Consider the following 288,358-nt stretch of genomic DNA (forward strand, 5'->3'; position numbering starts at 1 on the left):
AGTGGGCCTGTTCACCGAGCTGAGTTAAAAACATTTTTAACGTTGGCATAAAAGCATGCTGTTTTGAGTGAGTTCTTCCCAACAAGACCAGGAGAATTTCCTCAAGCATCTCTCAATTTGCTGACTAAAAACACTTCTCATGTTGCACCTAGCCTAAGGCTAAATGCAAGCCAGAACTTTAAGCACTGATCCCACCTAACCCAGACATTGGAAAACTAACATTTAGCACACCAATTTGTGATATGACCGAACAGCTGATGCGGCAATGTGTGCGTTCTGCTACCCACATTCAGGACTCATTCACACCAGACAAAACACAGATCCAGGTCTGCATCTGTAGATCCATACTTGACTGTGTTCACACATGTTAACACTTAGCAAGATGGCACATACTACAGGTATGGTGTAATTTTATTAGATATGTTTATCTGGTCACATTTATGGAAGCTCAATGCTTCAACCTACACTCCTCTATGGGTTTATCCCATGAAATTGCATCGGTCTGACAGGTGTAAGAGGGACTTTAGCATGGAGCTAGCTATCTCAGTTTTGTGATATTGTTAACCCAAATAGTTCCAGATAGTAATAGACTGATAAATCATAGTACCCATCAAAGCTAACATGAAAAAGCACTTAATTGTCTTGTGTAATAATGAATTTTGTGAAAAACATCCCATGGGTGCGCCCGGCAGTTGAGTGTTTGCAGCACATTTCACATAAGTGGTTCAATTCCATCTAGGACGCTGTGTTGCATGTCAGTCCCCTTTTCTCACCCCATGCTTCCTGTCTGCCCCCTCACTGTTCACTGTCTAGTGAAGACAAAAATCCCAAAATAATTATCAAAAAGTAAAAATAAAAATCCATCCCATGAAACTTCATTTGCTTTAGGGACACACTGATCCAAGTCTTGTAATCCCTTTTGAATTGAATTGGTCTTTTGATTCACTCACCTTACAGTCAAAAATAATTCAGAAACCAAAATCACAGGATGACTGCCAACTCGGCTCCCTGGCAGCCTTCTCCTGGAGGCAGTTAGTGGGCTGGCAGATAACATCCTTTGAGGATCACATCCTCTCTACTATTTCTTCAAGACACTTCCCTTAGGCCAAAAACTTAAGACTGCAACAATTGGGAAAAAAAAAAAAAAAAAAAAAAAAAAAAAAAAAATATATATATATATATATATATATATATATATATATATATATATATATATATATATATATATATATATATATTTTATTTATTTATTTTTTTTCTCCCAGTCAATACCCTCTGCATCCACACATCTCAGCACCTCCAAGTGTAGAGCAGTGTAGGTTACAGCAAACTGGTGTTAACACACACTTATTTGTTAAATTTTCAGTATGTTTGCTGTATTAATTTTGTATTGTTTGCCTCTTGGCAATAAGCTGAGGTTTTTGATGTCAGTGAAAACAAATATTGACAATGTCAAGAAAATATTTATTCTCATTTTTACAGGCACTTCAGCAGTTTGAGTGTTGTGTCGGTATGGCACGTGCTGCATGAAGAACAAATACTGTTGGTCAGAATACAAAAACAACTCTCATTTTGACACTGATGTGGGGAAGTGTGGCGTAGGGATGGATTTGTAACCCTAAACCTAACCCTAACCCCAGTCTTCACCCTCAAATTTAATGATTTGCATGTTGTCCCCACAAATATGTGAGTCCCCACAATGTGACTGTGCAAACAGATTTCTATCCCCACAATGTGAGTAATACATGAGTGCACACACACGCACCTGCACACACACACACACACACACACACACACACACACACACACACACACACACACACACACAGAGGCTGGAGGTTGAAACACAATGGCCTATGATGCATACATTCAGGTTATAATAAATGTAAACTGCTGCAGCTACAATTATAGCCTTAAGATTTTACACAGCTAGTGTTTTGTTTACAATACTTGTTAATAGACTACAGTTACAATAACTGTTAGGTCCTTCATTTGAGCTCTGTTACAGTTATTCTTTAATAAAACATAGATCCAGATTACTGCAGTTGTTGACACATTTTTGTGAGCAACAGTTGAGGGTGTTATTTCTTGTTTTGTACATATTAGAGGCTGCATGCTTTTCTACTAACTGAAGATGCCAATTTTTGCTTCAGTGGCGGATGGCTTACCCTGATGTTCAATATAATCAACCATATGTAGCCACATGCCATATCAGTCCTGTTTCAGCCTCTCTTCATTGGTTACCAGTAAGTTTCAGAATCAACTTAACTTTTGCTGATCACCTTGAAAGCACTTCATAGTTTAGCTCCCAGGTGTATTTCTGAATGCAACCTCAGATGGGCAGGCAGGCTCTGCTGGATGTCCCTGAGTCCCGGCTCAAAAGTAAAAATGACTGAGCTTTGCAGTCAGAGCCTCTCAGTTCAGGAACTCCCTGCTTGACGATTTGAGGTTTGCGGAATCAGCGACATCTTTTAAATCCCTTCTCAAAAGATACCTTTTTAAAAAAGCCTTTTATCAAAGCTACCACCACTCTGTTTTATTTTCACTATGTCTTATCTGTGTTATTATTATCGGTATTGTTATTATCTTTATTTTGGGGTATTTTATTCCCTTTTATTTTGTATTATTACAAGTGTCTCAGTTTGTGCTGTATAAATAATGTATTATTATCATTATTATTGTTATTCGTATTCTTCATCTTATGATAATAATAGTATTTACCTCATTGGCTTCCGTTTCGCCACATGTCTAATGGCAGCTGTCAGTGTGTCTGCCACAGAAGCAGCATATCTCCTGCCTCATAGATTTAGGTTCTTCAAAAATGTTTTTGTATTTCCAGTCAAGGTCAGCTATTTCCCATCTTTGCTGCATACAGTCTGGGCAAAGCACTGCTTTACCCTGAGTCATCTTAGTGTTTGCCAAAACTGTCTGAGGGCAACCAAAGGGCTTTCTCTTTGGCTTCCTCCCACACCGCAGCTTTTCCATCTTTGACCATAAAGGCTGCAGTTCTTCGGACTGTGTGACACTTGTCCCATTTATAAACTTTAAAAACAGTCCCTTTTCAAATGCGTCAAAGAACAGGCATGATGCTACAGCCAAACAGCTTTCATCAAATCCTTGGTCAGAGCAACCCATTCAGCTCCTGTAGAATGGGACACACTAGATTATTCTTGTAAAGCCATTTCTATAGTCAGGGGTGCACAGACCTGTTTTAGTATAGTGCAACAGGGGATGTTTGGTACTCTACCCATACATAGCATGTTCTTAATGAATGCAATGCTCAGTGTCTCCCTCACTGTTCTCTGCCTCAACTTCCTGCATTGTAGATGATGAAGATGCACGTTCCATTCGCTGGTTGAACCTCCCATCAGCTGCCTCCATCCACAGGTCAAAAGCTAACTTTTGGTTGACTGTCTCTGTGGTCATCTTCAACAGGTGAATCTTGCACATCTTGAACCATATTTCAGTGGAGTAATTGTTAGCTTCAAGCCATGCCACATCTTAGAGCCACTTATCACTTATCTTTTGCTCATTTGGTTTGATGGTTTTTTGTTGGATACCAAAGTAGCTGCATAATGTCTGTTGTTTTACAGACATCTTTCATGTTACATAACTTCATTGGATAAAATGTGGTGACAAGGCTGCTTGTAGAAATGTGGATTGGTGACCAATGACATTTGCTGCCTGATATGCAAAAGTGCATTTTGAAACAACTGACATCAGACATTTGTGATTTTTGTTGCACTTTGTGTCTGCATAGCAGCAAAATTCCTACCATTAGCCATAGCATTGAGGACCATAAAGTGGACAGAATGCCTGAAGTAACACTGTTACACCTCTAACTAACATAATCTGGGATTGTAATAACACCACATTTAGAAGAATATTTCAGAAACACACAGTAAATGAAAACCAAGTTAGGGCCTGTCCAGCAAACATTATGCTGACTAATGTTTACTCAACATGTGTACATTTCCTTTTTGATCTTCTTTTGTTTCACCATACTGGCGTCTGTCTTGGCCATTATACAGTAACTCACTCCTGTGAGACACGATTCCAGACAGAAGCACTTGGCTTGTGAGGGGTTGGGTGCCCTGTACAGTGCAGAAGCCCGTTAGCAGCGATCAGCGGTTTACATGCTGGCGCAGATACATCATTGCAAGGAGCCAGACAAACCTGATTTAATTTGATCTAATGGCAACAGTGATGTACAGCACGTAGATTCTCTGGGGATGGTGCCTAAAACAAAAAATGGGCATCTTATCGGCAAGCATCGGGTTAGGGCTCATGCCTTAAGGTCATATGAGAGCAACCATGAAGCTAACCAGAGCTCAGCCGGGCACAAGGTCTGACCAGACATTTAGTGGGGAACGAGGGCTGTGCACAGAGGCATTTGAATTGACCAAGGGCAAAAATGAATGCATAGAAATGTCCCAGCCATGCACATACATGCACACATCATGGTTAGACAAATGCTTTTATTAAACAGGCACTCAAAGAGACAGCCCCACTGAACAGTAATTTTAACAAATGTAATGAAATGGCGTTAAAACAACACTACCAGCAGAAGCTTTTAAGTCAGTACTCAAGCATGCTTTCAGAGTATTGTGTACAGTATGAGCCTAATTTTGTTCCATGACATTATTAACATAAAATCTGGGTCATGAATATGGGACAATTAATTGGTTTGCGTTTAGGTCTCCGAAAGCAGACCCAGATCTGAAAAAAAATATCCAAAAACAGGATGTATGGCTGTTCCACAGGGGCGACACCAAATAGAAACAAAATAACCAGACTGCACTGTTTCCTTTCACCATAGACATCTCTGTACAGGTTAAACTCCCAAACATATAGCATGTAGCCCTATTGGACAATTAATTTGCTATTTGTCAAAAAGTAAATGTATAATTGAATGCATGATCAATATGTCATTTATCATTCAGTGTTTGGCCCTGTGAAAGCATTTATCATTTAAAAACTGCACAGACCAATGTGTCAATCATAAGACTTGTCTCCAACCTGTAGAATCAGCTAAATCTGCAAGTCTGAAATGTGTAAAAGCCAGTCCAAGTCGCGATGAATAACATAATTAGTGGGCCAGCAAGTAACAAAATCTCTGCCTAAGAATATTTTTCTGCGATAAAGTCGTTCACACCTGTGTCTTATCAGCTGCCACCACTGTACTTGTTTGCTTGTTTCACAGTACATAAACTGTAGAGCAGTGTTTTGGACAACATCCAGTTACAAACTAGTACTGCTACATATCCCATCTATTGCATGAATGTAAAGCTTATAATTAGCACTAAAGCTTACAAATTCCAAAATTGATTGGTCATTGGCTGGTAGCATGTCAACATTTCTGCTGGTGATGTGATGAAAAGCATTGTGGAAGTGTTGCTGCACCACCTGCTCTAAATATTGGTGGATAGAAGGGTCTGGGACTTAATGAGCATTTTATTGTATTGCTATTGTATTTTAATTCATGAAATTAATTTAATTCTCAATTGCTGCTAAAATGTTTTAATCCAAACGACATATTTGATATATGTGACAACTTTGGTTTGTTTTTCGTATTTCACACGTAGCATATGCAGCATTAGTATTTATGTATTCGGGATGTGCTTATCTATACAGTAGTGTTAGAAAAAGTTTAATTACTTCAACAGTAGGAGAGCGCTGATTAGAGTTAAAGTACCCAAGTAGTATGTGAGATAGTTTTGGATTTTTGTGACATTTTTGCATAATTTCTGTATCATGTCAGACTAGAACATAAAATATTTGTATACTAACTTTGCTTGTGGCTGTGTGCAATCGTGTGGCCACAGTACATCCGGCATCCCAGCAGAATATATGCTGCAATATTACAACATGCAAATGAAGTGAAAGTTTTATGGCTAATTGCCAACACTGTTTATGTTGATGATTTCCTCTCTCATTGAACTGATAACAGCTATCTCCTGGTAGAAAAATAATAAGGGTTGTGAGTTGTGGAGGAGGGATGAAAGGAAAAAGGAAGATATAACGCAAAGCCTGCACCAACTATAAACAACACATGGATATAAGTCTAGGCAGAGTTTATCGGCAGCTTATGTCACGCATGGACGGTAATATGAAAACAGCATAATTTGAAAAATGTGGGACAGGAGCACAGAGTCAACACAAGAGGCTAATCGGATAACAGAAAGGCCTAAAAATGCGTCCTCCCAGACTTCATACGACATCACATGATGATCACAACATTAATATGAGACATATTCGTGTTCCATAAAGAAAGAGACAATCTGTGACTTGCATTAAATGTGTGCTACCCTAAATCTATCTGATCACATCCTCCCCCTCTGCACACTTGATAGATGGCTGTTAAATGTTTGTAGTTTCCTCCTTCACAGACAGCAGCAGGCTGTGTTCACCTGGAATTCCAGATGTATTCCAATCGTGAAAAGTGTGTATGGCAAAAAATGTAATTTTAGAGCATGGTGGTTGTCTAGTGGTTAAGGTGTATAAATTATAAATGTTTCCAATTCAATTCCCGCTGCGTACATTTGTTGCATGTCATACTTCTCTCTCTCTCTATCTGTCACTGTTTCCTGTCTGCTGTGACCTATCTAATAAAGTAAAATGTCAAAAAGTAGTCTTAGAAAGGCAACTATAATCACCATATGACTCAGGCAGCACACTCCCCTTCACTGCTGTCCATACATATTCTCAATTTCAAAACGTTGTGGCTAAATACACTGCTTTAATGCGAGTGCCAAAAGGAAAGGCTATTTTTTTAAAGAAATAATTTACATATACTCTTTTCTTGGAGCCTGCACAGAAATTTGGCCACAAATGCAAGAGCGGGGATTTCAATAGAAGCATTACAAACTTAATTCCATGTAAACACCATCACTACTAAAATCTGTTTTGTTTGAGGTGCTGTTACAGAGTGTTGCCTGCAGTGTATGGCTAATATACAGTATGCACAACACAAAACACTTGTACATACAGTAGAGTTGCCTCTGCATCAAGGGTAAATTATGCTTGGATTTGGGTTAACCATCATGACCTGAGATGTCAGGAGGTATCAGGATGTCTACAAGTGCATTTAGTATGAGCTCTCAAGAACAATGTAACTGTATTCAGAACAACCTCATAAAATCAATGCATTTTCATAGTTAATGATACCAAATGGAAGTCTTTGAGAGTTGAAATATTGAGCGCTGTCGTCTTGATTTTCTCTTCACTTCAGGTGAAGTGAGTGGTCAGACAGAGGCAAGTTCATGTTAACACACCAATAAAAGCCAATCTGAGACAAACCTGCCCTGAGGCTGCAGTCGAGGCAGAGACCAGTATCAAGTACTACAGCGCTCTCGTGATCATCTGACCCACAGAAATAAACACAAATCAAAATGATTTTCTATACAGTACATTTGATTGTCTTGGCAAGACCCGCAATTACTATCACCTCGGGGGAGCACTACAGTTGCTTTCACACTGTTTGCTGCAGTCTGGTCACTACATGCCCAGTCTGGAGGAGTCAGGAAACAAGGGCAAATCAGTACCTCAGCTGATGACTCAACAGGAGGGGGCCTTATGGCCTGATGAGAGCTGCTCCCTGGAAGAACCATTCATTGACTGCACCATCACGGAGACCTTGTACCCGCCAATACTTCCTTCACATTATGCCAAAAAAAAAACTTTCTGAATCCTTTTCTTCTTATTTTCCCTTTTTGTTGTGCACTTTTTTGTGTGTCTGTTCTACAACACATTTGGTGGTTGGTAGATTGCAGACTTGAAAGGAAGGGGCAGAGCTTTGAGGCCACACAGATTTTGTATAGAGAACACGCCAGGAGTGTGTTGTGAATCATCCTAGGAAATCACAGCGGCTTTGTGCTTGAGCTTGGCAGATTGGTGTCCCACTGATCTTTTTTGTTTGATAATATGCATGGCTACTGGGAATAGAGGTGGACTACAGGAACGATCTGCTGGAAGGACTTACTTCATATGCGTGGAGGTCTTTCAGAACAACATGAGGGCATGGTTCAAACAGTGGGTTACGCTGTGCTTCAGCCACTGATAAGCTCCCCACATCTTCCCAGTTTTATTTCCAGACATGTATCATTTCCTGTTGGGTTCAATGTGTGGAGCGAGGCACAAATACTGCAAGGGTGAACATGACTTCCTCCGGGGATACCAAAATTGCACACTTTTTTATGCCACTGGGAGTTTTTGGTACCATAATGGGCATCTGGTGATTTGGGTGTTTATTCCAAGTTTTTGATCTCAACTGTAGGCATTAGAAAAAAGGTGGGATACATAGGAGCATTACAGAAAACTGGAAAGACAACATTGTCATATTAACTTCATAAAGCTGATATGTATTAACAAACAGCCTATTTTTGCTTCTGGTAATTATAATATAATTTCATTCATCTGGAGTTGGGTGTTTGTCTATTTTCCAAACACACTCTCCCTTCAGCTCTTTTTTGGTCTGTACCAACTTCTAAAGGAATTATCTGACACTTTCGTTGCTAAATGCTCCACTGTGTTCACCAGCAAATCACTAGCTTTGCTGTTTGGTGCTAAGCAGCTAGTGTAACGATGCAGTGAGAATGAAACTAAATAGTAAGGCTGAGGGCCATAAAACCAAAACAACAAGTAAAAAGATGCTGAACTGCTCCGTAAAGTCGATGAAATATAAAACATTGATTGGAGCGGATTAAATACCACATTGTAAAAAAATTCCTGCATTCAAAAGTGTACATAAGTATTAACAGCAAAATGTTCCTAAAAGTTGTAAAAAGTACTCATAATGCAGAACTGCTGCTTCCAACATATTAAATTATTAAATCATAATTATTAATGAACAGCTGTGTGAGCAGCATTTTAATGTGGTGGTTGAGGTGAAGCTTAGTTTGACTAAGTTATATAATTTTGAATAGTTTGATGTGCAGCAATGTGTCATATCACAAAAAATAGCTTGTTTTGTTGGTCAAATTTGAATCTATAAAGTAAATATTAACTGTAGTTGTCAGGTGAATGAGGAGGAATAAAAAGTAAAACATTTTCCTCTGAAGTTTAGTGATGTACAGTCTGTGATTTGTTGGTTTTTAACCCACCTTCATACTAACTCTAACCCTATAGTAAAAACCATATCTGTAGTCACGTCTGCCCTAAAATATCTCGTTATTGGGGTGGTTTGGTTTGCGGGTGTATTTTCAGCAGCACAGATGCTACTGAATGATCATAGAAATATTCTGGGAACCCTACAGGCACTACAATCTGTAAGAGCATCTCACTCCTCTGCACGCTGCTACTTCTCACTTTTATCATGAAGGTGACACTATATGGTGTGTATAGGCTACAATACAGTATACAATTAAATATAATGTATAGTTCAGAGAATGTTATAGATCCAAGACAAATCTGACAGAACTGGACTGAGAGAAAAAGGTGTAGTAACAGACCCGTCTGCTCCTTAAGCACCACGGACAGCACCATGGATTTATCAATACAGCACAGTTAGGCTACTGATATTTCAGAGCCGTGGTCGGTGTCATAGATTCTAACTTGTGCAAACCTCAGTCTGATAAAACATCAATGAGTCCGGCAGACTAGACCAACATATTCAGCTCCGGCGCTCTCTCTGCTACCAGGGGATGGAGAGGGGGGGTGGGAGGTCAACAAGAGGGATACATTTTGATTATTTTGCTAACAAGGTGGCATACCCTCACCCCCCCTCAAATCACCTGGAGTGGAGTTATAATGTAGCATAAAATGGCAAATACTCAAGTAAAATTAACTAAATATTCTACTTGAGTACAGTATTTGAGTAAGGATACTCAGTTGCCTTCTACCACTGATCACAGTGTATGATATCCTGAATGCGTCAGTAAATTTAGGACTCTGAATGAGCCTCTTGATGTCACACAAAGTAATCTACATGGAACTGGACCAAAGTTGAATCTGACCATTATGTGTGACACTGACAGGAGACAGTAGGGGTCCTATGCTCTCGCCTTGCTCTGTGCCACCAACTGAAGGGATTGGATTGGGGAGGGGGTGAGTCCTGTTGCTAGGATACGGAGCATGGATCTTAAAAGGGAGCAAGAAGAAAAACAGCGAGGCGAACGATTCTCCCACAAACAAACCCGCCTTCTCAGGCATTGCAAATATGTCACTGATCAATGACACCATCCCCTTTAAAAATGTGTGTCATCAGTGTTGCTGGTGGCGACGGCATTACCAGGTAATCTTAGGCAGGAGGAGCAAATGATCCATATAGAAATTAAGGAATTCATTTTTAATTCAAAAGGCATCAGTGATATTGACACATAGGGCCTATCAGAGGCACAATCATTAATTCTCCATTTTGTATTCTTTCATTGAATGCATTAAAAAAGCATTAAAGCTTTGTCTCGGCGCATCAAGCAACACCCATTGTGCTGCAGCCAGGTGGTTGAAGTTCACGGCACTTTGTTAAAGTGACTTTTTCTTCCCATCAATCAGCAGCACTACTGACCCTAAAACCCCACGCCGTAATTGCCTTCAGGATTAAAATGGATTGGAGCCTCTGCTGAAATCCTGCATGCATTTTCCATTAGTTTTCGCAAGCAGGAAGTTTGCAGATGCAGACTAAAAGTAGGGGCGCAAGGAAAATCTTGGATTAGTTTTTGCTTTTTTTCATCTTTATGAATATTCAAAAAACTTGTCAGGGAGTGTAAATAAAGCAGTACATGCTCCTATAAACTGTTTACCATGCAGAGGATATAGTGCGGTTGTCTGCTTAGGTAAAAAATGGCTGTCAAAACCTTATGTGATTATACACATGTATTTAATACTGTAATAGGCCTCTATTAAGAGATATGATCATTTTAGGCTCGGTGTTGTCTAGAGCGAGCAATTGATGTAATTATATCAAACATTAGATTACATAACATTAGATTACAGCTTGGTCCCTATTACAAATACAGAGAAGGTCAAATGACTCACTAGACCCCCTGTAATATGATTACAGTTGAGTCAAAGGAGGATAAGAATCCATGAAAGAAGAATTATGTTATCAAATGCATGTCACAGACGCAGTGAGTCGTCGTTATGTGTGCTGTGAAAGCCAATTTAAGAGATGCACTGTAAAAACAAGCAGTATCAAAAGACTCACCATTTGCATATTTATGATACAAAGAGCCGTAAGAACATTGTTCACACAGTAATTGGGGCTGAGCTTACTTGGCCATAAATAGAACACGCAAATTACATGCAGCATCTAAACATGTTCCACCCTTACATTAATGAATGTTTACTCCCCTCCCACTGCCAAGTGCATTGTTTATTTGTTTCCTCTCTCTCTCACACAGTGTAAAGCAAGTCCTCGTGGGGCGCTGGGGAGGCAGTGCAACCTGCTCCCATTAGGAGACAATGATGTGCTGAGCTGATTTCTCCTCCAGCGAATGCTGCAGTTAACCTTGTGTGTATGCGTGTGTGTGTTTGTGTGTGTGTGTGTGTGTGTGTGTGTGCTCATTACAGACAGGCTTTAGCATATGCCCTCAATCTATAGTTTACTGTGAATGGATCAAGCATCAGTGTGTCTCCTTCCACTCTGTCCATCTATTAGTCTCCTCTGCCCTCTCATTCTATTACAATCTCTTTGACTTGTCCTCTAGGTCTACCCCCTCTTTTCTTGACATCTCCATCAGCCACACGGGATCAATAGATGTATGGGACCAGAAGGCAACGCGTTTCCACCGAGACAACAGCAAAGTGCATTCAAAAACTGCTTGTTAGTCAAATGTTCCATTTCGCTGGCTTTTCTAGCTGATTCAGTCTTGTTTTCGTGTCTCCCTCTCTGTCTTTCTCTTCTGTCTTGCATTAATTTCAGCATGCCGAATCAATGTTTCTTTATTTCGGAGAGAGAGGGGGGGGCGTCTCTCTAATACATCAGATAAGTGTGTGGCAGAATATCTAAGCTCCACAAAGGGATATCTTGATTTCACTACTCTCAGTGGAGATGTAACCGATATTGACTGATATTTGTTACTGAAATCAAATAATCACTTCAAATGATACTCTGCCCTTCATGGGAAGGCATTTCTCTCCCTCACTGAGCAGAGATGACGTGTGATGTGGGTGTTATGTCCAGCCAGTCCTTACTGGGCCACGAAGTCAAGCTGCCGAAGTAAAAGCTGCTTGATGAATAACGTTTATGTAAAGTCTGTCTGCCAGCCTTTAAAACAGCCTGGTTTAGTGACCCGAGTGTGTGTCAGACTCCCTGCACACGCTGCTCCTCGTATTATTCTCCAGTCTGACAGGAAACACTGAAAAACATTTTCTGCCTGTAATCACATAGCTTGGTCTGATTGCACTGTAGTGTTACGGTGTGTTTTTGCCATTGTGGATGGGTGTGCTAAGGTGGAAGGAACAAGCTGAAAGAAGCAATTTGATCCCACTGTCAGTTAGCTTCATGCATATTGCTCCTGTGGGAAAAACTGGAACAATTTGTTTTTGTGTTATTGAGCAGCTGCTGTAATGCCTCCATTTCTCTGCTGGTTTGACACTCAAAGTTGTGTGCGGCAGTTGAACAGTGGATTGCTGATCCAAGTTGTTTTCATCCATAAAGCAAAATGCAGGACTCAAAAGGGTTTCATAATCAGCAGTGTTTTGTACCAATGTTGACCCTAACCCAGAGTGTCTCAACCTTGGGGTTATGACCTCACATGGGGTTGATTGATGTGCAGGTAGGGACCTGGGAGATTTCCAAGACTCATATATTGGTATGTGATTGATGTACTTTTGGCTCTAGGGACGGCAGCGTTGCTCAGTTGGTCCACCGCTTTGGTCTCAACAATTCTTGGATGGACTGCGACTGAGATTTTGTACAGACAATGAGGATGAAGTGTAATGAATTAGGTTTATGCCCAAATACTTGAAGAACTGCATCAACTACATAAAAATCTGCTACATTTTCTGTAAAGTACAAATTAGTGTCACAGCACAAGAAGAACAGTTATTTTTTTTAGGTTGTGTTGACTTAATCACCACTGAACCTAACTGTCGAACTGAACCGTCTACTAACAGACCAACACTGAAAGCCTTGGTTGACAACACAAGAAAGGATTCACGACTTACCTGACCCTCAGGTGAGTTTGTCTTTCTGTCATTGCTCCATTTATTCCATGCAGGTCAAACCCTTGACCGAGCAGTCTGGCTAGCCCATTCAGACCTGCTCCAGACCTCTTCTCTTTGTCAGCAGCATGGAGCTCAGCGCTGGCATCAGTTCATTTAAGCTGACAAACAGATGCAGACAGACACTAACAACAATATTTCTGGAGTGAGGATCACCGTACATTGTCCATCATGGTCTTAATGAAAAGTTGCTCTTTGAATTCATTTGCATCTATATCTCCACTCTCACCCCCTTCGTTGGCGAATGCCTTAAGGCGAGCTCATGTTACATAAGACCCGTCCTCTTGAGAATGGCAATCAATTGAAAAGATGCACAAAGGGGAAAGGTCTGCACACTGTTGGGCTCCAAAGAAGCAATTTATTTCTCGCCTGTCTCTAAAAGAGAAACTATTTATTTGGAGCCCAACAGTGTGCAGACCTTTCTCCTTTGTGCCTGCAGTAATATTTTCGCGTGGTTGTGCACACATCCGGTCCTTCAACTGAAAACAACAAATGACAACCTGTGACTGTGGCATCAGCAGATGTTAGCATGTTAATATGCTAAATCACAACCCTGATTCTCAAAAAGTTAAAGCAGAAATAAAACAGAATGCGATAATTTGCTAAACCTTTTTTTTTTTATTATTATTATTATTATTTTTTTTTTTATAAATATACTCAATTCAAAACAGTACAAAGACAATATATTTCATCAACTTCATACGTTTTTGTAACTATATGCTTATTGTGAACACATTTCAAACAAGTTGAGTCATGAGCAATATAGACTGAGAAAGTTGTGGAATGCTCCAAAAACACCTGTTTGGAACATTCCACAGGTAAACAGGCTCATTGGTAACAGGTGAGAGTATCATGAACACTCAGAGGAAGATCACTGGATGGGTCATTTTTGACATTTTCGGACTATTGGGGTTTTGGAATAATGCATGCTGATATTAGCGTTTAGCTCAAACCACTGCTGTGTCACAGCAGCCTCACAGTTAACTGATTTAAGTGATTCAAAAGGCATGAGTGAAAGAAATACAAACGTCTTGAGATGGAGAGTTGCTATCCTTGGATACAGTAATTAAGTTGCCAGTTGCCAGGGAAATGTAATAAAAAGTAAAATTTCATTTAATTCTTTCTGGATAATTAAAAGACTTCCTGTTCACGTTGGCTTCAAAAGTTGACCTTGGAAACAATAGTGAAGAAAAGAATCTCACCAGGGTCTATTTCACGACGGCTGGCCAATCAAAAGCTCCAGAAGAGCTACTAGATGTTGTGAGATTGTTCCGGCAAAAACAAACATGTTTTGCTGTCTATGGCGTGCCACTATTTAACAGCACATGTCAAAGTTTTCAGCACACAGCCTTTCATGGTTGGAAGTGAATGTCCCTATCAAGCCCCTGTAAATGCCAAAGAATGTCCTCAGAGTAACTCAAAATAATGGGCTTTCCTTCCACATTCTGTACAAACGGCAACTAAAACAATGGCTGCGCTCACACCAGTCAATATATCATACAGTGACACGTAGGCCTACTGTACAGGACAGTGCACCTATTAGCGTGTACCTAATGTGTCTAATCTATCATGGTGGACATTCAATCGTTTCCTCTGCAGCTGAAGACAAAACATCACCTTCGCTGGCCATTTTTTCTGTCTTTCTTGTCTTCCAGCTTTGACAGTAGCGTCTCTTTTAGTCATATTTGATGACAGTGGAGTTAATGTGGCAGGTGCCATTTCCCGCTTTCCTAGAAAACAGAAAGGCAGGCAGCCAGGCAAGCCACAGTGATTTAATTGGAATAATGTATGAAATGAGTCAGAGTCGCAAGCAGGGAGTGTTAACTCTCAGCTGTGCCAGCTTCGACAGAGATCAATGCACCTAACCTCAATTCAAGAAAACATTCTTTAATGGATCCCCCCGGGATCTGCGCAGAGCCTCTTCCCTTCTCCTCACTTATTTATTTATTTTAATCTTTTTTTTTTTTTCCTTTTCGACTATGGCACACACTTTTTAATTATCCGCCTGAGGATTACCAGGCCAGTGGGAGAGGATAATTTTTTATCCTGTCACGCCAAACAATACTGTTTCTATCACGTTTCTTTCATTCAGGATGCACACTTGCACCTTTTTTTTTTGTTAGGGTTGTACACTCATGAGCGTTTCACCTGACGGCATGTTAAGGTTACACTTTGATCCCCTGCTGCCTTTACCTTTACAGCATGTTTTAGCGGGAACGCAGCAGAAATATCAGGTCTTTTATGGTCAAATTCTAAAGCAGTTCAGCTTGTGTGCATGGCTCTTTGCATTTGGAGCGTAGAGATTCCTTATCGTCGTCACCATTTTCTTGCTTTACTGTCCATTTTCCTCTCTAACAATTCCACCCTTGTGCAAAACTGAATCAAAATCAGACAAAAAAGGCCATTATACCACATTTTATTGAGTTATTGCAGCCACCATTTGCTTCATACAACTGCCGCGGCTGTCCTTGGAAGAAGAAAATGCTATTATATTAGGTCTGCTGTTGGTTTAGTGTTTTTCTCATGCACTGAACTTGCAGATGTTTTTCCTCCATGTTTTTGGGTGCATAGGAGGGCGCACAGGAAAAGGAACATCAGAAAACCACAAGAGTTGAGTGACAAAATATTTGCAGATGTGACACAATCTGATGTGCTGCTCGCACACAGAGAAACAAATATGAAATAGGAGCTGTCTTATAGTTTACATCTCTACTTTTTGTCCTCTTGGGACTTATTAATTATTCATTGGAGTGATTTACTTCCCAGTCAGGGATAACGTCCCAAACAATGCAAGGATTTGACAAAGCTCCACCACACAGTCACATTGTGTCAGTGCTTGTTTTTCTTATCTCTGGTGTCTTTGACCATCAACACAAAACAACAAAGCCAAAAGTGACTGTCCATTCAGGAGCTGGTGTGTCTCTCTTATGCCTTCTTTCATTAACAAAAACATTGCAGTTCTTTCAGGAGAGGAAGAAACTAACATCAGTTTTGACATTTACAACAATTAGATGCCTTTGGCTTCAGAAATGGAACCAAACTACATAACAGTCGGTCAGGTTTTATGGATTTCTGTGCAGACTTGCAAACAGTATGTCATTGACTGTCATCCACCCTATTTGACACATTAGATTTTAGCATTTCAATTAATATGATTTGACGTCTTACGGTTGAAGGTTGGATGTTTCCATTCAGTGTTTCTCAACAGAACATTTTGTGTGCATCTTTGAGACCTGACAGATATGTTAAATGCGTCTCCCTCCTCACCAAAAAACAGAAAAATTCCTGAAATATTTTGAAATGTGCATTATTTACGTCCATTGTGTGCTTGCTAGCATTCTCCTTCTTCCTTGCCTTTTGCTGGGGCACAGCTTTGTTTCTTTCAGCACTCAAGTTCACTGCATGTCATGCTGTGCAAAGTAGATCTAACAAAGACTTGGTCACAGTGTGTCAGACTGTCCCCATGGCTGGGTCATGTCATATGTGATGTGGGGAAACATGGGTCTTGTCGCTGTGATATTGTATGAACTTGATCCTAAAGACACAGTTTCTTTCCACAGGCTACATTATGATGAAATGACAAATTATATGTTTAAAGTTTAAAATACACAGTTTTAAACATACACATCTATATCCTGCATGCTGTACGTACTGTATATCGTGTATTCAAGCATGTATTGTACATAACCACCCACTTCATGTATGTATCTGTTTATATGTTGCAGAAACACTTGACTCATATATAGAGAGTGTAATTTTTCTCTGAGCTGTGTATAAGTACATTGAGAGCAGCTTCAAGCTTCAAGGTTAATTTAGTTATCATTCTACAATGTAAGATTGTACAACGAAGGCACGCTGTAGGCCCTTTAAAACAAAACAAAGCAAAAAAAAAAAAAAAAAAATATTTATGGTCGAGTCTGGAGGATGAATTGAAACGGAGAAAAGAAGCTGTTCAGTAGTCTGGTGATGCAGCGGTGGACACTTTTGTATTGCTTGCCAGATGGCAGCAGGGTGAACAGGCTGTGGCTGGGGTGAGTATTGTCTTTAAGCATCCTTTGGGCTCTGTGCGGGCACCTCACCTCACTGATATCATGCCACATGGATTGGTACCAACGATGTTCTGGGTGATTTTAATCACCAGCTGCAGAACCCTGCTGTCCTGGGCTGTGCACATCCCATGCCAATTTATGATGTTTCAGTCAGGATGCTTTCTATCGCGACTCTGCAAAAGTTAACAAGAACTTTGGCAGTTGGAGTTTCACCTTACGTTTCCTTATGAAATGTAATCATTTCTGAGCTTTCTTTACCAGAGTGGAGATGTGTAATGTCCTCGATGCTGATTTCCAGGAGGCTAAAACTGTTCATCTGCTCCACCCCAGCTCCACTGATGTAGACAGCAGTGTGTGTCTTCGCCTCCTTTGATCTAAAATCAATGATCAGCTGCTTGGTTTTGCTGATGTTGAGCAGTAGGTTTCTCTCTGTGCACCACCCTGTTACATTCTTAGTTTCCAAGATGAATTCTCATCGTTGTTCAAAAATCTGGCCAAAGATAGTAGTATTGTCCACATACTTGATAACAGAGTCATCTCTGTGTCTGCGTCAGCAGTTGTGGTTGTGCATCATGATCAGGAGGGGGCAGAGTACACAGCTACTGGGGGGCTCAATATCCAGTTGTAGAGTGTTATGTTTCCCCTCAGTTTAATGGGGGAGACTGTGTTGAATGCTAGCTGAAATCAACAAACAGCATTAATCTCAAGTTGAATTCCTTGTATGTGTACACATACTTGGCCGATAAAGCTGATGCGTGATGCAGGCCGTGTTTGGTCGCCAAAGTTCTAAACAGGCAGTAAGGGAATCTGTCGCGCAATGCAACCCACAGTACGACCATGGTTTGTGCTCGTCGATGAGATTTCACCATGTTTCCCTCATCAGTTTTGTGTGGGACAGCTTGAGCTCACACAGCGTAAACATCCTCATTTGCCTCCATGACTCCATCACCCTACTACTGATCAAAAACTCCTTAGGGTGCAGCTAATTCAATTTTAATCTTCAATTGATTTTTTTTTCTTTTGTGCTCTTGATTGTACGGTAGAATTTCCCCAGAGAAATAAGTAAAGTGTGACATTATCGTCACGACACACCATCATGAGGATAGAGAGAGTGGGCTTGTCTCGTTGAAGAACATGTCTGTGACAGTGAAGGTGTTCGGAGGGAAGTTTGTGAAGATGTTTGGTTGGGTGGCACGGCTACCAGCGGGAGAACAGGAGGCAAAGTTCGGACAGACTCTTCCACAGCCTGCCACATGAACACTGCATGAATACATTAAACAAAACGCCATATGAACGAGCTCCACGCTTGGCTAGTCTGACATTACCATCATTTATTATTGTAAACATCGACACATTTCTGCTGTTTTTATAAATAAATATCAATAAACACAATGTGATGTTTTCAATGTATTCATGCACCAGTGTACAGCCAGTGTACATCCTGACAGGAGGGCTGCAAATAACAGCTGTGACAAAGCATTTCCTCTCAGCTCCTGTATGCATGGATCTCTTCCTGTCACTCCAGTCACACATCATCCATTGGCCACAACATGCCACACTGAGATGTGCTGATTAAAAGCCTGAGCTGTCAGCATAACCTGACATTCCTGTTCCCCCCTCCCAGTGTGCCTCATGAACAAGACACCCACCCCCATCACTCCCTCCTAATAACAATTTTAATACTTTAAAAATTGAATTTCTCCTCAGATCTTCTGCCGCACATATTAAGGTTAAACCAAAGACAAAATAATGCATACGTATTGTCCATAACTGAGAGAAGGACAGCACAGCATTCTCCTTTCATTAGCTCACCTCAGCATAACATAATTTGAACTACAATACCCATAATTCTATTCAGGGAACATCTCATTGCTTAAATCAGATTCACCCTCTGTGGAACAAAGCAAAAATGACTGCTTTGTCCTCGAAAATTGAGGAGCTGAACTTCTCTCACATCTGCTGCTACACGTGGCTGATTCTATTGTTGCTCAATTGTGATTTTCTGAATACCTTGACGACACCAATCTTGCCAGCAGAGGTATCTGCCCTTTGCGTATCCATATGGGACTTTTATTATAGTGCGACTGCACTTTCGGCTCAGCTTCGTTTTTCTTCTTCTAACACAGTAGACATGGTTAGAGCAGAATGGGAGTGACATCATCCTGTGCAAAAAGACAATTATCTCAACAATTTGATTTGTTAAAGGAGAAATAATTCCGGTTTCCCGATGAATAATGTTCACACCACCTTGTGATTTATGTCCGGTGCCAACGTTCATTGCCAAAGCAAATAGTGTGTCCTTTATGTAGCAAGGTGGAAAATGAGGGTGTGGAGGCAGCGGTGACTCTCCTTCTGGAGACCAGAGTTTACATCCTGTCGCAGTCCTGCAATTACCGTCCACCTTTTAAAAACTCTCCTTAACTGTAATTTAGGCAGCTCAGTGTTTTAGTTGTCTAACTTTATCGATGATAAAAACAAAAGTATCGAGCATTAACAAATGCTGACCCTGAATGTAATCCAAGGTTTTGCATAAATCATCCAATATTATCGTTCTTGTCTGGTGAGAAGGCTGCTGCAGCCAAATATAGCTCCATCACAAAACAAAATTCAATTGCCCTAAATCCAAGCAGTCCAAATATAAAGCCTTTATTATAGCGGCTAAATCATTTAAAAAGGCAAAACATAAAATGGAAACATGTTTCAATGACTACATCTTCATCAGGGCTACAAACAACTGTTCAATTACTTTATAATTGCATCTCCCCTCCTCTCTCATTCAGAAATCCAGAGCCTATGAATATGCAAATATTCTTCTTCACTCTTGTCTTCAAACTCGTTGTGATGTCCCAAACTTATGCTCGCACATACACGGCGAGATTTAAGGTGAGCACTTCGGCAGATAAATATGAAACAGCCTTCTAGTGTCAAACTCTGCACATGCATCACCCAAGTGAAGAAATCACAAGCAAAACACATTGGAGTGGAGGTGAACCTTAAGGTCAGGAATTTAACAGTAAACAAAATTCATGGTGTTGTCATGGTTTGGTACATTTTTGGGAAAACAAAAGAAAAGCTGAAGGAAAGTTTTTGTCATTTATTTTGGAAAAAAGGCCTGTTGGTTGTAACTGTTCACTGCACCACGATGTCAATAATAATAATAATAATAATAATAATAATAATGCTGCAACCTGCATATTCACAAATCTTAAATGAAAAAACAAACAAACAAAAATGCTAGCAAACAAGTGCAGAATTCTGCAGCTTGTGCTCATTTATACAGGTCAGACTGGGCAAGTACAATGGACTGACAGATATGTGAAGCTTGCTGCTAATAGCTAAGCAGAGTTTTCATTAACTCCCAGGGGAAACAATAATGTTCCATCACCAAAAACTTACTGTAGGATATAAATACACATAAAAGTACGTGCAGCAAGGCTATATCTTTTAATCCAGTTTCCCATGCACACAGAAGGACTGGGGACATCGTTAGTGATGAAGCAGATGCAGCGTCTCTGTCTTGAATTGAACATACTCTCTGCACAATATATCACTTCAGTCATTTCAATGCTTGACACATACACAACAAATATAGTGTTATGTATTCATGCGTGGAATGGAAGGATGGACAGCAGTGTGTGCACTGATACATTCCTATTTCTGTCAGACATCTATTGTACTGTACGCCTCATTCATTAGGCTGCATTGTTTTGGGTTTCCGCATCCACAGAGCAAACCGTCATGTACAGCTCATTCTGATTATTTACTGTCTGCGTCCCCACGGTGAACAAAGAAGCAGAGGCTTAGGAAGCACCACGGGCCAAGCTGATCATTTGTTGCTGTTCCTTCTCCTCTGATTGAAAAGCAATGAGAAGCATGAGCAATATGCACCCAGGACACCCAGGTACCTCCTGGAATAAATTCACCGCGCAGTATTTCACATTAACAAGTTTAAATATAGTTTGCATTCTGTAACTGAAGATGGAGAGGGGTTGAGAATATTTTGATAGCAGCACAGGAGATAAGTAAGAAGGACGATGCTCCTACAAGTCATCCTAAATTAAGATTGAACACACTACTTGCTCTGTTTATTGTAGTGTGAGCAAGTTGAATTCATGTGGGAGGTCTCATTCATTGATGTACCAAACAAAAGTCTGAGTGTAAAAGCTTAAAAAGCAGACAAATACAGAGATCCGCGTGACTGTGCAGCCCTTTGAAACACTGCGACTGTGACGTATTTGGCTTGTTAGCGGCAGCCTGCCTTGACGCCTCTCATGAAACATCTGGGAAACTTGTCTAGACAGTTGTGCGGGATGATGGGGGCAAAATGCCAGACCGTCTCATCCATTTGTGTGTGCACTGTTATTGTTTTCAGTCACGCCTACAAACATTACCCACTGTCCTCTTCACACTGGGCAGAGTTAAACCAATTATTATGGGCAACTATGAATTATGCTGTCAGTCAGCAGCTTTCTGCCAGGTTCTACAGGTCAGCTCATCCTGGGGTTAAAATACAGTAGAGGAGAAAGAATGAAAGAGTGTGCTGAAGTGCGATTAACTGCTCATTATGTCAAGGCACAGTGGAGGAGCCACGGTGAGGCCAAGAGGTCATCATTTATTTTACACATTCGCCCTGAAATCATTAAGGAGCCCTGGACTCCACGGGCTGCGAAATAACAAACAAAAACAACAACAAAAAATAAAAAATGATAATAATAACGCAAAGCATAAAATGTGGAGAGCAACAGCAAGCCTGGTGGTAACAGTCCATTTAATTATCCTGCAATCAGATGATTCATTATGACTATAAAAATGGACCCCTGTCTCTGCACTAAGGTTCTGGTTCCACATGGAAATTTTCCATTTATAGGAACCTTGTTATTCTCCAAGAAGTTTCCTATAAATGTTCCTATCAGAGTGAAATGGCCTGTAAACAGATACCGTAAGTGGTTGCTGTGATACAAGCTGATCCAACGTGAAGGAACGGTGATTCATCGCTTCCTTTGGTCTGACACGGCGCCTTCCTTTATGAAAGGAAAGTACATTTTGTCTGTTTCCAGCTCTTTTATATCAGCCATGCGAATAAGACAACACCTGACACTGTAACGGTGAGCTTGACTAAGTTATCTGTAGACCAGTGGAAGTTTATATAGTCATTCACCGGTAAATATACTGCATAGTTAATAGTATACTACTCAATGAGACTTACAAAGTCATACATGCTCAACACATTATTAATATAATAAAATCTGTTGTCAGTTATTCATTGTTTATTTAGTAGTAACAATATCCTCAGGGACAGTACAGTCCATGCGCCAGAGAGACTTACTATTACCAACATTTTGCAGAGCTATCAGTCCTCAAAGCTTTGAAAAGAGACATTGATCTGAGGGACAAAGACCTTTCTTGAGACACACTGGCTTTTGGTTCATTTAAAGTTTTGTCAGAAGTGAGAACCAAGGCCTTACCATTCAAACGCACTCTGTTAGGAGTCAATGAGGACTCTGAATGAAAGGAAAACCAGCTGTAGCTTGATGGCCTTTCTGCTGCGCGCACACACACACACACACACACACACACACACAGACAACCCCTCTCACAATTTTAGTGTAACACCAGAAAATACTTCATGACATTGTATCAGTTTTGTGGTCATGAAGGTAGGAGCACCAGTCCAGAGGAGATCCCAGGGGAGGGTGGGTGTAGGTGGGGAGTGGATGTATTAATCATTAATAAACCATTTATATACACAAATATAAATGAAGATACAGTTATATACTTTTAAAAGAAAGCTAAAAACGTGTCTTTAGCCTGTAAATAGTTGTGACTTTCCCTATACAGGCTTGAAACTTTTGTGCTTTGGCTCGTGCTCGCAGTGTGTTTTACTTGATTTATTTCTGCATCTATTTTTAACTTTATTTTATTACTGTTAAATGGGTTTTGTTTTCCATCTTATCTTCCATTAATTTCAACCGCCGACAGGAAGTACACCCTTCAATTCAAAGATCCTTTTCTCATGCTCACAAGGTATTTCACTGCATTTTTATTTACATAACATCACTATGAAAGCCAAATGAGGAACATCATATCATCACCTGATGAAAGAGTTTCTTCATGGTCTTGTGAACTTACACTGTAACCTTAATTTCACACCGTCCTTGCCCCATGTGTACATCTGGGCATGACTGACAAAGCAGTTTTAATTTGATCATGCCGGCAGAACCACTTTCACTCCCAGACTTTGGCATTTTGCACTTTGCCATTTCTCACGTGTATATCCTCAGGGAGCATTTGTCAAGACAGCCAATTTATCAGATAATAAAATAATGATAATGGTAATTACATTAATTCTCCTGATCATGACCCGTGCACTTTGAATGTCGATTACCATGTAAACACAATCTCTGTGTGATTTTCCAGGCTGATAGTTGTGTGCCCAAATCAGAGCGCCACATGTGTATCCTTAGGTCTAATGAAATAATAACTTTGGCTGCTCAAGCATAGTCAAGTTTTACTTTCCTTTTCATGCTCCTGCACCACTAACAACAACTCTCCTGCCTGCTACGAAACATTAGCCATCAATTATGTTGTAATTAAGAAATATCTAAGCTTTTGGCACCTACAAACACATTACAAATCCTCCACAGCCGACTGATTTCACAGTATTGAAAAACGAATGCAAATGGATTTTTCAATTTGGAAAAAGGGACGTAGGCTAACTGAGTCGACCTTTAAATTTTCTTTTCTTTGAAATTAACACCAGAATGTGAAGCAGCGACTGTTTTTGTAACACCACATCCTGACACCTGAAAGACTGAATAGGGAGATTGCCAATGACTCCCAAAATGACATTTCACTGTTGGAGAGCCCAGCGACAGGCCAGTACCTGACCCTCGTCCTCATGGCGTTAAAAAGCTAAAATAAGTCAATGTTGACTTTCTTCATGTGTCACCGGACTTCCTTATTTGCTCCCGTCATGATTATTACAGCCACGACAGGTCACCGTCTGACGATAAACGTAAACAATGGTGGTAACCTGCTCGCACAGTCGACCTGTATGGCCGTTTTTCTGGTGAGGCCGGGCTGTTTTGTAAAGCGTCACATTTGCTAAACATGCAGCTACACTTCACCCCAACGCTGACTTCTGCAGTCTAGTCTCTGAACCTAGTCTGTTCATTTCAAGACAAATAAAGCACACGAGTAGACTACAACCGACACAATATTTGTTTCTCTGTCAGTTTTTGTTTGCGTCTTACAGCACTGCCCTAATACTGGAAAATATCAACCTGAACAATTTCTGTATGCAAATGCCCATTTGTACAACACAGATTTCAAGCAGTGCATGTGTGATAAAAGTTGACAGCAGGTTCACGAATGCACAGCCAGCTTGAGGAGTTGCTTTATCACCACTGGGCGCAGCAGCGTCCCACCCTCTCGATGCCAGAGAGAGATTTCTTCATCTGAAGCAGGAAAGTGCGCACAAATGGTCTCACGCTGAGCTGTACCCTGGTCTAAGTGCATTACCTCAGCTGTTTGTGCATTTAACGCCAGCTACAGCTATACATGCAGCAAGCCATGAATCACCCAGAGGACATTTGGGCGGTATAAATCATTTATATTGTTAAGCTTTCAAGAGGACACAGTCATTTATCCTCAGTTCAAGGAGACACGGGCAGCTTAAGACACTTGTCAATGACATGTTTGGAGAGAGCTCATAACAGGCTGTCAAGCAGAGATGAGATGTACGCCATGTACCAAGACAGCGCTAAACCCAACATCCTCTTGCTTATCTGTGCCATAAAGTGATGCATACACACAGATGCAATGGATGGAGATTGTTCCGGCACTCCGCCCCGCAGCTGCCATTGTAAATTATCACCTGTCATATCTGTGACATTTCAGCAAAGACACTTGATGTGGTGATGCCGGAGATATAAACTTTGGGTGGGGGGAGTTTTGCATCCGCAGACCTCACGCCAACGTCTTCCATTTCAAGCATTTCTCGCTGTTATCGGTCTATCTTAAGAAGATCAAAACATGCAAACAGTGGCAGTATGTTGCCTGAACAGAGATCAGAGTTAGGATAGGCTGATCTGTAATTCACCGTGCCTAATCTGCAGCGGGCAAGATGTGTTTGCTGAAAACAGCTTGTGGTGTTGTGAGACATGAGTGCTGTTAACACTAGACACAGGCAGCACAGCTACCCATATGTCCAGGTGGAAAGTTAAAACACAAGCATACCCACGCAGGCCTCACATGAAAGTCACAAAGTAATTAAATGATGCTTTATCTTTAAACATATGCCAGTGTCAAGAGAAAATAGCCTCAATTCAGACAGCCAGTAATGAGAAACACCTGTAATTACTTGGAAATGTCAAGTTCTGTGACAAAGCGAGCGAGCGAATGTGCTGGAGATGGCGGAGAATTACAGCTGGTATAAAAGCTCATGTCTGGAGGTAAACTGCATGGTGAGTCATTTTGTGTTGCGGGTTTGCTTCTCTAATCGCCTTGTTTTTCTGTAGAAGTTTCTCCTGAGGGAGAGCTGGCCGAGTTCTGAGATGGAAACGACAGAGGGGGAGGACACACTATTCCCACGTGGGATTGTTCTGTCTCTGTAACGGTAGCAGGGAACCTTTCAGCCCACCAGCTCCTCACATTTCCACTGGATCAAATGCTGCCCACAAAATGCCAGTTAGCATTCTGAGGAGAGCATTCTGTTTCAACAAAGAGAAACACAACAGGGATCTTGTGGGGTCTGTGTGTTTGAAAAACACTGAGCTTCATAATGAAAGGGGATTTTAGGGCAACACTTTTAACAAACAACTGTCCATCCTGTCCTCAAACTTTAGGCTCTGCTTTGAGTTGTCTGTGACCTACTTCTCGTACCACAAGAACAGAACTAGACGCTTGTCAGTGGCTTTGAAAATCATCCAAATGACCTTCTGATCTGCCACCTCTATGGACAAGGTCTAATTAAGGGAGTTCCAACTACTTGGAAAACATTGTTGTCGTGGGTAAAGGAAACCAATATTCTGTGTTGAGCCAATCATCCACCCAGAGGACTGACACCACCCTCATACCTGTACAGAAAACATAGGGCTACAGTCAGCAGCTGCGTAGTTTAGCTTAGCTTAGCATAAAGACTGGAAACAGGGGGAAACAGCTAGCATGGGCTTTGACCAACGGTAACAAAATTTGCTTACTCTCACCACTGGAGATCACTAATGAACATGTTTTGTGTTTTTTGTTAATCTTTACAAAACACAGTCTCTAAAAATAACAGTTCTCCATTTCTCCACAGGGGAAGTTATGTGTCCGCCTATATCTTGGCAGGGAGCAGTAACCTCCTGGAGTCTCAGCCTGTTGCCTGGCAATCTCACAAGAAACAAATGAGATATAAGTCTATTTGCTAAATTTAGCTCACCTGCTAATTCATGTTTACTGTTCAGACACAGCAGTAGAGTCAATAATTTCCTCTAACGCAAGAAAGCAAAATGTTTTTCCCAAAATGTCTTCACATGGTTTAAGACTTTTGAATTAAAACGAGCGTCAGGTTGGGAAACATCAAACATCAAACCTTCCTTTGGATGTTTTGCAACAGATTTGGAATCAGTCAGCTCAAACGGTGCATTCGGACGCCTCATAAATCCTTTTTGTCAGATAGTTTTGATGAATGTTAGGGAATGTCACAAGGATAGAGCTTATGTTGAAGGAGCTATTTGTGCTCTTTATCTGATAAAAGCAGGTAATGGATTTGTTCAGAACGTGCTGGTCACCAAAACGAGCCAAACACCAAAGTTTTGAAGGCCAGTCCACCCACAGATGGCTTTGATATAATCTCATCTGTTTTGAAACTGTTAGCACAACTAATACAAGTAAAACATTGTTGATACCAATTATCAACTACTGATTACTATTACAAATGCCTGCCATTGGAAGGCTGATGGTGGCAGGCATGTGGAAAACCTGTTTGAAATCATTTGTTTTTCTAAGTAGTGCAGCACATCGGTGGTGTCTTGCCATGCGCCATCACTGGCTGACTCATTCAGGATGAACCAGTGGTACTTCCCAGCATCGACTCTCCAGAAGAGCAGCAATTTCATCACATTCACTCGCCGGATCATTACATCCTGTCTGCTGCACTTTGACCACTTCTTCTGTCTGTTTGTTGAGTGTTGGATGTCATTTGATATGCACCAAATGACATCTGGTGCACTTAGGGATGGATAACAAAATGCAATAAGAATTAAATCCCAAATCAATCCTGTTATACTGGAACAGTGTAATGGGAGTCTAAAACTTCTACAACCGCAAAAACCACTTTCAAAAAAGTTTGGCTACTAAGATGTCAATAAAAACAGGATGCAATCATTTGAAAATGAACTATGTTTACGGACAGTGGCTTTACGCTGTGTCCCTGAGCCCATGTAGCAATCTCCTATATACAATCATGTGTTCACAAAGTGGTGCGCCTCACTCCATCCTTGCTTGTGAACGACTGAGCCTTTTGAGAATGCCCCTTTCATACCCAATCATCATACTGTTATATGGAATTAGGTTTTGGGCCCAAAAGCAGGACTCAGACAGGTACAGCTTGCAACAATTTCATGTAGTTTTACTGAAAAGATGACAAGAAATATTTGGAGAGTTGAGAGCTGTCGACTGGGGGACAGACTCGCAGGAGACTGAGGAAGGCAGGCAGGGATCACAGAGGGATAAGAACCAGAGGCACAGGCAAACACAAAATTAGGCAGAGTTCAGGAAAAACACGTGGAAAATATGAACAAAACTTGGCCAAAGCATCAGTATCACATTGGCAAACTGAAGGCTGGAGAGCAGCGGTGGGATATGTATATATACTGCAGGAACTTGATGAGTGGATGGGCTGCAGGTGTGCAGGTTAATTGGCAGGAGGCAGGGGATTGGCAACAAGAGGAGGCAGGGGATTGGCAGCAGGAGCAAAAGGAAAGCTACGCCCACACACACACACACACACACACACACACACACACACACACACACACACACACACACACGAAAACTGATTGATGAAACACTGAAGAGTCGCCAAGAATACGTGATGTTAAAATAAATACAGGATCGTTAGCTGGAGAGCAAACAAGAAACAAAGACTTTCACCTGTTACCAATGAACGTGTTTACCTGTGGAATGTTCCAAACAGGTGTTTTTGGAGCATTCCACAACTTTCCCAGTCTTTAGTTGCTCCTGTCCCAAACTTGTCTGATGCAGGCAACAAATTCAGAATAAGCAGATATTTACAAAAATCTGTGAAGCTGATGAGGTAACGCATTAAATATATTGTCTTTGTACTGTTGTTCAGTTGAGTCTACATCAAAAAGGAATAAGAAATGATCACATTCTGTGTTATTTAAGTTTTTGATACTCACTGAGCAGCATCACAGAAGACTGAAATCTCCATATCTCAAATCTTTGTATGTTTCAATGTGTTTTTTTCCCTTCATTTGTTTTGCTATTTTGAGCTATTATTTCCCCCTTAATAGCATGCCATTCATTTGGGTGTCATTTCCTTGTATGGAGAGGTGTCTAGTTAACAAAAAGAGAAGAAAAGCCATTAAAATGGATGGCTTTCTAATCAACAGAGAGCTATCGAGGCACGGAGGCACAAGTTGTTCTCTGAAACCATCTTAATCATCCAACAAACACAATTATCGCCATCATTTCCCTGTGAGCCGAGCACATTTGACGTCTGAAGTCATGTTTTTTTTTGTTTTTTTTTTTAAATTTTCTGTTTTTATTTATTTATTTATTTATTTATTACCAACTTTCATGGGTTCATTTAAAGCAGGACACAGGGGGAGATAAATCTAAACAAAAAGCTTGAAGCCATGGAACAGTTTAGTTTGATCAATGATAGGATTGTCTCATATGTTTACTTGCATTTGCCTTTCTGAAATACAGTCCTGTGGTGGTTTTGTTTTTGCCACTTTGCTGTTATGAAAGCAGAAAAAAAAATCGTGACAGAGAGACTTGTGTTATCTCAGCAGGACGTCGCAGCGAGCTCCCTCTCTGTCGTATGTGTTCCCAGACCAATATGCTCAGTAGTTTCCACTTAGTCCGTCTTCATTTGGAAATCTGAAAGCTTGCTGAAGACGTCGTGCGTCTCTGAGCCAGAGTGATGGTGTCTGGTGTTTCATTATTTTTAATTCTTGTGTGTTTATGAGGAATTAAACATCCATGTCGACCTGCAGCTACATATAGCTGGATGCTGTTGCTCAGTGACTGCCTCCATTTTCTGCTGCGTGCTACTCGATGTGGGGGGTCCCATGAAGGCAAAACAGACTCCACAGTATTATATATTCAACATGTTTGAGATTACATGAAGCTCGAGCAGCGCTTTCACAATTTACATCATTATTATATGTGTGCATGCAGTGCCAGGATTCGTCTAATTACTCCCTCTCATGGGCTGCCAGTTCATGGAGATGTGTGACAGTGTCGACAGTTCTGAGGCTATTCACTGGAGTCCAACCGCTAGCTGCTGAGGACCAAAACAAGACTCGATTAGCAATGCCTCTGCGGGGATGTTGCTCTGTACAGCTGTACTGTTGTACTGACAGCAAGGTATCAGCTAGATTCAACCCACCGAGGAAAAACAAGGAAAAACAAGGACCTTAAAGACCCACTCCAATGGAAATCCAGTTTTTAACCTTGTGAACGTGTCCATGTGTCCACAGGATGTTTTTACATGCTACCAGACATATCAAGAGCGAAATAAGCTGTCAACGCCACGGCTGAGCATTTCTGCTTTGAAACTGCAGAGAAACCAGTGACAGTCTGAAAAACACAGATTGGGACTGGCAGTGTTTCGTACATCACATACTTAAAGATCCAATCCCATCAACTTGCAGGGTCGCACGTTCCATATCATGATAATGTAGTCAAGCAGAAGGCTTGTGTTTTCTATTACCGCTAATGTTTTCAATGTTGTAGCGAGCAATTCATAAAACACATTACCATTCTGATACATCGACTTGCATGCGACCCTGTATAATTCACTCCTCTTTATAACTGGTTTCCGGTTGGAACATGTCTGGCTGAATTACCCCATGTGTCTTCACTTGCCATTGTGCAGCATACAATAGCTAACGAAACAGAAAACAACCAGATTTATGTGTCAAACCGAAGGTGAGCAGTTATGCTGAAGCTGCAGGCGAGCGGCAGAGGGGTGGGTGGAGATTTGAATGGAGGTGGAGACTATTTGCCAGTTCAAAGATCCATACATATTAAATGAAGGCAAAGGTGTAGCGTTACATCTAAGCCATTGAAGACATTCACTGAAAAAACGATGTAATATGTAATTTTGATGAACAGAAATGAGCGTTTAGGAGTTTAATCAATACCTGAAGAGGAAATTCAAGAGAGGCAGGCATAACAAGTGAACCAGCTCAGCTGCACTCTTGTGCAGGCAACAGTCCTGCAGCTCCCTTGACAGCTGTATTAGCGCTAATGACAGGCTGTGTTCCTCTGTGGCACAGGTGCACCTGGGCTGCAGGACAGAATAACTGCTGGACCAGTGTGAAAACATGTCGATTCAGGGGGGAACAATGAAGCCCTTTCATTGCCAAATTATACGGCAAAAATATGTCTAATTCAGAATAAAACTTGGCTTGGGTAAAAAATGAGCAGTTTGCTCTCCAGCCATTTCACATCTTATCACCCGATTACCACTGGAAGGAGACAATTTTAATGCAACATCTGCTTATCGTACATGCATGTGCACATGGGTGATGCGATACACAGTCCTACCAATGGTGTCATACCAGCAAAAACAGGGTAGAAGAAGACTGCTTCCAAGTCAACATGCAAAATCATTAACATGATTCTGGACTCAAAATACTGACAACAACAACTGCAACCCCACCATCTCTTACTGCTGCTGCTTTGCATTAAAGGAGTTCAACTTGCACAACAGAGGGTGAAGCAGGAAGTAAACGATAAGATCGTTCATCAAAAATGTGTCTGCAGACAGTCATTTGGGGCATTTTTCCCACAGTGGATCACTTTCAATCATTGACTTCTTTATTAACACAAAGTGAGTTAGACTGGCTGTGCTGCAGACAGATGGACGATTGTCACTCTTCTGTTGTATTTCTGACAAAGTGGCTGCTCAAGTATGTGTTTGCTGTAGTGTTCAACTGCACTTACTGTAGCCACGGTAACCACGTCAGGTGTTGCCAAATCAAGAGTTCAATTTAAGAATAATAAGAAAAAAAAATGTGAATTTGTGCAATTTGATCATACACGAGTGAGAACTCTACCTGCTGATGAAGTTCATGCAGTGTGATCAAAAGCCCCCAGAACAGCTACTTAAGTGCCGCTGTGTTCCCAGAGTCAGGAGTGCTTCAGAGCAGTTCTCAGTAAAGCTTGATTTTAGGTGCTGCAGCTGTGATGAACATTTGATACTCAAATAAAAAGTGACATTAATACTTTTGGCTTCTAGATATCACCTGTAAATGTATTTAATTAAACTCTAAAGGTCACCAACCAAGGAAACGGCATAAAAAGCCGACTCTGGGACCAAACACAGGCTTTCTGCCCTGGATAGATTCATGAAACACTTCTGTACTGTTGCTGTAATTTTGAGTTTGATCATGTTGACATGATATACAGAATGTGCATCATGTGTCAGCTGTATTAACATAATTCACATGTGTGATTCATTGCAAGAAATGCCACTAAGTTCATATCTTTATGGACATATTATCATGTAAATCCTTTGTTTGAGGCACGGGTTACAGGCGTTTCAGATCTCATCTCTTGGCTTTACAAAGTACATAAAATGTGTTAATATAACAGGAGAGCACAAAAGGAATGAATTCATGGGCAACTTTGAAGAAGCCTGTTTTGCATGTTTCCAGTTCTAAAGTACTGCTGGCTTGTAATTACTGCAGGAATTTACGTTGCTTTTTATTAATTTATGCCTACTGCCATGGTGCTCAGGCATCACTGACAAGAGACATTTGGAAAAAATGAAAACATTTCTATGAATAACACAATTTATTCCATCAATGATAGGCTGTGAAATATGGTGCATACCACTTTAGAACCATCAAAAGGAAGCTTCAGGGAGAAACTGCATGAGGAGGTATTATCAGGCTTGTCAGCACGGCCCGTCTAAAATAAATAGCATTTGCATCTTTCTTCTATTTATCATCTGTTGCATTATGCCTGCTGTCCTTTCTCGTTGCTGATTAAATTTCCATTAGCCATGCTTACTAGTTGTGCTGGGGAGGGAGCTCCTGAAAAATGCTCTTTGAATGCGATTGCTCTGAGAGTCGAGGTTGGGTAATGACATAGTGGCGTGTTTTTTATTTTTTGTAAAAAATTTTTGGATATGCACCGTGTGACAGCGTTTCTTTTTCCAGTGAATTTCTGGCTTCTGTCTAGGAGGCTGGCAGGAGGAAAATGGAAACGCAAAGAGGGAGACTCGACGAGATTGAAGGGGTGGAATAGAGGGAAGATGGACGTTTCAATTGAAAGGAAACATCTTTTTGCGTATACCATTCTTGTATTAAGATGACAACCACTGCTTGAGGGCGTTTGGGAAAAAATAATCTCTCAGGACGTGTGTAAGAACTAACGCTAATCCCTCCATCTGCTTTTAACCATGAACATTGAACCTACCCGAAGAGTCTCGGTTTAAGGTCATGTTTTAATTAAAACATTTTCATCTAAATAGTGTAGATGTTGATTCAATTTCAGTTCAGTTTATTCATTTATGACCCTGATGCATGATAGTTATATGACATATAATTCAGCTTTGGTGTAAAAAGTTTTATGCTTTTGGCTCCAACAATAGTTTGTTTGGACTAAAAGGAAGAAGAATAAGAAAGTAAATTTTTGCTGTAATCTGCACCAACTGTGGCAGAAACTCAAATTTAATCAACAGGAAATTACAGAGCTGCAGATGTGGTCTCTGCAGCGTAAAAAACCTAAACTAGTGACCATCTTAGACAAAGTTTATGGAGGTATGAAGTAAGAACTTTCTCTAACTAGCTGCAGTCCTCTTGGTTCCCTTAATGGCTAGCTGGATTGATTAGTGCAGGGAGGATGGGCGGCCATGCGGCCTGCTGCCTCATTACTCTCAGTTTGCAGGTGTTCTCGATGCTTCGGTGCCCCTGCTGCCTTGGCACAGAGAAGACAGAGGACAGAGACCAGACCCACCTCGTTCATCTTGCACACTGTGATGGAGGTCATGCAGGAGAGCACTCTTGCTCAGAATAAGTCGCTGGGAGTGACAGATGGAGTTGCAGAACGGGAGGGGAATCAGCTCAGCCTCAAAGTGTTTCATTTGTTTTTCATCTCAGGAAGGCGGCTGCAGGCACACTTTTGATGACAGCACCCGCCAGGCTTACTTTATGGTTATGTAAGGCACCCTGGCTCTGTGTATTTGAATTTTACTACATCTTGATGAAACTGTGAATGTGTGCACTGATTGTGTGTTTATTGTAGGATTATAACAGCACAATATGTCTATGCTTTGGTATGTTTACTTTGCAGGAGCATGGCGGCAGAATAGCTGTGGTAGCCACATAATGAACATAAAGATAATGCACTCCTGTTGTTTCATCAAGATGCACTGAAACGCAGACAAATGCAAAATATTCTCATGTTCACACACGCTGTCATTGAGAAATAGGAGGTGACAAAGAGCACTATTGGAGTGGAGACTATTTAACTATTTATGCCAACGTTGTCTACTAGTAACTATGCTCATATACTACTAATTTGTTTTGCCAATTATGTTCTGATGGGAAATGTAATTGCTGCCTATATTGTGTTCACCTGCAAAGCTTTTTATAAGGCACTACATGTAAGTACCACACACAGAGTGCAGGACTTTGACACTGGAGACAGGTTTAGACAACAAAAGCACTTTGGTTAAGGTCAGTGAAAGATCACAGTTTCAATCACATGTTAAAAAAAACAAAACAACAACAACTTGTCCTGAATAAATGAATAGAAAAATACATTAAAATACTGAAATGACTGTAGACCGTAGATGTTAGCAAGTTCATGCATATTATACTTGCATGTACATGTACGTATATATTTGAAAATCGAACACAAAACGAGTGGATCTGCTGGTCAAACACATCAAGATAATGTAATAATCTCTTTGGGTGTTAGTGGGACAGATGATTGGAGTCCATCTGTTCAAGAAAAGGTCCAGTTTCATTCAGCTTACCGTCATGTTTTCCATCATATACAGAATACTTCTCTCTGTTCTTTCAGAACATTGTCTGATAGTTTATTGGTTGGCTTTGTTACCAGTGAAGAGTACAAATTGTCCGCGCAAGTTAACACGCATTCTATGTTAGCACAAGCAGTACATCAGTGTTTTTAATTTGCTCTTGATCTCAGCATGTATGGCTTCCTCACGCCACTAAAAAACATGGGCGTGGCCACCAATGTGCTCATTGCCTCTACAGCATAATGGCCATGACCCTCTGACAAATCACTGGGGTCAGAAAGTATCTTGTTTTTGGAGCCATTTCTGTCGACAGAGAGGGGCTGAGTTTGGTAACTCATTCCACCACGAAGGGGCCACACAGGAGAAGAGGTTATTAACATTTTGGGATTTGGCAGATACGTTAATTAGGAATGTTTCCTCATTATGTGATAAAAACGTAATCCGGACAGCATCACATTTCTATCAAAATGTTATTTGCTGTTGCAAATTAGTAGCATATACGTCTAATTTCCAGGAGACAAGGTTGTTAAAGCACCTACTTGAATGTCATCAGTGGAGATATTTAAAATAAATGAAAAACAACACAAATTTGTTCCTACATGCTGCCTCATCAAGTGACAAAATCTGAGGGCATAACGTCAGCCGAGCGGCCGTTCAGCCTGTCGCAGTCATCCTAATTGCTGTGTTAGAGCAGGGACACGCCTGAGACATGGGTCTCATTATTCTGACTTTTCATTGCACAAATTCTTCCTTTCCCGACTTCAACTACCATCACTTATTGTTCTATCTCTGAGCTGAGTAGTTCTGGATCATAAACTCCATCTCCTCGCATTTGCATATTCTCTCCAGAGCCACAAAGTCTGCAGTTGCCTGAGCTGTCTCCTCAGGTGAGAGGGTAGAGCATTGCATAAAAAGAAATGTTTCAGGATATGCCAATTGCAAGGAGACTGCAATTAAGCAATGTGACCACACCTGTTGTTTAAGTCTCTTGAATTTATGCAGCTGATTGTTGTGCAGTGCATTATCTTGACAATCTGTGGGCTTTAATTATTGAAACACTTAAAAGTGTGTTGCAGAGTTCATCAGTGCGCTGTAACACTCAACACAGGGCTGCCAAGAAAAAAATGAGTAGGTGGGCGAGGGGCAATTAGAGTGTAGAGCAGCTTCCACTCAACTCTCGTCCCGCAGGAATTCTGTCCCCACATTGTGGTTCCAGTCAATAACTCAGACTCTGGATTTAACCATTTGTCATCATATCAAACTGCCCATTGCCACTGTGACCAGCTTTTAGAGGGGCTGGAGAAAAAGGGGGCTGTCAGGGTGGAACGGTGCATTCGGGTTGGCTCTTAACTAAAGAAACCACAGAATGTCAAAGCTAGAATTTTATTGATCAACTGATCAAGCGCTGCTTTGTCCAAACACATATGAATATTTTATGCTCTAAAGCCTCTATTGACACATCGTGTGTCAGTGCCTCCCACATATTACAAAAATGATTCATACTACAGTTTGTGATGCCGGAACGCCCTGGTTGAACTACCTGGTCGTAGTTCGGGAAGGATTGTGTTTGGGACTAAAAAACGACTCGAATAAGTTAAGAATAATAAGTTAATTCTTGACTTTAGAAATAGTAGTTTTTGAACTAGATGCTAAAGGTGCTTCTCTTGTTAGCACCAACAGCTACTGACACAGATCTATAGCAGCTGCTGCGTTAACTGACATTATATACGTTCAGATATGTAACGAAGCAAACATTGACAGACATCTTTCATCTGTTTCGTAAATGCTTTTGTTGAAGCATTGGCTGTATGTACATTTTGTATTACAGCTAACTTGTGATTGTTGAGTTAGTTTACTACTAACCAAGTTAGCCAGTGTATTGGCTGTCTGAAGCTAGTGTGTTGCTAATACAACATTCTAGCCAAGTAACTGTTGCATTGCTGTTGGGCTAACTGTTAGCCTATGTATATTACTCTTTATGTCTTATGAAGTGCATATAGGACATGTACCTATTCCTAATTGTTCAGTCCAGCTTGTTACTACATGAAGTCGTTTTTAGCCATGCTAAAGACACAGCTATAGAGATGACAATGTCATTCTGCAGGTTGGTCAGTCCACAAGTTTGGGCCAGACTGAAATATCTCAACTATTGGATGAACTGCCAAGAAATTTTGCGCAGACATTTGTTCACCAGAGGACGAATCCTACTGACTTCGGTGATTCCATGACTTCACTCCAGCACCACCATGGTGTCGACATTTGCGGATTTCTGTTAAATGTCTCAACAACTGTTCGATCCAGTTTGAACTGGATTTATTGCCATGAAATTGTGCCATCATCAGGTCAACAATTTACTCTGGTTTATGACCAAATAGCAACTTGCAAAACCCTTCAGCTTCTAAATAGGCGCTGAATAGGAAATGTCAGCATGCCAACACGCTGAACCAATATGGTGAACATGGTGAACAGTATGCCTGCTTATCGTCAGTGTGTTGGCATTGTCATTGTGCATCTTAGCATTGTGTCCGTAGCATTTAGCTAATAGCACTGATTGTGAGGACAGTTTGTACTTTTGTCATATTGCTGTCTTTCTGCAGAGGAAAGTCCATAGATGTTTTTTTTTGTCACTAGTGGATTTAAGTATTTGTGCAAAGGAAACAACTCTGTGTAAAAAAGAAGAAAAAAGAAAAAAAAAAAGACAAATTTCCATCAAATGCATTTGAAAAAGTAATAAATCAAAAGAGGCTTTATACACAATGAGCTATTTTGCTGTTAGTCTCCAGCCACACAAAGGAAATAACAAAATATCTGCTCATTAAATGGATGACTTGGGTATTTTTAGTCTGTAACATGTTGTTATGAATAAATTATCCTATTCCAGAGTGACTACAGAGTGAGTATGTTCAGTCAGACCATTTTCTCTTGAACACATATGAAAGCGCGGCAGTGTTGTTGAGAGCATCACTGTTGTAAAGGTCACATCAGTTCTAGAGAAAAACAGTTTACAATTCCATCATCAACTGCCATTTATTAGTATCAAACCACTGCTACAAAATTACATCAAACATGATGAAAATGGACTTGCATACGTGCTATACACAATGTAAGCTTTAAAGTAATTAAAGTACATGAATTTTCTTATTTCTGGACAAATATCAATATATATTTATATATATTATATGTAGATATATCAATGCCACTTAAAGCCATATATATCATTCCAGTGATCTAGAGCCTATAAATGTACAACTACATCCCTGGTGGCTAAAGGACCATCATACACATTTGAGTAAACATCTCCACTCCAGACTTCTCAGCACATTATTTCTCAGCATGTCGATTTAAATAAAACAAGCAAAAAAAAAAAAGAAAAGAAAAGAAAAAGAAACAAGACAAATAAAAGGCCATATAGAAAAATTCTAGGATGTTCCCACCAACCTCATAATGTCCGTTCCCATTTTTTTGTAAAAAGAACAAAAATGGCATACGTAAATATCTTCAATTTACACAAACAGAAGAAATGCTGCACCTCATACCTTGAGCTCGACTGGAGGCCACTCCATTTAAACAAACACAACACTGAAGACGCATATGATGAGCCGGTGCTACAATGAACTGATTTTCTGTGTCATTCAGTGTATATAAAACAATGCATAATCTGCTTTTGAGGCATGAAAACAAATAAAATCGGATTACATTTACTGTCAGTCAAACGATGACATCTTCTCTATGGCAACCCCGTTCAATCCTTCATGAAAACTGACAATTGCCCGGGAGCATCACGTGAAAACACTTCGCAGTGTGTGATTCAGTCATCGGCGCCATGGAGAGACCTGGCTTAGATAGCTTGCTTTAAAACCCAGGCATTATCTCAGGCTCTGCATCATTGCCTGGCAACTTATTTTCCAGTTCAGTGGAAATAATGAGGGACAGGTTGACAAATACTTGATGCAACCTCTTTTTAAAATAGCACGTCCCTGCCTACATTGGCAGCTGCCACACTATCAGAGGCATTTCAAAGAAAATGGAGAGTCACACCAGTCAGAAATTACTCACTGTTTTTTGTACCAATTGAAATGTTTGAGAGAAAAGAAAGAGGCCTATTTCAAAAAACCTGAACATTTTTTTCTTTTTCCATTTAGAACTGAATGAAACTTGCCCCGAGACTGGTTATGGAGAGAAAATTCAAGTTTTTTTTTTTCTCCCTTTCTGCCTGCGTTTGACAAGAGGGGTAGTTTTTGCCTGCTGTGCAACAAAAATATCTACCATACTGAATGCTAGCACTCAAGAAACAGAGGTTTTTTTGATACTGACAACTCAGTATGCTGCTCAGGGAAGTAGGATGGCGACTGCAGGAGCCAGGCAGAAGCTCCAGTGTGCAGTATGACACAATATCCCAGTTAAAACTGACAAAGGCACAGGAAGGGTTTCATTAACCGCAGGGTCAGGAGGAATCCCTCTCTCACAAGTCCTCCACTCTCCTCTCTGTTCATGCTGGCCACAGACGCCTTTGTGAAGAGCCAAACAACGCTGTGACATCATGCTAATCATTTCCATAACCTGCAGGATACGCTGCCTTCATTTGGCTGCAGGATAACGCAGTATTACATAAATTAATCCGCAGAATAAGAGCTGCAAAGATCCAGTGTTGAGCGGTTAAATCACAATACACTGTAAAGCATTATGTGCTGAAAACATATGCTGACAGGTTGGATTTTTGTTTTGGCTGCAATACAAAATGCCTCCCTGTCAGAATGAATTCATGTTTGTCTTTTAAGTCTGCATATGCCACTTGCAATATGTTGCCTCGCCTCCCTACATCACGTTTCCTGTGCTGACAGTCACACATCATCTGCAAAATATGTCTTGCTGTTTGTTTAAACTTTTCCAAGCTGTGTTTATTTTAATTTTTAATTTTTTCCTGCAGCAGGAACATGTTAGAGTCATGCACAGTACGTCAATCACAGAGAAAATGAATAAACGTCCCTGCCCAGACTTCAAAAGTGAAAACAAACAAGGACAGTTTGCACAGTTTGACCTGATAATATCCAGGATGGAGATGATTTAAACCCTGCTTCTGTTTCCCTGGAAGATAAATACACACGATTACATTGAACTTTAACTATGCATTAATCATAATTACTTTAATTATGATGACATTCAGCTATATTTTTGTTCGTATGCTATGCTATGCTACGTGGGTGTTACATGTGTCTGAGTAACTCTTAATTATGTGTCATGAAACCTCTTGTCTCCAAGCAAGTGCAGATACAGAGTATGTTCTGTGTAATTATGATATCTGTGACCTGCGTGGAGTGCGGTACTTTCTTGTGGTGAGATATCTAATGTTTAGTTGATGTTACGACCAATGAAGAGAAAACTGTTCAGTGAGAAATCATTTTAGCCGTTTTATATTTCTAACAGTTTACCTTATTGTGGCAATAATGCTCCAAATAAGGGTTATGATTGATAAAATACTTTGAAGGCACATCCCAAGAGTTTAAACAGCTGTTTGTAATCAATGCAACAACTCTGTGATAGATGCATTCAAACAGAAGAGTGTGAATCCGGTACAATGGGCTGAGAGGAGGAGGATGCTTTGAAACGGACAATTTAAAAATTCAGGGTGGGGATTGAGGGGCCGTAATAATACGCGCCAGCATGAATATTTAAAATCCTCTTATCTTAAATTTAAAAGTGGAGAGATTTTTTTTCCCGCTCCGCTGTCAGCTGGGAGCACGAGGTGAAGCAGTGATCTCTGCAGGTGGGTGGCGTGGCCTCTTTTCAGCTCGTACATCAACATGACTTTTTCAACTGAACTTTTAAGAGGTAGGTCACACAACCGTGGATGTTTTAGTCGAGAGCGTATTCAGGTCATAGGATACTCGAAAGCCTTGTGCTGTCGGGTAAAAAAAAAGGTATGATAGACCCCAGATGCATAAAGGGGACGGAGTGAGCAGTGATTTCTGTTTGTAAATATCTCCTGATCGTATATGCTGAGCGACACACTCCAGTCAATGATGATGGTACACTGCAAACTGTGGTTAATCCTATGTACTGTGGCATCTGGCCATCTGGGCTCAGGAGGATTTACACTGAGTTTGAGGGCAGAGTGGACGGGATCAAATATGCATGATATAGGGAGAAATTAAGATGAGTCAATAACTCAAGCTGCACTGTATGAACAGAAAATATCCGAGCTGAGCCAGGATTGTCCAGTGTGGGGTTCAAAAGGGCCCAGCAGCACTTGTAGAGGGGCAATAAACAAAAAGTGACAGCTTCACAGCCCGTGAGTGCACAAAGATGATATCACAATTCTATGAGAGTTGATATTAGGCATTATTTCAGACGTACGCCTTTGTTTTGTTTTTAAAGACTCAAAAGATCTTTTTCAGAAAATCACATTTAGAGGTAATACCTAAAATGACTTTTCATAACTGTTATCACAACATCAAAAGTGGAATTATATTTTGTTGACTGTAGTTGTCTAAACTGTTCCAACTGTAAGCTAATGTTAGCTGGTGTAACGTTGTATTTCTTGGATGTAGCAGCAGTTTTGAGCCTTGAAATTTTCACTCATCAAACATTTTGATTGAGGTGATCAAAGTCTGAGTATAACTGAGGGATTCTGACTCTATTTCACTAATCGCTTTAAGCAGATATCTTAACATGAATGCAGAATCTGTAGGCAGGGGACCAGATTTTCGTATTAGAGGCCCTCTGGTTTCCATTTGTAGTCAGAGTATTTTGACCAATCACGTTTGAGCTGGCTTTGGTTGCATGCACGTAAACAGCCCGTGTGGACAGAAAACATCGATTTGTTGTCGAGATTGAAAGTCAAGTTGCTAATCAGACGGTAAACAATGACCAGGAAGTCGTTGGCTGTTATCCAGGCATCCACTGACTACACCAGATGCCCTGAAATTGTCCCCAGAGGTTAACGTAAGACTGTTTTACGATAAGCAGACAGCAAAAGGCAAAATCACATAATTCTTGCTAAACTTTTGGAAATCCAAACAGCACAGAGTTTTTTCCCTCTCTATCAAACCATCTTTGGCTGAGCGTACAGTCACCAACATGCAACGGACGTTTACTGGGTACCATAACGGTGCTCAAATCTTGGCGCAGAGATACTGAAAACCCCTTTGAGTGCTCATTAACTCAGATATGGGTTCATATTGTAACATGAAGACTTTTATTGCAAATAATAGTGATTCGATAAAAGGGACTTGTTAATACCATTATTCAAAATAATCAACATCCAGTACATTTCATATGGAATACTAGCATGGTCTTAACTGCTTGGACAAGCAACCAACATAACTCCAGACTGTCACCAATGTGCCACAATAATCATCATGACTCTGAATAGCAGTTGTTTTAGTTTATCAGCAAAGTTGATTGAAAGAAATCACAAACAAACATAGCCTGGTGGTCTGTAGGAGGTCTGTATTTTTAGACCAGATTCAAGAACCAAAGGTTTGGAAAAAAAACTGGTTGCATTCATAAAAAGTATGAATATCTGTAAAATGGCCACCTCAAAACACAGGTTAACTTTGACATGCAGCACAACCATACTCTCTGCACATCGTCAAACACGCAAGTGTGTGAAAACTAGGACTACACACTGGCTCTAAAGATCAAAGGTATCCTATTTTCTCCAAATATACACACATTGATTCTGTTCTATAATACTGTTATATTGGTTCACACCCTCTCGCTTTCAAAAAGTAGGTAATCTGATTGCAAACATTGTTATTTTTAATGTACTCGTCTGACAAAAAATCAACAACAGTTATGGCATCTAAATGAACCCGACAACATTATAAACTATGCCATACTGTGCCTCATTCAAATAAATGTCACATATCCAGTTTTACATGTTTCAAATCTATTTTTATACATTGTTTTCATAAAGGAAGAGAATAAATATACTTCTGACGCATTTTCATTATACCTTAACATTTAAACAAGATCATATGGTGCAGTATTTTCATAATTTGTAAAACAAGCGGAGAACAATTTCAGTACAAACAATAAAAGAAAAAAAAAATGTTTAGCAGACCTCAAAACAAATCACATAACGTAAAAGTAATAACAGTGTTTGTGCTTTAAGTCTTTTAACTGCGATGGCTATTTCTCTATAGGTTTGCAGTTACAAGTTCATGTGAAAAGACTGTGTGAAGTCGGGTACTGTTAGTGCCTCGGTTGCGGGCAAAACATAAGACAATCCAAATCCAAAACAAGGCCCGCAAACATGTTAACCTGCATGACAGATACTGCATTTTTATCAGATGCAACTGGCTTTCTTGAAAATACCTGTGAGAGCCATAAGTTGAGAATTGTTTGTTTTTACTGAATATAATGCCTAATTACAAAGTGAGCTATAGGATTATGAACGTTCGATAAGCAGTAATATGTCAAAGAAATGAGATGTATCTCATCGAGAGCTTCTGGAAGTGTCCTTTTAAAGGAGGTTCATTTAATGTCTATGGTACTATTAAGGCATTACAGTACAGTGTCTCTGGATTGAAGATACTCGAGGATGGATATGCCATGACAGTCTTGTCGAAAAGTAAACCCTTACAATAAGTTTTTGAGCCTTGATATGATTGATTTCAGAGAACAAAAAGCCACATTTCCTCCAATTAAACGACCTCATGGTTTAATTTATTCTCAGCTCTGCTGGACGTTCACCGGCCCCGTGGACACTGTTCGGGTTTTTTAATACAATGGACACTCATCTTGGAGCTGTTAGCGCTTTAGGCCATGTTTGCAGTGATGAGCATGTTCATATGCTTCATTTTGTGTTCTGTTGCTCATAATTAACATGAGAAGGACTCAGATTGGAACCAAAGCAGTATTGTATTTGTTTTTCTACTTGCCAGAAATCTTATGTTACATGGCCTTGGCTGGACTTCCTTTATTTGTTTACTGGTACAATGAAGTAGATACATATTTTGTGTAAAAAGAGACTGTCATATATTTAAGTACTGAATTATCTGTAAAGAAAACAAAGGAATAAAATGCCGTGCTGCAGAATGCTGCTTTCCCAGAATCCATTATTTAAGTTTCATGCCAAAAGTTGAAGCCAAAAACTTCAAGCGACCTACACTGTGCAGCTGTGGGTTTTCAACCAGTAGATGATCAGTAGGTACACAGCAAATTCAGAGGCAAAACGCTCTACTCAGACGCCCACTGGAAGTGGCATGTTTCAAAGAACTGCATCTTCAAGAGAAAAGCTTAAGACAGTTGAACTCTGCTTTTTCTTTCCGAATGCAACAGTTTGTATCAACATTCACGTATGTGGACTCACTGAAAGAAAAGGTATGGAGTATATACTGTCGCATTTATATTTTCAAGAAAAATGTAAACATAGGGCAGCGATGTTCCTCCCTTCACACTGTACAAAGTCATGAACTATGTTAATGTTCTTGGTCGAATGATAAAAGCTGGTCCCACTTTAAAACAAAAGCCTACACTATATTAAAATATAAAGATACAATACAGTATACTTTGCTACTTTGACGGCTGCCTGATCAAATCTGTTAGGCAGGCATAGTAACTGAAGGACCCATTTCAGAATACAACAAAGCACACCTTCAACACTGTTCATCCATCTATTGAGTAATCATGACAATACAGGTCCTGAAAAAGCCCTGCCTTTTTTGTTCTTTTGTTTTTTTTTTTCTGTTTTTTTTTCTGCATTTTTTTATTCACACTCCATAATCTGAATTTGTATTGTTAGGAATCTAAATGTCTTTCCTTTGTTCAACAACCCATAATACATTCAATAAAACATTGGTATGGTAATTCTGTGTACTGAGAGACTTGGCACAATTGCGTCTTTTTAGCCATGTACAAAAACGGATGAAAATGTCAATTTTGCACCATCGCCTCCCAGAGAAAGACACATGAAAGTAGCTCATTTGGGAACTTTGGGGGGTTTGATATGAGGTGGAGGAGGAGTGGGGCTGGGGGTGAGCACTGATTCACAAGGTGGTCGATCAATCAGAAAAGAAGAGAGGAAATAATAATAATAATAAAAAAACATCATAGTATTTACATGACAGGAAGTTTCACCAAAAAGCAAAGAAAAAGAAAAAAATCCCCACACAAAGTAACGCTGATTATTTTCCCTCACGGCTTTTCAACAAACTGTACCAGATTGGATTCCAGCCATCAGCAATGTCAAAAAGGACTCATAAATGCTCTCGACAGTCATTGTGTCCGGGCTGGCCTCTGCTAGTACACGCTGATGAAGGAGGAGAGAGCCAGGACCAGGTATCGGCAGGCCAGCGGGACGTATGCGCTCCCTGTGCTCCCATAGGGCGCAGTGTTGGGTGCTGTGGGCAAGGAAACAAGAGAGGCCGTGATTAGTTGTGATTGCACTTTCACTCAGCAGCACCCACCATCTGAAACCCGCAGTCAGCGTGGTATGGTGCTTTCAAATGAGACTGTAAAAACTGCAATTACTGTGCCACTGCTGCTGTTTAGAGGTGGTTTCTCCATTTGTAAGTGAAGCTCAAACTTCTGAGATCTGAAGGTCTGAGATCCTGAACTACTAAATGTACCATCTATGTAAAAGTACTCCATTACATAAAAGTGCTGCATTTAGAACCCTGACAGTACAAGCACAGACATATTATCAGCAGAATGTACTTCAAGTACTCATTCAGCAAAAGATGGTCCCTGAGACAGAGAAACTACTACAGTCAGAAAATAAATGAATACACGAGTGAGAATCATTAAATATGGATACAATTTTGGATTAAATTATATAAACAGGTTGTAATCAGGTAGGAAAGAGGAGGAAAAAAACTAAAGTCAGCTACACACATGTGGATTAATATTTGAAATATTCTCCAACCTAAAACCATCAGGGAAGTCTAGAGGCCGAGCTGCTAACAGCCCCACACACCACTTTTTTTGGTAATGAATCACAAGAAGATTGTGACGCACTGGTTTAACCTTCAACAATGCGTTGTATTCCATAAGCTTAAAATCATCAGGCTCCTACACACACTTGCAGGTGGCGCCTGATTAGACTTCTTCTCAGAACAGACTCTGAGGCTTGATTGACAGCTCTCTCACTGCCCTGTGCTGTAACAGGTCTAATCAGCCTGAGTAATTGAAAACACCTGTATAGGTGTGCAGCCTTAAATCTGAAAAGTAAGTATATATATATATTAAGCAGCATTAGATGGACGGTTCGAGTTGGGTGTCAAAGCACTTGCTCCCTGTTTCATATTGGTATTACAAAACAAGTCATCAGTGGAGAAGAGGAGAATAGATGAGGGCTACATCAGATCTTTTTTCTCCCTCCTCTTAGGCGCCTTTGTTTTGTGCTGTTTGTGTTTCTCTGACCAGCAGACAGCCACAGTAATATGAACAGGTCTCTCTGGAGAGCTGCGTCAGGCGGGCAGAGAGGGAGAGGGCAGCCTTTCATTTGAAGGGGCTTCTCTGCCTCCTCAACACAGACACACTCTTTTAGCTTGTAGCTCAATAAAGCACACCTAGCAAGTTACAAAACATGTTCTCCCTCAGCGCACACACACACACACACACACACACACACACACACACACACACATATATATACCTGCATGTACAGGTCACATGCATGCCTGCACACACATACACACACCCACACACACAGCGAAGCAAGGCAGTGCAAACAGGCTCTGCTCTGTCAGGGGAAATCATGTGGTGCACAGCCCATATCAGCAGGGTGCCTCTATTTACACGGCCATGTAATTAGTTCACAATGTAACTCCTATGATGTGGACCTCACGTTGCACAAACACGCCGCGCAAAGTGGGCAGCTACATCACTGCGCACGCTGTACACACACGCATTCATGCGCCTATAAAGTCAATTTCTTCATGTATTTCTGAGGCTAGAAACAACTCTTCGTTGCTTGTTTCACAGTAGAGGATTGTTAGAGAAGAGGATTGTGGTCCCACTGCGCTGTTGTTATCGTGGACTGTGTATTTATTCAATAAGAACCCGAGCTGGTTGTCATTAGAGTGGCATATGGCTGTTTGTGTGTTAAAATAAATACAATGGTGCAGAGATTGATCTTTTTTACCAACATAATAGCTCGCTGGTGGCAATTTCAAGAGGAGATGCCAGGCGGAGAGAAAAAAGACACTCCCCATTATCACCTGGCACAGCACTGCTTTTACCTGATATTTACAAGCATTATTTGTGGCCACTGAAGTTGTTTACCTATTAGAGTGAAAACTACAGCCCCGGTTACAGACGGAAACAGGGAGAAAAAAAGGGAAAGCAGTGAATAGAGGAGCACAAATGGGTGCAAATTTTGATGATGTGTGTGTCAGATGCATGGCTGACCTGTGTGAACTGCAGCCCCCCCCCCCTTCTTTCTTCTTGCCTCTGCCTTTCCATCTTTGTTTCCCCCTTCTACCTCATCTTCTCTCTTTGTATCCCTCCCCTCTCTCCCTCTCTCTCCTCCTATCCAAAGTACAGGATAATGACACAGTTTTCCTGGGCTGTGAGAGCGAGCCGAGAAATGGTAACCATAGCAACAGCTCCTGTCCTGCTCAGCCGGCCCACTGCTGCTGGAGCCTGAGTGCGCTGCATTGTGCTAGCCACGCTAGCAAAATCATTTGGCTGTGTGAGTGCGTGCATATGTGTGTGTGTGTGTGTGTGTATTCGTAGCGGTGGGTGGGGAATAGGCAGATGTCACTATTTCCCTTCTTCAGTTCCTCATCTGATCAGTGTCAGTGTAGTTTCTGGCTCAGTAAATGCTGCAGTAATCACATTAATATCTTGTACACAACTGCTTTTCATGCAGCAGTTCAGGGAGCTCACAAGGTAATTACTGGATCTCTGCTATGACTAATGTTGACTGGGCTGGAGAGCGTAACAATAAACCCCTCAGTGCTTCAGGAGGGGAGGTGTTAAGCGAGGGTGGGGGATAGTCAGTGTTACTGGGCTCCTGCCTCCTCACAGTGTTTGATTTTGGGCTTGTTTAATATCTCCCTGTGTCACTGCGAAAAGCAGGGGCCTCCATTGTTTTGACTGTGTGGGTTGTAACTTGCCATTTTAATTAACTCCCCAACCAGGAACTGCCTGCAACACCATTACTCTGCTTATTAACATGAAGGGAATAGAAGGGGAAAGAGACAGACACGGACAGAAAGCGAGCGCAAAAGAAAGACAGATACGGGGGAGAAGAAGGGGGAATCAAAGGAAGAGCGAGCTGGGAGAAAAAGACAGTGATTGAAAGGGGTGCGAGAGCGAGGCTGCAGCAGCAGCGGACAGGAGAGAGAGGAGGTGGGGGGGGTGGATGACTGAGCTCTACCTCTTTGGGGTTTGAATTTAATTGCCATGTACATCAGCACAGAGCTACAATGAAGTACCAGAATCCCAGACAATATATCATAGAGAAACCAACAGTGTCAAGATGCGCAAATGCTGGGAAGACAAGCAGCGCTCCAAAGGGAGAGGAGCGGAGGAGATAAGTGGAGATGAAAGCGATACGCTTCAATTACTGTTTTGCAACCAAATTGAAATGAAAAAGTAGAGCCTCCCCAGCTCTAGCAAGAGTCATATGAAAATAACAATCCCTGGTTTTCTCCTCTGATTCTGGACTGAAGCCATCAGCTTTAAATAGTGTGCTGGGAGTGTGAGCCTCACTCGCTCTCTCTCTCATCCTACTTCCCTCCCCCTTTCCTCCCAAAGCTCCATCGACAGCAGTTTTGTCACCCACATATCATATGCACAACAAATGCTAAGGCCCTGGACCTCACTCACTGTTGACACAGATAATGAATCACACTGAAATATGTAACAGTGACACTCAATGTGGGGTTTGAGTTGAGTATCATCTCAAGTGTTACGCACTGCACTGTAATTCACTGGAACATCATCATTGAACATGAACATCATTCATTAAATAATAGTGTGAGCTCCTTTCCCTTCCTCTTCTCAGCCCTTTAACTGTCACACACACTGGCTTTGTCAGGTGTGTGCAAATCCATTCAGAAATCCTCAATCCCGTGTTTGCCTTAAAATGCAAGACGGCAAGAGGAACAGAAGAAAATCTCCCATGTTTCTGTGTTGAATTGAGTCTCCAATTCATTCGTCGTTTAGCGAATGATTCATCCCTTGAGTTTGTTGTATCCTCCGAGCAGGCTGTCATGAGCGGCGCACAGACGGCAGTCAGCCAGGCAGCATCCCAATCCCCCCGAGGACACAGCTTCAGAGATGGGCTCTTCTGAGCAGGGGTGTGGGGGAGGGGTTCAGTGTCCTTGACCATCAATCAGTGGCCTCTGGTCCTCCCCCCGCCGCTCCCCCGAGGGAGCCCGCATGAGACACTCCTGAGCCAGAACTGATCCTGTACACACCATGCTGTAAATCGGGATAAATCCCTCTACATGCAAGGTCCATAGCAACCACCAAGGGTCTCTTTAACACAGTACAGCACACACTTAAAGCAGGGGTTTTTCAGGGCGCTGCGCTGGTGTTCGTTTAAGAGTCTAATGGAATATCATGCAACGCTCAAGACGCTTGAATGAGGGGAAGCTGTGCCTTCAAAGAATGCGCTGGGCTTCATCGTCTTTTAAGTGCCTGCGCACCGAGAATGTGCACACACTTTATAGAAGGCGATGAAGACATTCTCCATGCTTTACCTCACTTCAGTCCACTGACAGTGAAATACACTCGTCCCTTCCATCATTCATCTTGTCCCCTCTTGCCTGTAGCAGCCTGCCATATTGAGTCGGCGCACAATTGACTTGCCGACCCATCAGCTCATTCATCCATTTCCCCCTCCATTCCTCTTGTTCTTGCACAAGCAAAATGTTCATCATGACCAGATACGATGTTCAAAACTCATCACCTTCGTCTCCCGCTACGATCATCACACACTTCGGCTCCTCAGAGCCCTCATTCACACGGACCTTCGAGCTCATTAGCCCCACCAATCATTTGCATTAGTGCTAGTAATGAAAAGCCTCCATTAATAAGATGGCCTTCAGAGATCATTTACCCTCCTCCGCCTCCCAATACTGCCATATCCTCACCCCACCCCACCCCCCTCTACATCCTGGTACCTGCCGGTTATCAACACCCAGCAGAATGCTTTTTGGGGTTGGAGCCCAGGCTCTAATAGCTCCTCTCAGCATCAGTATCTAGCTGCAGAGTGAATGAGAGCGAGAGACGGGTCACCTGATAGCTTACTGAGTGAGCTGGGGGCTCTCGATTGCAGGCAGGCTTTGGCCTTCAGCTTGACTTAATCAACGCCTCTGTGGGGTATCTGGACACATAAGAGAGCCCTCAGCACAGCGTGAGCTGGAGGAAGGAATCCCGACAGAGGAGACATTTCCGGCATTCTCGACACAGATACCGTTCCTTTCATTATTGATCAACGTCTCACTTTCGCACTCCTCCTCCTTCTTATGTGTGTTCCTTTTATTAGAATTGGATATGGAAGTTATGAGTCTGGCATTCGAGAGGATCCAAAATTCAGAGTGACCTGCACGTATGTTTATTGCACCTATCAATTCAAGGACATGCTTTATGCAGGAAATCAGTGAGCTTGCAAATGATGTACTTTATATGCACGCCTGATGGATAAATCTCCATTTTTAAAATGTTTTATGAATTTTCCCTTGTAGGGGTTTTTCTCCCCTTTTTAAATCTAGAGGGTAAATCCACATCAGGGCATTCAGGGAATAAACAACAAAAAATGCAGTGCAGTGTGGATTGATACTTTCAGTGAGCGTTTTTAATCACGGCATTTCCAAAAGCGTAATTACTCCATGACTTTGGCTGCTCCAGCTAAATCTGTTTAATGTTAGAGGCTTAATAAAATGCACAGGGACACAAACAAATGGTGTCAGCATGTAGCAAGTTCATGCAGCCCCACTTTTCCTTTCTCTCCCTCTCTCTTCCTCTCACTGTCTCTATAATAATCTCCCACTCATATTTGGGTCTCTCACTCCCACTATCTCTAATAATTCCCCATGCCCCCCTGTCCCTCCCTCACTCTTTAATGCTTATCAGGGTTTTATTTCTGCTGCAGGCCCAAGGATTTCGCTGAGTCAGCTGCTGCTTGGCTACTGCACCCCTGTGATGACAGCGACAATCTGGCTGGTTATGAGGAATGTTGACGACAAACCGACGCTACTTCCATCTCCATGAGCTGCTCCATCAATACAGCCTGATAACATCTGATCTCCAACCAGGAGGCAACCCTCTCTTCCTGCCCTCTCTGTTCCGCCCATCTCCTTCCCCTGTAGCCTCCTAAAATAGCAATTCCCTGCTGTTATGTATGTAGGATTATGATAAGACAGCTCTCTTTTATCAATTTCCATTATGGTGCTGATAACACAGCAGGCCTGAATGTGCAGGGTTAAGTGCATTTTCTTCTTGATGGATATAAGATAACTTTATCACTGCAGACTGCCTGGTTATCACAGTTCACCTGGGGCTAGCTGAACCTGACTGGAATTTGCTCATGCTGAGCATCTCTGCAAAAGCACACGAACAGCAGCCAGAATTTGCTCAGATGTTCATACTGTATGCAGAGCAATCCATATTTTTTGTTCATATTTACCTACCCTGAGCTGTTAATTGATTTCTCTCAGATCAATTCGGTGGTTTACAGAAATTGTTGGACCAAAAAGGGCCAAATCAATTGCCAAGTGATTAGCATGTGCAGTGGATTATTCCTAGCTGAGGCGCTGCATAAGACTTGAGGCTGAGTGGAGGAGAGGCACAATTCAATGGAGGCACACACCATATGTTTACGTTAATTATTGCTAGCTCAAAGTCTGCTTTAGATAGTGTACGCCCATAGGCTGTGTGAGTGTCACACATGAAATATTCCTTTATTACGCCAAGACAGAACCCGAGGCAGTGAATGCACTCCAGTCTCTACTCCCCACCTTGTTGCCGACTGCCTGCGGGAGGTTCAGATAAAAGCTATAGTGTCCTGAAGTGAGCACCATTGATGAGGGGTACTTTATACAGCAGCTTGAGACAGAGCAGGCTCTGCCTCTCATACACACACACAATACCAAACTGAGTCTGGTCTGTGACTGTGAAAATGTTCCTTACTAATTTACACACTGAGGGATATGTTAAGTAGTTAACAGTTCAAGGTTTCGGAAGTGAATATAAACATTCACAATCTTCCATCTTCTGTCACAATGTCTGCTGCAGCTTCATGGACAACAATAAAACAAAACACAAAATGATGCCCCTGTGCTACATAAATGACCCTCTTGACACATGTAGCTTTGGGAGATTGCAGTCTGGAATGAGAATGAATCCCTTTTTGTACTGAAACTCGAAAACTAATTGTGCTGCTGTTAATTAATTCTTAATAGCCTCCGTCTGCTGTCGTGGAGATGGGCTGCACTAAAAAGGCTAAAAAGTAAGTCACTGATGTCAGATGCAGTTTATCAGGAGAGAGTTTTTAAGGCAGATATTAAAAGTGAATCTGACGTGTGTCACATTAATGCTCTTTGCACGACATCTGTGTGGACTCACTGCAGAAACACAAAGGATCCAGCTTCCTGAAACACTGATTCCCATCACGATGGGTAACCCTTCTTTATACTGTTCTACAGCAGAGAAGAAGATGATCATATGTTTCATAGTTATCTTAAATCTTAATCTGAAAAATAACTAGGAACTACAATAACTAGGAACTACAGCTGACAAATGTATAAAGCACAATATTCTCCAGTATCATGAAATGGAAATACTCAGAGCACAAACACCTCAAAATTGTACTTAACTTCCTTTTAATCACAGCGCTTGGGCAGTGCCCTTCTCAACGTGGCTAAGCTTAGCTGCGCAGGCCTGGCTGCTTTTTTAAAACCTTCAGGAAATCAAGACACTTTAAGAGTAGACGAGTCAAGGTGGTTTGATGCACTACAAAATGCTGTCAAATAAAAACAACGGGTGCATTTGAAAGTTAAGTGTGATGCACATCAAATTTGAGTGCGTTCCAGGCTTTAGACAACTATTTTGAAGTGCTGACTTGTGTGCACTCTGCTCAATGACAATAACTGTGGAATGACTGGATGTTATAGTTGTATGAATAAAAGGCAGACAATATCACCTTACGCTGAAACATGTCGGATCCTAAAAAAAAAGCCCTTATCTGCTCCTCCACATATCTCCCCCTCCCCACTCCAAATCCACTTTAGCCTTCCCTCTGTAGGCTTATCCTCTCTGCCGCACTGACACTATCAATATGCAACTTTCATGGCTGCATAAATACCAGAACCGACGATGGTGACACATGCTCTTTCCCTTTGATGTGGGACTGCAGTGGGTGACTGCAGCTCCCAAGTATGTGAGTACCACTCTCTCAGCCTTTGTGTTCCTGTTTTTCACATGAGGTCAAACATTATTGACTGGAATCACTGAGGGGAATAAGTCTGCGTTTACTGACAAATTGGACCGGTGGATTGACCCCTGGTTCAACTCAGCTGGGTACCAGGAGCAGCAAATATCAATACAGTACATTTGGTAATACACGCACATCTCTCTTTGTAGCTGAAAACAGAGCAGATGCATTTGCATTTACATACAGTATTCATCATCAAGTTGACTCACTGTTCTCGTAACAGTGGATGTGAACACGGGAAATGTCAGTTCAATTATATTGCATTCATACCATTAAAGGCAATTATGGCGGAATGTAAAGATTCGCAAAGTAGCCATATAAAAGGGACTAATGCCATCTGTCTGGAAAATAAAGATGAAAGTTCCACCAGCAATTTTAATGGAAATGCTGTTTTACTGGCTAACAAGGCCCACAATCCTATTACTGAGCTCCTTTATCTATGTTCATTTGTCCTGTATAATATGTGAGGAAAAAAGTGAACCGAGATTAATTGAATCTTCACTTTCTTAACAAAACTACTTGCGTTATTAAAATGCTATTCCCAAATGAGGCTGTTACCCTACCCGAGTAACACATACAGCATCGTGAGAGCAATAATTTCTACATAAGTGAAAAGTATGATGTCAAAACAATCACACTCTTTAAAAAACTTCCTAGAATTAATTGCAGACTTGCTAAAACCCACAGCAAGAGTTCGACCACACATTGTGAAAGGTAACAAATAACCATCAGTTTCAACCCGCTCTGCACGTGTGATTCATGACAACTGTCTCGCTTCAGTCCAACAGTGTTCAGCTACTTGTACACTGTAATTACATAAAATTTATAATTCTTCACCTTGAAAATAGAATTAGTCAGTCTGGAGCCCACACCACATATCCCACAGCATCTCCACAAGTCTTCAGATGTTAATTCTCTCCGGTACAAAATGTCCAGAAATAAAGGAGATGGCCGCCAACATCCAATATTATTGTTACTGTCAACAAATCCCATCCATAGACTAAAACTAACAATGTGTTGGTCCTTCTCTCAATCCTTTTTGATTTCCCAAGCCTGTCTCTGGCACTCTGCCCCAAGCTCATTGGTTTCTACTGAAGACGTAAATCTATAAAAACCCAAATATACAATTTCATTTTCGAAAAAGGCTATGTTGTTTCTCCAAACAGCTGGGCACTGCAGTTATAGCAAATGGTACTTAAAAAGGAGGAAACACATTTGGTGCTCTAATGAGTGTTTACAGCAGCAGTGTATATTTGATTGACTCAACATGTTCTTTGTAATGAAGGAACATGTCATGCAGTGCAATGACTTGGCTCATTTATGCATCTTTCATAGTTTTTCGACAGCAATAGAGTTCTATAGTACAGAAGAATATGTTGCATCAGAACGATATATGTTAGTTATCAATTTATTGTTGGCATTTGTTGAGAAATAAAATATAGATTATAACCAGACTAATTGTTTAAACACACACTTAACATCTGGAACAAGACCTATTCGATAAAAAATTACACTTCTTTCTTCTCTGTAGAGATATATATATACTGAGATGGTTAAGTGTTTCTTGGGTTGTTTATCAATCCCCTTTTGTCTGGTTCAGACTAAATCAAAGTTTGGACTGATTTGGAACAAAGAAGGGGGTTGGTAGTCATCTCAAAACCCATATCAATAAGTCAAATATCAACAAACAAAGCAAATTACACACTATCAAAACCTAATTTAGTGGCAGACATACAAAAGCAACAGAATTGAACAGTCATGGAAGTAGGGAATATCACTCTGGTGAATGGCAATGAGCTCCTTTCCAGTCATTTTTTGCTGTTTGATGTTGGGATGCAGATCTGTGGCGGGAGGCCCACTGGGAGCCACCCACCATCACTGAGATCTCCCCATGCAAGATGGCATTAGGAATAACAAATGTAAAGCAAAATGGTCTAATCCACTCGTCTCCTTTCAAATGCTCAGACAAAAGCGCCTGGGATTCTTCAGTGCTAATTAACAGTGTCAATGGTGACAGGACTCTGGCTGGTGAGTAGCTCAGCCCATTGATTGTTTCAAACACGATACAGTAATTCATCAGGAAGGGGGGACTCGGATAAAAAAAAGGGGCGTTTATCACTTCACAGGCCGATACAGCCTTGGTGTATTGAGCCTGGAGATTATTTTGCCAAAGGCATCTCTCAGCATGTTCACTGACCTTTTCTTCATCATTAGTGAATGTAAAGAGGGTGGATCCTCGTCAAAATCCTTGAATAACTCATCAGCTGCAAGGCCAGGGGACCACTAAAGGGTTAATGGTTTCTGTTTGGGGCCTTCGAGGCTTTACACTTAAGCGCTTTCATTTCAATTCCTCCGTTGCATGAGAAGAACTGAGGAGGAGAGTGGGGAACTGAGATAGCGGTGAGCTGTGCAGGATGCATAAAAGTGCTTGTGTGTGTGCTTGAGTGTGTGCACGAGAAAGTGTATCATTTACTGTCAGCAACAACCCCCTCTCCCCCCAGCCATCCACCACTAATGCACACATACACATGCACACAAACCACCAGCACCACTATCGCCAAATGGGAACATAGTCAGCATGTGAGTGCAAATAAACATTAACTGTGTGCTGCACTCTTTATTAGCCATGTATCACACATGCTGATACCACTACAACTTGCACTGTGAGCCTTTAGTCGTAACACGGGACCGTCAATACCGAAGATGGCAAACAGCTCGGAAATCGAGCCGATAGAACTAACCTTATTTAACGGCCAGACATCCAAGCCATTTCCCCAAAGAGAATGCCATTTCTGAATGTCATGACCTTTTCTAACCGCGTTTAAAAACCTCCAAGGTCTTCAAGGTGTGGTTTGTCAATACAAAGATTCTGAAGACTGGTGAGGAGTGGTAAACAGAGAGAAAGGCGGTGCATATGCTCAGCTTTTAATGGGTGGTTTATTGTATATACTGTCATCTGCTGTTTGGCTGATTGAGAGGTTTTTCCTCAGGCTTGTGACAGTGATTGAAGTGGTGTGTGTGTGTGTGTGTGTGCGTGGAGGGAAGGGGAATGAACTTTAGTGCACACAGTTTTAATAGAATAAATACAAGAGAAATGAAAAGATAGAAAACGCTTTAGGGATGTCTGTGTGTGCCAACATGATTTAGTGTGTGTGTTTGCGCTTAGACAAGTGTGTGTGCCATTTCGTGGGTGATGGGCAGCGTGAACTGATTTAAGGGTAGGGGCAAATTGTCGTGAAGAGCAGCTCTCTCTGTTCAGGCGTCTCAGAGATAATTGTCTGCCAGAGTAAAACAACACTGTGGAGCAGCACTGCTGCACGGAGCACAGGGTTCATCCTGAGAGGGCAGAGGGGCGACACTGAAGACATCAAACTTGACAAAAGCAGCAAAGAAGGAATTAAAGAAAAGACGAGGGGGAGGTGTCTGGGGTGTGATTTGAGAAGACGGCAGACAAAAATCTTTTGCTGTACCATAAGGACAGCGAGTATGGATTCACATAATCGATAACACAATGTTTTTGAAGGTGAAACAAGTCCAGGAAGTCAACAGGATTCATTTAGAAATCTCTCTCTGTGGGCAAAGATAGGGAAGTGTGGAAAACTCTATATAAGAGGAGCACTACTGAGGCCTTCCAATCAAATCTCCTCCAATATGATCTTGCATACAAAGTGGAGACAAAACGTAGTTAGAGTTGTGCTGTTTGTGTCCAGGCTGTTGTGACTAAGAGGAAACCAAAGCTGGATTGCATGCAAGTAAGTAGCCGATACAGTCACATCTCTGATAACTCACATTTTCATGGGAGTGTTTAAGTAGGAGCTAAAGTTCAATTGATGGAGCGGGCCGAAAATAACCAGATGTGAATGTTACATCTTGGTTAGCAAGTTACATAGTTGAAAATTCTAGGTACTTAATCATATTCATGCAAAAATCTTGCATATCGAATACTGCCAAAATTGCACAGAATGGTCAAATACACCTACAGATATGGAATGGCATAATGAAATATCTGAAGGAATTAAAACAGCTCATATAGCAAATAATCAATGATATGGAGCACAAATTAAGTTGTTGCTGTTTTGGAGTTCATCTTGCATAAAAATATAGATAAATTAGTAAAGATGGTTCACTTACTGCATGTTTTTATATACTGTGAGTACCAGTACAAACGAACAAAATGCACAAACATATTCCACCTCTGAAGTGTCACTAATCTGTTGGCAGAATTAAAAAAGGAGGAAAATGAGCAACAGACTTAAACAATGAAACAGGAGCTTAAATACGTCTCCATATCATTATGTCTGTATGCTTGAATTATATGAGTGAAACAAATCCTAAAATAAACATTTCTGCCCAACTTTGGGAGGCAAAGGTTTAGCAGAGGTTGCTTTTGGAGGCAGTGGGCACAGTATCTTTGCTCTTCAGGTGTCTTCAGCTGATGGTGTCAGTCAGGGTTTGTTTAGAATGGGCAAACCAATTACTGTGTAATTCCAAACACTTATCGTGCAGTGACATATAGGCACCCTGTCCCTCTAAGAGTCAGAGACATATGAAGAAGACATGTCATGGGTGGGTAGAATCCCAGCTGTTCAAGTATTATGAGGATAGTTGGCAACAGAAGACCCAACACTCCTGGCACAATCACATGAAAGAATAGTAATCTGCTGGCGGCCAGCTGTCATGAATGAATTAATACATATGAAACCCCACAATAAGCTGGCCAGACCTGAAACTCTATGGTTGACACAAAATATTCACTGACAACATTTTCACCAGATGAAAACAAGACTAAAGCTGAATAAGAAATAACCCATGAGAGAAACAATGACTAAATGTTTTTCATATTTCATGTACAAACAAAAACTAAACTATAATCTGAAAATGGATAAGTGAGCACAAGACCTAACTACTGTTTTAAAGCAAAGTAATGTTAACTAGTGTTACTTGTTCTTGGAAGGAAAATATTTTTTTAAGAATGTCACTGGAAATTACACAAAACAGTTGGGACAAACCACAAAAACATGCAGGCCAGCAGCCTACTGTGAGCCTGAGTTAATGTAATAATTCAAAGGGCTATGGATGGCTGTCTCGCATGTATTTAAGCTATCACTAGGAAAAACTGCAGCATTTATTCTGGTTGTTATGATGTTGTTATGATGTTTGTTAAAAGAATGTCATTGCATTCATGTTAGTGGATGTTTTTGCTGCTTGTCTTCAGCTAAACCCAGACAGTGAACGGCATTTTAGTGAATATGTGAGTGAATTCAGTGCAATGCGTGCAGCGGAGAGATCAGGCAGAAGCAGAAGAGTGGAATCTGCGATCCGTAAGATTGTGTAACAGTAAAGGGTGAACTATAGGAAAAAGACCAGTGTTCAAACAGCAAGAGTGGGAATGATAACTGTTATTTACAAAGGAGACTGACTCTATTGTTTTACTGCAGAGTGACACAGGCACTGTGTCCAATCATATTCTGGTATAAACAAGTAATAATTGCCTTCTCTCCTAACCTATGGACACCACACCGGTAACCATGGTAACTGTACACATCAAAGATCGTGATGGGTTTAGCCTCAGAAACATAAATATAAAATGCACAATGAAAATGAGATAAATTGATTTAGTCAACAAAAACAAAAACATAGCTAGTTTTTGTTGACTAAATTGATACTAAAGCTAACAATAATGACATGACTTGAGAACCTTGGTCCTGCAGGTTTATGAATATGCAGAGTCCAGCTGATGTCTTAATGAAAGCTACAGCCTCAGCTCCTCATCCCTCATGACTTGAATACAAAACCTGCGAGTGATGCAGAGAAGAGGCTGCTAACAACTGAGCAAGGCCTGAAGAGTGCATTTACTGTATTTCCAAGGGCAATGACAACATGTCCAAAGCCTTCTCTCCATTACTGCTAAAAGTGTTCTCTCTTTTACCTCAAAATTACACCCATTTAACTCTGCTGAAGAGTGCTCTCACCGGAGATGAGAGAGAGGGAAGACCTAAAGCACTGCACAGTGTGAACCCACTGCAATCTACAAGTTGGCCAAAAAGCCATCTTTTCTGATTTACCGCGGCCTCTACTGTAAGTGTGTGGCTTTCTTCAATCATCCTCCTTAATGCACTAACCATTAGAGTCTGTCCAGAAAGAGAATATACCCTGGTGTCTCAATTATAGTCCAAGACTGAATCTCTACAGCAGGCTTTCGTGGCCATAAAAGGAAATGACTATCCATTTTCTGCTCCAGCTCTCACACACTAAATGCATAGTCCTGTCTGTTGTTGGGAGCACCAAAACTCATCTTTCCAACTGAATCGTCGTATTAATCACCCTGCCTGCTGTGGCGAGAGGGCCAATTAAAGTTGGAAAAAGATTTGAATTGACAAAAAGCACTTTTCTTGTCCTTTTGCCAGTGACTTCCCTTTTGTGTGTCTTTTCTTCGTATTTGACAAAACTTTCAAGAGTGAGAATGCAGGTTTTTAGAAACAGTTGTAAATACAACATCAAAAACGGGGAAGGATGTCGCAGCCCTGAGAGCGCTACGATGCATAATGTGCTTTGATCTTGTGGGTACAGCAGATGCGTGTGATTTGGTGATCTGTAAACTTGGAAAAGTTATGTTGGAAGAAAAAAATATATAAGTGACAGTGACAGGGATAAAAGCACCGCCTGCAACAAGAGCTCAAATAAGAGGTGGGAATAAACACATAAAAGAAAGACGATTCTTTGGCACAATTTAACTGGAAAGGCTCTGACAGGTCTCAGTTTTAATACCCTCCGCCAATATTATTCTCTCAAATACTGAGAAATATCCATGGAAGATGAACAGAGTAAAAAAGTGAAGTCTGTGAAATAGTTTTCTTGTTCTTCTGAAGGCAGTTATTACGGCTTCGGTATGCGCCACTGTGTTTCTTCTGTGTGTGCGTGGGACTGACAGCACGACCAGGTTTGCATTTAATGGCCTCCTCCTGAGGAGATGCGAAGTGGGAGAAATAATCAGAGGTAGAGAGGAGAGTGGTACATTTGGGAGCAAGGGAACGATGGAGCTGGAAACAGAGAGTCGGAGAGACTCGGTGAGAGGGAGAGATGATGTGGGGTAAGTGGAATGATCTGCTGATGGAGGGGGAAGGGCAGTCATTTACATCTGACAAAAACAGGTGAAAGGCAGCCCTGAAAATGAGCATTACAGGGGGCAAAGAGCAACAGTGAAGGCTAAGGCCCATGAAATATGGATAATAATCTGTTTATATAGTTGGGATTGGAGAGAAGAGTGGTAAATGGGCCTTTGTGGGAGTCCAAAATGTGTTCTGAATGCCAAATGAGAGTCTGGAATCAGAGAAATGTTGGGATATACTGTTGGTACTAATAGTGCTAAAGCACTTTCCCAGTACTTCAAAGTGCTTAGTATTAATACACACGACATGGTTTAAACTTATATTCAAATTAATGTCTGTTAAGTCATTACCGCTGAATGAGGTAACACAATGGTGATTGAGCCTTTGGCCCACTGATGAAAGCACTGCAATATTTAAATACTTGCAGTATTAAGTGTTCAGTGTCAAGACAAGCATCTCCTCTAAATAGGTGTATTTATGGTTTATTCTTATTCTTTCTTTTTCACATGATTCAACCTCCACACCCTTACAGTCTGCTTGCTACATATATGACACTACTTGCTGCACTGGCGATTACCATTGCCATTAGATGTAAATTGTGAGGTGTATATCATATATTATGGATGTAACTTCTAGGGCTACTGGTCTGTCCATCAGTGCATTATCTTTTGTTTGGTGTGTTGCAACAATTGCACGATCAATATTAATTTCTATTTCCTTGGCTTTTAAAAAAGTTTGCTTGTTTGAAGCATATCTTAAGTGTTTCACAACTAATTAACTAAAGCAAATACAGAGACAGAGACATCATGTTGGTTTAGAGCATCCTTCCCAGCACAGTAAAACACAAAATCAATTTCATTGTCAGTATCTCCCACATTGAACTAATCAGTATAAGCACTCAGAATGTGTTTTAGGGCACTGTAATAAAAAGCCCAGGCAGCCACAGCAAAACAGAACCTAACCCATAATGACTAATATCACACAAACAACTGAGTACCAATCAGCCAAATAGCAAAAATAACACTTGCCTTGATTCATACTCATTAAAAGGAATTACAGGAAGAAAACAGAAGATCATAAGGCAATCATATTGTGCGCTATTATAATATCGGAAGTAATGGCTTCCATTTTCAGAAAACATGTGCTGCTACAGTAGGGTAATGTAAATGTTATCATCAGGCATGGGAACTGTCGATCAATTAAATGAACTCTGGAAACACTGGCACACGTTGGTATTTCAGAGGATCATGCTGTGGAGCTTGGGAGGTCTATAAAATGAGATAAATGGTCTTACAAAGTGCTGGATGTATCCTGTATAATGCAATGCATTATCATGAATTTTGCACATGTAGTCACTGGAGGCTTTTGCTGTCCTGTTTACTTTTCATTAGACATACAACAAACATCTCAGCAAAGGAGGAAATGTCAGATTTATGTGCCTTTGAACCATGTTATCGTAACAACAGGTTTTCACCTGGGGAATCTCACATACTTCCAGTTCCACAGGACAAAACTCGTGCATTTACATTGTCCAGGGATGTAGGGGTCAAGAATGATAGATGACATGCCATCTGCTTATCAGGCCCTTCCACAGATGACTGGGGAAGTTAGCACTCAGTAAAAATGAAGGTCAGCATATCACCTCAAAACAAACTGTGCTGGACAGGAGTCGGGGTGGCAGTGCGGTAGCGAGAGGAGGGTGCAGAAGGGGTTCACATGGCCCTTGATCTTGCCACCATATAAGTGATAAGGCTGGTAGAAAATGCACTGTCAAAAAGGATTATCTGTGGGTAGCTCAGTGTGTCTGACACCAGGCATGCTGGGTAAAAAGAGGCAATGCTGTTTACTGTAGAGGTTCTTTAAGCAGTTTAATACTGTAGTCCGGTCCTCTAGGATTTACAGTACCAGGCTACTCACACACAAGACCCCAATGTAAGCTTATCAGTGGGAGATGTTCTGTGCTCTTGAATATTTCATAAGTGCAGTATTTATACTGCCATTAGCTGAGGATGACTCACAAAACTGTAGTCAGTTTTCATGCTGGTAACTGTATTGTAATTGCCACTTGGCTCAACTCAACTTCAGCACTTCTGGCTCGTGCTTTAGGTGACGGAAAAGAAAGGAAACAGTACACGCTTGCATTGTTAACACTGAGGTCCTTTTTTAGCTGTTTGTTTGTGAAACTGAGCTTATATCAGTTTGCCACGCTCAGGAGTCCTGTCTGGTTCACCTCATGATGAAGACATGGTGAGACATCAGCTACAGCAAAAACACATAGGTTTAGTATGTTTTTAGTTTACTCCAAGTTTGGGAATGCGGCCATGGCTGATTTATAGGGTTTTGAGGGTTGCAGGAGGTTAAAGGTGGTGTGGTGTACTTTGTGTACCATTTTTCGGGCTTTGGTAGGTTTGGTGTGTTTTATACTTTAGAAAATAACTGGTGCCGGTCCACGTGTTCTAGAAGATTTCAATGTCGGGAGAATTTCTGGTCAAATATCATTTGTGTTTATGGACACTATTTTCCAATGTTTTTTGTGTCTAAGTGACTAATGGGGACAGCAATTTTTGAAATTGGTTCAGTATTGAGCGAGAGCGCTGCAGCCGGCAGCCATGAAACGGCTGCAATGTAATTCCTCCAGATGTGTATGTACCATCATGAATGACAGGCTCAAATTGTTATTCTAAGTGTCTGACAACATTATAGAAAGACAGTCTTTTTATTAATGAGTAAGATCCTTTTTGTTTAACTAGAAAAAGCAGCTATATCATTCTCGACAAAGCCACCAGACTCCATTTACAGAAACAGTAAATTTATCGTTGGAAAACTCACTTCATTCAAACTCGACAGAAACAAAATAAAGCTCTATTTTAGCAATCCACCAACTCTGCTTTGGTCAAAATAAGCCCTTAATTCAGAGAATCAGGAGGGGGGTGAGAGAGAGAGAGAGTGGACATCAGAGAAGTGGGAGGGACCACGGCGTGTTGAGACAGAACATGTAACTTTGGAGTTATTTTCACTGGACATGATGGCCAGAGAGATTTAAATATAATGGATATTTTCAGCAGATATTCCCTGTAACATAATGGTAATCACCATAAAACAGTTATGCATGTTTGTAATCCTGAAGGGTTTGGTTGAACAAAGTCTGATCTATGCACATTTGCATGATTTTTTTTTTAATCATGGATAATTATAGACCTATATAAATGATCATAATAACTGGCTCCAAACCCGTGACAATACCTGACAAAGCGCTGTGAAACAGAAGCACAGAAACAGCATACCAGCTCTCGAAGATTTAAGATTTGAGATTTAATGTATATTTAGAAGACTTATTTAGTACAAGAAAGTGCTGACAAAACGTATTTTGCAGTTCACCTTTATTGATAGCACACATTTAGAAAAAGAATATCTGAATCCTAAAACTGAAAACGAACACGTACCTAACAAACGAATATCCAAATATAATAATATTCACTTTCATTTGACTCTGCTAGACTGTCAGACTGCCTATCTGCGAAGCTAGAAATGTCTGAAAAGACAGCCTATGGGATGTGAACCAAAGTTTGGTTTGAAAAGGACGGAGGAACAGACAGTGTTATGTAATTGTTGATGTACTGTATACTGATTTGTGTTATTGATTGTGCCTGGGGTGAAACAAAGGACAGCTAGATCTATTCAGCTCAGTCAATGACAGCCAAGGAATCCAATATCAATCTCTAAGTATCAGTGTTCACCTGAACAATGTCAGAAATAATCCTGATGGAAATTAAGGACATGCTGCGGCAGCAAAAACTTATTACTGTCTCTTAAAGCCAAAAATACCTTTAATACTCTTTTAGTTTTTCTTTCACGACTTTTCTGAATATTCCACTTTTTCCTGGGCACACTAGTTTAATTCAGGATGACCCAGTATTTAGGTTATCAATAATAATCAGTATTCCAGTGGTTCACATGGACATGTAGCATATGCTGGAGCATATGTTTCGGAATATATTGCAAGGACTTAGTATGCACTGCTGCAGGGCCCAAGAGCAGAACACTCTGCCCGTTAACTGTTAGTGTTTTCAGTAAAAACAATGGAATACATACATGCTTTTGTTTTCAGAGCAATGAGCTCTGAATTCAACATGTAAAATAATTTGCAGTGAATTAGTGGATATAGCTGGCAGTGTCTCCATTTCACCAGCTCTGATGTTTTGGCTTTCATGTTGAAATATGACTAGAAATAGAATGTTTGTTTGATGTGACACCATATTGACAATAGCCCCACAAAGTAACAAGGCAGTTTCAAACAAAAAAGAAATGCAGTGAATCTCAAAGTCACATTGTCTTCATTTGAAGGCAACAGCTGATAGCAAGCAATGTTCGGGCTCAGCAGAGAGCTCCTCATCCACAATGGAGTGCCTCAGCTGAACTGGGTGAACATCTGAAAACTTTTAATTCAAAATGTTACTTCAAACTGTTACTCTTTTATCACTATTAATTCCCACTGAGGCAAACATGAAAAAAACGATGATAAAAAGTCCAAAAGTTATTAATGTTTAATGAAGGCAGCTAAAGATGCATTATGTATTAGGGCTAAAGTTAGACTATGTTGCAACAGTATTTTGAAAAACAGTCAGCTGCAGATGATCACCAAAGTAACACATTACATGGTTTCAAAGACAGACTAAATGTGCTTATGAGCTTTTTCCAGTAATAGTTAGTCTAATATTTACAAAGTGATAGCCAAGAGAGAATATTAATTTAGAACTTAAGAGAAAAATGCCAAGTTGTTTATTTATTGAGAAGGCCTCGTGCAGTGTAATATCAACAAAATGTGCCTTAGGGTCCAACTTGTACAAACATCAGATAAAGAATTGAAAGAGGAAAAGCATAACCTAACCTTGTTTAAAGTCATCTTCCAAAGAAGACATTACCCCACTTTCAGACATAAATCAGCCAGCTACCCTTTGATTAAAGAAGCTTTACATGCTCACTAAAATAATTTGATTAACACAGCTCCCTGAGCCTTGGGGAGCTGAGTGAGTGACTTTTGAATTTTGGAGGACTTCGGAAGAATACTTAATAAGGTAGATTATCTCTTTGATGTTGTTCTCTGGACCTTGAATAAAGAAAGATATATGACCTACCCTGGTTCTAAATCAATCAGAACATTGCCTTCATTAAGATGGTGAGACTCAATTTCAAAACATCTATATACGGAAACGAATTTGACTCGTCTACTTAAATGCAAGAAAAAACCATTCTGGATTAAACGTGAACATTTCTTAAAGGTTGCTCCATTGTAGACCTTCTTATAATCTACTCTATTAACAAGACACATAAACCTTCATGGACTCATTAATGTCTTCTTCCTGTCACCTGGTGGTTCAAATAAATGCTTCACATGCCAGGTTTCCAGGATGACAGCATCAGAGTTACCTCCTCTGTAATTAGCTCTGATTATACCAGATATGAAAAATAAATAATTAAATAAATAATCACTATGTAAAATGAGGCCTAAGAACAGGGTTAATGGGGGAGTGATGATCTTCACTTAGCTACACTCAGGCTGCCTGAATTTTGTTTATCTGGGAGTTAACATGACACATGGGAATCAGACAGAGTCACACACATTATGTATAATGCATGTAATATTTCTTAAACCAGTAGCACAGCAAGACAAGAAATGGGGCTCAGAACAGTGTTAAGAACATTGTTTTTCTACTGTCAAGTGATTTGCAGGAATAAACATAAGAGAAAGCCTGTGGGAGCATGTGCTATTATCACAGATCTACGTTTCATTGGGATGACAAGGTGGCACCGAGCCAGCTGCTTTGGAGTGCTGGAGCAGTGTTTTCTGTTTACGTAAATGCACACAAATCCATACGCTAAAGATAAAATGGGCTTAAGACCTTCACTGTCATCAAAATATGGTATATTACCATTTTAAACAGAGGTACTGCAAACTTTCATGGTGCAGCGGATAAGAAATTCTGTAGCTACGACAGATGGTTTCTACTTCTGTCTGTGATTCCCTGAGAAGTATGAACATACCTGTACAACATGTAGGAGACAGGATCAGTTAAGAAAGGACAAGATAATATTTTATTGACCATCATGGGTGAGATTCATTTGCCAGAGGTCAAAAATACAGAAAAAATTGTAAAGAAAAACATTTCAAAGCAGAATTAAGATTAAAAGCTATATGCATAACAGTATCCAAGACCAGTTGAATGTTTGAAGGGAATAATGCAAAAATCAGGTTCTACCAGTAAGTTTATTTAGTGCTGAAGCAGAAACATCCTTGTGATGTATAATAGATATACAGCTGTAGGCTTAATTAAATAAGCATGATAAAAATGTGATAGATGTGATGATATGCTAGACCATTATATTACATTACAAAGTATAAAAGATTAATAAAATATATGATACAATAAAAACGTAATAAATCCTTCCTTAAAGGAGCAGTTCAACAATTTTGGTTGCACACTTCAAGTGAGAAATTAGAAATTAGTGGTGCTGGTAGATGGATTTTTTTTTTTTTTTTTAACCTTCAGACACCAGCTAGTGGTTTCCCCTCTTTCCAGTCTCTTTGATAAGCTAAGCTAACTGGCTCTGCTTTATATTTAAAGTACAGTCATGAGAATGTCATCAGTATTCTCATCTAACTCTGGGGAGGAAACAAATATTCCCTTTATACTACAACTACTAAAATAACAATTATGACAATAACAGGCTTGACAATGGATGGATCTTTGTTCGGCAGAAGTAGAAAAGGTACATCTTTATCAGCCACCACTGAGTCTGGATGTTGGAGCAGTTAGAGATGAGAGCAGTTGAGTGTGACAGGTCTGGCTGAGTGGGAGTGAGTTGGGTGTGGGTGTGGGGGGTCACAGCTGGCTTAGGCTGTGGTCACAGTTGCTGTTGTGGCATCTGATGGCAGTGGGCACAAGTGAACGCCTGAAGCGTACTGTCTTGGTCTTTGGTGGGATGAGCTGGTTGCTGAATGCGCTGTCCATCTGCCACAGTTCATCATCATGCGGGTGGGAGGGTTTATTCAGGACGCTGTTCATCATGTCCATCATCCTCCTCTCTGCCACTGCCTCCAGACTGTGCAGTTCCTGCCCAACCACAGAGCTGGACTTCCTTACCACATTTACTGGCATCAGCAGCCTCTATGCCGCCTCCCCAACACACTACAGCCAAGAACAGTGCACTGGCCACCGCTGACTTTCAGCAGCCTGTTGCACACACTGACGGATCTCAGTGGTATGGGCTGCCTAGTCCAGGTTTTTTGTGAAATTGGACACCAAGGTGCCTGTCTGAGTCCACCACCTGCACTTCTTCTCCCTGAATGATAAATGGGGGCTTCCTGCTTCTGTGGGCATCAACCATAGAGCTGCAAGTGCTTCACTGTCATGAAGTTAGCCTAAAAGCCTGAAGAGCATTATCATGACAATACAGGTACACTATTCATGTTTTGATTTTCCAAGAAATCCATACTGTATTCAGTGATAGTTTGTTTTGTTCTACTTCTACATACATCTTCCATAATCCAAATATCAGATTACTTTACAGGCCATACAAACCAACTTTATATTGCATACATATTCCACTGCTGCCATTTTACACATTTTAAATGAATTTTGCCTTTTTTTAACCTATTTTCCAACATCACTGTATTCATTATTTCAGTATCCTACTTCCTGAGTCTTGAAACTTGCTTAAATATGCAATTTCTCAAACTTCTACAACCTCCACCATCAAGACGATGTTTTTCAGTTTGGTTTGTTTGTCTGTTTGTCAGCAGGATCTGCAGCATGGGTCTGAATCATGGGGTGGATACACAATTAATTTTATATGGCCTTGGTGGAAAACTGCAAATGCTGTACATCTTAAAATCCAGTAGATTGTAATGAAGTTAAACAGAGTATTGTAAGGTTTGTGGCTATGGAAACCTAATTTCTGTTTTGTACAAATGTATGTTTATATTAAGTTTATATTTCTATTTTAGAAGTACATAATCAACACATACACCATACTATGACATTGTATAATTGTAATAGTTTTGGAAATATATCCAGACATATATAGTATGTTCTTGTAGATTAGCATCTCATCGAAGAGTGAACTGTCTGCGCTCTCCCAGTTCCCGTCTAGTTATTTAAGTGTTATTACTGGGCGGTAGTACAATTGTAAGTTGGCATCATTGTGAAAACTATCCTTGAGGCACAAAGATGTCCTCAGATCAAAGTATACAAGCTCTGAGTCAAAGCAATCTAATATCTGGCATACAAATATGATCTAATTAACCAACACATTAACATTTTGTCCCATCTGAACCCATTCATACTAGAGTAGTACTGGCACAGTAAGGTTAGATATAAAAGTACAATGACTGATGTTGCCTATTAACATTGTTTTCTCTTGTAATTTGAATGTGTTTGTCATTTGCCCTTGATGAATGGGCTGAAACATGCACTGCAAGTGCTGTGGGAGATGAACAATTTTTCCACTTCATATCTCCTGATTCGCTTACCTTACAGACTCCTTGTTTTGGGAGCACAACTTCCCAAACTCAGTCACAGGGGAAATAAAAGCAGATAATAACCTGTTAAAATTAATTATTAAACTTCATTAAACAATGGTTGGGACAAAGAGCCATTTGCAGGGATCTAAAATAATTCCCTTTGCCAAGGCACTTAGTGAGGGCGCCATCAAAAAATTAACTTCAAATACAACTTGGAACAAAACAAGAACAGTGGGTCGCTGAGTGAGTTTATCTCCACGATTGAAATCACTGGTGTTCCTTTGGACCATGAAATTGTCATTTGTTCTGCAAGCGTTACGTCAAATGAGAGTTCAGGGCCGTGCCAGGACTGTTCTTTGCTGGTGAGCTTATTTTAACTTGTTATCTGACAGAATCTCCATGGATAATTATATCTAGCTAAGATCGACAGGTAGGCAATGCGGGCGAGCACGTGCTAATCCAGGGCTGGGTCACCATAAAGCGCCGGAGGAAAACCATGGCGTCTATCCACAGAGCTGGATGAAAAGTCACAAAAACGCTTAGCAGATTCATCGTGCAATAAGAATCCTCACATGTGATTATGTGTGCGCTGTAAGTGCAGGTGCATTTGAGAACGTTTGAATATTTCAGCATGTTTTCATTTCAGTGTCTGTTGTGAACATCCATGCCAGGGAAAGCTTTTTAGTGTGAGTGCTTTTCTGCATGTTTCTGCGCATGTGAATAGTATTAAGCAAAAAATAATGTAACCAGCATGAGAGATTACATTCTGTGACTTGCTTAAAACCATTAGAGAGGGAGAAAAGACAACCAGGCAGAGGGGATTATTCCGGGCTGGAATGTGGAAGCAGCAGAATACAGTGTGGTGGGGTTTGGGGCGGGGAGGGAGGGGGGTGTACAAGGGCGACATTGACAGTGTAGCACCGGCAACAGCTCTAGCAGGAGATCAGGTTAAAGAGGGTGGCAGAGCGCCAACTGATTGTTCTAGAAAGGGGAAAGAACAGAGAGAGAACGCAGAGAGAGGGATATAGGAAGATTAAGACACAGAAGGAGAAGGGGGGACAGAAAAGGAATGATAAAAGTTCAAAGACAGCAGAGATTCCATCTTGCAACAACAAACCAAGGGCCTTTGCCACCAACAGCTTCCTGCCTTTGATGTATACTGCATTTAGGTAGCATTGAGGAGCATTAGAGAGGTGGTGCTGGTGGTGAGAAAGCCAGAAAGAGAAGAAGAAAAAGCCATCAGCATTATGAAAAGCATCAGACCCAGAGGCCTATGGAAGAGCCACTTTGATGACACTACTGTTTGCTCCACATGGGGGTGGTGGTGGCGGAGGCGGGGTTGTAATGAAAGGAAAGGGGGGCGGGCTTGATGACACAGGCTGCAGGAAGTATATGTAGCCAGGCTGTAGAAGCCAACCCAAAATTAAAGAAACAAGAATAAAAAAAAAAAGGAATGCAAATCAAATATATGGACATACAATGAAGCTGTACACCCAGCAGGCACTCCAGCCAGCCAATTGAAATAAATCAAGATGGAGAAGAGGGTTTCGGCTCAGGTTAGTATGAGGCAGCGGACCTCTTTGCTGATTTGGTGTACAGCATGGTGACATATACTGACCTGGGCTTGAGACAGCACTAGTGGTGGTGGGTTCAATAATTGCTACAGGGGAGGAGAGGGGGGAGAGGGAGGGGGAGGGAAAGAGGACATTCATGTATTATTAACAGAATGGAGACGTAAAATAAAAAGAAAAATGCATGCAAGGACAAAGGGACAGGGGATGGAGACAAATCCTCTCCATGCACTAAGGACTGGACAGGACTCTGTGGCAAGATGCAACCTCCACATGCTCATAAACAACATGTTTTATCCCCCCAGTTGCCTCGGATTTGCATGGGTTACTGCTAAGGAAAAAAATGAAGGGAGCCTGGGAGCCCTGAAGGGGCTTTTGTAATTGGGTGACAAACTCTCATCACACTGCTAAACAACTGGCTGTTTCTCCATTGCGTGTCCTCCTTTTATTTTATATGAACCAATCGAAAAATGACCGGGGGGAAAGAAAACGGGGAGCTTTTAGTCTGCCTTTGATCCCTCTGAGGAGGGAACTCAGAGTTCCAATCTGATTACCTTATGAACTCATTTCAGGCTGAGCCACTGGTGACATTTGGGAGATGGAATAATGTGACATCCAGAAATGTTCAGTCCAGTGTGTCAAACTACGAGAGCTGAGTGTGTGCATGGATGTACAGCAGCAAACACGTCTTCTTTACCTTTGAGGTGTATGTTTCAAATGTCACACAAAGTAGATCTTATGCACAGTCACGTGTGGTGAAGATGTCTCTGTAGATTTTGTTGTAGAAGGATGTTTGAATTCATTCTGTAATAGACTGATGAGAGATGCAAACTGACAGCCAAAAAATAACCATAACACACTGTAGGTGGGTTTAAGGTTATTGATACCAGATCACTTTGGCAAGTTCTTTGATTTCTGACTTCCAAAAGTCACAGCTAAACCCACACTCTGCGGTGCAGCATAAATTATTTAATGATACTTTGGTATAAAGATACCAGTGTAATGTAAACATTACTGCACATTTGATCTGAAGTTGGAGACCAATAAATTAATAACATGGCTTTCTGTTTGGTAAACAAGCACTTAATTCGAGATAAGCTGCGACCAGCTTTGTGCAGTGACTCACTCGGGGAGCAGAATCTGGGGTGTGTGGCAAAGCAAAGCTGTGCTTTACCATCAGAGCTCAACTCAAAGCGATGCACTGTTTGGACTCGTAGGGTTTTTCCCAGCATTGCGTTTTTGGCACACGAACAGTGCGACTTACACTTGCAGCTAAAAAACTATTTATACTCCACACAAAGGTATAAACCACCTTCTTCCACAAGGCTTCACGGCGGAGGAGGAGCTTATCTATCACAAGGGAAACCATGGCAGCCATGATTACACCTCACACATATTCACACAGAAAGGAACACGTCTTAATGTTGTTGCACTGAGCTGCTGAATCTAGGCCATGCTATAGTGGAGAAACCTACTTAGATTCTCCATTTTAATCCATTTTCATGGGAACTCAATATGGCCGTTTCAATTGTGGGGCCAAAGGGTGCACTGCTGTCCACAGCACGGTCTCAATCTGTGATTTCTCTGTTGCTTTCCTGAAGCACTCTACCAACTGTGTAATGACTGTGTTGCTGGCGACTGTAATGTCAACAACAATAAAACATTTGCTTTCATTTGATTACATCATTCTTTTTGATGGGGAAATTGTGTAAGAATCAGTATTCATACGTGAAGCGATACACTTTTTTCCCCTCAGTATATTGGTGGGGAAATGGTCGAATTCATCTTTTCTTCCACAAATGTTTCCACTTTAAGTACTCCTGAGGGAGCCGATATGTGAAGACAGTTTCTTTTTGGTTCTTTCTTCAAACAGGCAGGCGGGCGCTATCTGATTAATACTTGAGCATGAATTCACCAGTGAATCACTTCATGAGCTCTCAGACACTCGTCCGTTACTGTGGAACATATCTTTTGACATGCAATCTCTCCCTCCGAGTTCCACACTGACTTGGGCTCTTTCTCTCATTCAGCAGAGCAGGGCATCATTTCACGCACTGTATATGGCAGTCAACCTCTTGCAAAGCCAGCTCACTTGCAAGATAAAACACATTAGTTTTCACAGCTATTTCATTTCATGCATTGCTATTCTCTTTGTTCTCTGTGGACAGAATAATGCAAGAGATTTATAGGACATGATTTGTAGGAACCAGTGTTCATGTGAGGCCCTACTTAGATGTTAGCTCATCACAAGCATAATGAGGAGTTGATATTACAGCCCATATTAGGACTCTGAACTCTGACAGCTACTGCACAGTATAGGGACCTGTTGGAGTAACACTCAACATGAGATGCGTTTGGAGTTACATTTTTATTAAGACGAGTTGGCAAGCTAATAAAACCAGTGATCCAAAATGCAGCAAAGAGGCAAAATGTATTGAAAATGTTTGAATTTATTCCAAAATGCAGGTTTTTAAATCAACTTTTTCAATTGCTAAACAATCCTATCAACCCCCCACAGACAGAATATGGACATTTTTGTGCTATAGTGCAGTAGAAAGGTAGGAAGAGGATTTTTCAAAGAAACTTTGGAGTCTGGGCCATCGTAGGTATTCAATTCATCTTCACTGCTCCATTTGAGTGCATTATCAAGTTACTGTTCATGCAGGGACACATTCCTTATATGAACGATTCGGCTATTCTAAAACATGTCATCACTGATCCCCCCATGATCCTGGAGTATCCAGTGTTAAAGACTGTGTTAATTTGTGAGCCAGCTAATTAGTTATTCATCCTATGGCATTTTTAATGCTGCCCAGAGAGTGTATCATCCTGTGGGCATCTGCCGGGCTCAGTCATCCAGGGATGAACATTCCTAGCAGTGCATCTGGCCTCCTACAGGAGTCAGCGAGGATGGGCGGGGTGTGGGTAGGAAGAAAGTCTACTGCCCGCTGGGCTGCAGGATGAACACTCTGCCACAGCACCAAACATTTCCTCATCGCAGTGCGACTAGAAAATGTTAATGGCTTTTCTGATTGCCTAAATATGGAAATGCAGGCATTCAGATGATGTTAAATGGCGAAACACTGTAAGGGTGCTTTTGGGGAAAATAAGGGACACTGTAACCTCACCATGTTCAATTTATTTAGCATATTGTGATATGTCAGCATTTGAAAATTTAAACGGCAGAAAAAAAAAGTCAAAATGCTTTTTTAAAAATGTGCTCACCTTAAAGGTTTTAACACTGAAAAACATTCAGAAAACAGCTGAATTCTGCCAGGATGCACCTGGTTTTATGACCAGCGTAGACAAATAAATAGAAGAGGTAGTAATTTCACACAAAGATGAATACAACTTACTAAAATGTGATACATTGCCTTCGGATGCCCACATGGCTTCAATGTTATTTTCCCTGCATTTTAAGCTGTTATCACACACACCCACATTTCAGGTTTCACCTTTAGCTCCCATTTTCCTGCATCTCTGCTCCATGACTCAGGTACAATCACACGGCGTGGGAACAAACATCATCATCAACAACAATGGCAGATGAGGAGACATGTCGAAATGACACCTACACATGCGGTGATTGATAAGCGTGACAAACAAACACGACGTTCATTAACCAACTAGCCAGCATTGTCTCTCTTGCCTGAGGGAGGCTGAGCAGTGATGGAGAGAGAGCGAGAGAGAGTAACTCTTTTTCTTCCCCATCAGTCTCTTCCGATTACTGCTTGGGGGTGGGGGGAGGAGGGGAGAGGAGAAAGGAGGAAATGAAGGCAGAGGTATAGGCGGAGAAAATCTCCTCCAGGGCTAAGCCGAGGTGGGCTGGGGGATAAGAGCTTGACCAATTAAGCTGGAGGACTCCTCAGAAAATTGGAGTGAACAGCCTCAGTCTTTTCATCGAAGTTCACTTCCATCTAGCACATGAAATAGGAAGTTGAAATAGGGATTGCCAGTTTGGTGATTGTTATACCTCAGCTAAAATCATAAGATGTGTGTGAGTGTGTGTGTGGTGTACATACAGTATAGTATACAAGTGTGCGTGCAAGCAGGGACCATCAGAAAGACAAGCTGCAATGATGCTTTGGCACATTTAGAAATAATTAATGGTTTCATTTCTTTGTTTTTGTTCTGTGTTCTCTTATTCTCCAAGATGTACTCTATAATTACTCATTAAAGATCAACGGTTACATGCAGAATCTCTTTGGCCTGACAACCGTTTCATTCATTTGATTTCATATATTCAGTTTAATGACAAAGAATAGCCAGTAATCTTTGAAAAAACAAAAAGATGATAAGCGGGTATCGTTACTGGATGGATGGATAACTGATAATATGTACTGTATACATTGTCAGTTATACAACGTCGTACAAATTGAGCAGGGAGAAACAATATGCCATCTCTGCTGCCATCTTTGCTTATATTTATGAAAAAGATGCACTTCATGATAGTTAATTTAAAAATGGTTGAAAATCTTCTATTGTGCAATATGTTTTCCAGATGGTTTGAAGAGCCTTTGAGGATTGTGGAGATTCCTGCAGAACAGCAGTGAGCATTGTTCAGTGACAGTGACCAAACTGGGTTCAGCACTACTGCTTTTAATGGGTAGATTTTTTGAAACACATGAACGAATAACTCAAGATTAGATTGATCAGACAGCTAATGCAGACTAAACTCTCACTTTTGTGATCACTGTGTTTATGACTTTGTCCAATGGATGGCTATTTTCATTTTTGACAAGATTATCAAACATTATGACTACATTTTGTCACACACCCACCCACACACATACAGACTTTGCAGCCAAACTGGTCAATTTTGTCACTATTTTTGTGTTGAATCTAAGCATTTTACAACTACCATCTGTCCGTCGTCCTCTGATTCTTTAATTTCAGCTTCCATTTGGTCCTCCTCTACTTTTCTTTAGTGCCAGACTTCACAATACTCAAAAATAAAAAAGACCATGTGTTGCAGGATAACTTTGTTGTGTCAGTTAAGAGCAAAATTTATCCACTGCTGGTTTACACAGATGCTCATGTTTAACTGCAGTCACTCGTCTGTTTTTACAAGCAAATCCAACTGAAATGCTAATACTGTTGAGCCTGCTGTAGTAATTCCCGCACAAACATTTGCAAAGCCAGCACTAATAGTACATAAACTGGTGCACCATATGAACAAAACTATATAGTATATAATAACACACATGTTGACTCTAACATCTGGTCACAAATTTTATCTACTGTGCTCTGTCTATGGAAATTTATGGCTATGATTATACAACCTTGATTCCAAATACGTTGGGATGCTTTTTATCATCAGGGTTTGTATAAGATGTGATGTGACATAAAGATGACAACTGGATTCTCTAATTAACTAGGAGGGCTTCTTTAACTGGACAGCTTTTTTGGAATTGGGGTTGTAATGTGCACTGTAAATCAACAAACAAGCCAGCACATAACCCACTACAGTTGATAACTGAATGAAAACTGGCATCTTGTAATAGTTTGTTCCAGTCTTACTGCTTTGATTTTATACAACTGTTACTCATACTAATTTTCTCTAATTTTCTCTCAAAGCTGATACCTTATTAATTGTGATTACTTGTTGTTGTTAAGCTATTGAGAGAAAGCCTGTCTTGTGATTAAATCTAACTGCCTCACAATAAGTCATGGCACAAACTATACTTGTGCAAGCTCTGGTTCAATTGTGCTTAGAATCAATTGAATACAACTATTCCATCTGCAAACATACAGAGTATTTCTATCATTCCCATCATTCAAACCTGTTATCCAATTCAATTCATTACACCTCTGTAACAAGAGGTGTAACTTAGCAATTGTTTAGAAGCACAGACAATAGTAATGAGTGGTTTTTCCACTTAATTATTCGTTCACTCAATGATGACACTGGGTATTGTCTTAATCAAAAAACAATCAGGTACAAAAAGCTTTATGCACACACAAACGCACATGCATACATAAACACACACATACACAGGGTACTCCAACAAGTAGTGACAAGGAGGCTGTATGCTTTCTGTGTGCTCCAAAGAACCCAGTTCATGCTTTAAACAAAAAGCTTAAAGTGGTACTTAGCTGAAAGAGATCAAAATCCCCTGACGAATACTTTAACAGCACAACAGACCCACATGGTCTAACACAACTGGCAGAACTGAATCTCAAACACCACAACAGCATACAGTGAGGACACTGCCATCCAACTCATTTCAAAAATGCCAAAATTAGTCAGAACCAATCATGTCAACATATGCACAAAGCCAGGATGAGGGCTCAGCTTTTCCTCCTAGTTTCATTTGAAACAGACACCAAACTATTTGTCTACAGTGGCGGCTTTGCATGGAAGGCAAACGTGTTTACTTTGCCTGGGAGAAGTCACAGTTCATCTTGTCAGCAATAGCGGCAAGCCTTTTCCTGGACTGATTTAAAGTGACTCTGTTAGGTTAAGACAAAAAAGATTCTCACTGATGAGGCATAGGAACCTTTCATCTTCAGAATCTTGACAAGAGACTAATTAAACTGAGCCCTGAATGCTTAGTATTTCAGTTTAGACTTAATCTTTTTCCTCAGTGGCTTTCTGAAGGGTTGTGACCCTTACTTGACCTCTTCAATTTATGCACAGTTACTAAATCTCTCAGTGTAATGGAAACAACAAAAAAAACCTACTGTATATGCTGCAAGCCACCCACACTGTGTTGCCACTTAAAATTCACCTCAGTGTATGATGCTCTATCAAATATGCATGCCCCTTTCCCCCCTTCCCATCTTGCTCATCAATAGCTATCGACTGGTTCTAAAATAGCAATCCAAAGTCACCCGTGGTGAAATCTAACCTCTGGGTTTGGTTATTTGCGTCAATGTACCGGTGAGAGTGCGCTGCGGCGATTGCTTGCCATTTCTCATTAAGAGCGACAGCAGAATTGGCCTCTCTTCCATTAGTGGAGATCATGAGAGAGAGAGGGAGGGGGACAGAGATGCTCTGTGTGAGAGAAAGACAGTGATAGAGAGGAAGAATGAGAGACAAGGGAGGGATAGAGGACAAAAGAGCAAGAGAGTAAGAGAATGAGATAAGAGAAACAGAGAGACAAAGCCCTGATAGAAAGACAGACAAGGAGACAAAGCAAAGGAATGGAAGAGAGAGATGTTGGGGGTGGCAGCACAGGAAGCTGCCTCCTCTGACTATTCTGAGGGTTTCTTTGCCGCTCTGCCTTTGAGGCCTCGCTAGTGTCACATTAAGATCATCCATTTGAAGATCTGAGACAAGCCTTTGATGTTCTTTGTGCATACATAAACAGGAGAGTGGAGTGCTCCTTTGACAATTGCCAACTCTACAGAAATATCTTTTTGTATTCTGAGTCTCTGGCCTGCTAGGGACAATGTTATCATCAGAGGGTGCGGCGCAAAATGGTGAATAATTTAATTCACCTGTTCATATTTCATCACTGAATACATTAAATGGATTTTTTCCATCCATACTTGTTCTAAAACACTGAGGGAAATACGTTCACCTACCACTTGCTGTCATTGCATTTTTGGCTGCTTGGCAGGTACAGCAGGTGGACAAAATAAATGAAACAGTGTAGGAATATCAAACACCTACCAAGAAGTTCAGTCTAGGGCTTAGAAAAAGTAGACTACTCTTGAACAAGTTTGTGAATGCATGTAGACGGATATCAGAACATTCTTGAGGAACAAAGAGTGCCTCGTTCTTTCAGGAGTAAATGTGGCTGAAAGTCGCTTCTCATAGGGATTCAAAGGTGTGTATTTCCACTGAGTGGAGTGGCTATGGGCTGCAAACTCATCCAGCAAGGTTTGTACAGCTTTTTTAAAAATAAGATTCAAGCACTTTTAAAGCACTTTCAAGGTACCTAAACCAAGAATTTCCAAACTTTATCACTGTGATAAGATGGCTGCCGACAGCATACAGTGCAAATCTACCACATCAGTGTTTTCAATGGTTGGCAACCTGTAGTATTATTTGTAGGGTTTTTAAGCTCGAACCCATCTGAAAAGATTGAAAGATGATTTCATTACACCACGCAGCCTTTCTCAGTGCTCATGCAGCTTGTGCCTTTGTGTGATGGCTTTCTTGCCAAGCTTCTTCTGAATGAGCTGAATCAGTGATCCCATAACTATTATCTTTGTTAAGCTCATAATGCAGTTTCTGCTTGGGCTGTGTCACAGAGGTTTGGATTCAGTTTTGTGTTTTGCTCTCCATTTGTCTCCACAATGGCCAGCCTCCTCAAATAGACAGGGAGTCCACAAGCCCTAATCAGGAGAGTATACTGTGGCCAGAGATTCACACTATCTCACCAAGATCTCACCCCTTCTGTGCAGACACCTGGTCCAACTAAAAATTGCTCATGCAATGACATGAGCACGATCCCTGACTGGCTTCCCACTCATGAACACGGCTACTCGCTGGAACGCACAAAGTCCTACTACCCACAACCTGAACCTGGTTTTCTGCCATGATTTGCCAGTATTTTGGGTCTGCACCTGTTTAGTGGAAACTTTTGCTGTCTTAGTTTGTGGGGTTCAGCAAATATTCTGATTTGTTTTCTTCAGGACCTTAATTTATGCAGAATGCTTCCCAAACCCCTCTAAATAATTCTGCAGTCTCTCACTGATGCACCAGCAGTTTGGCCTCTGATTATTTGGCCTCTTTGGATCTCTGCTAGAGGCCTCATGGCGCTTTGAAAACCATGAAAAGGCTGACTCTCAGACCTCTTTAAAATCTGAGTCATACTGCTACTTGGCATTCAACTTAGCACGGCTGACCTGTGTAGCTGCCTTTGTAATTGTGATGCTGTTACCACCTCCAAGCTAAATTTCTTTTTCAGGTGGTGTTTTTGTCCAGTACACATGCAGATGTAGACTTTAAAAGCACACACACACACACACACTGACACACACCCACACACCCACACACACAAAGACTCTAAAACCATAATGGACAATTGACATTCACAAAACTGATGAGTAGGAAATAAGAAACCACCTCAACTGGTGATATGTGGGCACCCAGTTGTAAGTCTGGGCTTAACTTCAGCTTTTATCGTGTATCAAGAGTGCTGAAGCCAAAATGAAAACACTCTGAGGGCATAAACCCCCACTGACATCCACATCACTCAGCCCTCTGACTCCCCACCACTCCACTTAGCCACAAGCAGGTAGAATGACAACTTACGAATGAGAGGCACACTGGCATTGGCTGTCCCTAGCTTGTTGGAGGCGACACATGTGTAGTTCCCGTAACGATCCTCTGTCATGTTGGTCACTGTGAGGACTGATCTGGAGCTGAGGCTCTTGATGTCGATGCCTTGACCCTTGATAATCCTGAAAACAGAACAGAAACGCAGCACATGAAGTTGTATTTGTCACCCACAAACTAAGTGTTGGGGGGGCGGGGGCTAACATGAGTCAAGTACGGTACAAATGTTTGTCATCCTTTAGTGGATCATCAGATTGTACAGTACTTCATCACCCTCTTCAAAACATCTATTTATCCCTTGGTCTGTTGTGGCTGCCTTGGAGAGACGCTGTGAAGGACTGAGAGGAGACAGAAATGACCCAGAGGTGAACCAGCTGGGTGCCACTTGACACGTTGTTCATTGTATTGTTGCAGGTGTAGGCCGGGGATTATAATAAATCCTACTCCAGTTGTTTCTGGCATCTGTGCAGTGAAATTGACAAATGTTTAATTGTTTACTCTGGTGGTCGTGATGATCTTTAGCAGCCTGTAGAGATTGAAATTCACTCTGTAACGGCATATGCTGTGCATCCTGTTTGTGAGATTATCGTAGTTATTACAGCTGAGTTTGTTTTAATCAGCGTGGTTTCGTTTTTGGCATTACAAACCATAAAAACCTCCAGAGACGACCAGCTTCTATCTTGGCCTTGCTTTGGGCCCCCCTAATCTCTAGCTTGGCTCGAGTTGCTCTGAGAGGCACTCTGAGTTGAAACACTATGTGTGACCTTATGTCCAGCAAATATCCGCAAATCTGTTGTTCTCTCTCCCACGGCGGGTGTCTCGCCTCCTCTTCAAACCAGTCAATGCTCCCCTTTGTCAAAGTGAAAGAAACCCCCCATCCTAGCATAGACACATATAAACACTCACCCACTTCCATTCAAGAATGAAAGCGGTGACACATCAAGAGAATGATTTGCTTGTCAAAACTGTCAGACTTCCTCCGATAGAGGCAAACTGGCAGCGGCACTGCACTGATGGTAAGGCTGCATCACCACAGAGCCAAAATAAGAAGCAGCCTTGATTTCCAAAATATAGCAAATGGGCAACGGACAAGTCACAGCCAGAGTTAATGTCTCACAGATGCTACACGTGTTCTGTGCTTAAGTCTTTATACTAATGTCCTTCTCATAATGAGGAGGAAATGAAGAAATCACCATTTAGCCATGTAAGAAGTCACAGAGAGAACAAGTCCTTGAATTAAGTAAAGACTAGAATCATGCCAACTTGCCTCCTTAGCAATTTGAATAAATTGAATCCACCCCATAATTACAATTAGCACAGTGTGAGCTGATGATTGAAATTGTGCTCACCAGGAGTGGGTAATGGGGGTAATTTGGTTTTTAAATTCAAGAACTGACACTTGAATCTAGACTGATTGATGTATGTGCTGCCGATGATTTAAGCCAGTTGCCAGCAAACATTTTATTAGGATGCAAGGTGAGGATGATGAACAAATGACTCTGGAGTATTTATGTGGGCTCTCCTCAGAGGCCAGATGAATGGGAGAACAAGCAAATGCATTGTCTCTGGGAAAAAGCAAACAAGCAAAAACCACACCCTTCCTATCACACATTCACACTTATCACACTAATTGTCCAATGTCACAAAGGAAGATTCTGGTTCAGAATCCAACTTTCAAAATCCAACACAGTCGATCTTCACATCACTCTGTGAACCTCCATATAAAAACAGTATTTGACCCTTTGTAAACAACTGTAACTGGGCACCTGCAGGTCAAACTAGCTCGATAATGAAATATACAAACAATTATGCTCCCTTGCGTACATTACATGGATCAACAACTGGTGAGGATGTGAGTTATGCCTGGGACATATAACTTTATCATCATTCTTTTAGCGTTATGCACGCTGCCATCAAATAGGTATTTGAGACCCTATTACAGGGTTGTTGTTTTAAACTGTGTGACATGAAAATGTCAGCTGGGGACAGACTTCTCAGTTCACTCACAGAGTTTAAGCATGAGCATTATCTTAGATTAGCTAGCTACATTAATAAAATCTCATCATTTTAGCTGACAAAATTCACAGTCTTCAGCTAGAAATGAGAAGCCTGCTTTTGTTTACTTCTGTAAGGAATCCAGGATCAAGTGTTTCAAAAATTTCTGCAAATTTCTATGATGAATCTGCCCCAGTTGTCACTGTAAATTCGAAAGCTTGACAGGGATACCAGCAGCACCGAATGAGGGCAGGCCTTACAGAAGGGTCCATCGTTTATGATAATTAGCATTTTTTTGTTGTAGATGTGCTTCCAGTACAGGTTTGGTGGGTTAAACTGCATCAGGACAGTTCAGATTTGGTCAATTTCAAAGTAAAAATATTTTCCCTTCCAAGGACTGTTTAAACTGCACTACTACACTAAGATTAGATTGTCCAGAGTGGCAAGAAATATCCACCTCACAATTACATGAAGTAAAACAAACTGGGTGATGCTGCCAATACACTTTATTACAGACAACTCCTAAAATCAAAATGAGCTCACCTTTTCTCGCCCTTGTACCATTCGAATGTCGGAGAAGGGACAGCAGCTGCCTCACACCTTAGCAGAGCTGTGCGTCCCAAACCAACTCCATGGCTTTTCATCTCATGGATAGCTGGGGCAACTGGAAAACACAAAGAGATACCACATTTTGGCAGGTCACACATGCTAGTCAAAAGAAATGCGTGAAGAGACAATATAATAGATTGTTTAATGATAAAGAGACACAGAGCACTGATGAAGGAGGGTTGTTGAACTTGAAAATGACAACCTCCGACATCCTGGTCAGTGCACACATTACATAGTGTAAACGCAACACTCAGAGCATACAGAGGCGGAGCTGGGGAGGGGAGAGGGCATCCATCCCCAGTGTTAGGAAAATGAAATGAATTGCACTGCATTGTGATAAATGGCTTAATGGAAGTTCAAAGACTCAATGGCACAGGCAGGTTCTGTGAATGCAAAATGAGGCTCTTTTCATGTGCTGAAATGTGGAGTAAATCTCTTTGCCAGTGTCATGAAGGCAGCTTTACATATAGGTGGTTTCTAAAGCAGCCCAGTCCTTTTGTACTTCAAATACTTACCCTGCTTACAGCAACACATTGCCTTGAAAGAAATGGAATTAATGAATTGAAGTTATATAGACTTACAACAATGGCATTTTGTTGAATAGTATATGCTGTGTGTACAGTATGTGCTTGGACAAAACTGTCCAGACCAAAAAAAAGAAAAGAAAATCCAGTGCTCTTACAATTTCCTTAGTCACATAATTGAATAAAAATGTTTCACTTGTTACATTTGTAATTATTGGCCATTATGAGAGTAATGCTGAATTCATAATTCACTGTGGAGGGTAAACAAAATAAAACGACCCTCTTTAAGTACCTGAAAGAACTGAACACATACATGGATTCATTCCCACTGGTATCATGACTAGTTTGCTGTTTCTCCATTAATCAGAAAGTCACACGGAAGCAGGAAAAACAATCGTAATAAGGTACAGGGCTCAATCTGATGTTGTGTATTGTTTAAACTTGGCTTAACTCCCCAAAGCCTGACAAATAATGTGACTGTTCTAAACACACAATCAGATGCACAGCCATCTGACATACAATCCCAGCTAAATTACTTTATGTCATTCATACAGATTCTGATTAAAAGCCTATGAAACATGGTAGCAGCCCACACTCTCAGGGTCAGTCCTGCAGTGAGCGCATATATTGCCCAGCCATGTCTGAGAGTGAGATGTGGACTATTTATATCCCTGACAATGAGCCTTTAAGAGCGAGCTGTCAGTCAGAGCTGTAGCCTGTATCCAGTGGAAGGGCTTGGCCAAGCGCCTCCAAACCTTTACTTCAAATTGCATTTGGAGTTGTTCGTAATGGATGACCTCAGTATGGACTGACGCAGCTTTGGACAACATAACCCCAAGGTACTAACTGGCATCAGACTCCCCAAACAGCAAACAGTGACAAATCATTAATCCAATGGACATGTCTGAATATTCTATTCCTCCTGAACAACAAGTTCTGATGTGTATTCTAGGTACAAAGAAGTAGCAACATGCTTCATTAAAGCCAATATATGCATTTTTGTGAGACAGATATATTGGCAATGTCTGGGCTTCATTTAAATGAAGAGAATGCAGTATTGGCCCAGTGTGTGCGTGTTGTCTCTGCCAACCTGCGAGAGGCCACATAGATAGATGAGGTGGGATGCAACAGATCTGTGCAAGGTGAAAAAGAAACATGTGAGCATCCGTACACGTGGTGTATGATCATGTAGGAGAGGCATACTGAGGTGACACTGCGCTCTGTGATGATGGATGCCCTTCTACCAACCTTCTTCCACATCCTAATGAGTACATTCTTATGACTAGTGTATGCAGATTCTCTGTCCTTGCATATGTGTACCAATTATACTGTTATCCTCCCTCTTCCATGGCTGAGCTGAATAATCTGAAGGACTTGAGGCAGTGAATCAAGCGATGGGTTGTGCTGGGGCTTTTCCTGTTCATATATCACCGAATGAAACATTGGATGCCATGCTGGGGGGTATAAGTAGACCTTGACTGTATGTGTGTGGTAGCTGTGCATGAATGTGCGTGTATGTGCATGTGTGCGTGCATGCTTTGGATGTGCATACCCTTGTGTTTCCAGAGCATCCAAACTCAAACTATGAACACTTTTCTGACTCAATCACGCTTCAGAAACTTCACAAATCTGCTCAAACTTCACAGACTGCTTCAGATGTGTATCTATTTTAATCACAACCAGCATTAATGGTAACCACACCACGAAGACAGACTGCAAAAAAGTTATGTGCCCCATCAGCATCTTTGCAGCAGAGCTACCAAACAACATGCAGCAAAGAACGAGGATTATAAAAGGCTGTGATAATGTATCATCAGAGCGTTTTGCATTTGACAACGTGCACCAGAGAAGAGCTGTACAGTACTAAACAAAAAGGAACAGAACGAGGAAAATTGTAACAGCACTCTACAGCACAGAAATATCAGCCAATAGCAAGTATGACAAAATCAATGCAGTATGCCCACCGACAGAGACTGAATCCCTGTAATCCTCCATTGGTGTCATTGTGCGGGGCCATTGATTATCTGAAGCCTCTGAAAGCGCCAGGGTGACCTGGCTGTCGTGCTGTACAGATGCTAGGACAGTGGACATGGTGGTCCAGGCAGGTGTGTCAATACTTGAAACCTCACACACAGAGTCAGTGTCTTTTCTGTTAAAATTCAGAACATAAAGCCACTGCCAAATAGTCTAAATTTACTCCTTTCATGTAGCTGTTGTATTTTCTTTTAGGAGGAGGAAGCATTTTGATGTGTTTCCTTTTATTTATTACCAACTGGATCAGCTATTTGCCAAAGAGAACACTGTGCTTTGTTCATTAGACTCAAAGGATTTTGTATTTATGGTCAACTTGGATTACTGTCTTCTCTTAGAAGTTGGTTAAAATCCTGGCAAGCAAAATTACATAAAAAAAAACCAAAAAATGATCCATCTACATATATATAAAATCATTTTCCCGATCAACATAATGTAATAACACTACACGCCATCATTTCCAGTGTTGGACTCGGCATATGGACCATCTATCATCATCTATCACCTCTCATAACAGTTTACCAAACTATAGTTTTCTTCAAATGAGCTGAATTCAAAAGTAGTTTGGGTCCAAGTAATTGTCTCTCTCACCACTCAAATCAAACAACTGTTGCAGCATTTTGGAATGGAGAAAAATAACCCACATAATTTTGTAGGTGGTCCAAAATGCCCTGATTTTATATGCATATCGATAATATCAAGCCTTTCCAATTTAGATCCTGGCACTGAGATCTGTTAAGACAGATCACACCCATAAAATCCAGTCCAATCCAATAATTCCAATTTCAACTTGCTGGCATGTCCTATATCATCATATATTGTGCAATACACCATCAGGGTCTGGAGAGTAATGCAAAGTAGTGCACTAAAAATCATGAAGGCCCAATAATCCAGGTAATTTAGTGTCTAGTGAATGCTGTGGTGGTGCTGTAAATCATGCCTGGAGTCATGGTGACTCCACCAGATGGGGGTGAGGGGTTGGGTCCAGGAATAGCACAGGCACGGCAGAAAAATGGGTGCTGTGAGGCCCCGCCGGCTGACAAATGGCCAGTTGTGGGTCGATCACAAACCGACTTCCATTACATCTGCATTATGCAGAGCTCATCATCAAAACAAAGATGATGTCTCCAATCGTACATTTCTACAAAGTGCATGAATACAAGCACGTTAATGACAAATAAAATGTCTGACCGTCTCTCCATCTAATATTAATGGACAGGGTGTGTTCAGAAATCATCGAATCTTAATGTACCGGGCTTCACTGAGTCGCGTGCCTTAAGCAACCCTCATGTGACTATTAATGATTAATTGGTGTGCTTCAAGACTGAATATGATTTATTTAGCAACAAACTATTGTTTGCCAAGAGAACCCAGAGAACGTAGGCTTTTTAATTAAAAGATCAATTAATAACACTACCTCTTCAGCCAGATTTGAAAATGAGTTTTCATTGCAATTAAGAAATGGACTCATCAGTGCATGACTTATCAGCTTACACACACAGACACTGTTCCCCACTGCCATCTGTGGGCTTCATTGTCCTGTTTTTTGTCAGTCAGGAATGGTTCTGCTGCCAAGATTTATTAATTAATTAAGATTTCTATTCAGAACAGCGAGGGAACATTGTGTTCCTTCTTTTTATACAATGCAAGGCATATAAATAACCAGCTTAGTGTGCAGGACTGTGTAGCTCAACAGCACCAGGGATTCAATCTATTGTCTGACTTTTACACCAAATGGTTCAAGGTGCACAAATCCCCACATATCTTAAACTAAACTCTTAAACTATGAGTCAGTGGGTTTGCTCTGGTGAGGACCACCCCACACCCAGGACACATGGAAATATCATTAAAGCTACAAGTGAGCTTAGAAAGTCAGCATCAGCAGTGTAAACAAACAAAACATCAATTTTTATGGACGATATTTGATGTAAGCCCGCCATGTCAAAGGCATTTGTCAACGTTATAAAGTTATTTTAAGTAGTCACAAAAAAATTGCAGACCAAGCCAAAAGATGAAGTCATGTCAACCTGTTTTGAAGTGGTACCACCAAGAACATTTATTCTGCAGAAGATCAAGATTCTGCTCACTTATTCATGCCCCACATGCAGCAAGGAATCCAAATAGCAATCAAGACGAGAGCTTTGGAGAGATGTAGAGAGATGGATTTATATCCAAACAGCTCGAGGGTACTGGCTTTAACTCTACTTAGGATTGGATCAGAATCCAATTCTAGGAAGCCTTCTCTTTTGAATTGTAAGTCACAGTATTTCAATGGAGACTGAAAACTGTCGACAAATGCTTAAATGAGACTCTGATGTTAAAATACTCCCAATAATAGATTTCATTGAACTGTGGAATGAACATTCATTCTACCTTTGATCCACCAGTGAGTGCACTCAGGCAGATCTGGACACACACACACACACACACACACACACACACACACACACACAGACTGTATGTAGAACATGCATTTCATCAAATGTAAATATTGCAACAGCAAATGTTATAGTGAATAATTAATTTAAAAAATGTGAATACTGTGCAAACATCCTCACACTTCACTAACAGTTGTTTACTTTCTCGTCGTGACTTGACATTGTAATGTTGGGTGGTCATGACGGTGTTTCTCCTGACCACAAATAAACAAGTTTAGCCTCTTATTTATCGGAGATGGTCATGACTCCCCCAAACAACTCTGTTAGGGCAGTGAGAGGAGCATGTTGTGGGTGTATCTAGCTGGACAGGCCTTGAATCCCAAACAGGCCCTGATGACGGGGGCTTTAGAGGGAAAGGCAGGGTTGGAGCAAAAAAAAAAAAAAAAAGACAAGGTGATGTAAAGAATCTGAAGTATGCCCAGTGTGCCCCTGCATTTCAATTATGCTCAGAAATCTGTCAATATACTATGGCAGTAATTGCTTACAGCAGTCCTAATGTGCATGCTCATAATTAATTAAAAACGATCACAGTTTTGTTGGCCAATTAATGTAAGCAGGAGAGAAAGTGAGGTGCTCTTCTTTTTATAAACACGGCCATGGTGAATCTGTGAGCAGAATTCACAGCTGCAGGGCACTGGAGGAGGAAGGAGGCGTACAAACGGCTGGCAAACTCGGAAGCACACAGGGCACAGCTTCATTCTGCAAAGCAAGTGAATCCTCGCCATGAAGGAAAACAAGTGATGTTGAAGAGAGAGGTGCCTGCGCTGGTTTAAATCTGAGTCCAACATCAAGATAGGAAGGAAGGAGATCAGGCAGACTCCTCAAGGAAACAGCTTGGAGAAAATAAGAGTAAAAACAAAGGTCAATCTAGTGTGTCAGTGGTAGCCAATTAAGCTTCCAGATGTGTGCTGAATACCATGCTATTGAAGCATTTTAAGGTGAGGTGTTAAGAGTTTGAATATTCTGCTCCGAGTTTTTTAGAAATGCCTGTTACATAACCAGTGGCAAAAAAGAAAAGACAAAAAAAAAAACAAAAAACATAAAAGAGCGACAGATATCCCAAATAGGCCAGGGTTTTCCTCCTCCACATCAATAATTAACACATCTGTGGTGCTAACATAGCATCAACTGATCCGTCTCTTTTACACGTTTATTTCCCACAAATTGACTTGTGGCAGCTTTGAGATTATTACGCGGAACATCTGGTGTGGCTGCAAACTGCTTTAGCTGAAGCACCTGAAACAGTGATGAACAAACAAAATGTAGCACAAGACAGTTGGCTGTCTGTGTACCTTCCACGTTTGACTAAAGTTTGTGCAAAATGTCAAATCCCATCTTGCAACATGATGGCGTTCAAACTCTGAAGTGTCACTCATTCAATAAGGAGTGAGAGCAGACAGCTCTCTCTGGAGGGGGAAAGCTTTCGAAGCTACAGAGGAAGGTCAGACACCTTTGATTTCTCAGCTTGAAAAAGAAACAGGTTTTTGTTATTGTTTTATGTGTATGTCGTCAGTAATTGTTCTACAACATGGTGGCTTCATTAATTAATCAAACACCGGCTTTTTATCTCAGGCGGAGGTTTTCCACGGTCGTTTCCTTCTCATTCATCCCTCCGACTCAGCCAGCTAGATGTGATATTTATGCCTTTGAGTCACACTGTGCAGTGAGAATTTCAGCCAATAACGGCACCCACCTGCAGTGAAGATGAATATGTAAATTTGAAAAGTGGGTCAGAGATCAAATTTCATCAGGTGAAAATCACTGCTGAAATATCCTTTCGCCGAGTAGGGCTTTTCAGCCAATCTGATTCTAGCATGACCCTCTGGATGGCTGCCATCATTCCCGTTTAGCTCATAAAAGTATTCAGTCACCAATCATTCATCACCGGAGGTATAAGGACAAGAGACACAGACAGGCCAGTAATCTAATTAACGCTATCTGATCAAGGTGTTTTTTGAGCCTTGCAGAAATTCAAGCAGAGGTTTCGTGTATTGGACTTAACACTTGGAAACTGTGGCAAAATGACAATACATCAAACCGTCTGCTTACAACTCATCATATCATAGTAAGCCAAATGGCAGGCTTAGTGTTATGGAAGGCCTGGTGTTATTATGCTAGAGCTTAATTTTGTTTTCATTACTTTGGTTTGCTTATTTTAATTAGTGGCCTTAATCTGCAATTAGCCCAGAGGTCAACTATACTCTTAGCTTCAAAAAAAAAGGGGGAATTGTTTTGAAAGCAAAGTGAAATTGTTTGGACATGCATTTAATTAGACTGTTAACCCACGAAATGTCAGTGTCACTCACTCCTAGGCTGTCTTATTAGAATGATAAAAGAGAAATAGTGCAGTCATGACTGATTGATGTTTATGACTTAATTTAATTTAACTGCTTCTAACAAGAGGGATACTCTGACAGGATCAGCGCCGATACTCTGCTGGGGTCAACACACCATTACAGCCTCTTACATAATTTAACGACAACAGCCAATGAAATCTGAATATTTGTATGAAAAATGAGATCTATTTTCTTTTATCAAACTGTGTGATGACTTGAAAATGTTTTAAACGGTACATATCATGTTGTTGACTGACTGCCCCCTTCAGAGTCTCCCAGGACAGCCTTTATGAGGCTGAGTGGCTGATTTTTGTCAGCTGAGTAAAACAGATGTGTGAACATGTGCCTATACAGAGTAAATAAAGCTAATTTCTTCTTCCTGTGAAATCATCCTCTCTTGTGTTTGAGTTTTAATGTCAGCTAACATCTGAATCTTAATGCACAGTTTAGCAAAGCCTCATCAATACCCTGTGCTCCTGGGGGCTCAGTGAATGAAGCTTGATGTGTGACAGTGGAGCATGGATGATACAGCACATTGGAATATGGTGCAAATGCTTCTCTTTTTCCTTCACAGAGGGAGAATTGCAGTAGGGTGGAGAGGAGGCAGTGAGGAGTGTCTACCAGCTGGCTCACATTCTGCCTGCTATGGCCATATCAGCCGCTCCAAAGGACACCTTTAATTCATTTATTCTGCCCCTTATCTTTGTAAATGAGCACATCTGACACAAGTCTCCACGTAGGGAGAAGAGGGACGAGGAAACTGTCATGGAAAATACACGCATAAATAAAAATATTTACAAAATGTTTTGAGAGCAGAAAGGCTGACTATTTAAAGCTTCACAAAATAAGGCAGTGAAGTTAAGATTTCTTTTAACAGCTGCCTCTCGCTGCCATCTCAACATGTCTACAACCAAAGTGGCTTTGTGCTGCTTTAATGTCAGCAACATGTATTGTTTATGCAGGTCTCATAGTTGCATGGCAGTTTGAATGCTGAACAGCGGCAATAAAACACGGGACCTTTCATGTATAAGGTGCTAGTGAGGCCAGAAAAGTCTGACTCCATGGAGCTACACGTTGGCCATAGCTCAAACAGGGTGTCAGACATTATGAAATATTTATGAATTAAGTGGGAGGGAGCTCTGAGATTTACACTTTGTAGAGACGCCGGCTGCCCCATCACCTCGGCTAAACTAATTACTGCAGACAATTTTTGAATAAAGAGAGACATGGCAAATGTGCCACAGAACTGCTACAAGAGAGCTTTTAATGTCCACTGGTCCACTCTCTGATACATGTTCTTTAATGATAACTACATGCTACTTTATGGCTTCTGATATTTCTCCTACCCATCAGGTTCATGAAATACATTTAAAACCTATGGGATTATTTTATTTTACTGTGCTGTTTTCCTTCGTGAAAAGAAACACTTTGGAGATAGTGGTTTTCTATGGACACTGACTCTTACAGTCTCTCGTCAGAGTATTCACTCAGGATCCTGCTGCTGCTTTGGATAACAGCATCCAACAAATTGTCTATATTTTATATATAATAATCCAAGAAAGAACTGTGATGTGTTGCAATTAGGCTGGGTGCGATACAGAACCTCAATTATTCAGTCCAGAAGGTAGAAGTAATGTGTGAGTGAGTTTATAGCCTATACAGTAACCTCTTTGGTATTAGAGACAATTTTCTATGTCTGAAGTGAAGAAACTTAATCTCTGCTATACCTAAAGGATTATGTAAAATATCACATTAAACGGAAATCATAAATAGTTTTCATAAACCAATTTCTAAACCATTAAAATGTATTAAAGGAGTCTACAAAAGATATATGGACAATTCTCCTCTGTGGTACATGGTGGTCAATAATAAAGAATGAGTAACCGGTCAATGACAGGAACAGCTCTGTCAGCTTCAGATAACTCTGGGCAAATACTGCCTTAACACTTGACGAACTACAGCATACTCCCACCCAAAGTATCGCTCCGGTGCTCAAGCTGTGGCGACTTTGTCTGACAGCAAAGGAAAGTGTTCCCAATCAATTCACTCTGTTGGGACACTAAACCCACATACCCCTGCTGTTTCACTTTAAAATCCGGCGTCCGTCTATGACATGCCTTATCAGTCATTGTGAATATCTTCTTTGTTCTGTAACATAAAGACAGTGCCAGTTGTCAAAGCACTTTTCATTCTTGAACCCATGTCTCAGTAGAGCTATAAATAACTGGCCTTCAACACTCAACTTCGACCCAGCTCATTAGAGCCAGGCATTACAGAGAAATAAATTGCTACGAGACTTTGTTTTATAACGAAGCCAGAAAGCAAGCTGTCTTAATACAGAGATATGGAAACACAGTACAAGCATTATTGGACTCTTTTCTAAAAAAAATAAAGAAATACATACGTAGTTAAATCTATGTAGGAAATAATATAAAATAACTGTGTTTCTTAAAACTTGAATGAGAAAAGTATCCTGATTAACTTTCAGGATATGACTCAGTAATTGGGCCAGGAGGAGGCTTTTTTCCTTCACTCCCCCCCTGCCCGTCTCTGTGGCCGCCTGCCTGATAAGCTTTGCCAAAAGTGAGATTTAAAACAGGGCATCAACGCAGAAACCTCCATGAATAACAGTGAAGCAAAGGAGCACTTTTAAAAAGAGAGGGAATGGCAATAATTGTCAAGCACCCATTCCTGCTCATACGTACGAGTGGTGATTTCCATGTGACCACCACAGCTAAAGCCCTGTATCATTCATTAATGCCCCGGCTCCTCATTACTGTCTCCTCACACTTTTGAAAGACTCATTACCTGCATAATGGCATAGTGCTTAGAACAGTCAGACCTTTCCTTAGCGTGAATTAATCACCTACATGCACAGACAAAAAGGGAATTCTCACATTAAATATTAAGAAACTTCAAGCTCTGGCTTTCTGCTTCTTCAAACTTCTAGCAGGTGTACTTTCTTGAGGTGCACAGAGACATGACACTAGTGTTATTGAAGACTGCCCCAGTGTCTTTCATGCGTCTGCAAGGCCAGTGTGGATAAAAATGGGAAGCAAGGAAGAAGAAAGAGATATACTTACAGTTGACTGTGACTTTTACTGTTTTGGTGTCAGGAGAGGCGATGTCATTTAAAGCACTGCATTCGTAGTCTCCAGCCTGGTCCCTTGTGATGCCGGTGATGTTAAGATGTTCGCCGCTGTCATACTTCCTGGCTGGAAATAGAAAAATGAAGGCAAAGAACTTACAATGTGTCTACAAAGAATACAAACACAGCACACAAACACACACACACATTCTGTCTGTGTAGCTGTAGGATTTCTGCAACCTATAGTTAGCATGTAGGAAAAACCCTCATTTGTGATTAATAGCTTTACGTTTACTCCTCAGTAGAAGATGCGATGTGATTAGGTATTGTATTGAACTCCTGATTACCTTCCTTGCATCCTAAAGTAGCAGCGGATTAGCGGTGCATTGATCCATTTATATTGATACGGTGGCAGGAAATGAAATAATGGTGTATTCCCAGTCATCCACTCATCATTTGCTCAACTCTACACTTTGCAGTTAGAGCTACTTCCTGGAAGACAGACAAATCCAATGGCTCAATGCACATGTCAGTGCTTTATAGTTCGCTAACGGTGCCAAAGGCAGAAGCAGCAAAGTACCATGACTGACACATTAGCAGGGGCGGAGTGCACCTAAAATGCCGGAGGAAGCACCAGTCCACACAAACATGTCCACTCCAATCAATAAAAGACACATTCAAATACTGTATATTAGCATTGTTAGAGGTGACAGATGATATGATTTTTTTTTGTTAATGTGCTGCTAGTAATAACTGAAAGTACTGTTCACTGGAAAGAAGCAATAATGAGATACGCTGTCAAGTATAATTAAGTGAGAATACAAAACACACAATTTTATCCAGAACAAAAGAACACAACACAAGTTTGTCTCACTCAACAGTGCCAGCGATGTTAGCATGGATACGCCACTCATATTATTTAAGATTACAGCTGCAATGAATTGATTAGTTGACTGACAAAAATGAATCTTAATAATCAATTCATTGTCTTAAAAAGCAGACATTTTTCAAGTTGTGTTAAAGTGACAACCAATATGTCACCTGCAAATAATCACAAATATTAGGTATTCATCATTGCTATGTTATTATGCTAAATTTATACTTCTTAGTTTCGACTGATAGATCGACCAGGCAACACTGTTTTTACCAACCATTTGTGTTCAGTGTGAAATCTATTTATATACAACTTTTTCATGGTGGTAATGGTGGCTTGGGATGGAAGATGTGGATGTGTCTGGGAGGCATGAGGATCAAACAGAGTGCGCAATCAAGCAAAACTGAGCTCAACATACTGTTCAGAAAACCACTGAGACCCGACGCTGACTCAGCAACATCTCATAAAAGAAGAGCCAGAATCAAGACAATCCATGCTTCAAGTGTGTAAATACTGCCATTCTGTGCTGCCAATCTCCCCTGCAAGTGAGCTGAATACTTATATAATGCCACTTCCACCCTGGTGGCTTTTTAACTGCTTGCTGCTATGTCAAAAAACTTGAAACTGAAGGCATTGTCAATAATGAGCTTTCTTGTCTCTTCTCACACTGTTGTAGTGGAAACAATGGAGTCTTGGCAAAGATACTGGTGGCTACACAAACAACAGCAAAGGGAAGAAAAATGTTTGAAAAACTGATCCATAAACAAGCACCGGATGTGTCTGAAAAACAGATCTGTTAATATTCTAAGAGAGCACAGGGACGGAGACATAACACAAAGGGCTCTATTTTTTTGGCGGTGCACGGTTCATGGCCGGGCTTTGCACCACTGAAGAAGAAATTTTTTTTCTGTTGGGTGCACACAGTTTTTTTAAACTTAATCCCACTGATGTGGGAGGGGATGTGCAGCGTAGTGTGTGTCAGTATAGTGATCAAATGGTGCAGTGCAAGTTTGATGTCCAAAAAAAGAGAGATTCGTTCAGACTGTTAACGTTCTCTCATTCTATACCTTGTATCTATAAGTTCACTAGGGGTGTAACGGTACACAAAAAACATGGTTTTGTATATACCTTGGTGTTAAGGTCAGGGTTCAGTACATTTTCAATACAGCAGGGAAAACCAAAAAAATGCATAAAATAACATTGTGAAAAACGTAAACATTCAACAATGGTTCATTGTCCATAATTCTTAGTGTAATAGTTAAGGCACTAAAATACTGTCATATTGCTGATAAGAAACATCACAAATGTCAGTAATGCTCCATTGTAAGATTGTTAATAATTCCTGAACAACTCACGCTCATTTAACAGGGGAGCACAATGGACTGACTGCCCATGTGAAGGCATACTGTGGCAGAGCTCGAGCACTTGGACCATATGCTTAAATCCTCTCTTATTTCCTCCATTCTTTCCGCAGCCAGCACTGTCACTCTGTCTTTCTTGCAACAATACTACTTACAATAATAACATTGTTAGAAAATAATATAATTGATCTTATCTGTGTTTGTGAGAAGGGAATTTCTTTTGGCTGAGTAAACTTGTGGAGTTAGAGTTAGAATCCCATAGATTTTCATTTGAATAAATGTCTGTGAGGTCACTACCGTCAAATGAAGCAAAAAAAAAAAAAGGTGACTGAGCCTATGTTCCATTGATAAAAGATGTGCAATATCTTTATATTTGCAGTTTTCCAAACTGGGTCTGCCTCAACATTTCCAGAAGAAAATGCTGTATTAAGTTACTGCTTATGCAAACTGAACTGTTCCAGCTCGTCCACCTTCACATTAAAAGCATTTAACTGTGAAACTCAAGTAGAACTGTATTATGAAGGAGTCACAAGAAACGCAATGTGTGTGTCAGCGAGTTTTGCACTTAACCGATATCGTTGACATATTGCAGGGAGTGATAGAACAAGAGGGAGCCACAGAGAGCTGTTAGATGAAGAGCTGCAGGCGACAGGCTACAAACCTCCAACTTCTCAGCAAGGTAACAAACTACTTTCAGTTTCACTGCGGCCTGCTGTCCACAGCCTCATGCCATGTGCACACAGAATGAAGGAAAAAGTGGTACTAGTAAACCACGTTTGTCCATACCACCAGTGAGTACAGATGTTGCCAAATCAATTACTGAAATCTTTGGGACTTCCACTTTGAATATGTGTTTAAAAGAAAAACAGTTTTATTGATCATTTGTTCTTGAGAATGAGTGAGGCACAGCATTGCTTTGCTCTCCATGTTATTCAGAATGAGTATAACATTCATTGATATTTAAATTGACCTTACATTAACATATCTACAGTAAACATATGAAACACACTTGACTGTTTGATGAAGGTGAATGGGAGTAAAGTTAAGATTACATTAGGCTAGGGCAAATAATGTTGGTTTGCCTGTTGACTACACATACTGATTCCCCCACACATCCAGCTGTTTCATAGCTGTGCTTTGCACCTGTAGCCACAAAGTTACCAAAATTCATTCTCCACTTTGCCTGTCGTAAACACAGCTTTTATGTATGTTTGTGAATCATTAGTGGTTCCACTGTGTCTAGCTTGTTTACTACACACTTTGATCAATGCTACAAGTCAAAGAACTGACGCAGCAGGGTTTGTTTATTGTCTTTGTGACGTCTGCTATAGACTGTAAATGAACTTATGAATTATAAAAGAACTACAGACTTTCACAGGACTTTATGTCTCAGCGCCCTGTGTAGATTTCTCTGCTAACACACCAAGTAACTACCTAACATGGTTGACCTATACACTGCCCTTAATACACGGCTTAATTGTATTTCACTGTAATGCCGAATTATGATACGCAGGAGGTGGAAATCCACTGTGTGCACTTGTGTTTTTTACTGGGGCAATGAAATCAAAAGCACTGACCCATGAGGCCAAGTATGCTTGATGCTTCCATTACCATTTACCAAATGGCTGAATCAAGTACAGTGGTTTCCACTGGGAAGCACAGCAACTTTGTCGCCACATCCTGGGGGAAGTTGGTTGCATAGCAATCAATGTCCTAAACATAAAATTAATTCAATCTTGTATATAAACTATAAGTCATGTTGTATGAGATGGTGGTGTGGGCATGGCACAATGCATGTACAATGAGACAGAAACAACAGCAGAAAACAGCTTTCTTCTCGTCTGCCTAAGAGTGTTACACGGCTCTCTACAGATCTTGTCATGGGCCACAGAGGCTTGGATGCCAATGACTACGATTTTGAAGCCTTTACTTCTGTGCTCTTTTTTTCCACTCTGAAATATGAAATCGGGGTGCTCAGGAGAGATGCAAGTGCAAAGGACGATGTTCTGTCAGATGTGCACACACAACTCCTCTCATGTTGACAGCAGTTTATCTGGTTTTGAGTTGAGTTTTGCACTTCACTTTGATATACATTTTTCATATAGTACCCATTTAAATAAACATCAGAGTAGAACTTTTAATGCAGGTGAGAAGGAGTCTGTAGTGTTTACTGTTTCATTTCAGTTCACTGAAAATCTCTAGCAATTAGACAAGAGTGATTATGTTTTAAATAACATCATCTGACAGAGCACCGAGATCTTTTCAGACACAAGTCTGAACTCCAACTTTAAATAGCCAAAAATCCAACCAGAAATGTTTTTTTTGCTGGCAGAGCACAACTGTACTCTACCTGACATGCCTGAACATGTGGCCTGAAGTTGTTTTCTTCAAGGCAGCTGGTCTGATGCCGCCCTGTCAGAAGTCCAGTTGTATGGCACCATATACCAGACAATGCTTTTCTTCCCTTTAGCTATAAGCCTTTTAGTCCAAGGAATCACACATTTTTGAATTAAGTCTGAAACCTAATGACTAAAATTAGTAATTGAATTGAATTTAAAGACAAGGACAGAACATGCATACTACTGACACTACAAAGTGAGAAGACATTAGAATCACAACTCAGGCTCAAGAATCAATAAAGGAAAAGTAAAGTGAGTTCTCTAATGCTACTAACAAGTGGAGCTTTCATGATAAGAGAATGGGTGCTAAATGGGTCACCCGTGGTTGGCTGACCATATGATATGACATAGCATCTCTGGGCAACTTTTTGGTGCTTCCAGCTAACTGACTTGAGAACCCTGCATTTGATTGCATATAAATATATTTGACAAAGTTAATTCCACATCGCTGAACATTATGGATGCAGAACAGATGAAAGATACGCTAAGAACTTGGACAGTGAGAATGAATGGAGATAGTCACAGTAGGAATGATGTGCAATATCAGTCTACTGTACATTTTAGTAAAAACTCCAATTGAAACAGCAGGAAAATTTAACTCTCTGTGGCTTAATTATGGTAACTAACAAGTAGGATTAAAACCATACAAAATGTTAAGATATAGCTTTCTTTCATGCATTTCTAACATGTAAAAGGTGAAGCAGAGTTGTACTTTATGAACTGATAATTCTTTTGTGGTGTCCCAGTGAGCCATGCCAGTAAGCCTGCCAACACAATACCATTGCCTTAGAATGTATTTCTGAATAGATTGCAGCCATTATTAATGTTATCAGTCCTTTCTGTGGTTTTCCTGCTCGTATGTGTCAAAATGTCTGCCGTGAAAAAGGCTGTGCAGTTTCTTGCACAATTCATACAATGTAGAGTACACGCAAGGCTCCATGTAACTGGAACAATCATGAGAAACAGGTGCGAGTAATAATGACTCCCACATTCAACAGTACCCTGTAGTGATATCCACAGGTGACATGCAGGGTTCCAATTAAAGTGATGGAGCTGAATATTACAGAAAGTGTTCACAAATGTGAAGAGAACTGTGGACTCTTGTGATGTGAAAATAGCTTCTAATGACATCTTTCAGATGGTCAAACATTTGTTGAGCCTCCAAGATTAAACCAAATGAAGTAGGGTGGGAGATACAACATAATCACCATGATTATATCAGTTTTGCCAAGCCCACAAAATGCCACTGAGCATTATCAGAATTTTTCTTATTGTGCTCTTACATCCAACATCTCTTGTTCTGACTATCAATCTAACATTGTTTTGGAGCCATTGTGCTTTTCTCTGCTTTTTCTGAGCTGTGCAAAAAGCATATTCCTTCCTCTGAATGTGTCTGGCTGTCCAAAAAAAAGAAGCTTTAAACAAACTAACAACAGGTTCGCTCTTAACCACTAAATAAACACATTCCTGAATGCAACATGTCAGAAAAAGCCTCCCAGAACTTCTAATAATAATAATTACACAGCTGAAATCACACTGTACATTTTTCCCTAATGACAGTTCATACACACCTGTAGATGCAACTCAGAAAAATAGCTTTAGCATCAATGTCTAGCAAAAATCACAAGTAAATAGGTAAATCACACGGAGTATGTTGCAGGCAGGTATACTGAGGACTTATCTTCCAGCTGAGCAATTCTGATCATGGTTGGAGTGAAAATAGAGAGATATGGTTCACTCCCTCTTTCTGTCTTTGCTGCCAAATTAATTTTCACACCACAGACAAATTCTATTACAGCTAGGCTGTAATAAAGACATCCAAAAGACGGTCTACATTGCATGAAGTTATGACTGGATTAATTTGGTAAGATAAGAAGCGCAGAAAGTTTTCACAAAGCCCCAAAAGGAGGCCAAATAAACTGGCAATATTACAGTGCTTAGACAAATGAAAGTGAGGGGAAAAACAAGTTTGCTGGTAGATTTCAGAGTTATAGGACTAAATGTGAGTTTAAATTTGGACCGGTGTGGTTGTAGATGGATTGTTGTGTTGAGCCCAAAATATGTATTCAGAAATTTTGTTGACTCATTTCAGCACACAGACATTTATTGCAAGAAGAAAAATATTAATTGTGGCTGGTGACTATGACAGTACTGTAATTGAAATACTGTCCAGCAATATATTGAAAAATGTGAATCTTGAATTTGAACTATATCTCAGTATGGACATATTAAGAAATACTGGCATGGCATTGTAAAAATGGAAAATTATCCACATCTACACCGAGGTATGAAAAAGTGGCTTGATTATGACAAATAATGCAAGACAAATTGCTTGAAAGTTTTATACTGTCACATGCATCTGATGATGAGAGTTTGTTCCTAAGCAGATGTGATCTCACATTTGAACAAATACACAATTACAGATACCTCTGAAACAAATGGACAAATGTCCATTTGAAAAAAATCTAATTAGGCAGTAGTCTTTCATGATAAATGAAAGTCAGTACATTTTTTTCGTGCAGGATCTAGTTGCACCATCCTTCCCTGGCTGCAAATGGTATTCCTATCGATTACAGCAGAAAGGGGGCTTTGCAAAGGTCATAGAAGCCATTAAACAAGAATCGCATCCTTTATATATACTTTGAAGAACATTATATGTTGAGTGCTCAACCTTGACATTACAGTAAACACAAACAGACTTAACGTTATGTATCCTGAAAAATATGAAAAACAAGAGATGTAAGAAAATAACCTGTTGGTGTTAGTGACGTAAAACCACCAGGGGACCTAACATGAATTGTGTGGAAGTGCATGCTGAGAGATATTTGAGAGACTGACAAAGGCTCCTTGCACCTGAGGGAGATGTCACTCCAAGCAAATTAAAGAAATCATAGCAAGGTTAATTTCACATTCAGTGCCAAAGCTGGCTAAGTCCCGTTGCAGTAAGCAATTTCCCACATTGTGTAGGGGAGCTGTGAGTACGCTTCCTTCAGGGCTGCAATACACAGATAGGGCAGGCATCGCTGAAGAATCCATTATAGCATAGAGCAGCATTTTCTACATCAATTTATCCTTTTAACTCCCGAAAATGGAGAACAGCCCACGCTGCTACATTGTGTGCTGCTACCTTCTGGCCCCAACTCAAGGTGTGGGCCAGAACTAGGGGTAGAATCACAGCATGTGCAGAGCCTGCCTGAAAAACAGGCTGTTAGTCTGCCTTGATACATAACCTCTACCCTGCTCCCTGGCTGTCAATCTGAGGCTACTAAAATCCAGAGTGGAACTGGGCCAAAGGAGCCTGAAGTCATGTCTGATTGCATGTGCTGCCACCTCAGTGACCCGTAGAATTACCTTACCGTTACCTTCTAGGTGGACATATTTAGCCAAATGCACTGTAGGCAGGAAACCTAATTCCAGGTGCTAGACCTCGCTGGGCTGTGAGATCTAAGTGACAGTGTGATTACAAAAACAGTTATGAGAGTAGCAAACTTCATGAGGCAAAAAAACATACTGAGTAACAAGTTCAAGAGAAAAACAAAGCAATTAGTAGGATGTAGTTAATAAGAACTAAATAAAGCAGGTGCTGGTAGATGAATCCCTCTGTCTCAAAGGACTTGAGTTAAAAATATGAAATACTTTTTACTTTCCACTGAAGTGAAAAATACTGTCGTAGGCAACAACTGAACATTAAGTTCACTCCAAGCTGGAGCTCAACTATTATTGTTTAATTAACTATCTTGGCTGCCACGGTGCATGGAATTGAATCAATCTGTTGAGCGTGGTCAGAGCATTAATACTTAAAACACTGCAATAAGTGTGTGAATATAAGAACAGAAAACAGAGATTATATTTAGTCATATTTCACGTATGTATTCAGAATGTCTGGCAACAACGATTCCAAACAAATGTACATACAGTACAGTATGTGTCTGTACATATCGACAAGGTTAGTATTATAATGATACAGTGATCTATTTCACAGTAGAGTCAAAACAAGCACTACCACTAACCTTCAACCACCCACCTTTGCACCCGTGGGAAGGATTTCTATGTAGAACTTTGACTGCTATGAAAACTTGGTGAGTTTGTTTAATTTTTTTTTTTAAGAAAGAATACCTAACTTCTCTGGCTTTGAGATGACAACCCACTCTTTGGGTTTTAAATTGGTCATCAAACAAAATTTGAAAGCGTCACCTTGGCCGCTGGGCATTTGTGATGGGTTTTTGTGATTTTTGACATTTCTCAGACTCAGGACTAATTGATTAATTGAGAAAATGATCAAGAGATTGAACAGCTACACTTTTATTCAAAGTGCTTTACAATTTACCTTTCACACACATCCTCACACACACCAATGGCAGGGAGCTACCATGCAGGGTGCTGACCTGACCATCGGGAGCTATCTGGGGTTCAGTGTCTTGCTCAAGTGGACAGTATGGAACTGTGATTAGTGGACAACTCGCGCTACCTGCTGAGCCACAGCTGTCCAAGTTAAGCAATAGAATAGTTAAGCATAGGAATAGTTAGTTGTAGGCACCTCCTTCAAAAGTTGGGTGGGTTTTAAAGAGTTAAAAAAAAAGTCACTGCCTGGAAAGAAATCATCTGTGGCTGCCAACTGCCATTAAATATGTGTAGTTTGGCAGTAACTCAATATCACATTTGAGTTAAAAAAAGGTCTACTATTCATCACGTTACAGACACTCCAATAAAGCATGTGCCCATTGAGCACCTCTTTAGTTTGCAATACTCAGCTCACCAGCTGAATGGGGAAGTGTTAGACACGGCTCCCGCTGTTGATATCTGAAATTTGAAATGCAGTGCCTAACTCTTTATCTTTCACCTCCCATAGTGTTTAAAGCATGCTCAAGTGTCAGCCCTTGAACTTTGCATCAGCTCATTGCGAACTATGTGAAAAGGAATGCGGTTGCGAATGAGAGATCCCTGGTGAACAGACCACGAAAAACTTGCTTAGAATCTCTTAAAGAGCTGCCAAATTCCAGTGCAACATTGCGGGCACAACTTCAAGGTATGTAGCAGTGATATAAAGTAAAACTTGAATAATTCATTGCACCGCTCACATAGAAACTGACTGAGCTACTGTACCTATGCACTTGCTGTTGCCACTTAGTTCAGGACTAAGTAACAGTACAGATACTGTAGTGAGTTGTCAGTGTCGAGGATGCTGCTGCCTGTTTCTTTGGGGTGGATACTGTATGCCTCATACACTTAAATAAAAAGTAAAAACAAAACATATTCAGAATGTAGCTGATACATGTACAGTAGATGCTTGGAAAGAGAGACAAAAATGTGTCACAGCTGAGTCCTATCAGAGGAAACAATCAAATATGTATTCTCGTATTCTAGTCAGTTTTTTCAAAGGTCACACTTCTATCCCATGGATTCAAATCTCAATGGAAAAAGCTTATCAAAGCAATTTTGCCCAGCCACCCAGCCATCCACCCAACCAAACTGAAATGAAACAGACGACGTTAAAGGCTACTTTACCCCCCTCCCTATGACCTATGAAAGAGTGCTGAGGAACCACAGCGCAGTACTCCCCACATACACTGAAAGGCTGACACCCGAGCTATTGTAAGCTTTAGGAGTAAAGTAAGTAGCGATGTCAAGAGCTAAACTGATAACTACAGAGTGGCATCTGGGAGCATTACCAATGTACTTTGCTAATGGCCATTCTTGTTTAAACTCAGCTTTTATTTAACCATACAAGTTGATTGAGAACATGTTTTAATGGCATCAGAAGCCTGGGGCTAGAGCTGCGGGGTTGGAAATCATCACATTGAAACATACTAACTAGGCAGTTTCCCATTAATTCTGTTCAACTGGTGTCTGAGCTGCAGCACTGGAACGGTCGGGGGTAGAATCCTTGCTCAAGGGTGGGGAGAGCATTAAACACTCACTTTGCACATCCAGATTTCACCAGATGATAAGGGGACCTGAGCGGGCTTTCCAGTCCTAAGCGCCCTTATCATGCAGCAATCAACCCAAACTCCTGAGGACTTCACTGTCAAGCAAATTTTTACAAGGGTAATTAAGCACGAAACAGCAATGATTTTTTAAGCACATTAAGCTCCAGACATATGTTGGCACATTCCCTCTCCTAGTAACATGTCAACAAAGATGATCTGTGTGTTGGAAGTGCTTGCTTTAGTTTGCATCTCTCTAATTGAAGAATATGCATTTACTTTATGTGCACATATACTGAGCCAAATCATCATCTCAATAAACAGTTTATGGCCACACTTCATTGGATGCACAAAGTTTATTATTAGCTGGCAGTTTGCTGGTTGGCAGGAAGGGGAGAGAAGGAAAAAATGCAAACACAAAACAGTCAGTGTGGGAATAGAAACTTGACAGTCAGTCAGGGCAATTTATCATTCTGTCAAACTTCACTGACTGCTGCAGCAAAACTATCCACAGTGCAAAAAATATCCACCCCCACCCCAAAATGGCTGAGTGTTGAGGAGAGTAAGGCCAGAAAACATAACTTGCCATGTAGAAATGTTTATCACGTTACAGCTATTTCACCTGCCTGGCCTCATGTCAATGAAAGTCGTTACTCCGACCAAATATAAATAGCCTAAATGTTGTGCCGGAGGTGATGCAATCAGGTATAATAGGCATTAGTAGGATTCATGACACAAAACTCATGGTTTGATACACTCACAATACAATTAAGTCTGACTGAAAATAAACTATCACAGAAATGTGTTATCCTATTCTTAATACTATAGATAGATTCTGTTGCAAATGCTAATAAGACTCTTTTAAATTGATGCCTAAATCACCTTGTTTTACACGGTGCCTGAAAGAAATACACAAAACACAAGCAACACACATAGGCAACATTTAAAATAAAAACTCTACAAATTGATAGAACACAAGCAGATTAAGAAACACACTGGCCTATTTGACAACACTTAATCATTGACAAGTGGTCTGTTTTTAGATTCCCAAGAAAATGTGTGTATTTGCTTGTGTTTTCTCTATTAGAAGAAACTGGCAAAGCTTCAGTTTAGCCTAATCTCAGTAGACTAGATTTGTAGCTGTATGTATCTGCCAATCAGTCAAGCTGCGTTTACATCCATGTCTGTCCATACTTATACAATATATGTAGTAAAGTAAAAGTATTAAGTGTATTTGTTAGCGAATTGGAAATATCACTATACTGCCATGTATGATTCCAGTGAATAATTTCCTGTGAGAAACATGTTGTCTTCACTTAGAGACTGTTTCTACAGAGGAGTACAGCGGACTGATAGAGAACTTCATCACATGATGCAACGACAATCACCTGAAGCTCAATATCAGCAAAACTAATGAGCTGGTGGTGAACTAAAATAAAAATATGGATGTGGCAGCAACGAAGCCACCGATAATAAAACATGGATGCTTCACACACATCTTCAACCCGGCAACACAGAAGATCGACACAATCAGCACAGTTTCATGGTGGACACCCAAGATTAGTGTCACCAATTCAGTATCAGACCAAATGTGAAATATGATCTCGATCTCCCCTTCAGTTCCTGAGTTATAGTGTTGAATAATGGCCTGAAAAGTGTTGCTGCAGAACATTTTAATGTCACAGTGAAGTTGACCTTTGACCTTTTGGATATAAAATGTCATCATGTCATCATTATCTTATGAGCCATTTGTGTGAAGTTTTGTCATAATTAACGTATGAATCCTTGAGTTATGTGTTATGTGCGGCCATGGTGACCTTTGACGTTTGACCACCAAAATCTAATCAGTTCATCCTTGATTCCCAGTGGATGTTGAAGAATACCCTCAAGGCGTTAAAAAAAAAAAAGTGTGATCTTGTGTCAACAGTCTCTAAACATTATTTGGCCATGAAATCTTCTATTTCCAAAGCAAATGTGGTGAATGACATAACTGTTTTTTTTTTTTTTCTGATTTTATAACTTGAAAAGGGTATGATTATATTTACTCTCTGCAGTAAATAACATGCTGTCATTTTTTTAAATACTGATTTTTTTTTTTTTATTTTCCTGTTTGTCTGGTTGCAGGTCTGCTTTCATTCATAAAAGCGATATTCCATATGCTGTGACTGCACACTCAGGTTGCCTGTGCACTGGTTGGAGTAGACTGTTCTGCATATGCAACAGATTTAATGGAATTCCATCGATAGGTAATTAGCCTATTACAACCTCTCAGTTGTACCACGTCCTTTGGACAAATCGTCCTCACTACAATGACCAACTCAAAGATCCCATGGCAAATGGCTTCTTTTCTGATGTGCTAGGAGACAGTCTGTGATTACATTTAGTCCCGGGTCCTTTCATTTGACCAGCATATCATTTCTTCCCTGGCATACTTCAAAGTGTGGACACTTCAAAGAAGAATGAGTGACTGCCACTCGGACTCTGAGGATGGCTCTTTTGATCATCTTCCGAAAACTCCCCTAATGCAATCAGGGCAAGCACCAGAGACGGGGATTTGACAGCCATAAGATAAATGCTGTCATCCTCACAGCTATCAGATAAGCACAGCAGGCTCTAATCCATTAATATGAAAATGAGGGAGGACTAGAAGTAGCTGGGTGGGGGCTTTGCTGCAACAGTTAAACGCTTTGGAATGAGTTTTCAAAGGAAGGATTCAGTATTCAAAGCACTTAATGATGTATGTGTGTTCTGACTAGCAGCCACCTAAATAAATTATAGTGATGATAATAAAGATATTCTTCGTTAATGCAGCTTAAATGACAGCTTACAAACCGCCAAAGCAAACCGGAGGTCTCCCTGCAGAGATGAGACGTCCTCAATACTCATCAACACGTTTGATTTTAAGGCAGGGTGTGCTCTGCTGACACATTAACTACTGCCTTGAGGAAGAGTATCTTTTCTCGTTTGTGTCATTTTAAAAGGGAAGTGTCGAAGTAGCAACATTTTACGAGATATGTTTAATTGTTGAATACTGATACTTATAACCTACAGCATACGGATAATTTTTCCAGGATAGATAGATTTTATTTCACAAGGAGATATTGTTTTCACACAGTTCACACAGTCTGTGAAATCAGCAGAACTTAAGAACTCTTTGATTACATTTAGATGATGACGTTCATTTTTTTTTTATTAGAAACATTTTTCAAAAGATACTCTATAAGAAACTGCATATGGATTTGTAAAATAATCTGTGGTGCAATGACTCATACGTACATAGGATGCTCTAAATGAAATCGATTTAAGGTGCCACTATTTTGACAGTATGCTTTTTTTTTTTTTTTTTTTTTTATGGTCAGCCTGCAGTAGAATGTGGTTGCATGAGCTAGACAGGCCTCGTTATGTGAGATGGATCAGTCTATGGCTGAATCTGAAAATGTATCAATATCAAGAGGTGATGACACATCAGTAGTGGCTCGTTATATATGTGTGATTCATTTACTTAAATTTATTATTATTCATTTGTAAAGCTAGATCTAGACAACCCATAAGTTAACCTGAGGTTGAGTGGGGATACATGCTATTTACATGCATGTACACAATTCCCTTATCTTACCATTGTAGCTCTCAAGCTGTTCAGAGCTAAGGTGACACAGTGGCCAACAATAAAATAGCCATTGCTTCTGCCCTGACATACATGATGCTACATGGCAACATCATTGCAGAAGCTCAATATGCACTCAGGTCTCACCCTCTCTATGACACTGTATGTTCACTCGAATATATTGTAACATCTACCCATCCCCCTAGCCCCTTCTGTCATGAATCCATCCCACCTCATCTATCTCTTGTTCCATCCCTTCCCCCTTCCATCTCTTCATCCAAAACATAACTACCAGTCCTCTCTCGTCCTCGGTTTGTCACCTATTGATCCTGTCCATGCTTCCTCATTTCCTTTCTCTACTCATCCATCCCTCCGTCCATTTATCCATCCGCACACTTATTAGCATAGGTATGTGAGAGGTGAAGTGAACTCACCTAATGGGGTTATGTGTCTCCAGGAAATGGTTGGCTCGGGTTTCCCACTGGCTGTACAGATGAGTGACACATTGCTGCCCTCGTTTACCGTGATATCAGAGGAAATGTCATATATCTTGGGTGGAACTAGAAAAAAAGAAGTTACAAAAATACAGAAACAAGATTAGAATTTCAAATTCTGCTACCTCTGGCTCATTCACAAATATCATCTATATGTAATATTACACTACAGAGTAAAGGAAAAGAAAGTATAGTGGATATCTTAACAGTGTGAACTGAGCAGCATTTCATTCTAATGTATACTTAAATGACCCTTCACTTTAGAAAAACTCGGTAGCTTATTCAGACTGGCATTGCCATCTTGTTAAATGTTCCCCTTTCCGATCACTAGTTTGCAGGCTGCCTGGTGTCACTTTCAGTCACACTCAAACTGCTGCAATGTACAGTTAATCTATGTTAAGCAAGTTTACAAAGAAGGACAACACTAGGCATGGCCTTGGTTTTTCTAGAAGTCACACTGTTATGGCATGCATACTAAAAACATATCAGCAAACATGTCAGCAAAACAGTCCTGCTACCACCCTGAGTCAAGTATTTTCTCATGCTACTAAAGTTTTCTCATTAGTAACAAACACTTACTTGAAAGTGAAAAAAAAAACAAAAAAAAAACAGACTGATTTGGACAGAGGCAGGACCCTATTGGTTTCTGACATGTTAGCTAACATAGATTGGTAGTAAGCAAAGCCAGGCATGTCTTCACACAGCATGTTATTAAGACAACAATAACATCATGGAGAGATTCCAGGCTCAAGGCCCATCACAGCACAGACTCTGGTGCCAAGAGAAGGAGACATCATTACACCGGTAGTAGCATCCCTGCACTGGCTACATGTCAAAAACAGGGTTGATTTTAAGGTTCTTTAACTTGTTTTTGAAACCACATATGGGCTGGCACCCTTATACATTTGAGAACTTCTCTGCCTCTACTGCAAATCCAGGCCTCTTAGATCCTCTCTGAACTGTTTCATGATTAAGGCAAGTGGGTAAGTGAGATCGTGCATTTGTGGTGGCAGATCCAAAGCTTTATATAGCTTTCCACTTTCAATCAAATGCTCCCCCTCCATGGACACTTGAAGACAAAACTCAAGACGTACACGTTTACACTGCCCTTTGGCTGCTCTTAGTGCTTTTAGTGTTTCAGTGTTTTAGTATTTTACATTTAGTTTTACATTAGTCCACATATTTTAATGTTCTATCACTGTCTTTGTTGTTATTGTGTCTTTGTTATTTGTGCTATTTGTGACCTTTTGTTTTTTGCAATATAAATAAACTTGACATGTGTTCAGTCGTCTGTGTCTAAGTACAGTGCATGATAAACTAACCTCACTTTTAAAACAATGAAGTCATCATGGACATGATTAATTTGTGTTTATTTTATAGTTAGACACAGTTAAATATATCATGAGCAGTGATTAAGCAGTTGACTGTGACTGCATTTAATATTTCAGGACAGAGTTGGCACAGTCAGTTAGTCCCACCCACAAAGGCTTCGATTGGTTCAGTTGTTTCTCAAACAGCTATTGACAAGAACAAAACCAGACCTTTTTGAATCACTAAACAAAAATTGAGATGTGGGCAGTGATTGATAGGTCTGGAACTAGGCTACACTTTAGGTGGTTTGGAAGCTGTGTATCATCAATCCATGTAAGTCCCTAAGAAGCATATTCTGGAAAAAGAAAAGTTCTTTTCTATTGAGGGCATCTCATCAACAGTCCCTGCTGGACATCACTTACCATCATAATTTACAAGTTTCTGGGCACTTAGATCCTCTTGGAGCTTTGAAGTTAAAAGCTTCGGTATTTAGGCTGCTCAAAAAACAAAGAGACACACATGCAGCCACCTACAAAGGCAGTTAAACATATTCAACTAAGCACACATGCAGGCACATGGGTGCACACACACACATACAGGCTTATGAGACACTATTTTAATCGGCAAGATTTAAATCTCCGAGGGAGCTTTTCAGCAGTGGACTGTGCCACACAGTAATGGCGTCTCAGTCGTCTGAGGCTTCAAACTACGCTACCCTCTGATCCCTCCTGATGCCTGCTAAAAAACTAACAAAAGAAAAGTTGATTCAACAATTTCCCCAGTTCTACTTTCGACCCACCAACACTTTTTTGGAGTCACATGGTTTCTTTTGTCAGTCAGCTCAGTTCACTTAAGCTGCAGCCACCTTCACTTGCTCCTCTTCACTCGATTATGAGCAAAAATACAGAGGATGCTGCTAAGAACATTCTGCTGTCATCCTCCCTCTTAAAATACTGTACAATCAAGTAACAGAATGCATAAAAAATCCAACACTATAACAAACTGATCACGTATCATCAACATTAAGTCCATAAACAGTCCATAACCATGTGCACTAATTGTACTATAAGAGCAGCCTACAGTCAAATACAGGATGGGGCATCATTAAAAGCATCAATACTCATATTAACTGGAGCCTCTATGGCTGAAGAGAGAAAAAAAAAAAATGGGATTCACAAATGGTACCAAACCAGCATGTACTGACCCAGCCTCACACATGCACAACCCTCAATGATATGAAGGACTGCCCAACAAAACACTCTCATCACTGGTGTTTTCTGTTTTGTGGGGGGTAGACGTCATTTTTGATCAACAGATCTGGATCTAAATGAGATGAAAGTGGCGGACCTTCAGTGGGAGAGGACCGGAGGTGATGTTGAATCTAGGTTATTGCTTGTCAGACTCCTGTGTTTACTTGCTGTAGGACCTCAGTGTTGACACATCTCCTCAGTGTCTGATAGCACAAAATTGAAAATGTTGGGGTTGTCTACTGATCCTATCTCTCTTTGGCAGGGACTGAGAGGTTTTCAAAGGTTCACATGAAGAGCCCTCAGTTTTTCAGCCCAGAGCCACTATAGCTGAGTTGCTTTACTGTATAACACTGTTTGCTCCAGCAGAGAATAACAGCTAAGTCCGGGAAACAGAATAAAAGATCAATAGACAACAGTCAAACTTTAAACAAAAAGATGTGGCAAACTTTTATCATCTATGGAATGTGGATGTCAGTGAAGAACTGAACAGTAATTTATTCACCAGACAGTAGTCCATGTTTTTATTCCATGTCTTTAAAAACTATTGTAGTTAGAAACCATTAGGGCTGTAGTCAACCAAAGAAAATCTAGGTCAACTACATTTCTAGCTACTCTTCAACCAAACAATTCATCAATGGGGAAAAATACATTTATTTAAGAATGTGGTACTTTGGCTCTTATGCAGCTGCCTTCCTCTGTAGTCACCACTCTATAGTCCCGCTCAATGTCCGGCCCACATCAGCATCCGATTGGTTACACATCGTGAGTATTAGTAAAATCGGCACTGACGGCTACTAAGCCACAGACAAGCAAACAGGAAGGCATGTGCAATTGGAGCTGCTCTGGTGACTGAGCAGAGCTGTGTCTTAATCCAACAAGAGAAGTGCTTTTCTCCTTGTTAAAGTAACATCAGCAATTTTCCGACCAATGAGAATTTGGTCAGATAAAAGCGTATAAACCAACCAACTGACCAGCTCATCAGACGGTGTCAGTCCTAGACACCATCAAACAATTCAGACCTGTGGCACAACTTTGAGAACACAAAGGCAACAGCTGTGTCCAAATATTTACTTTGTTTAAGTCATCACAAACATATTTCTAAGCTCACATTATGTCCAGTTTAGGAAATTCTAACGATAGAACAATACAAGTTTTTGCAGTTATGCTACACGATAACTCTCAGTTATGGTGCAAAATGATGATGATTAATAATCTGAATTTACTGCTCACTGTTAACTATGAAGCATCTATTATCATCTGAGGAACAGTGAATGAGTTATACTTCAGGGACTTCGGACACAGCCAATGCATAAACAAATATGACTCTGCCATCTGCTGTTCCTTATTTGAAAAAAAGCATCCTAAACAAGATGTTATATAAGTGGGGGTCTCGTTGCTAGGTTACAGCACTGAGACATTGCAAGCTTTGTTGCTGAAGGGCTATAGGATGGACACTTGATATTGAGGGCTGAAGGGGGGTTTCCATTTGGCAAATAGAAATATAAATCTATTTGAAATTCCATATTCACTAATGAGAAAATCAAGTTACCAAGGTGTTGCGAAAGTTAAAGTGTTCAGTTTGTGTTTACTTCTCAGTGCTGGCTCTGAGAAGTGCTGGTGAAACTGGGTAATTTCAGACTGAATTATAATTGTTGATGTCAGATATCAATTATTCATATGGATGTGTGTGTTAGTGGTTGTGTGAATAGCATTGTTCAGTTTTCATACTATGAACAATGGCAATGTTAAATGCATGCTTAACCTAGTAATGAGGATAATAACGGTATTTACGGTAGCTCTGCCATCACCTTACTTGACAGCATTAAAGGTGTTTCATACCAGTCTGATAGAGAAACTCAGTGTAAATATGGGAAAAATAAGCACACAGAATTACAGCATTCAACCTTTTGTCACACCGGCTCTGATCATTTTTTACATTTTTGTGTTGCATTTCACAGACATAAAAAAATGCACTCGGATTGGCTGAAGCGATGACAATGTGCCAATGTGGATTCTTTAGGCAGTATATCTGTCAGTGGTGGTTTGTAAAGCCATTTATGGAAATGTAAACACAGTAAATACCTTGACCCAATCATTGTTTGGCAGTGTGGTTCAGGTGTATATTTCCATCTTTTTTTTTCTTTTTTTTTTTTTTTGAGTTATTGGCAGACTACAGTATGACACAGTTGAAGTGGAATTAGGGCTGTCAAGGTGAAGGAATTTCCTCTACAGTGATTGAGGGTGGCTCAACGGTGTGGTGTGTGGTATTAGCACCATTTGTTTTTTCTTACTGTTTTTGCAAATGACTTTGTAAGGGGTACAGTGGGACAATGTTTCACCTTTGTACACATCTCAGTGCTTGCTTGTCCGAATAACCTGCACCCTTGCTCTTGGGTTTGCTCGCAAGCCTTGGGACGCAAACACAACAGGTGACGATTTGAGATAGCTGGTCGATCAGCCGCATTTTCTACTATAAGACTGCCTGTGTTTCCAGTCAGAAGTTCCAGAGCAAGCGAGGAGAAGGCTACGTGACTTTCTCCTGTGAGGTATTGTAATTGGGATCTGATCGTAGACACTATTGTGCTCATGACTTTCTGACTACAGAGAACCCTCCTGTATTTTATACAGTGCTTCTGATGTGTTGAGTCATTTCAGCTGAGTTACTCTGGGATGCAGAATTTGCATATTGCCTCACCTAAATATGATGGCTCTCTTTTTTCAGGTAGAAATCCGAAATGTTCCTAAACTGGCCAAATTACATTTGGTTTTGCGATGAGAGCAGTTGCCATTGTTTCTGTCTTAAAAAACGAAGGCTGAACATGAAGTGTGTGCCATCGCAGCGGTTTTGGCAGTTGCATGCCACCCCCTGCGGTTGGCTTGTCAATAGCGCAGTCTTTCATTATTGCGGTTATCGCGACAGCTCTAAGTGGAATAAGTTCTAAAGGCTAAGTAGGTGTTTTAGGCAAGCAGCTTTCACCACAACATACAATGACCTTTGCAATAAAAATACTGCAACCCTGTTACACTGATACCTACATGAGCAATGCTAAGAGAACCCAAGAATGAGACTGTGGTCATTGCCAATACATTATAGTCAAGGAACAGTTACCTTGAGGAGACTGAAAGCAATTGCTTGTTTTGAGTAGGTTAGAAAAAGATTATAGTCATACATCTGCTGGGTAAATTATTCTCTTGGATGTTCGCCCCTGCCGTGAAAAGCCCTTTAAACATTGTTGTGGGAATCACTTGCAAATTTCTTGGTTGACACACTACCTTGAAAGCCTACAAAGTCCTTTACCATTATTTCTTTCTAGGCTGCTTTTCTCTGAGTGCCCTATATTATCCCTTTTACACATCCTCCACCTCTGGAAACATCAGACAGTTGTGACTGTGCAACCAGTTCAACAACAGAACATTCTAACTCATCCCTCAATACCTATACACAGCTTGTTGTTTTCTTTATGTGCTAATTCAGTAACGATGCTTTGATTGTCATGTTTGCCCATTCCTCTCTAATTTCCCCTTCTCCAGCCCTGCAGGAGGTGCTGAGAGTGAGCTGCCACAGCTGATCTGGGCGGCATCATCTCCCTCCTGGCAGACGCCTCGGGTGAATAAATAAGCCTCTAATGACGCCACCTTGAATTACGGAAATGCTTACAGCTGCACTATTAAAATGCAGGGGTTTTCTTCTGGAGCTGCAAAGTGGGACGCACACAACTGGGCTCTTCTACGAATTCTGACAGGCCCTCTCCAGGATGACTACTGCTACCAAATTGCAGGACCCCATTACTGGCTAAACCTACTGCCATCCAGCTTTCCAATTAGAGCGCAGGGGGAAATCCGGCCACTTGTTGTAATGGACGTCAGTATGGGGGTACGAGGTAGACGAGTGAGGGAGAACTGAGAGGGAGGGAGGAAGGTAGAGGAATGGCAAAGAAAAAAGTCCAGCTTCATTTTCTGTAATTTAACTCCTTCATCTGTCCATCTTCATCCTACATGGATTGAAGAAATCAACAAAGGTCCTGTAACGGCCCCAAGAACATTTCCTGTCGAAACACAATACGGTGTAATGGTCTAAAACACAGATGCTTACTGATCTGAGGACAGACAATCCATAATCAACAATATGCAATGCTTTGAAATTGGATTAGGGGCAGATTTGAGTTTTACTTTTCAGATTTGCTTGATATAGCGAAGATATCCTGAGGAGATCCTTGAACAGCTCCTTGCAATTCTTGAATTACCTACTGCAAAGCTTTCCCAAACTGTAGGTTGTTAGAAATGGCATCAATACCAATGGATTATAATAAACCTATAAAATATGGTATACTTGTGTTTGAAAGGTGTAATATACACCTCAGTAATGAGTCAGTTCCCACACAGCTATTCCTAAAGGTTTTCAATTCCCTTTCCTCACTGCAGGCAGCAAAAACGAACCAACTTCCAGTCCGTTAATTAGGTGTCAGACACGGAAACTAAACATAAACAGTGACAGATTGTATTACTCAAAGGGATTACCTCCATTTGCAGTGTCATAAAGCAAGCACAGACAATTTGTAGTACTTAACTTTGGGAAAAGTTCATTCAAGTAAAAAGAGAAATCTGTCATTATTGGCAAGGTTTTTTTCACTGCTCATAACAAAAACACATAACTGTAATGGCTGGAAAGTCCTTGGCCCTCCAATTTAGTAATTTGTAGATTTAGTGTTAAAATGGCTGACTTTGTCTGTCACCCCTTCACAGCCCCCAGGCTTTTAGACTTAAATGTACCCTACAAAAATCTTTAAAAATACGTGTAATTATGAAGTAAAAAAGGTCGACTTTTGCAATATAAATGTGCTCCAGGGACAGCATGGTGTGTGCTTGTGTCTATGTATGTGCATGGGTGCATGCTCATGTGCCTGCACTGTGTGCTTTCAAAGTATTAACATACCATACTTGACTCTAGCCACGAAACTTCGAAAACTGCTCCAGTTTTACCTCCAATATCACCTGCTGCTCTCTTATAGTGTTATTAAACATATCAATCTTGATCATTTTCAACAGAAAAACACACACAACCATAATAATAAAAAGCAATAAAAATGTTCAGAAAAAAAGGATGTTTTCTTTTTCTTTCCATTTATTTGAGCCCAGCAGCTATAGAGGTGGTGGACTAAGTGCTGGAATGGCAGGGCCAAGACATAAAACCTCATCAGCCCTTATTGCTTGTCTGTTTTTGGCATCTCTTCATATTCTAAGATCTCTTTGTAGCTTAGATATTGGGTAGGTTAATAAAGAATTGAAATGTGAGGAGTTGTAGCAGAGAGCAAATGGCTAAAGACACAACTAGATTCTCAGTGAGTACACATTAGCTGATGAACATCATTCCATAATGGTATCATTATGCATGATGAATCCAGTGATTTACCCTATTAATGTACTGCAGGAATTAGCCTCAGGGTCCAGTGATAGTTCGCAATAATGTGGGAACAGTACAGTACGTTGAGTGCTGTAAGCTTCAACTGCAGATCTGAGATCTGTGCTTTTGATTTAAAAATTTTTATCTAATATCCTGAAAACAGTTGTCTTTGACATTGGATTCATCTGTAGTAGCTTTTATTTATGTAGGTCTGACCTAGTTGTTATTTCCGTTACCATGTCTTAATAAGCTCCAACACCTCATTGTATCACTGTAAATGCACCTGGCATACATTCTTACAGTATAACCTATGCCTATTACTTTAGTTGTAACCCTGAAGTTATATTCTTCTCTCAATTTATTTCAATGACCCACTTTTTTGCTTCAAGGCAGCATTCCTGCCTCTGACTGAGACAGAAATGACCCCAATAGTGTAGGACAATAATGTACTGGTGAGGTGATAATAGCCATGGAGAAAGACAAACATTGGACAATTATACCCCCAGTCTCCAAAATGTCCCTGTAATGTACAAAGGTTGGAGTCTATAGTGAAACAGTTTTCACCATGCTGGAGTTCTTAGTTATTTGGTGTAAATTTCCAAATAGGGGCATCAATGTTTAAAGTGCCTTTTTCAGTGTTGTATGTGCATATATTGGTCAATTACATTGGTGGATGGTAAGTTGATCAGACTGATAAAGGATAAAAAAAGAACAAAATTTTCACAATTGAAAATGCTGGAAACAGGTTTTCTCCTTGCAGAAATCTGCAGAAACTGTGAACACCATTTTTGTTCAACTTATAATTAACCATCAGTTTATGATAATATTCCTGTCATGACCTAATGGTGCAAAAATAACATGCTTCCGCAAATGTCACAACCGATACATATGATGAGTAATTGCCAATGAGGTTAACGATGCAGAAAGCATGATTATGGAGAACTTGTTACCAATTTCATGCACTTCTGGGGAATTCATGAATTAAGGGAAATCAATTGATGAAAATGAACTTTTCGAAATACCTTGTGAGAGGCAATTAATCTTCAATGGGAGAGCTGCACTGGGCATGTAATTCAAAGATAAGCTATCACCCACTTATTGAAATAGTTTCTAATTTATTCATGCTAATCAGTGTCTTTCAGCCTCAGCATCTTGCTTATGATAAACAAAATTCCTCAGCATGGACCACTCTATTTTCACTCTCCAGGATGATCACTGGTTTTTCAATTAGCTGCATGTCAACAAAGTGTCTTTGATAAGTGTCGTTGGCCAGGCACAAGGCTTACTTCAATTGTCAAAATGAGACACCGAGACTGTCAGAGGGCACGCTGCTTTCCAACAACAAAGTATCATCCAGTGACCAAACGACCGTTGCTATGGGTGATCCTCCGTGCATCTCAGCTCTCAGCCCATGTGTGAAAAGAACGTTTTTGTGTGTGTGAAATGGATGATCTGATGTGAGAACACAAAGCTCTGTCTCCATCTGTCACTGGGCCTTGATGCAGCACTAAAGGTCATAGTTCAAACTTTAGAACCCAGGTCGTGATTAATGTGGAGAGAGTAGCTGGCAGCTAGCAGACATGCTATCCCCAGTCAAAGAGAAGATGCTTGGCTCAGCGGGTGGTTGGATCTGTTTTTACTGGCTCTTTGCTCATCACTCTGTCATACCCTGAATATGCAATCAAGACAGACATAAGGCTTCTGGAGCTACTGTTATTGTAGCTAGTTTCACATGTTATCATCATCTATTAAAATTCAGGGTCAACATCCAAAATACTGCCAATAAATCAAAGTCCAGCCCATTCGGAACAAGGAAGTGTCCTTTTTATCTATAGCCTGATTACTCTCATACATCTGTATAAAATACGAATTTGCCTCTGCATTTTCGGAAAGTTAATTTTACTGACAGTCCCCAGTTTCTGCTGGGAAATGAATTCTCGGAGATGTGGAAAGCTTTTTGGGGCACAGAAACTGTCAACTGTCATACTTCTCAAAGTGCCCTTGATAGTAATGACAAGTGTCTTTTAAAATATCCCAGTTTGGGCTTCTTGAGAACTCATCATCATTGTTCATTTGTAATTACATTAAGCTATTACCTTAAAATATTAATATGTATCTCTGATTGGGTCATCTGGTATAAAAGAAGGCTTTTCAGGATGAGGAGCGAACTGCCCGAGAGTAAAGAAGTTTTGTGGAATGATGGTCTGAACAAGCTCGGTCTTCCTCTGTGTCCTGATTTATTCCTCTCATTGGTGAGTCATATAAGTCCATGATAAATAACACCGGCTGCCAAACAATTCAAGGTTCAAGTACTGAAGAGGATTAGTGATTATTCTCAGAGCATGCATGTATGTGTATGTACATGTATGCACACCTACAAAAACCAAAGTTGTGTGCATACAGCAATGTGTACTGCTTTTGTGTGTCAGCTGCCATATCCTCTGATGGTGCCCAGTATCGACTGCTTCTTCTTCACGATCCCCCTGCGGGCTGGTAGCAGAAGATTTGGACTAAACAACACGTAGGTAACACAGGGCAATTTGTACCCACTGAGGGCTTTGGAAAGGCCAAAGTCATGACTATTCAATAAGCTGCTCATTAATAAAAACTCAGAGTTTGTACTTTGCAGAATACAGATGTCTGTTCTTGCCGTTTGTTTATGGCTTTACTCTGGAGTGCTGATAGTTAAAATAATGATGCTTGTACAGAACATCAGTAACTGATCTTTTAAATAAGAATGTGTCCCATCTTTGGTTAGCCTGGTTTTTATGTCTTTGATAATATATTGTTTGCCATGCCGGTCTATAAGCCTGATTCTTAAAAAGTTACGATCCTATGTAAAACATAGATAAAAACACAACACCTTCATTTGCCAATGAACTGTGTTTACCAACAAGTGTACATTTTGGGAATCGGGGTTGTACAAAAGATATGATGTGATATAATGACAACTGGATTCTCTAACAAAGCAGGAGGGCTTCTGTAACCGGACCCTTATATAGCTGCAAGTCAAGGAAGTAGACTAGAGGAGGAAATCTCTCACTGCTCTTTAATTGCACCTTGTGCACCAGATGAGTTTCAGAGATGAGACAGGCGGGCGGCACCCCACTGCTGGTGGTCAGTCCACATTCAGGGTGATGTATGCAACAGTGCTGTAGGGCCAGGGAGCGCAGCCTGTGATATTTATCTGCCCAATTAAGGCCAGTGTATCTCTCAGATGCCTGCCAATGCTTCAGCCCCAGCAAATCTGTTTCACAGCTATCCCACTGTTGATGAAGGATGTATTGTATGATAAACACTGCCGAGAGGAGAAGTGAGAGAACCCATGTCTCTGTTGTGATTTACACCTCGGAGAACCAACTGTTTAGCACCAGAAAAGCCATGGCCTGACACGACTGGTGGAGTCAAATTCTGAATTTAGATTGTTGTCACACTAAATTTGGATGCCTCATCTACCACAGCATCTCTGGAGTGGTCTACATGTCCAGAATTCATGAAAAATCATCTTCAAGCAAACAGAGTTGATTCTCAACAGAACACACCACCATTTACAAAAGAAGGGCGACAGAAAGCTTTTGTACATGTCCACTTGCTTTCTCACTGACACTTTCACTGACCTGACCATCATCAAAACTAACACCCACACACTTCACTCATATACATTTAAAACAAGACGAGGGAAGAATGATTAAGACTCGCATGTGGGTGGTAAATACTAGTAGATGTTGTAGTAAAAGGAAGTATTTTTAAAACACTCATGACACTGAAATAGATCTGAATAAAAGCAAGACTAAGGCTGCAACTAATGATTATTTTCTTTATTGATTTACTTAAAGATTATGTCCTTGATTGATCAGTTGTTCAGGCAAAAAAATAAGCTAGAAAGTAGAGAAAATGTCCAGTTTTGTCCTGTCCAAATGTATTTGCTTTATTATTGTACGTTGTAGACGACTAAGAAAACTAGGAACTATTGGCAGTCTGGAGACAGTGAATTCTTGCCAGTTTAGTTTAATAAATGACTTTAATCACTGATTATCAGCATACTTGACAATCAACTAATTGACTAATTGACCAACCATTTAAGCTCTATATAAGTCCCCTTCACATTGTCAGTTATCAAACAATAAGAAGAATTTCTAGAGCACCTCCTAAACCTCCATGAACTTCCAACAGCCAGCGTGTCTGTGTGGAGAGCGCCTCACAAGTAGGAAAAGAAAGTTTGTGCATGTGAGTGGTCTGGACTATGGATTATGCTAAACTTGGGAAGTGTGTGATGTGAAATATCTGAAAGGAGTGTTGAGATTTATTAACAAGGACAAAAAGAAAAGCAGCCTAGAACTGATCTGAATTAATTAGTGATTGAGAACTATTATTCCTGTTGAAAAAGAGAGCAAGCGTGGTGAGTAATGGCATTAGCCTGGTTCCAGACCTCTGAATTGCTGCCCACATCTTCTATTTTTTGAGCCATTCAAACAGGCTGGTGTTGGACTCATTGACTGCTGTTTCCTCTGTTGAAAAAACAACCGGGCCAATCAGAGCCTTGTGGGAATTATAATGTGCCAGAACCAGAAAATGGCCACAAAAATGGTGGTAAGTGTGGATGAGTGTGACGCGGTTATTTCCAGACACAAATCTAAAATTGGCATACTGGCAGTTCAGTCTAATGATCGGGTTAGTATGTATGATTATGCTGTCGTAATAATGGAAATGATGCTGTGGGAATGTGCATCACACTGAATTTACCATTAAGGTAAACATAATGGAAATGTTTGCAAAACAGGAACGACAACAAACCAACCAGATCAGTTAACAAATGAGATAAAATAACAGGGAGAACTGAAATTAGAGGCCTAATAGCAGTCTGTTTCAAATAAAGGCCAACTCCCTCTCACTTTAATTAAATAAAGTCATTATTTGAGAACAATAACCTATGACCCTTGAGTGATAAAATTACTGACTTGATAATTGATTTATTCTTTCTTTATTCTGCTGGTCAGGTTTTACAGCAGGTTTTGTTTACATTTCTATTATGTTATTAGACATCTGTGCATGCATTCCTGTGTACCATGACAACTGTTGCAGTGTTTCACTAAATATTTATTCCTATCAGCGACAGTGAGAGGAAACAGACATGAATTTGTCCTGCCAATTAATCCAATGTCATCCACAAGGACAGGAATGTAGAGAGTACGCGGGAAAAGGAAAGATAATTGAAGTGGGACAGCGTCCAAGAAAATTCTCAGGGAGTAAGTCTATGTTTTCCGCTTTGGAACAACCCCATTACCAACAATCTGAGGCTCATTTTGATGTACCATTGTAAACATGCATTTCAAAGTACAAAGAGTACAAAAGCATCACTCTGCTAGTCACTGTGAGTAATGTGGCTCCAGAACCATGCAGAGAGAATCAAGGTTTCCATAATAGATCACTCTGAATCCCAGATTAAGAAAACTGTGATATTTTGAGCAGGCTAAAGCAAATGTAGCAGAATAAATGTGCATTAGTGACACTGTGCAATCCACCTTTATGTTAAGCTGTTTTACCTGCAAACACCATTCCAAGTGAAGTGCCCAAATAAAAAATGCCTCCTCTCTCTCTTGTTGCATCTATTCCCTCTCTAGAGAAGAGAGATATGAGAGCTGAGTGGCTGACCTTTGTCCTTACTCATTTTAATTAACCATGGCTAATATCAGCTATTTCCATGATGAGGATTCACATTAGTGCACGAACACACAATCACCTACACACACGTGCATGATGGCGCACACACATAATGCTTCATATACATGCAAACACATAATAGAGGACAGAAATTTACAGGGGCTAAGATAGGGATTCACAAACTCACACACACACACACACACACACACACACACACGACAATGATTAGTGGCTAAGTAAATGTCAGGGGCCATAATGGCAAATCTGTTCCTTTAGACACACTCATATTCTCTCTACAATTTGCCTGCAATATCAATGGCAGGCCGTGTTGTTTTAATGCATTATTATTCCACTGAGACTCTTGATACACAGCCCTTCCAGCTGGGGACAGGAACACAGATTCACTATCCTCCTCTCACTGCACTCAAACATCTTATCACACAAACAGTCATGAGGAACTATTGCATTAGGGTTGTCGCAGTGCCTGGTTTTCATTTTTACTTTGATTCGACGTTACACAAAAAATGACAGCATATCTTTATTTAATCCAAAAACAGGGAAAGCGCTAACATCGTTATCTCTATTCACCAATTTTCATACACTGAAAACTAACAAATTATCTTAAATGTTTATTTAATTTTTCAAATGTTTCAGCAAATATAATTGGATCATTGGAATGATGCCATGTGCCACCAACCTGATGGGGGGGATGGTATGAAGGGATGCAGAAATTTCAGATTTTGGTATAAATTGTTATCAAATATTGATGAACAACAAATTTTTATACAAAGTGGTATCAAAGGACAGTAAAATTTATGCCGTAATTAACATATTTCTGTGTGAGACCACATGCAATACTGTATGTGTAAGCCATTTGCAAGAGGGGATCCATCGGGGGGGTCAGTCATTAACTGTACTGAGCAGTCATTAACACTTCGAATGCATGAACTGTAGTGACGTTACTTAAGGATAAAGTGTAGGGTAAATTTCCAGTTGAGGGTATCAAGCCAAAAACTCCCTGGGTGATTTAAAATAACCACTTTATAGCTGAGTTACAAAATAAAGTCTGCACACCTGTGGGTGGCACCCTAATTTACTAAAACTACTAAAACTAAAGTACTCAGCCAGGCGATTTGCTCAGTTAATTTTGTATAACACTTACAGACTGTTTTAGCAAATTGCCAATGTAATAGCAGCATTCAATGTCATCTTTGGGTGAGTCACAGACACTATTGAAAAAAATACCCAGCTACTCCAGTTTCTATGAAATGTGGAGAATTTAATATTCAACTATTTAAGCCACTCAACATCAGGTTTGAATGGGGAATTGTGTAACCAATATGTTCACACAACACAATCTATTTGTAATTGAACAAAGACCAAGGTAGAGTGAGGTTGTAATTATGCTTCAAATATAGAGTCTTGATATAGGTGATCCTCAAGAGGAATCCACACCTGTAAATGAGGGAGAAATGTCATTGAGAAGGTGTTCATCCTCTGGATTATTTCAGAGAGTTGCATTAAAGTGCAGTTGACAGGACTGTATTTTTGGACTCACAGAAAATGGAATCTATTTTAAATGCGCCCAGCAATTAATGAGAGTGACAGAAGCATAGCATATCAAGAGTAAACCGCTATTTGCCGGCCCTTTCATTCCGTACTCTGTGATTATACTCTATCTCTGTCCTGACATCAAAGAGAGAAGCGACGACCTGGAGATTTAACCCTACATTCCTCCTCTTGCTGAGAAACACTCTTGCCAGACTGACTCACTCCACAGGCGCAGGCAATGAGTTTTCACTTGTAGATCCGCTCTGATCCATATTAATGTCCAAAGCATTTTCATCACATACAGGATTAAGCCTCGCATATTTGAAAACGTTAACCCTATGAAGTACTACATCACACTGAGGCATCATACAAAGTCCATAAAATCTTTTAAAGATACTGCATCACATCTACTGGATGCTGTTTCGTTTCTACGATGCCTGGCAGTGTGGTATTAGATGCATGAGGGGAACAGGCACTTTCTATTTACAGAAACTTATCCACGTGACAACATGTCAGCAAGATTGCTCCGAATAACTCTGGAAGCTCAACACCTCGGCCTTCAGTTTTGTGTCTTCTCCGATTAAAGCTAGAAACACATTACCAATGCCCATGTAGGCAGTGAATGGTGAAGGGAAATATGCCTGTTTCCCCCTCCTCGCAGTGACAAGATATTCTTAGATGAGAGGTGCTGTGCATATTTAATACATTATCACATCTACAATCTTAATTAACAGAGAGGGAGGAAAAGGAGCGGTGTCTGAGGAGGAAAGTAGTCACATGATGTATAGAAGGGTGGGTTGGGTCTGATAACAATCTCTCATTCCTCTGTATCCTACATGAGATAATGGTCAGGGTAGACTGTAAATAGGTCAGTGCATGCGTGATGGAGATGCGTGAATGCAGATGAAGACCAGGGCTAAAGTAGAGCAGTCGAAGGGCTAGGCTGCCGTGGACCAGGAGTCCGTAATGATCAGGTCATCTGATGGGGCGTCAGTGATGTCACTGATATCGTAATTTTGCTCAATAATCAGCGCACAGCCACAAGGCAGAATCCATTCAGTTTAATCTTGTTAAGTCAAGTATTTAAAGGAAGGGTTTAACTGATCGGCAGTTACCTGTGCCAGATGTACCTGGCAGAAAACATGGACCCTTTTCATAATGCAGGAGACCCTGATGGCCTTGATGATTATTGCTTTTGGCTGAAATTATGTGAGAAATCCATTTAGGCACTTGCATCTGTGGATCACTGCACAGAATTAAGAGTGTCAATGGTTAACTGTTAATCATTTAACCACCACGAATATTTTTCACCAGTTACCAGTCTATAAGTTAATTTCCATACACGCGCGCACACACACACACACACTCTGCTTACAGCTTTGCTTAGCCTGGGGCAAATAGCTCCCTTAGCCTGGGGCTAATAAAATTAATCGAATCTGACATCCCTATATGGAACATGAACACTCTCATAGGTTTCTTTGAATCTGCTGGTGTACCATACTGTCAAACTCTCACCAACAGTATAACATTGACTTATTCTTCCCCATCAGCATATGGAGCTTCAGATTTTTGTTTTCATTTGCAACAAGAACAAAGAGCAGAAATCTAGGTTTCAGGCTGTGCCCTTTACTACACGTGCAGTGCAGCAGTGTGTTTAAATTCCACGATTTTCTAATCTCTCATGAGCGCTGTTTAACGGAAATGGAGCTATGGGGGAGAGGCACAGATGCAAACGTCTAATTTGTTGACGTGACACAAGATCTCTGAGGGGGGTAAATGTCAGATGGCAATGGCAGAGATGAAATGATTCTGTCGAGATGAGTGAGTAGTCACAGTCATATCTAACCTTCTACCCCCGATGCTGTGACATGTGATTTGTGTGATAAGAAGTCTGTCAGTAACAAGAGATTCTTGTTGCTGTAAAACTGTTGCGATGTTCAGGTAAGGCAAGACCCTATGGGTTGTGATTAGAAAGAAAAAAGTATTCATTTGTGGCTTCAGCGGAATGAATTTGTCAACACATAGAAAGAGACTTTTACAAAGCTACGCACTTCTCCATATTAAGAGCTTTCACTGGGTTCCCGAATCACGAATTCATCACTGATCAGGAATTTATGAATTTAGGGATTTATGAGTCAAAGTGCAAAGTGTCTCTATCAGTTCAAGAAATTATGTCTTTCCCTAAAATACACTCAGTTTCATTCCAGCTACAGTCCCATGTTAGCAGTCTCCTATTCTGGCCATGGTAAAACTTTCCGGAAACAATGTGTTGACACAATTGCAATGATATGACTAAATATAAGAAAGCCAGCCAGCACTGCTAACATAGATATACATTTCAGATAAGCATAATTGCTTGGAGGATCAGCTGGTCAAGGACCCTTCCATGCACCTGAAATGGGTTGAGACCGCTGCATATTTCCATACATATACAGTAATCCCTTCTTGCTCCCATTTTCTGTGTTACTCCTCATGGTACACTGTCTAGCAAAGCAAAAGTGCCAAAAAATCCAACGCCATGAAATCCTTTTACTTCAACTGTAACACTCGTGTTGCAGCATTAATAAATGTTGTATGCTTGGACTGAAAAGCCCAGATTAAAGTGTCTAGGGTTTTCTTTCTTAGCAAGTCTTCCCTTTCCTTTCAGCCGATGAAAAAAACAGCATGCTCTCAGAAGCCTCTGCAACATGACAGAGCTGCTCCCCTGCTGCATCTCATCTGTAACGAAATCCCTCTGTTCTCCATGAGTGGGCTTACGCATGTGTACACAAGTATCGCACGATGACAGGTAATGATTCACAACACACAGAGTTTTGACAGAGCAAATAAACAAAAGTACAATATGGCGTGGAATTAAGGAGGTGCCATCATGGCACACATATGTTGTAGCCATAACATAAAGGAATGACATAGTGGCTGGCAATGAAATGAACCAAATTTTTAACTACCTTGAGTACCCCTTCAGAGACGTGACCGCAGGCATTTATCAGCTTGAGTGAGTCATCTGTATTTCAACATACTTCCTGCCTGCAGCTCTCACACTCAGATACACAGCTCTGTCTAAACGGCTGGCGACCCATTTGCCTGATGACTCAACAGTATCAGATTTACGTAACACAATCATAACAACATCAAGCTTTAGTAATAGCTGATAAAAGTAAAAGTAACAGCATATTTATGGAACTATATGTTCCACCTTTTTTTCTAACTGTTACGCTGTCCATCATCATCTCAGCCATAGAGATACTGACTACATCTCTTTCTGTTGTTGTCACTTGATAATATTTCTGTTTTCTTTCCGTATCATTGTGCAGTTGCACCTCTGGCTTCAAGACTCCTGGTTGTACATGTGCTATGAATCTGTAAGTACACCACTGGTCAGGTGTTACAAAACAGTTATTTCAACCAAATGAAGTTGGTTTCTGTGGAAGAAAAACACCCGTCTCAGAGTATAGACAACTCTGACTGAAATCGCCAATTGGTATTGGTATTTGTATGTCAAACCGTTGCCAAATTTTAGCCACTAGGTCACATCCATCAGGAATTCTGGGCATTGCAAAACATATTATACAGCTGACAGCTGGCACATTAGCTTCGGTTTGATTGTGACCATATGGCCAGTGGTGAGTAGCTGCCATGACCCGAAACACCCCTGGTAAGATTCCCATTACAGAATGTTTCTCAGAAAGCCAGCATCTACAAAAACATGATGGTCCTGTAGTGACCATTACTGCCTGCCAAGCAGCTGACTACGGTTTATCACATGTATATTTACAGGCACGGTGTACCTGTAAAATGCAGCTGAAGCAGAGGCAAAGTGAGTACTTTTTAAGCCAAAGCAGCTCTGTTCGCAGTCAGTGTGAATGTCATTAAGTGTAACTCAGCCACTCCACAGTTCACTCATTCTCAGGACCGTACATCAGGAACAATGGGACAATTTGACAGCTGCAGCACAATAAGTTAGAGTACACAAACAAATGGACATGGATGGGGCTTTTATGAAGCCAATACTGTCCTACCTTATGAGTTTCTTGTCATAACTCAGGGTGTGTCATATCATAATGTCAACCATAGTGCAAGTATGATTTTTAATATGATAAAAATATTTATTGTGATAATGGCAATATCGCAACCTGTTGATGTAATGACGTCATATCGTTATGCACTGCAACAACAGGCATAGCTGAAAGCGAAAGCAACATTGCTCCATGCTGGAGTTATTACAACAAACCTCAGAAATGGAATGGACAAAGACTGTAACAACAAAAGGGGGTAATACAACAAACATATTTCACCAAAGAGCCAAAAACCGTATAGATAGAGCTCAAAAGCAAAAATATGTTTCGTTATTTTGTCATATTGTCAAGAATATCATCATCACAGAAATAACCTGAAATACTGTCATATTATTTAAAGGCCACATTGCTCACCCCTAGTCATAACCACTGGAACTGCTATTTTAACCTTATTTCAACTCAACCTAACTTGTGGAGATAAAACTATCTGTTGTTCCCGATTGCTGATGCTCTGTTTTTGCAGAAAGTGCAGAAAATTTTGTATTAATTTTGTATTAGAAAAACCTTGAACAGCATTTTCAACACTTACTTACTTACTTAGTTTCACAGAAAAAGTGTACTACTGCCTTCACATTAAAATGCATTTATTGTGAAGCACATGGAGGATGTGATGAGTAACAGCAGGATCTTAAAACATCAAAATTGGTTCTCTGCAGCAAATGAAATATTTAAGTATTCACTGAGGATTTGTCACATCTGGCCGATAGCCAATCCACTGCATAAAGTTGGGATGGAGGCTACTACTGATTGCATGAATCTGTTTCAGTTTGGTGGGTGGGTTCTGAGAGTCACCACTCACAAGGAGGAAACAAGGACAAAAGAAAAAGGAAGCTACAAAAGGAAGAATCGCTTTCTTGGGTGAACTTTAACAAGACATGAGGCTACTGATGGACACATTGGCAGTGTCAGATTTTGCCCCTATGACCTTTCGCTTTGGGACAGTTGCTGTAACTGCACAGCACTGTCGTGGTCTGACAAGTTGACAGTGCTGACAGAGCACTACATTTATATTTTAGGCACTGAACTAATGTGTATCTACATAATTAAACAATAAGTGAGCCAGAAGATGTTCAGTGTCTTAATCAAGGATACTTCCAAATTACAGAGGGGTTTAATTCTGTGACCCTCTGATAATGGGACAGGCCTGCCAACCATTTCGAAGGTGAGGTGAGGTGAGCTGCACTCTTATCATCAGCCGTGTGCTTGCCAGTTTAACAGACAACCTCATAAACAACCACAATAATTCAAAAGGCACTCAGGGCATGTTCAAACCAACCACAGCACCGCCCTACACCCACTCAGTTTTATAAGTATAGGGCAGAAAGACGGATGCTGACATGTGATAGCCAGCAGCATAGAAAATCTGGAATAACAAAATGAGCTGAGGGCACACTGCTTGCTGGGTTATTGCTCATGGTGAACTATTTGTTCATATTTCCTTAATGGGCATGAACTTCTGAAAAGTTGGGATGATTAGTTGACTGGCAGATTAAATGTTGCTGCCCTCGCTAGTTGGCACCAGAAATACTAGTCGGTTAAACTTATCATTATTTTACTGAAGTACACATTTCCCGTATATCGTAGCATAATGTGCACTGTTCATATTTTATGGCTGACATTTCAGCAGAATTTGATTTGTGGTTTCAAATCACATGGTCTTATATGCTCACAAATCACAGGGTCACAGGTCTTATATGCATATAAAATTTCTAAAGAAATATAAAAGGATTTTGATAATCTTATGGATTACATTGTGCAAAAGTGTTTGCAAGCGTGTTTTCTTACTTTTAGACTAGTCTACTGGTCTAAGTTTAAGCCTCCATTGAAATGTCATGGAAATTAGTCATTATGAACATCGCTACTGAGAAGGTAAGTGCTGATTTGTTTTGACTAATCTGTTCATCCCCTTGACAAACTCCATTGTTTTTGTACCAGGGCAGTGTGGTTAACGACAAAACAAATACTTTGACTAATGGTTTAGACCAAACTAAACACACTGCAGGTACGATTACATCCCTAAAATAAATTCCCTAAGCTCACTCCATATGTCATAACGGCAATGCCAGCTGGAGAATTGTTTCTACTTTCACATTTCACATATCACAGCTCACACCTCTACAAACAGTGTGTGTGACCCTTAACTCTTCTATTAATACAGTGCCGTCTGTGTGTAAGTCTGCATATTCCAACATTATGTTCCTTTGAAATGAATCCTAAACATGGCTTGAAAACAGAATAAGAATAATTTAGTATGCACTTGTAATACGTCTGACTCCTGCTCAGGGATACAACAAGGGTGTTAACAGCGGACAATGAATGCAGGCCATCACACTATGTTGTGAAACAGAAGATAAATAAGTGGGGTTTCATTTGACAGGTTGTCTAATAACATCACATCCTCATTAATATTCCAACCTAAACATATGCCGAGCCAAGTGGACCGTACATGAGTCTCTGCATCACCCTATTAAAGAAATAGAACATGGCATTTGGAAGATGGATTTTTCAGTGAGGTTGTTTTCTTGCTGCTAATCCTCAGTCTGAGGTATCAGCATACAAACTCAGACACCACCCTATTACCTCAACAAGTAACAATTAGGATACTGTCATCAATTAGCTCTCTGTGCCCACAACAGCACACTTAATGTCCCATAAAACACAACTACACCTATTGACCTTGTTGGACATAGAGATCCTCAAGATGAAGCCCAATTTGAAGAGCCTCTCAAGAGCTCAATGGCTGTTTCTTTGTGTTAAAGGCTGAAATTCACAGCTTTTATACCTGTTAACCAATGCAATGAAATACATCGCATAACAACTAACTACACAAAGCTCATTTCAGAGTGCAAGGAATCCCATCTTATTTTGTTACCTGCGGTGACAAAACCCAGGGAGGCTTGATTAAAGCTACGTACATAGTCTGCCTCCAGTCATTTAAACCAACAAGCTTCTACTTCTTGTTGCATAGCCTACAGGCACAAAATGTACCCTACAATGTCAGTTTACCTCCACAGAGGAAATTTCTCTGCTGAAAAGATTTTTGTTTCATTATTTTATACCAAACAGAATGACTCAAGCTCTTGTTCTTACTCTCAGAGTATGAGTAATATACGAGTAACACAAGAGTATAATGGCATTTTTAAAGCACAGATGGTGCCAGATCCACTTGTGACCAATAGGTACATGGACAACAAAGTACAAAGCGGGTAACCAGGCAACTGAAATCCATCAGTAACTACCAGTGAAAATGGGATAAATTATTTAATAATTAAAATAATTAAAATTATTATTTAATACGAGTTCATATACACACACACACACACAAAGAAAAGTACGCACACACATGGATAAGTGCCTGTACACAACAAGAAGGACTACCCGTACGCACCTTTTACAATAAGGTTGAGGAGCTTTGGCCGTGGGTTGCGCTCACTCTGAATGGAGCATGTGTACTGGCCGTCATCAGTTACATCCACTTTCTGTATCTGAAGGCTGTACTCATGTTTGTCTCCAACGCTGGACACGATGGACACGCGTGGGTCCACAGACCACTTGTCGTTCCCTGCAAATATGATGCTTGAGCGGTTCAGCCAGGCTCCTTTAGAGATCCCATCCAACAGGTAGCACCTACAGTGACAAGAGACACCGTGGTTAGATCTAGAGAAATGCTCGTTGTCTGACTGTGAAAAACAACTGAATAAGGTAGATGTTTTTGAAGTCATCTTGTTTGATGAATTAACACTATTTCATCCACACATCGCTCTCCCTCTCTAGCAGGCAATTTATGCTGTGAGTGCAGGATTGTGTTTGTAAGTTCTCGCAAAAAACAAGTTCTGAGGTTGAATTTACATAAATAAACACCCTGAAAATATCTGCCTGATGATGATTTTTTTTTTTTATGTAAGACCAGAGAGCATAAGGACATTTTAGTTATCGGCACGACTGGGTAATGTGCCAGAAAGTCACAAAAAACAGAAATCTCAGCACCTGAGTGTGACTCAACCTGTTACAGCTGCTTTAAGACTTGATTGGACTTAAGACTAAAATAGCCAGGGCCATGAATAATAGTGGTGCATTAGGATGGTGCTAGGAGCAAAAAAGAAGGGTGCGAGTGTCACATTTCTGTAATCCTTTGACACACTTTATAAAACAAAGAACAGGGGTGGGTAGTATATACGTTCTGCCATGACATGGATTTTGCAATACTGTCATCACTGTGATAAATGTTTTCGTATATAAAAAATATTGTGATGTACTGTGGCTGCAATTGCACGGGTCGACAGCTACGCACAGAGTAGTAGAATTGTAGTCACATCGAATAACTGCTATTTTTCTGGCTATAAAGCCAACTCTGGTAACACAAATTTGTGAAAGGTAACATTATGAACAACGCATGATGATAACCAGCACAAAACTCTTCATCTACTCTAACCATCTTAGAAAGTGAAGACCCAGTGGACTACCTTGATGGAAATGTCCCCACAACATCAAAAACCTGAAAACTTTCAGTCATCATATGTATGCTCTAATCATTTTATTTATTAAGAGCCAATACAAAGCAGAATTCACTTCATGACTGAGGCTCAAGGATCAATCGATGCCGACTTCCAGTACATTTTGTCATTTTTCTGTTGCTTTACTGTTTATTTTGCCAGTCAGTCTATTGAATTTGGCATTAGCACGTTCCGAGGCTAACATGGCTGGTAGCATCTATTGCAGACCCACACGCTGGGGCAGTGTTGAACGTGTTTAATATTGAGGGGTGGTCTAGAGAAACTGTGTGAACATTAGGTCTCACTGAAGTCAGTTAAATTACCAGAGTCGTCACTTGAATGTGGTTAAGTGTTTTTTCCCGTTGTTTGTTGTGTAGTCTCACATAGAGCTGATGTTATCTCCTCTCTTCATACTGCTGCACAAGCTCAGCTGTTCTTGTTGTCACAGGAAAGGCCCCTCTGCTCTGTGCTGTGTCAGTATGTGTGTGTGTTGCAGCTGTATGTAAATATACTTCATGACATGCCCCATGGTACACTGACTGTTGTACTTGTATAATATACTTTGGGTTTTCTGCCAAATAAATGTTGCTGAGATGCCTAATCCTACCACTTGTCCCCTCTGAGAATGAATCACATTACATTTACTAATTAACCTACATTATGTGGCATTCTACTCTTTCCAAAACACGTGAACCTATACCTCATTGTCATTCCTATTTCAAGCCAATAAACACATCTGCTTTTTTAATAATTTTTTATTAAAGATATGTTCCCTTGAAGACCTTTGACCTTTGATCAATCAATCGTTTCAGTTATTTTTCAAGCAGAAATGACAAACATTTGCTGGCTCCAGCTGCTTAAAAGTAAGGATTTTCTGCTTTTCTTTGTCATTTCTGATAGTCACATGAAGAGACTTTGGGTTTTGGTCTGTTGGTGGAATAAGAAGCATTCATAAGATACATACATAAGAAGCAATTTGAAGATGCCACATTGGGCCCTGGGAAATTGTGATGACCATTTTTCACAATTTTGATTAAATGTCTGTTCAAAGGTGTGAAATGCACAGTGCATACTGAGCACAGTAGCCACTCAACAATTTCATGCAGTGTATAGGGTGGGCAGAAAAATGAAACAAAAGCATTGGCCTTCAGTCGTCATATTTGCATGGCATGCTGTATTCTCAGAGACTACTCTGATTATCAAGGCCAATGAAATCTTTGAAAGCTAACTGTACAGGGACAAAGGGTCAGTAAATCTCACAACATGAGGCCGGGGTCACCACTGTTAGAAGACAGTTTTATTCATCATTCTGGTGCTGTTTGGACTTATGAAATCGCATCATATTCTGTGACAAATACTGTAATAATGAGCAGGAAAAGAGGCAATCAAGTTTGGCTCTTCAGCTGTCGTGAACACGCTGTGCAGTCTGCCAGCACCACTAGTAAAGCCACCGAGAAAATCGGTTTGGCACTAACCACAAAGCTCTTTACCCCCTGTGCCAAGAAAGTGTCTGTCAGGAAAGCGGTTAGAGGACAATGGTCTAGTCCAGGCTGCTCTCGCCTTAGAGAAGGTGCTGCCCTGAAGGTATTGTGCCAAATAAGTAGCAAACAATGGAGAATGGATAGTAATAAAAACAATACTAAGGAGAAGTCCAGGTCCTTTGGAAAGTCCACACAGACCTGCTGGTTAGTTAGCCCATTGACCACCTGAGCTGTAGTGCTCCTGGCCCCGAGGCAGGATTTAGTGAAGGAGCCTCAAGGCAAGTTTCACTCCTTTTTTTGTTTCTTTCTTCTTTTTATTTAAGATCTATTCGCTTCAAGTGCTAATTTAGCTCTCAGGATTTTGAAACTTCATGGCTATGACTTATGTAAAAATGTATTAAAATGACATAAATAAAGCTTTTTTCAAATTTGTAGCACTGAAGGAAAAAGCTTTAAAGTATAGCAACGCTTGCTACCTACCTCAGTGATCACAGGCACACTGTTGTTGGACCACTGAGAGTGCTGGCTAAAGGCTTGAACATTAATGCACAAGACACCTGTTTCCAACCCAACCACTATTGTTAACAACTTGTCAACAACTTCCTGGGCTTTCATCATTATATCCTTGTAAAACAGTGTAACCATAAAAAGTGTTTTCTCTGGTGTAGGTGCTATTGATTTCTCTGTTTTCTCAGCCAAAATTGTCCTTTCAGAATCAAATATTCACTCGATGTGGGCTTGAAAGGTGGCTGCTATAAAAAGTGTACTCCTTCAAAAGAGATCAGAAGCTGTGGCCAGCTTGAACACATGTCAGTTACAATACACCTCAGTGGTGACAGATTTGTATGGCTTGAAAAATCAAAAGGTTTCCTGCTGTCCATTATGATCGCCTTGTTCAACACACTCATAGCTGATGTAATACGGTTACATAAACTGCTGACCACCGCTGCTGCTCTCTGTGCAGAGGGAAATAAACTTCTAACAGCCACATTTCAAGGATAGATGTGGGACAAAGTAGCACTTAAATGTAGTGCCAGGAGTATGGTTGGAGGACCATTCAATCGGGCAGGATCTCTACTTGAAGTCTTGACATTTTTCTTCATCTTGATGAACCGGGCCTTGATGTTCTTTCACTGTTTTTGCAGTTTGCTTATCACTGTTCCTCCAGAAATTATTATTGTTATCTCACTGCCTTTGTAATCTCACACCAAGGAGTCATACAGATGCCTGTATCTATACACCTCCTCACAAAGCTGTGTCAGAACAGGCAACTTTTGCATTAGCACTTTGTCTCAGGTGTTGCTGCTTACTGCAGCTGATTCCTTCCTTAGTTGCTGCCGTCTTGAACAGGAACTACATTGGAAGTCTGAAGGCTGCTGTTAGGCCAAGCCATTTTGGTTGTCTCTGATATCAACCAATTTCATGGAGCACAGACTCAGTTCAAAACAGAGATAAAAAACCAATGGACACATATACTATTGTGACAAAACTGTTGTGGTAATTGTCAGTGGCCTAAATCTGCCTGAAACATCAACAAACTCCCTGCAATCACTTCTGTCAACTCAATATGTCTGTAATCACCACACACCAGAGATTCAATACTAGTTTGCTTGAATATGTTCCCTGAAGATTATTACAAAGTGATTTTTATTTTATTTTAAGTACTTTCTCATTCTGCTGTTTTAATTTGATAGGGAGGTCGTTCATCACCTAGACAATTTCGCTGGTCTGCTTTACTGCTTGTCATCTTTACAGATAAACGGAAACCGGAGCAGCAGACTTTTTTTTCTGTGAGAGGAATCATATTATTATTTTTTCTTTCATTTCATATCTTTCATTTCTTTCATCAAGTAATTTGGAAAACACCGTAAAAAAAAAAAAAAAAAAAAACACATTAAAAACAACAGGCTACATCATAAGCCAAAACCCATAGCATAAACTAGAAACCACAGCAAAGCCATATTATCAGTTAGGTCTTTCTTCTGCCACATTCCCCTTGTTTAGCCTCAATCAGGCATAGCTGCACAAAACTCATAACCCCTAGGGTGGGCTTTGCTTTCATCAAGCCCCTTTGTTTGGAGCCCACCAGGACATAGACTTCCCATGGTTTATACAAAACTCACATAATTATTCCAAAGACCTCAGAGCATCCACTCTGAAGCAGCTTTGACACCTGAGACATGCATTAATTGATACTTTAATTTATCCCTGCTTCTGACTCGTGACTGCAGTGAAACCACTCTCATTACAAGCCCTTTTTTTGTATTTTGGCTCACAAAATAACAGAGTTCAATTCAAACCCCACGGATTATGCACAACGTGCAAAAAAATAAAAGTGATAAACTGGTGTCTGCGCACCTCATGAATGGAGAATGATGACAAACCATTAATTACAGTATGGCAGCTGGTAGGAGAAGCATATTGTAATCCGTTTAGCCAAACTCATTCAAGCTCTTTGATCGGATGCCATAATTAACACTGGGGCATCATTCTGACCCAGATTCTTATTTGCTTTATAAAATTGTTTTCTAGGTTCCTCAACTGTAAATATTCTTCCTGGCACCAACTCCACAGATTTCTTCTTGCTAACATATTTCAATGTTTCACAGTCTAGTAGTTCACATTCAGCATTTTTTTCCTCTACATTTGGCAGAAGAAATGAATACACTTCTGGATGGGTCCCTCTGTAGTCTGAGATTTGTTGTTATGTAACAGTTATATAATAAACACAGAGGACATCTAAACTTTAAGCTATGCAGACCCCATGTAAGCTCACTATTTTCTACATTTTTCCTGACTCATATTCAATGGGAAACAGCACAATGTTGGCCTGACACCTCTGCCTACTTTCTCCAATAAATACAGTACATGAGCTTTCCATTTTGAAGTGGAATCTTGCGTATTATTTTTTCCCCCTATCAATAGAATTTTAAGGAAAACCTGCAATCACACTGCATTTAGGTTAAAGCAGCAATAACGGTTTGGTTTTTCTGGGCCAAGACTGGCATATTATTACCTTTGTTGTTGGAATGACCATGCAAGCAATCAGTTGTCTTTTTGCACATCCAACAGACACAGAGCAACATTATCATTTCAGAAGTAAAATGTTTCTAAAACGCTGCATAGAGCTGAGAGTTTGTCACTACAAGCAACCACTGTCACACTACACATCATTTGCTCCATTGTTAATATAAAAATATTGATCAGAGAAGCTTCAATTTGTGTATGTTCATTGTTACGATAGCAACCAAAGGCCAAGCCCAGCTAATTTTTCTGCAAAAGAAATAGTGGCTTACATTAAGCTGAAACCTTGCATAATCTCAGCAGAGGACAAGAAGATGTTTGGTATGCTTTCATACTTTAACAGAGAAAAAATCTGAAACATTCTATGCCCATCACAGTTTGTCTGACACATATGGTCACATCAGTGATCATTCAAAAAAAGCAACACTCAAATCTTCAAAACAATCAGCCTCGTATCATTTGAGAAGACCACCTGGAATATCTTATTTTCCAGTCTGTGTTAAACTGCAGCGAGTCAGACAATTAGTGGTGCACAATATCGTTGCAGTGGAACATCTGCTTAAAGACAATGCTTTTGTGTTTCTGTTAATAGCAGCGCCCACTTACCCGGCTTGAATGAAATAAGTGTTTTGAAGAGTATAATGAGAGAGTGTGACACAGCCATAAAATTGTATGAGGAAAATCCTTTAATCGTGAAGTCAGGAGCAGATGTTTCATTCCATTTTAGCTGTTTCACACATAAAGAGAGATGCTGTGATGACTTTACCTGCACTGTACGCTCTACAACCTTTACAACGACTCACTGCCCTCAACAGAGCTCAACTGTCCAATGAATCCTCAAATGAGAAAATGCATTTCACACTGACTGACTGGATGTTGAAGTGCTACTGAAAGGAGGCTTGGTGAGATCGGTGTGAAAATCCAAGGTCTTTTCTGCTGTCTTTTTTTGGATTGCTGAGGCACTTTCGCTTTATTAGCCACATTAAAGAACAGCAGAAATGATGGAAATAAGGGAGGGTGTTACATTTCAAAAAGGTAATATGTAGGGCTGCAATTAACACATTTTCATTATCTGCTAATCTGCCAGTTACTTCCTTGATGAAGTGATTAACTATTAAGTCTAAAAAACAGGAAAAAAAAACTCCCATCACAATTTCCCAAAACCCAATTTGACATTAAAATCACTTGTAATGTACAGTGCAGAAACCAAAGATGTGACAGACAATGAGCAAAACCAGCATGCCTTCACATCTAAGAGGCTAAAACCAGTGATGTTTTTTGTCTTTTTTTACTTGACCAATTAATTAATTGTTAAAAAAAAAAAAAAGATTATTATCAGATACTCTCATGGAAAATAATGGAACACAAAACAAACTACTAAACGTATGTTTTGAAACCCACAATCTCACTGTCTGTGTAATGCTGTCACACCAACAGATACATTATTGTCCTACTTTCATGGCGTCAAAACAACCAGTGCCAGCAGTGCTCTGACAGTTTGGTAGTTTCCGACAGTATGGTACTTTGGTTGCCAGTGTAGAGTGCGCAGTACACAGGTGCAAGGAGTGGAAAGCAACTTGTTTAGATGTCTCAGAACCATATTTGCAACAAGAGCAAACAAAATACTGAGACAAATGAGCAGTAATAACAGAGTAATGCCTAAAATGTAATATATTTTAATTAAGTATTAACAGTCAGCACAAAATCAGCATAAAAAAATCAACAGTTATTGATTCTTTAGCAGGAACACTGGTAACGCTGAGTGCATTTATCTATAAATCAATATGAATGATTCTTCCAGTATCTGTTGTGATCTATCCCGATACTGGGTATTGGTCCAATATAGACCCAAACAGCAACATAAAGTACCAGGGCCAATGGGCCCTATTTATGGACTGATTTATTCAGGCGGAATTATGCTTACATCTCCATGCACATACTACGTCATGCATCTGCAACTGTCCAGCAGTAGATAGCTAAAATACAGCTGGAGTCAAGAAATGTAAAAGACACCTTTCTAATGACTAAAACTATAACTATATACAGACACATCAAAACACAGCCGAAAAGTAATATTTGCATTTAAAACATAAAACTGCACATCTGTCCTGGAGATACTGGTGTGTCTCTGTGTACCTAGCTAGTAGCTGAGGATGCTAACGGTACTTTGGCTAAGTATTCCCAAGCGCTGGTCTTTATCTTGGGGAATTAGAACAGTTGCAGACTCGTCAATGTTCTGACATCATTTCAACAGAATGTGGACATTTCCACCAAAGGGAAAACATCTTGGATTTGTGCTACTTTTATTTGTACTAGTTTTAGTCTAAATCATACAGTTCTTGCTTTGTTTGTTTCTGGTGTGAGCTTTGTTGTAGCTTGGCTTCCTCTTTGTGTTGTGTGTCTTGTCTCTTAATTTTTGGAAATGATTTGCCTCTCATTCCCACAGTCTTCTATCACCAAAACAGTGCAGCTAACCAGCAGGTTAGGCCTGTAGCAAGCTGATGCGACAAAATTCAAAATCTGACCCGTTTGTGCAGAAATATACTTTATCTCTATGGATTATATTGATGGTCATTTGGCAAAAAAGACTGTCAGCATATGATGGCTTTTATCTTTGTTTCTGGAGTGATGTGTTTTGGCAGACGCGTCAGGAACTGTTAATATGTCATATTTCTTAAAGGGAGTTTGCCATATTTTCCCCAGAGAGTGAAGGAGCTTCCGATTCAGTCAAATACTGCATGTACATTTTTTAATGTTTTGTCACCAGCACAGAAACACTGGGTAACTGCTGAAGTATGATAAGGTTGTCAGACATTCCTGCTCGGGAGTTGGTGGAGGACTCCAGTTGTGAGCAGGCTTTCCAGGCTGTGAGAGCTGTCCTGTGCAGCTCACCAGTTCTTGCCGCTCTCAACCGTGCTTTTCCATTCAAGCTTAAGGTCGAAGGTAGCGGTACAGGTGCTGGAGCTGTCCTGATCCAGGAAGACTCAGTAGGGATTGACCACCCAGTGAAGAAGATCTTGCTTTGCTGTGGACTTTACAGCACTTCTAAATATATGTTAGTTCTTCTTTACAGCCTGTTTTAGTGATCCTACATCACATGTACAACAGCAACCACAGGCTAATGCATTACTTGGTATCTTATTTTCAGTTATTCATTCATCTATTCCAACTAATTTACACAGTAAACTCTGCTGGTATTGTGTCCATTATAATGTTCGAGTTTGAGCCAGTCATAAGACATTACGCATGCACATTACCCACTGTGCTTTCATTGCGAAACGTGTGTAGGGGACATCACACTTTTGTATCATATTAATCCAACTTAAAAAGAATTCAGTGGTTCATGTTTTATTAACTGACACTTTTTAAAATATGCTTTTTTGCAACCTGAAAAGTAAAATTATGACTGAAATAGCATTGGATTTATTTGACTATACAAACTGCTTCATCAAACTATTATGTATTTTTATCGTCACTGTGCTAATTAATTGCTTTAAAAAAACACACACCATCTGCCTGGCTGCAGATTTGTGGTGCTGTGTATTCACACTGTGTCGCTCTGCACCATCCAGACAACATGATTTCCTGGAGAAGCTGATCCTTAATTTGTTGAGCTACTGTAGTCATGCGTCACTGTGGCTCAGCTGTTTCGGAGTGATGAAAACAGTGATATGACTGGCTGAGAGCGTTTTTATTAATTACCACACCCTCCAATCTATATTCACATTCAGCCAGCCCCTTTGCTGCTGCTGCACCTACATGAACCAAAATAGCAACTGTGCTCAGAGGCACCCACACAGTCCTTGCACACAAGACCTACTGCTTTGTGTTTGTTGTTGCGCTTGTACAATTAAGAGAGGGCCTTTTTGTACTAAGGGAAAGTAAAAATCTTTCTTACTGTCCCTGTGTATCATCGCTGTGTGGATAGAAATCAAACCTGATTACTCAGTGTATACCGGTAAAATTCAGAGAGCAGTGAAATACATCTCTTACTTAATTATTCAATTATTTGACTGCCAGAAAATTAACTTGCAACTACTTCAAAAATCTTTAACAATCTTTTTAAATAATTAACCACTTAACAAACTTCTTCAATCAAATAGGCCAAACAAGGTTGATTTTTCCAGTGTGTGCACGTAGTGGTGGTGCCCCCTTGTACCTTGAGCATAGGTGTAGGTTTGTGTGTGGATGCTGTAGGTTGGGTATATCAGGGGTGGGGTGTTGAGTTGTTGTAGAGAATAAGGGAGGATGAGGACACCGTGGTGCTGTGCAACCAAGGTACAGAGCACCAGGCTCTTAATCCCTAAAATAATCCTGTCGACTGTGGCCGGTGGGACAGATCTGAAGCCTTCCAGCTATAATCCACACAGACCAAATGCTGAAACCAACACCTAACATCACAGACACAGAGAACACTATAAAAACTGTCCCATAGCCCATAGAAACTCCAAAAGCGCACTTCAAGTGAGGAGAAGTTGATCTATTTCTTTTTCATTTCAGCATCGTTTTACTGATGCTGAGATGGAGCCTTTGACTGAGGGAGCAACAAGAAATTGTCAGACCCTGACTACCTACAAAATCAATGGCCTCACTCTATTGTTACCAAAGCAGTTATTACAACAAACCCTGTACAGCATCACCTTGTCCCCTCCAGCTTTTGAGTCTTCTTAAGAAGCACCTGCCCCCCTCCCTGCCAGTGCATACAAATGAAGTGGCCTGTGCTTAAATGGCTTTGGTTGAATGGTTTTGTTTTGTTTCACATACATGGAAGCAGCTGAAAGACACAATATGTAGCAGAAAGCCATCTCCCGTGTCTGAACATAGCGAAAGGCTATGTTTGTACTGAAGCTCCTTTCTCCTCGTTTCCGCCCCTCACATGAGCACGATTTCACAAGCTGTTTATTTCAAATTGAGCGTAAGTCAACTCCAGTATTTCCATTAGAACTAATTCATGTACAGAAAATTGTTCAAAGCTCTACACGAGTAATCTCTGGATTAATTCACATTCTTGATTCTTTTTTCAAGAAGTGACACTGACTGAATGAATTCAACTTCAAGTGAATAGAAATGAATGGGCCTTACAGAATTAGTGGTTGAATAAAAGTTGAGAGCTGATATTCTGAGAGGATAAAGAGTAACCTTTGCTGAGGCATAATAGGCAAGCATTTTTCCACCCTAGACAATTCCTCCTTATAAATATGTGAATGAGCTCTGCCTAATACATTCACATCAAAACTGAGTCCACTGCACACACAGATACTGTTATATGTCACAATCAAAACCCAGCTAGACGAAACATGATCAAACATTTAAGCAGTCTACTGCGTCATTATCTGTTAAACAAATAGTATACTGTCCAGGAATCTATTACCTAAGGCAAACTCTAGACTTATTCAATGTCACTGTCAGATAGGACTTCTGTGAACACACTATTGGACCACAAAGTCAGTACCATTGAATCACGACCACAGCTACTAAAGATAACCAGAGAGTGATTGGGATTGCTACACACAGTACGCTCCAGCACCTATGCTTAAACAGCATTTATTTTTCAAACATACAGCCATCTAAAAAAAGATCCAAGCACAGGCCAGGAGCACAACGCCTGTGCAGATTTACTAGTAAACTGTTGTCATTCGAACTTCCAGCAATGATTCACAGCGATAAACACGTAAGAGATGAATGCGTCTGTATTTCTTTCATGAAACTGAAGCATGCTGCAGGCTTAAGACGCATTTCAAATCATTTCAGTTATTTTAGTTTGCTCCGGGCCTCCTGTAAAAAATGCACAATTTGCCATCTTGGACAATACATTTCATTGTACCGCATTTTTATTGAGAAAGGCACTTAAAAATGTTTCAAATGTAATCTGACCTACAGAATCTCTGTTCTCAAGTGTAAGTGAGCAAAGCAATGTGATCCACTAAGCACTCAATATCCAAGTAGAGGTAGAAGGGAGTATCAATGGCCTTCAACAGAGTCTTTTCAGGTCGTCCTTCTTTGAATAATAATATTAGACCTCCATCACTTACTACGATGACACTAGAAAGTGTAAAATGCAAAGGACAGCTGTTATAAGCAGGTATTTACCCTCATAATTAACAAATTAACATTGTGTCTTACTTTTAACACCCCGTAAAAGACTCCCAGTGTAGAGCTTCATTGCTATGGCTTGTATGTAACACTACTGTGAAAGAGAGCTAAAGCTAACTAAAAAGACACCGCTTTGTCCTTTTCGAACCAAATGTCAAATGGCTGTAATTACATGTGGAGGAAGAGACCACCAACAACCCAAATCAAATTACCCTGCCCTTCGAAACTGACGGTTCAACACTGCACACCACCACCTCCCTGTGGTTCCAGCATGAAGAGGGATCGACAATTTAGCAAATACTTTCCAAGGAAGTTCTAAAAAATGTCTCATGAAGAGGCACGTTTGGGTCATCCTTGAAGCTCAACTGCTGTCCAACAAAAAAACAGTGACAGGCATTCATGGATTCAAGTCTTTCACAATTTCATATTAATGCAACAATTGTTAGCTCGCAATGACTGACTGGCATTTGACATTCACCATGAATACAAGTCTGTGTAATTCCTCCCCTATGGAAAGAAGGAAGGGGAAATAATATCCAATAGCTGGGAAAGAGAGAAGAATATAAATAAGCCAGATAACTGCATCTCTGCTGAGTATTAAAGGACCCAGAGATCAAACTGAGGCAAGCAGTGGGTGGTTGACAAACCCCAGATGAGCACACATGGAGTTCAGGGTGCTATAATATTGTCTGGATCCTGGGAGCCTTTTAATTACGCTTCATATCATTTCCTAAATGGTATAATATGTAGACAGAAAACAGTACACCACATAAATTATAGGTTTTCTCGCCTCCACGACTGGGGCTATTTATCTAGGACTCCAACAAACAGATATTTTCCATCATCAATTGATCTGATTATCATTTTCTCAATAAATAAATGAATTATTTAGTCTACAAAATGTCTGGAAAAATCTTTGCCTGACCAACTGTTTAGCATCAAATAAAATAAAGAAAGACAGAAATGTTGTCAATAAAGAGGCTTGAACTAGTAAAGTGACTTATATGTTCATTTTAGCATTACAGTACATTACAGTATCGTACATGCATCAAAATGCAGAGAAGAGTGCACCGATAGTCGTCACTGGCACCATGGCATGTTAACCACATGCCATGTTTCCCACACCTGTGCATTTCCATTTATCCTTTAGAGAGAGAGCATCCAGGAAGATGTCTTTCCACTCAGGAGGAATTTCATCTACGGTTTTCATTCTCTATCTCAAATTTATCGAACTGACATCACAACATGGGAAAGTGGCAAGTAATCCCTGGGTGACTTTACTGATAGAAAAGTAAACAAAAATCTGAGACAGACTTGTGATTCACAGCACCATCATATCATAAAGATATGACTCCACTAACACAAGACAAAAGATGATATATCAGTCAGAAACCTTTATTTGTTATTCAGACAAGGCAAGAGATGCCATCACTAAGTGTAGTAAAAAACTTGAATATCTGAAGGAAAAAATAATCAATCACAATGAGCAGTGAGATACAGGCAGACGGAGTAGACTACATAACCACCAATCAGGAGTGAAAGCAAAAGCTTGTTGGATTATGAAAGCCACCTCATTGTGTTGACTGAACATGACTGATTGATTGGTGATTATAAAAGAGAGCTGATACAGACCAGCTGGCCAAAAGCATATCTTCAGTGATCTGCCACAAGTAACACAATGTTTCATTATTGTGCGACTGTGTCATTACAACCAGTAATAGGGGCCCGTCTTATAAACCCAGACCATTGGGAAAACCTAATTCTCTGCTGCTTTCTTATTTGCAGTCCATAATACAAAAACGGCCACAGTTTTGTGCTGCTGAAATATTTTCCAAAGACCTGTGTGCTGGGTTTTTATTAGTGAAAGTTTGAATAGCTGGAAAGACAAACACAAAAATTCAATGAAGACGACTGCATCCAAAGTTTTTTTTACCCACTTTTCTGTGAATGTTCTGGTGGATTTAAAACTTTCACAGAATTCTGGAGAGGGTTGCTGTTTTCCTGCGTTGCCGTAGTTCTAGTGACATTTCCGAGGATGGAACGCATTTTTTAGCATCTGCTTTCCCAAATCTAGCCACCCGTTCTAAGGTAGCCTATTTGCTCTGCGTACTTCTGTTACCGTTTCTGAGCTGGCAGGGACTACACTGAACAGCTCAGCAGGGACATCTGCCTCCCACAGCCATCTGTGCCCAAGTCCTCCTAATCCCCCTCTCTGTCAACCTTTCTCTCTCTCCTTCCTCAGTCTTCTCTCCCTAGCTTGTGCATTTACTACCTCAAACACATGCATACATGTCCATGCATAGTATATACAGTGGCATTCACACACACACAGGGTTGCTGAAGTCCTCAATCTATGACAACGGCAAAAGAGTTTCACATCAGTTATAAATGACAGCTGAACTGCAAAGCACAAAAAGTGGGTCAACATGTGGGGCTTTATAAGAGTGTGATGTTTTGTTGAAGTGGACTGGAAGTTAACTGTAAGAAAATTAACACAGTATGTGACAAAAGAGGAAAAAGTAAATTTAAAAAATGTCTGAATATCTCTAATTACTGTCTGTAAGTCAATTTTTTCTAAATTGACTGATCCTTATTCTGGTCCGCCCCTCTACCTCATTTGTTGTGCTTTCAAGTGTGTGTGTGTGAGGTGATTCCTTTCATCAGTATGTGCCTGGTAGGGTATTCTGCTGCCAAACAGTTTACCCACACCACTCACCGCACAAGTGACAGGTCAGGCTTGGCAGTGCGCCAGGGAGAGCAAGGGAAGTGGAGTCAGAGGGATAGGTCAAGGCTGGATGTGGGGTAGAGTCACTCACCGCCTGTTTGCCTGGGACTGCTCGGGTTTACAGATGAGTTTACAGTGCTCAATAGCAGAGTTTAAACTCCAAGTTAAATCAGACAAACCCCAAACAAATGTGTTTGTGTACTGTCTAGACTGTTAGGACTCTTGAGATGACAAGGAAGACTAAGCTTGCTGAGGTCTAAAATGTCACCGCAAATGACTGCAACGAAAGGGGGTCTTCATCGCTGACAATTATTTTACCTCAAAACTTTAATGACCTTAAATCCAATGGGCAACTTCACTGCATGTGCTACAGTATCAGAAATAGATACTCAAGTATCTAAAGTAAAGATCAAGGTTGTTCTTTTTCATCATGATGGTGAAGTAATATTTTGTCATGACAGGATGGGAAAAAAAAAGTAGTATAAATGTTAACACCTATTCAGTTCCTGAAAAGAACACAAAAGAAAACATACTTGGTAAACAGACGTCGAGTACCAAGTAAGCAGTAATGTAGCACTGACTCATTTTTGTAACTCTGTTCCCAAAGTGATGGGCCGGAGCACAAAGGTATGAAAATGGACAGAGCTGGAACTGCATTACAACTTCTTCTCTCCACATTCTGACATTCCTACTTCCTCCGCTGTGCCTGTTCAGTGCTGAACTGCACCAATCATCATGGAAGAAACATGCAATTTAGAAAAAAGGTTCGAGGAATGTGACTGAAGCAGGTATCATGTTTTACAGAGGCCAGGGCAGATATGGGTCAACTGTCCGACGTTCCCTCAGTCTTCACCCCACACTCTTGATTTCAACTCTTGATAAGGACATTTGTTTGTTACCTGAGTGATATTCTGTAGTATTTGCATGTTTATTGATTCCTGGTACCAACAGCTTTTCAGTTTTATTATTCCTTCCTCACTGAGACATCTGTTTCTCACCCCATATCTAAAGTAAATTTAAGAGCTGGCCTTTTCTACCTTCTTCTGAAAGTATCTTTTTTTTTTTATCATCAACTAAGGACAACAAAATCCAAGAAGTTCTGGGGTGACCTTGACTTGCTGTCTAGAAATCTGTACACACTTGATTTGTTAACAGTTCTAATTGTTCTTTCATGTTTTCAACAACGTGTTGTATCTACAGTGTCCACTCAACAAATCACTGCCACCAGTCCAAAAAGTGCAGAAACATTTTGACAATTTTTGACAATGACCTCAAATTTAGTCAGGAAATATTTATATTGCAGAATGGTCGGCAGCATTTGTTCTAAATCTGAAGACGACGAGGGGTAAAGCCAATATAGTGGGAGTAGTAATTTCAGATTTCAGAGATCAAGTTGACTACAGTGTTAGTGTGTGTATATATATATATATATATATATATATATATACACACACACACACACACACACACACACACACACACACAAATATATATATATATATATACAGATGCACTATGGTATTAGTAATATATATGTACATATATGTATTTTATATAGTGACACACATACGCACATAGATATATACATACATACGTGCACATTTACATATGAATCAGACACTCAAATAAAATTGTAAATATCATGCACTTTATAGTAAATAAGGAGTCATTTCCAACACAGACACTGTCATAGTGAAGTTGACATGAATGCTGATACGTCCATTTGGCAGTATTTACATCACAGTGGATCATAGTGGGTGTGCAGTTTTCTAGAAAGCAAATCAATGGCACTGCATACAGACGCTGGTGCAGTCAACAAGCCAGCACTGGCATATTTACAGACAATAACAGCTGAGGTGAAACAGTGTCTAAGCCTTTTCAATACACAGGCAAACATCAACATTTGCCATAATTGGAATGGCAAACAGCCTACCACTAGCAAAAGGCTGAACTGATTTCAGAGTTCAAATGTCCACAGGAAAATAAGGAAATACCTCTTTACAGTAATGGAGAACAAAGTATGGCAATGCCATTTCCATAACATATTGATTGGTTTGACAAGAGAAAAACCTGATGATGTTAGGTTCATGAGGTAACGGCTGTAATATGCACATATATACTTAGATATTACTGAAAGTGCTCAATTATGGGCATTACACAACTGTCACCGCTTTTGAGTGCCATCTCTTTTTACCATTTGTAGACTATATAAGTGATGTAATTTAGACTCATGAACAGGTTCAGCCTTGTTGGAACCCAAATCTGTATTCAAACAACAAAAAAAAACATAAACATACTATAGCTTTGGAAATGATTTGGAACATGTTCCATATTACCTTAACACTGATAGATAAGAGATATATGTAGGTTAGTTGGGTAAAATGTCAGGTGATGTAAGGTCTTCAATGTATGCACATGACATGGAAAATGTCACGCTTTAAAATTCCTCTGTCATAAACAATGACAGTAACAAGGGAGTGTTTGTTATTGCTTTCCTGCAGGGCTTTATCCACCCCTTTTTGATGTGCTCTGTCCATGGCACAAATGGACAATCCTTCATTGTCAGAGGACGTTTGAATCCCTGCACATTGCGATAGGTGCGACCACATTCATCATCCTGACAAAGGGAAATAAGCAATTGCCACAGCACTTAACTGCTTTCAGTCATCTACAAATATTGGAATAAATACATTGAGCAAAGGAGAGGCCCCTGTGGGCATAGCCATATTTTACATGCCCTATTTGTGCTCACTTGCTTCCTTTAGCGACTTTCTTTTTCTATCTGTCTCATGGTGTTATACGCATACATGCAGTACAAGCGCAGTCCCTCTCCGAGTTTGGAGTGTGGGTGTAAGAACTAGGTTGTACAGCATGGACAGTTTCAACATCTGCCTTCACCATGAAGCATTAGGAAACACTTTCTCCAAAACCCCGACCATTATCAGAGCTATGGGGCATAAGTGTGAGGTGATTGAAGGAATGCCTGAAGCCTATAGCATAAGTCTGTAATTATCATGATAGAATTCAGCAGATTTTGTAATACCAGGCAAGATTACTGCATTGTGTCGAACGTTCCTATACGTTATTCAAAAGTAGGGCTACGAGTACTGAAAAATGTTAAGAAATTTTCAGCATTCATATTTTCTTTGTGTTCGTCTATGCATGCATGTTAGCCTGTTTGTACGGAAGGATGAGGCAGAAGGTTGGATGAAAACAGAAATTCAATGAATGCTCCTCTGCTTAAAATGCAGAGCCTGTGTGTTGGCAGGGACCAAAAAGTCCTTAGTTAAGCTAATCGCCGGTCCATTTGGCAAGGATTATGCTCAGCTTAGGCTTCGTCCCATGAACAGGGTCTCTGATTCATAACAGTGATTTGGGGAAGTAATTTTATTGATAGAGCAAATACTCCATTCTGAAATTACTTAAATCACTGTAAGGTCTCCATAAGAATATTTCTGCAATTAAAGATATCAATATGTCACCAGATTGTGTGTGGCTTCTAGCGGGGTTGATTTAAGGACACGGTGAAAGGAATAAGTGAGAAAGAAGTCAGCAAACCAAGAGTCGAAACATTACTTCCTGATGACAGCCAACAGGGGGCACAACATGGGTTGGAGAGGCACTTATTTACCTCACTCCACCTGGGCTCAGAGCCTGTTGCACTTAACTCACTGAAGTGGTGGTCAGCAGGGTGAAAAACAATCCAATTCCTGCAGGAGTGTCAAGACTGGTATACAGTTTTAAAGAGGCAGTCAAACAATCCAAAGCTCTGACCAGTGCGTGCAAGGTAAGCTGAACCAAACAATTTGACTTAAATGATAAACAGAGGACAGTTCTGAAGTTCCCTGCTTCCTTCTCGGGTTTTTCTTCTTGTTTACTTGCCAACTAAATTAACTATCAAGGAGCAGTGGTGGGCAACCATGAGCCATGTAGACCAACAATCTGTGTGTTTACGTGAGAACCTGCCAATTATTCTAAGTTCCTGTACTTAACAATGAATTCACTGGGGCCTCTGAACAAAGATTAGAGGATTACCAAGCATACATTTGGCTTTCCTACATGTTCTGTTCGGTCGATCCTCGTCAAACCAACTTTTATGTGACCCAGTTTTACAGTATTTACCATGTGTTTGAATTTGGGTGACCATTTACAAATTCACAATATTACTGGGATAATTAAAATAAAATATACTGGGATATTCAGACACTGAGCAAATGACACTGTCCATTGAAGGATAATGGCAGGAAAAATCATTAGAATAGCCTAATTTTACAATTCCAACAATCTTTACATTTACACATACTATATTTACACAGAATATTGCATTAACCTATACTGTATAAACATACACAGTATTCTATACTGTCAGTCTATTCTTCTGTTAAATGTGTAAAAAAGTTGTGTTTTTTTTGTTCATTTTAAGCACAGTATTCCTACTGCTCAACCACTGAAGTTGACAACATCATCTAAATACTGCATGTCTTGCTTTTCTGTCTCAGAAAGGGTGTTCACTTTTATCTGGGTTACGTAACCAAAGTAACTTTATACATTCATGGTGGAAAAAAAAATGCTATCTGTTTCACAAGAACTCAAAACTGTAAAACGCTCCCTGGGCTCAAAACATTGTTCCCTTTGTAAAGAAATTAAAGAAAAACTGTTTTTGAAATGGAGCACTGTACCATGTTGTTAGTTCTTGTGAAACAGGTCTTTTTTCTTTTTTTGGACTGAAAAACTTTGGAAAATATGTGAGCGTATTACATAATGATCTTTGGGGGGGTGGGGTGTCCATACAAATGTCTCAAACCACTCCTCCATAATAACCAATGGGTAATCCTCACCCTGATCAATCCCCAATCACTTACCCATCCACTGCTCAAACAAACCCATAATTCCAAAATAGCATTTAAATTAAAAGATGTGTTGGGAATGTTATCAATTGATTAACTGACCTAAAAAAAAGAATACCAAAGGAAAAGCCAAGTTAAACAATTTCAATCTAAATTACATTACTGTGCTTTGCATGAGGACACTCACTTAACCCAAACCCAACCTCCATTGTCATTTCTGTGACTTGCCTGTTACCAAATGACCTTGTTAAGAAGAATTAGTTGGAGCTAAATGAGAGTGCTGTTGTGTTGAACAAGAATTGCTTTTATTGTCTGGTCTCCAGACAAGGCCCAGTGTCTGGATTGAGAACGAAACCATTTATTGGCAGTGAGAGGGAAACTGAATTATAAAATACACTTTGCATTAGTGACAATAATCTTCCAACTTATTAAAACATAAAAAAAATTATCCAAGTGCAACACACATCACAATTTTGTTTAATTCAATAACCTACCAGAGCCCCGATCAATTGTTATTCTTCCCCTTAATCTCCTTAATGACAAAACCAATCAAAAATCCTGGAGAAATCATTCCTCTTGCGTAGCACATCCATTCAATTGCATTAAGTCATTGAAACCTGTGCAGAGGCTAGAGCACAGCTCCAAAAGCAGCACCTGATTGGCACAAAAACATACTACCTATCATGATGTTGTTATCTAAAGAGTATTAAATGATGGATTTGGGCCTGATTTTTCTCCATCCATGTGCCAGTAGTGAAGCGGAACAGCAGTAGACTGCATGTCTAAGCGAACAGGTTCATTAAGTCCATGTAAATTGCGGCAGCATCCGGGACTTTAGCATCTTGGCAACCAAGATAATAATGGTAAAAGAGAAACACCCAGCAGAGAATCCATCTCATCCCTTCCTTGGGCATTATTATTATGCCTCACCAGCTCTGGCTGCTCATTACCGACATCGCACACATTCAGATGAGGCAATTGCAAATGAGCATGCACAAACACACAATACTGTACTCTGTGAGGTTTGAGGGGATGGGCTGATGATTCTGCACAACAAACTCACCTCATCAAACACTGACAAGAAACACAACCCTAAACGCATTCTGTGATTCAAACTCATTCCTTTTCATCATGAATGTGACTGGGACCACAGAATCTCTTGTACACACTCAAACTAGCCCACCCAAACCCAGTTTATAAAGTATGTAATTTCAGCTGAAGGTAAAATGGCTGATAAGAAGTAAAGTCAGCTAAGCTCCTAAATTGGATGGTTACAGGAGTGCAGGAATCTAAATAAGATGTATGGGCTGCAGCCTGTAACCTGTGTGATTTTTCCTTATCAGTTTATGAAACATGCAATTAGTTGAAGATGGCCGCAAGGCTTACTGAGTAACCCCATTAAAGAGAACAGTGTTAAATAGGAAAGTGCCTGAAGGCAAACGTAATGGGTTTTTCCATTGACATGCTTTCTATTTGATGGGAGAGAATGCTTTCCATGCTCTTAATTCGAGCCTTGGACACCTTGAGATGGATGGGAGGCATTTATTCCATAATTTATGAATATGATACTCACAACATAAATGCTAAAACACAACCCAACTCCTGCGCATCACCCATTTAACTATAAAAATTTGGCAGCAAGTGTATCTTCACAGCCTTGTGGCAATCTTGGTCGCCTCCTTTTTAGGATATAATTAGAGAAAATATTTAGTGAGAGTTATTGTAAGCACTCACCCTATACATTGGGAAGCGACTCATATCAACACTGTGAAAATCAACGCTTAATGGAATCTATTTTTACACACAGCTTAGCATAGCATGGCTGAACACAGCTCTGGTTGCTTTTTTCTTCCATCATTCGGGGGTATGGTTACGTTGTGAACGAGCCAAGTCCTTCACAGCACAGATGTCTTACCAGTGACTGTTTTTAAAGATGCACTGCCTGTTAACACTGTTGATACGGTGCAGAACATATATATAATAATCATTCTGTATGATGTCTAGTCTCTACAAGGTATTTTAATCCTCCACTTCCCAGTTTAAAAAGGCGATGCATCCCACCCCCATACATGTATTACAAAAATAGCCTACTCATCTCCAAAGATACACTCATTGACTGCATTAGAGCTCTGAAGGAACCCCTGATTTCTGGCCCAGCTTGCTCTGCAAAAACAATAAATACATGAGTTGAGAAGGTTACCATGCTACTGCAGTGCTACAGTCCATAATACACAGTTACAGTGTGGCTGAGCTCATTACTGCTTTTTCCTCTCATCTCCAGCAAGTGCCCAAAATTTTCTGGAACAATCAGACAACATTAGTGGTTGCAAACTCAGCTTTTTATGTGCTCCATTTGGAGCTGCAGTTACAATAAGTTGTTGCTGCAAACATTACACTTCCTGCCACTGCTTACACTGTCTTATTTTTTTGTGTTTTTGTTGTTGTTTATTCTGTCAAAGAGTAAGTTTGAAAGATTGTAGAAATACATGAGGGTGGGGGAAAAAGAAAACAAGGATTTAAACTGGTGCACTCATGGATGTGTTAAGAGACATGGATATGATGCTGTCAGTCAGCTTTGCTGCCACTATGCCCCAGTGGCTGACCGCGGCACTGCAACAAAAATCCTCTGCAGCCCAAAACACACTAAGTCATAGTCATTTTAAAAGAGACATCTAAGGAACTGTTGACTGGACATATCAAACACCAAGCAACTATAAATCCGGAAGCTTATTATTATTACTCCTGAACAGGTGCAGCCAGGGACAGAAACGATGTGTAGTGGGTAGGGTTGGGCGATTTGACTATTGTGGGATGTTATTCTGGGGGGCAATTTGTGTAATTTTCTTTTGCTAATTTAATGGTCTGCCATGGATAGAGAGTTGCTGTTCAGCGACACAGCAAGCAGTGAGCTAACCCAGTAGCACAAAGAGACCTGCAATCTCACTATGGTGGGAATTAAGGGTTTATTTGCACCAGACCAGAGTTGGTGATTGGTGAAACAGTGGAAAGAATAACCAAGATGGTTTTGGTGAATTGCAGTTTGATTCTATGGAGTTTGAAAGAAGCATGTTTTACAATGAGTTAACCAGGCAATTAAGCTAGTCTTAGTTCAGTGAAACTTTCAGAATGGTTGTATTTTTATGTTTAAGAAGGAAAAGAGGTCCAAGAATGTTTCCTTTCTTAACATTTGTGAGTACATTTTGTTTATTTAATAGACTAATAAATAAACATAGCAAACCCATTGCTCACACACATCTCCTTGCTGAAAAAAGCTGGCAGCGGAGAGGGAGGTTCACACTCACCTGCACAAATACACTGGCGATGGCCAGTTGTTGGGCTGGAAAATTTTAATATAGTGTCCAACCCCAGCAGTGGGCTGCACCACGCAGATGCAGACCAGGAAGCAAGAAAACTTTGTTAGCTTACATACTCAGTTATCATTCAGATTAATGGGCTCCATCTTGGAGTCCAGTATTCAGTTCCCATAATACTGTACATCCATGGGTGCACTGTACTACCACCACGGAAAAACAATGCCGCTACATCCTCTGTTCCTGGTGTACACCTTAGATTTTAAGTCATAGTCAGTGTTACTAGATGCTTCTTGATGTCCTTTCCTACAAAAAGGTCTAGGAAAAGTGACCTAAAGATTTGTCGTTTATATATATATATTTTTTATTTGCTGGCAATGCAAAGCAAAGCCAGGGCTAAAAAAATGCACCTGTGTCAGACTGTTGTGGACACACCTGCTCTGGCATAGCAGGGACATCATTTATAGGACAGCCTGAAAGTGAAAACAATAAAAACTGCTGAATTATGGACAGTAATCTTACTGGCCCATGAGATTCAAAGTAGCTGTAGCAGCTCCTCCGGAAGGCAATCAACCAAAATTGCAATCAGCAGGTTAGCTGAGAAAATTCTAACTTTGCAGAATTGTGTCAAGAAAAAAAAAAAAAAGAAGAAGAAAAAAAAAGAACAAGCTTTGTCTTTGAGAACAAGCCCACAGAGATATTAAAAAAGCAAAGTAAGGCAAAAATTCTTCTATTGTATTTTTAATGCACTTTTCACAAGTCCAGACCCTTTTGCTACCTACCAACAGGAGTGTTTATTTTCCTGTAACTACAAATATATCGCAGACACATTCTGCCCTATAAAACCTGTAGAATCATTTTATATTTAGCAATGTCTGGCTAAATGCATGGTGATGTTTTGATGCAATAAAAAACATGATTATTATTATTATTATTATTGATGCTGCTTTTGATCTCACAACTGAATGATTACTCTGCTCACAATTAGGCAATGGAATACGTGAGTTTTAGAGTCGAAGCTAAGGTACGGTACAGTATATGCTCCTTCCTGGCCGTGCTATTTTAGTATGAAAGCCTGCAATCTGTTGTCAACTCCCCGTGGACTAATGGGAGAGGCTAATTCCCAGGCTCAACATTAGTTCCAATCAAGCCATAACCAAGCTGGCACAAACATGCGCCTGTCTTTTGGAATGATGCACACACAGTACTGCACTATTTCTGAATAAATAAACAAATCTATTCATCATCATAACATTCAGCCAGTGCTGGTCAAAAATACTGCCATACTTTTATATGTCCTCTGCTCTCAGTCAGCAGACTGAATCTGAATCTGACATTTGATATGATGGATGTTTCGATGGAATATAGGGTGTGTTTCAGTGCGCTCACTAGGTTGCCACTCTGTTATAGGCCTAGTAACCATTGACCTTGACAGCAAGATAGGACAGGCCCCATCCTGAAGGCGAGATTCTGATAACCACGTCATCCATCATAGTGGCACTGAACCAAACACACAGGTCAGAAACCTCAAGTTGGTAGTGAATCCTCACCAACATGTAGTGTATTGTGGACGTGCGCGCACGCACACGCACACACACACACACACACACACACACACACAGACTTGCAGTCAGAAAAGCTGGCAGTATGGTATTTTAGCCCTCAAAGGACACAGCAGAATGTTCATTTTTGTCAGCGATTAATGATGTATGGAGCTCTATAGTGTTGCAGGAGATAGGGCTGTCAGTCAACCCTCCTGCAGTCTCCCACATGTACACACACACACACAAGCACTGATACACACATAAACGCGGAAAACTGAACATGTACACACTTACCCACAAACACATTATATATATTATACGACCACACATGTGCACAGACACACACGAGCTGGATAGTGTTTGGGCCTCGCAGAGCTTGCTCTCTCTGTCTCGCTCTCTTATTTATTTATTTATTTTTTTTCCTTGGGCTTTGCTGAGATAGTCTTCAGGTTCAATGTATCACCTCCTGACAGAAAAGACCTCAATTCCCCACCAGTACACACTAACAAGAGAGCGAGAATCTTCCTTACAGCTTGTAGGTCAGCCCTGCCTTTCATGACTGTCGGTTAAAAGAAGAGGTTATTACCAGTAGATCCGAGCTCTGCTCTCCCACAGACGCTTTTTGTCTAAAACAGCATGCTTCTCCCTCCTGAGTATGACGGTTTATGAAGAGCACATGCTGCCATGAAGTCATGCTGTCTGAACACAGCCAAAGAAACTGAACTCTGACCTCAAAGGCATAAAAAACCTGGCTAGCCTCAGCGATATCATGGTGTCATATTTGCTTTTTGCTAATCAAGAGAAATCTCCATTGGTGCAATAACTTTTTATCCCCGGGCCAGTGGAAGTGGTACAGTCATCACCAAATGCCATATGGACATTAACATCAAGATAATGTTGTTGAGGATAATTTGTGAGTGATGAAATATTGCTCTAATGGAGGGACAAAAACTTAATTACACATTTCAGCTAATGCTGATGACTGTTTTATGAAGGGTGGATGTCAGACAGTTGGACAGTAAGCCACAGGCCATATCATGTTTGCAAACCTGATCCTGATATTATAGTCCAAAATGACCAATTTCAGCATGCAGATATTGTGAAAGGTTGAATTAAGTCATAACTGCAAATGCACTATCATCCAGCCAAATTCTCTCTATCACAGCCCTTGTCTCACTGCTCCATGTGAGGGCAGCTTCTGTTATATCCTGTATTATATTACTATACACCTCCCTAAGGAGAGATTATCTTAAAGCATTTTCCACATGGACATTTTCTGTTATAGAGTGGAGGGCATAAAATGAACAAAGGGACTCGTGCCAGGAAACATAACCATAATTTTAATGTGAAAGTATGGGGCTTTCAGAAGTTTCATATATGATAAACTACTTCAAAGATAATATTCAGAGATTTTTTTAAGCTTTCATTAGCTGGTGCTGACACTGTCAAGACTGTGACAAAGTTGTGAGAAGACTCAATAAACGAGAGGCATTTCACATGATGCTGAAATGTCATTATCATTAGACCTTCCATACAAAGCTAAGTACCCATTTTTGGAAAGGTTACAAATCTTTGAGCCAGTGTCAGATGATGTGCCCGTGTTAAAGCTGAGGAGGAACAGTTGGTTTGTACATGGCTGGCACCAGAGGGAAGAGAGGCAGAGTAAACATTTGACAGGTTGAATGTACAATATTTGTCTGAGGTCATGATGCATGATGCTGCATACTGCCAGTGTTTGCTGGTGGCAATCAATGACCACATAAACACACACAAACACACACACACACACACACACACACACACACACATTACATAATCAGTGATGTTCAATGATCTGACATATATAATTCCCATTCAAACCCAGTTAAACAGCTTTGGTAGTCCTGAACATTTTTAAACCTACTTATGTGCAGGTATGTTTATGTAGAACTTAAAAATACAGCAACCAACTATATATAGTTTGGTACTGTCAACAAATTCTGTTAAAAAATCAATACAATGTGTTGGTCTGCCACTTAATTCCAGCTTCCTCAGCCTGTGTGTGGATCTTAGCCCCAAGCTCCTTGATTCCCACTCAAGAATTAATCTTTAAAAATGGGTCACAAAAATACACTTTCATTTTTGTGTCAAAAACTAAACTAATATGGACTGCATTCATATACCACTTTAATCAAAAGCGCTTTTCAATTTGAATCTCATTTATTTCACATACACACTGACGGCAGCGTCCATGAAAGGCATGCCATAACCACTGGGAGAAATTTGGAGTTCAGTGTCTTGATAAACCACACTTCAACATGGACAGCAGGAGCCGGGGATCGAACTGCCAGCGATGCGTTCAGCGGAAAACTGACTCTACCTGCTGATCCACATCTGCCCCCATAATGGCAAAATAACTTCCTAAAACAGCTGGGCACTGTAGTTTTGAGCAAAAATGCATTAACAGAAGTGAGTAGGGCATTTGTTTGGGGTTTATTTTCAGTAATGGATTTGGTGAGGAAGTGAGTATGGACAACAGTGTGACAGCGTATGTGGGATTGGACATATCATCCAGTGCAATAATGTGACTCACTGATATGTTTCTCAGTGGGTGTTTATGGCACAGGTGGAGAAGTTATATCAGGCTTTGACCATACAGGCAATACATTGTCATGAGTAATTAAAATATAAATCACATCAACGTACTTATCTTTTAACTAAATGCACAGACATAAAAAAAAAAATTATGAAAAGAAATAATTGCCCTTTCTTAATGCCCAAAGCTAGGATTTAATGCAGTCAGTTCCAGTCCAGTCTCTTGTCATTCCTGGAATTGGCTAGCCACTGTCATTTTCTCCTCTCCTTCTTTCTCCTTTGGCCAGATAGGGAAAGAGTTGGAACAAGCCTGGAGCTGGAGTGATGATTGATGACACGCCTCCTCTGGTGCACACTTCCCTGCTGACGCACTGCTACACTTTTCAGCACTAATTGGGCAACCCTGCAAACTCCCCTTCCAGTGTATGTGGGGTCCAGGTCTAAGCAAACCACCCACTCAGAGAAGTGTGGGAGCTATACTGTTCTGATTAAGCACTGCCCACAAGCCCCCCAAGCATGTCAGTAACATGCTGTGGCCCTGTTTACTGTGTAGTGCACATTTGCTAGACACTAAGGTGGGTACCACAAACCATACGTATTGACAGATGATGAGAACCTACAAGTGTCTCTTTGGAACGGTGAAACTATTTATATATAAGTGCAAAAAAGGGCTGCTGTGCACGTACAAAATACATTATGATAGGGACTCCAAACAATGACAAAGCAATGCAATCCAGACAACAGCCACTTGATATTCCCCAGGACTGTGTTGTGGGCCAGGGTGCTATCTGGGGCTCGCTTTGTTTGTTTCTTCTGACTTCATTGAGGGTGACTTACATAACCTATGATATGTATGTAATGCATTTATGAAGATGGATATTAACTGACAAAATTTAGATTAAGTGCTTCGCTCAAGGACACATCAGCAGTATCCTCTGTGCCTGAGTATGAACTGACAACTTCAGAATCATTAATCCATTTAGGCCTCAGAGGGTTACAGCACAGTAAACAGAAGGCCAGTGTCCTTTAGAAAGGTTTGCTAAACAGCACAGCATGCTCAGATCATGAATTCATCCACAATGTTCTGTAATGCAGGCGCAGGCAATTACTAAGCTTGCAAACCATATGGCTGGGAAGACATCTAATAACAGTCTGCTGTATGTTCTCTGGTTTTCAATGAAGGACAAAGGTTCAGCTTATGGGTTGAGAAATTGTTGGTGTGCACTGAGGCATGACTGATCTGTGCAATTGGTGAGCACAAAGACCATTATGTAAAAAACCTCCCTGAATAAATATACATGATGTGCCTCTAAATCTGATTACGATGTCGAAACAAGTCGAAAGACCCATTACTGTCATTTTGCTCGCCACAAACTCAATCTCTTGTGTCCTTTATCTGCAAACCCTACAAAATATTTTTTTATATTCCTTTTCTGTTTCATTTTCTCGGTTGCCCTATTTTTTCTTCTTGTTACTCTCCTTTTTTTATCTGCTGCTTTTATCCCTACATAATTGTTCATGTTTAAGTGTCTCTGGGCCCCCAGACTGTATAATTAGGACCTGTCACTTCCTCAGTGACAGAGTAAACCAGGAGAGGCTTCAGCGTGTCACGTCCAGGAGAAAATCAGAAGAATTTAGATCGAGGAGGAGGTGGAGATGATATGGACAGAAGCTTGTGAATTTATTCCCTGGCTGGCTTCTAAGCACATACTTCTGAAGAAAAACTCAGAACTTTAGGTGGCCGCCTTGCCTTAGACAGGCTTGCTAGTTGATTAGCTGTTTCTAAAACCATTTATGTGAGCTTACAGCATGAATTATTCTTATTCTGTTTTTAATCTCTACAAAGGAATGCCTGCATGAATTATTCATGAGACTGTATACAGTATCCCCCCTATTATTAACTGTGAGATAAAAAATATATCTATCTGTGGAATAATTAAGTCGGCAAAGCAGCCGCTGAGTTGACACGCAAGAAGTACACGTTCGAGCTGATCACGGGAAAGTAAAATCAATTTGGAGGAACTGGCATGGGTCCATATGAAGTGCCCTGAACATTCCCAGTCAGATGTAACATGGTGAAATGTCTACTTCAGCTATGCCTGCAGCATGTCACTATATCACTATAGTGAAGAGTACTATACTGTTAACTATACAACTTTACTGTAATAACAAAAAACACACCAGTATGTCATAAAATAATAAATCAGTTACAGTATTCAAGGCTACAGTGTTTTACAGCTGTTGTCCAATACATTTGATATTTTTGTAAAAGCCTTCATTATCATGGCAGCTGGGAAACCAAATCTGACACAGCATGTAAATAAACAGTGCTCGCAGCCAACAAACCTCCTGTCAACCTGAATTTTGTTACAAGTGTCAGAGTATGGGGCAAATTTAAACCTTATTGATTGCAAGACACTTGTATCAGTTACTGTGCTTCTGCACCCCTTAGATAGAAGAAAAGAAAAATGTATTCTTACAGATCTTTTTAAAGTATCTGTTGCACTCCATGGATTGCTACATAAGCAATTCTTCATTTCTCCAGAGCTCTGTATCAGAGCATATGAGACAAAAAAAAAAAAAAAGGGGGGGGGGGGGGGTCGTTGATACATATCACCTGGATTAGGTCCAACCACTTCACTTGAGTAGGGGAAATTGCTTCCTTACAAACTGAGTGTAACATCATGGCCACTTATGTAACTGTCATATTTTAGACTATTACACAATCAAATTCCTTTGCAGGACTACACTAGTACTGTGCTGAAACAATCAATGAGGCAAACACAGGTGTACTAATTCAGTTAGTGTTTCTTCTTAAAGAATGACATGTTATAAAAAAAATAAATAAATAATAATACATATCTCAAACCAGTTTGCTATACAACTACAGGGCAATTTTTTGTTTTGTCTACTGGCCAAAATGAGTAGTAAGACCTTTTATTCCCCAACTATTTACAATTTTACCCGTGAAACTGTTGTACAGGACAAGGCTAAACACTCAGCACATAAGTGATCATATCTAGAGGAGTCTGAGGAGAAACTATAGTGTGTCTTGTATGAGCTGTATGACCTCTGTAACATTAGTGGCATCCTTAGGTTGAACCAAGACACCACTGCCCTGAACTACGGTCACTTTCAGTTAATTTTGCTTTTGATAGCCTGACACCCGTTAACCACTAACGAACCCATTAATTTTTAAGAAAAAGTGGCCACAATGTTTGTGGCATTATCACGGATGCAGGCCAGCACACAGATGTTGGGGCCCCATGTCAGCTTTTCGGCGAGGTTGTCTGATGTGTGCTTGACGAAGAGGCTCTGAGTGCGACACTGGACTGCATCTCCCAGTCACCCCTGGCTAGCTTGACTTTCAGCTCTTTCTTCTTCTCCTCAAAATGTTTTTCAGTGTGTTTAGTTGCAGTAGCTCTTGGTGTCATAGCTTACTCTGGCTTGTGATACCAAACGAGCTCTTTGAATCCCTTGCCCTCTACCACAACGATTGGCAGCATATTGGTCTCAATCATTCAGCACACCAAGTAAGTGATGGTCTTGAACTGGCAATGCATCACACTTTCTCCCCCCAGCTTGCAGTGACGTGATCTTTGGCTGTGAGCCCTCTTTGGACATTGCAGCTGTGTACTTGTTCTTATGCTGCAATCTAAATCAAGCTCAGAGGTCAGACTGCTCCAGTTGAAAGCTCCAACTTCGAACCTTCAAGTGTTCCAGGTGCACAACGTAATGGTTCGTGGTGTGTATTACTACTACCAATTGTATGGTTAAATGAGGTCCTTGGATTGTCCCACAGTGCAGAGACAATGGTAGAATTTGAGTATCAAGATGCTAAAATTACACATCGTAAAGGCATGCAGGAGAAACACTGCATTACGCCCAGAAACATGGGCTCGCTGTTTTTTTGTCCATAATCTGTTGATCTGCACAGCTAACTAAATAAACTTTGTGCTGCTTGTTAGCTCGCCAGTACAACTAACCTGTATCTGCTCCTCAGTGAGTCTGTTCACCACATCGTCCACTGGTGCATCCTGTCCTCACCACCGTGGACACAGAAAACCTTGCTGAGCGGCTTTCTGATGGCAAACATGGTGTTGCTCACAGACCAACAGGTAAATAAGAGACATACACCTGAAGTTGATATAGTGGATGGTTGTTAGACCTGGGCTAGTAAGAGGCGTCACTATGGCACTATTTCCCAATCCCAAAAATGTCATGTTCGACTAGGCAGACTAGATGCTACATTGCCATATTTCTGCCCTGTAATGTATGTTATTAATGTTCCTTTTAACGTGTTTTTTTTTTTTTAATATAGTTCAATACTGTTCAAATTGTTATCTAGGCTGAAGTGCGCAGAAAAAAAACCCAGGTCATCGAACAGTTGTTCCATAATCTGTAATGCAATTTTCTTTTGTTAAAATGGGTTTTAGAAAATTGATAAATAAAAATTCAAGAATCAAGAATAATATCAGAGTCAGGGTATCGTTACAGGTACCAGTATGACACATTTTTAAACGATACCCAGCCCTGCTCCCACCTCTGCTCTTTTGTGATGTGGTACTCTGGCATCAGCATTAATACAACATAATAAAGCAGCTGGCTAAGACATTCCCTCAAGTGAGCCAATACATGCCACTGAAGTCATTCAGCACAGCACCTGTTTCCACATGTAGCTCTCCATGTGATGGCAGATATGGAACACGAAAACAAGAACAAACTCACAGACAATGTACTGCAGATTTTTTTCTTTTGAACTTGTTCAATGGCCCTGAGGTGGTCATGAAAACAAAGATGACAGGATTATGCTCGCCAGGCTTTGAAAAGACTACCCATTAGCAACTGCTCTGGCAAAAACGAGGATGAATATTCTGAAATGAAAGTGACACTCACACAGTGCAGAGAGGAAGGCAGCGGGGGCATTGTGTTGGAATCAAAGACAGCGCCTGGAAAGAGGTGTGCGGAAGAAAGACGTGGCCCACACACTTCCACTGAAGACAACTGGCTGTTTTAGAGATTGCAGAATGTACTGAAGAAGCTGGAAACTGATTGAATGCCTTGGGGAAGTTCTATTGTGGCACCTGACTGTGTCTCTCAAAATACAGTAAGATGAAAAAGTGTGTGTTAAATCCAGCAACTGGCATGCACATTTGCACATGACAGAGGTATGGTAGCTGCATATGCTGTATTATCTACGAATGCATTGCACTTGTAGCTCCAAGGGCTGGATGCTAATTAGCTTGGAGCTGTAATCCCCCTTTTCATAGCTGCATATAATAAAGAGAAAGAGACCCTGACTGCACAGCACTACAGAGAACCTCGCTGAGGTTAATTCCATGTTGTTCTGTAAAGCTTGCATGTAAGTTTGATGGAGTTAAAGAGGATAGTTAAAATACCTCCTGAGAAAAATACTATCCTTTTTCCTGATCCAAAAGCATCTGAATTAGTAGCACAGCTGTTAATGGTGCCAAGCACATACTCTCTGGGTTTGAAACACCAGTAGAGGAGCAATGTAGTTCATTCTGCTGCTAAGAAACTGGACTACAGCCTTCAATTGCTGGCTGGGTGTCTATACGCATATTTATTTTTAGGACTGCAAGTAATGATTATTTTTGTTCTGCAGATTATTTTTCTATTTATTGACTTAATGTACAAAATGTAAAAAAAACTGTTAAAATGCCCATAACTATTTCTTCAATTGACAAACTGTTCAAAACCCAAATATATTCATTTAACAGAGAAATACAGCAAATGATTACAATAGAAGAGTGAAAACAAGTGAATGTTTGTCATTTTTGCAAAATTGTTGCAGAATAATTAATTTAATCAAATAATTAATTTTCTGTTGATGCATTCATCAATTAATCCACTAATCATTTCAGGTCTAGATATTTTGGCTAAGAAAACAAAATGTTTACCAAACATAATCTGACCATGAATGAGGACGTAGTCACAAAAACTCCTTACTATGAATGACATAGTAAATAAAACACCTAATGAAAAGTTTTAGTCATGTTGGAGTATAAATATTGCATTACCATTGGATGGAGTGGAAACAAACAAATGGTGATAGTGATACAAAAACTCACTGAAAAGGAAAAATGCATCACTAATTGGGTTACCATTATACTGTTTATACAAATAGTAATTTAGACTATAATTCTAACAAAAGGCAATGCCTTCTTAAGTGCATAAAATTGTCATCATTTAAGTTTTTGTCAGCGCAAACCTTCTGTCGCTGCTTCACAATGAAAGCTTTTCACTGGTCAAACATAAGTGGGGCAGGCCAAGAAAATTATCTCAGTATACGGGATCGTGATAAAAATGTCAATAACAGTAAACTTTGGATATTTTTACTTGATGTGGATAGATCTAACAAGCTATCAACACTGCAGAAATAAACAGGACAATAACCATTCAGTCTGTTGCCTCTCTGCTTCTGCTCTCTGTGTCGTTGCCCGTTTGGATGAGGGCAGGGCTGAACTCCTCCACACACACACAGTGGACAGCAGCGTAACCCCAGAGCAGAGCCCACAGCAGAGGGAATGAAACAGGCTTTAGGATGTATTTTACTGGAATCAATGATGGCAATGCTCATTATCCATAAGTGCAACAAAAGGGAGAGAGTATGATCAATTTATCACAACTCCTGTTGAACTTGAACACAAACTTGCAGAAATGTGCAGTAACTTGCTGGTAAATGAAAGTAAGCTTGCCTTATCCTCCAAAGCAGAGGAAATTGTTGATATCTCTGAAGTGACAAATCACAGATTAAAACCGCCTGCAAAAGACAAAACCAAAAAAACACCACTGTCGCTCGAGGCAAGTCAAGACAGGTAACACAACAAATCTTGACTATCACCGGAAAAGGTACCCTCCCAGCAACCACACCATTTTTTTCATAACTTACAAGGCAACCTAACTTGTATTGTTTTGTGAAGACAGACAATGCATGTTTGCAAAGTCACATGCTTACATTTAGATTTCATTCTTATGTCACAAAATATATTGTAAACTAAGCCATGTTTGTGCAGTTCAATATTTATATTACATTATTCTCTTTTTTATCTTAAACTACATTCTGAAGTTTAACTAATGAACCCTCGGGTTTCTTCAGGCCTCAACATCAGGATACTCTTCAGGGTAGTAGCATTATCAAATCTCATATGGTCATAAATATATATAGATATTTGGGGGGGGGGGCTATGGTGATCATATCATACTGCCCAGCATTTAATTGTGAAGCGGCTACAGCCTCCTAGCCATATGCTTGGGCCACACGTACATGGGTATTTTTCAAAATGCAGCTTTTTCTATGCATTTTGGCCTTTCATTGATACGCAAATGCAGTTTCAGGTCATTGAAAACTGACCTTTTAAAAACCCACTCCAGGGTGGAGATATTCAGAAACTCCATTTGCAGTGTTGACGTCAAAAATTGAATTTTTGGCTTGTCACGACTGAGTGTGTGCCATTGTCTCCTTAGTTTACATGAGGTGATGTTCTTTTTGCAGGTTTACACATGTGTATAGTTACTGTTGTACTTTTATTGAGGAACAGAGGTGTAAGTGTTCACTGCAGAGGACAATGCTACAAAATACAGCACTCCACAACACAGACCATGGCACACACATCGCTGGTTCTGGACAAGGTCACGAATTTATGAATTGAACTATGGGGAAGGCATGACCGCCTTTACCATTCATAGGATTCATCATGTAGTGGTGTAACCTCTAGGTGCAGGTAGATTTTTTAAGGCTTCTGATTGGTCAAAATGGCTTCAGGGAGTTATAGAAAAATGGCTTATATCGCTGCCTGTTGGTTAGGCATGCTCTTGACAGCACGTCAATTGTGTTTTTGTGTTTTCATATGGACATATTTTTTAAAACAGTGCTTGTGTGGACAGGAGATTTTTTGAGAATGGAGGAGGAAAACTGTTTTGAAATATATGCCTCAAAGGTCTGATTTTAGACTGTAAAAGATAACGAAACACTGTACAGTTGTCTATGGGTAGAGGTTAACTTTTTGACAGTTAAACAGCTTGTGCCAAGTAAAAAAGATGGTGGTTTTATTTGTGCATCTCTATTGTAATGGTGATACTGTATGTAATGAGGCTGTCTAAAAGCCTCCAGCCTCTGCTTCAAATGAAATAATTGATAATTTGATAACTGATATAGACCCAGGCTTCTGTTGATTGTTTTTATTCCCCAGTCTCAGATTTCTTGTGATGCCTTTGATTAGGAACAATGATTTGACTGCTGAATATCACACAGAACAGAACACGGCTAAGCTAACAAGTTGTGTATGAGCCAACCAAATACTAAAGATAGAGCAAGCTCTGGAGTATTTCCAGAGAAAATTAGAAGGCTCGTCCATTAAAAGGTAGTGACTGATCACGACTACATTTACCTTGGCTGCTTACCTTCGGATGCAATTAAGGAACACAGTTGCAGAGAGAAAGAGAGAGGTAGGTAGAGATAAGATGAAGCATAGAGACAGAGAGGAAGGAGTAAGACAGAGAAGCATGGAGAAATCAAAGCAGTCTATTAATGTCAAAGTTTACAGAAAATCTTTTTTCTTCATACAAAAATCTTAATATTATTTATAAATTGTTACATTATAAATCATGTTATTAAACGATGGAGGTCAGGGGGGAATTTTCACCACCAACTTCCACCACCAATGATAGTGTTCTGTGCTTTCCATAATAAGTCAAGTGCTGGGGGGACCGTTTAAAATTACACTTGAGCAACACCAGATTTTGTTCTGTTTTAATTGGATCACTACAGTAACAAGGCATTTGTGCCATCTGTGCAAAATAGTAAAGAGTTAATACACTGTCATGAATCTGCAACCATGCAGTAAGTATCCAATAGGGGCATTTGTCATGGCTGCCTTTCATCATCAACCACAACATTAAATGAAAAGCCTTTCAGTAATATATGCTTCAGTATGTCATTGGAACTGCAATGAAATGACACCAAATAGTCCTACGTACTGTGCATTAAGTCTGGATAATATTAATGCATCAGTCTCATAAATGAGGCTTTTATTTATCTCTGTGCAGCATTACACTTCTGCTACCTTAACTCCTGACCCACCTGGAAACAAAAACTAGCACTATTCTGACTGATATTGATTTGCTCCACTGCTTCTTTCTCCATTTACTAATAATTACCAATGCAGACTCTCCAATTACTCGGCTCCAACAAACATTTACAGCAGTCTGAAATCCACACACTCATTATGCAGATGACAGAGAGAGAGAGAAAAAAATAAAACCCAAAACCTGCTCAGAGCGACTCCAATTAAAATTCTTTAGCCATGCCAACATAGAACCAAATGAATTATGACAATACAGTACGCACCTCCTTTAGCTGCTGGAGTTTCTAATAAATTGTGAGAGACCAGCCATCGTGAACATATGAGTGAGCTAAGTGAAGTGCTAAAGTAGAGATTACAGTCAAGACGTCTTTCTTCATTTGGGAAAATTTGCTTGATTGACAGTTGAAAAAAACTTACAAGGTTGTTACAAAGATTTCTTCAAAAATTGGAGTAGTAAAAATGAATGACTCATAAGAAACACTGGCATATATATCTATATACATACATATATATTTATTTGAATCAGAGAAACTATGGCATCTAGAAACGTCATGGAAATTCTTCTAGTCTTTAACAATCCAATTTAAGACTGCATCTCCAGAATTAGCTTGATTGATTATACCGTAAAGGCATGAGTTTGAAGGTGATGTGAGGACAGGATGAAAGCCAGCTTTACTGTTCCTAACTCTGGAATTATGATTCCTCAGAACAAAAGGCATGCTTCTACTGGAAACCCAAGACACAAGACTAATGTTGAATTTCATTAAAGGACAAGAAATGATGCTCTACAAGAGTTTAAATCCCTCTGGAATCTTTTAATTCACTGAAGGGCATCACTAAGATAACCATGTGTCAACACTTCTGATTTATTATTCCCATGAGTTCAAACTAATGTTTACCTGTAGCCCTAGCAGCCTCAAACCATGCTCACACACAAATATTGTGCATTGAAGATAATGACATCAACCACTCCATCCTAAGGGACTATCTCCCATGCTGATGACTCAGGCTCACTTCTGCAACTAACAGTCATTGGAAATGGGCTTAAAACATTCAGAAACAGATTGGCTTGGTGGGATATATATGTAGATTTTGGTCAGTCAATCATGTTATTGCATAAGAGCTTCACCTTCTGACCTTGGCTGAACAGAGCTGAATTCGGGGACATACGATTATGCCTACTGCAGAGATTTCTGAGCAGGAAATTTCTCGTTTCCCAGAAGCTTACTAAAGGTTGAGGTGTTTTTCATGCTCAGCATACCAAGCAAAGTGTACCACCCCTATGCCTGCACTCTTTGTTTCAAAACCCTCCATCACTCAGGCTCCAAACTCTGATGTCAGCGAGTTTTGTCTATAACCCGCTGACATGAGAGGCATACCAAGACTTGCTGGTACATAACTAGGCTCAACTGAGGAGGCACAGATGAGATTACGCAATGTTGTCAGAGTAGCACAACTAATTATCATGAAACACAAGGAGATGCTAACTAATTGATTAAGGATTTTAATTGAAGGGGCTCTGAGGAATCGTTTCAGCTCTGTGATGAAAGACTGGAAGTGCTGGCATATGATTTGGAGCAGAAAAGACTGCACACTGATCAACAAAAGAGCTGGTAAAAAGAATTTTACTCTGGAATAGCTGTCAGAGAGAATAGCTTAATCTTCTGCACAAAAAGTCTATATATATCCACAAGAACATGCACAGAAACAGTGTTATTTCTGATACAGCCTATTGAAAATCAATGCACATGTCGACTATCTGCTCAGGCAGTGTGTAAAAACTCGCAACACTTGATTAAAAGTATTCACACACACATAATGACAACACTTGTAAATAGCAAGTGGACAAATGACAGCCCAATGTTCAAATTAAATTGTAAACCATTTCCAAACGATCTGTCAGTGATGTTAAAAAAAAAAAGAAAGAAAGAAAAAGAAGTCTCCCAACACATTCAATTCAAAATTGGCCGACAGATAACCTGTTATTGCCTCTCCAGTCACTCTCTGTCAAGTTTAATTTTGAGGCTTATAGCTTTCTCACAACACAAAAACCATCCTCTGAGATTTTCCTGTAGAATTATGGCAATTATGTGGATGCTCACAGCTGGGAATGGGTAAAAGCACCATTTTCCACCCCAAATCATTTTCCCTATCCCCTATAATTGTAGTGATTATAAGAATATTAGAAAGATGCTTTAAAACCGCGCATAGCATCTATTTCCCTCGTAGGATTTACCTTGAGAAAGCATTTCCATTTAGGCTTTAATTCACCGGGGCACTCAATCACTTTAGTGCTAATTGAAATATATTAGAAATAGAAACGCTTAATTTTTAGAAAGCACAATGGATTGATTTGCCTGACAAATGATGACTATAAATGTAATCCATTTGGAAATGGTTTACAGTGGCAAATCTAGCTTTTAATGTATGTTAGCCCCACCACATAGTTACAACATGTGGCCATAAATCATGGCATGTAACTAAAAAAGCTCTGGCAGCATCCTAGAAGGTAAGTTGTGCAGGAAGCCACAAAAAAAAACGAGTTGCCTCACCATAAAACATTAGTTTGGATTTTCTGTATGTCTGTTTTACAAAAATATGAGTACATTTCAACAACTGCATCTGAGCCTTGGCTTAACTATAAATCTGTAAAGAGCATCTGACAAGATGACAAAAAGACAAGACAAGACAAAAAATAGTAAAACCACTCCCTCACAAAGCACATTATAGGCTCAAGTATAAAACAGATACAGACACATTGGAACACCTGTAGGAAAATTAGCATCAAAATCAAACGACCCACTAGATAAAGTGGGTCGTCCTTCTACAAAGTGTCCTAGATTGATTAAATATGGATCACTTGGCACAAAAGGTGTCAAAGGTTCACATATTTGAGATCGTTTCTCGTCAATGGGTTATGCATAAGTATCACTTTCAGAGAAAGGTTTCCTATAAAAAGCCTTGATATTACATTTACCGACTGGGTTGTTTCACAGATAGCACTGTATCTTTATATGTTCTCATCTGAAAGAGATTAGGCTGCTTTCAGCAACAAGCTGACTTTAAAGCAAGCCATGACAGGCTCTGAGTTTCAAGTGGATGCTGTGGAGGAGGTTAACTGGAGGTCTTCATGGAGGCAGCTGTGTTGAAAGCCTCCTTAGCCACTATTCTAGCATGTCACCTTGTTGGCTGATTTCCATTGTACTAAAGCACATATATTGCAAATGGATGCCAGAGTAATAAATCGGCTGATTACTATAACTAGCTTCCCTTGCAACAGGAGACAGACCCCAAAGCTAGCAATATGCCTGCTTTGTGCTGTTTAAATGGAAAGGTCAGATTTTTCACACATAAATCCCAATAAATTACTGCAATTAATCTGTTGATTATTACTTTTAACTGATTATTTGTCAGATTATAAGACAAATCTTGATTTGATCTTGATATCTTGATTATTTCCAGCATTGTACTGTATTCTTGTACAGGGCCCAATCAAACAACTTGGCAGGGCAAGTATAGATGTGGCCAATGCAATAAAAACAAGTTAAATAAATGGAGTCTGGGGATGCAGCCATGTCCTGACAATAAAATGGAATGTAACTAATATATTTGAGTAAATATTGCTCTAGTTTCTGTTGTGAAAAAATAAACAATTTATTTTAGACTTGTCATGAACCAGTCGGTTTGGTTTTGTTATTTCCTGTTTTATTTTGAAGTCTTTCCTCTTGGTCAGAGTTTACTTTACTTCCTGTGTTTTCCCGCTCTATCATTGTGAGGTTGTTTTCACCTGTGTCTAATTAGTTGTCCTCCCCTGTCTATATAAGTCAGTGTGTTCCTCTTTGTCTTTGTCGGTTCATCCCGTGTACATCTGTTTCACCTGTGTCTTTGGACTTTGGACTTTGGACTCATTTTTCCCTGCTTGTTTTTGGATTTTTGAACTCTGTTGGATTTTGTTTGTTTTATGGACTTTTACATTGGATTTGACCTCACCTGCTTTGTTAGGTTTGATTTTTTTTTCTTTCTTTTTTTGTTATTAAAAATGCACCAGTTCCTCCTCTCATTGGAATGGATGCAGACCAAACAGGTCTGCATCCATTCCAATGAGAGTGATAGCTATATCATGTTCTTGACTACACTGGTGAAATAAAGTGAATCAACTTAAAAAACATACATTAAATACCCTGTGTGTATAGTGGCTGATCAGACAATTTCTGAAACAGCAAAAAAAAAACAACCACTAACAATAAACCATGATTGAAACACAACAGGACCATTAGTCTATTTCTATTAGTATATGACAATTGGCCTAAATCAAAACACCAAAACACTTTTAAAGTCTTAAGAAATCAACAAAATACTAATCTAGAAATTCCCATGATGTGGCACACAGGAACACCCACTACCATTTCTGTCTTGTACCTTTTCACACATGCCATGGCAATGCCAGAACAGATGAGGCAAGGGATGGTTCCTATTTTGTCATGTATTCCATATTCAACAAGCCTGTGAGACAAGAAATGTATTTTTGTGAATAAGAACGGGAAGCACCCATTTGACACATTACAAGGAACATTAAAAGAGGATTGGAACACCGTGGATTCAAATACCTCATCAGGGAAGTCTTGTGATTGGTTCACTGACTTCATATGAAAGCGAGTTTCATTAGACGGACATAAGGCTTTGCTTGTCACTGAAATGTTGCGGTATTCATTCACAACACAGTCATGCCAGCATTTTCCCTTAAATGTTATCAAGTCTTAAGGTGGGAAATTGGCGGTACAGGTATACCCTGAATATCAATCCGTGCTCCCATTCACACATGACCCCATGCAGGAAATGTTCCTGAACATCTCTGGGAGAGACTGCATACATTAAAGGGCCTTTTGTAATATCTGTGCCTGGATGGCTCCATCTGGGAGCTTAACAAAAGACCCTCCCCCACGTCTACTGTTTTGCATCATGATAGCATCTATTCAGTTGTGCCAAAAATGAGGTCAAGTGACTTGCCTAACACTTGATCCTTGAGATGTGGAGACCGTGGTGAGCATAAGGACTGTGAAAGAGAGCAACGCTTTGCTGACAGCAACACTGATCACATTAAACATGTGGTGCAGAAAACAGGCAAGAGGATTTTGGTGTTTAATTAACAGCGACAGACTCAGGTGTGCCCACAGATGTGTCATAAGAGGTAAACCAGGTTTTCCCCCAAATGAGTGCATGAAACTGCCGATACTTGGCAGCTAACTGATGTGTTCAGTGCTTACTAGATATGCTATATCTCCAACCAAGCTGCTAAGACAAAGTATCCTTGCTTACACTTTTTAACAGAACTGGCTGTGGCCTAATTTAAAAAAAAGTGATGAAATGCAGAAAGTGGAGAGAGCTCTTCTTAGCCATGGTTAGAGTGTGTGTTAAAGTCAACAATTCCTCCTTTAAATTGTGTCCTGTGGAGTTTGAACAGTCACTTAATATTCCTCTATTCCGTCTTACCAGCATCTGCACTGGGGTGGAGACACCAAGCCATTTAAACTAGATGTTGTCTCTGGCACAAGTGCTTATAGTAAATGTCAAGACCTTTCAGAGCCATAATAATGACACAGTTGAGGAAAATGATACATGGCATAGTTTTTTGTCCTGGATAACACTAGAAAAAACAGCTCCAGTACAACCGTGTACAGCCAGAAAAGATTTTCATCAACTGGTCAGTTGACATGAGGCAATGATTTTAGATTTATACGAATACCAGACTTTCAAACAAGTGACAGGTCAATTTTGCACCATTATAGACTAAGGCCTGTGGTGCAGGCCTTATTTTGTGGCTGAGGGCCAACTGTCAAACTAAATAACAAAAACAAGCGAGGATCAGCATCTTATTCTTGGTGTGTACAGCCTCGCTCCAATTTATTTAGCTGCTTCCTATTTTCTGCCTTTGTAGAATGTAAAACGTAGCTTGTAAAGCACAATCAGTGTACCTTTTGTCTCGCTCTCACACCATCATGCATATTTCATTGGGAAAATTGAAATACAGCTGATGGACAAAGCACTAGGCATGAACATAGAAAGACAGATATATCTTAAGAATAGCACTGCAAATTGTAAGACTATGATAGCAGCCTATGCTTAAGATTTCAGTCTGCTTGGACTAAATTTACAGACATTTGCTCTTTGCTGTTGATTACAGCTGCTTATACGTGTGGAAGAGGCTGCCACTGATACTGTGTGTTTCCTGACAGCATAGGGAACTGTCTTTTCATCTGGCTGTCCCCCTCAAATTCATAGCCAGATGAGTCATTCACTGGGAAGAGTCAAGGTTTATTCAACTGAATCCAAACGACATGAAACCTGTAAAAAGACAGGGAAGAAAGGAATGGGTAGCTCTTCTAAACAATGCGCTCCCTATGGAAGCTCATAGACTTTAAAAAATGCAGCATATGTGCATAACTTGAATGCACTCATGTAAGACAGTGTGGCAGCAGGAGCCCGACACTTTTCAAATACAAGGGCCATTGTCAGAGGCTGAAAATGTCCGAGTTTTTAGGTACTCAAAAAAAGATTAAAAAGGGCGATGATACACATGTGGACCATCCCTCATTTTCAAGAGGCTCAAATCATTTAATTGATGTGGACCCACTGTCCAACATGAATCACAGCAGCTATAATGCAGCGCTAAGAATTGAAGAGGTGGGGGAAATGAACATGTGACAGTGGACCCACCTCTCGGGAGCTACTCCATAATCCAGAGGCAGTGACTAATTGCGTGCTTCTGGGTTTGTCAGTATTTGAGAATGCTCACATTTTTTAGCCAGCAATCAGCTTTGGGGCACAGCAGAATTGCCCTCTAATAGTCAGGGGTCTTGGCAATAGAGAAACTCAACAAATGGGCGCTGCTTTCTGCATTCTTAAAAGAAATGGTTCACACTTTAATGCCTGGCCAAGACCAGTGAATACCAAGAAAACAGGAAAAAAGACACTACCATGGTTCCTTGTGGTTTGAGAAAATGACTGTGCCAAGACAGAAGAGGCCTTTATCACTGCTTTGGTAACAATGTTATGCAATGAGATGCAATCCAGAGAGGCTAGTGCAAAGCCTATGAAAATGGACCTCCCGTGGGCAGCCCCAAATTGGGCGTGAGAGATTGTTGTTTGCATGATCCTGTTTAAATCATTCAAAAATTAAAAAAACACAGAGCATTCATTCTCTTTCTTGTAGAAAGCTGTCTTTTGCATCATCACCTTGTACACTTGTTTTAATGTCATGTTTTGTCATGCATGGTGCAAACGTGAAACCTAAAAGTCTCAAAACTCAAACACTAAAAATTCTACATAGTTCAAACTGTGAGTGTTAAGTTATATTTTGTTTTTCTAGGTTTAGAAATGTTTTGAATCAATACGTTTTGTTTAAGTAAAATTTTATGAAAAACATGTCCCACTCATTTTTTTTTTAAATTAGGACACAGTTTCAATACTTTTATCAATTCTCATGATTTATTGGCTTCAATAACCTTTTAGCTTAGGTTGTCCACATGCTAGGGATATGAAGTATTTGAACATACATGACATCCAAATGAGCAAAAAAATACCAATGCTGGCACTAGCAGACCATTTCTATTGCAGAGTTCAAAGGGTGAAGAGGTTTACAACCTCTATTCAGTTGACAGGTGCGAGCATCAGCAAAGTGATAACTTCACAGTGGCAGCAGTAGCATGAAAAATGCAAATGAATGGTTGCAGTGAGTGTTGAATAGCCCATTAATTAACTGTAAGAACCTGGCAATAAAAGCATCTCGAAAACGTTTTCCCTATCCATTTCCTGGATTTCTAGATGGCATTTACTGAGGCGATGACCCGCTTGTGGAGTGTGTTGCCTTATTCAGTGGGTGGCAGGCAACTTGTTTATTGAGCTGATTCATAGCACGGGGATAATCTCTGGTCCAATAAACCATCAGGACTCAGGCAAAGCTTCTGCCACTGATCGCAGCCAACCCAGATTGACACCAGGGAATTAGACGCCCTCTCTTAAGAGACAGTCAGAGGTGTAAGTCTCTTTGATGGGACGGCCCTTGGGCATAGAGAGAATATCATAAAAATAGTAAGTACCCCTCAGCTGTTGCCAAGGTAATTCAGTGATGAGCACCAACAACATTTTGACCACCCTCATCGTAAGACACTCATCTCCATTTAGCCACCAATGTTGACCTTACGCCACAGAACCGATTCGGCTCTTCAGCAGCCGAGTGTGAGACAATAATGACTAAAAGCCAACCTGAGTGGAACTTTAGACAGTTAGCTGCTCTGTATGCTGGTCCACACTTTTATTGAAATGGAGCAGACCTGCCCCCCCAGCCTTTCCTCAGAGCCATCAAAGCGGATATTTGATATTGGTACAACAAGATATTATCACAGCCCTCCAAAGATTTTGCGTCTTCTTGTCTGTCTTTTCTGTAAACCGAAGAGTTTTGAATTTCCTGAAGAAATGGAATTTGAGGTTTTTGTAATTACAGCCTCAGGAAAACAGCAAGAGCTGTATATTGAAACTTGTGCATTCAATTATCTTCTATGCAAATCTCTATTTTTATATTACTTTATGATTGTATGCAGAAATTAACATTATGTTTTTATTACAAACTCCTTGTGCACCACGCCCATGCCAGCTAATTTAGTCCTTAATGGGCTGCTACCTGTGCAGCTGGCATCGCAGCGTACGTGATGGAGGGAGGCTGAGGGAGGATGGAGGGAGGATGGGGAAGACAGCGACCACAAATACACACTTCAGCCTCGTTTTGAAACTGCGACATCACATTGTACATTCAGCAAAACTGACAGAACAGCACTCAAAACAGCACGTTAGCCTCTCTTTAGTGTCTGAAGCTCGTCTTCTAACGCTCACAGCGTTTGAAACTGTGGGAAACAGCGAACATAATGTAATCAAATAACATAAGCGATAAGCAGCGGTAGGCTAATTTGGGTAATTCGGGCTATATCGTCCCCCCCTAGGAGCAGCTGTAAAATCAAACACAGCACAAAACAACACACCATGTCTGTTAGCGGATGTCCACAAAGGGGAAGTATGTGAGAAAACTTTGCCGTTAGTGACAGCCGAGCTACTCTTGTCGCAGGAGTCCTCTCTAGCCGCCCTCCTGTCAGGCGAAAACAAGGACGGGATGGAGGGAAAATGGCCTATTGTGTATTCATGGCAGGCGCTGGATAATAACCCCGTCTTTAAAAGTAGTTCACAGACATGTTTAAAACGATGAACTGGTGTGAGGAGAGTGTGTCGAGGTTTTAGCTTTGAAGAAGTCCGACACAGAGCGCGTGAGAGCGGGAGAAAGTGAAGTTGTGTTAGCTTGTTTTACCTCAGTAGAGCCGTGTCGCCTTGTCTGCTGACCACACTTTCCACCGAGGAATAGTCCACAGTTTGTCCAGCGGGCAAACAGGACGGCAGAAAGCAGCACAGGCTGAGAATTATCGCAGTAAGCCACTGACCGGAGACACAAGCATCCTGCACCGCAATCATTATGTCCATCACAGCTGTGTTTTGTTGCCGCTTTTCCCAAGTCTTCTTATTGCAAAAAGCGTGGGGTTAGCTGAAAAAAGAGAAAACCTCGACGCGAGCGACGCTTTATCTCCACACTTTTCCTCCTTGGAGCCCCGTAAAGAAATGGTCCGCCGTATAGTTTCCCAGGTTTGTTTTGCTGGCTGTGGAGCCCACTGTGCGGGGAAGTGTACTCTCCAGTGGCTTGCACACCATCTAGTGAGGAAATGCGATGTAAAATGGGAGCAGACCTAGAAGCAGACAACCCCCAGGCTCTGATCCTGTTGCCATGCGGCCGTTTCCCGGGCAACCCGTTCCCAGTGGCTCGTGATGGAGCAGTAAAACCGGTAGGTATTGATACAGCCTGCGAGCGATTAAAGATATCGACTGGACAACCACCCCCGATTTATTCCCCACGAGGAAATGAACAATGTGAGCATGTGGAAATGGAACTTACTGATAGTGACGCAGGTGTATCCCACAGGAAAACTCTGGTGAGGGGTTCACTATGATTATAAAATAATGTCAACTAATATTTAAAGGAGCTTAATTCATCATTTATACCGTAATTTTATATGAAATGTCAAAAGGAAAATCCACAAAGTACAATTAAGATCTTATTAAAAGTCCCTTTTGGGAAATCTTGGGAAAATTAGCCTGGACACACATACGCCATCACTTCAGAGGACATTACTTTGACTTCCCTCATATAACCACTGCGTGCCTAAACCTAACCTCACCAAAGCCTGAACCCAAGCCTTCACCCTGAAATTTAATGATTTGCATTATGGGCGCTTGCAATTTGTCCCCCAAGGGAAGGCGAGTCCCCACAGTGTGACTGTTTCAACAGATTTTTGTCCCCACAACATGAGTAATGCACGTCCACACACACACACACACACACACGGACACACACACACAGACAGACGCACAGGGGACTTAGAAAGTTTGTTTTAGAGCAGTGTCCCTCTGCATTGTGCTGCTCTAAGCCTTTTGACTTAGCCTACATAATACTTAACAGACTGTACAGTCGTAACCATGGAAATGACATACATTACCACGAGGTGACATGTTGGCGTGGTGCCACTGAATTATTGCACGTGTCACGTGATGCGTTATGAACGCAACAATAGGAAATCTTTGTAGACTTGCAGCAGAAGGCACTAAATCAACCTTTTGTCTGTGTTTCAGAGAGCATGTGCTTAAAATTGACTCAGTTTAACATTTGACTGGAGGGATATTCTAATTTGGTGCTGTAATTTGGTTATGTAAGATATCCCTTTTGTTCTTTTTCATGGCATGGGGTTGTTTCAGTGTTTTTATTTGTTGCTTTATTGCTGATTTTATTTTCCAGTTTGTAGTTTATATCTTATATATAAAGTATCCTGTTCCATTCCTCTGAATTCTCTATAACACTTTCACCTATGTTTTTTTTTATTATTTATTTATTAATTTCCCCAGGAGGATCAATATAGTTTCATGATATCTTATCTCAAAATCTTATCTCACTGACAACCACAGAGCCAAGATTGCAGTCTGTGATGTTATCAAGATGCACTGTCTGGAGCCGCTCCACTGGAATTAAATGGGGTGAGCGGCTGTGAACTCCTGAACTGTTTGCTTCAGTTTTTACACCGAAACAAGCTTTAGCCTATTGCCTTGCCTTTGGTATAAAACCACAAACGGAGCCTTGATCCTCCATAAGTGTATTCTGTGTGCGGCGAGAGTTGCCTTTCCATCTTTGGTTATTATTTATCTGAGGAGATAAATTGTTTATTGCAATGGTATGAGGGAGTCGGAGTTGGGACACAGTTCTATTTACAGGCCTAGCTGTGACAGAGAGCCAGGAAACCGCTTTCCAGAGGTTACAATGGACATTCTACTATGCTGGAAATGAGTCAACAACCAATGTACCATGACAGGCAGTATTAAAAGAGGGGGAGTGAAAAGTTCATCTTGTCACAAACACAGTTCTAATTTGCATAACTGAAGCTCCCTCTACTGTTAATAGCTGCGATAATAGCATTAAGACCAGTGCTTATACTCAGGTTTTGTGACAGAGGTGTTTTGGGCTGAAACAGTGAGATATTTTCCATCCTTCTCTTGTCAGTCACGTTGATTTTTTTCCTTTCTCCAAGCCCTTCAAGATACCTCAGAAAATGAACCTTCCCATGCATGAAAGCTATAATTACAGTGACTCCATTTAGTGTTAGTGCACTGCGCAGAGGGGGGAGAAGAGTGGCAGCCCCTAATATTCAGCTCATAATAACCTCAGGAATTATGAACAAGATGAAAGAGATCAGGCACTGGACTATCATAACGTCGGAGCTGTTTTTTTTTTCTTGAGTAATGGATACCTCAGACATTTCTTCAGAGTTTTCATAACCAGCCGTCTTTTCAAAGCCAGAATGAAATCAATGCATGCAGTTTGCTTTAATAGGGAGTGAATGAAGTGACACATAAAAAAATTGACCATTTTTCTCGGGACGCCATGTTTCCCTGGACAGTTTAAATATATAGTACTTGGCAGAGTTGTCAGCAGCTTTAAAAGTGAACCATGAACCCATGAAGAGTGGCCTTGTTTGTGTGTCTCTTTTAGTGGTTATGGAGACTTTCTGCCGCATTAAAACTGCAGTTATTTTCTTAATAGTATGCTAATGATGAGGCAAAAACCACTGAAGCATATGCTGCCTTATCTTGACTGTTCTGAGTGAGTGATGAGCTTGAATCAAAAAGCCTTCGAAAAGAACCTTATTGCTCTCTTTGCTGTCTTCGTGTTGTCACAGGATTTTTGTTCAGGTATATTTGACTGAACACACAACTCCAACCTTGGTTTATTGGATTTATTTAACATGAGTAATGCAGCGTATTGAAAGCTATTGTTTCATGAAGTAGGTAAGTACACGGTCATTTTTCTATAATAGTGATTTGGCTGGCTATTATGATAATGGATGAGATCCCGCAGGGAAGTGTGCCAATCGATCACAACACACACCAAAACACAAATGCTGAGCAGTTGTATCAAATGAATCCCTACAGCCTGGATTCATGGACATAAGAAAGATCTATGAGGAAAAATGAAAGGAAAATTGATCTCCCGTTCAAAGATCCATGTTTTAGTCGCACGTATTTGAAGACCGTATTTGAATTCATGAAATAATTACAAAGCTTGATGTAGAACAGCCTCTCCGTGTCCATTTTTAAAGTCTTATTTATTTTTACATAGCAAATTGGCATTACAGGCTGACGATGTAATGCATTAATATATGTAGTAAATTCACAAACCATATCAATTATTCATTCAGATTTTCTTTGCCAGATTCAAGACAACAAATCAGCACTTTCAAGTTGACAGTTTTTCAAGACCAAACATATGTAATGATTCATATCAACATTTCTTTACAGAAGTGAAACAGAGGGCATTGAAACTCTTCTAAAACTTCTTATCAGCAACTACCCCCAGTATAAGATAAGACTCCAGTGGGGCCACATTCATTTAGAAGAAAAATTAAGACCACTATACAATGTCATGCACAGAAGAGAAATTAATTATATTTTACTGACATTTCAATTAAAGAGAATAAAAGATGTCAAAGTGTAAGAATTTACCTGTAACACGATGGCAGTTTGATAAACCTTTGACAGTCTTTAACACAGTGCCTGATGAATTTTAATCTGTCTGAAAGCCTTTATACTCATGTGATGGCAGAGAATTACAGCAAAAAGTAGGCTGAATGTTTTCACCTGCGAATGCAGAAGCAAAACCATCGACATTCACCTTAAAAAAGGTTGACCTGACTTTCTAGGAAATACAAAACAGGGAAACTTTAATGCCTTTGCTTTTGTCCTGAGTTCTTCATATAAGAAATTCCATTATGGCGTAGTTCAACAGCTGCCACTTGTTTGAGAAGACCTCAATGTATTACATTTCTCAAAATGTGCCTTACTGTCAAAGTCCAAATGCACAACATAGACAGAGTGGACAAAACGCATTTTGAATGAACTATAGAGTTTGATCTATGAAGCCCTCCAGCTGTGATTTATTTTGAGCCTTTCCTTTCTTTGCTTTTCCTGCACTGCCCATGTGGGACAAAACCCATAACACTCATGAGTCATAACTGATTTCTACTTTCAGACGGCACCTACCACATTTCATACACGGCGGATGGTTCAAAAAGCTCCTCTGAGTCATTATATATAGCAAGAAACTGATCTTCTAGCCCCAGGAGTGGCGATTGCTATGAACTTTCTCCAGAATGAGCAGTGCAGCCAGACAATTAAAAGAGGGAGCGAGTGAAAAGTTCATCTTGTCACAAAATATGTTGACAATAGACAGTGTTGAGACATTACTGACATCTTTATAGGACATGCTGTAGTTTCTTGTTAATTCTCATTGCTTAAATGTGGAGCAGCTGTCTGAAACAGTTGAGTGCCCAGTTGGCTGGATGCAGAGTGGTCCATGGTGTATCAAGTGTGCTGTAGGCTACATAATAATGAGACTATGGGAACCAACAGTGGATGAAGCCACATATGAAACCATCATAACACTAAAGTGATCATTTACTGATCATAAGCACCCAAATGTGTCATTTCTAAGAATACAGTAATGCAACGTGTACTTACACTTGTCATTTCATTAATCTGAAATAAACAAGAATTACTCTGTGAGAGACAACTGCAAGGCAGACAAATATTGTGGACCATTTTAATATGCCGTAAAATAAATGAATCAAATGTGCCCCCATGTATGAAACTTTCCCAGAGGGCTCCAACATGTACTCATTTCAAGCTGACACTTACATGTATTTGTCAAGCATCATTAAGAGGCAGGGTTGACCATGCTGACTGATTGTTCCAGAGGCTGGATTCAGGTCGGCTGAATGTAAAGTCATCACTCACCATTGGTTTTGTCAGAAGCTTTGTTTAAGGCTTTATTTTTTGGCCACTTGGGTGGGCAGCAGAACAAGCTGAAAACACAACAGTGTTTTTTTTTTTTTCTCTGTCGCCCTGTGAGGTAGTTATGGCAAATGTGTTAGCAAACACTCGCCTATGTACACATCCAGTGAACATGGAGTGAAATTACAGTAGCACTGATGTGGAGTCTTGTTTTTGGCCACCTGACGAATGTCCGATATGTCCAAAGTCCAACATTTTTTTTTTGCTTCTAAAAGCTTGTTTATGGTAATCAGTTTGTCTCTAACTGCGTCCATCTGCCCTTTGGTGCTGGGCAGGTAGTATACAGTGCATTTGTCAGAGTTTCTTTGCTGCAAACAGCTGCCTGCTACAGCTGGAAACGAAAAGTGGACTAGATCCAAAATAGACTGAAAGCCTCCATAGAGCTAACGGGCGCTGCAAAATTGGGCAGTTATTCTGCAAAGATTAGTCACTACAAGCGACTCCTTTCATGTTACACATACTGTGATAATTTTATCCATTGTTAAAATATTTATTAGTGCAGCTTTAAAATTGGGCATATGCCTCTGACATGATGACTGATAGGTGAAGCCCTCCATAAATAATTACTTTTAATAAAACACTACTTTTCAGTATACAGTAATTTTGTGACCATGGCTCTTCAGTACACATTTTTCTGTCTTCCTGACTGTGATGAACAAGTGCTTTGTTTGCATATTGGTGTAAACCATCTAAGAGCCTGACTGTGTGGGAAAGAAAGTGTAATGCTGCCTTCCTGCTCCCCAGGTTTTCTTTTTTGTGTTCCGCTCAAACACCAGCCACAGGCAAAGCAGCAGTTCCTGTTTGTTTTCTTTGATTGTGTGAGCTAGCATGGCAAAGCCTCCCTCTGTATGTACCAAAATGTTTTTGTTACACCGGGTAAATGTTTAGCGTCTTTGCCAACATTAAACATTTTGAATTGCTCTCTGTTTGAAGAAACCTTCTTAAGTACAAGTCACAACGAGAAGAGCGCACTCACTGGAGCGCAGATCTCAACCAGATGTGTCTGGGGCCACGTGGATGAAGCAGCTGATTATTTGTGGCCCCTACCGGCCACTTAAGACCAGAGAAGAGATCAGTAGTCAGTGGTGGTATGAAAGCAGTCAGTAAACTAGTTCTGAATCACCACAACCACGAGAGGTCCTTCAGCATTCAGTCATAAATGTTCGCAAAAAGTATTGATGGGTCCAGTAGCATGCAAGATGAGCCGCAGACACCCACACCCACACACACACACACACACACACACACACACTAAACATGGGAGCCCCTCAAGGCTTACACCCGGCAGATATAACAAAATCTGTCGCAGTATTTCTTGTGTTGAATATGAGCTGTTAAACACAAGGTTGATGGAAGCTTGATTCACAGTTACAACTTAAAGTGAAGGGGTTACAGTGTAGAATACCCGCTCTGCTGTGTTTGATTCATTTCCTCGTGAAAAAAAAACAAACAAAAAAAACAAATCTTTGAGTCATTTATCAAGCTGTTTTGAGCATAATGGGCAGATAGAAAAGGCAATCATACACAAGGAAGTTTTAGCTGAGCACTCACCTCTAAAGTACTCTCCAGTTGGTTGTGCTTTATTGGTTGCTGTTCTGCAGCATCTGAGTGGATGCAGGCAAACTTTGGAGAGCCCTTTTTAGACAAAACATGTGTTGAAGTCTGTTATATAAAAGGTAAAATAACCTTTCATTACTGTTATTATGTTGCTAGTGCTGCTAGCGTACTCAGCCCTCCCTTGTATCGGAGCTTTTGTAATGTCATCTTAGTCATAATCACAAGAAAGAAGGTCGTTTCAGGTATCATCACTATAATAAGCATCTAGATTGGAAGCATGGTTCATCTTATGAATAATCAGGGTTGTTTTTTTTTAAAGAAATATAAGCTTTCACTGTATCACTTTGAAGCAGATAAAAAACTAGACAAGCTCTTTTCAAGAAGTTTTTTGCTGATGCATGATGGTGCCACCACTCTGCAAGCTGTTAGATCTTGAGTGTCCCCATTCAATACCAATCTTTTGTGCCATCATTCCTTTAAGTTGCAGCTAACAAATGCATGCAAAGGCGATCTGTACACTGGAGGTGACCTGATTGTCACCAGGGTTTAATCTTCAGTCTTCTCGATCGTCTCTATTTCTGATACCTTCCTGCACGCCTGTGAGCATAACACAGAACATCACAATCACCTTTCACTGATGCTTTCGGCTCCGGGAGAAGCTCCTTTGACTACAGCCTGCTGAGCCTTGAGGCAGTGTTAATATTGCATGTAGCAAACATAGCAGCCGTTGAAAAAGTTTTTTATCAAAGTAGTTCTCGTCTCTTCATTGCTGCCCTGATAGCTCTGCTTTAATTGTTTGACTTTGCTCAAAGTTCTTGGTGCAGTCATGAAGAGTATAGCCTTAAGTGAAATAGAATATCAGATGTTTAATATGCCACTGACGCAAGAGAGTGAAGGAAGGGCGTCTCTCAAAGTAAACTTATTTAGAAATAATAAATGTGCATAATATAGAAAAAAGATCATTTCTTCCGAAGGTTTCTTTCAAAATAAGTGCAGGTGTAATCAAAACTACTTGCTGTGAAGAAACTGGCATGCACATCACAGCCATGAAGTAAGTGCTGGATGCCTTTTCCAGCATGCACCTCGAGCTGTAAATGCCATAAATGAAAACAATGCCGTTATCTAAACATTACAAAAACATGTCTTGAGTTTGTGTTTTGTCAGTAACCTCCTGTGCAATCATCATCTTAAATGTCACCAGCAAATTTCATTTGTTGAGAATTAATCATAATGCCCAGTTGTGTGTGACCTTTTAAGGTATTCTAAATAACAACCAAGGTCATTAAAGATAATCACTTAACATTCAGTCCTTCTTGAAAAGCAGGTGTCAAGTTTAAGGTGGAATCACTGACCGCCTGAGGTCGAAACAGTTGTCTGAGGCTCTTGACATAGATAATGTTACTTTCAAATCCATCAGAATAAAATAATATTAATAGTCGTAATAATGTCAGTGGAACTCTGTTTTATCTGTGATTATTCCAGTGAAAAATGACTGTGATAAGAGGAACCAAGTTTAAATACAGCATGTGCACCGAATAAAATGAGGGAGAGAAAATATTATCACCAAAGAATGATTTTTCTCATTCAGTACTAGACAGCAAAAATATCTCTTTCATAACAGGGCTCAGGGTGAATCCGGTAATGTAGAATGCACAGTACTGAAATTGATCTGTTTGAAAGAGATGTCATTTGATGTTAGATTGAAATGATGACCAAAACTCCGCACGTTGCTTTAGCTTCGACACCTTATCCTTGATGATTGTGACGTGCAAATGTGCACTGCCTGTTGACTGGTTTCACAATTCACCCAGCCTTTTGGCTTCAGTTCCACTCGTATGAATGTGGACAAAAAGTGCGTTGGTTACAATGAGGGACCGCTGAACGCCTGTCCTTTGTGGTACAAAAGCATGACCTTCACACCAGAAGACGGGAAGTTAATTTTACATCTCACTGAGAGTTCAGTTTTAGAGCTGTGCGGCTCCCCTGCAGACAGCTGTCATAGAAAACTGGGATCTTCATAGCAGGCTTTAATCTGTCTGACCTTCTGGCACAGAGAAATAGATTACCTACCACACCTCCAGAGCCTCTGCTCTAACTACCTGCGTCGCCTCATGCATACCAAAAAGGACATCAGGCTGGCTGCTCATTCGTAGCTTTGTGTACATCATTAGAAGTATTTTGTATTTTATGAGGTCCACCTGTGTTCTTCAAAAACAAGTCCGTCTGATTATCGGGTGATCTTGTGTGCATCTGAACAATTGCTAATCATACGAAAATATGCAGAGGAACTCCTGGTGTGTTCTTTTGGTTGTGACCGCACATACTGCAGGAGAAAGTTGTTTACCGTGTGGTTCATCTCCTGCTTTTTCAACAGAAAATTGAGCTTTACTCTCAAAACGTCAGCGGACATTTCTTCATAAAACTCTCAACTAATATCTATACAGGCAACACATAATATTCCAGTGGATTACTGTATGACAAACAGCATCCAAAACAGGTGTAAATAAACAGCCAAATGTGCCGTCTAATGCGATAAAAAAAAGACTATAATTGAATAAAAAATGTCACCTTGTGTACCCAGACTGCCAAAGGACTATCAGCTTCCTGCTCATTAACAGAAGGCCGAGTGTTGAGAGGAATAAGGAAAGAACAAAAGACTTGAATAAATAGCTCAGGAAACGACACCTAATACTTTGACTTTTCCTGCCCAACGCACCTCACAAATTCAACCTCAGGAGAACAAGGGATGTGTCGTATTGTACCTTGAATTGGCTAGATTGGAAGATTCAGCAAGAAATAATGAGAAGTGATATGCCAAGGCTTTGCCAGAGATGAAAAGCCTGAGGGTATCATGACTGCGCTAAAAAGTGCAGGCTAGTCTCCAGATTGGATGAGACTTATATTCATAGCAAGCATACAAAATCCAATTTATTTGACTGCTACCAGCCCCCCTGTGTGCTTTATTGGGAGGCTGACCCTGATGTGACCAAAGACAAACAAAGATACAGTGTGTTGCTCACCCCTTGCATCTAAATACGAAGGGAGCTGAAACAAGCCATTACTGTTTTATTCCTCCTATATAGCAAAACTTGTCTTTTTATACCCCCTGTGTTTACCCTTTACTTGAGGGTGATATAATTCCTCAGGCTATTTTGCAGCAAACCTGAAAGAGAGACAGAACAGGGACATTGAAATACAACAACATGAATAACTTTCCCAACTGGAGAGATCCAAGCGATTTTGTTACCAGCTTTGCTCTGTGGTCACAAATGTAGTTTTCACGTTGTTTTGACTCTGGCGAAAGCTTGAGTTCCTTTTTCATTTCCCCACGGTTGACAACCCCAGCAACCCTCAGCGGGATGGTGAGGATAGAGGTGAACGTGTCAGTGTGAAATGAAATGCTCTCTATCTCCTGAGGGAGGTCCCTGCTCTATGTGGCCCGCCACTCAAGGAGAAATAACATTGTGGTGTACATGGATTTGTGAGGCAACCTGTGTGAAAACATGGAGATTTGACTGTGAAGTGAAATCGTGTCAGCGTGCTGGGAAAAGATTGGTGAAAACCTGCTCAAGTGTAGTTAACTAATCGTCCCATCTGTTTTTGTGTGTGATTGAACACCAGATTAGATCCACTAATCCCTGATCACTGGTAGTAGCCTAGATGAGGCCTAATCCATGAAGAATGTGATTGAGGCATCCCGTGTGAACATATTTGCTGGATACAATGCTCGACAGGCTCCTGAAATGAATATCAAGCTCCGTGAGAGGAGACGGGGAGATTTAATGTGACTGTCAAATGATTGAAATCAGTGCTCCTGGTGAAACAAACTTTAATGGGATTCTTTTTCATCACATATAGGCTTTTTTTTTTATACCTGGAATATCTAACTTCACAGCTTCAAGATATTTTGATTCACTCAGTCACAGATGCTTCAGACATTGACTTGACATATGGTCCTGTAGCTCAGTGGGCTTTAACATGGCACGAACACCATCAGGGGAAGAGTTACCATTGTTACAGACTTACTGTTGCTACGCCCATCTCGCTTTCAATTCTTGCACAGCACTTAGACGATAATGATTACGGTGGCTAATTTACCACTCAAAATGCATAATAAGTTACCCAGTAAACAATGGCTCCCTGATTTCAGACAAAGGCAGACAAAAGTAAGCCTCTCATTTCCAGGCAATTTTGCAGACTGATTTCACTGACAGAGTTCATTAGCTGGAGTTAGCTAGCTAATTAAGCGAACGTTTGGTCCATGGGTTGGTTGAAAACACCGTCTCCATCTGACTTTTGAATGTCTCCAGATGGCTTGTGTTTAAAAACAAGTGCCCCAAAGAGGTATTAAGTATGCACTTGATGGCTACATACATGTAATCAAGCCAAAAGGCTGAGGCTAAAGCTACGCAAGGCAGCGTCCTCACAAGTCAATGATCCACGCAGGCTTAGAAGACATGGAAATAAAGAAACACCAGTGTTCTCATATTGGTACATACAGTGAGTTATTGTGGGAATAAAGACAATCATCAGATCGGAGCTGTATTTTGTGATAATGTAAGCTTGTTGGTCTGTTTCTACATACTTGTTTCCATTTTCAAACAGAGCTGCTTGCATTATCTTAATCTTTAATAGCGTTCATCTTGAAGAAAGTCTCTCTTTTTTTTTCTTTGTTTTTTACATAAGCTGTAACCCAACAAACTAATGGAATCAGTGAATCCTTGGGAAAGTCACACTCAGTTATTACAGTGAGACACCAATGACAGCCGCTTACTTCAGAGCAAATAAAGACACCATTTGATTCAGTTCTAACACTTTGGATCTTTTGTTAAGGCTAAAAAATGACGGCACCCTTCAAACTGTACAAATGCTATCACTCTAAGTAAAGCCCAGTCACAAAGCTGCAGCAAGTGGCCAAATCCAAAAGCTGCCATGCTGCGCTCTGATTGCTACACAATGACTGACAGTCGCTGTTTGGGGGGGGGGGTTTAATGAACAGTTATCCTCTCTGGGACCACCCAATTTAATGTGTTTTCTCTTGTTTGGGATAAATGCATCAACCAAATGACCAAAGTCTGAGTCATTCCCTAATTTGTAATTATATAAAGACCTTCCAAGTGGTGATGATTATGATATTTTGTGAATGCCATACTAATTACAGTATAAACGCACTCAGCTTAGAGGGCATCAGTATTCACATGCACAACTTTCATAGTGGAGGCACACAGTTTGCCATTTCACACATGCCTTTCAAAGAGACCATTTCCAGAGTCGTGACTTTACACATTTTTTCAATCATTACCTGAAATTAACCTTTTTAGTTCATCTGAAACGCTTCCATTAGTACCAATTTCTCTAACTTAGTTACTAATTATGCTAAATTAAAAAATGCCTTCAATTGGTGCTATCAATAATAACTGTTTCCACATTTTAGGACATACAGTGACTCTTGCTGTGTTAAAGGTTTCACACTGAAGTTACTCTGTATTCCGAGAACAGTCGAGAACCCCAATTTTCTTCCTCAACTGGACATTTAGTTTTGCAGTCTAACCACACACATTACTGCTGAAATGAGGAGCCTTATCTGACTGCTCACGCTGCTTCTTTGTACCATTATTTCAACTCTTTCTCTCTCCTTACTGTCAGCCTTTTTTGTTGCCTAAGGCAATTATATCTTTAATTGAACCTGTTCAGTGTTTAATTGGACACCTTTTCCTCATCACATACACATTATTTGCAATTAATAAATATTTTTGAACTCTTTCAGGCACATAAAGACACCCTCAAAATTACCTGGCCTGAGAATGTGGCAGGAGTATAATCACATTGTTTTGGTGCGTTTCAAATAATAATGAAGAATAGTTTTATGGAAGTACCTATTATTGCTGGTTTTAATGAGGACAGACTCTATGGTTCTGACATTTCATTGCCATCAATCGGAGCAAGTTCTTCTGCTTAAAAAGCACTAATAGTAAGTTTTAAAGAGTTTGGCTAAAAGGTGTAGAATCTAGAAATCCATCCAGGTGACTTTACACTAAAAGACTGCTCCATTCAGAATCAGCCAGTGTCACATAATATGCAGCCAAAAGACGGAACAACCAATAGACACACACTGTAGCGATTATCGATTCTCCATACTGAAACGGTCTTGTCACTTGTTATAGTTCAAAGAGAGGTGAGAGGTCAGCTCAGCTGCAGAATAGCTCCTGTTGTATGGAGCTGGTAGGGATTTAAGTGTTTAACCTGGAGCTTTTGTCACCTCATTCACCACCTACACCCTGCTGCCTTGAGATATGTGCCATACATTCCTGAAATTATGAGTGTAAATCACACTTGACCTTTTTCAAGTATCCCCTCTCTTTACTGCCTCCGTCTGCGTCTCGTCTATAAATGACATAAACAGAATCTTTCATTTAGCAAAAAGCAAAACATGTCCGCGGGTTTATGTCTGAACTTCAGCTGGATTCATGAGCTGGATGTTCTTACAATAATAGTAAAAACTTTGAGAGCACAAGACCTGAGTGTGCAGGAGCACGCAAGTAAAACATTTTCTTTTTATTAGCTACAGCAATGTTGTAATCACAGTCATTTTTAATTAATTTACTTCTTTGATCAAAGCAAAACAAAGCAGTTGCAGCTTTGTTTCAAGCAAAAGAAAAACTCCGTAAAAATCAATAAGCATTAAATGAAAGAGATTAAAGAGAGGTAAAAAGAAAAGAAAATGAAATAATAACTGAAAAGCGGATCATCACAGGCACCACTGACTGCACGCTGCAGCAGCAAGATTCACCTACAGCGTCCATACGTGTCAGTGCGGCCTGGTCAAACGACAACATGTTGTATTTATGATCCAAGCAGAAAATCTATAAACTGTATAAAAACTAGATATTTATCCTCTCTATACAAGCTGAACATGGTTGCTCATGATGAATTATTCAAAGATCTCTTCCTCAAGATCAAGTTATGCTTCAGTGTAATTGCTTCGAAAGGAAAAGTCTTCACTGAGCCATGCTTGGGCCTTGACAGTTTATGAATTCAAAGTAGTCTGTCATCATATTTCCACATCTCTATTTCTATTTGGCAGGTCATGAGGTTAAGTTTTTAATGAGTGTCACATCAATAAACGCCGCAAATCTGTACAGTACACATTGACAGACAGATAGACAGACTCCTTGAAATACACCCTGGCAAAACCCCAAAAGGAAACCCCAAAATGTATTCACATCCAGAAACCTTCAAGTTTCAGACAGCTTATCTTGCTGTGACAGAGGAAATTTCAAAGTGCATGCTGAGATTTTGGATCTAATAAAGTCAGGGTTAAAGTATTTGGAGAAAAGGGATTGTGATACGGTGATCTGATGAGGCTCAAATCAATTGTAAAGGCTTTAAAAATTTGTATGATAGCTTGAAAAATATTGGCCCCTGCTCTTAATATATATATTTATCTTATTCAAGAGATAGCTAAGAAACATCATTTATTCATACAGGATAGCTTACCTTGGAGCATTTATTTTAAATGTATTTATTTGTGAATAAAGCCCGAGGTGCATAAAGGCTACAGCTCAAACATCAAAGGGGATCAGAGCTACTTATTGTTTATTCTCGGCAAAAAGCAATTTGAAGCAAGTACACATCTAATAAATAATTGTGGAGTGGCCTGTGCTGGGGCTATATCCCAATAATATGAAGGCAATTTGTAGGAGAGGGATTCAAGACAACGCGAGGCCAGGAGAAATCAATAAAAAGGCAGAGCATAATGATAGAGCTCCTAAAAACTCTTACATTACACCGCCGTCTCTCCTGACTGTGTGAGACCCTGACACATGAAATGAAAAGCTCCATTTGTATTCTGCACTGCCAGCCGGTGATACAGTGGAGACAATGGTTTGTCCTCTCACCTTTTCCACATCAGTGTGGACTCGACTCATGATTAATGTCATATCTGGTCACGACATACTTATTTTAGTTCTACCCCCCCAAAATGACAAATTGCAGGTTTTTCTGTTTGTGTGTGTGTGTGTGTGTGTGGGTGGGTGTATGCATGGTTTCATCTGGGTTATGTATCCAGGGCAGCTCTGACCGATGTTCTCTTGTAAGCCGGGGACCAGCTGCAATTCATTCCCTCTGTATGAACCTCACAACTGCTGTTTTGTCGCTTTGAGGTGATTTGGCAGCAGGGGGATCTCGCAGTTTTAAGACAGATAGACACACGCACACGACATTGCAGCTTATTTGTGTGAATACTTGATTGACTCGACAGCGATTAGCTTATAGTTGATGTTATGTAAGCAATACTCATTCATCATTCATTTGGTTCATACCAAAACATCACATCTACTGAAGAGAAAAAGCCTTCAAACATTACTCAGCGACAAGGGAATAGGATGCATTATACTGTACCTTTGAATTAATGAATGAATCAGTTTGATAAAAATCAATGCACATGTGCAAAGGACATAAAATTAGGCAAAATGTAAGTTCATTAAACAAATGTGTTAATGAAATTGCAATGAATAAATTAAGCAAACAAAGGAAACGAAACCTAACTGCGTGTGTATATAGCCCAAAATCACAAATGACAAATTTATCTCAAAGAGCAACAGAGGAACTCGTCCAAGATGCAGTAGAGGTCAGATGTGTACAGAGCAGACAGAAATAGACAAAACAAGTTAAGATACAGTATTAGGTAGATGGTAATCACATGGTGGATGACATTTTCCATTTGCACACAATAAACTAACAGGATTCTGCATTTTTCACCCTGCTGCCTCATTTTCCTCATGGTAAACCATGTGTTCTGCAAGTCACCTGGTGAAGTGTGCTCATATGGCAGCTTGCATCCCCCCCCGGAACAATGTCATCCACGCATGCAGCGAGCAAGCGGAGGGGAGAGCTGGGCCAGGGGAGGAGAAGATGGAGTATGGCTCCTCCCTCTCTGTCTCAGGGTGACAAGGCTTCTCCTCCACACCTTCACATTCGTCTAATGAGGTGATAAAGTGAAGGAATGAGGCATGAAAGGAGACATGCTGCTGAGGCCTGTGTGTTCCCAAGATGCCACTCCCCAACCCGCAACCTTTTGCTTCTCTGTATTTTTGCGGTTGAGGACAGTAGGCGAAAAAGCTCACAGGAGGATGAGGCAATTTCTGCAATGTGTCTGCAACATATTTATCAGTCCTGTGTGGTAAGCATGCATCCTGCATACAGCCTATACTTGCTACAATTGGGCTGTGGAGCAGGAGTGAGGATCGTTAGGGAGTAAAGATTTGGGAAATCTTTACCTCAGTCCAATACTTCCCTCATTGTGGTCCTTAAGCCTGTTTGAGTTGAATCGCTACAAAAGGCAAACGCCTGTGCTTTACCGTCTTCCCTAAAAAAAAAGTATTGTTCATCCGACTTAACTCAGTACAAGTTCTTACAATGAACTTGTCGAATAATGCCAAGAAACAAAAGATTCCCTTTCACTTTGACTGTTCAGCCATGTAAATGTTTCAGATTTGGCCAGTTCTTTGTCATGCAAAGGAACACACTCAAAGCCTTATTCTCGAGGAGCATGTGCAATCACTCTGAGAGATAGCATGAGAGAGTATGCCAAGCAGATTTATTAGGTGAAATTCAATTCAGACGAGTTATTTAAGGAAACACGCTGAGCCAAAATGACTTCTTACAAAAGAGAAAAAAAAAAAGGGAGAAGAAACACTGGATATTTTCAAACTCAGGTTATTTTTCTGATTTGCTGTACAATACTGTCGGCCATTAAGTTTCAGACAGCTTATCTTGCCGAGACTGAGGAAATTTCACAGTGAATGCATTTATAATGTCTTCACATCCAAGATAAAAAACAGCTGTATTTTTAATTAGTGTTCGATTGTAATGAACGCAATGTATTTTGGAAAAGAGAAATCTGACACGGTACAGTCCTCTCTAACAAAAAGCCAGGAAGTATTCTCCACTAATAGAGTTACCTGCGTCATGCACAAGATGTGATTCAGATACTGATGTCATTTCAATCACATTCGTTGGGTCCGTTCATAATGTGAATTCTGAAACAGTATCTCGTGGCTGGAGGGTAAGTAAAGGTCTCGGTTCTGGACAGCTAGCGCAGATTAGTGTGCTTTCTGGAAATAATGACTTTCTGCTAACAATCTAATCTGTCAGTCCAAACACTGGGAAAAGCTCGCCGTTTCACATCCCAGTGAACAGATTGGCGGATTGTCTGCAGCCAAGACAGACAGTAGATCATATCCTCATGTTGCCACCAGGGAGCTACAGTGGAGCTCAGGCGTATTCATCAAATACTCATATTAATGCAAACTAACCGGGAGTCGTCAGGCGCAAGACAACCTCAAACACAGAGAATCAGGTTTATGGGTTGTTCCCCTCAAATATATGACAAAATAACCTACAGTGTATGCACAGTGTCTGCTTAAATGGCGAATAAATAACACCCGCTGAACCTCAACTTGAAGATAACACTAGGACCAGAAGTGCAAGTGCTTAGCCCGGGAGGCAGGCCTGGGAGCAGGACGGCAGCAGAGCTCAACTGGTATTCCTGCTTGAGTTGCATCCCAGAAGGCCAGACCTCATAAATAATATGATAATACTGTATTTCCAGCGCTGCTGAGGTTAGCTGTATGGCAGGGGAGGAACAAAGCACGCTGCTATGAGAATGACCCGAGGTGAGTGGCAGGGATCGGCAGCCGGCGGTACTTCCTGGGGTGATTGCATTTGGCACCAGTTGGAAGCCGAGAAGAGGAGGAGTGTTGACAAGTTTAATCAAACTGTGTCAAGCTTGACAAGTGCAAGATTGGGACTGTAAAAATGGTTGACAGGAGCCAATGTTTATGCAGAAAGCACAGTGCTGCTGGTACAGATCGTTTACCCAGGGTTTGGGATCTGTCTGAAGAACGCCCAGGCCCCTTGTTTAAGCAGAGGGGATCTTAAGCTGCTCCTGTCTTGACCCAATCTTTCAAAACAAACCCCAGCTCCTGCCAGACAGGGTATAAGACTGGAAACATCGAATTTAACACTGCCACGGGCTGCATAGATGGGAAAATACAGGTTCAGTTTCTTCTCGCCGCTGCAGCATAAAGAGGTGACTGCTCCCTGAAATCAACAGATACAGAGGCTTTTGAGGAGCGCGTACCTGCTCAACCCGCTGTTTCTGCTGAGAACAGCCGCAGCAGCACATTCTGACATCCGTATATGTATGCAGAACAGATTTCTACTGTAATGGCATTTTATCTCTTTGCGTTCACCGTAAGGAGGATATGGATGTTTACAGGGTATGTACAGTTATTATGGCAGAGACAGTTCTTTATCTCCCTGTCGTCTGTGTCTGTCCGTCTCTCTTCCTCTCTCCCTCATAGCTCTCTTCATATGTCACTTTCAGCGGTTGTGGTATTTTTAGCTTGAGTGTTTGCATTTGCTGTCAGATGGAGGATTTTTTTTTTTTTTTTTCAACATATCACCCCAGCACGCCATCATGGAACTACTTAAATGTAAGCTATCTTTGCCAACTGAGATGAAATATGTAAACTGTAATCTGGTGTGGAGTGCTCCTTAGGGCGATGGTTTCACACTTCATTGCGATGAATATACTATATGTGTACATCTTTTGACTTACATTGGGCTGCATAATATTTCACATTATTGTGCTTGCAGGATGGAGCTCTGTTATGAATGCTGTGGTGCACTCCAGCACACATATTTCCCCAAACAACAAGCCCAACACATTTTTATGATAGCTGAGGCAGCATTATCTGTATCACCCCATGATCACTGAAACTATTTTCAGTTCTTCAGAGGCTTATTTCGAACAACATTTCGAAGCTGAGAAGGTACATCCCCGCATTAACATATCAATATCCATTTTTTCAAGGATATTGATGTTGTTTATGTTTATTGTTCCAAAGCAGCATTCACGAAATCCCTCCACAAAAGCAAGTTGCCTCATGAGATACTTTACCACATTTTCATTGTCATATAATATTCAATAGTGAGTCACATATTAGTCTACATGGCTGGGTTATGTGACAGTTTTGTTCATTTTAACGTAATTCTTACATTATTTGAGTACATTACAAAAGCACAGTTGATATTTTCTACAACATCGGCTGATCTTACAGAGATCTTTTAGAACTTTTAGACGACTAAAACTATTTATTTAAGGCTGAGAATGTATCTGACTATCCACCACCTGAAAAACAATGTCTTAATTTCCTTCTTTACTGTATTTAAATGACAAACTGTGGTTGTTTCTAATCATGTCTCCTACAGGTAATCCTTTCATGGCGAGAAAATGTATTCCTCTCACTTTACATGCATGGAGACTGTATTTGCATTTTAAGACATAGTGCTCAGCAGCTAGTCATCCATTTCTCCTTCTTCAGTCACCCATTCATAAATTTTATTGTTACTACATTTTATATTCAAGGAATCATTGCACAATGGAGGTTGTTATCATGCTGGCATATTAGAAATTATAACCACAGTAAGGATATCATGATTTTTTAAAAGGTGAGCAATTAAACTAGTCCTCTTAGATGACTGAACTAGACTGGAAACCAGCACATTCATTGGGGTTGCCATTGACACACACACAAGGACACAGAGACTCATAATGACCAAACGTAGTTAAGCCAATGATCTACAAAAATCAAATCAAAGTGTTGTGTTTAAGTGTAGAGGAGGAGATCGTAATTTTACTGCATTATTACTAAAAGGTCCACGGGATTCAACACAAACCTGCATGTGTTTAAACTTTACTGCTAGCAAGAGCGGGTTGGAGTGGGATTAATTCTGTGCATTCAACTCATATTTTGCAGTCTGCAATTGTGCCGCCAGGGAGCATCAAAACATTACAACGGCTCCACATTAGAGTTAGATACTGCTTTGTTAGTGGCGTACTTAATTATTATTACTTATTCTCATTCCCTGCAAGCTCTGGAGAGCCACACTTACAGAGGTAATAATCTGAAAATATTAATCATATTGTGATGTTCGTGGCTACAAGGTCAAATTGGAAGATATCGACTCCTCCTACAAAGCGACAATAATATCTCAGTTTTAATGCAGTTAACAAGCTAACTGCTAAGACAGCTACAGCATAGCACAACATAGTCGTGGCAACAAGTTTAAATTTAGAGCTGTGTTTCATTTTGTCTTCAAGTCAACTTGCATATCTGTTGGCTATAGCTAATTAAATGTACTTGTGTGCATGTCATTTTAAATCTAGCAGTTTTATTTCATTTTTAGAAATCTTTCATGAGCTCTGTAAATCATCAGTGAATTCATGTTAAAAAAAAGCTTAATGCTACATTTAAATTAATTTGCTGCTTTGGCATTATTTTTTCTTAAAGGTAAGCATGCAGAGTGTTTTTTCAAGAACAAAAACAATAATTTGAATCATCACTATTGTTGCATTTACAAATAAATATTGATCAATCAGCAGTTGCTGGTTTGTAACACGACACACTGCAGCATTACAGTAGAACCACTGGCTTGTTGCTACAAACCAACCTGCAGTGTCTTTTCTATACTGTGATGGCCCAGCGATCCAAAAGCTTTTGCTGTCAGCAGTGCCACAAACATTCGTGTGGAGCAGAGCCAGCGCTGGATCCACAGTGTGTCAGAGTTGATTTCTGCCTGCAGTGAAGGAAACACTTAAACCGCTCGATTGACAAAGTCTGCCTGGAGGCTCCATTGTGAGACTTCCCCAAAAGGGGAGGACTTCATCTCACAGTGAGGACATGATGGAGAATTTTACCTTTGCAGTGGGTAAAACACCATGAAACTCACTTCTGAGTTAATATTGATCTGCTACAAAAGTCATTCTTTTCACGCCCTTGGACTCAGAAACAAAGAAATCTGCTTCCTCCATTTTCCCACCCACACAGGCTTACATATATATAAATTGCTTCGCATATGTAGCTGTTAAAAGTACATTAAGTGCAATTTTTACCATCCTATGGCAGAAAATGGCCATAATAAGCAGTATATCTGTAGGGGTTTAATCATGTTGTGATTCATCACAGGCGCCGAGCAGCCTGCTTTTCAAAACTTTTTGACCTTGTGCTCTTTTTCATGGATGAAAGCAGGCAGTCCTACAAAGAACAACACCGTGCTGCAACTGAACAAATGGCAATAGTATCAACATATTTTCACTTGTAATAATTGACATTGTTGTATTTTTTTCAGTTATTAGTTACCTTGTTCCTAGTCAATTCATCTCTGTTTAGAATATCTGACTTTAATAATTGTATTATTTACAGGCCAGCGCAATCTATTCCAGTGGCCTGTTAGCTTTGCCTCCTTGAATTGATGTTTATATGGCCATTATGGCCACCCAGATGATGATTTAACAACTTTTAACATATCTGGAAAGTGACAAAATGTTCACACTGATTGTATCTGCAAAAACTGAAAGTACTTTTTTTAATATTTAACCAAAAACATGATCTTTCAGAAACCTGAACCAAAGTGATTTTTAGCCTAAACTTAAGCCACATACAAGGCTGGATCACCGACTGGGCATGGTGTTTAAGTGTCTCAGGGCCCCGTAACTCCAGGGGCTCCATGAGTCCATCATTATGTCCGATTTGTTGCTTATTCCTCAAGTAATGTGATCAAATCAACACACAGAAAATCTGGACCCATCTAATATTCCAGCATAAAACACTGTGCATGCTGCACATAGTCAAGAGGGACCCAGCAGTTGTTGTTCTTTGCCCCATTGGCCCCAAGCATAAATAGTCCAGTCATGCACATGCAGGATGGAGGACATAAAGTAACACTCTCTGGCCTAGAAAAAAACATTAGTGAACATAATCCATCCATCAATTACTTTTCCACCAAAACACGTTAAGCGAAACCATGAAGTGCAGGAGACAGAGTTGGTCAAGTCACAGGTTACATAATGACCCTTCAACTGTTGTGCTGTAAAATGTAATCATTCACAAAGTAGTGATTGGGTTCCTTTGAGGATTTCATGTGGCTGTAGAGCATGACAAGGCCATGATGTGCTGCATTGTGACAGCATTGGTCACATTGCCAGGTGCTCTTCTCTCAATTCGGGTCAGTGCCAATGTGGGACGCTGTGGAGGCATTGGTGCGAGAACTCTTGAATGTCCATCAATATGCTTCACTCACTTGAGAGATGTGTTGAAAACCACTGTAGAAGCAGAGAAAAAGGGAGAACGAAGTGTGTTATAGCAGAGAGAAAAGCAGCCCACTGTGTGAATGACAAGTCTCAGAGACGCACGAGGACATTGCATTGCCACGCTGACATTCACTCTCTGGTAGGGAGCTTACTGCCAAAGATATGGCAAACCCTGTGGTGCTTTCACAGGGAGCAGCGAACACACACACATTGGTGGGGCTTCAAAGCTCTTGTCAAGCCACTTTAACCTCACCTTCTCCGCACATAACCCTTAACCCTCACCTTTGTTTTGCTCTCAGAGTTCCTGAGCATCCTGTGCTAAGCCAGGTATTTCTAATTTGCCCCTGTGCCCTGTGGGCTGGAGGAGCTGCAGTGTGCTGGCTGTGAACCGTAGGTGTGACATGGCAGATGGAAGGAGCGGTGGGAGACTAGGTGAATCTTTCAGTCCTACAGCGAGTCCCCTGGGCTGCAAGTGGAAAGTGACCGCGGTAATTAATCCATTTTCACCCCCTTTTTTCCTCCAAATATTGAGCCTCACGGGAAGAGTGTTCACTGAAGGACACAAGTACACCAAATTTCATTTCAGCCTCTTTTTTTTTTTACTCTCCTGAAGTGGTGATGGTGGCGGGGGAGTGAGGTTGTGTAAGGGCTGGAAGGTAAAGTGTGGTAACTGCATAGAGCCATGTTAAATGGAGGTCATGGTAGTAACGTTCCAGTGGAATAAACTGAGAGACATCCAAACATTTTAATGCATACCTCAATTTTATGCAAATGTTCTTCATGTATCAATCAAGTAGCACTGTAATGCATAAAAGATTCCAAAAGACTGGAAAGGATAATCTTCTTAGAGAGTATTTGAATATTGGGTGTATTTGATGGATGTAGCCTCATGCACCAGTCTTCAACAAGGCTTCAACCTTTTGTTGCATTAACTGTCATGCGTTTGAAATGTGCAAATCAAGTTTGCTGCCCACAGTTAGAGCACACCATCCTCATTTTTTTCATACCCATGAGCAGTTCTACATGCCATCACAGAGAAACCCAGAAATTGGTCGAAATAATCACATTTTTTTCCCCCTCCTGGCGATTCCCCTTACGAAATCTGTTCATATCTCAGAGGTTGCACAGAAATTTCCATGTTGCATCATAATGAAAACATTAGATCAAAGGAAGGAACCCTTTAAAATCTGTCTCTATCGATTAGCATTGTAACAGTGAGCATTAATTAGAACAAAAGGGGGTGTGCAGTACAAGCATATACAAGACACAGAATTAAGCTTGTAGAAGGAAAGGTGTGGCGCAAAGTAACCCAGGAACACACAGAGGGAAAATAAATTGGAATTATTTTGTTTTTCAGCAACTGTTAGGAAAGAATCAAATGTGATTCAGCACTTGGCCTTGATTGGTGTTATCATCCCTTGAAGGAAAGTGACCTCTGGCCGACAGAGGCCAAGAGTGCAAAGGCTAAGGCAGTAAACAATAAATGCCCATGGGGGTGAATATTTTACTAAACAGACAACTAGACTTAATGGAATTTCTCTTTCAACTCAAGGTTTATCTTTTTATTGCCTCATGAAGAAGTTTACCTGAATATGAAAACATACTGAATTGTCTTTTTTCTATCAAGGATCAGTTCTTATCATGTTCCTCTGAGATTGGAGATAAGCTTTGTGAAAAACATATTGTATGAGGGCATTTATAGAGAGTACTTAATACTGCATATATTCTATAAAGGACAGTTTAGAAATCTATCTATCTATCTATCTATCTATCTATCTATCTATCTATCTATCTATCTATCTATCTATCTGTTTGTGTTTCAAGTCATGTCCTGAAAAATGTAAATTCATCTCTTCAAACAGGCAGATTCAACAGCTGTTATAAAACCTTTACTAAAGAAAACCAACCTTGATGGGCTAACCAACCTATTCATCAGTAAGATATTGGAAAACATAGTTTCAGTGCAAAATTAAAAAAAATAAAAATTCTTAAAGAAAATAACATCCTGGAGGAAAATCAGTCAGACAGCACGGAAACTGCTCTTACTAAAATAATCACAGAACTCAGATGATATTCTGTGGAAAATAAGGTCAAAATTCTTCTCCTCTTTGACCGATTGGCCATGTTATGTTAATAAATAATCTTGAAAAGTCAATTGATTTTATTGACTATCGACTGTATATGTCTATATGTGTGCATATGATTATATATTTGATAACTTTCTCATCACCAAAAACAAGTTTGAACTGAAATACGGCATCATATAGAGTATTAAAAGCTGGTTAGACAGTTCTGAAGGCATCAACATAATTAATAAGACCAAATAACTACATTATCATTTTATTGTCACAGTCTAACATTTGACACATTTTGACACAGATCAACGATATAAGTGGTTAAAGGAAGAGATCCAAGAGCCTTCTTTGATGACAGATAGAAATCTGTGAAGCGAAAGCATCAAACTGATTCTGTCATCTTTTACAAACCACAGCTTGGGCTGAGAACTCAGTGCCAAGTAATCTCTGACAGGGAACAGTGTGATCAACAGAATTAAAAGCCCTGGAAGATCTATAAATAGGCAGCAAAAATTACCTCTGTATTCAGTGAACGTCAGTCTACCTGACTCCTGACACAAAGGCTTTGGCATGCTCTGTAATTGTAGCAGTGAAATTAGGTGCCGTCCTTAATTATCACAACATACAGATGCAACATATTCGTAGAACTTACACATGCGTGGGTCTTACATAAATTACATGTCAGTGTTTCTCTGTATGTGGAGCCAGATGCAGTTTATAACATGAATATTATTTAACATTAGACCAAATTATTCTCATAGAAAATGTCTGACAGCAGCCAAAATTTGGTTATGAAGAATAGACTGTATATTATCTTCAAAGGAAAACTGAGACAACTTAAAAAAAAAAAAAAAAAAACTTTGAGGAAAGTTTTGAAAAAGTGTTTGAGAAAGACTTGATTTTTATATAATATTGTGAGTGCTGATGCTGCTTACACAAAATACACATAATAAAAATAAATATGTGTATGTATGTACATATATATATGCTTTTGACAGATTGTTGCAAATTCATATGGACTTTACATGAAGAAAAGATTTATACCCTGTATTATGTGTATTTTGCTGACAATGGGTAATCAGATCATTTTCATTCCTTTGTGTCTGCAGGGATTCATAGATCGTTTGATTTCACCTTTTGATTCGATTCAACAGAAACTGCTCTACCGAATGTAGCAGTGAATTCATCCTAAAATTGGCGAAGCTGTTTCCACAGAGGGTCAAGGAAGTTAGGGCTTCTTTTCAATTCAATAGCAATTTTTGAGACATTTCACTCAAAACATCAAATATGAACCTTTTGAAGGCACTCAAGGAAAAGCCAGGATATCGGTAGAATTCAGGCGTGTGAAATCATTTGAAGTGAAATTAAAGCTCCGACAAGTGCAACTGGAAAGTAACACTGGTAACACTGTGCACGCTGCAAGAACAAAACCCTGCTATGACATCTGAATATTCTGCTGAGTGTGAAAACTCCTTCAGGCATTTGGTGAGAGGTTAACATGAAAAGTAAACTGAAGGAGCTGAACGTATTTCCTGTTTAATGTGGAATCAGCAGATTTTTCTGACAACCTGCAACATGAAATCATTGAGCTGCAAAGCAACAATGTGCTACTGTGAGCAGCTCTTTTCAAAACTCTTGCAAAGATTCTGTTCTGCTCAAGACTGACTGACTCAAACCTGGAAAACCAGCTGTGAGTAGCATCATCTTCATCACTACCATCTGACATCATCGCCAAAGAGAAGCAGCTCAAGTCATTGAAGAAGTTAGTGTGATACATGTGCCCAAAACGGCCAAGGCTGTTACCAATGGGGGTCCAAGGCCACCCTGATACAATTGCTGCCCCTCCCAAGTGAGCATCCTCCTCCTCCCCAGTGTGTGTGCATAGGAACTCACTGATCAACCGATTGACATTGCCATCTCTAGACCCGTGCAGCCAGCATGGCCAAAAGCTGCTGAACCAAACACTAAAGCACAGTAACTGAAAACAGGATGTTTTTTAGCTCTCATTTCGTTTTGCACATGTACATTTTTTCATCCTGTAACTGAAAAAATGCACTGAAAAATCTGCAAATGTCACAAATCCATCTACATACCACCTCAAGAGCATTTGTCTTAAATTATTTTGGCAGGAACACAGCTGCTAAAAGCTTGAAACTGAACACATGATAGATGTAGTTCATGAAATGTTTGGATTAGAAGAAGGGATTAGAAGGTGTACTGTCACAGTCTGCCAGCTCCTTGCCTGCTGCCATTTTCTCTCTCATCTCCACACCTGTCCAACCAGCACTTTTCCTATACTCAGCCACGCCCACCTGCCCACCCGCCTGAGTGCACACCTGAGACTCATTACAATTAGTGCCGTACTTAGGCTGCTCTCCCACACTCACCCAGTGCCTGATTGTAAGACTCTCCAGTGTTTTCTCTCTGACTGCTTTCTCGTTGTTGGACCTGCCTGCCTCTGACCTCATCTCCTGGTAATTACCTCAACCTTCTGTACCTGACTACGTTTGTTGCCTTGCCCTTCGTGGATTTGTTACTGATTGGAACTGCCAAGTGTTTGGCATGCCAAACATTTCCTGAAGCTGTCGTTGGCTCCAGACGGAGCATTGATCCTGCCTCACCCAAGACTCTAAGTGACTTCAGCGTTCAGGTAGTGCTGCATTTGGGTCCTAAACATACCTGTGACAGTACAGATTCAATTATTCACAACATACATTACTTGTAAGATCTTACAGGATTCAGTGCGTGCATACAGTATTATGTTTGCCGTAAGGCATTAAGGATGAAGAAAGGAGAGACAGGGCTTGTCTGGTATTTTTATTAGTAACGAGTCCATAATCCTGAACATGAATGCACAACATAATTATAGCCATTTAGTGACTTTTATGTCTTCACTTTTTTCTGGGTACTTTTTATATGACATGCCATACTGTAGGGTTCAACTGCTTTTGGTGTCTGGAGGCTTAAGACCAGTCAGGTGAGGCTTTTGAAAGTGGTTCAGCGAGTTAGTCCCATTACTGCTGTTTGGTTTGTTCTCTGTTGGTCTCTCTCTGTCCCCTGCCAACACATGAATCCACTGAAATCCCACCAAATGTCTTTGTTTGTATGTTTGCTTGTCTGGCAAAGCGGTTTCTGACACCTGTGACTTGACATTTTGCATTTCCAGTGTTACTTTTAGTAGTCACTTTTTGTGCATTTGTGGCAACTTTAACACAACAACCAAAAAAGAAAAACCGAAGAGGCATGTTTCAACTGCACCATGCTAGCGTCTCTCTGAGGCTGCACTTAACACAGCGTTGAGCTAAATGCTAATGTGAGAATGCAATCGTGCTCAAAATCACATTGGTAAAATGCTGATGTTTAGCAGGTATAATGCTTACTTAAATCATCCTCTTAGGTTAGCCATTATGCTAACATATGTTAGCACAAAAGGAACTACAGCTGGTGGGAATGTATTGGTTTTGTTGGTTAAGTTAATACAGTTAGGCCTGTGGGGGAAATAATCCATCCAATAGTTGCTGAGTCACCAGTGTCACAGGGGTACATCATCTGGGAATCATGAATATTTGTAAACAAATTGTGTTAATATATCAACCTGTTTTTGAGATCGCCCCATAAATGTTAGCTCTGATAGCGATACGACGAAGCGTCAGGGGATCACCAGCAGGATTCGTCCTCTTGGCACCATGAAGGTCTGTAAAATAAAAATTATTTGCGGTCCATTTAATAGTTCAGTCTGGACCAAAGTGGTGAACTGACTGACATTACCATCCATAAACCCACTAGCATGCTTAAAAATGATACAACTGGCCAGATTTCCAGGAATTATAATACACATAATACACATATTCGCCAAGTTCTGTCTTTTCAATAACAGGTGTTGCTGTTACATGATTGGTACTCTCTGAATCAGTCATCTAAAACAGTTATTCAACACACTGATGCAGTCTGCTGGCCACTGTCACTTGAGGGATGGACAACCTGAGTGTAATATGTGTAAAGTGAGAAAAGCAGCCTGTCAGCAGGAACCAGTGAACAAGTGCTCGCTGTACCGTGCTAAATTGTCTCTGGCACCTGATATTGGCACATTTTACCTGCATCTTGTAAAGTTTGTCAAGGTAATTGTGGCAGATTATGGTATTTATATCTGTGATGGAGTGCTTGTGTGTGTGCGTCCTGTGTTTCAGCAGATATCCCAGTGTATGCTTTTCAGATTATACCTATTTATGTCTGAGGCAGTGCAGCCACAGACAACTTGTCAAGTTGCTAAGTGTTACGTTGCTGCTATAATCATTCTGCTTCAGTAAGAGACATGGCAGCAGACCTATGGTAAAGTGCCAGCACAGTGCAAATTAGGCTCATCGTTCAGGGTGTCTAAAAATGTTTGGTAGTTGCAAAATTGAAATTGTCTCATTTATTTTACATGGTGACACAATAATTTATTATGCTACTTCTCATCAACAGTGTGTCAAATGAAGTTGACTGGTAGAGCACATTTGTAGCATCATCGTATCACAATATTGAGTCTGGCTTGTCATTACGGATGAATGGCGAACACATTGTATTATGTCTACTCTACCAATTTGCATTTTGAAATATTTATCGAAGCTAATAATTATTAAACTGTTAACCCATCAATGACCTCGTCTCCAGTGGTGCGATGTAACATTTACTCAAATACTGGGCTTGAGTCCATATTTGAGATACTTCTCAAGGCTAATCTTGCATGTTTTACTCCACTACATTTGTCTGATAGCTTTAGTTTGTAATTGCTTTTAAGATTACACTTTTTCATTCCCCTCCTGCATGTATCTCCAGATCTGGTGATTTAGAATTTGAATGTTTCTGATAAATTGAAGGATTGAGTGTTCCTGTATGCATTGAGAAAGCTCTCCTAGTTCTTAAGATAAATGAACTATTTCAAATTTTTGGGTTGGCTGGAAAATGCATCATAACAAAGTTATAAAATAGTTAAAATTAGCTCAACCTTAAACACTGACGGCAGTAAAATGCTAAATACATATTAATGCAGCAGTAATATTAATCCAAAAACATCACATGTGATAGTAAATCACTATCAGGGAACATTTTACTGCACGATGAGTCCTTTTGATACTTTATGTACATTTTGCTGATAATACTTACATACTTTTACTTAAGCAAGGGTGTGAATGTGGGACTTTTACTTGTAGTGGAGTATTTTCATATGATAGTAATTAGGGGGATCTATTGACAGTGTATGGAATATATGTTTTCATTAGTGTAATACTGCTTGAAAATAAGACTGGTTGTGATTTTGTTTACTTAGAATGAGCTCTTCATATCTACAGAGGGAGCTGGTCCTCTTTCACAGAGGTTGACATGTTGCATCAGCATATTTCTACAATAGTCCAGAAAGGACAAACGAAACACTGGCTGGTCATCGATTAGCTTTCCAACCCCTGGCAATAAGCCACAAAGTCCATAATTCATAGTTCATCCGTTCTACAGAATCTGATTATTCTCCAACTCCATTCTCTCTACTCCATTAACCCACCATCAAACCACTTGGCTCCCAGGCTGACCGTTCCCTGGAGCCGACAGCGCCGCACTGGCCGGGCTACAGGAGATAACTCTGGAGAGGTGGGAGTATCACTAAGCTTGTCTCGTAGATGCAAGAGCGTCACTTGGGTTTACTTTTGTTGTTGTGTCTCAAACTCAGTATTTTTGTTTTGCTTCCTGGGATCCTGAGAGGAATTTTCATTGAGATAAGGACTCATTCATTGATTGTTGAAGTGTGGGTTTTGTATTGAGCGCTGACTGCCTCTTTGGTGGAGGTGTGAGAGCATTTTCTAGTTCAGTCTCTGGTTATCATGATGGATTTCACATGTTATGTGGAGACATTGGCTCATAAAAACAACATACATTTTCTATTGACGTCGAATGTACAGTGTAGCTGCAGATCATTCACAGTGATCTTGTCCCCAGATTAATGTGCTTTTAATGTGGCTAATTTCCCTAATGTTGGCATCATTGTCTTTGTGACGTTAACTGCTGGAGAGAATGTTTTGTGTTGTCGCTGCCAAGTTCTGTCCAACTAACTGTCTGAACCTTGCCTGCCTCTGTTTCTTGCTGGCCCAGTCACAAGAGATGTGATGTTAATTAGTGGATTAAATGTTATTTTGTTATCGCCAATCGTCCCAGACCTTTGCCCTTGAATAAAACCTTTTGAGTCACCGACCTTTGAGTATGAAGCCTGATAACCCTCACAGTGAAGGATCTAAATACTTCCACCACTGCTTACCTCTGACAAAGAAATATGATAGCTCATATTAGCAAAGAGACAGCAACAAAACACGCTTTAAGCATTTTTAGATGCTCTAATGGGCCAAAAAAACACTGTAATTTTTGGCCATTATCTCAAATTGAACATGCCATTCTATGGATGTGGTGAGATCAAAAGCAAGAGTGCAGTCCTTCAACAAAGACCACTTTAGCTCAGTTTCCAATTATAGGTAATTGATGCAAGACTGAGTAACAAGAAAGGAAATGCCATTTGGTCTGAAAACCTTTTAGGAAAGAAGGAAACTACTTCACACAGGTTTCAAAATACATTCCCGAGTGTGTTTTCTGAGCTCAAATCTCACCACATTACTGAGCTAAGCTGCTCAATTACTTCAGGATGAACTCAGGTGTCACTCTGAGTGTACCTGCCATGGCTATAGTGCTTTTTGGTGATTATGTGTTTATTTTAGACATACAGATATGAGCAGGAGTTGCACTCGATCCAGGTTCAAAGATATGTTCACCAACACTTCTGAAGCTCACTAATTAACACTTCATATCTTCTTTGTTTAATCCGTACACTAAAATGTTGTCGAGTTCATTTATTTATTTATTTTAAATCTTTCTTCTTTGCAGTGTCTGTCTCTTGAGGAGTAGTTACCGCACATGACTCAATGTTTTTTTTTTAAGGTAAAATGTGTTAATACGTGAGCAGTAGAGGCGTTGGTAAGCTTTTTTTATTTTATACTTTGAACAGAGCCAAGCTAGTTCCCACTGCTTCCAGCCTTTATTGCTAAGCTAATTACTTCATGGCTCCAGTGCCATACTTACCACAAAGACATTAGAGTGTTATCATCTTCTCATCTTAGTCTCTGGAAGAAATGAACTGGTTAATAAGCATGTTCATACTTTAAGCCTAATTGCATTGCATCCATACATGTTTGATGTGAGAATTTTCCCAACACTGAGCCCAAATAGCCGAACCAAACTGAGATTTCTCAGCTGCATCTCTAAGTTCTGTATAGAAAATATTTGGTTCTGATGGGCTAATCACGCCTGTTGTATTAAACTCTTCATTACATCTTGTTTTGGTATGGCTGGATAAGCCACAGCATTATTGTATTACAAAGTGTCAATTCTAGTCTTTGAAGGGATCAAACCTGCAAGCCTCCAGTCATGCAGCTAATCTCTAATCACCCTGTCAACCTGCCATATGCCCATCGCCACAGTATGTATATATGTTTACTAACTACAATATAAGCGCCCTGCTAGAAATATTTATGTGGTTGCAGCCTTTGATACTGTATGGGGATAAAAACAAGAGACTTAACTACTCATCACACCTCATAATGTGCTTTTTAACAATGCTTTTATGTATGTGTGTTTTGAATATTGTCGTAAATCACATGTAACGTATGTGTGCGCAGCATCATTAGACCCTCCGTCTCCTCATTGTCCACAACCGTGATAAACTGTGAGGTTGCCATGGCGACTGCTCTTCACGGGCGGGAGGATCAGTGGCCTTCTTTTGGCGGTACAGCCTATAAGACTGCACATGAAGAATCACTGTCGTCTTGGTTGCTGAATGTTTAAAGCTCCTTCACCGCTGCTCTTTCACAGTGCAATTTCTGCTGCTCAATTATCAAGGATCTCTTGGCAGAATCATAGAGTTTCAGAGGAGAAAGACGGAGCTGAGTTAACTACTTTGGCACAGGAGCAATTTTTCACATTGCTTTCATTATCCTTAGCAGAAAATTTATGAAAGCAATTTTCATTAAAACATGGATAAATAGAGCGTTTACAAGAGCCTCTGTGATGAGCTTTTTCAGGTAAAAAATAATGATTTCTACACAAAAGATGAATGTAGGAGAAGTTTCTGGATTTGAAACGGTGTCCATATGCCGCGCACCGCAAAGTATGATTTAAAATTTACATCGCTGTGAGACATGACACTCATTTTGTTGTGCATATCTGAATTTCTGGGTCAAATGTGTGGAACAGGAGAATAGCACTGATCTGTACAGGAAGACATAAAATTTTCACAAGAAGTAAAAATAGAATAGAAGGCTCCACGAATAAAGGCTCCTTACGTCACTGGTAAGATCAACAGTGCCCCCTCCTGGTTGTTTCAAGGTTATCTCCTCAGTCCAAACTGCTCCTAAATGGCTGCAGAGGAATTTGAATTCCATCTAAAAGTTACAACGTGTTCGTCAGTAAAAATAGTGATTATGTCTAATCAGACAATACTGATGCCAACCAGAGCAATGGATATTTAAAGCTCTGATGCGTTTTGCCTGCTGTGCTATCACACACAATTACGATGCTGGAGGATCAAAAGATTATATATTGCCTACCAAGTTAATGTTTATCCAATCAGCCCAGAATGTGAAGACAATTGCTCCTGTTCCTCCCATGAAAGCATGTTACACAGCACGGCACCACAAACGAGGCAGGCACATTTGGGAAACCTCTTGTACAACAATGACTCCAGTGTAGCCGTGGACATTTAGAGCAGCGGGGACAGCCTTCAGTCTACTTTAATTGGGAAGATAGAAAGAAATAATGTATATTATATTTTCATTATCATAAATAAAAGTAAGTAAACATCCAAAATGTTACCTAATCTATGGGAAATATGTGAACATACTCACATTTTCCTCTGGTTTTCCTGTCTGTATCTCAGCTGTTGCTGTCCAATAAAGGCACAAATGTAAGGCCTTAGGGAGGCTACAGTCAGTCATTTGAACATTCACTCATATGGTGACATTCTTGGCTAAAACTTGCTTATTTTTGCTTTAGCAGACACAAAGCAACAGCAACACGTTTCTGTCTTCTTGGTTAATGTAAGTCATATATCCACTCTCCTTTTAGCTCTTATTTGGTCTCCACCAACTCCTGATGAAGACTATCGAGGTCTTCAGCTGCTAAATGTTCCATTGTGCTCACCAGCTAGTGACTAACTTTGTCTGCTGTTTGGTGCCGGGGAGGTTAAGTCATGTATTCTGAACAAAGTAACACTATTAGATGGATTGTCATGAAATTTGGTAAAGACATTCCTGACCCCCTCACGATGAACTGTAATCACTCTGGTGATCTCCTGACTTTTCAAAAATTGAATTTGTCTGCTGCTTTGGTTTAAAAATACATAGTGTTGAAAACAGTTGCCTCCTGTGGCTGGAGGCGAGGTTGATGAGTGGTGAGAGCGAACCAAACCGGTGAAGCTGCAGGCTGGAGAATTAAAACAACAAGCTGAAAGATAAAGCAGCAGAACTGAGGGGAAGCGCAGAGTCAGCTGATAATCCTCTGTGTTCTCTACGAGTGACCCCTTTCACATACAACTAGTATCATGTGATCCATTATTAGTATAACAACAATATTATAGCTATGTCACATTAGCTGTTCTTCACACAGCGTCTAACTGTGCCTGTTGAATTGGTAGCTTCCAGCCTGAGGTGTGGGTGCAGTTAGTGCTCTGAGGTCAACATTTGAGCAGAGACACTGTGTTTTAGTGTGTAATTTTATGTCAGCACTCCCACGAATGTTGGACTTTCAACAGTGTCATCTGGTCAGTCATTTTGACACACTGAGCTGCCTGCCTCATCCATGCTCCCTTAGGGAGCACACCCTTCATAAATCATTATTGTAGGGTTTAGGTTAGAGTGCAAGTAGGGGCCGCTGGCAGGGTTTATGGATTAGTGATCTACTTTCTGGATAGCTGAGAATAATCCCAAAAATATTACAGAAGCAAAAGCTGCCTCAGTGAAACTGCCTTGGTACGAGGTGCTTCTCGATAGGATTCAGTAGACGTTCACACAATAATGCACAAAGACTTTCCAGTTTTACAACACAGAAATTCACAGAAACAGCCTTTCAGAGCAAGGAAACATATCTGAAGACGTCCCTTGAAATATGTATCTTTGGATGATTGTTCACTGACCGGAAGAAGATCAATTCAGGTCACCTTTAACTGCATTACCTCCCAAGGGACAGTCACAGACCTTCATGTTTGACTGAATCTAACAAGGATGCCCAGTTTCTCCACCACTGCTTGGCCTTAACGCTCATCACTCAATCAGCTGACTGTATCTGGTGACTAGGTTCTCAAACATCCTATCACTCCACAAAATGCTTAAAACTTTATGTATTTGCTCTGCATTTAGTCGAATTCTTATCACTACCATCATTTCCACCAAACGGTTCTGTTGTGGTCTGTTTAACTCCATCTAAACAATGGACCATTCATCAATGCACACTGTTGCCTCTTATTGGCAGAATGGAGACTATGGAAATGACAGTTCCCCGCAAAATCAATCGTGTCGTCACCGTGGTCCAAATCATACCCCTCTCTAACTAATCAATTCTGTAGACTCTGTGACAATGGCAAAATAACAGTAAAAGAAAAACTCAAAGATTCACAGCCCTGCAGAAAAACAGGTCTCTGAAGTCTGGAGGCGTCAAACATAATTACAATTCTAATTACTTTTTGGGTAACCAATTGCTTTTGGATAACCATAGTTAATGTATTATCTGATGGATCCACCAGAGCATGGTTTAACAGTAAAATCCCAGTCTTAGGTCCACCACTTATCAGCATGTCAATTTCTAAATCACTAATTCACAAATCTAATCAAGTAAAATACAGGAGTAATCTTTTAATTCCTGTAGAATTTTGTTGAGAGGCCTCACATTTTTTCCAAAATGGAAACATAAAAAGCCAAAAAAAAAAAAAAAAAAAAACCCACTCACATAACAATAAATGACTGACTGATGTAAGCTCTTGAATGGAGCATGAGCATTATGGCTGAATATTCTTTGTGGAGTGGTATTTCTGTAGCCTTCATGCTCGTAACATAGCCTTTATTAGCTTACAGCTCCTCAGATGATCAGTGCACTGGCTCAATAGATACTCAGCCTCATGCCTCAGACAAGGAGCTCTTACAGCCTGTGTCCTGACAAAGCTCAATTCAGCCATCTGACCTCAGATGGTAGTTCTGTTTATACAAAAGCCCCAAAGAGGCCGTCACCACTGCTGCTATTCAAAGTAATGGCAATAACACAGCATAATAATGTCATATTATTAAAATATTGACACAACAGTCTGAAATGTGTCATCATTGTGATCATAAACTTAGCATAACAGCAGTGTTTCAAATGAAGGGTCGAGCCATGAGCTTCTCAAGAGTAAGGTCTCAAAATAAATATGACTTTCCCTGAAAAACATGGCACCACTGCTTACGTGCAGAGCAGCACGATTTGTTAATAACATTCAGCCAACGTGGCAACAAGCTCATTTGGTGAAAGTGATGGTTAAGTTATTGGGGGGGAATAATGTGAGCTCAGTGGGGGTCTAACAACAGTCGTGACGTTAGATTTTCAGCCCTCTGGTGGTGTCATGAACTGTACCTGACAATGTGTCGCCACTTGATAATGTCAGTCGCCCCCACTCACATTTCACCCTGCACACAAGCCTCGTTTCTGTGTACCTTTAACTAAAAGGGCAGGCAGTTTATTTCAGATCATGTGTGCTGGTGAGAAAGCAATCCGGTTTATGGCTCCTTCCAAATTACCCGATTGATCATTCACTAATGCTCTTCTTCACCTCACATCAAAGCAGCTCATCTTGCTAATAAGGACATCTGGATCAGCAAAGATATGACAGCGATCGCGTTAAGTGCTTAATTTAGCACAAATATTAGCAAATAACCTGAACGCAGACTCTAGATACTGTGGTTAGTATAGTTTGCTGTTGCCTTAATAAGGATGCCAAGAATATTAATAGCGAGTATTTCAATTTTTCTAAATTAGAATAGAATGTGTCCTTGTTGTGGGAGCACTTTGACCGTGCCAAGACATATGTTTATTTATCCTCAGACTGTCAACATCCATCCACTGCACAGCCCTCTCTGTGAACTGAGCAAACACTGGTGCCAGGCTGTAAGCACTGTGCCAGGCATATTTTAATGTCTGGTAAACACTGTCCTCTAGTGCTCACACTTTAACACATACACACACACACACACACACACACACACAAAACACAGGATTATTCTCCTGATGTCAGTGCCAAAAATGTGAACTTTTCAAGAAATACGATTTTACAGCATATTGTTTCATCTTTTAAAAACACGACAGACTTCAGAGAGATTTCCAAAATTCAATATATTCATCATTAAAATGTTCCTTTTAATGCATGCTGTTTGTTCAAAAGCTGCTCCCCAATCATTTTCGATAAAGACCCATCACTTGTTGAGCTGGTGGGTTTTACAAAACTCATCAGCTGCATTGACTTTTTGTGCCTCCAACAATGTTCTGTGCACAAAACATGGAGTAACAGCTACAATTGGACATAAATGTCTGTAGCCACGGTTTTATTATCAGCTACCCTCAGATGGCTTTTAGCAGGGCTGGTATAGTCTGCCTAATGAGGCAAGTCACAATCACAGAGTGAGCAGCAATAAAAAGGAGGGGATGGCCTATCCCTCCTCCTCCAAATGACCTGATCAATCATTGACTAATGCTTTCTAACCAGCTGATTTCACCTGTCAACACAAGGTCAGGGTAACCTGATCTTACAGATGACATGAGGTGATGTGGATCTGGATGTAGGCGCAACAGATTTGCAATCAACCGACACTTGAAAGCCCGCAGGATATTAAAGATGTAAATGGAACATAATGATGCCATTATAATTGTGCTCATCCTGTTCAGCCTTTGATGGCGATGTCTTTTCTCTGCAATTCAACACCATCTGGCTAAATCAGCGTAGGCAGGAGAGGCAGAGCCAGGAGTAGTTAGGACAACCAGTCTTCGGTTAGGACGGAATCATTATCTTTGGCTCGTGACGCGTCCCATTTGTTACGACTCAAAGTTGAGAACTGGGCCGGGCCCAGTTCAGGAGCCCCAATTAATATTCATTAAGTCTTTCATCCATTCACACAGCAACACCTCTACGTCGAGCTCTCTGAATATTAAATAATGCAGCTGATGCTGTACCAAAGGGCACAGAGTGCTCTGTGTGGCAGAGGCAGTGAACTTTAAGGGCACGCACGGTGATATTGTGTACTGGCATCTGCAAACAGCTCTGTTGGGTCAGTTGACCAAACAAACACAGCAGGTCACACAGACCTTGTAAACAACTGTCTCTTTCAGACACCTTCCAAAAAGGACATTTATGAACCAGTTTAGTGAATCCAACCCACACCATTCTGTATTTTGACAATCAGATGGGGTATTTAGAGAATAACAGGACCTGTTAACAAAGACTGTTTATTTGCCAAATTGGCTGCCAGAGCAGACAAACCTGGCAACATTTGGTTTGTGTTTTATGCCGTTTCCACTCCCTTTCTTACATATTGTAAGGAACATTTGATTTGGCAAATATGTTATCCAGATTGGTTTCTCTATAAAACTTAAGCGAAGAGAGCTGCAAAGTTTGCATCAGAAAAGATTTCATGATTTAATCTGCATCAGGTTTTCAGGATTTCCAGAGATTTCATCAGTACTACTGATCACTGTCTAAGTTAACAATATTGTGTGATATTTACAAATGAGCTCAGATTTTATTATATATGCCTCAGTGTAATGCTGTATGTCAATAATTTAGCTGGAAATTACATCCACCTACTTTTTAAATATTTCTTTGTACATTAAGAAGCAGAAACTGAACTTGGCAGAGACTCATTAAATGTTGTTATAGGAAAATAAGAAAAACCAGCCAGGCCTGCATTATTATCACAGGCTACACAGATTTAACACAATGTTTGGATGAACAAAGGACAGAATCAGCAAAAAAAAAAAAAAAAACTGAACTTGCTGAAACAGTTTTCGGCACATCCAGTATCATGAAGATACAGTATTTTAGAACATAAGCATGAATTTACACAGTGTTTCGTCAAAAGATGGTGTTCAAATATTAACATGTTTTCAAATGAATAAATCAGGACCTTTACAGGTTATTTCCAAACTGGTGACATCTGACAGATTACTGATGCATCTTTTATGATCCTCACTTTCATCACGGTGGTGGGATTTTGGTTGCAGTGTTATCACTTTGAAAAGGGGCATCTGGCTCCCATCTGGGCTTTGTTGTCTTTCTGCAGCACAAAACATATTTTATAAAGCAAGCAAAAATGGCACAGCTCTTTGCTTGATTTTCGCTCATCTGCTTTGCATAGAAACATGTCAAAACAATCCACTGTCACACACACACACACACACACACACACACCAAATTACACAATATTATAAAGACACAGAAAATTAGTATGAACATTCATTTAAGCACAATCAAATTGGTTTATGTAGCTTACATGGTTTTTATGCGCGTCCAAAGCTGTCTATTGTTGTGTTTCTGATGTCGTGTTGAAACTCCAGAAAACTGGCAGGAGGCAGTGGAACAGGAATAGCTTGGCGGTAGACTGTATACTAATGACAAGACAGAGGAAGTGACACATCCATGTAAATACAGCAGTCAACATTGGTTGCATACAATGCAAGGATTTAGAGGTTTTGCATAAATAAATGCAGTTAATGTTTCCTCCAGCACCTCTGGGAATTTAATCTTCATATCGACACTGTCTGCTGAGGCAGCAACAACCGATGCAGAAACCTCCTGCTTGGCATTTCTCTCATGTTGCTGGGTGAAACCAAGAAGGAAAGCTATGCCTGGGACGTAGCTTTCAATTCTGGGAAAAGCAAAAAGATTCTTTAGCAATACTTGCCAGTATGTGTCATAATCACAAGCAAGGTTTCTGCCATGCTCTGTAAGGCAAAGTGAGTTGACTTGTGACTTTACTCCATGAAGGCTCACCTTCTGCCCATCTCTGCCATGGTTTCAGGGATACTGGTCCAGTGGACTTTGGCCTTGAGTGTTGGCTTGGAACCAGGCAGATGTGAAGTTGCCCCTCTCATTGACATTTCATAGGACTGACATTCAGCCCCCCATCTAACGTGTGCCTAAACCAAACACAAGAGATCAGTCTTTACTAACAAAAGCCTTTGCTTCAGCCGTGATATGTGATATGAAATGCAATAAAATGCCTTAAACAGACCATACATATTAGTTTTAATGTAAAAACTGCCCTTCCTGTGTGTTTTATAACTACCTTTGCCTCAGAATGGGCAGTCACAGTGGAGTCAACACACATCTTCCAGTTGGTATCTTCTCCAACCTGAGACACAATCAGTTGGGTGTTCTGAATATTTGCCGCTAGCGTGTTGTAGATGGCTGCATCGTAACCCTCTGGCTTCTGGTTACCACTCATGGCAAAGGCTTTGATATTGAATGCAGCTTCAGGTGTTGAGTCCCACGCCTATTGGATGAAATGGAAAGCAAACTGTAAAACAGGTTTGTGTGCACGATGTCCAGTACGTGCACAGTATTATGACTGTGCACTGGTCTAATTGTGGGTAAAATCTAGTGGGATTGGTGGACAATGAGACTGGAGACTGTTAGAGTCAACAAGGCTGAGAGGAAAAAACTGTATGTGTCAGATGAACATCACTTTGTATGGAGTGTTTGATGCAAACAAATAGCTGCATTATTCACATGGGGCACTTTTTCTTAGGGCTGGTGTGATCATGAATTATAAGGACAGTGAAAACATTTTATATGATGACATTGCTCAGCACAAACTGTATATTGTGTAATGAAACATATTTCGGGTTGTTCCCTGTGGTGCACATTTAGCATTCTTCCATTACATTGTCATGATGGCTGTTATGAGATCCTCTGACGCTTGAGGCTGAATCAGAGGACAGACGCACTCGCTGGGTGGCTTCCTGTAAACACAATTAAGGAACAGGAGAATTTGAATGGATAAAACATCAGAGCAGCTGCAGAGATAATAACATTGCAAGGGTAGCCAAATACCTTGGAAAGCCTCCTCAGAGTCTCAAGCAGTTGGCGTGTGCCCATTGGATGTCTGCTCGGGCCGGCATTAACCTCAAAGTGGATTTTGTCAACAGCTTTGATTGCCTGGGCTAATGGAAGTGCACAGGCTACATTAGAAAAAAAACTTGTCCTCGTCCATCATAAAATTATTTGCTTTGATAATTATGCAAAAACAAGAGCCTATTGATAGAAATGAGCAATTAAAGAGTAACTTAAAACCCCCCTGAAAGTCTTGCTTTTGCTGACTTTCAGTGGTTTAACTTTCTGCAGTGATGTAAAAGTGTATTCCAAGGTGTGTCAGTACACTGTGACATCACTGTTGGCTGGTTACAGGCCACACCTGGAGGTGCAACAGATCTAAAATGTTCAAACAGTGAGGGCAGTAACACGCTGCTTGTCAGCCTGGTGTTAAGTTACTCTGAGGAATTAAAGCAGCAGCATAACTTTGATGAGGTAAAACTGCATTTCTGTTTTCCTGTTTTATTACAGTTTGGTCAGGTCAGACTATTAAAACCAGTGGGAATTCATACAGTCAGCAGAAGTTCATACTGATAATAACCCAAGCCAGCAATCCAACTTTAAGGGCTAAGCCCTGCATTGACTGTTCTTAGCCAACAGTTCAATATTATGAGTCATCATGTCAAAATTGCAAAGTGCAGCAGCAGCAGCAGCAGCAGAGGTATCCATGGAGCAAAGACAGCTATTTCCTTGACAAATGCCTCCTGAAGCAGCATGAGTGGACTCTAGGTGTTGGCCCACTGATAAAATGCTGTAAATGCTGCTGGAGGCAGCAACTACAGGCAGCAGCGTTTGCAAACTGGGTAATAAAGTTACAGGTTTCACTGAGTGCAGACATCAAAACTCATTTAAGTTGTCTGCTTGAACTGTATTTGTGACATTCTTGAGGCCACATGTAAGTTTGTTACATGAGCAGTACTGTAGGATGTAATGTGTTGGACTTACCTGGAACTAGTTTGAATGCCACATCAGTGTATCCCAGGAAATAGTACAGGGGGTATTCCTCATGATAATACTCTCTCCTCAACTCAGATTCCACACAGAGACCTGCTCCATAAATGTTACTCTCAGCGCACATTTTGGCCCTTGGATGCCAGCTGTTTGGTGTCTGGAACTGCAGGATTGGAAAAATCACAAAGATATTAGAAACCTGCAAATTGTAATTAGCTTAACTCTTAACAGCAAAAGGTGTTGACTGCACCTGATCTGACTCAGGCCTCACAACTGCAGGGTTCATGTGAACGACTTCATCATTGGAGTCAATAGCGTTTGGCATGATTGGAGTCATTTTAGCCAAAGCTGGCTCTTCAATGTTCCTGGTGACTGCGTACACGTTGGAGCTGTTGGATGGAAAGGAAAGGTAGAATTCTTAGACTCAACACATTGACAGCATTACTGCCATATCTTAGTGTCAGGATCCAATTCAGAATTGATTTTCATTTCAGTAGCAATTTCTTGAGTCAATAAATAGGTAAGGACGCCATTTTCAGGTTCTTACTCCATTGATGTGCGATACAAACCATTTATCAACATTTTCAACGTGTTGAGTTGCAGTATGTAACACAAGTTGCAATTAAGCTAACTGGTCTCAATGTAGGTCAGTGTTTGATGCAGAGCAGTCCAGCTGTTTTACCACAGCATGGAAGAACCATAATGTTCTGACTGTTGCACAAGAAAAGATTTTTGGAATTTGTTGTTGAATTAATTCAGAATTGTGGAAAACAAGATTCATGTTTGTTATGTGAATCAGTTCTTACCGACACACCTTAAACATACCTGAAAGAGAAGAGTTCCAACTCTTTTTTGCATGGAGGGAAGTCGAGTTCAAACTTCTTCTCTCTGATGTTGATCTTGGCAGCAAACTTCCACGGGATAGCAAGAGGCATTTTGCTCTTAAACTCAGACCCACACTGGAACAGCTCTGTGTTGATCCCATAGAAGACCCAGAAGTCCTTTGTGAAACTAAAAAAGAGGAGGTTAATTCAATAGTTGTAACTCCACAGTATGAATGTAATTACAACCCTGACACTTTGTCAAACATAAATACAACAGAATATGATCATTTGTTAATCCTTTTTGGCATATAATCAATTGAAAACAGTACAAAGACAATATAGCTAGTGTTTGACCTCATCAGCTTGTAAATATATCTGTCATTTGCAATTTAATGTCCCAACCTTATTGGAATCAGGGTTGCAGTGTATTAAAGGCAAATAGCATGGTTTGCTTCTGATGATAATTGCTTAACGTGCTGGTTTTATATCTCCTTTGACCTAAATGAACATTAAATATTTTACCCAATAAAACCATCAGTCTCCAGTGAGATTTCAGAATTAAACAGCTGTCCAAGACTTTCAGTCAGTGGTGGATTTACTGCCGCTTTGGCTACATGAGAAGAAAAATTACGTCAGTAACAGTTTATATCAAACAAAATAAATAGTTTTAGTAATTATTCAGTACGAATTTAAATTGACCTTACCATTAACGGTGATCCCATTGATGGTTTCATAATATTTGCTTATCTCTAGTGGGAGACCCAGGGTGGTAGCTTGGAAGTAACGGACCTCAAAGATCAAGAACGGCTTTGTCCAATGCCATGACGCTCCGGTCTGTAAATTCTCAATCGCAGCCCACAGTGGGCTTTCCTTCCCTGCAGAAGGACTGACAGCCTGCAAGCAGGATCAGAAGAGAGCATGCAACAGGCTTTGTACACTACATGAAAATACGCTCCTTTTAGTTGACTGAACTGGCTTGGACATAAATGGATCTTGCTCAGTGTGCTTCTTTGTTCATTTATTCTCTCACCCTCATGACGCTGTCGATAAATCCTTTGTTAATATCAGCAAAGAACCACTCTTGTCCGGAGGCGCGCGAATAGGCAGAAAGGACAGGCTTATCATTGGGTAGAATTTCCCAGTTTCTAAGCTGAAAACGACAGAGCACAATGGTCAGCCAAACAAAATCCCAATACAGTACTGGCACTGCTTTAAAGTCTCAGTTATATACTGACCACATTGACAAGCGCCTGAAAGTCACTAAAACTAAGATCTCCTTTAAAACCAGGGAGGCCGGTACCAAACAGCTCCTTAATTCCTTCAGCACGGACTCCCAACTTCAGCATTAAAAGAAGAGAGGATGATTACTATTCATGATTGTAAAGGCATGTTTATCTTTGATGAAAGTTTCAATGCTAATGTATCACCCTGTACCTCCAGCAGCTGCAGGATTCTACCGATGAAAAAAAATTTTCCTTTCATCATGATTTCAGTGGGAAAGATGTTTGTTGCGCTTCTTAGCATGAAGACCTCTGTGGCTGTACCAATTAGGAAATCATCTGTATGGGGGGAAAATAGCACATTTCCATAAAACAGTTTCAGAGAAATTCAAGAATCTAAGAACCTGTATTTGAACATACCATTGAACCAGTCCATGCGCAGTGCTTTGCTGTAGTGATAGCTGAGACGACCAAACTTAGGAGCCAGGATTTTCGAGGCCACGTTGCAGGCAGTTGAGCTATTGTAGAGAACACAACAAAAGAAAGTTGAAAGCTGGAGTATACTGGAAAACATATGACATGAACAAAAATAAACAACAACCAAGTGATTAGAACTGCACTGTTTTGCTCACAGGAAGTGGTTGTCTGGTGTGCTGGATCTGGCAAGGCCCCTCAAGAAGGAATATGCAAAACTAACAACATGGAGGTCTTTTTCCTCCTGGAGATGTGCAGTCACTGTGGACACCAGAGCCATTGGTGGCTTCGTGTCAAACAGGATCATGAAGGCCAGCATGCGTATCTCAGTGGGAAGGTTCTTTTGCAGGAACAGGCTCATGGTGATGTCTTGGACCTGACAACAGAAGCATTATAATGAATACAAGTTCACAAAGATCGCACTTTTAGCCACCCACTGCTGAGGGAATTTCCACTCTGTTCCAAAACATCAATTATTGACTGAACTGACAATGAACTTTGAAAGGCAGATTACAGTAAATGCTGTAGATATAAAGAGAGGATTATGTATAACTTTGCAAAAGCATGAATCAGACCTGTCATTTTCACATGGTTGTTGAAAAAGATTCTTACCGGACCCAATGAAGAAAATGAAATATGCTTTGCAGCATTAGAATAGCCCATTCCTTATCAAAGACTTAAGTTTCAACTTCACCATGGAACACAGAGTATGCAATTACCAGGAGCCTGTTTTATATAAAAATCTAGCATACAGCTGTCTCCTTTCAGTCCTGCATGTCCTACATAGAAGAATTCTTACACTGTGAGGGTCTCTGACAGCTATGAGTCTCATAGACTGCACAGCAGCACTCAGCACACGAGGTGGGAGATCCACAGGGGTGGCAGCAACACCGGGGAGGAAGCGCATGATGGTTTTAATGCTGCCTGGGTGACCTGCATTCCCCAGAGCTTTCAGAGCGATGACCATGTCAGCCTCATTGCCGTTCCTTAGACTCTCCAAGGCCATGTCCAGCAGTGGCTAGTACAGATGTCAAACAAGTATGCAGTCAGTTTTTACATATAGCAGTTAACTACATTGCAATTCTGACCACATACCAAATGAACTTTCTGTTGCATGTTTCTGTTTGTAATCTCAAACATTTACCAAAGGAAAGCGATTTATTCCTCTGTTTGATTACCTGAACAGCATTTATAGGACAAGGTGTATAATAGGTACAGTGCTTGTTCACCAGAGAGCCATAGGAAAGCACCACAGTATGCCACAGATAGATATTGGATTTACTAAAGGGCATGTTCAGGAACATCTGTGAAAGAGAGACGGAGAGTTTTCAACATGATCTGGAGTGTATTATTCCTCAATGTGCAAACAGCTTCTCCGTCTGTAGCATTAACTCACTTTAGCCATCTCAACCAGCTCAGGGATAGCCTGCAGGTGGTTAATCGACAGCAGAAGGGTTTCCAGAGCCTCTGTCGCAGACAAATCTCCAGCCTGGAACCTAGTTTCCAGGAACTTCAGGATCCTGGCATCGCTGACCTCAACAATCATGTCCAAAAACCACCGTCTAATCGGTGAAAGGACAGAAAATTGTTACATTAGGCAACACTTAAGATCAGGATTATCCTTCAAATGAATCTGGAGAGCAAAAGTAAAAGATAAAAATGTGAAGTTCAGATGTCATCTTTAATTGCACTTGCACAGGTGTCAGTGACTGCCTTCATCCTAATGAGCAAGGAAAGCACCTTTCACCTCTCTGTCATCATGCTTCACATGATAATAAATCCTTCCTGAACTATGTGGGAGGATACTCTTCAATTAGCTATTCAGTCGAGTGGATCAGTACGAGATTTGAGAGATGGCCTTGGATGATTTTCTTCATCATCTTAAAACACACGAATGAAAAGCTTGGTTAAAGGATCTCTATGAAGGATGCTCTCTTTGGAAGCTTACTGCGGTGTTACACACTGAATAGATGTACTAACAACTTTTGAATGAATAACTTTGTGAGTATGTAACTTAAACAGTCTGGTCAAGGTGAGTGAAAGATCAGATTTGAGGTTGCACCACTCAACCTCAATAACATGACTTTACTCTGTACTGCATGACCTTCACAGTATTTCCTGAACTGAAAAATGCAATTGAGCACACTGACTCTGTGTAAACGGCCTCAAACGGATGTAATCTCAGTCAGTTTCAAGGTCCCTTAAGAACGTGATGTGGCTGCTAATAAAAATGGTCCTTTTTATATATTTTTGTAATTTCCATGAGATGTCTGAAATTTCTTTTATATTTGTAACATTTCAAGGCACAGGTTCAAGCCCGTATTCCCATTATGATTCATAATTGGACAGAAGGTGCATTTAGATCTTTTACTCCATTCAAAATTTGACGTAAAAGTTTGAAAGTATTAACAACAAAATGCACTTTAAGTACCAAAAGAGGTGCTCATTTGAACAAAAGTATACAGTAGCTTAAATACTCAAGTGGAGTACAAGCACAACACTTACATGAGTAAATGTACTTGGTTTCTTTCCACCACTGAAATTGGGGGGGGGTTCCATAATCCCTCCAACACAGCAGGATGACAAGTACTCACCTGTGCTCTTCATTTCCTGCAAACTGCCTCCACATCGTTTCTAATCCCTCGTAAGGCGTCACTCGCAGGAGCTGATACAGCTTTATCGTATCCTCGGTCGTTGCGCTGTCAATCTGGTATTTATTAGCTTCAGCCAGATTTTTGATCAACTCAACAGCCTGTGAAAGGAGCCGAGAGTTCAGCTTTTAAAAACAACAAACTGATCATTTGGCATTTTAGAAAATAATTTGATGTTTTTTCATGATATCAAGGGAAGCACTAGAGTTCATTTAATCATTTCTTACTACTTCTCTATTTATTTTAATTTACCTTTGTGATCTTTTACTCTGCTTCCTGCTTTTTGCTTGAAATACTTTTCAACCACACACACACACACACACACACACAGATATATATATTTATATCTGTATTCCTACCTTTGGTACTGGCTCCTCCAGGTTCTGCATCATAATGGGGATGTTAGCCTGTGCACTGACAAACTTGTAAACAAGGTTGCCCTTGCTTTCCATTGGCCCAAACGTGACGGCTCTTGCTGTGTCACTCACACCGAGCAGCACCATTTCCTTCCTGCAGGAGAAGTTATTTAAAGCAGCTGATTTGTATTGCACACAAGTACTTTGGATGAGCAGGCATAATGTGCAGACATTTTCTTGTCTTACATCGCTTGCATCTTGAAACTGCCGCCCTTCACATTGAAGGGACTGAAGTGCTGTCGCTCCAGGCCGTGAGCCCTGGTAATGAGACCTCCCTCTGCTGTTGGTTTGACTGTGTAAACATATCTCACTGTTGAAATGACAGATTCCCCTCTCTAGATCGGAGGACACACAAACAGAAATAGCGCTGACTTTGGTCTGTTTAATTTATAAGTGTAGCGTCAGATGCATCTGCAGGCAGATAAACAGACCTGTCTGGAGACTTTATCAAGCACAGCTGTAGCCATCCCCCTGTAGATCGCTGCTTTCTCCCTGCAGCCGCTGACATCCACTACCTGAGTGATGGTCATGTCCTTTGTTTGCACGTTTTCCTCAGTAGCATAGTTACTCTGACACTTGCCGTGGATGCCAACCTACAAACAAAATCAAACTTTGTTGCTGTGTGGAATGAATGAAGACGGTACAGAGAGCAGTTCATTTGTCAGCCATGACTTACCTCCTCAAGCTCATAGATCCTCTGTGTGGTCTTGACAGTGACTTGGAAAAAACCCAGGATCCCTCTCACAATGTTGACAACGGTGTCAGTAATCTCCGCAGAGGCACGGATGTCACTGACATGTCCACTGGCGTAGTCAAACATGAAGGGTTTGACAAGCTGGGCAGCAATCCGCTGGGTGAGCTTTGGGGAGGCATTGAAGCCATTTTTCCCCGGAAAGCCATTGAACTCCTCAAAGACCAAATCTGAAACCTTTGAACCACAGATGAAGAAAAAAGTAGTTTTATTGCTCATGTACTACAGTCACGAGCAGAGGTGGAAGAAGAAATACTCAGATCTTCAACTGAAGTAAAAGTAGCAGTACTACAGCATAGATTTTTTTTTTTTTCATTTTTACCAAAGTATAAGTTAATTAGTATTAGCAAAAGTACTCATGCAGTGCAGCATATTTTACATTCTATTTCTGCATTATAATTATTGATGCTTTAATGTTCTCATGACTTTAATGCTGAGGAGGGAAAGGTGCTTTAACTACTTCATATGGTTTATCTGCTGCTTAGCTTGGGAATTTCTATATGTGGCTCAATAAAGTTTTATTCAAACCTGGAGTATTACATCATGATGTATTTGTAGATTATATTTTATATTATAAACTAAATCTAAATCTAGTAACAAATGTTTGTCTGCGCTATTTTACCGGATTGTTAAAGCTTACTTCTCTATGGTTGCAATATTTCCAACATTGTTTGAACGCAGCATCTGTTAATGAGTGAAAGATGATGTGAAAACACTGGAAAGTGACTGTTTGTGCTTTATAGAAGACAGACACAACTGTTGTTTTACAAGCATCTGTCACAAACTTCTCTGAAGTGGTTTTCAGCACTTTCATAAAGAATCTCAAAGGTTGAAACTGATCAGGTGGTTTACAAAAAGTTTCATCATTTTACACCATAAAAAGTCATTTGGGGACAGATTGTACAACCTTTCAGCAGATGCTAATGAAATGAACCTCCAGATAAGTTATGATTCATGAATAAGTGATAAATGATAAATCACACACTGCCAATTACCTTACTTGATTTATGAATCAGACATAAAATGAGCTAATTACAGCTCGCCATTGTTAATGCTGCACCACTCAGTGTTTCTGACATGTTTAAAGAAGATATTCTGAGAGAGACTGCATCATCCTCTATCGTCCCTCTTACCTGAAGGACGAATGTTCGCGCAGACACACCAACGATCTTGAACTTGCAACTCATTCTCACACCAGACTCTGCAAGGTTTGGCATGCCAAGTCCAAAATTCACCCCTCCCTCATATTTGTACTCGTAGGTTTTCCTGGGGTTCAGGCTGAGCTCTGAAATATGTTTCCAAAATAAGTTCACTTGTACGGGGAAAGTATTAGAAAAATACTTTCTTTTACTCATGGTGACAATAAAAAGACTCACCATGCCGGACACTTTGACACGCTGAAAGGATAAAAGTCAAAGACAGTGTCAATGTCACTGTTTTGTCAATCTTGCAGCACATTTTTGATTTGATTTCTTGTATTTAGAATCTGGGAAACGCTCTAATCCAAGAGAAATCATGTGAAAGTGAAAAGGCTTATTTTGATCCCAAAACATGTCACAAAAATGTTAAACGGCATAACCTTAGAAAACAAAATGACATCAGTGAGAACTAAAGCAGCAAATAAACATCCACATGAACGACAACGAAAACATTTTGCTGGCTGGAGTCAAATTCACCTCTAAAAGTCACTGTTCACGACTGATCGACTACAAATAGATCAATACATGACCTCCATCAATACCTATCCTGTCCTGTTGGACGGTGCTGTCCGCCTACCAATACAGTAAAAGAGAACTTACCGGCCAAGGCCACGAGGCAGCAGAGGAGGAGTCCCCGCATGCTGAAACTGACAAGTGGAAGCTAACATGTCAGATGTGTCCTTTATATACCAGAGTGAGGACGCTGGTTTTACCGAGCCTTGTGAGCAGGACAGAGGTCTGGATGAGACAACTGACTGGTGTAAAGCAAACACATGCTGTTTGAGCCATGCTGATCTGTGACATTGTCAGACTGACATGATTAATGTCATGCGTAAAGATCACTGTCTCTACAATCTCTCTCTCTCTCCAAAAAAACGAGTATGTCACAGAATAAAAAGGTCACAGTTTTTAAACCTGAAAGTCAAAGGAGACAGAACTCAAAGCGTGGCTTGTTTTGTCTGACTATCAAAGTTAAAACCTCCTTTTAATCACTCAGAAAATGATGTAAACAAGTTTTTCACAGCTGAATGAAGGCCTGAACCCAGTGGGATCCACATTTATTCCCTCAGTGAAAAGCAGCCACGTGGAGTGAAGGGGGAAAGAGGAGATGCAGCCTGGTTTACTTCTTGAATATCAGTGCAACTCCTGGCCTCAGAATTTATACGCCATCCCCTGGCATCACAAAGCTCTCCTCATGGATATAGCAAAGTCAAACAGTGTGGCGAATCGCTGCTCTTCATGCTGATTTTAGAATCTGCCTCAGCCCAAAGCGCTCCATGGATGGCGCTCTTTGTATGTGCAGTTTGAGGGTGACGACATCAAGCGGCAATCAGTCCAAGTGTTTATTCTTGCCGTCTTTTAGGCTTATGTTCGGATTGCACAATGCGGGAGTCCCTTGTGTAATTGCACATTAAGGATTGTCTCAGCCTTCGTGCCTCTTTCATTTCCAGGCTTCAGTTCACCTCCATGTCAGCATCAGCCAGCAGAGGGCTCCAACATCACGCGACCGGCCTGGAGCCGCATGGAGAGAGTCAAACTGTTCTGATTGTTACAAGACAGAGAGGAAGAACACATCTGAGGATCAGCTGGATTTAGTCATGACGACTGGTGGAACGTTACTAAGTACTTTCGTTCATGTACTCTACTTAAGTACAAATTTGAGGTACTTTTACTTGACTTGAGTCTTTTCTTTTCATGCCACTTCTGCTTCATCACATTTACTTCCCCATTTATCTGACAGTTTAGTTACTACTTAGATTAAATAAAGATATTTGAACACAAAACATATGAAGAGCTTATCATATATGTTTTGTTGATACATTAAACTTAGTGAATTTATCAATTAGTCCATTGACAGAAAATTATTTGGAAACTATTTTAATAATTAATTCAAGTTTCAGTTACATTTTCATGGTTTTCATCAGTGATTTGAATTTAGTTTTTATCATTTTGGACCTTCGGTTGGACAAAACAATCATTGTGAAAGTGTCACATTGGGTAATTGTAAAAGTAAAAAAAGTGTAAAAGAAACCAAACAATCAGGTGATTAACAGAGAAACAAATCAGCAAATTAATCCATAATGAAAATAATTACAGCAGTCCTATTTGTAATAGTTCAAAATGAGCTCCAACTTATTTAAAGAGTAAAATCCCACTTTTACATTGATGCATGAACAATAACATTCATATAAAATACAGTATAATAACGTAACGGTCACAGGGGACATTTTTCTACATTGGGTACTTTTACTTTTCATACTTTAAGTCCATTTTGCTGCTTGTACTTACATACTTTTACTTAAGTAACATTTTCATTGCAGGACTTCTACTTGAAACAGAATATTTGAAGTGTGGTATTAGTACTTTTACTTGAGGAAAGGATGTGATTACTTCCTCTCCCATTGGTCACGTCATGATCTGAGTTTCAGTCTGCTGTCATTAATGTGATTGAGTTCAGTCAAAAGTTTCAAAGAAGGTGAAAATCAAGTCAACAGGACTTAATTTTTCAAAACTTCATCAAACTGAGAACAAAACAGAGAAGGACAATGTGAACGTCCTCATCTGTGTAAAAACCAAGCGAAAACTTGCTTGTTTCAGCAGCGACGAAGAACCACACGATCTGCGAGGACTCCACTAAACGTTTCAGCACCCAACAAATTATTGGCCAGAATTTAGAGTAAATCCGTGCAGATGGAACATGCCTCTGTGAACAGGCAGGAAAACACAGACAGAGCAGTTTTTAGATAAACAAGAGGATTAGTGTGAAGGCTGGACTTTAGAATAGAGTGCGAGTAAATGTACAGTACATACTGCTGTCTGATAACATGATTAATGTATGACGCACGGGCTTTTTCTGCATTCATCCATTAAAGAAATGGAAAGATAACTACTTCTGAAAATGCATTAACTAACAGTTATTTAACCGACTGTGTGATATTTCCTGTGTTGGCTCACGTCTGATATGTTTGTGGTTTGTGACTGTGAAGCAGACTGAGGACTTTTTACATGGTTTGTGGTTTATATAAGTTCTCATTAAAATCATTGATTGTTATACTGCAGTTTTGTTTGCCGTTGTTTGAGATTCGGATAATTTATTACTTAAAACTAATGATATGAGCAAATTTACCGCAGTCAGTAAAAGACTTATAAAATCAGTTCTGTTTATCGTCCAACAATAAGTAACAATAAGTAGGAAATACAGGATCAACCACAGCAACCTGTTTACTGTACGACCCTGATTGCAAAAACATTGGGATGCTTTGTTAAAACAGATAAAACAGAACTTGATAATTTCCAAATCCTTTTTAGCACATAGCCAATTTAAAACAGTACAAAGACAATATATTGATGTTTTCCCTCAACAGAATGGAAAAGTTGTGCAATGCTCCAAAAACACCTGTTTGGAACGCTCCACAGGTAAACAGGTTCACAGGTAACAGGTGATCGCATCATGATTGATTTGGTCAAAGTTTGAAAATCTGAGTTGTACAGCACAACATCACAAAGCCTTAAACTGATCATATGAACCAGCAAGCTACAAACAAACAGAAGCAGATACACAGAGATGGACATTTGTCTCATCATGGAAACAAATATGATGAAGTGATGGTGTTGCCAGCTGGAGTTTGTGTGTCAAGCGTTCGGGCTTCCAGTGGACAGAGTGCTCCTCATTGTGTCCAGTAGATGGGGCCATTGACCTGCTGAATTGTCAGAGCATGGAAACGGTCCTCACAACAACACACCTTTAATTTACTGTACACTTGTGTGATGTTCATAAAGGCAGAGCGAAGAACGCATTAAACAACACCATTGATTTTGCTCATAAAAGAAGGGAACCTGTTAGTTTGCCACATTCATTTTAATAATTTACAAATCAATTTCAAAACACATGAAAGGAACAAAGAAAATAGACTGTGTAGATTATCTGGAGTGTGACGCCGATAACTGCAAAGGCATTAAATTAAACAGAAAATATAGAAAAGAGTTTGATTCCTGTATCACCCCCCGAAGAACGTCTTTGTGAACTTGTGTGTGAGTATTGTACGGAAAGACCCTGAACATAACACAAACAAACATCATGTGTAAGCGACGGCAGTCCTTTAAAAGGGAAACAAGATGTTTAGAAAGTACAAGTGCTACATGTTTTCATTTATTAGACATCTGTACTAAACAATTCCTCCCACATCATTTTCCAAAAATGAAAGCATGAGTCACAGGATATTGCAGAGCTGTAGTGTCGACTATTATTGTACAAGTGCAGATGATCAGGCTCTGGTCGCGTTAATTCATCTCAAGCATTCAAAACAACATGGCACGTTTTTGAAAAGCCTGTAGTACTCCTCCTGAATCTGAAACGACACATACAACAAGGATTCAGACGAAAACACATCATTGTTGTAATAGAATAGAATAGAATGGAAAAATAATATAATGTAATATTCAAGGAAAAATCTGTATTTTCTAAACAGATTTTCCTATTTATCAGCATACTGTCCGGGTGCTCACTGTCGCAACTGAAGCCACCGGACGAATGTCAAACAAATAAATGCAAAGTGTTACCTTTCTGGACAGGACGCAGAGGAAGATGAAGATGAACATCCCCTGGAAGGCGTTGGTGATGGTGAACAGATAGGCGGTGAGGGTGGTCTCATTGAGGATGTGCAGCACTCCAAAGGTCCAGGTGGCTCCCAGCACAAACAGCAGGGCCAAGGCACCACGGGCGCAGGACCTGAGGGCGAAAACACTGACTTCAACAGAGTACCGCCGAACGCCACGAACAACAAAGAGCTAATTGCAATTTGAGGGCGCAAGGACACCACATGATACCAGAGTAATCCAACAGATAAGGAACTTTCAGCTTGATTTCCTGTGTTCCTTTGACCTTCTCAACAAGAGCACATATAATCCTACCTGATGTTTTCATAGTGGCTGATTTCAGGCTTTTTCACAGCAGTGTGCCGGTACACTTTGTAGATGATTACTCCAAAAGCCAAGAGATTAACCTTTAGTGCAAAGCGAGCAAAACAAACACGACAAACAAACACGTTCAAATGAATATTTATCTTCGGAACAATCCCTGTTTGATGATTTCAATTAATACTTTCATTTTCAAGATGCGACAAAGACAGCAGATCTTACCAGAATGATCAAACATGCAGGCCCAATGAAACTCCATATGAAGTGGTTTTCTGTGCTCAGCCAACACCTGTAATACAAATACAGAAGATGTTATTTAACAAGCATTTTCACAGACTGAATGTGTGCCTTAAGATCTCTTTGTCGCAATAATCCTTCCTCCTGCAGAAGCAATATTCTATCATTTTACCTTGGTCTAATCTCGCCTAATCTTAATTATGACAGCATTGTATGGGCTCGTACATACCCTCCTTATCTTACAAGTACAAAAACAATTGGTTAGAAAAGCCGCCACTGCTCGCAGTAATGAACAATCAGCTCGTCTTTTGCATAACCTCAATCTTTTAATTATGTTTTTGCATTAACAAACAACAGACTTTTTATTTATAGATTTCTATTCAAACTCTCCATGGTCCCCAAAACCTTTCAGAATTTCTTTTTACGCTAATTCAGTCATTACCTTCCTCTCTACAAGCATCTTCAACTTCCTTCATGTCCCTGCAGGCCAAATTTAATCTCTGTCCCCTTGTATTTATAATTAATGTAATTTGTATATCTTTGTTCCCTGAAAAATGCTGAATGAGTTGGAAAAGAAGTCTTTGTAAAAGCCTTTGTCTTCCCACCTCTCTGTACTAAAAAGCTCAAATATTTTCCTCTTACAATTTATCCGTGCCGTAGTACTTGGAGCCGAGTGTTGCTGAGATGGCCACCACCACTGCTGGGCTCCCGTAGCCGAAGATGTAAAAGTTGCGGTGCAGGAAGCCTTTGTTGTAGATGACGCCAACCACTATTAAGTACAGATGGATGCCCTCGATGCACATCCAGGCAAATGCTGCAAGGAAGAAATAGTGCAGCAGCCCTGCAATAACAGAGCAGAAAAGCTGCCAAGAAACAGACAAAAGACGAGAGAGAGAGAGGGAGAGTTTGTGAGTTAAATACTGTTATTCTGCTCCTGCCGCACGTTGTTTGTTTTACTTAATTCATGACGAGATAGGAGGTATAACATTTTCATGTCAAAGTGGCCTCTAAACAAATAATTCTGAAATAGTTGTTCTCCCTCCCTGACGACTCAAATGAGAAGGGTTCTTCATCAGTGAAATGTGGATCAGGTGCACACACACACACACACACACACACACACACACACACACACACACACACACACACACACACAAACATTTCTGCTTCGTCTCACTGGATTCTAGCGTGTCCCGAGCTCACCTTATGCGTGTTCATGTTGATTCCCACCAGGAAGATGAACTCGGCCATGAAGAGGCTGCAGCACAGGTTCTTGTGGATGGTGGTTCTGGTGCTCTGGATCTCGCTGAAGAACCAGAAGGTGAAGATGCACATGGACAGACAGATGAGGGAGATGATCATCCCCAGCTGGGTGATCCGGGTCAGGATGGTATAGTGGGCCACCAGCTGAGAAGCAAATGGAAAGGGAGGTGTTTCATTCACAGTTTCATGGTATGCTGAATTTGTAATTTGTGTTTTCTGCTTGGAATCATTACACGCATAACGTGGGAATAGGCTGGAGCTACACCAATATGTTGGGTTGCGGGCATACTGGGCTGGTTCTGGTCCTGCTCTATCACATATCAGCCAGCTGCTGCTAAGAAAAATGCCTGAAGATGAATTTCATTTTGCTTTTCAAGTTAATCTAAGAATTTCGGGGGCAGTGTTGAGTGCTATTAAAAAATGATGAGGGTCTGTTTAAAAGTTTGCTGAATATCTCTGAGTGGAACTTAATATTTCAGAGAGCTGGTATTAAACAAGGAGAAGAGAGAAGTTATTATATCAAACTCTGGCACAATGTTGCACCTTCAACACAAGACAGTGTTATTGGCCTTGTGCACACAGAAGTACATCTAAATAGTGTTTAATCCAAACAGTAGGTATTCATTAAGTTTTAGGTATTACTGTAATTTTATGGCTACAAAGATTTAGAATTTTCCAAAAGGTTATGCAGAGAGAAAATTGTCCTGTTTTATTTATATTAAAGCTGAAAAGTTTTGTGCTTTAAAAGACATTGTTTTCACTGGACAGCAACAGTCTTTGATCTAAGTTTAGTGAAAACAATCGATTAGCTGGAAACATCAGAGTTTTTTCTTGCTTTCCTCAGTAAAGCTTTTTTTGTGGCAGCACTTTATATTAGGGTGCATATATTCACCATTAACTAGCTGCTCATTAGCATGCACATTAGTAGTATACTGGCTATTTATTAGTCATTATAAATCACTTATTAATGCCTTATTCTGGGTTATTAAGGGTGAGGGTTAGGTTATTAAGATCGTAATTCATGTTCAACAACTTCCTTACTTATTATGAATAAGAAGTAATTAGGAGGTTATTGAGGAAAAACTCATGGTTAGTTATAGAATATATAATGCATAATATATATGCAGAATAAGGCATTAATAAGTGCTTTATAATGAACAATAAAGAGGCTTTATGCTCCCAACATGCATGCTCATACGCATAGTTAATGGTGAATATATGTGCCCAAATATTAAGTGTCCCCCTCTGTGTAAAAATTTGTCATTTTCTCTCTCTCGTACTTTTACCCTCATTGAAAATAAATGTGCTCACCACGATTGTCCTTTCTCCTAAAATCATTTTCATAAATAATTTAAAGTCCTGGAGGAAATTTTCAAAAAAAGAGAAATACCTTTACACTGTTGCAGTTGTATTTTTAATGCATGATCACTCACATTGGCTCGCCCAGAGGACATGAGGATGGCAAAGTGTGTGAGGTGATTGCAGGAGCAGGTGGTTGCATTGCTGTCGACGTGGACCGTCTTGCAGCCGTGAGTGGCCCAGCGGCCCTGCAGGCTGCCCGGCTTGTACTCCCAGAAGGCGCACTTCGTCACATCAGCTTTAGTGTCTATGGGCTTTGGGGAACAGAGAGGAACAAAGACGCTGAGAGGAGCGGAAGGTGCTGTTTTTATTGGTTTTGTACTGCATTACTTTGTGATATTGTACCACACCACCCGGGGGTTAAAAACAGCAAAGCAAAACAAAAAAGCACTTAAAATGAATTACTATCCATCCAAAGCGCATCAGAAAATATATTTAAAATCTTTTGTCTTAAATTTTGAAATTCACTGCGATGGCTTTAGTGTTGTTTTCAGAGGTTGTGTGTTTCGCATTTGCTTTTCTTAATATTCTCATTGTCTCACATCATTATAATCTGCTAAATATAAAATCCCAAATAATTATCATGCATGAGCTCGGGTCAGTATGAATGGCACAGGGCATAAAGTGCAGCCATGTGTGCTGCGAGCAATGCACCAAGGGAGCGGCAGCTCGCTGGAGGTATTTCTGGGGAAAGGAACAAATCAGTCTGCAGTCCGAAGACGCTGGAAAGAGGCCGACGTTTTGTCATTAAAATTCTCATATTTTCCATTAATTATCATGTGCAGTTTTACTCGAATCACAGTGATCCACACAACAGCCACATTTGCAGTAAAAATTCCCATCGATATAAATGAATTAAATGTAAATGTGGTCTGGTGTTTTTCAGGTTGTCTTTACTTCTATTTTCTAAATCTTTACTCAGTTTAAATTCAATTAGATTTGTATATTTCCTGGTTGGTGTAACATTTATGATGTGTTTTTATTATTATTTTATGAAAGCAAATTAGTAATTTGTACCCTTAAGTCACAAAATTTTCTTTCAAGTTAATCTGTGCAGAGTGTCACAAATACTGAGCAGATGCAAGCGAGAAAAAAAAAACTCAGCGCGTCAGACGGAAACGGCGACCAGAAAGCGTCTGCACGAAAAAGGAGACCAAATTATTGATTTTTGCTCTTGAAAGGCAATTTACGGAGGATTTTCCCCCACTCAACATAAATCAACACCTCCTTTGTTAGGCTTAAGCCTCAGGGGTCCAACAAAAATAATCATTTCACTTTCTCATACATTTTAATTATCTTAAAAGAAAATACCAGTACATTAACTTTTAGGGTTATTTCCCTCATTACTCGCTTGCCTCAGTCGTCTGTTCACCTTTCCTCTTCCATTTCTGCTTAACTGAGGGGTCATTGCAGAAATACATGGAGCCAAATCTTAAAATTTCATAAAACTTTACTCAAAGCACTAACTACTCCTCCCATGTGAGTTTGTTTAAATTTGACTCTAATGGAAACTCCAGCAGTTATCAAGTTACTGCCAGAGTCAGTATGGGAATAAAAAAGCTATTCCTCACAGAAAGAGAAAGCAATGATGTTTCTGACGAAGACATATGTGATGGGATATTGATGTTTCAAGTTGAACAAGATCTTAGTAGAAGTTAATGCGGATAAATTAATCTTATATGACACAGAAAAGGTAGCAGCGAGTTTCAGGTAGCGGGGAAGTGAAGGAAACCTTAGTCTGTCTGTGTCAATAGAGAGAAAACAAGAAAGATGGTACTTTAGTTGCTTAAAATGTTGCTTGAATAAATCAAGTCATTAAGGGATTGAATCAGGAAGACTAGCAAAAACCCACCAGCTGTAACCAAGTCGCAATTCTCAAGAAAGTCCTACAAAAAAACCGACTGCCAGATGTCTTTTGCACAGAAAAACACAGTGATACTCCGAAGCTGCGTGCATTCTGAAGGTATAAGTTAAGGGTGCAGAAGTGGAAAAACAATGTAGCCAGGCTCAGCACTCCGTACAGTCTTTACCTCATTGTGTCTCAGAGTGAAGGTGACATGGTCAAGTTGGTAAATGTCAGCAGGTTTGACGGCTGCTGCTATGACTTGGGAGTTGACAGTGATTTCCCCTGTTCCTGCATAGCGCGAGTAGTCGGTGACACCTGGGTCGCTGCTCGGCTTCAGGATGTCACCGATGCTGTCATACCGCACAAACACCACTGACACGCTTCCTGATGGACAAAAAAAAGTTGACAAAAATCAGAGGGGAGTCAAACTTATTGCATTTTGGGCTAAGTTAAGCCAGGCAATGAACACTGGCTCTTAGATCTATTTGGAGATTTACAGCCAGTGTGCAGATCTGACCAACCGTGTCCAGTTCAGAGTGTGTGTTCAGCAATTTGCCACACGGACAGGAACTTAAATGTCCAATAAAATCTTTTAAGGTCAAGAATTTTCTTTGATGATTTGATCTGCTCTTTTTTTGTGCATGCTGACACCCACATATTTTTGTCCCTCTGAGGATTCTGCTGCTTCTGTACGTTTTTTTAAGGACCAGATAGACTAGGGTGGCTGACTTGTCCCAAAATCAGATTTTATTGGAAGATATTGCAATATGTGCTCCCCAGAGGCATAAAAATAGACTTTACAGCATTATAATTGATAATAAGAGAGAGAGGGAAAAAAAGAAAATATGGACACTACATATGTGGCATATGGCGACATATGGCAAAACAGTACTCCCTGTTCACCCAAGCATGCAGATGGTCACAACTTTGAAAAGGCATTTTTGATTTTACCATCCTTTAAACATTAACTGGGCTACTTCACCATTTCTGTCCTCTTCTGGTCTCAGTTTTGGAGTCAGATTTATATGATCTCCTGCCATGGAAGCAGACAGTTTGGCTTTTGTGTGATGAGCATCAAAAGTGAAGAGTTTCAATTCTGCAGTTGAGGGGAGAAAAAAAGGGAAAAGTCAGGGATATGGAGGAATTAAAAGTATGAAAATGACAATTATCCAAAACCTCACTTTCCTGCTCACAGGTGGGATGAATGGCAGGACAATTTAATATAATTTGAGCGCCTGTGAGAGCGCTCTGTGTTAATAATTATCTCACCCATTTCGGTGGCTTTGATTTCGAGCTCAGTTGGAGTTTTGTAGTTGCTGGCCAGTGTCAGAGCACTTTCTTCAACAGTATGCAGCAGCTTCGTGATGGTATGTTCCCGACGTTCTTCCTTCATTCTGCTCCAAGCAACCAGCTCGTCCTTCTCCACCAAGTTGTTTACTGCTTTGACTAATTTCTGTCGAAAAGAAGAGTTTTCAGTGTGTCGTGTTTATAATAGCATGTGAAATACGTCTTTGCTACAATATATTTAGGTATGTTAATACTGGCTTGTCTCTGATGTGCCAATAATTACTGGATATGATGTGACTTTTTGTGCACACATACCACATATTTCTCTTCTCTCATAAATGACTGCAGCTTCAAAAGAAAAGTCTCTAAAGACCTGCACAGCAGCTTGTCTGCAGCGCCATTTTTTTCCCCCTAAACCACCTTAAAGCATCACTGCAGTTCAGGCAGAGGTCCACCCGCTGAATGACACACAAGAATGGTAAACAGTGATTACTGTAAGAGTTGAGTTGATGACGGACGGTTTGACAGTGTAATCCTTCTCCCCTGCAGCCAGTGTTGATGCGGATCGACTCAAGGCCTCGACGTATGCGATCACTTCCACTGAGGTGAGATCGCCAGACGTCTGCTTGGCAATTTCCTTCAGCAGGATCTGGGGCTCAGTCAGGTTGCTCATCTAGGATGGGGAAAAATATATCTGTGGTCAAGTGTTTCAAAGAGTATTAATGATATCACATTCAAGTGGTGTTGTCATGTTACATCCTGATTTCTTGAAAATATTGATATACAGTAGATTTGTTCTTGTCCTCTGCAGACAGAACTGGTACACAGCTCACTCACAGACTAGCATACATGTTCAGCAAACTGGAGATTCCACAAGGAGGAGCTGTTTGGTCATTCTCAGACCAGACTTTGTCCAGAAAAGGACAGAAATGTCATAGCAGCAGATTAGACTTGTTAATATCACCTCTTACAAATAATGAAAGTAATAGCTAATAAACTTTGAACACTTGCGCCACCTGCAGGCAGTGAGCGCTGCAGTTCCGCTGAGTATTTTGTTAAATAATATAGAAATAGAATATTAGTTTCACACTCCATGCATACGTGGAAATTGCTCTTCTAGACATGAAGTCTGAAGCTGTAAATCACCAAATGTTTTCTTTTAATGAATTTAATCTTTGTTTCTCCGACTAAACCTTGATGAACTGAGCTTAATTCTTAGTTTAAGGCGAGTGAACCTTCAGTATGTCAGTTGTTTGTATAAATGATCACCTAATCAGAGTTAAATATTTTAATCTTCCTCATTATTGTCTTTATTTTTATTTCTTCTCATCCTTATTTCAATCTTATTCTACATTCATTTTTATCTGTTTTTATGTCTGTTCTGTCTTTTTTATCTAAATAACCCACTTGGTGCATGTGATTTCTTGTAAAGAAGCACTTCGAGCTGCAATTCTTGTATGAAAGGTGCTATACAAATAAAGTTTATTATTATTATTATTGTTATTATTATTAGTATTAACCAGGAAGACAGCAGATGCATGATGACACAGGACTCCTCCCAGTATTCTGCAGAAAATGTTACATGCTCCCATTAAAAAAAGAAGAAGTCCTGAAGCACGTCTAAGGTATGTCACTACCTCTAGCTTGAGGACCCATCACTGTGCTTCATACAGCATGGTGGGATGGTCATCCCTCCTGCTGCACAGGCTGCAACACTGGGACATCTTCATCTATACGATTTTCTCAGTCAAATTTCCTTCCTACTTCAGCCAAAAATGTAATTTTTGCAAAGAAATCATAACCCTTGGTCACACTAATGGCCTCTGTTTTAATGTGCCTTCTGTCAGATCAAGGTTGGCAAAGCAAGTCATTTCTGTTATGGTCTGCAGTCCTGGAGCAATGTGGCCAAGCTCAAACATGAGACTCAGAATAAGGGAAGTTGCCTCTGATAGTTGCAGTTGTTTCAGCTAACTAACAAACATGTGACTAATTTGTGTCTTTGTTGAACATATATGTATATGTATGTTGTTGTTATTGTGATTTGATGTTGCTGTCCTATTTTCATGTGCTTGATGCTGCCATTGGACCCTGTGTTGGCTAGGTCTTGTTTGTAAAAGAGGTTTAATCTCAGTCTTACTTCATAATTAAATAAAGGTCATATAGATTCACAAAGCAACTATTTATTTAAAAAATAAAGAAACAAATTTAAAGCAAATTTGTGAAAACTGTAACCTCTTTGCCTGTAGATGGTGCACATTGACATGTCAGTCATAAACCACTGCTGCTGTTCCTTTTTTTGCCTGTGGGTGGCGCAGCAGAATGTCCAGAACTTTGACACCACCAATAGTGCAAGCGGCAGTTGGACAATAGTGGCTGGTGTTGTGTGTCCTTGTCACTGTACAATGCAGTTTCAGACAGTCTCACCTCATGTTTGTTTCATGTCTCTCCAACAGAGGGCAGTGTCATCACATCAACTTTTACCTTATTTGGTTGAAATCCTGAGGAGGGGTACTTACATATTGAAGTGTTTTGTTGACGGTCTGTGTGATGCACCCGATGTTGTCATGGCAGTATTTTTGGGGATGTTCTGGAAAACAACCAACACCAAAAGTATCTCTTGATTGCTTGATTTATTTCCATAATTTCACCAGGATAAAGCCTGTTACGGGAAAGTCTGAATTGCATAAAACTTGCACAGACATAACATCACACGGCTCTCTTTGTGATCAACATTGCTTAAAACATCAGAACATTTGAGATTGCACTGTTTATTTGATGTATTGCATAATAGATTCTCCCCTAAAAGAAATGTTTAAAACATCCTGGGTCTGTGTTAGGTGTGTGAGAGAGAAGCTAAAAAAAAAAAAAAAAAAAAAAAGATGAAGAAAAATGTATGTCCTTGGATGTAAGTACCAGTGTGTGTGCGCGTGTGCATGTGCACTCTTCCATCCTCATACCGACCTTTACATCTTATGCCTCTCTCTGGATGAAAGTGCTTAGTGCCTGAAGTTGGGATGTGATCACGCTGACAGGTGCAATAGAAAGATCCATTCGTATTATGGCAGTGTGAGTTTGGTCCGCAGAGCTGTCCTGACTTGCATTCATCAATATCTGAAAGATGCAAATGAAGAGTTCGGCTGCCATTAAAGATAAACACGATATGATGATGATTAATATAACTGATAGCAGAATAAATACAGCTGTTAATAGAGATGTCTGCAAAGTATTTCTTCCTCCAAATGAGCGAAAATGAAAATGAAGTCAATGATTTACCTTCGTGCAAATAGAGATCGTGGCATAAGCAGTCCTACTCATTACATTTAATACACTGTATAATTGATTTTGGAAGAGAAACTGCAATTCTTGCATGCATATTACACATTTGAATATTCATAAATCAGCTACATGCGTCTGCACAGTATTAAATGGTGTTTGCCACCCAGTTGGAAATCTGCAGGAATAGTTTATGCAGCAGCATGGGTTAAAGGTGCTGTTCTTTTATTGCAAATGGAGCAGAAGATCTCAGGTGGTTACTCAGAATAGCAGATGGGAAGGAAGTGAAAGGCCGAGGGAAAAAAAATCACCTCCAACATGTTTATCCTCTGCAGTACAGTGAAAGAGAAAACAGTTCACACTCACACACACACAGCCCTGACACCCTCACAGCTGTGTGGTAGCTGCTTTCGCACTCGCTCACGTACAGGATATCTTGCCCGGTTGCATATGAGATCCTCTGTCCAGTTTATGTTACTGATCATTACAGCCTGTGAGCAAAAATCAGTTTTTCTGAAATACTGAGTGAGTGGATCGGACATTACCGATGCATTCGGTGCCATCGTTGGGCTGGAACTTGCCCAGTCCTGTCGATGTGTATCCAGACACACATGTGCAGTAGTAGCTGCCTGCTGTGTTGGTGCAGTTCCCCCTTTCCCCGCAGATATTAGTCACATTCTGGCACTCATTGTCATCTGTGGGGGAGAGATGAGGATAGAAAGTAAACTGGGTTAGTTGCTATAGAAATAAAAAAAAAAAAAAAAAAAAACTCATGCAGGCTTAAAAACTTTCTGCATTTTTGAGAAAATCTAATTGGATGAGCAAAGAAAATCAAAACATCTTTGCAGACTGAACCAGCTGCCATCATGTTGCTGTGATTTCCACTGGATGATACCAGCTGACCGGCCGAGTAATGACCATGAACGTGCTGGACCGCTTAGACATACTCCTCATTTGAGTCAAGTTCCAACTCTTTTTATCTTATCCTTTAATTGGACACGGATGTTTTTTTATCTTTGGATACTATCAAACTTACCAATTTATGATGTTCAATGCAACATGTACAGTGTGTTCGTCTTTTAACTTTAGTTCAGTCTACCATGTGTCCATCCACTTAATTTCCTACATTTCCCATAGGGCCTTTCTATATTCTCTACTATAAACTTCCTGAACATGTAGCAGTGGCGAGTCCTGACATTTTTTTAATGGACTGGCCTGAGTGAATGGCCCATGCAGGGGTGGCATGAAGTACATGCATGCGCACACACATCAGAATAGTATTCATTTACCATTTCGTATGTCTCTTACAGTTTCTTCCTTTCTTGATGTGTTTAACATTTTTATTTGAAAGACGAATAGTCCTATCAATCACAACAGAGTAGCACCATATAAATATAATATAAAGCTTCCATACTTCATTCTGTAAGTCCTCAAAAAGACACTGTACCTGCAAAAGAAGGCTACCTACAAGAGAAAACAATGCACATCCAAAAACACTAAGCTAAGATCCTCTCACTGAGCAGATAGCCAATCGCATTTTAAAATAATTGAGTGGCACTTGGGGTGGTCAATCAGATTACAGGGTGGCCAGTCCCATCCCCAGGCCACCCCCCCGGACATGCCCCTGACATGTAGCGAGCTTCTGTAGGAGGTATTTGGAGATAATTGGAATTGTGTAATGACAAAGCATTAGTTTATCGAAAGTGTATCTTTCATTACTCACAATCTGCAAGTCTCTGAGTGATGTGCATTTTGGTCTACAATTGGTGAAGAAATTTTAATCTTTGCAACAAATGTTTTCTTTGGCAGCTGAGCTTTGTGTGAAATGGCTGGACTATGAGAAAGCCCTTGCTGTTTGACAGCAAAAACTGATTAAAATAGAGCAGAAATGTATGTCTTGAATAAAAGGATAACACCAGAAAAGACCAAAAAATAGCATGACATGCGTGGGCCACGGTGGGACATGACAGCAGTTCCTAATGTGAACATCTGTTTCCAAACAGCACAAACCAGAGTGAGTGTTTAGCCATAAATTCACGAGTGATGATTTGTATGATGAGTAACAACGTGGATTTCCAGAAAACTAACCCCATACAATCACAACATATTTCCAGATTCAGTCAACCAAGAATTGTAGGGTTTTTTTGGCTCAGTGCATGTTCACACAAATATTGACTCGAACTGTCCTCCACAATTAGATTACTATTTAAGAACACCTAAATTTGACTTTGATCCAGGGTCCTGGTGTTGATTTGAACTTGATGAGGCTCACTTGTGTTAGTCTGATTAAAGGCTTGGCTGCCTCTAGCTTATGTGCAATTTTTACAGTTCACATTTGTGATTGTTGAGCTTTTGTTTTCATCCTTTTTTGATTTTGAGAAATCTGGATCACTTTGTTGCCAGGATTTTAAGAAGCAGCCTATACAGAGCCCTTCGCTGCGGATGTGGCCCACACGTTCTAGAAAGTGCTGTTCCAGCTTTATTTTCAAACACACCTTCCTTCCGTCTCTGGTCTCCCAGTTTATTGGAAGTGACCTGCTAAGACTTTCCACTGTTGTTTTCACTTGTCTAGGTATGATGGACGCTGTGCTCTTCCTCTCCTCTGTACCTTTTGCACAAAAGCTGTCCGGGAAGGGAAATCCTCTGCTCTGATGAGGGAGGTGACTGTGTCCAAAGGGGAAATACCTCCATAACACACGGGATCCTTGAACCATTATTGTTGCACATTGCACCCACATATTTCATGATTCACTTTGATGTGTCGGTTTGATCTTCAAATAGGATACTGCGTCTTTTGACACTTTGTTGTTGAGGAAAATGTTTAAAACACTGAATGAATCAGATTGAGAGCAACACAACAAGGCAGTGCAGCATGAACTTCTTCATGACTCCTTATTAAATTAACTCATACACCAAATGAACATAATTATCCCTCAGTCTGCCACGACATCAGAACTCCATTAACCCTGAACTTCATTTTGCCTTTTTGTTTTAAAATCATTGGCTGCAGAGTTTATACTACTCACATTTTGATTTACTTTTGGCCCTTGAAAGATGTAAGCTGTTACTGTGATTGTGATCAGTTTTGGTCAGGAAACAAACAGAGTTCCAGGAATTCTAAACAACCCAGAAACATAACAGGAGTAACAATGCTGGCTGAGAGGCAACGCTGGCTATTAAAAAATTTACGAATAAAGCTTTTTTTCTAACAATGCAGTGTTTTCCCTGTAATTAACTCTCAATGAGGTGAGCTGCCAGCTAGTTGGAAGGCATGATAAAAACTTCAGGTTCCAAACCACCACAGCTGGCCCGACAAATACACACTCTCAGAGAGGGTAAGAACACACACCGTTACACAAATGACTGAAATTGGTAGAAGGACATTTCCTTGTACATAAAAATCACCGATGTAGTTAATCCCTCTCTACGTCTGTGGACTAAGAAAATCAACACCCTGGCTTAAACATTCTTGAATATAATCTGGTACATGTGGGCTCACCATCTCAAAATATGGAGATAATAAGAGAGAAACAGTTGCAGAAGAGCAGCACTGATCAGAACATGCTGATTTGTGTTGATCACATCACCACAGAGAGTGTTTCTTTTGTGTATTCCTTTTTAATTTTTGATAAAAAAAAAAAAAAAAAACTGGATGAATGTTGTCATGAACAGGCATCTTAAGAAGTTTGAACACATCCCAAGTTATTATGCATTGCACACTCAACCACCACGCTCGAAAAAAATTGACCCACATGTGTACAGATCTTGGCCTTAAGCTTCTGTCTGCGTGTGATGAGCAGTCACAAACATTAAAAGCTTCCTTAAATAGTCAAGGCTTCCGTGACAGCTCCAGACAAGGCTGGTAGTACGCTTGCATCATTCTAAATACTCAGTAACATACGAGTGGCTTTTTATGTTTATATTCACCATTGCAAAACGTTGTTCCGTCTCCAGTATATCCATGGTTGCAGAAGCAGGCGTCATTTGATCCATTCAGGGCCGTGCACGTTGCAAGTTGGTGACAAGAATCACAAATGTCAGAGAGGCTGCATGGATCCATCAGACTGGAGAGCCATGCTGTGTCGACACAAGCACCAAACACAGGAGTGTTGAAATACTTATAATAAGCCACATGCCAAACCATTCTGTGATGCCACTGCTGCTTTTTTTAACATGTGTGGTTCGAGTAAAAAAAGCTCTCTTTATCTCTGGCTGCGTTGACCTGCTGCTCGTGTAACCGCACAGGGTCCACTGAACTAATCCATTGAACTATAGAGCATACAAGTTTAGAATATATCTCATGTAGCAAAGCAAAAAATCAGTTGTAAATGACGAAAAAAGCTGTCTATTTTGAAAAATTAGATACAAATCTTACATCACGCGGCTCCTTCACACAGCCCAAACCCATCAAAATTGATATGGAGACCCCATAAATACTGATACATCTACTCCTGTCTCCCTGTCAGACACCTGCTAATATGCTAGAGGATAGATAAGCTCACATACCTGTCAAAAGTACAAGTTTCATTGGCGACTTGAGCAAAGACTCCATACTTGCGCTGGGTCTGGATTTTACTTTTAGCACAGACTGTGGTGGGCTGGCTGCTGACGTAGTCCACTTCCTTGCATCAGTCTTCCTGTTTGCCTAAACCTGGCCCTTCCTGTCTTGATCTTTAATCTGCTTTCAAAAACATGCAGCCCTCTCTCTCCCTTCACCCACCACTCCAACACTAAGCACCCAGCGCACTTTCTCCTTTTGCCCCACTTTACACCTGATATAAAAGAAGTGTTAGAAGCAGTCGCTCGCTTTTTTGCCGCATTGTTGATGCTGTGATTTATGCCGCCATTTTGGAAGCCTCCACGCCATTGTTCTCACTTGAACACGTACAGTCGGCTATGTAAACACAGGCCAAAACAACACCGACTAACTTCACGGAAGGACGACCACCCTCCCTTCCGCAAAGGACTATACACAAATGCGCACACACACCCCAGTGCTGCGTGTCTGCCATCAGACACACAGAAAGGCCTAAATAGCTGGAATAGCTCTCTCAGGCTTTTGCGACTGAAACAAACGGATTCAAGGCTTTGACTTTCAGTTTATATCCTAAACAATGTGATACAGATTCTTCAGCGCAGCATTTGATGGATACAGGGTCACTCACCACTGTTTTTAATATCATCAGGAACTGAATTCTTGCCTAATGGGGTCATGTGCTGTGACTGTGAGTCACGTCTTGTTTAGAAGAAAAGAAAGTGAAAGAAAATATTTCACAGATTCAAACTCTAGTCTTTACAATGGCCACGCAGTCCGTTTGTACACACGTTGAAACGGTGGTCTACTGAGGATACCATATACCATTTAAAATGTTGTGCAGTTTGCTATTGTTTAACATTTGTATGCACAGTGCCTGAAAAAGAAAGTGTATTTCTATCAGCAGGGCTGAAGAAACAGTGGTTTTGAATAAAAATAGCTATATAAACAGACTTTTAAGGCCCTTTGTGTGGCAGTTGTGCACTGAGTGTGCCCTTGAAGATAAGCGATAACACAACATATTTTGTTTCTTTGACACCTGTCATGTACTAATGACCCCATTCTCTGTGGGAATGAGCAGGACGGGGTGCTGCTTTCGCTTTGGTTGGTGGGTTACTGACCCACACACAACAAAGTTGTAAGAAGCAGCTTCCCTCATGGCACATGTCAGTTTTAAGATTTTCATCTCTCTTCAAAGCCTCCATTTCAAGTGCAGATATTTATACTTTTGCAAAAACCATCACGCCCGCGAATATCAATACTCAGAATTGTTGTTTTAAGGTGGAATTTAACTGGTAGTGGCAGTTAGGAAACAGGTGAATTCAACTGTGAAGCAGTGACAATAGTCCAAAAAGAGAAGTAGCCATTCAGGTGTAACTGAGGTCTTTTCAAGCCGCCTTTTACTTTTTGACACACAAACACATTCATTGATGAATAGTTTCACTTGAAAGATAAGTTCTTTGTTGACTGTATTGCAATCTGTGGAGGCGGTTTGAATTGCTTAGGCAAGGCGTTTAGTTTATTGCTGAGAAAGGCAGCTGCTTTGAATGACACCATTAGAATTGCGCCGCATTACTGTCCTGGGAAAGTGCTGGGTGAAAACCACATCTGAATGTCTCGCTCTGACACTCTCCTCATAGTAAGGAAGGAAGTGATGTTGTCTAGAACAAACCTGGACTGATTGCACCCTTCCTCCTCCGCTTTTTTGTCTCAGGAAATCTCTCATTTTGAGAGAAATTCGTAAAACTCTCACAGGAGCTTGCTTGCTCCACAATGACATTGTGAAAAAGACACCTAAGAGAAAAGATCGCTGCAAATGTGTGGAGGCAGTCTTGTGTAAATGTTTCCTCTTTTCCTTCCCTCTCTCATGGATATGGAAATTTTGACTCTGTAGTAGCAGAATTTTGCTTGGGTTTCTGTGCGTGTGTGTGTTTGTGTGTGTGTGTGTGTGTGTGTGTGAGCAAACGAAGAGTGTTGCTTATGCTTTTCAGGCGATATTGAGATTTGCAATACAGAGTACACTGGAGAATCTCTTTCGACACTTCTCACATATATCTGCTCTGATGTTGGCCTTATGTTCAGCCATGATGGGAGGACTGAACGCTGGGGCACATATGGCAGCAACTGTCTCATAAACTTGGAGCTCTTGAATATTTCAGTGCACAAGGTTGAAGAGACAAAGCACGCTGTCTGCTCAGGTTCAGAGATGCCAGCTGCTGTGTGAGTGGAGAACCCTGCTTTACATTACACTTAAGTATGGGTGGTGCTGCCTTAACAAAATAACCTGCACTTCATTCAGAGGAAATATCCATCCTGGAGCTGAAATAACACCTACACCTAAGGTGTGTATTGAATGAAAATCCATATTGACCCAAATATAAGATCATCTTTCTATCTCGAAATTGTAGATTATAAATGGGTCATTTAAGGATTTGACATTAGGTATTCATGAGAGCAGGTGCACTTATTAAATAATGCGTGCTTATTGTTAATGCCACGTTACACACGCATTTAAAATGATGTAATGTTTCAGTAAAATAATTGAATAATAAACAGATCCAGAACAGTTCGAGTTTGGTGAACCGTTGACCAATCGCGGGCGGCCTTGACAGTAGCAGTTAGCACTGCCTGTTTCGCGAGGTGTGGATGAATTTCGCTCATTCACTATCTGGTGTGAGCGGGCTGTTAAAAAAATACAGCCTGATACTTTTAAAAGAGAGAGGAGATACGGCTTGCTTATTGCCTTAATGTTGCTCAGAAGGCTGTTGCTAACTTACTCTCTGATAAAGCCAGTTCCAGCTGCTAACAGTGTCCACTAATCCCAGTGTAATTGATCAGAGGTTTCTCATGTGTTTTGCTGTCACAGAGAGAAAAATAAGTGGAAAACATCAGTGGGCTTTTTTACAGAAAAAATGAACTGAACAGGGTCGTTTGCAAGTGACCAATGTCATGCTAAAAGGTGGTAAGTCTAAAATGATCTGTTAAAAACCTGGCATGTCCAATCCTTCTGTGGGGACCTGGCCTCTATTCAGAACCACCTAGTATATACGAACAACCTGCACCTCACTCGGAGGAGATATCCATCCTGGAGCTGAAATAACACCTGTCAGGAATTACAAGAGCAAAAGGCAGTAACTTCAATTTTGGTTGAAAATGAGATTTTGTCATTTTTATTTGTCAGCTTTTGGTCATGGGGAGATAAGAGGATCAAGAATATCCTCTTATGAAGTCAACAATACACCACAATTTCAGAAGTCTTTTACAAGCTATTTGGCTGACCAATAGAAAAAAAAAACCTAAAAAGCTATTTTCATCAACTTAGGTGTTTTGAACTGTACTTTTGGACATTATAAACTCTGTTTTGCACATATAGAAAAGCTGATTTTATGTAACAGGGCAATATTCATAGGCCTACTGCACTATAGATCATGTAACAACTAAGAACATAGTTGACCAAACTGTGTGGATAATAATAGATGTGTTTAACACAGCTTTGCACTCTGTGATCTCCTATATAAACTACTGCATAACTGTAAAAAACAACTGAATCAATACCCTGCTGACACTGGAAGAACATCTTGTAGAGATAATCACTTAAAAAGTAAGAGACACTTTTGTTAATACTGCAACGCCACAAAATAAATAAATAAATAAATAAATGAAACACCCATGCAAACCTTGTTTTGTCTCATTTTAGTCATAAAAGTCATAAAGCAACAATTTCAGTCTGTCTACAGATTAAACCCACACAATTATTGATTATAAGTAATCAGGACAGAAAAGTGTGTATTGAGTGAAAATGCATATTGACCCAAATATAAAATAATTTTAATATCTTGAAATTGTAGATTATAAATGGTTAATTTAAGGACTCAGCATTAGTTATTCATGACAGCAGGTGCACTTATTAAATAATGTGTGCTTATTGTTAACACCAGGTTACACATGCATTTAAAGTGATAAAATGTTTCAGTAAAATAATTGAATACTGAATAAATCCCCATTTCTTTTTTGTGTTGCGTTCAAGTTCGGTAAACTTTGACACCAAATTTGCGCTGCTGACCAATCGCGGGCGGCCTTGACAGTAGCCATGTTTGAGATAAAGTCTGCAATGGAGGAGGCTGTTATGACTGTTACCTGTGTAGCACCAACCATTTTTATTCAACCGTTACACCTTGTGGAGGAATGGTTGGCAGACAACTACCAGACAGGAGTTGATGGTAAGGTTTGGAAAATAATTTATGAACGTATTGTCCCGTTAGCAAACAAGCGAGTGAGTTTAGAGAGCTTTTTCCCCCCATTTCACTAGCTCTTTAATTAAAATTATGTAAAATGCTGAGAACGATGTCTCGGCGGAGTAAACGACCATTTGCAGAGATAGAAAGAATAAGCCATAGTGACTTTTTTGTACTAACATGTTCGCAGGTAGCTAGCGTATTAGCCGCTAGCTTGGCAGCTAACGCCTAGCTGTCTAGCTGTGAGAAGGAACTAGCCAGGTCACGCGCCTCCAACGTTCGCACTGCCTGTTTCCTGGAGACATGAATTTTGCTCGTTCACAATCTGGTGTGAGAGGGCCGTTAAAAAAATACAGCCTGATACTTTTAAAAGAGAGAGGAGATACGGCTTGCTTGTTGCTTTAATGTTGCTCAGAAGGCTGTTGCTAACTTACTCTCTGATAGAACCAGTTCCAGCCACTAACAGTGTCGCTAATCCCAGTGTAATTGATCAGAGGTTTCTCATGTGTTTTGCTGCCACAGAGGGAATTACAAGAAGAAAACATCAGGGGGCTTTTTTTTTTTTACCGAAGAAATGAACTGAACAGGGCTGTTTGCAAGTGACCAACTTCATGTTAGAAGGTGGTAAGTCTAAAACGATCTGTTCAAAACCTGGCGTGTCCAGTCTTTCTGTGGGGACCTGGCCTCTATTCAGAACCACCTAGTATATACGAACAACAAATGCAGTATGCAATGATCTGTAATATTTTTCATACATTATGAAGTTTATTTAGCAGAATGATAGGCCAGGCTTGGTAAGTTTTTGCTTTTAGCTAATGGCAAACCACCACAACTGTGTAGTATCCCCTTATGCTTTAAAAAACTTGAAATTATAAGTGTGGATTTTCACAATTTTTCACTTATTTGTGAGATGGGTAACACCTTTCTGACGGTTGGTAGGAACCAGATTCACCAACGCTTTGTTGCATTACTTCACTACAAATGTAACGCAAGTTGGAGCTCCAGTTTTTTCTGTTGCTTTGGAAGTTGTGTCCTTGTTGTCCTTGCTTCAGTCAAACTGGGTATCCTTTCATAAAACTTGTTGATTGATGGTATTTTTGCTTGTGTTAATGCTCATGGTGGTTTGGTCGTATTGTGAACATTTCTCCCTTGGTTGCATAAGTCCCATACAATATGTTAACATTTTTGAAACGACAGAATAATAGGTGTATGAAAATTAGAAATATCGTTCATTTGTGGGCTTGGCTTTCCTCTGCTGTTGTTGCTGGAGTCTGCTGTGTTGGCTGCAGTGGTCTGTGGGACTGCTAGCTAGCTACCCCTGCAGGAGCTTATGGAGCTTCATAACTCTAAAAATATTTCAGCATGTTTTCGATTGCTAATATTCAAACTCTACCTTGTTGATTTCTCGCTTCAAAGTTTGCCTGAAGTGAATTTAGTGATGAAATACCACATGAATGTTTAAAAAAAACAAAAAAACAAAAACCCCTCCCTGTGGCTGGTTGTAGCTGCCTAATAAGTTGGGTAATCATGCATAATTAATCTACCCATGTGTAGGAAAATAAGACAATGGTAGCCTACCTTTTTGTCTGACTGTACACTGCGATATTTTGTGTTTTTCACCTTATTCAGCGTACAGTGTTTTTTAATCAGTGCTTCTTTTTGACACCTACACTACACAGCCAACAGATGGCACTCTTACACTTGTAGATAACTTTACAGCCAAGATCCTGAGTAATTATCAGTTTAGGTAGCATCTAGCAATCAGGTTGTAGCCTACATAACTAGTAAAATTTGTAATTATAACTATCTGACATACCTCCCCATAGATCTAAAAGTAAGAATACGTAGTAGTAGTCAAACATTTTCAGTCTGTCCTTAGGTCCCTTAGGTCCTGCACTCACAGCACCTCAGCATAATCAATTTTTTATTTTATTTTAGTTTTTGTTTTCTTTGTTGGTCATGTAATTGGCTGTTACAGCCCGCTATACAACAGTGTTTGCAACCACATTGACATCAGAGGTTAACGGACTTACACGGATTTGTATGGGTTGATGGTGTACAAGTTACAGTTAGTATCCTCCAAAAATGACTGATTTTGCTGTTGATGACTTCACATCCCAACCCTATGGAGTGTGTGAGTAACTTAGCATATGTGACAAAAAGTGAGGTACTGCAGCTAGTTAGCTAAAATAAAAAAGAGAAAGCATTATTCAATGTTGTTGTCTGTTCTTTGCCTAGCAACGAAAAGTAGCAGGACTGGCATTGATGGCAATGACATGAATGCTGGGTGGGTTAACGATCCTGCAAGAGGATAAATGCCTGGGACACCCCACCAGTCAGTTAGAACAGAAAAAGCCTCTTGGATGAGAGGCAAAACATCTTCTAGAGCCTCAAACAAGTCCAGTTGCCTTTGTAAAGCACATAGAAGTCTATTGCATGAACTTTGTGTTAACATTTCCTCACTGCAATATGTCGCATTTTGTCCCGATGTCTTACAGATTTACAGACATGTGACATTACAGCTGTCTGTGGTTACAAATTTTTGAAAGATAAATGAAAGATAAGTGCCTAAATTCCAACTTACTGTTCACTTAAGCTATTCAGCTATTCAGGAGCATTGAACGAGTTTCAAACATAAAATTAGGAATCAAAACGTGTTATATGTAAATGAATTGCTGATATATTATTTGATTTTATGTGGCATTTTGTTAAGTGGCTTTGCATCAGTTGCTTCTTTGACTCAAAAATGAATTGAAAGCAGCTTGCAGATATGATGAAACAATATTCTTTCTATTATGACACACTCTCACCTTCTAGTTCGACCTTAAGTTTTGCCTCTTTTCTGTCACAACTGTGGATGTGAAGGCAGACCTTCCTTCACAACTCGTGATGTCGAAGTTTTATTTTGCACTAAGTGTGTCTTCAGCACCCACACACTGCATTGTTCCCGAAGATTTAGAGATGTAGTGGAAAAAGGGGGGTTTGGCTGTGTCTCAAGCAGCGGGCTTATGGTCAGGTGACTGGTTAGGGGTTGCTTCCTCTCACATCCGGACAATAAGAACAGAGCAGCAGATGCCATTTTTCTCTTCAGCTACACAATAGTCAGATTTCATATATGACAATTGTGATTCATAGTGAGACTGATTGTTATGTAATTTACTCTGAGCACTGATAAGGTACTTTGACTCCCAGTTTTACCATGTCTTGACTTTGAGGAACTCTGTGTTAAAGTCCTTATTTAAATGTCACTATAAAGGTAGTTCAGACAAATATGACTAGACTGTAAATAAGTATGTTTTGCCCCTTTTTTTTTTTTTATATATATTGCCACCAAGGATGTGGTGAGCCAATACTACGCATCACAGAGTAGTTAAGTAAATCAAATATTGAACCATTCTGAAATATACTGCAGTAGTGTGTCGATGATTTTGAAGAGGTAGTAGCTGGACTCTCACAACTTTTATCCACTGATCTTTCAAATAGGTTTTGATACACAGGTGGCCAAAAGCCTTCATGCTTTTTCCGGACTAATATGACAGCCAGCATACAAGCAGTGATTCTTCAACCAAGTTAAGCTGAAGAGATGCAAGGTTTTCGAGGCCACACATTTCTATTTGTTACACGGGAGCATTCAAGGCCAGTGGAGCTACTATTTGCTAAATTGTTTCTTGAGTCAAAGTGGATGTCCCTGGAAATATCTGTCAGCTTTTGATAACACGCTTGAAACCACTTGTCATAATTGTAAAAGTAATTGGATGGGTTGTCAGATCAAAGTTCCTGTATGTGATTATGATGGAGTGGAATGGGGTCAGTTTTCTTGGTCTGCAGTGTGGATGTGTACTGTGCAACTGACCAATACAAAGCCTATAATGAAAAGTTGCTTTATTCCACTTAGTTGAGAGGAGGACTGTGGTTCATTTATATATATAAAAAAAGAATGTGGCTCAAAAGGATTTTTTATTATGTTCCTTGAAGCACCTTAACTTCAGTTTAACAGGGTCAGATTCAAGTCAGTACAGAGTGAAAAACACTGGCTGGCTTTGCAAGTACAAAGTCGTGCAGAGAGCACATCTCTGAGTTTTATCAATGTTTAGCCTTCTGTTTCACTGTGCTGTCGTATAAGGCCACTTTATTCACAAAGAATATTTTCACCTGCTGGTATACATCAACATTACATTGTCTAAATGGCAAGTGATGGACTACAATTAAAAGGGGTGAAGTAAATAATCATCAAGGGGGGTTGAGGGTCATGTCTGCTGTTAATCTGGTGTGTAGTTCTCATGGTAGTGGGTGTGAAAAAAATGAATACTCCTCTTATGTAGGGGTGGGGAAAAACAATCAGTGCATTGTGATTTTCTCTTTGAGGTTCAACATGGATGTATACAACTCCTTAATGAGAATTCAGCAGGCTCAATAGCCAACTGTTTACTTCTGTTTGGAGGCTTCATCGCTGTGATGGTTAATTTTGCAGGAGGAGAAGGTCTAACAAGGTTATTGACTGAAGGGAATGAATGTGATGTTAATCATGTCTTATTTCTATTGAGAATAGCTTCACTGTATTACACATATACACTGATTCTATTCATATATTAAATATCATATCTATTATATTGTTATTTTACAGTCAGACAAAACTTATCTGCTTTCCACAAAATAATATATAAAATATAATTTATATTAAATTCATCTTGATCATACAGTATTAAGTATAAATAGTGTTTTTGTTCTCTTATTAGTGATTTACAAAAATATGGGAAGTGTTGAATAAGTGAAAATCTAGAATCCAAAGATTCACAACTAGGGTCTGTGGGCAGACATTAAAGTAAGGTTTTCATTTCTTCTTCTTCATGCATTTGGGGATTTGGTCTTGGTTGTTAACTTGAAAATACTGCTACATTTTCTAATGTCATCCCGCTGAGCTTGCTCATCAATATTTACAGTATATGACGCATCTGGTTTGTGAGATCCGTCTCTGCAGCCACCATTTTACAGGAGGTTCTTACCCATTTAAACAGTAAAAAATGCCAAACTTTTGTGCTGCTTTTGGACATTCTGACAAAAGAAATGCCAAGACCAAGCAGCAGGGAAAAACATAACACAGATCCAAAGTCATTATACAATATTTTACTGTTACAAATGTGTTGAATTTGATATATCACAATAAGTTATCCATATTTGAAGTTAACATGACTGTCCTGAAACTCGGTTAAGTTACCTTGTGTCAGATAAAGAAAAAAAGATGGACGTTTTCACTAGAGGTGTGCATCAGTAAGATGCTGAAGTCTATCAATCATCATTAATCATGTTATACTTTTATATGAGATTAGAGCTAAATTTGTGGTGTTCATCCATAATCTCATAATCCTGCATGAAATTTCAGTGAGTTAATGATGATCTGTATACATGGATTTCCACATCAATGTTTGTTTCTGTCATGTGACTATGGGGGACCTTGGTACCGTAATGGGGACAGATCATTTATATCAAATTATTTGGGGTTACGTGTTTCCCCTTCTCCTCTTAAAATAACCAAATAAATGTTAAGAATGATATTTCAAGATGCTGTATTTAAACTTAGTGGTTAATAACTCTTATCCTGGCACATTCCTGAACTCAGTCACATGCGGGTGCATGATGATACCTGGCTGACACAAAACATAGTTTGTCCATATTTTGTCACAAGCTTAAATTTGAGTGAAAATGATACTGCCAAAGTGGAAACGTACTGTTACAACAGTTGAGTTTTGTGCTCGTTGCACTATTGCCAATACTGAAATATGCTTTACTCAGATGAAGTCCCTGTGCAGTTGAGTATATATATGTGCAATAAAATACTGTAGACTTTGTTCTGTGCCAATTTTGCATCTGGACCTGAATTTGAAAAAGAAGCAATTTCTCCAAAGATCGGGTGCAATTTACAAATGAATTTCCTTCATGCTCGACTGCTTCATAAAAGAATTTGTCCTGACTCAGATTGAACACAGTTGAATGATCCTATCCATATTCCTGACTTCTTTACAAGACAATGTTTTCCATTTTCTCCAACACAGAAGTCTAAAATTTCCATGTTCTCAGGTGCAACAAGTGTTACTGATTGGGCCTTTTTTTCCTGCCACCAACCTCTTGTTAGGTCACTGACTGGAACAAAATGACACTGGAAAGAACTCGTGCTCTTTCAAGGATAAAGGGGATCCTATTGAGGTGACAAAGCTTTACACTGCCACTCTTCACAACTGCACAAAATAAAATGATCAGTGTTGCTTTTATATTAAGTTTGTCAGCCGCATTCAAGTAGCAATAATTGCTGAATAATCATGGAAAGAAAACTGATCAGTAGTAATTTAGTCAAAACCAATTATGGCAAGTTTAGTTCCCTTCTAATATAGTGGAGATTCCTCCTAGTAGATCACATTTAAACAAAAAATATGCTTTGATATTCTCTTTTCTTTGCACATTTTATCTACATATGTTGGTAGGGCTGCAACTAACAGCTACTTTCATTATCAGTTAATGCCTTGGTTATTTTCTTGATTCATTGATTATTCATTTGGTCAAAAAATGCTAAATCATGAATCAAATATTAACCTTACCCCCCCCACCACAATTGATTTAAATTTTGTCATTTGTATTTTATTTCATTATAAGTATATGATGTGTAAGTGTATCGTTCCCAAAGTCCATATCAGTTGCAAAGCTGTGAATGGTGATATTATAGTTTTCTGTTTGTATTCACATGATGTGCTTCTTGTTCTGCTCTTATTTGGATTTTACTGTAGCTTGTTCTTCTTCTTAAGACTGATTCTGATCATGTGATCATGTGTGCGGGATACATACATGATCACACAAACTTTCTCACATACTGTATGACCTCATACACCTGCCATTCACACTTCCAAAATTACTACATATTATGATGTAAAAAACTGCATTGATACATCCTGGCATGATGTGTTCTAACCTTTGGTGTGATTGATTTATGCAAAGCTAAAGGTGAAGCCATTAGTTTCTGGTATGAGATCCCTCTGTGAGGCCGATTCTGAATTTATAAAATTTCAAGAAGCTCTGGTAATTTAATTCGGAGTGCCCTTTCATAGGTTAGGTCACCTGCAGCGCGCCCTGCAAATTGAATAAAGAACAGTAATAGAAAACAGGATGTCAGGTGGGCTCCCTGCTTATAAAATCATTAACAACAGTGTGTCTTTTCTCATAAAGGAGACCATTTATTCTGAGGAGGAAATGTTATGAAAGTGTAGGAAGCAACTCAATTTATTTTTCATTAGGAATTAACTCTGGAGAATCACTGAGAGGGTTAATAGCTGTACGTGTACATTAGCAGTGTGAACTAATAGGTTTGAAAAAAGCCTGTTCAGAAGACTGCTCTCCATTCTTTAAATAATGCTCTCAACTTGTGTAATTTTTAAGTAAGTTGCAGTCGTCATGTGTAGTCTTAATGATAGTATAATACTTTATTAATCATGTGTTTATTGTTCACATAGCAACACAGTTTCATTCTGATTATGAAATTATTGCTTCTTAACAAACCGAGATTTCCTCGGAAATTCCATGTCCATTTATCCATTTTCATTGTAAAGAGGAAGGATAAGAGACAGAAACAGACTTCACCCCCTACACTGGTCTCATGCTGATGGCTTTGTTTGGGTCATATCAGAATAATGCAACAGCTAGGTCAAATCCTCTCCATCCTTAACAGACTTCCACAGAGCTCCTGGCGCTCCCAGCATGACTCAGGCCATGGACCGCAGGAGGTAGAAAACCCTGCCTAATCCCTTCAGTGCTTTTACAAATATCTATATTTCCTCGCTGAGGAGATCTGAAGATTACTGCTACAGCCCATGTATCTGTGGACAATGAGTTATTATTGCACCCGCATGGTGGTTTTTCATCGGCCCAGCGATCTATTTTATGGCTCAAGCAGCTTTTCTGCCATGGATCTTGGGAATACAGTACAGTGCGTGTTACAGCAGCTGCAAGACTCAGTGTTTCTTGTTCTTGTCATTGGTTCACAGGTAAATATCACCTATTGTTTGCCCAAACACTATGAGCAGCATTTTCATTTTAGCCTGGAGTAGTTTTGTTCAATGCTTCTTAAATCAGATATTACACGAGACGTTTTGGAGCTCTTCTCTGTCAGTAAAGCTGGTGTGTTCTGGGAATAGTATTTTGGCAAAGTTGTAATTTGTTACAAAGCTGTTGTGAGCTGGACGTTGACGCTGAGCAAAAGCAGCAGAGTGATTTCGCTTTGAACAATTTTGGACCCTCAGGCTGGACGTTTGGTGTATTTGGAAAGCTCACCACTCGTTGCTGAGCATTACTTTTGCCGCACATTGCCAAAATCTCCAGATTATTGGCCAACAAATACTGGATTTTTATGACCGATAATGATGTCGATGTTTGAGAGTTTGGGAACATTTTTGACATGGATCACACAGTTTCTTAATTAACTTAAACATGACTCTAGCATTCTTGTTTAGCAATTTCTTGTAATTTGTCACTGTCATATGCTCAGATATATCTGTTGTTAGCTAATTTTGGGCCCGCTAAATTGTTGGTCTGGTTGATAAGACAACGATGCAAACTTACAGATCATTTTATATGATCAGTATAGAGTAGAGGTCCATTTATTGTATATTTCAATACAAGGAAACTAAATCGGTGATAATTAAACAATTAATCGATCAACAGAAAATGAATTAGAAAGTAATATGGTGGGTTGATCATATTTTAAGCAGAATTGCCAGATATTTGCTGCTTCTGACCTCTCAACTGTGAGAATTTAATGCTTCTCTTTGTTAAGTATATAATAAACTGAATGTCTTTGGGCTTTAGGGTGATGGTAAAATAAAACAAGCACATTTCTGAGACAAATGATTAATTGAAAAATCTAAAAATACATTTTCAGCGATAAACATTATCGTTAATTGCAGCTATGAAGGAAACTCCCCTGATTGGAGTTACAAGGTTTTCACCACCACTTACTTTATTCACTGTGTTAGCACATGAAAGGCTCATGCATAATGCCTGGCTTTATTTCCCCTGCATCTGTAGATGCAGTATACATTTGATGAAAAGAAAACTCGATAAAAATGTTTTACACACTGTCATCTGCATACATCATGATATTGAGCGCAGTTGAATCCACTATTCCCCTGAGTTAATGTACGTGTTCATTAGTGTAATCGGCAATGTAAGATATGATTATTATGTAAGATTGAACACCGAGTATACGCACAACTATGGGTTATTCATGCAGGTTGTATATTAATTAGTGCACTGCCTCTCTGGTGTGTTTCATTAGGGGCCGGGCATTTGAAGTGTTTCTTTACCAGCAGCGGATGCTGACGGCATTGCAGCCAACTCTGAAGAAGAGCCTCTCTTCGTTTTCCCTGGAAGTTTACTCACCAGGGAGGCTCTGCTAATAAGTTCCCTGGGCTAAACCCAACCTGTTTTCTGCCTCATTCCCTTCAGTACAGAAAGATTAGAAGATACATTTGCTCTGTGGTCTTTTCAGTAGAGCTCGCAACAGTTATTCCACTACGTAGTTTTGGACTTTAAAAATGTATTGATATCATGAAGTATTAAAAAAATGTGGGGAAAAACAGAGTTTCTGTCTTTTCGTGACTTTCAGTCTCTGTGTTCACTCTCTTCACCACTTCACAGCGGTGAATAAGGATGTGAGGGCTGGACCATTAATGGTCATATTTTCAAAGCTTACATCTGAAATGGAAATGAGAGGCAATTATAACAGTTTTTAATATCACCATTATTCCATGGTGACCCTTCATTTCACACGGTTTGGGCACTTTGGTTAAAGCAGAAGTGTTGAAAGTCACACAGGCTTTTGTTTTTCTTTGTGTCTGAAAGGGGGACTTTTCTTCGCTTTGACCTCTCAGAGGAGTGCTTTGTGTGCTCACTTTACTATGTTATTTTTTTTCCCTTTTTCAGCTGTGTCAGGGTGTCTGACCGTCCAGGAATAGTCACCCAATCTGCCCTGCTGACACAGAAGAGGGCTTTTACAGCCTTCTGTGATCTCTTCAGGGGCATCACAACCTGAAGTGTCCTCTGAAAAGCAACAGACAGCTGTCATTAATGCCATTTCTTTTCTGCCAAAAGGTTAGAAAGTTGAATTTAGAATAAAGCGATTAAGAAATTAATGGATAAGTTAACTGACTGAAAGTCAATTGGAACCAATTTTGATAAACACTTACATTTCCTAGTCCATATTTAAATATAAACGTTAAAAAGTCCACTTCCTGCTTCTCAAAAGTAAATATTTGCTTGCGGCTTACTTTTCTACAATAGTAAACTGAATACTTTTGCATTTTGGACTGTTGGGCTCTGGGAAAATGTGATGGACCTTTTCACTATGTTGTGACTTTTTAATTACCAATCGACCAATAAGAAAAGAAAATAATCAACACATAGATCGGTAGTGAAAATAATAAGTCGAAATGAAGATCTCAAATCACCATCTTATTTTCTTAATTCCAATTCTTACTGTTCGTTTCTGAAATCACAGTGAACATGTTTTTCTTTCCGCTGGCATTGTAAAGCCTTTGTTCTCTTTTTCCTCCTCAGTACATTTGTGTGAGAGTGATGCGTGTTGACACATATTTGGACAGGGCAGAGCCTCCTCTATCAGTGGAAGGTGTCCACATGCTTGTGAAGTTATCATCCCGAACAGATCAAAGACAGCTGGTACATTATTTATGCATCGCTGAAAGGTGAGGTATTCAGCTGAAGTCAGGCAGCAAAGCATAGCTACCCCTTTTTTCTGAAGTAATGACTTCCTCTTGATTGAGTGCTCGCAGCCAAATTCAGGCTCTGCTTTTTGTCCTTTTGGTTTGTTCTGTGTGAAAGGCCAGTATATGAGGCATGAGATGCTGAGGAAAAGTATCCAGAAACTCCATTATGTATTCTTTTTTCAAGAAATGCCACAGTGAACTATTTTCACACAGTAGCATCATTAGAATTCAAGCATCTTGTTAGACCAAGAGAAGGAGAGTAGAACTATGTTATCATCACATTGCTACCACCAAGGTGTTTAGAAGGAGTGGACTTTAGTAGGATATGTTACAGACAAGAAGTTGAACGCACTTGAACAAATAACTTGCTCTTCTTGTGTTGGCTTCGCATGATGAAATGAGTAGTGACACAAATACATATGCCTAACTCCGAGGTTGTGTCCCCCAGACTGTGATGATCCTCAAAAAATGTTATTTTATAGGGGCAACACAGCAGTGAGCCTCAGGGTGCTCTTTTGCTCCCCTTTATTCTCAGGCCTAAGGCAAAACCTTGGTCCGCACATTTCAGCAGCATTCAATATCAGATGGGTGGCCGAGAGAGCATAACACGATGCAGCTTAAGACAACACATGCAAAGACACAAAAAACAAGCATATTAGGAAAACATTCCTCATTTTGACAACACGTGCAATATATAGAAAACACGCTGCAAATACACAAACACGCCGCAAATACACACAACACAACCGAATATAGAAACACACTGCAGATACATGCAACACAACCAAACACAGAAACGTGCTGCAGATCAGGGCTGTGAGTGATTATTCTAAATTTGAATTCATGTAGGAATTGTATATAAAAAAAGAAATCTACACATTCGATTGTGAAAATGAATATTTGATTGTGGAAAATAAAAGCAGCTTTGGCGAGAGCAGTTCAACAGCTGTTTCTCTCTGTCGGGATCCTTTCCATAATTTTATCAGTCACTTAAAATAACAGTCTGAGCCTGTCAGTGTCAAAAACAAACACTTTTGTGGACATACATTGCGTAGTGTGCAAACCCCTGGAGGGATTACACTGCTGCCTGTTTTGTTTCAGAAGACTGCTCTGCCCTCACCAAGTACTGGAAAAACGTCCAAAAATTTTGTCTCCATTAGCCACTTGGACACAGACATGTTGGAAAATAGGATCCATAATAAGATAATAAGTGACTGGAATTGGAAGTCTTTCAGGGCACGTGGACTGGTGGTGGTCCAGAAAACTGCATACAACATCACTTTGACTGTTTGAAAATGGAATGTGGGTCAAGCTGAGATGAGCAAATAATTCAGTAACTCAGTACATTAAAGTGTTTAATTTGTTTGATTTGTAATGTGGAGCTATGTGGATCTTTTATATTGATATAACAAACCATTAGGATGTTTCTCATTGTATTGGTTTTCCCAAATTTAAAAACAATACGCAAAAATAAATATTCAAATGTTCAAACCTATGTGTGATTTTTGGAAGGAATAATCAAATGTCATTTGTTCCCAACTTTGTCAGCCCTACTGCAAATATGTACAACACAACCAAACACCAAAATGTGCTACAAATACACACAATATTACCAAATACTGAAACATGCAGCAGATACACACAGAGTGATGTGTAGGTTTTTAAACATCCAAGCTGAGGTGATGTCTTTATTATTAGAATACTTGCCTGTCTGTTGCATAGACCTTGGGATATTTTCTGGTGTAATAATTCCTGTGTGAGTATCATGCATGCCTCAGGTCATCTGTCAACACTGGATGTAGGATTAACACTAAATCTCCTCAGAAATCTTTGCTAAGTTTGCAAACCGCTAACTACTGCTAACTGTAGCCTCTGTTAGTTAGTTAACTTGGTTAGCGGTGCAGATAGCGTTAGCTGACTCAACCCTGGAGTGCCAGGAGTGAATCCTAGCATGAAAACCTCCACTGAACTCTACTCCTTGTTGTCCAAGTCTGTCCATGTTCATTGGTAGTGAGTAGTGTGCCGTTTGATTCAGTTTCCTTGTTTCCTGTAGAAATCTGTTGAGGGACGTGTCGCTGGACAGTCAGTTATTAGGACCAGCAGCTGCAGGGCTCCTGCAGCTCCTGGAAGGAAACGCATACTGAATCAAACAGCACTCTGCTAGACATAACAAACACGCTGACAGTTTTTGTTGTCTTGGTTAATGTCAAGTTATCATAACAGAGACATTGTTGTCTTGCTTAAGTTGACAGAACAAAGACATCTCGAACAATGTCAGCTTTGCATTAAAAATGACACAACTGGCCAAATGACACTGAATGACAGCATTCGTAAACATTCATTAAAGCCCCTTCCTGTTCATGTCATGTCATGGTTATGACAGTGTCATGTCTTGTACACACGCCGTCAAATAAAGTGTTACCCTTTTTAGTGTCCTTTGGAAACACTTGCTGTCTTTGTGTGCATTTACAGCGTGTGTCTGTATTTGGTTATGTTGTCTGAATTTGCAGTGTGTTTGTGAATTTGGTTGTGTTGTGTGTACTTGCAGCGCATTTGTCTATTTTGTTGTTTGTATTTGCAGTGCATTTTCTAAATACTGTGTACGTGTTAAGTTAATGAAGATGTTTTCTTGATTTGCTTATGTTTGTTTGCATGTGTTTTCTGAAGGTGCAGTGTGTGTGTATGTGTGTGTGTGTGTGTGTACATATGTATCTTGTGCCTTCAATTATTCATCGTCCTCAGTGTTACTATATAAGCTCCTCAAGTTATAGCTGATGCTCATGTCAGATTCAACTCATGTACTGTAGGAATTAAGACTATGAATGGCCTTGCTTGATGTTTTGTTTATCTCAGCAGTTGGAACTGATAATGAAGCAGCATTAAAGGATCTTTGCCGCTTTAAACAAATGTTTCTGACGAGCAGTGGAAGCAGATTTAAGCAACTTGCTCACTAAGGACTATTTCCACTCAAAGGTCATCCAGGATAAGTGGGGAGAAGGAGGTACACCTCGTCACTTTTTGAAGGACTAAGTGTTCTGCACTGAAATAGACCACTGGGAGACTCAAATGACTCAAAAGGCTATATCAGCGTGCACTTGTGGTCGACGTTATTTATTTATTAATTTGAGGCCTGTCTACTGACACATCTGAGTGGTCTAATTGCTGCGAATTGACACCGGTTACTGTCCATAATGGGAGCTTGGGAGTCTTTCCTGACCGCGGTTCATTCAGCCGCCCCTCGCTGCAACTTAACTGCCCTTAAAATGTCTGATTGCAACACGGGAGCTGTGGGGCGAGACAGGATTATCAGTCTTTGTTGTGTGACTGTGTCTATTATCCTGACCTCTATTCACAGTGGGCCCTTAGGAGTGTCGCTTCCAGCCACACAGCAAACTACCCCATCCCCGACAAACAACAAGTGAACCAGAGATCTCCCCCTGTCCCAATGCACTAGACACTTACAGCTCCAACACTGGGCAAAGCACTCCACTGCAGGTAAGGCTATCAAATCCCTATTGATTTAATAAAGATAAATTGGAGGCACTTCCTTTCAATGTTATTGCAGCAGATGCGATTGATTGTTTGTGTTGACTGGTGATATTGTCACCTAGCTGGGTGACTGCTGTTTGTTTAGGAAGTTCATTACTAGTGAGGAGCTGCTGGCAGAGTCTTTAATAGGGAGATAAAATGCGACCAGGATGTTTGGGCTGCTCTTATTGTGCTGTTGTTAAACCTGACGGTGGTGAACTGTATAAGCCCGATAGCTCTGTGTGTGTGTGTGTGTGTGTGGGTGTGGGTGTGGGTGTGCGCGGGTGTACATTTGATTTTTAGAAAAGGGATGGGCACTCTGACATCACAATATTTTTCGCAAAAAAAAAAGGCTCATATGGGTGTCATTAATTCAGTACCCTCTGTTTTTTTCTGATATTTATTTCTCTTTTGGTATATTTTCTAGTCAGGTTAATAGTCAGGCCAGTTTTACAATGTAACCTTGTTCATTGGGGAATATTTCTCTTTATTCATTTTATTATGACATTTTCAGAGCAAATAGTTGTAAAGTTTTTCAAATAATTTCTCCCCTAAAAAACATAAATTTAAGAAATGCATTTGCCATAACTATATATTTTTAAAGTAAGCCTGTATTTGTGTTAAATTGAGTAATTGACTGCATTTGAATTTTGAACAATTTGAATTGTTACTACAATTTGTTTTTAATAATATTACCAATGTGTAATTTGACATCTGAGGATAGGGTTTAATATTGATAGCAAAAAATAATAACAGGGCTAAGAGTACCTTAGCTGAAGGGGAAATGTATCTGAAAAATCTGCATCAGGAAATGAAACTTGTCATTTTTGTGGTCACCCTTCGTAGTAACATTTAAAATAATTATTATTCTGTACGAAATTAGGTTGCAGAACACGTTCCAAAGCTCTCTGTCTTCATGCTATTGCTATACGGTGAGAATAGTTCAACAATACCAGAGGACCCAAATAAGGATGCTTGCTGCTCCCAGAGGTTTGTGGATTGAGGTCTGGCACGATACAGCACACAGGCGTAGTAGGCTTTTGGAATTCAGTTCCATAAATACATACCCATTAAAGCACAACTGATTAATTCATCGTGTTTATTTTCATGGTGGATGTCATGTACCCTATATATAAACTCTGTGTAATCTTAAAGATGTCAAGGCGCCAGATGTTTTGAGGGCTTCTGTGGCCTATCTTCAGTATTAAATTTGACCTAAAACCTAAATACACACATGATGAATGAAGGATGAAGAGAGACAATGGATTTTTTTCCCCTTTTTTTGCTTTTAGTATTCGCATAGTCGATTGAAATGTCTATGCTGTCATGGCAGGTTAAAAGAGGAAAGGGCATTGAAGTTAACATCATCATTCATTAAGCCTTCTATAAAACCAAATACGGTGGTGCGTTGGTTTCCCTGCGCCTATTCTTTCAGAAAAGCGTATTCTTCTCCATCTGTCTTGAGAACTTTCAACCACAGCAAGTGCAAATTCAATTTATTTCTGTGTGCCCTGATTCACCGCAAATTGCTTAATGGTTTGAAACTCACTCCTGACAGCACCATTAGAGACTTGTATAGAGATAATTTCCAGTGAGGGCCATTAGAGATGTTTTGTGCTTTATGCAATTTTTGTTGCTGAAGAGTATTGAAATGGGGTCATCCTACGAATGTGCTCCATTGGACAGAAGTGAAAGAAGAAAATGTAAACCAGTTCAAAATGGAATTCTAATTATGGAAACCCAAAGCAAAAACCATACATTTTAAGATAAAAGCAAATAAATAGAAAGGGGCATCTGGAGGGCGCTTTTCTACCTCATACACACATGGTGTAATTAGACACAGTTTTAGACAATTGTTGAGAACAAAGAGGCAATGAGTTGGCTTCCTGTGGTGACAGGAAATAACTCTTTAAACTCACTTAGTAGATTGTTATTGCTGAAGTTATCTCAAAGTTGTCCCACTGTCAAACAGATCTGGTCCATGAACTGTGGAGTCTCACTTATCCTCCCTCAGCCCACTACATCAGATGGGGATGATTGCAGTCTTGAAATCAATGAAACCACAAACCTCCCTGATAATATTCCCTCTTGGGGTGCAGTCGCAGATACAGTTGGGCCACTGTTTATCCATCCGCTGGAGTCTCCAGGATGCTCGCAACATTTGTGGGCTTAGTTTTCTGAACTGTGCTCCATGATTTGGTGCCTAAATCTGCATAAATACCAATTCTGTTAAAAAGTGTATTAACAGCATAGACATCATTTTACTAAGAAGCATTTCATGGTATGGAAATAATCATTGTTTTATGGATAGAATCATTAACTGTGTGTGAGCAGGTCTTGATGTTTTGTACTTTTTGTTCTTTAGTGTTGAGAGGAAACACTCAGGAACACTTGTACATGATGACACTTTTGTTGTTTGGATTTGTGAGATCATGCCCCCTGGAGAAACATCCGTGGATCTCTAAGTGGACCGATTTGACAATATAAAAGTCTCTGAAGCCCTCCGATCAATCATTGCTTTCCACTGCATTATTCCCCAAACAATAAAAAGACAATATCAGATTAATATATAGTCTTTTCTTGGCCGGGATTTATCCTTGTGGGGCGGGCAATGTCTCCTTGTCTGAAGCCACTGAGCAGTAAGAAGGATTTGGTTGACAGAGCACAGCGGGCCCAGAGATGTCTCTGCATTTGAGGTCACTGGTGGATAGCAAAGTTATCTAAAGCCCCAGTTTGTGTTGGACCCCCCCCCCCCCCATCCTGCAGTGAGTGTCACAGATTAGTGCTGCATCCATCCTCTGTGACCTCTAGAAGCTAAAGAGATACTGCATTGCCATCTTGTGACGTGTCAGACAATGCAAGGCCAAGACTGCCATTTCAATGCCATGCTACGCCACTGGTTGGCCCTTTTGTTAAACGCTTTAGAATGGTGGCCTTGCATATAATTTCAGTCAGTAGGCGCCATCATGGCACCATCCCCCAAACCCCTGAACTGGCTTGTAGAGATTGCAAGCTTGTTCTGCAGGAGCATGTTCTGCTGTGGCATCACTACGAGTAGGAATGCACTAAAGTTATGTGAGAATGTTTCAGATGAATTTGCAGTTGTCAGACCTCTTGAGAGATCACAGGATAATTTTAGGAGACTATTTCTTACACTCCAGTCCTGTTAGATATTATGACAGGAACACTTTGTTTTAATCTACCAATTTTGTAACCCATCTTTGTCTTTCTCTCTACAGCTTAATTTTCTCTGTCACAACATTTTCCCTTAAAGATGTAATTTTATCTCACATCTTTATTGCCATTTATACTTAATATAATGTCAAAGCTTGCAAAAAGAAGCCACTTACTTGCCTCTTACTGACTTACTTATTATTACTTACTCACAGTGTCTGAAACACCAACCTAAATTTCAATTCAAATCATACAGAACATGGCTATTGTGTAAAAATCATTCATTTGGGTCTTGCATTTATATAATTGGCTATTTGATGAAGGTCCGTCTGATTATTAAGTGACAGACCTTCCCCCATGATTAATCAGCTGCTATTAGATATTCAGACCTGAGATTCCAGCATCTCTCTCACTTTGACTGACAAGCCAGTGGTAGAAATAGACTAAACTAATAGAAGTAGTGTCAAAATGTCAAACGGACCATCTCTGAGAACATCAACAAAATGTCTGTATTGAATCTCTCTAAGGCCTCAGTATTCCCTGGCCGAAACCACAGAACTCAATACAACCAGAAAACTGGCATAAAACCCTCAGTCAGATATCTGACATTCGCATTTCTGGGGCTGTCAGGCCTTCTCCTGGTTCTGGCATTGTGTGATGTATAAATCGTTCCCCTAAGGAAGTGGAAGTTACTCAAAACACCATAGATTCCATCCACCGTGTTAGATGGGAGCATGTCAGGCTATACCAAAAGGCATATTTTACAATATCTTGTGAAAAGATCTGCCGAGAGGTATCGAGGTGGGTATTGGCATGGTTAAAACATTATCTCAGAATAACAAATTGTCTATTCTGAATATCAACAGTGATAGTAAAACCCTCGAAAGTGACACACTTTGGGTGATAAATATGAAATCACTGTAACAGAATATGTAGAGCAGTGGAAATTCACCTATTGTCTGAATACCATTACTCCAAATGTCTCCAGTGAAATCATTCGGTCTCCTTATAAAGAATGACTGCAAAAGTACACCGTTAGAATATTCACAGGTTTTTCTTTCAAACTGCCACAATATTCATGTTTCTGTCATATATAGTGTAAATTGTGTGCATAGTATGATGCATTATTAATGCTTTGGCCAGTGCATGTATAGCCCAAAGTAAAACTCGTAAACCCGTCTCAGTAGGGACATGCAGAACCTTTTGAAGGAACAAATGCTTCAATGAAAACAGGAAAATCCCCTCACCGCCTGCATTTCTGGGGGTTCTTCCACTGTTCCTTTTTAAACAGCAGTGTGCGTTTTTCTAGATCATTTATTCCCTGTATGCATCTGGTTAGCTGCACTTTCTCGTTATCTAGATCTAGATCTGGATAATGAAAAGTAGGATTCTGTTCCAAAATATCTGTATCTGTTTTGGCAAATAAGAAAAAGAGAAGAGAAATCATTATCTCAGGTCAACACATGCAATGAGTTGCCTTTAGTAAGTGATCTATTGTGTGCAGAAATAATCGTTTGGAAGGAAGAAATAATTGTGGTCCTTGATGCCGCACTACACTAGACAGCAAAAGTGTTTAAATTCACCTGGCTAATAGTGTGAGACCTGGCCCTTCAGGTCATCAATTATTATAAATGAATGATTTTATAAACTGCAATTACACCAGGGGTCGTGAATTATTTAATAAGCATGAACATGGATTAGAGGGTCATTGTCCACTCTGTGCCAATGTTTTCAAGCAGAGGTGCTTACTTGGAAGTTTATTTTTTGATTTATTATCTTATTTTGAATTTCCAACATGAGCAGTAAAGCACACTGAGAGAATATTTTCCATTCGAGACCTGTTCGTTTTTTACTCAAAAAATCTGTCACGCACAATATTTTAGATATGTTCACTAAAAGGGTTTAATGGAAAGCTTTGAATGAAACTAAGATTGTCTGTATTTATGTTGTCTGAAGTTATATTATTTGGGCTCTCGTGTGAGCGTTAGCAGCTTGTACCAGCTGGACGGTCTGCAGCTAGATGCTGGCTTTAGGTTTAATGTCCATGTGCTTGGGTTGTCTAGTTAATTTCAATGCAAATGACACAGGAGTTTCATATGCACATGTCCACAGCAAAGGCCACTGTGGACCTCAGTGGTATAAAGCAGCATTTGTGTGTCTATGCATTCCAGTTTTTTTCAGCAGCGGTGCTGTTGTTCATGTCGTATGTTCACGAGCATGTGATGCGGGCCCATGTTTCGCGATGGAAAAGCTGAAAATTTCAGCGTTTTCCCAAGGTTTGTGGAAGACTTAAGTACATGCATTTGGTGGGAGGTTGGGGGGTTTGGGGGGTGTCCTCCACCAGGAAAATGTAAATAAATAAATAATAACCAAAGATCTTAGACCAAAACATGCTAATGAAGTCCACTGGGGACCCACTACAGCCATTAGATGTGGCAAAAGTCATTTAGTTAGTTTTGATGGTTTCCACATTTTTACATTCATTCATTCATACATTCATTTTACATTCATCACGTAAAACCACATACCATAGGTAATAACGACATGCACCTAAGCCAAGTAATTCATTACTTCCTATAAATTTAATAGTTTACATAGCATGCTTTTAGCATCTCCAGATCAGTTTCCAGAGTGTTTTGGAAGCATGGGGGGATGTTTGCAAGGGCTAACCCCCTTCACACTGTAACCTACACTGTACATTTACTGCCAGACTGACAACTTAGTGCTTTCTGCCGCTCTTTCACACTCTCTGAACCACACACATTAAGCACTGCCCTGTTCCTTAAAGGAGCTATGCTACTCTTACAACGGTACCTTACACATGGATGTCCTTTGAAGAATGAGTAGAGGGAGCTTGCCGAACTGTAGGGCGCTATCTTGCTTGCACAGTGTGTGAGTGAAAATCCTTGGAGCCCACTGATATTAATAATCATGTGAAATTTTAGTTTCCCCTATCTTATGAATATAAGGAAACACTGACCTGACATTTAAGTTATGTCACGATATGTCACTCTTACAGTGCTGTTGTGCTTTGTTATCTGAATCTTAAAGGACAGGCTTGAGTAGGTAAAGTAAAATAGAAGTTGATTTTCATTATGCCCATGCTCTTGACTGGCGAAAAGGTTGGTGTGTGATGGGTCATGTTTATTGTGGAGGTGTCAGCAGGTCCATACAGCCAGACCGGACTGGTGTAATAACCATATAATTCGAGTTGTCAGCCCCTTTCCACGTTGCAACATAGAGAAGAAGCTGTCCATCAGGTGCTGCAGCTTGCCTTTCTAAATGGCCCTTTTCAAGTGATACTAGCCGCTCGGGCACTTGCATTCCAGTTTCATGCATGGCGTTTTCATTACATTACAATTTTAAGAGCACTTTGAGGGCTGTTTAAGTAGTGTTTAAAAGGAAACTATTCGTATTACTCTTAACTGAGTGGAACAGGCGGTCAGGACCTGAGTCATACTACCAATGATATGGCCTCGCTTCAATAAGGGCTTTAACAATATGCCTGGCAGTCAAGAGTTAATGATGAGTATTGGATGGAATGACATTATCTGCTTAGTGTTCATCTCCAAGAGCGCTGCCACGTTATGTGCTACCTGGGCCCAAGGCAGAATCAGTGTTCATTCCTAGATAGGACCCCAGCTGTGTGTTCCACAGAGATAGCAAACCACAAAAGTAGCCATGACCAAAATGCTGATAATGGAATCAGTGACATTTGATGTGTTAGTTTAATCCCCCCACTTTGAGACCCCCTCACTTTATTTATCAATTCATTTTGTGGATTTGCTCCACCTTGGCTGAGAGGGGTTTGGATTTGTGGCTGCAGGAGGACTTTTGGGTTGATTGATATGTTATTCATATAAAACATGTACTGATTCAATGTTTATAACTTTTCTGCCCTAAATGCAAGGAATGGGCTCTTACTTTTAATTTATGAGGAACTCTTCTGATGTCTCATAAAGGTTGCCATGTGATTTCTTTTTTATTAGTTTATTTGACAGGGACAAAGCCCATTGATCAACAGGAGAGAGAGAAATAAAAGTAAGTAAGTTAGCGAGAGTTGGCTGAAAAGGCTAATTTTCATTCATTGTCTCTGGCCACATATTAAAAAAGGCATCCAAAAATAGAATAAAATGACATCTCCTGTAAAGTTCATACACACAACATGATAAATATGCACAAAATAGTACAGTGCACATTCTACTTGTGGTTTGCCAACCCCAAGGCAGAAAAACTCTGCATTGAACCAACAAATGCTAAGTGAGGCTCACCAAGATTAACTGTGTCTAGTTAGCTGGTTTGTAGTTGCTATCACTTGGTCAACATGAACAGACTGAATTCAAAATATCCTATTATTTCATCAGTGATTTAGCAGTACAGGTCACAGCTTACTGGATAGCATGAAGACATCAATTTGGAGACATGTTTTACATTTGTCCTGAAAGCCAGACATAGACCAGCTGTACTGTACTTAATAGTAGCATCATTTTATCAATGGAAAACAACTCCATAAAAAGATACTGTAATTACATTACAACCACATCTCTCATTAATGAGAAAAGCAGCTGCAACAAGGAAAAGAAAGATGCTGAATATGAAAAATCAACGAGTAAGATGTATGTGAGAGCCTAGATATTCTAATCTGCAACTGTACATGTTGTATGGGCTGATTTGAGATGCGTGCGATTACTATGCTATTACTATGCTTTCTTCCTTGAATCGACTTCAGAGCAGACTGTTTTCAGATGCCTCTCCAAGTTCTACCACATGCCATCATTAATTCAGCCGTAATATATGTTAATGTATGTTAATCTGTGTCACTGATATGCTAATGAATACCTTACTCCCACAATCCAACTTGTCCGTGGTGGAACATACACTCGTTGAAGCCATGTTGAAATTCTGAAGAAGCATCGTTTGTAAAATAATGCATTCATATAGCAGGCCACTGCTACTGTGAGTTGTTTGTGACAAACATGAGGCTTGGCTTTAATATTGTCCTGAAAAATGTCTACAACTTTCTAAAATGGAAACACCTAAAGCCCATAGAAATGCAAATTAGATTCATGTAAAATAAGTTAGAGTCAGATTGGTGAAATCTTTTTTTCCTTGCTTGGTTTTGTTAAGGTTTATCATACAATAAGCAACATGGCAGATTTTTCTTTCTCTAATAGTATGCTGATGCTGTGTCAGACAGAAATGGAGATTTCTTTTGGACTACTGTAAAAATACAAACAAACAATATGAACAAAAGATGTATAAAAAGCGAGTACATTTAAATGTTATTTAAAATCTGAGCTGCCCTGTTCTCAGTTGTTTTTCAAATGCACAACATCCCCAAGCACTATGATCTAGATATTAACAGTAGATGGCACCAATTCATCGTGATGTAAAGGGTGAGATTGAACTCAACCATTATTCTGAGTCCTGTACCACCATAAATAATTGGGTTATGAGGGAAAAGAGAAGAAAAGATACCTGGTCATCCAAATCCATGAGATGGAATAATTTTCCTGTATCTTTGTATTTTAAACTTCCACATTTAGACATGAAGATATAACATACCAGTGAGGTTTAGTTCATTTTGAAAAAAAAACAAACAAAACCAAAAACCTGTAATCAGATCAGACGGATACAGTTTGGGAGCACCACGCTGATATTATTATGCAGGTTGATGTTTATTTGAACTGAAAGCTCATGGTTTGTGTTGCTGCATTTGTTGAGAGCAAGATGCTTGCTGGAAGGGTTGCAGAGGTGTTTACAACTACACCAAAATACAGTCGCTGTGAAATATGTTGCAGTATCAAGCAGGAGAAATGTCAGGGACAGAGTGTTTGCTGGAGATAACTGTCTTTGAACCTTGACCTGAGGGCTTCCTGGCCGCTCTTACCAGCTGTACTTTAAGAGGCCTGAATGCCTTGATGGTATCTGGTCGACATTCTTCAGCTGTGATGCGTGTTGTAGGAGAAAAAAGACGAACAAACAAAACACGACTCATTCTTCAGCACAGTCAAATTTTGTTGTCCTCTCACTTTAGACTTCATGGTCAAGTTACCTTGTCTGGACGAGGACACCTGCATCCATGTAAAAATGACTTTGGAATTAATAATTTTCAGGCCAACACTCGAGTGAATATTTTATGATTCTATTCCACTCTATTTGTCTTGGTTTGTGACAATCAAGCCATTGGAAAACAGTTATCAATTATTCACATTTGCTCAACAGGCTCATCAAAATTTATCAGAATGGTCAAATGATGAGCCGCCTGGTAATACAGGAAAAAAAAGCTGTTGAACATTTTTGTTTTCATAATTAAGTTTTTGACGACAACGTGAAAACACAAGAATTAATGAGGACAAGATACAAGATGTGCGATAATGATATTGTTGGATCAGGGGTGCAATGAGCGAGGAGGAAATTATGAGAGTGTTCAAGGTGAGGATTGGACTCATGTCTGTTTAACTTTCTAGAATACACAGTACATTATACAATTAATGATGCTCTTCTTGGTCTTTTTTACATCTTTTTTTGTGTCACAGTGATCATCATTTATTTTACTTATTTGTTCTCTGTTTGAGTCTTACTTTTATCTTTACTTCTTTGAAAAAGGGGTTTCATCTGCTAGCAAAAGGTTATCAAATCTGCCTTTTGCAAAATGGTTAAATGACAATTAAGTCAAACTTCATTTTGTATCTTACAATTTTTAAGCTTCATTGCACCTGTGTGATGCATTTTTTCTTTCCCTGTTTCTATCCATTTCAATAGCTTTTTTTCTTATTTGATTTTGACAAGCTATTAATCAACAGGAACACGTAGCTTACATTCGTACTCATAAACACACTCTGGCCATTTGCTTAGTTAATGTTGTAAAAGATAATGACATGCTTAAGATGAATGAGCCCACTCATAATCATGCCTAATCTGCCATTGCAACCCTTCTTGCGACAGACATTAATCACATCTGAATCCAGTAGGATATTTTATTTGCAGTGCCTCGGGATAGGTAAGTGAGTGTAGACACTTCAGCCAGATTTCAGTTGCACTGACAATAATACAATGACCACTAATTGCTAATTATGAAATTGCAGAAGCACAGTGGGTCCATCCCATTATTGTTTATTCCTTATTATGTTGAGCTTTGTGCGAGCCATTCCATTTTATTCACAGCACATACACTGAAGAGTTTATGTGCTGTCATGTGCGATATATATACTGAGCTGGATATAGTTGTTGCACATAGGTCAAGGCTGCACAAAAACAAAGCTTTAAAAGGACTGTTTTCAATGGTGCCATTTCATAGTCTTAATTGAATTTAAACGATTGTTTGCTTAGAGGGCCATAAAGTCCCCCAACAAAATGCCTGTAGAATAGAGCCATAACATCAAGTGAAGTCTTTAAAACAGTCAAGGACACATAACAACAAATCTCTGAACAGCTCAACTGTAAAAACTAATTGTTATTGTTTGTGGAAAACTCTTCCACAAAGCAATTCAGCTTTGAATCAAGACAAGATCTTAGCAAATATATTGAATGTAATTTTACAGCTTAGTTGTCCTCCTGCAATTCCCAAATGGTCACCCTCCGGATAGACAGAAGATTGCTCCGCAGCGGGGCCACTAATGACTCTAATGGTTTTGGCGTTGTGAAAATACTGCTCAGCAACCAGCACTGATCATACTATCTGAGGTTTTGAACATGCAGCGCAGACAATTACTGCATATCGATGACTTAATACATAGAGTTTCACAGTAGGTCCCTGCCACATGTTGTTTCCAAGAGGCTTGGAGGCAGCCAGTGCAGCAGATCACCCTCACAGGGCTACTCTTGAGCATGTCTGCTGCCAGACAATATCATTACTAATGACTCCTAAACCTGTCATCAGTTTCCATCAGACCATCTGCTTGCAGCACTTTACATATTCTAGGTTCATGTAAAAGTCATTAACTCTATTTAGATATAGAGGAGCATGAGTCAGTAACATCAGTGTGGGAGAGAGCCACTCAGTCCCTCCTTGAGGTCAGTGTGCCTCTCCCAGAATTGTGCTTTTGTTAAAAATAATTTGTATGGGGAAATTATGTTGGTAACATACCTGAAGACAATCTTGAGGTGCTCATGAGTATGCATGCAGTAAAATATGTATGCATGCAGTACAATATGATGGAAATTCAGAACTGATGCTTCATAAAAGCAATAATTCTGCTACCTTGAACCTGCTAATGTGTCGCAAAATTGTGTAGTTACATAAGGACGTTTGCAGTTCTCACATTCAGGAGCAAGTGATTTCTTTGCAAGCATATGAGCTTCAGCTCATTTATTAAAGTAGGACATCCCTGCACAGCCTGCCGCTCTGCTCTGCAGTGTTATTGTACAGTACAAGAAGCGTGACGTGACAAGAATAGCAATTTGTTCAAGGAGGCATTTTTCTCTGTGATTGACAGTAACTTCTTAATAGGTATATTGCTTCATGCTTGTGTATGCTGTTTGTAGGGCTTCCACCAAGTTTTTAAGGCAAAGTCCTTCAGGTCAGGTGTTGTCTTCCATTGCTCTTGTATTAATAGAGGAGCCAGTCACTAATATGAACTTACTTATGAACCACTGTACAACATACGAACATCTTACAAGCATTTTTCTATCATATGAATATTAATGACAACCTCAGCATCAAAGTTAATATTCAGAAGAATCATGAGTTATGATTTATCATTAGTTTAACACAGAACATCTCAGCTAATCTGCTTCATTAGGACTGTGCTGTTGTGGTTTTGTTTGGTGACCAAGCAACCACACGACTGTCATCAGACTCCTAATTCACATTTGGCTCAATCCTGATTGGTTCACAGAAGCATGTGACATCATCTTAGCTGATCTCTATCTACTTCAAACCAGTGAAAAAAGGGAACCGAAACTGTTCTAATTTTGCCAGATAATAGTGTGTTATTGTATAGCCCCACAGCTCATAGTGAGATCGAGATTGAGAAAATAAGTTTTCAGGACATTTAAAGGTTGAAATGAGTAGAAAAGGTTCATGTTTGCCAGTTGAGTTTTCCTCTCAGTTCAGCCCTGTAGCTTTAGAAACCCTGCCCTTCTTTAAGTCTGCTCAAAGCCGGATCAGACGATAAGGTTTTTAGGTCTGGATTTGGATTAAATTATGACCAAATTCAATTAGAAAGTGAATTTCTTCTCTGCTTCGTCATAAGGAACATTGCATGAATAGTTGCCCAGTGTACAGACCAAAGCTACAGTACATGTAAAGCCCCTCCAACAACCCATGGGATTGCCTCAATCAATTTAGTTTCACCTGACCTATTCATTGCATTCAAATGACTAGGGAGTAAAGCTAATTTAAATACTGGAGAAGTTGATGTTTGTTTCACCCTTGGCTATTGAGTGGGCCTTGAATTATAAATTGTAGCAACAGCTCGTTGTTGTCAAGGCAATATCTCCACCATCGGTGGTCATGGTTGTGTCAGAAGGCTGCTTTTGCATACGCTGCAGTCTATAGGTATTTATATGTATTCTACACTTTCACACCTGATCTCATATGTTTTTTCACATGGACACACAGAAATAATTTCTCTGCAACAACATTGTTGCAGAAGTCACTGTCATAACTCAGTCTCTATGGCACTCAAAAGCAGGTGCAGTGATGAGCAGGATGCTTTTTGATTGTGTATTTTCATAGTTGGAAGTGCCGCTCTAAGTGTTGTGCATGTGTTCAGAAACCTTTGTTATTGAGATTAAAATAATCTGTATTCAAGTATCTGAATTTTTCTGAACCTGACTGAAAGTTGTTAACATTTATTTCATGTGGCATTTACAACACGGTGAGATACAGTATCTCATATTATCCATCCATCATTCATTTTTTATGTAAGTGCTTCAGGGTAAAGAATGAAAAAGGACAGAATTCAATTGCAGTTTGATTTTTCAGGTTTTCATCATTTTGCGTCATCATGAAGAGTCATTTTTGTATCACGTTTGCGATGGCTATAATTTGATTGAATCCCTGCCACCAGCTCAACTATTATATTCCAAAACACCTCTGTTCTTCTATACTTCTTCATTTCTGACATTCCAATTATCTTTGCATCAATCATTAAAATCTATTAACATTTCATGTGTTTTTATGGATTATCTTATGCTGCAGTTCTAGTGCTAATGCTGAAAGATTTTTTCGACAGAATAAAAATTTTATTGCTCATTATATTTGATTCTGTGTGTCACTATATCATGCAACATCCAAATGGAGTCATATACACTTCCTCTTAATCGTGACTATAGCTGTAACCAGTGTTTTATGATATGCAGCTTTAATTAAAATTTAAGGTGTTTTTTTTCCTTTTGTCCAACTTATAGCATATGCTGTGAATTCTATTACATTGTGTGTTTCACTTTAAGACATGCCTCCCCAGTATTTATAAGTACTTTCTTATGGTCTGGTTTTAGCATACAGAATATGCGGTTTTAAAAATGAAGGCATTGCAAAATTGATCCAATGTGATATACTGAATATCACTTTGTTGAGATTAGTTTCTGTGTTTCAGTACTGTTTCTGTGGCTACTGACCAGACAACATCCCAATCATGAATAAATTCTATCCGGGTTAAAAGTTTCAGACTTTTTAGTAAATTTGGACAGTAAGTGATAATCATTTTTATGTATAATCATCAAAAAATTGAATGATTAAATAAATGAATAGAAAACCTGCCATTTAATTTCTCAATTAATTGTTGGGTTTCTAAAATGTCAGAAATTTGTATGTTTTGTTTTGTGCATCCAGCAGTCCAAAACACAAAGATATTCATTTTACAGTGATATTAAACAGAGAAAAGCAGATAAGCTTCACTTTTTAGAAGGTGGAACCAGAGAATTTTGGGCATTATGCTTGAAAAATAATTTGATTAATTAGTTATCAATATAGTTGCCAGTTTGGAGGAAATGTATGTAACCAGTGCTGTCCCGTTGTTGATGATGTATATGCATTATTGACACCATGTGCCAAACATCCTTCACCATTTCATTAAGTAATATTTACAGGAAGACTAGTTTCATTCCACACCAATGCACTCCTGGGTTTACCAGATGCATTGATGCTATTATATGACAAAGGAATTTTTGTCCTCATTCCTTCTGAAGCTGTTGCTCTTTGGGTTACTTTCCAGAGAAACCCCATGGTAAGATTCATTACAGCCAGGAAGCCGATCAGTGCTGAATAACTAGCTCACAGTGGCTTTTAAAGGCCTCTAATGTCCGCAACAACAGGAACCTGAAACTCTATACCCAATCCATTAAGTGCATAATTTAGGATGGACAACACCTCCACTAAATGAACTTGATAGGATTGTATTTGTCAGCAGGGGATCAGTGTCAGAGTTAGACTTGGGTCTAATTTCCAGTATTGTGGAAAAACATTTTTTGGAAAAACTCACACAAAGTCAGAGATTAGAGGCAAATCAGCCAACCGTGTGCATTTGTGGCTCAGTCCGATGCAGGGGAGGTCACAATTAGAAAAATGTGAACTTCAAATCATGTTATACCATAAGAACTTAAAATGATGAAAAAGTCCAGTACAGTTTGATTGGAGCTTACCTTCTGCTGGAATATGGCTAAAGACATTTACTCATATATTGTACTGTATAGTACTTGCGTCAGGTATTTCCCTTTTAATATTGCACTTTGTACTCGCCCACCTTTATTTGAGAGCTATAGATACTAGTCACATAGCAAAATGAAGATTGCACATACAACAATATAATGCATTATTGTTATACTACGATAAAAAGTGAAAATGAGGTCCGTCTTTAGCAGCCACAACATTAATATGTTACTGAAAACAAATCAATAATATATAGAATCAATGCAAGGCTGGCAGAGGCCAGTCTTAATGATGAGTACCTTTTGAGTCATTTTCAGATGATATGTTCATTTATTCAAGTAATATTTTGAAGGCAGGACTTTTGTCTGCAACAGAGTAGTTTTACACTTGCTACTTTAAGTATTGCATCAGAATGCTTGAGGAACATTGCATGATACTACAGTTTCATTTAAGAGAAAAAATGGGGGTCTCAGTCAGAGGAGATAATACATCTACATGATGTGAGTAAGGCTTTTATTTTTCCTGTAGATACTTGCAGGTGTAAGTATGTGAGGCTCTCTCTTCTCTCTTGCTCACTCATCGTATTAGTCTTTCATTTGCACTTGCCTCCTCTCATTTTCTCCCATACATACTTTCACACACATACCTGCACTCCTCCGCGCTGGTTTCTACAGCCAAGATGGTGTATCAAAGAGAGACCACTGAGGCCTGTAGGAAAAGAACAGATTACACTCTTCACATACATACAGATCTAAACAGTTCAGAAATTGAATTAAAAGCAGAAAGAAAAATGAATGGGAATGGAATATGGTCCTTGGGAAAATAATACACTGTTTTATACTGATGTAAAAGAAAAAAAGCTCAGTGCCAGTCAAAGAGATTGATTTCCATGTTCACAGGGGGGTCAGCTTTCATATCAAAGACGCTGAGATGTGATTTTGATTATGACTGCTTCAGTGCCACCCTACTGAGATGATGTTTTTGGCTGCTGTCTCAGACATTTGAAATTGCTTAAACAACAAAATGAACTGACAAACAGACAGACGGGCAGACATTCAAGAGAGCATGACTCACTTACATAAAGGAGTGAAACCAATTTCTTAATTAGTTACCTTTCAATTGCAACTTGAGTTAATAAGTGCTTGTATGGTCTGAGTCAGAGTTTACAAAAGTTCTCATGTCACTGTAGAACAATTATAGTGTTTATGGGAATAATGAAAGGGCAGCGGTATTCTTAGTTTCCTCCTTTGTATTGCAACAGAGACCTCTCAATGTTACTGTGAAGACATCCAATTAAAATCAGAAAATATGGCCTTTGAGCTGGAGGTTACTGCTCCCAATGGTGTTCTCCGAACAATATTTTCATGGGCAAATGTCTGTCAATGGAAATATATGTACTTCACAGTGTCAGGCAAATTCAGTGGCTTTGTGTATCTGACTGCGAATAATGGCAGGCCTGATTGCAGCACAGTTTCTTCCTCTATAGTGTGCTGCAACATAATGCTTGGATGATGCGCCAGCTCACAGTAACAGGTGGGAATCTGTCAATTTTGTGGTGCAATAAAGATGAGTTGATAAAACCTTTCCATACTGTAGAATAGCAAAACTGTGTTCAATGGCCAATGAGAGGAGGATGTAAAACTTCACAAGTGTATTCTACAATTAACGTCCTTCTCAAGATCCATGGCGTTGGATGTGAGTGTGCGTGTGAAATTAATCGCCTCAAGTTAAATTCAAGGTGATGAAGTTATTATGAGATTGATCATTTTAAAGGGTGAGGTCACTGTGGGCACTGTAAATCAGTGGAGCCGTCACAAACGTCTCAGTCATAATGGTTATGGTTGAATATAATGTGTGTTCCAACAGTAAACTGACCGACATTTGGTCTGCGAATGCTCTACACCTTGTATGAATTAGTTCAGCTTTGCCTCCATGCCTGTAATTACTGCCCCCATCTGAATGGGCTTAGCAGGCTAGTGTGAAGGAGTCCCAGTGGGGCCCAGCGTGGGTCCTTTCAGCCTTGTATATTCCAGCCGTGCCATTTCAAAAAAATGTATTACCGCCTTGCAGCTCTGGTAAATGTCACGCCATTCTCTCCTGTGTGGGAGGAATTGCAGCCATGGTGGTGGTCAAAGAACCCCAGCCCTCAAACCAACAGGAGGCTGGGCATTTTCAGAAATGGGAATAGATGAGCAAACAATACATCTTGTTCAATTTTTTCAGGACTTTTTTTGGAAATGGGAGAGAGAGAGAGAGAGGGAGAGAGGGACATGACAATAAAACAGAATAGATGTAACAGAATTTGCTGAGAACAGAGGCAGTAATTATAGCTGTACATTGCATAGAATGTGAAATTTGCATGCAGTCCCTTTTTATGAGGTATGAAGTCTGTGAAGCCATTTTTAATAGGACTGTATATCAACTCTGTCTCCTAGAAATGACATTTATATACTACTATTGTTTTGCCAAGTAAATTTTGAAAGAAACATAATGACTGCCTGGATTATGTTCACCAGCAATGTTTTTCCCAAGTCCTACCTTCCATGAAGTTACATGGTGATGATTGGAGTACAAAGTGCAGGACTCTGACAGCAGAGACTGGAGTTCTTATTTCAGAGCCCTGCTTGCAGTTTAAGACACTAACACTTTGGTTAAGGTTAGTGACGGCTTCATGTCAGTGTTGACTTCATTAACTTTTATTGAAGACCACACTCTTTAATCTTTAGTGCCTTAACCACAAACCATACTGAAACCTTAAAAAAGCAGTCCTGCGTTAGTCGCTGCAAAAGATCATTTTGTTATTGTCTGATAATATTTGGAGAACCAATGAAATGTATTGACATTGACAGTTTTGCGGTTATTTTTTAGTATGAACATGTTGCAACCTTGCAGATTAAAAGCGTAATTGGGACGGAACTACCTTTCTGTCACATCACACTGTATTGGCCGGACAGACAGACATGATTATAAGATGATGCCCCCTTTCCAAAACTTTTTAAGATACAAAGTAGTTTCGAATCGAATTTTGGAAAAGCTTGCCTGAGATACTGTTAGTCCAAGGAGGAGATCATCCTCATCCCGGAAGCCTTTTCTCTCCTAAAATTGAAACATGAAATACTTCAGCGAATCATAAACCCCACATTTGTTTGTGTAGCTTATCTATCAGTCACATACTCGCACACTCCTATCAGACTCTTGAAAGCGTTCAGAATAATTTACTTTTTGAGGTCATAATCTTCTCTTATATGGACATTTCCTGGCAGATGATTCTGTCCCTTGTTTGTGTCTGCCCTAAAAAGACACTGGAAGACAATTTCAACTTTTTTTCAGGGATTTTCCCCTAAAACACTTTGCGCAAGCTGTCGGAAACGTTTGTCAAACAAAACAGGGCTAACTCTAACCGAGACATTGTAAACAGAAACTCTCTAGCAATATGAAGGCTACAAACAACCCATAGTGCCACACTCTCTGTAGGAGTCAGTGTTACACAGGTATTCTCTCCATTCAATATCAATGTTGTGAATAAGTAAATATTGGCTTCCTGAATGTAATACAACCTTGGCTTTTTCAAATGTAATTTACAGGAAAAAACATATGTCTTATATTCCAGTCAACATGGCATTTGCTGTTGCATAGTGGTGGTAAACAGTATAAACGTCTTTTGCAGGAGAAAGAGTCAATACATTGTGCTAGTCCAACTATCCATTCCAAAGAGTATGACTTCACTGTGACCTCTGTTTGTCTTGTTTCATATTAGCAGATAGCTGATTAGTGGATGTTGGCTTTCAGAGATAATCTCTCTTTTGAATGTCACTGAACACTGCGTTGGGATCTTGAGTTTTGCTCATTATCAAAGGTGCACCACCAAAGAGGTATTTAGAGTGGTTTAGCTCTGTGGATGATGTATGTGTTTATGTCATGCCACACTGAGCTTGAGGAATGACTTGGAACCAGAATGAATGAGCCGTTGTGGTTTCTATAAAGACCAAAAAAAAAAAAAGAAGAAGAAAAATACAGAAAAAGATTGTCGGAGGTAATTGCAGCTTTTTCAGTGCTTCATAATCTAAAAGCACATAAAATCGACATATTGCGAAACTCAATGGCATAAAGCAATACACACATACGGCCTTTTTCATCAGTCTTAAGATATTCATTTTGGTCAAACATCATTAAAAATAAAGCTCAAAGTTTGTTTAAAATATGTAGTTGTAGATGTGTTCCAGTTCGAAAATAAATCAGAAAGATCAAATGAATCATCTTTATATGCAGAGGCAATTAGGCAAGTAAGGAGGTCTCCCATGTGCCAGCGGATTCAGAGTGTGTATTTTTACTCAAAAGTGAGCATTCATCATATCGCAGCGTGGTTTCCTGATCAGCTTAAAGTGTCCCTTAGGTGATTCTTCTTTAAAGACATTAATCATGAATGCTTATTACGCATGACCTGCTGATACCAGGCTTCTCCATTTATCTCAGGAAGGAAGACTCCCCTTGTGCGCGGTCAAATACTTACACCTGATCCCGCTGAACCCCAGAAACACCCCCCATCCTGCTCCTCATCCCCCAAATAGGGAGGAATAGCTGCGGGATAGACTGTAGGTCTGGTGAAAAATGCTCTTCTTGTTTCGCTGCTGTGATAAAAGAGGAAACATGATGTTAAGAAAACAGAAAATATAAATTTTAACAAATAACACAGAGAACAAAACAAAAAAGAAACACGTCTCACTTTAACATTTACTATAAGCATAACAGTAACTCATAAAGAAACACCAATGATTTTTATATTATTGTGATATCCAGTATCGTTACCAAGTCGTAGCAGAACAGTAACATGTTTTCCCATGTTTTACCTGCTACCACTGCACAGAAAGTGAACACAGTGATTACACATGATGACAGGAGAGACAACACCACCAACAACATTTTGTGGTACCTCTTGATTGCTGTTTGTATAACAACCACATCCTACCTATTTTTATTACAAGTAAATTGCTGTTGCTGCTGCCTGAAATTGGAAAAAAAAAAAAAAAAAATTATATTTCCATGGTGATTTTTTTTTGTGGGAAATGTCAACTCCTCACTGTGAGTGTTTATGCTAGTAAATGCTTTCTTAGTGTCAGGTTAGTCCGATCATGAGGGATTTAAGTGTTTTTACCTGTTAGCCTAGCGTTAGTTGTGTCTGCTTTTTTCCATAAAGTATTAATCTGTCCATCCTATACCACAGGTACATGTAGAGGTTGATTATACGCATTATTATAATATATAATCTCCTTGCTTTGTTAGCTTGCAACATTTCAAATGAAGTACATCATGCGGTTTAGATAGACTCCCAGTTTTTATGTCAAACTTCCAGAATTTGAGTGAAGCTAGTCAATTAACATTAATTCAAACATGCATGCAGAGATGTAACAAAAATATTTTGATATGAATATGTAGGAAAAATAGTGAAATTCCCTTTACTGTCCATTTACAATCAAATTCCATCCATGAACAGTTACGTAATGATTGGGAAGGAAACATGCTGTTTCTGATCAGTATTTAGTTGGGAGTGTATCTGTGTTCCCCCGTTCCATATTCTGTTGACACACATTAACACTCCAGTTGTGTTTGAGTCAAAGCCTGAACCCTAACCCTGGGAACATGGGACTGTGGGAGAGCACATACTGTATGTAGAACTGGGGAACACAGGACCCTTTCTTATGTTCCCATAATGTGCCATATGCTGTAAATCTGGGCAACATAGGACCCTGGGAACATAGGAGTGACCTCCATTCAAATGAGTAGCAGCCGGTAAGTCTAGAGAAGATATGAAACTGAACCCTACAATAGATCCAAACTTTGTGAGGCTTTTAACATTTCAATTTTTGCTGAGACAGAGAGGTGTAAGAGATTGTTTTCCAACAGTTGTACCGACTGAAGGTGGACAGAATGACAGAAACTCATTGCAATGTAATGCAATCTAATAATGCCATAGAGGTTAAATCAGCAGCTCTATAACACAACTAACTGTACTGTTACTGTACTGCGGGGCTATGTTACTTGATTGTATTATTTCATACTGTGTTCCTGTTTCTCACTTCTGTAATTCCATTATCTTGTATGATTAATGGGATATTAAAAGTTCTTTTATTGCCTTCTTATGGCCTTTGAAATGACATTGGTGGAGAGACACTGCTGAAGATGGCAGTCGCTCTTCTAGCCTGCTAGCTTGAATCATCTGCACGTCCAAGCTTTGGGACATAGAGCTACCGGGCAGAGTGGGTCTGTTTCAGAGGCTTGTACACAGGGAGGGTGAAACAAAGGTTATGGAAGCTCTTCAATATTTTACAGGGGAACCCCTCCCATGCCATAATTAGACAGATTACCTGTTAGCCATGCTCCTGTGTGCAGAAATGTTTTTAAACTGCTCTATCCTCCAGGCAAATGGAAAGGAAAGTCAGAAAGAATTACATGCTGTCCGGGCAACAGTGAATACGCTATTAATGGACACAGCAAAGCAACAAAAAAAAAAAAAAAAAGAAAGAAAAAATAGAAGAGTAACTTTCTCATGTCGAGTACTTATTAATTTTTTACTGGTTTGGAGTACAAAAGGTTTGGTTAAAAATTTAAAGGCCTTGTGGCTGACAGTGGCAGTCAGATGTCGAGACCGTTCAATCACTCCCGACGCAGGCTGTTTGTGTGCTGTAGCTTCACATGGGGTTCGCAAATAGTGTTTATTTATCTACAGTACAGTAGCATACAGTGTCATACAATACAATAACAAATGCTGAAAATAACAACCAGGTTTTCATGTGCTAAGTTACAACAGTCCCAAACTCTCCATCATCACTGAAACATAACCCACCAAAACAATAAACAGTTGTACAAGAAGAAAAAGCTTTTCAGTCACAGCACATGGTATGCCAGGGTACTTTAGTAAATATTCAGATTGCATGTTTGAACCATTCCCAATCACACTTGCACTTTTTAGTGTACACACTAAAGATTTTAAGTATCACATATCGTATCCAGTTGTATGGCACAAAATTGGGTCATGGAACTCTTTAATTCACAGACGCTCATCTACGACTTCTTTGTTGCAGCGTGTGTCTGTACACATTTGTCTTTTTACTTCTTTGTGTATATTACAGTGTGATGCGTTTTCTAACCCTTTGAAGTAGCAAATTGCATGCTCATCATTTTTTATAGTATACTCTAAGATTTTAGACTCCTGACCTTACTATTCAAGTTATCTTATTGTTGCACGGTTATGTAGTTTCTGGCAGTTGTGTAAATGGTCTTTGATGCGTTCAAGAACACTTCAACCTCTGAGACTTGAGAACTGTCAAATCACCACTCTGATATTCAAGAACTATCAATTTTCAAGCACTGAATGCACAGTCCATCTGTTAAAATTCATGAAAAGTGCATGTGGTTTGTGAATGCTATCTGTTTCGATAACCCAATGAGAATTCAAAAAGCTTGTGAGTAAGACGTAATTATGTCCATACATACATGTGTCAAGAAGGTTAGCGAGAAAGGAGTTCACTTTCAAAGTGCATTGAAAATTTATATCATAGCTTTTACTCATCTTTTTCCATTAGTCAATTATATTACTAATTTCAGGTTTTGTGATCAGTGTGAATCTGTGTCATACTTGAAAGCTATCATTTTTAAAGTGAACTTTTTTTTCCTTAAACTGTGAGAAAGCGAGGATTTCAATGGTCTGCCTAATTCTTATTATCTTTGGGTGGTAGGGAACGGAATCATTGTGAGGTTCACCTTTCTCAAAATGCTCCATAAATGCCATTTAATCTGCTGCATTGCATGGGGTGAAACATATTTCCTCATACAGTGCTGGAGTAATTAATCGCTTGCTACTTTTCCAATATAATCACTTATGCTATATTTAAACCAAGAACAGTCTGTATGATGTTTCCCCCGTGGACAGCAGGACCATCTGTGTTGTCAGTTTTTTTACTGATGACACCAGTGCTTCAGTTGCACGATGTTTCTAAACTTGGCCCAGGCTGCATGCAGTCGCCTTGCTTGTCTTTTGTATGTTTTCTTTTCACAGGATCATCATGTTCTCGGAGTTGAGCGCTCACGTTACCTTATCAGCTCGGATGTTTTCCTGTCTGTTTTCCAGATTGTGAGGCAGAGTAGCCAAATGGATATGTGTCCATTGTGTTTATGTTCGTCAAATATGTCAGTCTGTGTGGCAGCATGAAAGGTTGTGAAGGGTGACAGGATAGCAACAAAATACAGAAAAATCCTGGAGGAAAACTGGCTGCAGTCTGCAGAAGAAGTGCATGCTGGGAGACAGTTTACTTGCTAGCAATGTGACAAATATGAGGAATATCTTGTTAATGTCCTTAGGTGGCTTAGTCAGAGTCCAGACCTCTTTCCTGCCATGAATTTTGAGCAGGATTCAAAAATGGTTGTTTGAAAAGCTGATACAGACCTCTTCACTTCCTCAAGCTTTTAGATACATTTACAATGTTTTTTTTTTCTCATTCATCAGTCTCAAAAAAGCCCCAGTATATCCTCTGCGATTCCAAATTGTTAAACAATAGACGATGGAACATTTTCAGGAGGTTGAACACTTTGATGGTAACGTGTGTGTGACCATGTATACATGTGTCCTCCATATAATATAATTGAGTTTTAATCTAAAATGCTGCTGGCTTACTGCAGTAGGGGCAAATTAACCCTTGCCAATTAGACTTAGTATAGATAAGGCTCAGATATTTAAATCACCAAACAGTGATTTCTGTCATCTTACATTCATCATACACTGACACCAGACCCCTGCCTCGGGGGCTTTGGTTGAATTTAATGGAGGTCAATTGTAAATGGCAGGAGGGGTTTTAAAAATAAAAGTATGAGTGAAATCCTGATGCAATATTTCATCTTGCAGAGGCCAGATAAAGCCTAATGAAAAACGAATGCATCACTGTATACTGTGCTCCTCAAATGGCAGCCTCACGCCTCCACACTTAGTCCATCAGTATGCAAAGCAATAGACAAGAGGCGCTAGAATCACAAGTCTCATGGGACTCCACCACAGAAGGGTTGAGGACATGCAAGTACCTTTCACATATTTAACTAAACCATTCCTTTTCTCAGAGCACGGAGTAAAGGGGGATTGCGTAAAGAGATGTCAGATCCAAAAGAACGGCAACGAGATATGCAATGTCACCGCCAGGCTATCAGGAGACTCTTTCTTTTTAATCAAAGGCCCCCATCATAATGTCCACAAGCCTCTGCCTGTTCGTTTGCAGTGGTCTGTGCAGAGAGTTGCAAAACTGCTGGCATACTGAAAGCTCTTGCTCTCTCCCTGCTGCGATTCTCTGTAGATCATCTTTGATTGACCCAATTAGGCGAGTCCACCGGGTGATGCTTGCTGCTTATTAGTGTTTCACATTGGCTTAATCATTGGATGCAGTACGTGAATGAGGTGCAGAGCAACCTGGCAGAGGGCTGACACAGGCCTCCTTTCAAGTGCAAATGAAACCAAAGGATGGTAACCTGTGGTAACTTCAACAGCTGCTTTGGGCACTTATCAAAACAAGTCCAAATACAATTCAGGTCACTGGTTAGGAGAGTTACAAAACCTTATTATACCGTGTGTGTGTGTGTGTGTGTGTGTGTGTGTGTGTGTGTGTGTGTGTGTGTGTGTGTGTTTGTGTGTGTGTGTACATATATATATATGTGTATATATATATATATATATATATATGTATATATATGAAATTAAGAACAGTAGGGTTATTGTTTGACTTTCATTACATGAATTCTCAAGCAAGCAGGCAAGCAGGCAAGCCAATCTAATTTTCTCCCCAGTGACAGTTTCAAGTGTGTGTCAGCCAACATTTTTTGCACATTATTTAAAAATTCACAGCATTTGTGACATCCTTTCAAGACATAATGAAGCAATATTTTATGAGATGAACTGCAGAGAAGTGGGATGTGAAAGAAGCGAGCAGCAGAGCATTGTGCTACAGATGCAGGTGAACTCCCTTGTGTGACGGATGGAGGGGAAAAGGTAATTTGTGAAGAGACCTACCTGCCAAGATGATGAAGAGTTTTCCTTTGTTGATTTTCCCAAAAGTGTCTCCCAGTCAGGAGTCATAAGAGAGCAGAGCTTACAGTGACACCTTGACTGGCAATCAGGGAGAGGTAGTCCATTCTTGAAGCTTTGTGTGTGTTTAAAATAAAGAATATCATTATGTTTTGATAGGATTTCTCTGTCATTTGCGGAGGTAATTCCTCTTCTCTGTGTGACATCGCTGCCTCTGGGCTTACTGTATGACAGTATTTGTAAATAGATTAAACTTTCCTTAAGGAATGCGATAGGCATTCAGTAACCTAGACGGTAGTTCCATATTTGGAATAGAAGATGCAGCGTGTTCCTGCTGCTCGTTGTTTGAAACGTGAAGAGTGACTGATGTCTGGAACTTTTAACCCAGAGGTTGTGAATATTGTTGTGATAAGCGTGTACAATAAACAGTCATTTTGAGAACCTCTGGAGAATAAAGTTGTGCTTTTAAGAGTTGAACGCCATCATTCAGATTTCCCTGTCCAAGGACAAACACACACATCTGACTGCATGCGTAGAAAAACAGAAATTATTTCAGCAATACATATTAAAATTCGTTTTTGACCATTTGAACCACTTATTGTAGTTTCAGCTGGTTTCCACTGTTCTTTCTGGTGCACTGGAGCGTGACTCATAGATAGACTCGGGCTTGGTCTAAAATCAAATATATTTTGGCCCCTGCATGTTTGTTCCATTGAATTTAATAAGGTGTTTACTGAGCTGATGCATCATTGCCATTGCCCGTGGCATTTTTGAATGTGTTCAACACACAAAAGAGCAAAAAGACCTTTGATTTTGTTTCAAACGTATCTGCTACGGTGAAGCAGTGAGCCTGGAGAAGTCACGTTCAATATATTCTTCTGTGGCCACTTCAGCTTCAGTTGCACCTCACTGCAGAGCTCCTTTCAGCGGTGCAACAGTGTAAAAATCTGATAAAATCACTCACATTCTTCATCTTGTCATCAGATATTAATGACAGAAAGATGGCTGTGTGTTGGGAGCAGGTTTGATGTACACATGACAGTTTTATAATTATTTGAAGTGTGATGAAGTAGGTGTTAGCTAATTATTCGGGTCACTGCAGGGTGTCTGTAATCTGAATATTGTTTTCAAAGACTTTGCCAATTTTTGCTCTGTTACCCTGTAAAATCAACCTTTTTTTTTTTTTTGAAATGCTTATATATGTCTTCAAGCTCCTGTACTTTGCATATGTTAGATTCAAAGTTGAAGCTGTTTGCGGTTTGATCTGGAATTTAATCACGCTCACACTTGAGGTGACTACCCAGAACTGAAATGACAAAATTTCGGTTGCACCAGTGCAAAAGATATTTGAGCAGTAGTATTTAAATATTTCACACATAGAGAGACGCACTGTAGACAGGTGTTGTTTCAACAAACCGCATTAGCCTGAGCACATCCCTTAAGTGAGATGCAGTCAGGAACACATCAGGATCCCCATCTGTCATAAAGAGATGGAGACTGGCCCAGAGGAACTCGCACAGGTAGACTCAGTAAAGTCAATAATCACACTCTCTATGCATGTGTAATGTGCTGTCAAACTGCATGATGGTGCAACATCCTCATTTGTTCCCAATCAAATTTAATTAGAAGTTGTAAAGGCTTCATGACGCACCTCCTTTGAGCAAACTGTTCAGAGCTGTAGTGAAGTTGGGACTGCCTTTGCAGAGCTTAGACAACAGTTCATGGCAATGCTGTATGTTTATTATTGCAATTGTCTTACACTGTATTTCTTAAAGAGCAAATGAAGGATCTTTCATTATGTTCAGCGATGAATGTCAGATACAAGTAAACAAACTGAAAAGCTGCCAGCAGATCTCCACAGCAATCACGTCTGGGATTTGAACCTGAAAAAAGTAACTACACAATTGAAATGTTCTCTGAAAACAACTTGTTTTGATTTGTGAACAGAACCACAACCTTCACTTCTCAGTCTCTAAATACAAGTCAGATTCCTCGCAGATTAAATGAACATTGTTGTGAGTGTAGTTATGGTGGGGCAAGGTCATTTCTGATCAGGATGCTATTTAGTTCTTAAAGCTGTGTCCCCTTCTGCTACAACAGCTCATTGATGCAACACAAACTGTATTTATACTTGTAGAAAAACATTGTTATCTTGACCTGAGGAAATGCACTACCAGTGTATGGTAGGTTTATTAGTACAACAGTGCAGTAGTAAGAAGCTGCGTTGCAATAGATCTAAATTCCTTTTTCAGCAATGGTTCTGTCCCAAAAACTTTGCATTGCACATACACTTCCAAAGATCTTTTGTTTTATTTTGAAGTTTTAGTTTATGGTGCTCAGCCATGGTAAGCACTCATCATGCTAACTACCCAGTTCTTTGTATGTTTATTACAAGCAAATTCATGCTACAGCTAATGGAAACTAAAATGCTTTGTTATAAATAAAAAGTTTTGCACAAGATTTAGAAGTTAAATATATAAGCTTTCATAGTTTGAATGACTTTTAAACTGTTAAGCAGAAACATTTATTTGTGTTGCAGATTCTTGTATTATTATTACAAGTATTAGCTTTATTTCAGGGTTATTCATTGTGAACTTGAGAGATATCACCAGAGCTAAAAAAAAACAAAACAACATTTGCTCTATTTGGTACCCATAATGCCGTCTGTCAGAGGAGTGACGCCCTCTCACAGTTGTCACAAGTGCTCTGTCTCGTGTCTCCCCTCGGACTGCATTAGTGTCAGCATGTGCTCTGCTCTCCACATTGTGTGTAATCATTGCTTTGTCTCTGGTGCCCTGACACACACCTCACTGCATGCAACTTCCGCAGTCCCACCGGTCCCCCGCCACCAAATCTCTCTGCGCCACTGAGCTGCACTCGCCTCACACCTAAAGGGATTGCTGTCACGTTGAAAAGGCCAGGCTTGCTATGCCTGACAACTTGCGTATTTG

General features: G+C 40.0%; 3 protein-coding genes across 5 annotated transcripts; all 3 read right to left on the reverse strand.

Moving 5' to 3' along the window:
• Positions 1-41,618: 41,618 nt before the first annotated feature.
• negr1 (neuronal growth regulator 1) lies at positions 41,619-175,397 on the reverse strand. 3 transcript variants are annotated; one of them, XM_076725825.1, is made up of 8 exons: positions 174,752-175,378; positions 129,589-129,827; positions 106,891-107,016; positions 92,290-92,421; positions 81,812-81,932; positions 79,250-79,398; positions 70,089-70,130; positions 41,619-44,792 (listed from the first exon to the last, which is right to left on the reverse strand). In XM_076725825.1, the coding sequence occupies exons 1-8, from the start codon at positions 174,919-174,921 to the stop codon at positions 44,692-44,694; spliced, it is 1,080 nt and encodes a 359-aa protein (XP_076581940.1). In that variant the 5' UTR covers positions 174,922-175,378; the 3' UTR covers positions 41,619-44,691. The 3 variants fall into 3 exon arrangements, with proteins under 3 accessions (XP_076581940.1, XP_076581943.1, XP_076581942.1); XM_076725827.1 differs by lacking the exon at positions 41,619-44,792 and adding an exon at positions 66,495-68,985; XM_076725828.1 differs by lacking the exon at positions 70,089-70,130 and having other exon boundaries at positions 174,752-175,397.
• A 37,353-nt stretch (positions 175,398-212,750) lies between these two features.
• vtg3 (vitellogenin 3, phosvitinless) lies at positions 212,751-223,975 on the reverse strand. The gene is made up of 28 exons (XM_076725936.1): positions 223,936-223,975; positions 223,513-223,533; positions 223,270-223,421; positions 222,062-222,313; positions 221,817-221,978; positions 221,572-221,720; positions 221,329-221,479; positions 220,913-221,070; positions 219,715-219,880; positions 219,497-219,622; positions 219,118-219,336; positions 218,477-218,694; positions 218,265-218,362; positions 218,059-218,183; positions 217,860-217,961; positions 217,655-217,774; positions 217,329-217,518; positions 217,147-217,234; positions 216,626-216,811; positions 216,051-216,189; positions 215,795-215,963; positions 214,811-214,920; positions 214,642-214,719; positions 214,044-214,250; positions 213,749-213,894; positions 213,485-213,623; positions 213,249-213,363; positions 212,751-213,032 (listed from the first exon to the last, which is right to left on the reverse strand). The coding sequence occupies exons 1-27, from the start codon at positions 223,973-223,975 to the stop codon at positions 213,256-213,258; spliced, it is 3,819 nt and encodes a 1,272-aa protein (XP_076582051.1). The 3' UTR covers positions 212,751-213,032; positions 213,249-213,255.
• A 3,201-nt stretch (positions 223,976-227,176) lies between these two features.
• On the reverse strand, positions 227,177-242,096 carry adgrl4 (adhesion G protein-coupled receptor L4). The gene is made up of 16 exons (XM_076761702.1): positions 242,024-242,096; positions 241,445-241,594; positions 238,063-238,212; positions 237,206-237,355; positions 236,761-236,831; positions 234,738-234,917; positions 234,227-234,410; positions 233,940-234,053; positions 233,142-233,341; positions 231,186-231,365; positions 229,693-229,896; positions 229,132-229,352; positions 228,475-228,541; positions 228,247-228,338; positions 227,896-228,064; positions 227,177-227,684 (listed from the first exon to the last, which is right to left on the reverse strand). Exons 1-16 carry the CDS (start codon positions 242,067-242,069, stop codon positions 227,622-227,624), a joined length of 2,241 nt encoding a protein of 746 aa, XP_076617817.1. The 5' UTR covers positions 242,070-242,096; the 3' UTR covers positions 227,177-227,621.
• Positions 242,097-288,358: the final 46,262 nt, after the last annotated feature.

Source organism: Chaetodon auriga, chromosome 3 (assembly GCF_051107435.1).
Source record: "Chaetodon auriga isolate fChaAug3 chromosome 3, fChaAug3.hap1, whole genome shotgun sequence".
Taxonomy (NCBI): Eukaryota; Metazoa; Chordata; class Actinopteri; order Chaetodontiformes; family Chaetodontidae; genus Chaetodon; species Chaetodon auriga.

Excerpts from the sequence above, each read along its gene's own strand:
- negr1 (XM_076725825.1), bottom strand. The coding sequence starts at position 174,921 with ATGGACATAATGATTGCGGTGCAGGATGCTTGTGTCTCCGGTCAGTGG. Across the intron at positions 129,828-174,751 it reads GGCGACACGGCTCTACTGAG|GTGCTACCTGTTGGATGGGA; the intron begins GTAAAACAAGCT and ends TTGTCACTGTAG. Across the intron at positions 44,793-70,088 it reads TAGTGCTGTCTCAAGCCCAG|CACCCAACACTGCGCCCTAT; the intron begins GTCAGTATATGT and ends CCTTGCCCACAG.
- vtg3 (XM_076725936.1), bottom strand. The coding sequence starts at position 223,975 with ATGCGGGGACTCCTCCTCTGCTGCCTCGTGGCCTTGGCCG. Across the intron at positions 222,314-223,269 it reads CGCGAACATTCGTCCTTCAG|GTTTCAGATTTGGTCTTTGA; the intron begins GTAAGAGGGACG and ends TGTGGTTCAAAG. Across the intron at positions 219,623-219,714 it reads AGCTGGTTGAGATGGCTAAA|ATGTTCCTGAACATGCCCTT; the intron begins GTGAGTTAATGC and ends TCTCTTTCACAG.
- adgrl4 (XM_076761702.1), bottom strand. The coding sequence starts at position 242,069 with ATGGAGTCTTTGCTCAAGTCGCCAATGAAACTTGTACTTTTGACAG. Across the intron at positions 229,897-231,185 it reads TGTCCTCTGGGCGAGCCAAT|CTGGTGGCCCACTATACCAT; the intron begins GTGAGTGATCAT and ends TTTGCTTCTCAG. Across the intron at positions 228,542-229,131 it reads TACTACGGCACGGATAAATT|GTGTTGGCTGAGCACAGAAA; the intron begins GTAAGAGGAAAA and ends TTTGTATTACAG.